At 39.1% G+C, this 269,915-nt stretch overlaps 11 protein-coding genes, 2 long non-coding RNA genes and 1 other non-coding gene across 20 annotated transcripts; 5 read left to right on the top strand and 9 right to left on the bottom strand.

Annotated features, from left to right (window-relative positions):
* Window positions 1-1,019: 1,019 nt before the first annotated feature.
* LOC134656452 (uncharacterized) lies at window positions 1,020-1,910 on the bottom strand. The gene is made up of 2 exons (XR_010097518.1): window positions 1,821-1,910; window positions 1,020-1,219 (listed from the first exon to the last, which is right to left on the bottom strand). It is a non-coding gene; the product is annotated as an uncharacterized LOC134656452 (long non-coding RNA).
* Window positions 1,911-5,524: 3,614 nt separating this feature from the next.
* On the bottom strand, window positions 5,525-23,430 carry LOC134656451 (E3 ubiquitin-protein ligase ariadne-1). 2 transcript variants are annotated; one of them, XM_063511984.1, is made up of 10 exons: window positions 23,062-23,430; window positions 20,748-20,900; window positions 20,245-20,325; window positions 15,214-15,300; window positions 14,402-14,530; window positions 13,538-13,708; window positions 10,332-10,528; window positions 8,527-8,716; window positions 7,235-7,461; window positions 5,525-5,657 (listed from the first exon to the last, which is right to left on the bottom strand). In XM_063511984.1, exons 1-10 carry the CDS (start codon window positions 23,263-23,265, stop codon window positions 5,576-5,578), a joined length of 1,521 nt encoding a protein of 506 aa, XP_063368054.1. In that variant the 5' UTR covers window positions 23,266-23,430; the 3' UTR covers window positions 5,525-5,575. The 2 variants fall into 2 exon arrangements, with proteins under 2 accessions (XP_063368054.1, XP_063368055.1); XM_063511985.1 differs by having other exon boundaries at window positions 20,245-20,313.
* A 605-nt stretch (window positions 23,431-24,035) lies between these two features.
* LOC134656647 (COMM domain-containing protein 10-like) lies at window positions 24,036-24,998 on the bottom strand. Its single transcript, XM_063512204.1, has 2 exons — window positions 24,888-24,998; window positions 24,036-24,640 (listed from the first exon to the last, which is right to left on the bottom strand). Exons 1-2 carry the CDS (start codon window positions 24,917-24,919, stop codon window positions 24,094-24,096), a joined length of 579 nt encoding a protein of 192 aa, XP_063368274.1. The 5' UTR covers window positions 24,920-24,998; the 3' UTR covers window positions 24,036-24,093.
* Window positions 24,999-25,220: 222 nt separating this feature from the next.
* Window positions 25,221-30,053, top strand: LOC134656220 (isoleucine--tRNA ligase, cytoplasmic). The gene is made up of 4 exons (XM_063511723.1): window positions 25,221-25,466; window positions 25,587-25,692; window positions 26,206-26,407; window positions 26,763-30,053. The coding sequence occupies exons 1-4, from the start codon at window positions 25,339-25,341 to the stop codon at window positions 29,963-29,965; spliced, it is 3,639 nt and encodes a 1,212-aa protein (XP_063367793.1). The 5' UTR covers window positions 25,221-25,338; the 3' UTR covers window positions 29,966-30,053.
* Window positions 30,054-33,979: 3,926 nt separating this feature from the next.
* LOC134656428 (dmX-like protein 2) lies at window positions 33,980-119,455 on the bottom strand. Its single transcript, XM_063511958.1, has 62 exons — window positions 119,191-119,455; window positions 117,137-117,337; window positions 108,576-108,729; window positions 104,996-105,075; window positions 103,086-103,215; window positions 100,745-100,865; window positions 99,997-100,182; window positions 98,158-98,285; window positions 97,268-97,428; window positions 96,286-96,358; window positions 95,379-95,447; window positions 94,391-94,577; window positions 93,301-93,485; window positions 91,804-91,914; window positions 90,737-90,921; window positions 90,089-90,203; window positions 88,845-89,037; window positions 87,891-88,041; window positions 86,680-86,881; window positions 83,851-84,063; window positions 83,425-83,579; window positions 82,514-82,659; window positions 82,140-82,246; window positions 81,312-81,616; window positions 80,342-80,623; window positions 77,486-77,749; window positions 77,040-77,189; window positions 75,929-76,080; window positions 75,740-75,803; window positions 74,685-74,762; window positions 73,580-73,702; window positions 72,622-72,763; window positions 71,845-72,024; window positions 70,489-70,710; window positions 68,990-69,165; window positions 68,233-68,370; window positions 67,258-67,373; window positions 65,625-65,865; window positions 63,561-63,801; window positions 62,517-62,655; window positions 61,961-62,172; window positions 61,406-61,642; window positions 60,785-61,017; window positions 60,019-60,188; window positions 59,675-59,781; window positions 57,509-57,753; window positions 55,841-56,032; window positions 54,994-55,115; window positions 54,053-54,195; window positions 52,945-53,107; window positions 49,366-49,468; window positions 49,068-49,247; window positions 48,453-48,634; window positions 47,242-47,350; window positions 44,267-44,327; window positions 43,709-43,944; window positions 40,033-40,102; window positions 39,868-39,942; window positions 38,825-39,042; window positions 35,892-35,997; window positions 35,231-35,340; window positions 33,980-34,334 (listed from the first exon to the last, which is right to left on the bottom strand). Exons 1-61 carry the CDS (start codon window positions 119,275-119,277, stop codon window positions 35,234-35,236), a joined length of 9,624 nt encoding a protein of 3,207 aa, XP_063368028.1. The 5' UTR covers window positions 119,278-119,455; the 3' UTR covers window positions 33,980-34,334; window positions 35,231-35,233.
* A 1,171-nt stretch (window positions 119,456-120,626) lies between these two features.
* Window positions 120,627-199,164, top strand: LOC134656423 (endophilin-A). Of its 6 annotated transcripts, XM_063511952.1 has the most exons (13): window positions 158,149-158,308; window positions 174,309-174,385; window positions 184,037-184,105; window positions 184,808-185,024; window positions 186,270-186,403; window positions 186,772-186,838; window positions 187,575-187,631; window positions 188,567-188,652; window positions 189,854-189,957; window positions 191,023-191,114; window positions 194,438-194,527; window positions 198,076-198,197; window positions 199,020-199,164. In XM_063511952.1, exons 2-13 carry the CDS (start codon window positions 174,341-174,343, stop codon window positions 199,143-199,145), a joined length of 1,209 nt encoding a protein of 402 aa, XP_063368022.1. In that variant the 5' UTR covers window positions 158,149-158,308; window positions 174,309-174,340; the 3' UTR covers window positions 199,146-199,164. The 6 variants fall into 6 exon arrangements, with proteins under 6 accessions (XP_063368019.1, XP_063368022.1, XP_063368023.1 ...); XM_063511949.1 differs by lacking the exons at window positions 158,149-158,308; window positions 194,438-194,527 and adding an exon at window positions 120,627-120,809 and having other exon boundaries at window positions 191,023-191,315; XM_063511953.1 differs by lacking the exon at window positions 194,438-194,527.
* On the bottom strand, window positions 165,551-171,519 carry LOC134656427 (alpha-(1,3)-fucosyltransferase C-like). Its single transcript, XM_063511957.1, has 3 exons — window positions 170,737-171,519; window positions 166,373-166,465; window positions 165,551-165,764 (listed from the first exon to the last, which is right to left on the bottom strand). The coding sequence occupies exons 1-3, from the start codon at window positions 171,504-171,506 to the stop codon at window positions 165,557-165,559; spliced, it is 1,071 nt and encodes a 356-aa protein (XP_063368027.1). The 5' UTR covers window positions 171,507-171,519; the 3' UTR covers window positions 165,551-165,556.
* A 7,139-nt stretch (window positions 199,165-206,303) lies between the features above and the next one.
* LOC134656425 (polyubiquitin-C) lies at window positions 206,304-208,289 on the bottom strand. The gene has a single exon (XM_063511954.1). It carries the CDS (start codon window positions 208,257-208,259, stop codon window positions 206,430-206,432), a length of 1,830 nt encoding a protein of 609 aa, XP_063368024.1. The 5' UTR covers window positions 208,260-208,289; the 3' UTR covers window positions 206,304-206,429.
* A 2,606-nt stretch (window positions 208,290-210,895) lies between these two features.
* On the top strand, window positions 210,896-233,116 carry LOC134656430 (ras GTPase-activating protein 1). The gene is made up of 19 exons (XM_063511960.1): window positions 210,896-211,365; window positions 211,938-212,051; window positions 213,682-213,754; window positions 214,548-214,701; window positions 216,107-216,231; window positions 217,445-217,787; window positions 220,404-220,562; window positions 221,239-221,373; window positions 221,992-222,159; window positions 223,674-223,849; window positions 225,285-225,357; window positions 225,839-225,957; window positions 226,351-226,481; window positions 227,711-227,880; window positions 228,738-228,869; window positions 229,545-229,674; window positions 230,266-230,420; window positions 232,137-232,269; window positions 232,936-233,116. The coding sequence occupies exons 1-19, from the start codon at window positions 211,215-211,217 to the stop codon at window positions 233,085-233,087; spliced, it is 2,793 nt and encodes a 930-aa protein (XP_063368030.1). The 5' UTR covers window positions 210,896-211,214; the 3' UTR covers window positions 233,088-233,116.
* A 6,952-nt stretch (window positions 233,117-240,068) lies between these two features.
* LOC134656560 (uncharacterized) lies at window positions 240,069-241,190 on the bottom strand. Its single transcript, XR_010097524.1, has 2 exons — window positions 240,723-241,190; window positions 240,069-240,328 (listed from the first exon to the last, which is right to left on the bottom strand). It is a non-coding gene; the product is annotated as an uncharacterized LOC134656560 (long non-coding RNA).
* A 5,937-nt stretch (window positions 241,191-247,127) lies between these two features.
* On the bottom strand, window positions 247,128-247,671 carry LOC134656380 (protein kish-A). The gene is made up of 3 exons (XM_063511895.1): window positions 247,562-247,671; window positions 247,362-247,471; window positions 247,128-247,287 (listed from the first exon to the last, which is right to left on the bottom strand). The coding sequence occupies exons 1-3, from the start codon at window positions 247,562-247,564 to the stop codon at window positions 247,182-247,184; spliced, it is 219 nt and encodes a 72-aa protein (XP_063367965.1). The 5' UTR covers window positions 247,565-247,671; the 3' UTR covers window positions 247,128-247,181.
* A 370-nt stretch (window positions 247,672-248,041) lies between these two features.
* On the top strand, window positions 248,042-262,425 carry LOC134656426 (ubiquitin-conjugating enzyme E2 Q2). The gene is made up of 8 exons (XM_063511956.1): window positions 248,042-248,320; window positions 250,119-250,235; window positions 253,303-253,403; window positions 254,195-254,330; window positions 255,463-255,634; window positions 257,056-257,247; window positions 260,357-260,584; window positions 261,933-262,425. The coding sequence occupies exons 1-8, from the start codon at window positions 248,159-248,161 to the stop codon at window positions 261,962-261,964; spliced, it is 1,140 nt and encodes a 379-aa protein (XP_063368026.1). The 5' UTR covers window positions 248,042-248,158; the 3' UTR covers window positions 261,965-262,425.
* Trnad-auc (transfer RNA aspartic acid (anticodon AUC)) lies at window positions 261,247-261,319 on the top strand. Its single transcript has one exon. It is a non-coding gene; the product is annotated as a tRNA-Asp (tRNA).
* Window positions 262,426-262,889: 464 nt separating the features above from the next.
* Window positions 262,890-268,370, bottom strand: LOC134656649 (glutathione S-transferase 1-like). Its single transcript, XM_063512206.1, has 5 exons — window positions 268,225-268,370; window positions 266,323-266,381; window positions 265,058-265,205; window positions 263,868-264,061; window positions 262,890-263,054 (listed from the first exon to the last, which is right to left on the bottom strand). Exons 1-5 carry the CDS (start codon window positions 268,363-268,365, stop codon window positions 262,910-262,912), a joined length of 687 nt encoding a protein of 228 aa, XP_063368276.1. The 5' UTR covers window positions 268,366-268,370; the 3' UTR covers window positions 262,890-262,909.
* Between the last annotated feature and the right edge of the window lie 1,545 nt (window positions 268,371-269,915).

Here is a 269,915-nt window from a genome sequence, read left to right as displayed (position 1 = left end):
TTTTACTTACATATGTAATTAGGGACAAACTGCCGTATTCGAACTTCAAGATATTCACAAGAGATAGATTCATTCTAGATACTTACGTTACAGTTTAGATTTCAACTAGTTCTCTTTTGCAGCGCAATTCCGGCAACCAATGTCACTTTTACGATAGATCGTGTTAGATATCTATTAGATGTGAATTAGATCTCTAAGTAATATCTTGTGGAAATCGTTCAAGAGTATCTCCAGAATCGAGGAAATGTCAAATTTGTCAGGTTAGATCTTAAACATATCGTTATCGTAACTTGGCGATGTCTAAAAGATATCTAATAGATGTCTATTACAAAATCCGAATCGGGCCCATGTATTGAATTTAATAACGCTTCTATTCGTTTTCTAAGTGTAAGGCCTGAGTGGACGCTCGAGTTGGGCGTGCAGCGGGGCGGGGCGTGCGGCGTGCATGTTAAACAAATGTAAACGTATAGGAGCGGCCTTAGTGCACGCCGCTCAAATCACTTGTGAGCCCGACGCCACGCTGCACGCCCCGCCGAACGCACCGCGTCGAGCGTCCACTCAGGCCTTACACTAAGGCCTCAAATACACATGTAGGTTTTACTTACATATGTAATTAGGGACAAAGCTATTTGTTAGAATGCTATAGTCATCTCTCATTCTGGTGTATAGCTGTGTCCCTACTTACGTAAGTAAAACTTACAAGTGTATCGATATTAAACTTTCGTGAGACATATTTTAAACTGTTTAGACGATACAAGTGTATGTTTAAAACGGCCTCGTAACACTTTTAAAAACAAATTTTCGAAGAGCTCATATTGTTGATTTTCCCGTAGTACTTTATTTTGATGAAAGCTCATGTATATGAGAAGAATGATATTTTTTTTTTACATAACTTAACCGATTTAAATTCCTATCATAAACCAGGGGACTTAAGATAGGGAACGTGCATGAACTGTAGAGGGCAGCACAGGAGCCCCCTGTTTATTGGCGCGAAGTGTAAATCTCATAATCAAACGTCATTGTCTATTTTTATGCAGGTTTTTTATTTATTATATTATAACCCATGTCCTACACATATAAAAAAATACAGAATTTCATGAAACGTGAGGGACGCTTAACTAATACCTCGCTATTATATGTCCTAATATTTAATTATACATATTAGTCTTTATTCACTTGTATGATTTAAAAATACTCCAAACGCCTTGACTCCTTTCGCCTGAAATATTAAATGGCAATTTTAAACGATTTTTTTTTTCGGTGTGAAGCCACTATTGGTTTAGGCTGAGAAATTGTTATAGGTAGGTATTTCAAGAGTATCTAAGGTCCTTTTATTCAAGCCGGATATCCTATCTAGTCGTTGCGATTTAGTTGCGACGACGATCCTGTAAAACACTCATTTTGAAGGTTTCTGTAGTTCTCAAGTACTATGACAAATGCTGCTAGAGGACCTTCACACCTTCAAAGGAATCGCATGAACCGAATGGCCTAGCTGGACGGAACAATCAGCTTGGATAACAGGGTCTTGAGACTCGAAAGATAGGAGGGTATTTATACGTACAACTTGTACTTGTACAACAACACTCCCAAATTTAATTACCTACCACTTGTCAAATTAAATTAAGGTGAAAAACGAACAAACACTAAAATTTTTTTTAAGGAATAAGGAATTACACTAGGCACTAGTACTTACTCATTTATCTACCTACTGCTAAATAATATCATCAGTATTTTTTTATACTTACTCGTTTCTATTTGTAAACTACCTATAGGCAGTTTGATTACTAATTTACTAGTGTTTTATGATACCTATGTCTCACCAGTGTCTCCACTAAGCTTTACTTGGTCTCGTGGGTGACGGTGCCAATGCGTCCCTGCGACAACAAATATTAACCTTTTAACCGCCATAGATTACGTCATCGAGCGTGCTGTTGTCGCCGGGGGGTACGAAGTTACACGAAGTTTTGTCTTATTTATCAGACAGCGGCGAAATGAGCCCGATTTTGTATGTCTTATATATCAGTCTATGGCGGTTAAAAGGTTAAAGCATGCACTCTTGGCGTCATCTGTACTAGGGAACATTTTATATTAGACGGGGTGAGGTAGAGAGGAAACGCCTGGTGTGATAGGCCATTTCTAGAACCACATTAGAAGTACAAGTAATAAAATTAATCCACGGGATCTTTTGGGTGAGTTATCATAAGAAAACAATAAAATTATTAGTCCTATACACTTAGAGAAATGGCCAAACCACCATCCTGACGAACGTTTAGTAAGATTTGGCTATTCTAAGGGCTCATTTAGACTCGTATACGATTTTAGTTACATAGCGGACCATTGAGGTTACATCAACACAGCCGACCGAACAAATGACGCAATGTATCTAATGAAACTCGCATGCGAGTTCTCGCACCGTCTAAATAAGCCCTTAGGAAGTAGACATAAAGGATGACAATAGGAGACTACTTGAGTAAAGTCAATACATTGATTTAGTGTCAAGGGTCAAAAATTTAGTTAAACTCCGTTCCAAATACAGCATAGTTTACAACAGCGTAGAGTTCAGTCGAGTGATCGGAAAGTAAGGAGTATGAGGTGTGGTATTGTGGATAGAGATAAATGAGAAACATAGCTAGTCGATGTTACTATTTTATTCATTCTTACTTAACCAACTGTGTCCTTAAACATAGTCACACACACGATGCTCATCAATACCATTGTCATAATGTGAGTTACAAGTTAACCATATAAATATTTATATAGCGTCTATATGTACAAGTGTGTTCCGAAACTAGGTCCTTGAGCTACTCTAGCGATACCGTGGGATTACTCCGGCTTTTCGCATAGTCTGTTTGAGCCAGGACCTTCTACTCTAAGCGCGCTCACTATGTGAACACTCATGCGCAAGCTTTACATTAATTTACTTTAGACGTTTACTGGCAGTGCAACCGACTTATGCACGAATCGTTTAATATATTTATTACAGAGATATCAGATATGTAGCGCGAGTTCTATTGTACAAAAAGCTTGAATTCACTAGACTTTCAAAAATAGATTTTATCTCTTGTATGAAATAGCGAATCCCGAGATGCAAACATTTAGTGTAAACTTAGCCGCGACTTATGTTTACTTTAACGACCCTCAGTCTGCGAGTTCCAGTACCGGTCGTGTCTGTAGCTATAGGTACCACTACTACCGCTACGTACGTTATGTGTATTGTGTAAGGTTATTGAAGGGCCACAACGCCGAACAAACTAAACTTCGATCGAACAGCTTACCTTCGTATTCATAAACATTACTCTAATAACAAAAATAGGATTTTTGGTAAAATATATTTTTTATTCGCCCTCATCGCAACTCTATATTGTGCCATTTCATGCTAGTTTCCTACTTTTTTTTAGTTCAAATTAACAAGCCAAAGCTAAAATAAAGTAACAAAACGCTATTATTCTAAATCCCGAGGGACATGAGGTCATAATACAATTATCAAATAAGTATCATCGAAGTTTTAAATGTTACACTACACTAATACGATTTACACGATAATTATTATTACACAGTCAAAGTAAACATCAAAAATAAAAGCTAGATTTTGAAGTAGTCAAATCAACGGAAATTCCCTGGACAAGTGTTTCTGGTACTAGCTACAAGCTATACTTACTAGACCAACAATATGAGATGGACGAAACGATACGCCTATGGCTCTTTCGAACATCAAGTGTAGGTACATTTTAACATGTGTCAGGAAATTCTCGAGGACTACAGACAGTTTTCATCATTACAAAACTTGCATTCCAGTCCATTCAATTATATTTTTCGTTTCTAAATAAAAATATGACTAAAATAAACTTCTAAATTCTGCACTAAAATATAATGGTTTCAAATTTTAGAACAACATATTATGAATTAACGTTACTACAACTTTTGAATGAAATGGCGTTACTGACAGTACGAGTAGTGTTGGTTTACTATTATACACTTTAGAAACTAGTTTTTAATGATACAAGTACCAAATGAGAGTATTAGTAAATACATCTTTCACCACGTGAAAATATACATTTAAAATGTAAATTACATGAGATCTTACATCAGCAAAACATGTCCCTCAACAGTAATATATGTATATGAATCATCGTATAATACGAAAAATTATTTTATACATATTTTAATATAATTTCTACTCCGCTCAAAAGTTTAGGTTTACCCCTTGTTGTAAATTGTACGTAAATTATGTCTGACTAATCAAACGCACCTCTGGAAACAATAACAGATCAGTTGGAAACGCATTTCGACATACGAACTGGAAAAAAAAATCGCACAAATGTACTCATTTGTACTGAAATCAAGGGGTGAACTTAAAACTTTTGACCGGTAGTATATACATACGTGAACCATTATTATAAAAATAAAATTCTTACATACAATAAATTCAAAACGAACACAAGGTGCTGGATCTTGCATATCTTTATTTTATGTGTTATTAGGTTTGGAGAAGTGAATGTATTTATTAAAGACAATTTGACCGTGAACGCGTCAGATAAACTTATTAAAAGCTGCCTGAACGTCTAACTTAATTTCGTCAAAACATTAAGTTTAAGAATAAAGATAAAATTTGAATATATAAATCAAGACAATCAACACGGATTCATTTTTAATTCCAATGCATTCTTCCGTAAGTCATGAGATGTATTACATGGAAAATGAAACATGATTGGCGAACGACATAATATGAGTAAATGAATTGTCATATTTGTTTAACTGAGTCCGTGACTTAAAAAATATATAATTTCACAGTCAAGTTCAATAATTAAAACAATCGGCGACCGTAAATGACGAGTGATTATCGAACGGGGACAATAATGCAGTCTGTATGGGTACAGAGGCCTGTATTAGACCAAGTATCAGGTTCAAGCGTCTGTGCTGAGAACATTACTACTCACGTGCCATGCTTTCACGTTTGAGCGGCCAGAGATAACTAGGAGATCGATATGAGGAAGACCGGCTTTTGTGTAGACCGTCACAGAGGGCACAAGCTCTATTTGCATAATCCCAGGTCCCACAGACACGGAAAGGAAGAGCTTGGCTCATTCTGCTCAACTGACCGTCTGTACAAATGACTAAAGAGACTAAAGAGTTTCTCGACGGTCTTACCTTATAAACGATCTTCCTCACCTTGACCTTAGTGTCAGTTTTGAGCACAGATGTGAGTGTGGTTAGCCACTTGACCGTCCGGCCCGCGAGACTGTTTTCCTCTCAACCGTCCGGGGTTTTTTAGCGTCGCACGCCCCGCGTTGCGCATCCACAACTTTCTACAAAACCCTAGCGTACACTGCCATCTATATTTTTTTAGAGCTAACTATTTAGTTAGGCTACGTTGTTGCATCAAGAGTATTAGTAAATAACGCCGAAATATTCCGTTAGATGGCTCTGAGATCAATTCTTTCTTCCACCCCTTTGGATAGTAAGGTTCCCGCGGACGGTTAAGAGCATATTTTTTTCGGATACTATGCTATCGTCGGACGGTCAAGTGGTTAGTTGAGTAATGTGAGGTGTGAGGCGTGAGTGAGGTGGGAGGTGATTACTCTGTGTAGTCCCAGCAGTCCTGTTCATAGCCCTCGTGGACGTGCAGCAGCAGCACGCGGCGCCGGCTCTCGCAGTATCTGCAGACACACCAAACGTCATTCATACCATAGCATAGGACCATCTTGGAAGCGTCCTAGACCAGATCCGATCAAGAACAGATTCGTATTAATTAAATACCCAAGAAATCGTGAGTAAAAGCTTTTATATCTCTAGGTAAAGTACGGCCCTGTCTTATCGATAGGGAATGCAAATCGGTTATTTTCGGTTATTTTTTGTATGGAAATAATCGGTTATTAACCGAAACCGCGGTTATTTCCATACAAAAAATAACCGATTTGCATTCCCTACTTATCGATCTGTATATAATTACTAGCGACCCGCCACGGCTTCGCACGGGTTAACAAATAATACCTTCCTCTTGAATCACTGTATCTATTAAAAATACCGCATCAAAATCCGTTGCGTAGTTTTAAAGATCAAAGCATATATAGGGACAGACAGACAGCGGGAAGCGACTTTGTTTTATACTATGTAGTGAAGCGCACTCGCACAATTGATTAGTTAGTACACAGAATAACTAATAGTACTACCGTACAGAAAATTCACTCCTTCACAAAAGTCAGATTTAGGTATGAAATTACACCTACATCGCCGCCTGCAAGCAAAATTGAAACTTATAACCGTGCACGAACCGTGAATCTCCTTTGCGCGCCGCAGTTTTATGACCGAGCTGTGAGTGTCGGCACGGGGTTATCACTTGACAAGTTTTTATACCTAAAGTCTATTTTTTTATTCGGTAGACTGAAATGACAGTTCATAGTATGAACATAAAATGTCATTTCATACTATGAACTGTCATTTCAGTCACCGAATAAAAAAATTGACTTTATACCCACTGATTTATTATTTTTAAGATAAATATGTAGGAATTACAAACGTTGATTATGTAAACATACATTTTTTATCCGGAGATAGTAAGTATGTCTGATTCTCACGGAAGTAAGTTTCGAAGCCATTGTGTATTTTCAATTTTGCGCGAGCGCCGCGTGACACGACCATCGATCGTGCACGCCGAGCGGCAGCCCACTGCCATACGCCTGTCCGATGGGCGCGCCGGCCAAATGTACCTAAACTGCGGAGTGACACCCCCCTGGTTAGTACCTATTTCACTCATTCTCCAGTTGGTTCGGTAGAAAAGGAGTAGAGTATCCACAAAAAAAACTTTTATATTACGAATTTTCTCGGTGACGGACTCCAGGTCCTACAGGTCGGTTGTCCTCGAAGATCACGAACTGGTTGTTATCGCGTGTAGCAGTAACACTAGTATTAACAGGTTCAAACTTAGTTATCTTTAGCATATTCATATTTTTAGCATATTAGACGACCGGTCTGGCCTAGTGGGTAGTGACCCTGCCTGTGAAGCCGCGGTCCTGGGTTCGAATCCCAGTATTGGGCATTTATTTGTGTGATGAGCACAGATATTTGTTCCTGAGTCATGGTTGTTTTCTATGTATTTAAGTATTTGTATATTATATATATCGTTGTCTGAGTACCCACAACACAAGCTTTCTTGAGCTTACCGTGGGGCTTAGTCAATTTGTGTAATAATGTCCTATAATATTTATTTATTTATTTATATTCAAGGTATCTTTACCTATATTTATCCTGGACCTTCTGCTTGATATCGGCCAGGTTCTCGCTGGTGATCTCCCTCTCCAGGTACTCGGAGAGCGTCTCGGTGGCGGACTCCAGGTCGCGCTGGTTGTCCTCGAAGATGACCGACTGGTTGTTCTTGCGCAGGTAGTACGCGAACACGTACGTGTACATGAGCGTCTGCCGGCACTGGCAGAGGATGTCTACGGCCTTCTTCAGGAATTGCACCTGGAATACAACATTAATTATGAAAAGCCGGACAAGTGCGAGTCGGACTCGCCCACGGAGGGTTCAGTACTTTTTTTTAAACGTAATAGTCAGGAAACGAGTAGACGAGCCGCCTGATGGGAAGCGGTCATCGTCATCGTTCCTTGGACATAAGCAACATCACAGGAGCCACTTAAGCGTTGCTGACCCTTGAGAACCCTAAATACCCGCTTCTTGAAGACTCCCATGTCGTAGCGCAAAGGAAATACCTCAGGAGGCAAGTCATTCCACATTCTGCACGTTATGGGAAGAAACGAGCACTGAACTGGGAACTTTTTAGTATTTGTTGTTATAGCGGCAACATAACATGTCATGGTTCATGGGATACAGCCTGGTGACAGACAGCCGGACAGACTGACAGTGGAGTCTTAGTAATAGGGTCCCGTTTTTACTCTTTGGGTACGCAACCCTAAAAATAGCATGTTTATCAAAACAAAACATATAAATGGTCTGTTTGACTACGATTTGTTAATGTATGGTGTTTTTATAATGATTAGATTCCCTCCTGGGATTCACTGATCCCCGTGTGCCCTGAGATAAATAGGTCAAAAAGAGAGATAATTCTGCGATGTCCATAGCGGAAATAATGCGGAATAGGATGACAACTTGGAGCTATTGAACCTTCTCGGTCTAAACAGTATACACTTGTAAGGGTGGAATCACATCTAAAGTCTGTCAAGCCAAGCGCTCTGCAATCTGAGCCACCAAGACCTCATCGATAGCCAGCAAACTCCACATTTCAATTTTTCCATTTTTCCACTTTTAAATTTATTCTAAGCTTAATAGCACCCTAAGTTTACCCTTATGGATTGATAGTAAAGTAAGGGTCTCCCCAAACTTATCGACGCGGAATCGGCAATGCCAATAGAAATGAAACTTTATGTCCACGCAATAAGAGCGAAAAAGATGCCGACGCGTCGGCCGTCGACGGCCGAACGGAGCCGAACCGAACCTTACCTGTTCATGCTGTTTACTATCGGCTTTCGCCGAATCCGCGTCGATAAGTATGGGGAGACCCTTAGTTACCTCGATCCAGCTCATGTTGTGTTGCTGCATCTCCTCCATCTTCTCCTTGACGGAGGCGTACAGCTTGGACTCGAAGCGCAGCGACTGCATGTGGTTCATGTAGCGGTTGCAGTAGAACAGGTACCGCTGCAGCGCCGCGCGCGACCGCTCCTGCGCGTCGCGGGCCGCCTTCGCCTCGTCCTCGTCGTATCTGCACCAAAATTATGTGATTACAAGTCTTTAACGGAGGTTTTGGACACAAATAATAATATATTTAATATTTCTTTATTCATAAAATTACAAACTTTATATGTCAGAATTTTATACTTATAATTAGTCAATTTCAATTCATTAATATAATATTCATGAGTTATAGTACAAATAAAACACTATTATAATAATCAACATAATTCAAATAAATAAATAAAATTTTTAACGGTTTTGAACTGACATTTTTTGCCTTCCTATTGTGCGGCGATTAGATATGCATACATTTTCTTTTACTTATGTTTAAAATTATCCCATTGTCGTGAGCCCATTTATTAATGTTCTCGAAATCCCCCTGTACATTGCATACTATGTCCGCCATATCTTTGCCGGAGAACAATAGGCACAAATCATCAAATAATAATATTTTTGCATTTTTGAAATTGGAACCTTCTTAGATTTGATTTGAAGTTCAAAATTTGATTTGATTTTGGCATTTTAAAAGGACATAGGGACTTAGTAAGAAGAGGAGAGCAGAGAAGTCAGTATATACCAAGGCTCGGAACCGGTTTTTTCTTCATACAAAAAATACCGGTATTATTTCGTTCTTTTTCGTTCTTTGGTTTATTATTTCATTTTTAATGGGACAATCTAATAATACGAAGGTGTTACCTAAATACATGATTCATGTCTACGTAAAGAGCATAAAATAATTAAAAATACTGGGCTATTTTAGGTTTTACAAAAAAACCGGTTCCGAGGCCTGCTATATACTGCAAAAACAACTTTTAAGTCGAAACAAAAATAGAGTCAAAATGTATAAAGCGTATCGCATAGCTTGCCGCAGCGTAGTTTGCGAAACGCAAGAATTTTAAAAACGCCATACATTCCGCGGTGCCAGCAAGTTCTCATGGGCCGTGCCAAAAACGCGAGGAAGATGATAAGTGCGTTCCGCAGTGAGACTTCCGGCGCTCCACGAGCAAAGCAAGTCTTTTGGAATTCAGCTAACAGCTATCCTTTTTCCGTCGCCTATCTCCGTTATGGACGGAAAGGAAGACGAACGAAGAGATACTGAGCATGGCAGGAGAGGAAAGATGCCTGTTAGACACAATAGCTAACAGAAGGGGCAAGATGGTTGGCCACCTGATCCGGCACGACAGATTATTTGTAAACATCCTGGAGGGCAAGATTAAGGGTAAAAGACGCAGAGGAAGGACCAGTATCACATATCTCAGCCAAATAAAAGATAGAGTTTCTATCGTCTCGTACGAGGGAGTTAAAAGGCCGGCCCAGCAAAGAGAAGAGTGGCGATTACTCCACCCACTGACAAGAGCATAGCTCTTAAAATTGGCTACTTTCCTACTAGTCAAATCAGCTTCTTTTTTAGAACTGTCAAAACGATTTTCTTATATGGAATTTATATGAAAACGTGTACATGTAGTGACGTCACGGTCAACTCACCTACTTTTTATGTTTCAATCCAATTTATTAAATAGAAATAGTATTTAAAAATAACTGCTATCTATATTGTTCTAATAATTATCTGGTGCTTTATTTCGTGCACGGTGTGAAATAATTTATTTTAAGTAGAGGAAAGTACCCAATTGCCACATTCATACCTGTTACAGTTGTACCAGCTGCTACCGTGGGGCTCCCAGGGCCCGAGGCAGACCCAGCAGAAGTCCGCCTTGCAGTTCTGGTTCTTGCACACCATGTGGTTGCATCCGCCGTCCTTCTCGATGGTCACGTTGCACTTCGGGCATTCCTTTGTGTTCGCCGCTATCCAGTTCGATGTTTCAGAGTCGTCGTCGCATTTCTGCAGACAAAAGATAGTGTTAATATTATGAATATACGACTGAGTTTCAAGGAAGTTATAGTTATCTTCGAAAGAGTCTGGTATTACATTATTGACCGAGTGAAAGCGAAGCTCTCTTTTACAGCTTGGGCAAAAATTCTTTCCTATGTCCAGGTGTTTTCATTTACAGGTCGCATTCTTTCACCGATTCTCGTCAAATTTGGTGATCAGGTTGGCTAATTATAAAGAATTTTTCGTCGATTCAGTTTTTGGAATTTTTCTCAAAACACCCCAGGCATTGGGGTTCGCGAGCAGCTCAGAGCCACTGAAATATTTTTTTAGGATAATACTAAATAATTTTCGCGTTTTCTGGCCAAAAACTAAAAAGGCACCGCATCGAGGATACAAACAGAAGGGGGTGCAGTGTAGACAAATGTGGACTTGTCGCGACGTGACCGTGAGCGACTCCTTGCAGTTTGTAGCAACAAGGTTGTCAACCTGATCGTCCCATACGTAGATGGCAGAGCTCTTTGGTGTACAGAACAGGAGAAAGCCGTTGTGCTGGAGTGTCGAGTTTCGTGAGGAATCGTGGAACGGAAGACGTGATGTGACCTCTGTACTAGGGTAGCATAAGATATCAAAGTACAGTAATATCTCGCCACGGGGTCGCGTAATGTGGCAAACATTACGCGACCCCGTTATGCGCGGTTTCGCTTTAACGCTAATTTCAAATTTCGCGCTAAAATGCCTCGCATTACCCGGATTGCTTATGTATAGTTTGGCAAGCCATTTCGACCAGTGGAAAACGGAGGCAAATTTAAAAAATGTAGGCGCGAAGGGTTAACCTCCCATAGAAAATTTCAATTTAGCGCCTTTTTCTACTCATTTGCCAGAGTTTACATAAAAATATGCAGTCATTTATCTGTCTTTGGTTGGGGTAATCCCCGCTTTCTCTGACCATTCTGTTTGAAAAATTGAAGAGTCGGGGATTCCCCGTCAACCCCGATATACGCGAATTTAACTTAAAGCGATTCTTTGCGGAACGTATCCCTCGCGTAAAACAGGGTATTACGGTAGTACCTTGATCCACTTGCGCAGCAGGGAGCAGCGCACGGGGTCGTGCCAGTTCTCGCCGCAGCTGAAGCAGAACGTGTGCCCGCAGCGGCACGTGACGGGCGCCGCCTCCACGTACGCCACCTTGATCGCGTTGCTGCAGACCGGCGACGACGTGATGTGACCCCTGTACTAGGGTACCATAAGACACGACAGCAGTACCTTGATCCACTTGCGCAGCAGGGAGCAGCGCACGGGGTCGTGCCAGTTCTCGCCGCAGCTGAAGCAGAACGTGTGCCCGCAGCGGCACGTGACGGGCGCCGCCTCCACGTACGCCACCTTGATCGCGTTGCTGCAGACCGGCGACGACGTGATGTGACCCCTGTACTAGGGTACCATAAGACACGACAGCAGTACCTTGATCCACTTGCGCAGCAGGGAGCACCGCACGGGGTCGTGCCAGTTCTCGCCGCAGCTGAAGCAGAACGTGTGCCCGCAGCGGCACGTGACGGGCGCCGCCTCCACGTACGCCACCTTGATCGCGTTGCTGCAGACCGGCGACGACGTGATGTGACCCCTGTACTAGGGTACCATAAGACACGACAGCAGTACCTTGATCCACTTGCGCAGCAGGGAGCACCGCACGGGGTCGTGCCAGTTCTCGCCGCAGCTGAAGCAGAACGTGTGCCCGCAGCGGCACGTGACGGGCGCCGCCTCCACGTACGCCACCTTGATCGCGTTGCTGCAGACCGGCGACGACGTGATGTGACCCCTGTACTAGGGTACCATAAGACACGACAGCAGTACCTTGATCCACTTGCGCAGCAGGGAGCACCGCACGGGGTCGTGCCAGTTCTCGCCGCAGCTGAAGCAGAACGTGTGCCCGCAGCGGCACGTGACGGGCGCCGCCTCCACGTACGCCACCTTGATCGCGTTGCTGCAGACCGGCGACGACGTGATGTGACCCCTGTACTAGGGTACCATAAGACACGACAGCAGTACCTTGATCCACTTGCGCAGCAGGGAGCACCGCACGGGGTCGTGCCAGTTCTCGCCGCAGCTGAAGCAGAACGTGTGCCCGCAGCGGCACGTGACGGGCGCCGCCTCCACGTACGCCACCTTGATCGCGTTGCTGCAGACCGGCGACGACGTGATGTGACCCCTGTACTAGGGTACCATAAGACACGACAGCAGTACCTTGATCCACTTGCGCAGCAGGGAGCACCGCACGGGGTCGTGCCAGTTCTCGCCGCAGCTGAAGCAGAACGTGTGCCCGCAGCGGCACGTGACGGGCGCCGCCTCCACGTACGCCACCTTGATCGCGTTGCTGCAGACCGGCGACGACGTGATGTGACCCCTGTACTAGGGTACCATAAGACACGACAGCAGTACCTTGATCCACTTGCGCAGCAGGGAGCACCGCACGGGGTCGTGCCAGTTCTCGCCGCAGCTGAAGCAGAACGTGTGCCCGCAGCGGCACGTGACGGGCGCCGCCTCCACGTACGCCACCTTGATCGCGTTGCTGCAGACCGGCGACGACGTGATGTGACCCCTGTACTAGGGTACCATAAGACACGACAGCAGTACCTTGATCCACTTGCGCAGCAGGGAGCACCGCACGGGGTCGTGCCAGTTCTCGCCGCAGCTGAAGCAGAACGTGTGCCCGCAGCGGCACGTGACGGGCGCCGCCTCCACGTACGCCACCTTGATCGCGTTGCTGCAGACCGGCGACGACGTGATGTGACCCCTGTACTAGGGTACCATAAGACACGACAGCAGTACCTTGATCCACTTGCGCAGCAGGGAGCACCGCACGGGGTCGTGCCAGTTCTCGCCGCAGCTGAAGCAGAACGTGTGCCCGCAGCGGCACGTGACGGGCGCCGCCTCCACGTACGCCACCTTGATCGCGTTGCTGCAGACCGGCGACGACGTGATGTGACCCCTGTACTAGGGTACCATAAGACACGACAGCAGTACCTTGATCCACTTGCGCAGCAGGGAGCACCGCACGGGGTCGTGCCAGTTCTCGCCGCAGCTGAAGCAGAACGTGTGCCCGCAGCGGCACGTGACGGGCGCCGCCTCCACGTACGCCACCTTGATCGCGTTGCTGCAGTCCGGCGACGGACACCAGCGGAGCAGTCGGTTGCACTGTACAAAACATCTTCATTAATTGCAAGATTATGGTACACTAGTGACCCACCCCGGGTTAACAAATTATACATAAACCTTCCTCTTGAATCACTCTATCTATTAAAAAAACCGCATCAAAATCCGTTGCGTAGTTTTAAAGTTCTAAGCATACATAGGGACAGACAGACAGCGGGAAGCGACTTTGTTTTATACTATGTAGTGATTTAGTGGTGAAAATGGTACAATATTCTTAGGAACATAATCTACACATCATTGCATGCAATCGTTTGATCTTATTTATTAAGCGGGTCCAAGCGAAGATTTTGCCGCATGAAGCTTAGTAGATGAAGACACGCACATACGGACAAGTTGCCCCAGGCGAGGCACATCTTACATTACTTTACGTGAAGCGAGGCAATTTGCTCACGAGTCGGCTTGATCTATGGCCTAAGGCCCAAGCTACACTTGTAAGTTTTACTTACGTAAGTAGGGACACAGCTAAACTACAGAATGAGAGATGAATATCGTTATCTCATTCTAACAAGTAGCTTTGTGCATACTTACGTAAGTAAAACTTACAAGTGTATCTCGGGCCTATGTGGACCCGCCCGATCGGAAATATTTTTGGCTTTAGTCGTCTATTGCCACCATTAAAATCTTGGGATGGTTTTGTTAACAAAACTGAACAGTCTCCTTAAAAATGTTATGTACCTCCACAAAGCTGTTGGTAATGATGTGCTGATACTTGAGCTTGACGCGCGCGTCGCGCAACAGTCGCATTACAGTCGCGTCATCGACTAATATGTCGCACGCGTGCGCCGCACACGCTATAGTTTGACCCTGTAACAACAACACATTTTAGGGATTACATAAAACTGATCTACAACTACGTTATGTACTGTGTATCTGTCTGTGGTATTGTAGCTCCCAAACGGATGAACCGATTTTCGTTTAGTTTTTTGTGTCATAGATCATTTTATCCCGAGTGTTCTTAGCCATGTTCATTTTATAGTCGGGGGGTTTTTTAAGTTTTTAATTTAGGTTAGGTTATGCTAAGTAATCTTTGATAAATGTTCATTCTTAAACATGGCAAATGTTTGGAAAGATAATCGGTGTCAACGACCGAAATTACAGGGACTAATGACGTCATCGTCTTGACGTCGTCATATCACAGAATACAAATAGCTATCTATATAGTTTACTTTTATTTACTTTCGATTTGTTATAAAAATGCATTTATATATTTACTAGCGACCCGCCCCGGCTACGCACGGGGTAACAAATTATACATAAACCTTCCTCTTGAATCACTCTATCTATTAAAAAAACCGCATCAAAATCCGTTGCGTAGTTTTAAAGATCTAAGCATACAGACAGATAGACAGACAGACAGCGGGAAGCGACTTTGTTTTATACTATGTAGTGAAGTACACTTTTTCGAAGATATGCAGGATCGTAGTAACATAGTATTAATTGACTTTTTACTGTATTTTAATACAATAAAATCGACATATTTGACTTACTAAGCCTTCCTCCATTATTTTGGTAGTCAAGTATTCGCACCAGCATTGTGTACAAAATCTATGGCCGCATTCCAGACCCGTCATCATCTGGAAATAAACAAAGAGTTGAAATGCAAATTATTATTATGAAAACATGGAAGACAAAGGTGTTAAGATCTTATCACTGTATGTATCTAAAGATTAATGAAGTGTTTGTCGTCCAATGAACCTTAATAGCCTATTCAATATATAGGAGATATTCTGATATCTTGCCATTGATACAGATATAGTAGCTATTAGTTAGCTGCACTCACACTCGATGTAGGCTCTAGACTACCTCCTCAAAATACCTCTTTAGTAGCTGCAACTATCATCTGCAAAGATGCTGTGGCCAATGATGATGAGAATTGAGAAGCACCGTACCATCTTATAATCGTCTCTAACTAGCATGAGCATCACATCAGATTGAGTTTAAACATTTCGCACTGTCATGTATATACACATGACATGATTAATGTCGGTTAAAAGGTTAGTGGTTTTCCAGCAACACGGTGTAAATAATGTTAATAGTCAAAGTCATGTTTCTCCCCCATTGTTTAAAATATTTAAAATAAATACAATATTAAAAATAAATATAAATTGATTCACCATAGCCTAGTCGAGCGCACCTAGTGGAAAATTCTGAGAATGTTGAAATACTCATATACCTACACCTACATGTTTTAATAGTCCGTTTTCTATTGGGAATGCTTGTATGGAGAAGTATACATTTTTGAATACAGCAATGCCATTTGGTACCAATGTTATACATATCCACCTATAGTGGAGTCAAAACCATCGTGCCGGCGGGGCCATAAACCTCCGGGCCGGCCACGTGCCCTTTTCTACCTGCTTGTAGGGATGCGTGCCGCAACCTTCGCACATTATCGATGGATTTATTTATAATAATAAGGTTGTATTTAAGTGTAATATGAATATAGAAGAAAATTTCGTAACAAAGGTTTATTTTTATATTTAGGTAGACAAAATAAATTATAAAATATATAAAAACATATTGAATAATTTTAATTTAAATATTATAATAAGTTATACTCAATAAAAAGCTCTAAGTTTCTATAGTTAATCTATAACTACTGTCACATTGTTAGGTCATTATAATACTCGTAATTACCCTAATAGGTACACTAATTATATTGCAACAGTAACAAAATGCCATGATATTAATGACTGCTATTTATAATGAACCATTTAGATATCACTAAAACCTAACGAGGTAAATATATTTATTTATAGATAATGGAATCGATTTTACTTATAACTACCATGCACATGCATAGTACTTTTCATAGAACAAGCGTGATTCATCGATAAGAAATATGGACTTCAGCCGCATCCTTACTGACAGCTCGTTTTATTGCCCGGCCGGCACGTTGGTTTTGACTCCACTATAAGCCCAAAACGCCCGGTAGCCAAGTTGAACTCCGTGTCTAAAGGGGGGGGGGGGGGGGAGTGCGACGGTCAGAAAAAAAAATAGGGTTCCGTAGCAAAATATGACGCAATCCTTAAAATAATAAACTTTTAGGAGTAACGAAATGCAAACAAACCCTCATATTTTCATATTTTTGTATTAAACTTGGTTTATAAAAAATACGTTCCGAAAGCGCATTTTTAATGCACATTATAATAACATTAACATTAAATATACATTTAACTATTTTCAATGCTTAATAAAATGATTATTGCACGTACCTATTTATGTCTGTGAAGTTGGCATATCAAAGTCCAGCAGATCACGTTTTTTTTGGAGTTCTATTAGCATGCACCATAGTTCTAGAGTTCCTGATACTTTTTAGCAATAGTTCTGGCGTTTTTATCGTAAAAACCAATTCTATGGAATTTCACAAAATGATATGCTAAGTTCACACACTAGCATATCATTTTGTTACTAATGGGATAACTTCACAGACATTACCTATTTGAAGTTGGCGGGCGGCGCGCGGGCGTCGCCCGGCGGGCCAAATGACCTTCGCCAAATCGGCGTGACCTTGAGTGTTGTTAATCAGCTATTCTAGCTAGGTATTTGGATTACAATTTGTCTATTTTGTATAATATATGTTATAGTTGTCAAATATATATCAATTATTTATTAAATGAAACAGAATAGCCAGTTGCACAAACCAGGGATCGGAACCGGTTTTTTGCAAAAACATAGAAACAACCATATTTTTCGAATTATTTTATACTCAAAATGTAGCACTCAGTTGTGTTTTTAGGTTACGACTTCGTATTATTAGATTGCCCAATTAGAAATGAAGTAATTAGCAAAGAACGAAAAAATACCGTTTCCGTTCCCATACAAAAAATACCGGTATCCGATCCCTGGCACAAGCTATTGGACACGCGGATTAAAGTAACTGAGTAATCTTCAGTGTTCAGCGTCAATAAAGATGAGGGGGCAATGTATGAACTACTATTTTTTCCTGTTAATTGTGTACATTCTAAACTAACCAGCTAATGTTGCGATCATCATCCTTGCTTGTACTATTGTTGACTGGCTGACAGGAATAACAACAAGAAATACATCGAAATGGCGGCTCTTCTACAGAAAATTCAAGTTCAAAGTTCTAGAGAGGTCTTAAGATCAATCAATCAATATTTCATTTGTCATAACATGGGATCTTAATCTATTTAATAGTACCAACCAACCATTCCAATACCAAAGTACGAGCAATGGTAGCAGACGGAGCAAATTTACGTACTCCGAGTTACCGACGCACTCGGTTGGTATGAGTTCTCGTAGTATCAATATTCCAATATGGTACCAAAACCTGGAGCCTCAGAACGTGTGATGTGCAAAGGTTGGCGCTTTTAAGATATGGTGTTGGCGAAGACTTGCTGCTTATAGTTAGGACAGCAAGAAGAACAAACCCCTTAATTCTGAGAGAGCTCATGCTCAATATCGCCACTTGGCACTCCACAACATCTTTCTTCAGATATATTATGAGGTTTCCAACGCATGATGTGGAGAATGATATGAATTTAGGCCGAATGAATGGCAAACGTACTCGGAGTGGAGCATTTGTGAGATGGTCGATGGCTGGCGGCAGTCTGTACCGTGCAGTCCACTTGGGTGCCACTGTGGACCGAAAGTCCTATGGCTGCTCAAGCATGGCTAGAATTGATAAGATGTCGGTGCAAGAAATCTTGCAGTGCCAGGTGTAATTGCTTCAAACGCCAGCTCAAATGTACCGAATTATGTAATTGTGGAGGGGGTTGTAAATAAATCGTTACAAACGTTCTATTATTTTCTTTATTTTTAACAATGTTACCTGACTTCGTTTATAAATTGAAAATGATTAAAAATCACACTAATATTATAAAGGCGAAAGTTTGTGAGTGTTTGTGGAAATAGCTGACACCCTGGATTAACACATAGACTACTTTTTATCCGCGAGTAACACCGCGGGACGCAGCTACTATAATATTAAGTTGATCTTCTATGGTATTTTTGCCGTCCCCTATGCTGCGCTGGCGCACATCGCAGTACTCTCAATATTTTATTTCACATTAAAAATAGTCAAATTTATATTTACTGTTAATGTTTTTATAATCTGCATTAAATGGGCTTTCGAACAGTATATTTATAAACCAAGTTTAATACCAAAAATTTGAAAATATGAGGGTTTGTTTGGATTTCGTTAATACTAAAAGTTTATTATTTTAAGGATTGCGTCATATTTTGCTAATGAACCCTAAAAAACTGGTATGGGGAATGAATTGAGCATTATCTAGTTACCCGAAAACGACTCCAAACTTGACTCAAAGGTCCAAACTAATCCGCCAGATTTTTTTTTCTGACCGCCGGGAGCTCTGTACTTTCAGCCCCCCCCCCCCCCCCCCTCCCAGACACGGAGTTCAACTTGGCTACCGGGCCTTTTGGGCTTAGGTGGACGTGTATAACATTCGTACCAAACGGCATTGCTGTACCCCAAAATGTCATACTGTTTCCCAATAGAAAACGGACTATAATAAAATACAGTGAAACCTGGTTAAGGTCCCACCTGGATAAGTGAGAAACCTCTTTTGCTGGGACTCATGGTGAGGTCCCGACACTTTAGCACTGAATTACCTCTGTTAGTGAGACAAAACGAATCTCTCTAACTGGGATTAGTTGTTGTGATTTTATAGTCACATTTACCTCTATAATTGAGACAGAGAGGGTATTTTACCTCTTTTTCTGAGACTATATTTATAAGATTACATTTTCCTAATTATTTTTTTATAATTTTATAGGAATTGACCTCTGTAACTGAAATAACGTCAATCTACGACCTCTCTAACTTGGACTTTATTGATCAATTTCCGTATTCTTACTAACTCTTAGTCTATTATCCACAAATTCCGCATTTGCTTAATTGTGTATTTGTGTCTAAACGACTTCAAGTTTCATTTAGTTACTTTATGTAGTTAAAACTATCGAAACGAAAGCTGAAACCTTGATAAGTAACACAAATAAACAAAATTTCATTGAATAAATTTCTAAGATGCAAAGTAGTCCGTATAAAATATTTTTGAAAAAATATATCCTTTGGAAAATCATTCAAAATAAATTCAAAGAAATATTTAAACAGACTTAAAAAATATTTAGGGACAAGGATTATTTTACCTTGTTTATTTTTAAAGATAATTACAAAATACCTTATTAACCACCTCTATAACTGATATATATCCTCTATTCTCACCTCTATTAATGGGACCCTCTGTAAATGAGACAGAAATTTATTTGTACCTGGCTAACTGAGAACCTGGGTAAGTGGAATACCTCTTTAAGTGAGACAAATCTGCTCGTCCCTTGAAGTCTCACTTATCCAGGTTTCACTGTATCAGTCAAATGTTATACAACAAATTCGGCAAATCATTTATTCCAAATTTCTATTTTTATTCATAACGGAATACTTTTTGGCCAACTTTTACACCCACCCACCGACTATATATGACACTGACCTCAATAGATACTTCTACTAACCATATATGGCAACATTGGTAACTTACGGCAGTTGGCAATACTGTGAAACATATTTCACACTCTTCAGTTCCCGACGTCGACGTCCGTCTCGGCAGCTGCAACACGTTCTAAATCAAATTTGCATAGTCACAATAAAGATATTACCCAAGATATTACCCAATTATTACTCAACTTCTAAAACTAGTTGTGCCAAATATTTAATTTTGAATAGTCAGCATCAGCAACTATTCTTTCTTTAATAACTTGGTCATCATTTACATAAATATGTATATTTCAGCTTAATTTAACTAGACTGGATATTTACACATAGATACCAAATAAACCAAATTGAACTTGCTTTTCTTATGTTACTTCCTACACAGGCAAGGGCAGAATAAGATAAATAACACAAAAACTTTGAAAAAACAATTTAAACTTTTCGCCGCCCCGCGTCGTGGCATGTGGGGCACGAAATGTACTGACTTTATATCAAGTCAATGGCGGCGAAAAGATCGAAAAACGGTATAACGGTATAGTATTAAATAAATACCTTTGGCCTCTGTATAACTGGTTTTCTAAATGGATTTATGACTCTAGCCTCGGAAAACAATTGATCCTGGTCGCCGTCGTAAAAACGTTCCATGAGCTTTTCTTTATCCCATTTGAAGTGATTTAGCAGTATGCGGGTGGTTGTAGCTGGTATCTGGAAAACGAATGCTACATTAGACTATATAAAGCCACAGCTCCAACCTTCTCCATTCTGGCCTTTCAAAATGCCATAGAAAGGAAAGAATGGAGAAGATTGGAGGAGGCCTTTGCCACCTGGCAAACGGACACACCAAAAATGAAAAAAAAAAGAGAAATATATGAACTTGAACATGAATAAAAGAAAAAAATAGGGCCAGAGATAAAGGCTAAGCTAAATATATAATAGGTATATTTATATTATAAACCATTAGACTACAGTTGTGTTTCAAAAAGAAGTCTTGGTACTGTAATGTTGATGATGCAATTTTTTTTTACAAGTTATTTGTTTATAGTCATGCGCGAGGTGTTTAACCATCTGAATTGACCTAGAAGCTGATCCAATTCAATTATTATAATGAATTTAAATTCAATCCAATTATTATAATAAAACTTAACCATTTTGTATCTTCTTATCATGTTGAAGTACAGGTACAAACATAAATCAGGGGCAAACTCTTTGGTACTGGAGACCAAGGAAGAAGGTTAGTCATTTATATTCTTAGTTCATCCAAGCTACAACTCAATTATTGATCTAACCTAGTTTAGTGTTGTATTTTTCCTAATACAAAACAATAGTGTCTTCTCAGGTTAGACATAATTAATATATTCATTATGTAATGAGTTTTTTTAACCACTAATTAAATATTTATTGGATATTGTTTGTGAATGAGAATGTGAGGAATTTTTATTGCATTTCACAATAAACTAACAGAGCAATCTACCAGTGTTCCTAATGAAATGTTTCTCTTTTAATGCCTGAATCTTATCAATTCTCAATTTTGTTATTTACAAGATGATTTGTTATTTTAGTATAAAAGTAAGATTGTTGTATGGGTAGTAAATTAGTCAATCAAACACATAGAACATATGAAATAATTACACCATAGCTCGAGGATCTAAGGGTTACCATTGCTGGGAATATAAATATTTTAATAATTAATATATAAGGTTTAATTTAAAACTCTTATTGTTGTAATGCAATGTTTTTGAGTAAATAATATTGTTTTTTCTTTCATAATCAATTGATTAATCTGAATGAACTAATGAACTTTGGCATGACAAAACAACTCTGTTGACTCTTTGTTAGATAATGTGGAGAATATGTTTACAAAACACTATCTTTATCTAATACCTTTAAATAAGCAATTCTTGTTTATTTATTTATTTATATGTATATTTATTTATATACATATTTCGGGGATCTCGGAAACGGCTCTAACAATTTCGATGTTTTCTATATGGGGGTTTTTGGGGGCGATAAATCGATCTAGCTTGGTCTTGACTCTGGGAAAACGCGCATTTATGAGTTTTTATATGTTTTCCGAGCAAAGCTCGGTCTCCCAGATATCTATATATATAAACGTGAAAGACCTGACTGACTGACTTATATCAACGCACAGCCCAAACCGCTGGGACTAGAAAGACCAAATTTGGCAAGTAGGTTCCTTATAAGGTCTAGGGGTCCACTAAGAAAGGATTTTTCAAAATTCATCCCCTAAAGGGGTGAAATGGGGGTCCAAAGTTTGTATGGGGAAAATATACTAATCCAGTGTACGAAGTCGCGGGCAACAGCTAGTTACAATATATGAATTGTGCTACTATCTTTATTTATATTTTTTTACTTCATCAACTCAAAACCAGAAACATGCTTGTTGTATTCATGCAGGGAAACTCCTCAAAATAAATGGAGGGAAAGACCAAGGAAAGACCCAAATAAATATCATATACAAGAAATATCAGTAGAAATGCCAAATAGAAAATAAGCATCAGTATGATTACTCAGAATAACAAATGAGTCATATGCCTACTCCAGCTAAACTCTTCACACATGCACTGAATCTCTGGCGGGGAATTCCCACAGGTAAACTTTGTATGCTTGTCCAAAAAACTAGAACAATTTATTTCTACCAATAAGAGGAAATTAGGTTTTTAGGCCATCAGTTTTCTCTGTTAGACAAAGGAAATTTAGAACCATATAAGTATAGATGATGGACTGAGAAGTATAGTCAGATTAAGTGCAACAAAGTATAAGGGCAACACAAAAGATCCTGTTGTGGCAGTCCAGTGGACGAGTAACCTCATTCTATCGCTCCATTGTTTATCACTAACATACTGACCTCGACGACTGTGTTCACTTCTTTGATGCAATCAACCATGTGTTGGACGATTTCCTCTGTAGATAGCACCTCGTACGGGTATTCATCCAGCTCCACCTGCCGTTCCCTAGTACTGTGGGTCTCGTCCATTACAAAGTCGACATCGTCTCCGCTCGATTCGTTCCCAGAATCCACATCATCCTTTGTATCGTCTTCCGAGTCCATCGTTGAGGCTTTGTCAAAATATCTACACTTGATATAAACGGTAAAGCTAAAGCACTTCTAATGATGAAATAATTACACCTAAGATTTAGGAAAGGTCAACAATGAAGAAAATAGTTCACCTACGGGTTGCCAAAACCTCTGACGTATCGTATGTGAATACTAGTCTCGTCTATGACGTCACTTTTTTTTGCATTGTATCATTTTGTCTATGGGTATTTAAAAAGTGTTTACACGATGAAGATAATTTAAGCATGTTAAAATCCATAACACACTACCGCACGTATAGATCGTGTCGTAAGGTGGTCCGCTGCACGTCCATTAAGGATGTAGCTGTAAGTGGGAGCGAAAAAGAGATATTTTGATCGCATCAAGGTGGCGGTCCGGTAACTCCGGTACACTCGTCTATAACGGCTTTAACAAACAATACTCTGTCAAGCCATTTCCGTCAGTAGAAAAGGGCGCCATATTAAAAAAATGCGCCTTTTTCTACTGACAAACTTGTTTGACCGGCTATAGCTCTCTCGCTCTAACAGCAGCTGATGTTTTCCTTTTCCACTATAGCTGGTCAACCAAATCTTGTCAGTAAAAAAAGGCGCGATATTCAAATTTTCTATGGGACGATATCCCTTCGCGCCTACATTTTTCAAATTTGCCGCCTTTTTCTACTAACATTACACTACTAGGTTAAACTAGGTTTCTAATTTAATTGTAAGGCCCAATTGGCAATTAATTGTATGCCATCTCAAAAAGAAAAACCAATTAGTTGTATAAATTTTATTAATTACCAACAAGGACAAAATTAAGATACAAACAAATATTGGTACTATACTAAACTACATTATCCAATTCATTTTGGATAGATTCAAACTGAAGAAACATTGAGTAAAGCTCTGGATGTGTAAATTCTATTTCTGTTTCATTTTCACCACCACAGCTCAAGTAAGCTTTTGGAACTTTACTCTTCTTGTGATAATCTGAACTTAATTCCGCATGAACTGTCCATGAAAAGTTTAAAGTGTCCAGATGTTTTTGATTTTCAGTGTCTAATTCATTGACCATTGTTTTAGTTTCAACAGACCATGTTTTCAATATAATTTCAGCTTTGTCACTTAAAAATCCCGATGACTCCAAATCGTTCTTCAAATTTTTAGGCATGAAGACAAACTTTAATAGTCTCTTAAATACATAAAGCAGGGTTTTAATAGCCAACAACAGTTGTTCTTCAGTTACGTTAAATATTTTTTGCAGTTTCAGTTGCTCCTCCTCGGTGAAAATCTCAGTATCTTGAATTTTCAACTTAGTAACAATTCTTCGAAGGAACTGCTCAAATTTTGAGGTGTCCAGCTGATTAACAAAAGCGATGCCCTTACTTAAGCTGCAATCATAAAAAAATAAGGCACTACATTATTTACTGTTTAAAGTATGGGTACTAGTAGAATTATAACAAAACTAGACACTATTGACATGAATATACTAAATCACAAACTTTTAACTATATTCACTATGTGTCTATAAAATTGATATTGAATGTAGACTTCTTACAGATAAACACTTTAATAAAATGGGCAGAGGAGGGGAGGATGCTAGTATTACAATATTAAATTAATTAAGCACCGCCTTACCTAGGCGATAATTTCAACCACTGACAATCCATTTTGTTTACTTTTTGAATGTAATACGACAGATTTATTTAATTGAAAAAACTTTTAAGATTTCATTGCATTTGCATTTTCTATGTATAAAGTAATCTGTAATTCTACTAATTACATGTCAATGTCAATGCATGTCTCATGTGTCATTTTGACTTATGTTATGCTTTGTTTACATGACACAAGTTGGTAAGTAGCGATAAGGGTTCCATATTTACCATCATGGTTATAGAACCCCAAAAAACTAGAAAAATACAGCTATATATTGTCACAATGACAGGTGCCATCATATGTGTATTTGCCACACTGGCACAGCGTGTCTGTCAATGTCAAATTGCACTCTTAACCGCATATGCCCGTGAGGAAAATCTCAGGAGGAAGAGGTAGAAAAGTATGATGAAATAAGCAATACCTGGATTTCATCATGTCGGAAAAAGCAATAAGAGTTCCCGAGAACATTGACTTCCCAAAGGAAGAGGAGAAAATCCTACAATTCTGGAAAGATATCAACGCTTTTGAAAGTTGTCTGAAGCAATCAAAAAATAAACCTCGGTGAGTTAGGTTATGTAGAACGGCCTCTAGCATAAACCTAGTTAACTTGATGATATTAGTAACTCAACTATAATCTATTCCAAATCTGTCCATTTAATAAAATAACTTTTTGCTTTATAGGTACTCGTTTTACGATGGGCCGCCCTTCGCCACCGGTCTACCTCACTACGGTCATATCCTTGCTGGCACCATCAAAGACGTAGTGACACGTTACGCTCATCAACAGGTAATCCTTGAATGATCTTTCAATAGAGTGTTCTCAGGAACAGTCTCCATTTACCATAGATTATTTTTAGAGTTATTTTGCTTGGCAATGCCACACTGTTTGAGTATTATTTTATAATATTATCAGATATCGCACCATGTTTGATATTGAGTTATTTATCTGATGTATTTATTATAGTTATTATATTATAAAGCCTAATTTATTAAAAGTAAATATTAGGCTTAACCGCCGAAATTATACTTAGGTATTTATTCAACAACCAACATTCAATTAAAAAATTAGCTCTTACCATCAACTAAATCATCAGACAATATAAACCCCAAAATCTCTTAAAAAACACATCAATTTTACCATTTAATCACTGCTTTGGTGAAATTGTCTACAAAATGTCTTATGTTGTGGCCAGATCTTAAAAATGGAGATGGAAACCTGAAAAGGAGACCTTTGCTAATGCTCGCTCAATAAAGTTATAGAACTTGTATATTTTATTGAGATTTATAAAACATATTTCAGGGCTACTATGTAGAGAGGCGCTTTGGTTGGGATTGTCATGGACTGCCCGTCGAGTATGAAATTGACAAAACCCTCGGTATCAAGGGGCCGAGTGATGTGGAGAAAATGGGCATTGATAAGTATAATGCTGAGTGCCGCAAAATCGTCATGCGATATTCTACTGATTGGGAGAACATCATCACGCGTATGGGGAGGTGGATAGGTAAAGTATTCTTTATGTATTAATTATGTAGTATGTATGTATGTATCTTTGATTGCACTTTTTGGCAAAAAAGCCTGAGGTGCGTTTGGCAATCTAATACCAAAATTAGCAAGCATTAGTCTTTACGAAAGCAACTGCCATCTAACTTTCTAACCCAGAGGGCAAATTAGACCTTATTATTGGGATAACCCTAGATGAGCCTTTCTTCAGGATGCTTTTCTTCACCAAAAAGCAACTAGTAAATATCAAATGATATTTTGTACATTAATTATTCAAAAACTCATAAGTACAAACCAGAGTTCGAAACTGTGACCTTTTGGTTTAAAATATTCAATGTGGTTCTTTCTTGTTGCAGATTTCAAAAATGACTACAAAACACTGTACCCATGGTACATGGAATCTATTTGGTGGGTTTTTAAGGAACTGTATAACAAAGGTTTGGTGTACCAGGGAGTCAAAGTAATGCCATTTTCCACTGCCTGCTCCACTCCACTGTCCAATTTTGAATCTGGACAGAATTACAAAGATGTTTTGGATCCTGCTGTTGTGGTCTCTTTTCCGACCAATCAAGGTTTCTCCTTGTTAGCTTGGACTACAACTCCCTGGACACTTCCGAGTAACTTGGCACTCTGTGTGAATCCCAAACTAACATATCTTAAGGTACAGGAAAAAGGCACAGGAAACTGCTATGTGCTACTGGAACAACGTTTGCCAGTGATATTCAAGAATTTTGAAGACTTCACTATTCTTGAAAAAATCCCAGGGAGCAAACTAAAAGGTTTAAAATATACACCTATATTTGACTACTTTGTTGAGAAATGTCCTAATGCCTTCCAAGTGCTAACAGATGGGTATGTTACTGAGGACTCTGGTACTGGCATTGTACACCAGGCCCCATACTTTGGCGAAGACGATTTCAGAGTCTGCGTGGCGGCAGGCGTCATAACAAAAGACCAAGAAATGGTATGCCCAGTTGATGCAAGTGGAAAATTCACGGAACCCGTCAGAGATTTCCTCGGACAGTATGTTAAAGATGCGGATAAGAATATAATTGCAAATCTTAAGGCAAGAAACCGCCTAGTGCAACTGGGGCAGGTGAAGCATAATTACCCATTCTGTTGGCGTTCTGAGACACCTCTCATATACAAAGCTGTGCCATCTTGGTTTGTAAGAGTTGAGCAAATGAGTCAAGACCTTTTAAAATCTGCCGAAGCTACATACTGGGTTCCAGATCATGTGAAAGAAAAGAGATTCGGAAATTGGCTTAAAGAAGCACGCGATTGGGCTATTAGCCGTAACAGGTTCTGGGGCACTCCTATTCCACTGTGGATATCTCCCGATAAACAAGAGATTGTCTGTGTTGGCAGCATTGCTGAGCTCAGTGCTTTAACGGGAAAAGAAATAACTGATTTACATAGAGAGAGCATTGATCACTTGGAGATTCCATCAGCTAGACCAGGCCACCCACCTCTGAAAAGGGTGTCTGAAGTTTTTGACTGCTGGTTTGAGTCAGGGTCTATGCCTTACGCGCAATGCCACTATCCCTTTGAAAACGTAAAGGACTTCGAGGAAAGATTTCCCGCCAACTTTATAGCTGAAGGTATCGATCAAACGAGAGGATGGTTTTACACTCTCATTGTCTTATCGACTGCTCTTTTCAAGAAACCACCGTTCAAAAACTTGATAGCTAATGGCCTTATCTTAGCAGCTGACGGGCAAAAGATGTCAAAAAGCAAAAGGAACTATCCCGACCCGTTGGAGGTAGTTAAAAAATATGGTGCCGATGCATTGAGACTGTATCTGGTCAACTCCCCAGTAGTCAGAGCCGAAAACCTGCGATTCAAGGAAGAGGGTGTCAGAGACGTCATTAAGGATGTCTTCCTCCCTTGGTACAATGCATTTAGATTTTTGATGCAGAATGTTGAAAGAATCATCCAAGAAGACAAAGTGGACTACAAATTTAATGAGAAAAACGTGAAAGAGAACGTTATGGATAAGTGGATCACCTCTTTCACTCAGTCTCTGATTACTTTTGTCAAGACAGAAATGGCAGCCTATAAGCTCTACACCGTTGTTCCCAGGCTTACTAAATTCATCGATCATCTCACCAACTGGTATGTGCGTATGAACAGGAAGAGGCTAAAGGGAGACTTTGGAGTTAAAGATTGCCAGGCGGCTTTGGATACGCTGTTTGGAGTACTGTTTGACATGATCAGAGTGATGGCTCCCTACACTCCCTTCCTGACTGAGCTGATGTACAAGACGCTGCGCCAACTGCTGCCAGGAGACTCTCTAGAAAGCGTGCACTTCAACATGATTCCAGAGCCGAAATCTGAATTCATAGACACTAATATCGAGAGAGCAGTTCAAAGAATGCAGACAGTAATTGAACTCGGCCGAGTTCTTAGGGATCGCAAAACTATTCCCATAAAGTATCCGCTGCCAGAAATGATTGTTATCCATCGAGACCAATCATACCTGGATGACGTAAAGTCGTTAAACACCTATGTTCTAGAAGAGATGAATGTGAAGAACTTGCAGCTGACAAGTGACAAGGAAAAGTTCGGCATCACACTGAAAGCTGAGCCTGACCACAAGCTGCTAGGCGCACGTTTGAAGGGAGACTTTAAAGCTGTCACGCAGGGCCTGAAGAACTTGAACAACGAGCAGTGCGAAAAACTGATTGCCGACGGTTTTGTCGAGATCGTTGGCCAACGCATTGACGTGTCGGAAGTCCGAATAATTTTCCAAGCAACAGGCACTGATCAGTACGAAGCGCATAGCGACAACGACGTGCTTATTCTGTTAAACGTCACGCCAGACCAAGATATGCTTGACGAAGGATTTGCAAGGGAGGTTATAAACAGGGTACAGAAATTGAGGAAGAAGGCTCATCTCGTTCCCACCGACGAAGTTAATATTTACTACGCCGTCAGTAAGACGAGTGATATCGCCCGCATCATAAACTCACACAGGGATCTCATAGAGACTACAGTGAAAGCTCCGATGATTACTCTAGACCAATTAACCCCATCGAAACCTGTAATCACTCGGGAAACGCAGGAGCTGAAGGGCTCGCAGTTGGAGTTGGTTATTACATGGCGGAAAGAAGTAGAACTACCCCTAAAACCGTGGGCTAACATTACCTTACAAGGTTTGACCCCGCGGTTCGGCGCCAGCGGTAATCAAGCTAGCATTATCCTCACAGACAAAGCTAACAAATACATAAGCTTGAAAAATCTGCATCACGAAATTGAAGTTCTTTTCGGTTTGTATGGTATGAAATTTACCCTATGGTGCGACGGCGCGGAAGTAAAGAGCACTAACAACTTAAACGCTAAAACTATTGTTGTGTCTATGGCGAAGCCAAAGGCCAATGAAACAGCTTCTAGTCCATTCTGTAAGTTTGTAAATGTTGCTAATGGTAGTAAAGCGGTCACCATATTCTTGGAAAACCCTCAAGGAAAGATCACATTAAACAAGGAAAGTGCTCTCAAGTTTGCGTCAGAATATCTTGGTATTTCGGTTTCAAATATAGATAGTAAGTTATTAAAATGATTTCATTGTTACTTCTTGCTACTTACTACAGTATTGTTTTGTGTAGTTGTAGCTTTTTACACTAAGAACTTTATTTATTGAATAAATTCAACTATGTACCGCAATTTTTGTTTGTTTTAATGAAACGCGTTTCGTTCACGTTTCGTTAGACAAAGAAAATTCTGTACGAATAATGCCTGCTGTTCCTCCTATTATTTTACATGTACTACCTACATCATGTAAGTATTATTTTTCTTCCTTTTGGGCAGGACACGTTAAACCTCGTCTTGTCTGTGTTTTTAAAATTATCAATCATATTTTTGCTTTTATCATGAACCTTTTTTTCTGCTCTATACTCAACATACACATAATTATGAAAGGTTAAGTTAATCCTATAGGTGTCTACTAAAATTAAAAACCACTGAATTAAGTTGACTTTTATTTTAAATTATCTTTTATAAATAAAACAAAATAAGCATTAGTATTACGTAGGTGCAGAATGCTTTTATTTATTTATATTCATCTAGTGGGTCATTTATTATATTTAAATTGACAAAACGATTTCTGTGTTCACGTTCTATTATCATTAGTTATTGTTTCATATGTAACTTATCAAAATAGATACAATAATATTATAAACTTTACTATAGACATGTTTTTTCACTGAAACAACGCCAATTTACTACTTACAAAATACAGATCACAGCTAAAACCCTACAAAAGTAATTTTGTACAGTCTGCACGGCAACAGTGAGGACAGTCCACAGAAATTATGTAGGTACATTCAGCATCAAAAGCAGCTAAGCGAGCGAGGAATTCAAAATGACTAACACACTTTTATTCTCTTAATAATAAAGTTGTTAACGTTTTTGAACACCTCGTTCGCTTAGCAACTTCTGCTGCTGACTGTATTAGGTATGTGACATTTTCAAGCAAAAAGCACCACAGTAATAAGTCGTCAATAAGGACGATTTCTCATCAAACCTTTATCGCTTAATTGCCAACCGATAGTAAAGTAGTTGCCTTTTACTTGAAAATGGCACAAATATTGCTTAAGTAGGTATATAGATTTCGTATTTTTTTCCAAATTGGAAAAAAATGCGAAGGTTAATTTTTTTTTTCAGAAAGTAAGAATGGTGAATTTGGGGTTAAATACAAAATGTTCGTAGTAGACTAAATTACCAGTTCAAATATGGATACCATACAGACGGAAAAATGTCGCTTCTGTACCCGAAAGTAATGCTGGAGCCTACTTTTGCGTTTGTGTTTTAAATCGGTCCCGATATAGTTTGCTATTTATAAATTGTATCAAAACTGTAGCTGTAGGCGTACTGTCAATATTACAACTTTCGGGTACAGAAAAGACAAGGTGAACTATAATATACTGTGTACGGGTTGTATGGATATATACACAGTAGCGTAGAGTGGAATAATTCTGGGCGAAGTTGCATCTGCAAAGCCCTTTTCTTTCAATGTGTATCCTTGAGTGCGAGGCCATAGGCGTGAGGCCGCTCCGCCCACGCCTAGCTACGCCACTGTATAATATACGATAACTCTTACCTTGTCCAAGGTTATTAATTATATTATTTCTACTTCGGCTCACGTTATACGTAAACGTATCAGGTTAAAAAAAAATAAAGCGTGTTCTAAAACTATGTCGGAACACTAAGCAAGTTGTGATGTGGTGATTACAAAAAAAAATACACAAACAATTTCGAAAACAAGTTTATAACAAACGAAGTGATACCCGATAACAATAAATAACTCAGAAAATACTCAAGTGATTGTTGTGCGAAATTTCTATGTACATTTACAAAATCCATAAGCTTAGTTTTCGTTTGGTTTTACACGGATAGTTTTCAAATATTTTTAAATCATTAACTTTGGTGATTATATTATAACATTAACCTATAGAAATAAATACCATATCACAAATAGACTTGATTAAATAAGAAAACAACAAAAAGTGTCTTTTTGCCACTACGAATGAGAAAGGCAGTTCACATTATATTATTATACATATAACTTTCATAAGATTAATGAACGGATATAATGATGGACTGATCAGAATTTGGTGCATTTAATGTGAAAAAGCATGCTCTTATAAACAGGTATAGGTGATACTCAGTCATGCTTTGTCCCAATTCCTGACAGATTCTAATATTGATAATATAGTGCAATGTTTAAAGTTCATAAATTATTATCCAATTAAAGTTACAGTGGCGGCGCATCAATTGTTCCCAGTAGAAAGGCAAGGGCTAATTTGACCTGTTTTGAAATTTGTACAGTCGCACTCAAATATATCGGAGCGGCCAAGGCGCTCACATATATCCGCACACGCCTCTGTTGTGAAGGCGTTAGAGTGCTCAGATATTTTGAGCACCTGGGCTGCTACGATATATCTGCTGACGGCGACTGTACGCTAAAATCCTCAATTTTCTCAAATTAGGCAAACGGCTGGGACTTGTGTTCCATAAACGCTCCGCCATTAATAGGCATAGACACTGGGGTTTTGGGTGCGGCCCGGGAATGATTTGTTGACGAAATATAAAGTGAGCCGACCTCTCGAACAAGATCGGTTCACTTTATATTTCGTCAACTTTACCAAACTATGAATTACAAACAGATAGTAAGCTTGAAATGTGCTGTTTTTATAGTTTTTACCTATCCTTTGGCTAATGTAAGACATTCCCGCACCCAAAACCGCCGGGGTATGCTGATAAGTCATCCTTGGGTATAGTTACGATTGTGATAATACTGGTAACGTAACGAGGGGCGCCGCATAAACAACGCAACATACTTCATTCAAATATATATTCCTTCCAAAAGAATTCGTAGCTAAATATTGCTTACAAATGGATGTGTTCTCGATTGCTACTAGATTACAAAGAGAAACTTACTTCTAAGAGCGTGGGGTGTATGAAAGCGTAACATGGATATGGTTGAAATTATTTGACATGAACAAAATGATCGTTATTACAGTCTGAAATGTGATAGGAAGAGAAAGAATACAGTAGCAAAATGAAAGTAATTCAGCCACACAGTAGTGCAACACACCATAGCCGCAGCAAAAATAGATAGCGCTGTAGGGCCCCAAACATTACGCGGTAACTAGTCAAGCACCAACATTTTACAAACGGTACCACTAAACATATGGCACCGCCCAACTCTATCGATCTCAGCTGTCAATTTTGCATCTATAATATTTTAACATAAGATATTAAAAAGTTAGTTAATCTCAAATAATTTCAACTATACAACAATAGTTAAAAGATTCAACAATAATGCGTTGTATCAAGCATGACCCCACAAACGAATGTGATTATATGTATTCCATAAAAGTTAAACATTACATCCACGATAGCCAACAAAGACAATCATGAGATAAATATTATAAATTATTATGCGTTAACAAGATACACATATATAAGTAATACGCACTCACGTAAGCTAGATTGATCAAGGGGCTAACTGTAATTATTAAAGGCTTCGACGATGTGGTGGCATCGTTATTCATAAGTTAGCGATCTTATTGCACATGGTTAAAACTAGACACAATCTACTTCAGACGATACAATACCACATAAGAATTACGAACTATACCTACTCGCATTTTGAAGTTACACCAACTTCAATATGAAACTTGAAATCGGCCAAATCAAAGAATAAAACTTACAAAAACGCCAAATAATAAATTACATTTTATAGGTAATTGGAGCACATTGACGTATATCTCAGGAAGTCAGGACCGGGCATGAATGGGGCCAGTACAGCGGTGTGACACAGCTACAACTCGATTGGTTGATGAGTTCGCATCACGCGCGCGATTGGTCGGAACTAGTTGCGTTAGACTGCACGATTGGCTCGAATTACTGAGTGAAACCGCTGAACTAGTATCATTTTTAGTGCCCGTAAGGCCCGTCCTGAGGTATACGTCAATGTTGGAGCATGTGTAATACCGTAACACATGTTCCAGCTATTTCCATTGTGAAACATATTCAGACTGGAAACTGAGATAATTTTGTTGGTTCCGTAAAGCCTCGCCCACAAGACAAAACAGTGCTCTGTTCGATATGGTGATGCTTTCAAAACGCGAGTTTACCAACTTCTTTATTCATTCACTTAGGCCCGCGGCCGATAAAGTGGACTTATACAAATTCAACCAACAGCACGTGCGAATAAATAAATTATATCTTTCATCTAGGACAAAGGTACATTACGATAAAAATAGCGAATATTTCACACTAGAATTAACTAAAGATTTAATAACAGTGACTAGTCTAACAGCGTATATCTCATACTCGTAATATTGAGTAGCAATAACGATAAATACATCACAAGGGTATCGCGGGTAGGCCTGCGACCGCTCCCGCTGTTGCACCTCGCCTGCCTATAACCAATTAAAAACAATTGCATAAAAAAACTGCGTTTATACAAATTAATACCGGCAATACTATTCCAAGGGGTCAAAAGACAGGGTATAACATAGACCAAACGGATACCTACGAGCGGCAATTTCTCCGCGAGGCGGATCATTCTGTGTGAATGTTAAGAGTGAGCCAAATCATCACCAAACTGATATTAGTGGATATTTATTCGACCACCTCTCTCTACCGCGATCATATTCTGTGAAACCTCACTCTTACACACACTGTGGTACACCTGGCTCTTGAACGATACGATACGTAGTTCACAATGGTAGTGCTAAAACAACACACTTAAGAGCCAACAGGAGCTAAGATTTATATATTTTAGGTAAATATACCCGTCTCGCTAACGGAAGCGGCTCCTAAAACTAGTGCGATAAGGACAAGGCGAAAAATCCTGCGTAAAAATCTCAAAAATCGAGGTTTCGTACTCGACTGTTTCCTCCTCCAAAACTTAACCAATCGTAACCAAATTTGGAAATCTAAATGATTATGACATTATCTGTGTCGGACCGTTTTTTTGACTAATTGATATCAGTTTTGAATAGCACGCCTCTTATTGCGGCATAGTCAATTAGGCCATTTTGGCCATTTTTGAAGGGCTCTAGCGCCTTAAAAAACAAAAATATCAAAAAAAGCAAAACGGTCCGACACAGATATTGACAATATTAATCTGTGTTGAAAAAATCATTGCTCTAGCTTCAAAACCCACGGAGGAAACAGTCGAGTACGTTTGTATGGAGAAATGACCACTCCTGTTGGCTCTTAATGGAAACTTTGTAAAGGTAACTAAGGGGGCTTTGTAACGAGATAAGTCTCGTTGCAACAAGGCTCACAGTCTGTCAACACAGTAACTCACCTATTAATTAGAATACTGCGCTTGGCTCGGCGGCGGCGCGTCGCGCTCTGGCAGCTTGCGCACCTTCATGGTGCCGTCCGCGCCGCACGAGAACAGCCGACCGGCGCTGTCTGTACGTCATACGAAAACACATTATGCCAAAACTTTAGAGTCTAGGTAATTAGTGAGCAATCGCGGTTGCATAACACTGGATCTGAAAATTTCTCCCGACTCCCAAAAGATTCACATAAAACGGTTGGGATTTGGGATCGGGGCCGCGTTTAGTACGGAGGGATTTTGACCTTCTATATTGTAGTTACACTAATACTTAACACGTTCCTTGTCCTGTGTATCTGACACCATAAGACTGTCAACCCGTTAGGTTACAATCTAACGTAGGTTAGGTTAGATTATAAACTCCCTACCGTCAGTTTATAATTTAACTAGCGAGATTATAAACTGACTGGTGTTTACAATTTTACGGTGACATATCCATTTGAATATCAAAACTGTGTTACCCAGGAGTCCATGTATCCATTAGGACACATCATATATACGGGAATAGAAGTAAAACAGCACACAGTATTTTTAAATGTCTGGCCCGCGTAACTAATTCTAAGACCCCCAGCTGTGACCGTATGGCCCATTATTTAATTTATTTTCACTTTAATTTTATGCATACCGATATGAATCTGCGTGACGCCTTGACCGATGTGCTTGAAGAAGGAGCTGCGTGCATGCTCGCCGGCAAACGTGTGCAGTAATTGGTGCGTCATCAGTGAGAACACCTGGGAACGAATACAGAGATGAGGAAACAGTAATATAAACATATTATAGTAAGTAAGAAATATCTAGTTAGTAATACCAGGTAATACAGAGAAGTATAGGTACAGGGCCTCATTGAGGCAGGATCGCCATGTAAAGTTAGGGTTAGGAGTTAAGTAAAAACTTGCTTAACCCTTCGTATGTATTAGCACTGATCAGTGTGAACGAATTTAAACCTTTTGTATTAAACAATGGACTTCAAATTGTGCACACTGATCAGTGCTTAGACATACGAAGGGTTAAAAGATGCTTTTATTGCTCCACATGCATAAGTTAATATTTAATAACTAGTAGTCATAGTCTGTCGCGTAATATTTTGTACAACTCGTCTATAATTATCGACTGATCATTGTTTAATATGTTGACCGTTCGACCAATAAGCGGTCGATTAGTATGGTAATATTATACTGCATAATAGCAAATTTGAACAAAATATTCAAGAACGTAGTCTTCAACTGTAAAGTGTCATTCTATGGAACTTGCTAACTATGTAAACAAAAGCATAGAGAAAAATATACATAGATTGCTCACTCCATACATCAGTCTTATGCTGAACAACATAAGATTTTCCGGTCGGTGCTACATCTATTGTCAAGTAGCAATACTGATAGTTCCGCTACTCGATGCTAGATGTAGACACTGAAATTAATAGACTTTTTGGTATCAAAACTGATGTATGGAGTGAGCAATCTTTGTATTTTTTTCTCTATGCTTTTGCTTACATAATTGACCGAAGCGTAGCGAAGGTCTACGTTTTGACTCGGGCATTTTGCTTTTGTATGTCCGGATGTTCTCCTCTACAGGTCGCAATTCTTAACCGATTTTCGTGAAATTTTGTGACCGAATTCTATGACTAGATAAAAAAAAATTGTCGATCCGGTTTTAGGAAATTTTTCAAAATGGCGTTGTTGTGATACGAGGGGCGTTCAAAATATTCTCGGTATTGATATCTTACGACCTCTTCTAAAATTTCTTTCGTTACTGGCCGCTAAGGTTTATTCATTGACATTAAAAAAAAGTATAATTCGAACCGAGATAGTCTTTTGTTTTTCTGCAATTGCTGAACGAACATGAACATCCTGTGCGAATTGACAATGTTAACTAAATTAGAACATCGATGCGTGATAAAATTCTTGACAAAACAGGGTAAAAATCAAAAAACCATAAAAGAGGAAATGGATTGTGTTTACCGTGAGTCTGCTCCTTCTTTATCTACCATTCAAAAGTGGTCAAGCGAGTTTAAACGCGGAAGGGAGAGTATTGAAGATGACCCTAGACCTGGCCGGCCTGTAGTAGCTACTTCACAAGAAAATATTGATAAAGTGGAAAAACTTATATTGGAAGATGGTCGAGTGAAGGTAAAATCTATAGCACAAGTAACCAATCTCTCTATTGGTACCGTACATGATATTATACATGACCATCTTAATATGTCAAAAGTAAGTGCAAGATGGGTTCCGCGAATGCTGACTCGGCTTCAAAAAGACATGCGTGTAGCTTGTTGTTCCGATTTTATTGACCTGTGCGGTGAAAATCCTGATGAGGTGCTGCAAAGAATAGTTACTGGAGATGAAACCTGGGTTCATCATTATGACCCAGAGAGTAAACAAGAGTCCATGCAGTGGCACATTAAGGGTTCAGCTCATCCCAAGAAGTTGAAGGTCATCCCTTCAGCTGGCAAGGTCATGGCCACGATATTTTGGGATTGTGAAGGAGTATTACTAATCGATTATAAAGAAAAAGGTGTAAATATCACAGGACAGTACTACGCTAACATTCTACGTCAATTAAAGGATGTAATTAAAGAAAAGAGGCGAGGAAAGTTAACCAAAGGTATTCTGCTTCTGCATGACAACGCCCCCGTCCATACTGCTCATATTGCCAAGGCAGCTATTGTTGAACGTGGGTTTAAAACTGTTACTCACCCACCGTATAGTCCGGACTTAGCCCCCAGCGACTTCTTTTTGCTCCCCAATCTTAAAAAGGATCTGCGTGGAAATAAATTTTCTGACGATGAAGCATTGAAGGCGGCAGTGGAGGAGCATTTTTACACGAAACATAAAAAATATTTTTATGCAGGATTAAAAAAAAAATTGATCGATCTTTTAAGTGTATGAACATAGGGGGGGAGTATATTGAAAAATAAAAATATCAAACTTTTCGTACTTGTTTGTTTTCATTCTCATACCGAGAATATTTTGAATACCCCTCGTAGCTCCCGCCTAAACAAATAGTCGTATCGGTATCATAAGAGTTTTTTCTTTTTGAGATATGTTTATAGATTAAATGGCCAAAAATTCAGAAAATTTGTATCGCTGGTTTTGGCGGTATTTAGATATTTAGTTTTAACTTGAGAATGAGTAGCTAAATTTCGTCAGCGTTAGTAAGAACTATAATGGCGTATTTTGCAAACGTTCGCTTTTTTGTTTGCACCGGCAGGTCCCTGGTTCCATCCCCGGTAATTGTATACTGCTACATAACTTTTTGTATTTTTTTTAACTTAAATTTCGTATAGTTGTTTTTTATTTTATTTTTGTTTTTGAAAAAAATTAAAAATTTTGTATTTTTTATTTATCAAGCGCGGGTTAAGCGTATTCGTTTAATTTTTGTTTGTAGCTTTATGTAGTTTTTAATTTTTTGTTTATATTACATGTAACTATACCTATATTTTAATAAATATTTTTGCCATACATTTATTCAGTTTTAAGCTCTGCTCGCGAGGTCTACAGCTCACAGAGCCACTAGTTAGAAAGTTCCATAGAAAGAGACTTTAGATTGTGTTCGAGCTACCTTGATGTCCCCGTCGGCCGCGCCGATGGCGTACTGGTCCTCGTGGTGCGAGAGCGCGACGCACTTGATGGGCGCGTGGTGCGCGTGCAGCTTGTGTCGCGAGGCGCGCGTGCGCAGGTCCCACACGAACACGTCGCCGCGCCGCCCGCACGACACCAGCGCGCCCGCAGACCCCGCCCACGCCAGGCATGCCGCGCCGCCCTCGTGGCACGTCCAGGCTGCGGGGTAAACAAGGATTAGGGCTCATTTAGACGGCGCGCGAACTCGCATGCGAATTTCATTATAGTTTGTAGCTTTCTAATAGACCCCGAAGGCTAATCCTATTGTCTATTGTTAAGAAAAACCGCTCGTGCCACGTGCCACAACCACCTGCATAAAAAATCGGTACTTCGGTTACTGAGTGCCGGCGAGTCGAACGCTACAGAACCAGTCTAAAATGTGTCATCGAGATGCGTAACAAAGGCGCGTTATCGGAGAGCGCACCTACACTGGTTTTTTGAGCGTTGGACTAGCCCGCGCTCAGGTGCCAAATAGAATAATTAGGACCCTTTTTTGCAGGTAAGTAGCACGTGCGGTTTTACTGAACAATAGACAATAGGATTAGCCTTCGGGGTCTATTAGAAAGCTACAAACTATACATTGCGTTTGATCGGTCGGCTGAATTGATGTAACCTCAATGGTCAGCAATGTAACTAAAATCGTATACGAGTTCGCGCGCCGTCTATCGGCCCTTATTGTTATGCCTTGGCCACTTAAAAAATACTCCGAATCGAAGCGAAGTAACTCATCGCTGACGCCGGCAGTTAGTATTTTTTGTAAAAACGTCGATTGAATTCGCTCGGAGCGTTTTAATCGTGACAGGTAATCTGCGATGTTAATGTTTTGATAATGTGACGCAAAGGAGTGTGCTGCGTTTACATCAATCATCAATTTACATCAGTTGACGTAAAACGCATTTGTCCAGCATTCTCACCGTTAGTGGATCTTAAATTTAATCAAGTAACATTTAAATTAATAAAGAACATAAAATATTGCATACTCACAAACAACTAACGCCTTCTTGAGCGGCATCAACGTATCCCATATGGCAACATTTTTGCTTTCCGAACTATGCCCGGCTAAAACAAAATGAACCAGTTATTAATAACTTTACAGTTTATTACAGCTAGAATTATCACAAAATCTGAATGACGTATAATCGTAATTACCTGTAGCAACTAAACTGCAGGAACCAAGAAAAACGAAGTCACTTATTCCTTTACTATGACACTGGTGAGTCTGCAAGAAAGAAAAAAGTTATAAGTTTATTAGGCCTAGAGAACTTGATTAAATATTCTAGCGTAAGTTTACTTATAAACACGTCACTTTGTATGGAAATATTCATACATAAGGTATCAGACATCATTTCATTTCATTTATTGAATGCCAGCCATGGTATTACAAGGTGTTTACATATTATAATAATAACATTATAAAGTACAGCATGGACCCTGCTAGGGCGTGACAAATCTTAAAATATAACTTAACCTAGGGAATTTTTTTAAAATTTACACTTAAAACTAATACATATTTTCTGATCCGTCGTTCATATATTCTTCGAGAGTGTAAAAAGCTTTAGATATTAAATATTTTTTAGTTTTGTAACAAAAGTTATTTCTCTTCAGCTACTATATGACTAGGTAAGTTGTTATAGACTTTATGGAATGTGGTCCGTTCGAGATCATTTTGAGTTTCGCTCAGTTATACTGTTAGAATGAAATCCAATCTATATATATAAATGCAAGTGTCCTGACTGACTGACTGACTGACTGATTCATCAACGCAGAGCCGAAACTACAAAAGCTAGAAAGTTGAAATTTGTACACTAGGTTGAATTTATAAAGTGTACAAGAGATAAGAAGCGATTTTGAAAAATTCAACCCCTAAGGGGGTTAAAAGGGGATGAAAGGTTGTATGGGGTGCAAGTTTTATTTTAAGCTAGGAATTAGAAACTTTGTAAAAATGTACTATATTAAAAAACAAGAAAACTAATTTCTGCGTTTTCGAAAATTCATCCCCCAAGGTGGTGAAAAAGGGGTTGAAAGTTTGTATGGAGATCAAATATTTTTGTGAGTGTTGGACTTGAAACTTTGTATATAGGGATATTATTATAAGACGGGAAAAGTAATTTCAGCGTTTTTGAAAATTCATCCCCTAACAGGGTTAAAAAGGGGTTGAAAGTTTGAACCCATTACAAATGCTTTGAAACTTCTTAGAAAGACATAATAGGCGATGACAAAAAAAAGGAATTGCGACGTTTTAGGTAATTCAACCCCTAAGGGGGTAAAAAAGGGGATGAAACTTTGTCCTGGGGTGCAAATTTTATTTTAAGCTAGGACCTTGAAACTTCGTAAAAATGTATTAAATTAAAAAAAATGAAAACTAATTTCAGCGTTTTCGAAAATTCATCCCCCAAGGTGGTAAAAAAGGGGTTGAAAATTTGTACGGAGATCAAATATTTTTGAGAATGCGGGACTTGAATTTTTGTATTTGGGGATATTATTAGAAGACAGGAAAAGTTATTTCAGGGTTTTGTAAAATTCATCCCCTAACAGGGTTAAAAAGGGGTTGAAAGTTTGTATGGAGTTCAAATTTTATTTTAAGCTAGGAACTTGAAACTTCGTAAAAATATATGTTATTAAAATACAAGAAAACTAATTTCAGCGTTTTTGAATATTCATCCCCTAAGGTGGTGAAAAAGGAGTTGAAAGTTTGTATGTATATCAAACATTTTTTCGAACGCGGGACTTGAATCTTTGTATTTCGGGATATTATTAAAATACAGGAAAAGTAATTTCAGCGTTTTGTAAAATTCATCCCCTAACAGGGTTAAAAAGGGGTTGAAAGTTTGAATCCATTACAAATGCTTTGAAACTTCTTAGAAAGGCATAATAGCCGATTACAAAAAAAGCGGCCAAGTGCGAGTCGGACTCGCCCATGAAGGGTTCCGTATTTAGGCGATTTATGACGTATTAAAAAAAAACTACTTACTAGATCTCGTTCAAACCAATTTTCGGTGGAAGTTTACATGGTAATGTACATCATATATTTTTTTTAGTTTTATAATTCTCTTATTTTAGAAGTTACAGGGGGGGGGGACACACATTTTACCACTTTGGAAGTGTCTCTCGCGCAAACTATTCAGTTTAGAAAAAAATGATATTAGAAACCTCAATATCATTTTTGAAGACCTATCCATAGACACCCCACACGTATGGGTTTGATGAAAAAAAATTTTTTGAGTTTCAGTTCGAAGTATGGGGAACCCCAAAAATTTATTGTTTTTTTTCTATTTTTGTGTGCAAATCTTAATGCGGTTCACAGAATACATCTACTTACCAAGTTTCAACAGTATAGTTCTTATAGTTTCGGAGAAAAGTGGCTGTGACATACGGACGGACAGACAGACGGACAGACAGACAGACAGACATGACGAATCTATAAGGGTTCCGTTTTTTGCCATTTGGCTACGGAACCCTAAAAAGTAATTGCAACGTTTTTGGAAATTCAACCCCTAAGGGGGTTAAAAAGGGGATGAAAGTTCGTCTTAGGGTGCAAATTTTATTTTAAGCTAGGAACTTGAAACTTTGCAAAAAGGTATTAAATTAAGATACAAAAAAACTAATTTCAGCGTTTTTGAAAATTCATCCCCTAAGGTGGTGAAAAAGGGGTTGAAAGTTTGTATAGATATCAAACATTTTTTTGAACGCGCGACTTGAATCTTTCTATTTGGGAATATTATTAGAAGATAGGAAAAGTTATTTCAGCGTTTTGTAAAATTCATCCCCTAACAGGGTTAAAAAGGGGTTGTAAGTTTGTATGGGGTTCAAATTTTATTTTAAGCTAGGAACTTGAAACTTCGTAAAAAGGTATTATTTTAAACGGGCAATAAATTAATTTCAGCGTTTTTAAAAATTCATCCTTTAAAAGGGTTAAAAAGGGGTTGAAAGTTTGTATAGGGTTCAAATTATATTTTAAGCTAGGAACTCGAGACTTCGTAAAAAGGTATTTTATTAAAAGCGAAGAAAACTCATTTAGTGTTTTCGAAAATTCATCCCTCAAGGTGGTGAAAAAGGGTTTATAATTTTGTATGGAGATCAAACATTTTTGTGAGTGCGAGGCTTGAATCTTTGTAAAATGGTATATTATTAAAATACGAGAAAAGTAATTTCAGCGTTTATAAAAATTCATCTCTTAATTAAAGGGTCGAAAGGGGGTTGAAAGTTTGTATAGGGTTCAAATTTTATTTAAAGCTACATACTTGAAACTTCGTAAAAATGTATTTTATCAAAAGAGAAGAAAACTAATTTCAGAGGAGGCCAAACATTTTTTTGAGTGCGGGACTAGAATCGTTGTATAAAGGCATATTATTAGAATACCTACAAGAAAAATAATTTCAGCTTTTAAAAAATTCATCCCCTAAAATGGTTAAAAAGGGTTTGAAAGTTTGTATAGGGTTCAAATTTTATTTAAAGCTAGGAACTTCAAACTTCGTAAATAGGTAGTTAGGTAGTAGGTTTTATTAAATAGAGGACATAAAAATCTTCTACGGGGGTTTAGAGGGATTACATGGAGGACAATTTTATTCAGTTAGGGGCTTGAAACTTCGTAGGTTGTGAAAGACAAGTCTCATGCGTTGTATAATATTAATAATTAAGAAATGATTAACCGTCCTACCGCAATCTCTTGCTGCATAATGTTCTAAGCTAATGTAGAATATATAACCACCAATATACAAATCCACGCGTACGAAGTCGCGGGCAACAGCTAGTATTTTCATGTAATTGCTGTACTTGATGATAGCTACCTTTTGATTGAAAGGTTTAAACTGTAAGTAGGACTTACGAAGAACGGCCTAGCGGAGGCGTGGGGTTGCGTAGAGTCGTGTTGCTGCGCCGACGGGTGGAGCTGCCACATGGCAAGGTTGCCGTCGGCATCCGCAGCCGCGAACTTGTTCCCGTAGTCGGAGAAGCGGACGCGGGTGACCTTGGCGAAGGCTCCGGGCGCGCGCACCGACCATACGCAGGATGAGTGGCCCCATTCCCAGAGTTGGACTGACCCGTCGGCACCGCCCGTCAGGTCTAATAACCGTTGGGAGAACTCAGTATTAATAGTATGGTACAATCTGTATTTTAATCCATTTACTGGCTGGTGCAGCGCGCTGTAGTTCAGCAAACCATAATGGCAGGGTCGCCATGTGATGTGAAGCGTAGAGATAAATTATTTAGCTGGAAGTATTAAGTGCCTAAAGTTGAAATTATCGTCCCGAGATAATAGTAAGCACTCGACGGCACTGACAAATAGTATAGTGGACATATCTACTGGTGCATTGCAAGTGCCATGCATAATTAGCTTGGTCGGAGTCTAATTTTAGCGATAGTATTCAAATTGTCGTATACTTACACAATGGTTGCGAAGGATGAGCTGCCATACGCTTGATGTTATCAATTTTGTGTTTCAGCACCTATACATAAATGAATATTGTATATCATTTAGAAAGGACGTAAACATATATTATACATATCACATATGGTGCATAAAAAAAGAAACCGTGTTGTATAAAAATATAATAAAATAAAAGGATGAACAAATTAGTATTTTGTGTTAAACAGACACCGGACAGATCATGCTTTTTGTAGGTTAAACATAGTCATCGGACAACACAAACATACATATGTAAGCTCCGAACGACAACACCAACGCACACATACACCTAAAACAGGAGAAAATAAATCGGTCGACGGCTACAGGATCTGCTACAATGAAAAACGAGTGAAAAAAATTATAAATCCATAAACAAAGAGCGATGTTTGATGACGAACCGAAATCTACGAAAATCCTCTTCAAATTAAAAAAAAACCTACGAAAAAGGAAACTGATAGCGATAATAAACAAAATGAACATCGAGCTGAAGTGCAAATCACTGGTTGAGAAAGTGACTGTAAAAGTGAACGAAACTGGCTAGGGTTGTCACTGACCGGTTTCATGAGAAGCTTCGAACGGTGGAGCACCAGCCGACAGTATTTCGCGTCGTGGCAACCCGGGAACTGCAAGCCCTTCACCTGCGACCAACTCTCAGTTACGACCCGCGAACACATTACAGAGTTATTCTATGTGAAACAAGTTATTGTAATCTAAACCGACAGGACATTGTGCTATGATCAGTGTTGACTAGATTTTATTGTGATCAACCCTATCTTTTGTGCGTTTACCGGTCCAGGCCCCGTAGACAACATGCCAATCGCTAACGCTCAGTAGCGAACACTGACAATCCAACCTCTAGACTGAGCTTAGGCCAATTCTTTGATGAAACCGATGCTGCCAAAAATACAGGGGTGCGGGGGGACGAGGTGAGCGAATCCCGTGCCGTGATTGGTCCGTTCAAAAACACGGACCAATCACGGCACGGCATTGACTCGAAGTTGGAGTAACGCCACCGTATGTGTGGCAGAGGGGGTAGCGCGACTATGCTATGTCTAGAGGTTGGATTGTCTGTGGTAGCGAACGAAACGCAAGTGCCACTGTCACACTAATATGGAAGAGTGATAGAGAGACACAATGCGATTCGATGGCGAAGCGATAGCGATTGTCACCTTGGCTAGGCCGGCAGCTGTCGGCAAATAGAAGTATAGGTAAGCACGAGCGAAGCCCCGCAAAGACGACACGGATACAGATAACGTCACGCACATATACAATCCACACCACGTTAGTATCGCTGTGAACGAATCAGTGTTGTTCCAATTTGAAACTTACACTGTTGTATTTAGAGTGTAATTTGGTTTGGGGACATTGATTCGTTCGTCAGCTAACCCGTTTTGTGCATTAGTTAATATCATTCACGTACTGTGACAATATACGCTTCGTGGCCAGTTGGCTTAGTACTTGCGTGGCTTGCCCGTCGATCCAGCTGTCAATCAATTCATTATTTACAACAATCAGTCGTTTTATACACGATTCGCATTCCGTTATTTGCATTAATTCAATTGTCAATTTCGAAACAATCGTTAGCTTCACTTATTTTGTGGTAAAACCCAATAACATAACTATCAATCAACAGTAGCAAACTATTAGTATCATTCCATGGAGTTAAATTCTTTCCAATAACCCATCCAACCCCTAAATCAACCTTTATTAGATTATTAGTTTGTATTAGTTATTAATAAATTATCTATTAGTATTAGGTACAGACAGACTAATGAATCTACATAGGTACTATTATTTATTAGTAGTTTCAGTAATATGATTTAATTCGATGTTATAACAATTATATCCATACTCAATAAACTATGTTATTTATAAAATAAATACGAAATAGTTATATATATTCAATTATAATTACGTATCTAAAATATTTTTATCACATACAGTGCGTTATTGTATACCAGCATTTACAGTTCTCGCACTACAGTAGTAGTTAGTAGAAAATAGAAATGGACTGACAGACGGACGGACTTATATGACGACTGAATTTGCCACATCGTAACGTGTCTGGGTTTCATAATAACTAATTGTTACTGTGACAAGGTACGAAGTGGAACAGAAATCAAATTTTTTAACTGCACTTACGAAATAATTTGTAAAATCATCTGTTCTCTCTTATCATCAAATCTGTTCTTGTGTACGAGTACACACAAATATATACACGGTTTTCCCAACAAATCCAAATATATTCCAATTAATTCAGCTTCGAATATTGATTTGAAGGTAAGTCATATTTCCCGAAAGCCCAATCTAATTTGTACCTTGAATCAGATTACTAAGGTTGAAATTCTATTGGCGCGTATGTGGTCAATAAACGACTGTGCCTGGAAAAGGGTTAAACCCATCTAGGAACATAAAAACACTTATGAATCAGTTATGTGCACGTTAGATGTCACTTTTGGATACTTAATTGATTTAATAAGTCGTGATATGAAAATTATTCATTCCAGAAAGGTGTACTTATACCGTCGCTCGTGGTAGCATATACCTCGTTGTCTTCGATTTGGGGTAGAATAAATGTATGGAGGAAGGTATTAGACGTCGCGTCTTCAATAATGAACGGGTTAAAAGCAATGATATTATATAACCATAGATAGGTTATACTCATACTTGAGGCGCACAAAAAATACTTCCATATTTTATTTCTGTGCCTATGAAGAAATCTGTTATTTTTGATTAATTTTCTCATTCCATCCATCTTTGTCACACTCGTTGTTAAACATAAGGTCGACCCTTTCTCTTTCGGTGTGCGGGAGCTCGTTAGCACGTACACATTCCTCGCTTGTCCAGCCGCGACTAAAGGAAACTTGTCCAATTTGTCACAAGTTCAGCGCTTCAATTTTGGAACGCCTATAACCTATCTTGAGTTATAAATCATTGGTTAAAAGTATACTTACGACGCTGGCGCCCCGCCCCGTCTGACTGGCCATACCGACCGGGATCTGCGGCGCGTTGGGGTTCAACGGCGAGCTGTTGCCAGTGCCGGGCACGGAACCATTGTTGGGCCTGCCAGAATTATTACAACTTACAAAATTTGAACAAATTCCATAAAAACAAGCCTAAAATTACTGTACAAACAGCTCTAGTGTTTGTTTCACTTTATTGTTAACTGGCACGTCATTTAGAGACCAAGAGTGTAATTAGACGCGTTTAATTTCGGATTGCTATAAGACTGTAACTACTTATATTCATTCCGAATGCAATCTGCCTAGTATTTATCTAAGAAGCCGAATTTTGGGATTTATTCAATGAGCTTATATCTGAAGCGCCCTAGATGTTAATTGTGAAATCAATCTGAACCGTACCTGAATAGTAAAGGCTATGGTAGTGCATGGCTATTGGTAGTGTCAGCTAGAACTAAAGTAAGAGTATACGGAAAGCTATTTAGCAAAAAAATATCATGTGTACTTGCTAAGTACGCCGAACAGGAGCAACACCTGGCTGTTTAGGACCTGAACTGAATTATCAAAGGACAGAGCTACACGAGTTGCATAACTCCGTCCCTTAAGCTTTGGATTCCTCCGAAAACGGTGCCGTCATATGACGGCCGTCATATAGCGGCCGCAAAAGACGGCCGTCTTTACGGTGGCGACATGTGGAAAGTACCACGGCGTCATAACACACCGTCATCCACCAAGGTCAAAGCGGCAAATTTGAAAAATGTAGGCGCGATGGGATAACGTTCCATAGAAAATTTGAATTTCGCGCCTTCTCCTACTGACAAGATTTGCTTGATCATCTATAATTTACTTGGAGGATGAAATATCATCAGAAGAGGAAAATAATCGTAGTACGGAATCATTTATTCAAATCTCGTGTCATTTATTCAAAATGGCGTCACCGCTATCTAATAAAACGTTCACGAAACTATCGACAAGGTCATGACGGCCGTCATCTTACGTTACGTTGACAATCAACGTAACGTAACGCCGTCTAGGAAACCGCGCCATCTTGTTTACATAGACAACGTTCTAGTGACGTCAGTCAACGCTATATAGCGGCCGTAATATGACGGCACCGTTTTCGGAGGAATCCAAAGCTTTAGCAAATCAGTTTAGGTCCTATACAGAATCGCAATAAGACGTCATGGTAAGGCCACTGTACTGACTTGTCCTGGTGCTGTATGAGCAGGAAGCCGGTGTCGGGCAGCGCGGCGGGGTCGGCCGCGAGCGCCAGCAGGTCCACCTCGCACTCGTCCTCGGCCCAGCTAGCGCCGCCGCGCAGCAGGAGCGACACGTCCATCTCTTGCACCTCGCGCGCCGTTGCTACCGCAAGCAATGCACCGCCGACCTGCAATATTAATCATTATAAGCGCCTAGAAATCCAAGTTTAAAAATCTGCTAAACTGGATATATATATCCCTCCTGCATCTTACCGAACAAATCCCGCTTAAATTAAAAATCGCTCCCGCTACATACTACAAGAACATTTCACATCCGCTTAAAAAGAAGATCAAGACTTTAGGGATTTGATGAGACTACGGACTAACGGGGTAAGTAAGCCACCTGCGAGTACCTATAAATTTCTCTTAAGATTACGCTTGAACCACCGCAGTATCGGCTCCAGCCTCCGTTAAGGATTTCCCGTTTTCCTCAAAATTCAAAAAGTCTTCGACAATCTTCATCGAGGAGTATCTCTGTAGGTTTCGGCTAATAGGTAGTACCTTCTAATACGGTCTATTTTTTAAACTTTGAATGATTTCGTGTACAGAATACCAACTCACCCGGTTGAGACAGAAAGCAGCGATGGAGTCCTGCTCCTTGTGTATAATCCTGACTGGATTGTGCAGATCGTCCCCGAGCCTCTGTTGGTTGGGAAGGCAGCCCGGGCGCGGTTCCCCGGTCGCGTCTGCTGAGAGGGACATGGTTCGACGCCGGGAGAACACCGCGCGTATAAATATTTCCTACAATAACAGGGTTTATTGTACACCAACAGATAAAATAGTATTATTTTAGGATACTGGCAATAATATGTAGTCAAAATAATTATTTAAATGCAGATAATGGTTTTATTTTAGGTACCTGAACTAACTCCTGTCGAACGAGGAAACTCCACAGTCGTCTAGCAGGCGCAGTGCTAAATAGATTCGAGTTGAATGGCGTGTTGTGTTTCTCTAACAAGCATCTGGAAACAGTAAGTTTGTTTAGTGTTTTAGTAACATCCAGATTCAACGAACGAATTATTTGTTACCTAGTTAAAAATGGTTATCGCAGATAGGCAAACGGCTGCTAACTTAATCAGTTGATGATCGTCGTTTGTCCCTATCTGTCGTTATGCCATAGAGAGGGACAAACGATGATCATCAGCATCAGCTGATTAACTTAGCAGACGTTTACGAATAACGCCGTTACTCTTTAGAGCGTTCACTGGTGGGATTGTCAGATTGCTCGCCATGTCTCACTATTTGTGAATTATTTCATATTAGATTTGACTTCCAGTCAGCCCTTCTACTTATTAACTTTTTTTCTTCTACTGTACACTTCGCCCAGACGCTTTAAATTTATTACATAAAAGGGCCAGCTGGCAACTGCTGTAAGAAGAAGGCTGTAGTCAGGCTCTCAGCTGCCGCCATGGGCATAGAGAAAAAAAATACACAGAGTGCTCACTCCATACATCAGTTTGGTATCAGCGTAATTCGTCCCATTCGTTTTTCGTTCATTTCTTATGTCCGTCTCATTCTGTGTTCGTCACTCATGCTTTGTTCGTCTCGGTCGCTATATGTCCCTATCGTCTTAAGTACAATTATGTAACCTGTCTCTTTCTTAACAAGTCTTTTTCGTTTTTCGTCACGGTCTTCCTAGGACTCATTCTTTCTTACTCCCTTTCGATTTTTGTCTCATTCACTTATTCGTCTCATTTTTTTTCATGCATTCGTTATTAGTCACATTCGTGATTAGTCTCATTCATTTTCAGTCTAATTCTAAGTTCGTTACATTCGTTTTGCGTCTCGGTCACTATTTGTAACTATATTTTTCCGTCAATCTTATTTTTTTTTAAATTATATCTTATTGACCGAGTGATCGTCATAATTTCATGTAATTTCGTAGTAGTCTGACACAAAGAGTATTAAATCACTACGTTTTAAGAGTCGGCACTCTCGAACAAGCCTTAAACCGAATTAAGAACGTACATTGTGCCAACACACCAAATACATGTCAATACTGCCAACACAAAAAAAACAACGCTAGGGCTCGACACTTCCGGTACCTACTGTTTATCGATATCGATAAATGTGCGATACGTGCTGTTGTACTATACTACTGTTAAAGTAAATTTTGAGAATCAGGTGGATTAATAAAATAATTGCAAAATATAAAAATAATTTTATTTTACATAATAAAGATAAGATACAGATAGTTTTATATTTACGTAGGCATATTACATTACGCTTATGAACGTAAATAAAGCTACAATCTACTTTTAGAGCACTTCTGCAAACACTGAGTCTTGCCTGTGAAGGCTGTGAAGTGTGAACTCCAACTTCCCACAAAGGGAAAAAGCTGTCAGGCTTATTTACATTCACTTGTAGATATTCAGAGGTTGGAGTTTCATTCAGCCTTTGTATAGGTAAATATTCCAAATCCTCATTACCTCATTGTTACCTTTACCCATAATCGACATCTGAAATAAAGGGATTATTGATAAGTTGTTCGCACACTATTCGTGTCTTAGGTTACCTAGTTTTTTACAAGAAGAATCTATTCACAGAATGTTTTCTTTTTAATCAAGGATTGTAAACGATAAAAACTACTCCAAACTAATTAAATTAGTATCTGGTAACGACTCAAAATGAAAATATCGCACAAAAACATCAGTTTACCGACCTGTTCGGATCAAGTGGAAATCTGGTGAAAAATATATCAGAAGTCAGTTTCCTTACACGCTGACCCCACAAACTTCACATTTTCTTAAAGATTTGCCCCCCATTTAAATAAAAGCTAAAGTTATTTACTTAGTCTAAACACAAAAATAAACACGTAACATAACCGCTTTCACGATAATTTAAAAACACGGTAGACGTTTTACCGATCATACCAACCTAAAGAAAAGTAGGTATAATACGTCTATGTTTGAAAGCAAGTATGGTATGTACTACCAAAATGCAACAGCAGTCATTTTAATTCGATAATATTATTTTCTATGCCTCAACGTTGGTAACAAGTACGTTCCTAAGTTATCATAGTATGGGGTGTCGATGGGCTGGTCTGACATTTAAAATAACACTTTGAATTCTGACAGTTCATTTGCTTGGAAATGCTAAGGAGGTATGACTCTATTTATACAATCTGCGTACTTAATATTACTGGCCACTTAATGATAATTTCGCTCGAATTTAAGTTGTTAGAATTGGCTTTATTTTTTCCGTTCTGTATATGTACGGGACATATAAACTTCAATTTGTTTATGAATTCCGATCCGGAGGACATATGAATAGCAACTAAGACCTACTAGTACGGGACGAATAGCGAACGTGCCCAAAAAAGAACGGAACGAGTTACCATTAAAGACAAAAAAAGAGTGAGACGAATAACAAAAGTGACTAAAGATAAAGTGCGAATGATACCAAAAAAGAGAGACACAAACAAAGAAGAAAGACCGTGACGAAAAACGAAAAAGACTTGTTAAGAAAGAGACAGGTTACATAATTGTACTTAAGACGATAGGGACATATAGCGATCGAGACGAATAAAGAATGAGTGACGAACACAGAATGAGACGGACATAAGAAATGAACGAAAAACGAATGGGACGAATTACGCTGATACCATCAGTTTTGGTACCAAAAAGACTATTATTTTCAGCTAATAATGTAAATGGATTAGCCGGAACTCTATTTTCAACTCCTTCTGCTTTAATATTAGTTGTAAATTGTTGTTCAATAAAATTTTCGTGAGTCGCCACTCACTAGACATCTAGTATTAAGTAGCGGTACTGATAATCCCGCTATTCTACTATGTACATCTAATGTCGACTACGAAAATAATAGTCTTTTTGGTACCAAAACGGATGTATGGAGTGAGCACTCTATTCTATATTTCTCTATGGCCATGGGTCGACCTGGCGGCACGGGCACGGCACAAAATAGATACAGTACAGAAGTCAATCACATGTATGTACTTCACTTTTCATACCTACGCTCGGCGGTCGCTCTAGGGTTGTCAACTATGATTTATGCACAAAAAACTATCGTAGTAACGTGATAGTGGCACTCGTATCTAGTAGTGGCCGGGGCGGGGTGCATAGGTACCTACCTACCTAACTGTTCTGTTTAACGTTAAAACGAACCATCGAAATACAAGCAGATACTTACTTACCTCTCTGAAACCACTGGTAGCTTAAAAAACGACAATTCATCGTTTTATGTTGAATTCAAACAACCGTCCACTGAACAGTTATAATAACTTGTTTTTGTTTCTCCATTACTGCACAAAAAAGTTCACAGACGCGTGTCTCAAGCGGATGGCACTCGCGCTCGCACTGGTCCCAACCGGTCCGAGATATCGTGTCCGTGAGCAGTGTCTATGTGTGCGTTGCTCGAGCGCACTTTGTATGTAGGTTGATTTCTGTACTGTATCTATTTTGTGGGCACGGTGACTGACCTGTACTTGTTGATGGGCGGGCCGGCCGGCAGCTGCTCCGGGAAGCAACCCGGGATGTAGTCAGGGGGCGGGGCCCTAGACTCTAAGTTTTCAGTCAACTGCTGCTGCCATTGGTCTACGCGGCGTAAGGCGGCGTGCACGGCTGGACTCGTTGTTGCCAGCTCTAAAAATGTGCAGAATGTGTAGTACATTATTGTCGAGGTTCTGAAGTAGCTACTTGCAGGCTGAGGATTCGTTTTAAACGGACGACCTTGGGAGTCCGTTTAATTGAATCCGAAGCCAGCAAGTAGCCTTCCAGCGGAGTCATATATAGTGCTTTTCTCAAAAATGGTGCAAGAAATAGAAATTAATTACCTGAGTAACGGTCTAATTATCACAGAAAAAAGTAAAACCATTGAAAATATTTGCTTTGCCGCCTTAAAAAAAAAGTGTATTTTTTTGCTGAAAATACGCCAACCTATTTGAGACACCTAAATAGTCGCGGTACCAACATTATAATAATAAGTGCTGATCCTCTGTTTGGCTGTTTAATTGGACCTATGCCTTCATTTGATATCCCCATTTCAACTTTTAAAAAGTTTGGAACTCGTTAAATAATGTAATTTGTATGCAACATTGCAGTCCCGAAATCGAGACTGCAATGTTTTTAACTTTTTAATTTTTTGACTGACCATAAACTACGCACTTCGCGACCAATTTTTTAACCGGCAACGTCGACTTTGCCGTCCATTTTTGAGAAAAAATATGGAAAGTTTCATTGTAAACCGCCGCGGCGCGCCGGGTGACGTTGATCAATCTGTCAAGTGCGGGTGGTGCTACTGGCACTTAGAGACAAGTTCACGAAAAACTCAGTTGAAATTGAAAAGGTTTCTTAATACATAAACCAATGCAGAAATGTAACATATAATCTACTTAACCGGTTCGGTGCGGATGGCACGACAGGTGTGTCATCAATGATTTTTACGTGTGGCGTATGACAAAGATAGGCGTGCCATCATATCCTATGACGTAAGGCACGCCTGTCGTGTCATGAAATAATTGTTCGCCGCCACAGCCAAGTTTTCGAAAATGGAACACACAACGAAACGGTTAAACCCATCTACTATACCTGACATCTCGATGCCGCAGAGCTGCAGGAAGTGCTGCAACTTCTGCTGCGAGAGCCGCAACACCGCGACGCGCATCAGCACCCACGAGTAAGAGTCCGGGTCGGAGTGCTCTGTATTCACTAGTTTAGTGCGCTTTGCCTCTCTGTACGTGAACAATATTACAGTGTTATATATAGTCTTATGTTTTCAAGCTGAGCTACTTGGAGATTCTATTGTGTATTGTACTTACTGTGTGTAATTGCATGATTTTTTTTCTTATTTACTCGTAATGCATGTTAACTATAAGATGTGTCCCGCCGAGTTTGTTGCCGGTCCCATATTGGAATACCCTCCTCCAATTGAGATTTAAATTTTCTCAAGGCAGAGGTGTAGGGTTGGAACCGTTGTAGCTTTATTTGACGTTCATAAGCGCATTGTAATATGCCTACTTGAATAAACTATATTTTATCTTATCTTATCTTATTGTATTAGAAACCACAAGCCGGACGCGCCATAAGAAAAGGGTCAGAACGCTATTTGATGTTGGTCTATTATCATCTCTGTCCCTAAGCAGTAGATACATAATGAACTGGGCACAGTAGGAACCCACTAGGGGACTGTGGGACATATAGCTTATTTGACAATTGGTCTGCCAATTAGTATGAAAATGTCGTCCGACGAAAGTTAATACTTTCACCACGTCGTCCGTTGGCGTTGGCTTCTATTTCCCCTACCACCAACTTCGCATATGACAGGCGTGGCTCACTCCGCGATTTCGTCGCTTTGCTACAGGTAGCTAAAAGTACACCCGTTCGGCCCCAATTTTGGGGAAAGCCATAAGCCGCGCGTGGCGCTGTCGCCACCTAGGCCATATCTGTGCTGATCGTAACAGACGCGTTTTGTTAGAGAGTGAGTCTTCTGTACCTAGTACTATTATTTATTCTGTGCCAATAGCACTTACCTGGCCGGGTTAGTATCAAAGATGTCGTCATCGTCCGCTTCGCTGCCGCTGTCATCGGGATCTTCGGCACCCGACTCCGCTGAATCGTAATCGCAGCAATCGGGGTCTTGCTCGGGAGTTGGCTAAAAACAAAAGACAATGTTAGATATTAATATGAAAACAATGAGTTATTCATATGAATTTTACAAGTCTGAATTAATTAAACATGCTCTCGTCATATTTATCCTCGCAGCTTATTTTTTTATGGAGTACACAGATTAGTGTAGTAGCGGACGAAGTTGAGAATCGACCACCGCATGCTGCGTGTTGATTAGTTGCTTTCCGTATACTGGGCATTCGATATAGAGTAAACTATTAGAAACAAATTACATGAATATGTTTTATGTGTCTCGTAAGTTTCTTGTACTTCTGCTCTAGGCTGATGTGACAAAATTTGACGGGGGAAACTAAATTAACACTGCTATCTTTATAGAAAATTGTTAATAAAATAAAATTATGGTGCTTTTCAGGTTACTTTATTTTATTAGAAGACCAACAGCTTTAACAAACAATATAGACCTATAACTAGGATACACTCATGAAGCCAATAACAGGTCTCCCTAAAGATCGGTTTTCCTAGGATAGCGGTGCCATCATATAGCGGCCGTCTCCATACTAAATAATACGGCTAAATATGGATGTCGTAGTATTTGTATGGAGACGGCCGCTATATGACGGCACTTCTTTCGGAGTTTGACAAACCAAAGCTTAACGGATACAAATGGAAATATGACGGATTTGCTTGGGTACTAGGTTATAGTAGGTATTACAAAATTGTCTGTGTGTGTGTGCGTGAAAGTTAACGTACCTTATTCAACAAGAATGTTAATATGCTGCAGTAGGGCGGCACAAACTGCTCCCTGTAGGTGGGCCGGCCTTCCTGTATGTTCTTGTGCGGGACCGAGGGCCCGAGCCCGAGCAGCCGCATGTTGAGCAGCGCTCGCTTCTCGCGGAGGGACGACCATACGGAGGTGCCTTCAGCGCGTTCTACTAGTTTTGGCTGCGAAACATATACTAATTAAGTGTAATTATTTTTTTCTAAACAAATCATCATGATATCATTCACTGCCAGACTAAAAACGGCGCACAACGGTATCTGAGCAAAGCGAGCGCCCACCAGGTGGGTTCCTGGCAGTGAATGTGTTAAGCAAATGAGTCGAGCGTAGCGTCGTCGATGGTGTCATAGGGGTCAACTAACATACATTCCCGCTTCGCTCGTTAGTTCGTGATATAAGTCGTTTACACTATGTGATAGTAGACAAGGGTAGTGGTCAGATAAGTAATATAAGGTTAGTTACGCTATCTGTTTCATAAAAAAATTTAACAACTCTTTATTTAACATTTCTAGCTGTTCGGCTGTGGAATGCTTTGCCGTTAGATATCAGATGTGCTAAATTCCTTCCCATTTCTGCTTTATTAAGGAAAAGTATATTAGGCATGTCGTCCATAATATACAATTCACTACCTACCTGAAAGCCTTAAAGAATTAGAGATACAAAAGTTTAAAAACAAATTAAAGACAGAGCTCATCAAAGGAACCTACTATACCATCAATCAATTTTTATCTGACAAAAACTTCGCCCGTGACCAAAATTGTCCTTTCTATTAATTTATTTTATTTGACATAATTTCAATGTAACCGAATGTTTCAATTAATTTGCTATGATGTAAATATGTAACAAGTTCTAAGCTATCTAGATAATAAGTTAGATATAAGAAGACTAAATATTTGTACACCTATATGGTAGATCACAGAGTACTGTATCAACTCACTGTCATCTGTTATCTCATTACTTACTTACATTATTTAATATTTCGAAAGTACATTATCTACATACGAAACTTTCGTCAAATCTAACAAACCGTTGATAATCGGTTTCCCTATCGGTGATATTGACATTACTGCTCGTTAGAATTAGACTAAATTGAACAGAGGCTTGTAAGAGGTTGCAAAGACTTATGAATGTCGTTTTCGGAGGAAACCAAAGCTTTACACCCAAGCTTTGGTTTCCTCCGAAAGCGGTGCCGTCATATAGCGGCCGTCTCCATACAAATACTACGACATCCATATTTAGCCGTATTATTTAGTATGGAGACGGCCGCTATCCTAGAAAAACCGATCTTTATAGGCGGATTAGACTCTCGCGCCACGAGAAGAGCCGCGAGCCGCGCCACGAGACGCGAGTGTAAGCGGTGGGCTCGCGGCTCGTCTCGTGGCTCGCAAGCTCGTCGAGCTAATATAATTTAAACACTAACGGCACGGCATAAGGTTTATAACCGAATCTTAGTTTAAGTTTAATATTTTTATATTATAGTAATTTTAATTTTATATGGACTTATTGTCTGAAATAAAGTGATTTTATTTTATTTTTATTTATTTTAATGACAAGCCGAACGCGAGTGTAAGCGGTGGACTCGCGTCTCGTGGCGCGGCTCGCGGCTCGCGCGAGAGTTTAAACCGGCTATTATAGTAGACCTGTGGCGGGGCGGGCGCGGTGGTGAGCAGGCGGCGCACGCCGCCGCCGAACAGCCGCGCATGCGCGCGCGCGTCGGCCGTGTGCGCCGCCAGCCGGTACAGCAGGTGCGCGTCGCGCGCCGCCAGCGCCCAGCCCAGCAGCGCCAGGTACACGGCGCAGAACGACTCCGCCAGCAGCACGGGGAGGCGGGGGGCCTCCTCCTCTTCCGCCGCCCGCAATGCCAGACCGCGCAACGCTGACACTCCTAGACGAACATGCGAATACAGCACCCTGTATCACCATTCAGGAGACGTGAGCAGGATCAAGCCTACGCATACAGTTAGCTATAGGGTGGATCAACTATTTCTTGTTGTTATTCTGTCCGGTCAGCCAAGAGACAATAGTAGCATAGTTTGTTAGAAAACATTGTCCACCACCTTCTTCTGACACGCTTAGTAGACGACCCTCTATGGAAAGGGTTTATAAGTTTCACAAAAAAGCGTGTTTGGAAAATTTAAATGCCTAAAAATCAGGTTTTAAAGAGTGACCCAGGGGAACCTTACAGGGTTGTGTTGTAACATAATATAATATTCATAAGACCTTTTTGTACACACAAAGCAATGATTAAATGAATACTGAATACTGAATACTGAACGTAACCATGGCAACGAGTGACAAGAAAAAGTTGATTCGCCCTATAAACAACTGTTTCGTACTAGTACTTGTGAGATTAACTTTAATTTATTTTATACTGTTTAAAAAAAGTTATAATTTATTTACGACATGTATGGTCACCCTCTTTGTTTTATCCATAACAAGTGCTAAATTGAATGTCATCGAAGACTGGTTACTTTTGAAAAATCGTATCTCACTCAAGTTTGACATTTTATTTTCTTCATACTCAAAGGGCTGTCATAACGGTTAAAAAGGTTTCATCTTTGTTAATTAAATGTTGTAGGGTATCCATGATTGTAGATTATTAAATTTGTCCTTACCAAAAAGTATAAAAACAGAAAAAAAGCGTGATTGTTTTACTTAAATATTGTTGTGAACGATTCTGTTACATTTACTGATTGTGTAGACTTAGTCCTGCTCACGTCTCATGAATCACCCTGTATATACTGGGTCAACCAAATCTTGTCAGTAAATAGAAACAAAAAAAAACTATACTCATCCTTTTCTTTTGGGTGCTAGTACTAGTGTAAGACAAAGATAGTATGATTCTCTCTGTCTACAGACCTTTGACACACTATAGTTTGACAAAAGACTGTCTCATTTCAAACATAGACAGATCTTTGTCTTACACTAGTACTAGCACCCAAAAGAAAAGGATGAGTATAGATTTTTTTGTTCTTATTTACCGACAATTTGGTTTGACCAACTATAGTTATGAATGTTATGATGCATACGAACGCTAAAGCTTTGGATTCCTCCGAAAACGGTGCCGTCATATTACGGCCGCTATATAGCGTTGACTGACGTCACTAGAACGTTGTCTATGTAAACAAGATGGCGCGGTTTCCTAGACGGCGTTACGTTACGTTGATTGTCAACGTAACGTAAGATGACGGCCGTCATGACGGCGTCGATAGTTTCGTGAACGTTTTATTAGATAGCGGTGACGCCATTTTGAATAAATGACACGAGATTTGAATAAATGATTCCGTACTACGATTATTTTCCTCTCCTGATGATATTTCATCCTCCAAGTAAATTATAGATGATCAAGCAAATCTTGTCAGTAGGAAAAGGCGCGAAATTCAAATTTTCTATGGGACGTTATCCCATCGCGCCTACATTTTTCAAATTTGCCGCTTTGACCTTGGTGGATGACGGTGTGTTATGACGCCGTGGTACTTTCCACATGTCGCCACCGTAAAGACGGCCGTCTTTTGCGGCCGCTATATGATGGCCGTCATATGACGGCACCGTTTTCGGAGGAATCCAAAGCTTAACGCGGTGAAAAGAATAGCTCCTTCTAACTTCACCCCAAACTTTGAAACGTCGGATAAGGTAAAAATAATGATGAAATTACACATTAACAAGCCTAAACTGGCATTACGCACAAATGCTATCGACTCACCATCGGTCAGGTGTTTGTTAAAGGCATCAATATTACCACTTTACGATAAAAATAAAATTAATTAATAAAGATAGTAATTAGCATTAGGATAGTTTTATTTTACCTGGCCATTTGTTAGGTGGGGTGGTGACGGTAAGCTCTTCAGTTGAGTACCGTCTTTGCCGAGCCAGCATATGGGACGTGTGGGTTCCAGGTGTTTCGGCAATGATACTGATAAAAAAAAGATTATTCACTCCAGAATATATAGAGAGCGGAATTATAAAAAAAACACTTTCCTGTTTTAAAACATGTTCGGCAACCAATTCGTTTACAAACAATTTGCAATAAGTTTTTTATTTCATAAAGACACGAAAAATACGACTGTCTACATACTATAGTGCTACCAAACTGAACAACAGTGAGCGAGCGGTTCGCGAATGTATTCGTCAGATCAATACACGTACGTACCTGTCCGTGTGGTGGTGCTTGAGATGGAAGGTGTCCGAGTCGCACAGGCTCTGGTAGATGCAGGCGGAAAGCGCCACGGCGAGCACTCGTAGCGTGTGTAAGAGGCGAGTGGCTGAGCCACCGGGAATGCCCATCTCGCCCAATGTTCCCAGCATGTCTTGCGCGACGGACTGTTGAAAAATGTTTGTTGTTACAATTCTGCTAGTGTTTTATATATTTAGAATTGAATATCTATTGTCATTTCTGTATCATCTTGGACTCAAATGGGCTCGTATAAATACTTGCAGTTCTTGTATTTGAATTTCACCTGAACTTCGGTAAATTCGTCGAAACTTGTGTTATTTAATCATCTTTATAAACTCGGATCCTGTTTCTACTTTTTCCTAATCAGAACACGATAAACGGATCTCCACTATTTTGGTTACATCCTGTATAGAAGACTCAAAATTTTAGAAAAAAATGAACGCGTTGTCATCACAATCCATTGTAGTGCTGTACTATTAACCATCAGTGGACTTTGTCGTTTCCCATCAGGTTTACGAAATCATCAGTTCACTGTGTGGACGTTGGTAGCAGAGAACTGCTAGCTGCTTATCCTGCCCTAACTCCTGCAGGACTGTTCCACGCGAGTGTATTGTCTAAGGGTGGTATTCCACCTGTCCAATTTCTTTGTCCAAAGTGCATGCCGTCTCAGTCTCTCATTCAGCTAAATGTGAGACGCAAATACACATTGGACCAAGATATTGGACAGATGGAATATCCTAACCTGCAGGTGTCTGACAGGATCCGCCACCACGGTGTTGTTGGTGGCCACCGCGGCGGCCAGCAGCGGCAGTGTAGTAGGGAACGGCAGAGGCGACAGTAACTGCTGGTGCTGTTTGTCTTGTCCCAGCTCTTGCAGTAGCAGTACTAGTTCCATGCGGACGGAGGCGAGACCGCCCCCACCTGCGCCTTGTAGCGAGCAGTAGGACAGCAATGTTCGGAGGAGGGTCTCATTCGCTGTATCATAATAAACAACAACAATAAATGCAAATCCACTTTATTGCACAACCTCAAAATAAATTGCCCTCTGCTCTTTAGCTTCAAAGTCCGCGTTGCTCTAAATTTTGGTGGCCCATGAGGGGATTCAAGCTTTTGCAAGCATCAGAGGGCCTACCGCGAACCACGTTCGATGTGTTGTCTTTCTGTCACACTTACGTACGAATTTACAAGTGCGACAGAGAGGCAACACGTTGAACGTGGTTCGCGGTAGCCCCTCAGAGCTGATGTAACGTCGGACGGCCGAGCGGTGTTGGTGGGTCCACGTCTGCGCAAATGAGCTTACCGCCGCCAAATATAATGAGTATTTCGCGCTCTCTTTCCTAATTAACTTATACAAACAACCTACCTTTAAGCCACTTCTTTCTCCGAACTGCCCTCTGCACTTTAGCTTCAAAGTCCGCTTTCTCCCTTATTAGTAACTGATGCAACGTCGGCCGGTCGGGTAATGGCGGTGGGTCCGCGTCAGCACATATGAGCTCGCCGCCGCCGGCCGCGCTGCTGGCGGACGCGTAGCCGCACAGGCGACGGAGGGCTTCGACTTCGCGCTCAAGCCATATGTAGAGCTGGTAACGGAGGTGACCACCTGTGGAAGAATGGGTATTTAGTACCGCTGTATGGAGGTGTAATGTAATCTGCTAATTTTAGAATAAAGATATAAACTTTTGATAGTGTAAATATCATGTAAAACAAATGCTGTCCGGCCTCAGGTACCAGAGGGCTTGGCTTTAGCCTTCCAAGGCCCAGCCAGACAAGAAAAAGTCAGTGTCTAACAAGTGCAACTTTCTGATTGAAAATGATTTATAACGAACATAAAAGTAGAGCTTTGTTTTATGTAATAAAACTAAGTAAACCACAGTTGACTACCCGGCAAAATTGAAGTGATTTAAAAATGTGTACATACCGTCAACTTCAAACCCGGTAGCGAGCGTGCTCAACTCCTCCATCAATATCTTGAGGCACGCCACGAACTTGAGCTGCTGCGCCATAATGTCGACAGATGGCGCCTCATCTTCCTTCTCTTTCTCGCTTTCAGCCGCCCCGTTCACTTCCGCCTCTTCTGTCTTGTCCATCTTCATTTCTAGCGGAGGCGTTGATGCGCCTGATGCTCCGGAACTAAACAAGTTACATTGATTAAGACACAGAATAGGCTAATACGAGTACATCGCCGTCTGCTGCCGATAATATGTATTTTTTTTTGTATACACAATTTTTAAGTAGTAATTTTTGACTCTGTGTTTTAATTATGTAATTTGATAAGATAATAAATTATTTGGTTTGATTTCAAAGTTGTCATTTGTTGAGCACGTCAGTTGAGCACGACTTCGTCCTCTTTAGGTTTGCTGACAGGCGTGCTCCAGTACGTGTCCATTGTTGACGAGCCCCAGACCATTTCTGCAGACTCTGGATCGATTCGCGGCTTATAAGAGACAAGTGGTCAATAGGAAGGTTATAAATACCCCTTGTCATCTTCCTCGTCCCAGCTGAGCACCAGTTCGTCGTCTTTCGGTTTGCTGACAGGCGCGCACCAGTCCATGTCCATTGTTGACGAGCCCCAGTCCATTTCTGCAGGCGCTGGATCAAAGTTCGCGGTTTGTTCTACGAAACAAATAGTATTTTTGAACTGAAAACTGTGCGGCGCTGTGCACTTTTTGAGGTGGGAAAAATGATAAACTCGAGACAGCGTAAGGCGATCACGTGACCGTAAGGGGCGTAAGGCGATCACGTGACCGTAAGCCCCGTAAGGTGGCCACTCATAATTAAAATGGCATTTAAATCAATAAAGAAAAACTTAATGTTATTTGACATTTATGTTGCCGACTCCTTTTCAAGACTTTACCTATGTTCAAATAATTTGACGTTGTCATGGCAGTATGTAAATAAACATGTCAATGAAAAAGTCTTATTTGAGAATGATATATAATAAATAAATAGAATATCTCCGCTAAACGTATGTATCGTATTACCGGGCGTCGGTAACATAGTGGGGTGAGTTTTTACTTCTATCGGCATTCCCGGAGTGCAACCGTTGTTGCTTGTTTTTAAATATAGTCGCTTCATCGACAGCCGGCGCGACCACGAGCGCCGGGCGCCTCTCGTCCCGCACTCGCGCCGGTATTTCAATTATACTTCCAAAGCTAGCAAAGGCAGCCCGCCTTGAAGTGCCCGTGCGCCGTTTGGATGTACAACCGTCACTAAAGCCGGGTGAAGCTTTTGTTGGAATACGATGTCTATATAAGTGTAATGTAAGGCCTGAGTGGACGCTCGAAGCGGAGCGTTCGGCGGGGCGTGCAGCGTGGCGTCGGGCTAACAAGTGATTTGAGCAGCGTGCACTAAGGCCGCTCCTATACATTTGCATTTGTTTAACATGCACGCCGCACGCCTCGCCCCGCTGCACGCCCAACTTGAGCGTCCACTCAGGCCTTACACTAAGGCACGAGGCTGTGTTGACGCTACGGGCATAGCGATGTCAACTAGTCTTCTCAAATACCATTAAAACTTACTTGTTTCGCTCGCATCGGTCAGCTGCCCCGTATGTATGGTCGCCTCGTCGACCGAGGGCGCGGCCACGGGCGCCGGGCGGCGCTCGTCCCGCACCCGCGCCGGTAGCTTCGACAATACTTCCAGAGCCAGCGCGGGGCAGCCCGCCTTGAAGTGCCCGTGCGCCGTTTGGAAGTACAACCGCCGCTCCAGTCGGGTGATGCCTTCGTCCGACTCTTGTTGGAGGAGGGCTAGTGTTGCTCCCTGTGAGACAATGACAGAAAGAGATTAGTACATTATGCAACGTGAGATTATGCAAAGTGAAATTTTGCATACGAGATCTTTAGATGCACGACAGCCGCATTTTTTTTCACAATCCATAACTCCCGCGGGTTCAATATAGGCCTTTGTCCTTCAGTACACCTGCATTAAATAAGATATTTTTCGAGCAAGTGTGATGAAAAGTATTTTTTATGCTCCTCAATTACCTACGAGTATAACCTATCTATAGTTATAACCTATCTATAATATCATTGCTATGAGATAAATAATAACTTGTAAACGTTATAAATGAATAATTTTACGGTTTAGACTCACTTGTTTTTAGTCATTTGCGCGACATGTTTCGGAAGTCTCCTTTCTCAAGCACCAACAGCGCGAGCAGCGTTCACGACGGGTGTATCGCGTTACAATACAATACAATACAAATACTCTTTATTGCACACCTCATTACAGAAAACAATACAGATAATACAGGAAGAAGAGGTTAAACAACAACGCGTTAGTATGTCTCACAACTTTAAATTCGAAACATTATCATTTATTATCCTGTGATGTATGGACTCATTAAACGTTCAAAATTGCGCGCAAGACTATAGGACGCTGCATAAATAAGAATAATGTAGGGCGCTCTGGGCTCGTGCGGTGTGTAAGCGGCCCGCGGGACCAGTGTTGCCAACTCGGAATTTGTAAAAGTGCCAGACTTATGTCTAGATAATGCCAGAATTATGCTAAATAATTTTAGAAAGTGCTAATAAAAATGCTAAACAATATATAGGTAACTAAAAATGAGTGTCTTCCACATAAATCAAACAATGCTGTTTCTGATTTTTTATAGAGTCAGACCAAGCTAACTTTGCACTGACTTGGTTAGCTATACTTGGTCAAGCAGATCTTGTCAGTAGAAACATGTAGGCGTGAAGGGATATCATCCCATAGAAAATTTGAATTTCGCGCCTTTTTTTACTGACAAAATTTGCTTGACCAGCTATAATGCCAATTTTCTTTGAAACGCGACGTTTATAGAGGCTCTCCACACTATGTAACTGTTCTGTTGATGCAGAGAAGGCACAGCCCGATTCTCTCGATCTAATTGTGACAAGAATGGCATATATTGTAAAATTTGAAAACAATAAGTTAAACAATTTAAAACAAGCCTTTGTGCTGTCAAACTTAATGTGATGTGGCCATGATGTGGCTCATGTAAAATAGGAAATAGGCACAACAAAATATATAGTTACACTCTGGCTGGGACACCCACTTTGTAGGTAGAAAAGGCGCGAGATACAATTTTCTTATGGGAATTGAACCTTTAGCCTCAACATCACAAACCGGCCGTGAAAAAAGTAACAGATTTCGTTTGTAAACTAAGTTTATGAAAATTATGACTATACCAAATACCATAGATAACACATAACAGATTCGAGCACCAACTCGTCATAATTCCTATAGGCCTCTACAGACGTACTGACCTTACAAGAAATGTCATGTGATTTTAAATAACTGCGGTGCGGTAGTTTGTTATAAGGTTCGTCGTATGTATAAAATTTCCTTTTTTAACGGTTGGGCCATGAATTACACTGCCAAGAAGGTTTCAAACTTGGCTTAGGGACACAATTCACTAATTATGCTAAAAATTATGCCAGATGCTAAATGGATAATTTGGATGCCAAAGAGTGTGAAAAAGTGCCAGATCTGGCATCCATTATGCCACATCCACTGCGCGGGACTACTGTATCACTACAGTGGCACTAGTGCTATCTCTGTTATTGTTGAGTATATGCGCGCGCAGAGCATAGCGTACTGACCTGACTGGGCAGATTGTGCCGCTTCAGCCTGGGATGCGTGCGCAGGTACACGTAGAAGTTGAACACGCTGGGCACAGGCTCGTTGTCGCGCGACTCGCGCGCGGTGTGTAGACGGCCCGCGGGCGCTAGTAAGGTGTCGAGAGCCTCGCCGCATCGCTTCAGCTCCCAAAGTGCCATTGAGCGCACGAATGGGTCGGGGTGCGCTCGCTCTAGGTCTATTTCGCCGTCTTCCGTTTCACCTCTAAATAAACAAATGCTGGATTAGAAGGGCAATATTAAGACTACCTATGATGGTCATATGACAGTTCAATTTTATATGGAGAAGCTGTCATGTAAAATGTTTGTAGACAGTTTTTGGAAATTTTGCACATTAATTTATTCAGAATTGTATCATTTAAGTAATAAAAATACGGTAAAACATATTTCTTAGATTATTTTGTCAATTAAGCCCAACCAAAAGAGACTTGAAGGAACCATCGTGCATCATTCGACGTGAGAGGTATTACGTCATACATCAATATAAAATGTATTGTTATTGACCGAAGCGTAGCGAAGGTCTACGTTTTGACTCGGGCATTTTGCTTTTGTATGTCCGGATGTTCACCTCTACAGGTCACAATTCTCAACCGATTCTTGTGAAATTTTGTGACCAGATTCTATGAGTAAATAAAATTTTTTTGTCGATTCCGTTTTTGGAAATTTTCAAAAATGGAGGAGTTGTGATACCTCGCGCTTAAACAAATAGTCGTATCGATATCATAAGAGTATTTTCTTTTTGAGACATATTTACATAGTAAATGGCAAAAAATGCAGAAAAATTGTATTGCTGGTTTAGGCGGTATTTAGATATTTAGTTTGTACTCGAGAATGAGTAGCCGAATTTCGTCAGCTTAGCTAAGAACTATCATGGCGCATTTTGTAAACAATCGCTTTTTTTGTTTGCACACAGAAAGTCTGGGTTCGATCCCCAGTAAGACATAACTTTTTGTATTTTTTTTTTCACTTAAACTTCGTATTTTTTTTTAATGAATTAAAAGTCTTTGTATTGTTGATTGATCAAACCGCTGTGTGGCACTGTCATCGTGCACGGTCCCAATAAGCTATGCTCGCGAGGTCTACAGCTCACAGAGCCACTAGTTAATTATTTTACACTTGTAGTGAACCACTCTTCACTGATAAAATATAAAAAGAGCTGGTGCTCTTTTCCGAAAGAAAGAGTTGTTACAAGCTTTTATTTAGTTTCACCTGTCCCGTTGTCTGTATTCAAATCTTGCAAGTTAAATTTGATCCACTTCCCGGTTTCCGATTGAGCTGAAATTTTGCATACACATGTAAGTCGGGTGACAATGCAATATTATGGTACCATCGAACTGATCTGATGATGCAGACAGGAGGTGGCCATAGGAACTCTGTGACGAAACAACGCAACCTAATTGTGTTAGGGGTTTTTAGAATTGTCTCGATGAGTATTAGTTGCCTGTCGTAAGAAAAGTACAGTCAGCAATAAAAGCTTGTACCAAAAATGAAGTTTTTGCCAAAAACTTTTTTATTACAGTTTTTAGTTATTTTATTCAAAACTTGAACTTAAATTTAATTGCAAATTTTGAAAGTAACATGAAATTTAGGATCTTACCCGAGAATTTCATCCATTAACAATCTCTTCAAACTGGGTGACGCTGGGTTGTCAGTCTCGTACAACCTCGCAACAACCATGGCCAGCTGCAAGTCGCCTAGTCGAGTTATCAGCACCTACACAAAATATTTCTATTCACTGACATTTCCAAAAAAATCATTTTTTTTGTAATAAAAGCATATAAAAGGAGGTATACTTTCAGTTATTGAGGTAAAGCGTTAAAACTCGTGCGATCGCCAAATCTTCCGTCGCAAGTTTTTTTTTGTTCTAATTTCCTGTCTTTACGCCCCCTCTTAACCTCGTAAGACCCACCATATAAAGTTTACTAACTTTTAATTTGAACCTTATTCTATATGTAGATTATAGCGGATTTCGTTTGTTTTAAAAACCGGCCAAGTGCGAGTCGGACTGGCGCACGGAGGGTTCCGCACCATCAACAAAAAATAGAGCAAAACAAGCAAAATAAAACAAGCAAAATAACTGTCACCCATCCAAGTACTGACCCCGTCCGACGTTGCTTAACTTCGGTCAAAAATCACGTTTGTTGTATGGGAGCCCCACTTAAATCTTTATTTTATTCAGTTTTTAGTATTTGTTGTTATAGCGGCAACAGAAATACATCATCTGTGAAAATTTCAACTGTCTAAAGTCTATTTTTTTATTCGGTAGACTAAAATGACATTTCATAGTATGGAATGACAGATGATGTTCATACTATGAAATGTAATAGACTTTAGCTATCACGGTTCGTGAGATACAGCCTGGTGACAGACGGACGGACGGACGGACGGACGGACAGCGGAGTCTTATTAATAGGGTCCCGTTTTTACCATTTGGGTACGGAACCCTAAAAACCAATGAAACAAAAGAAATGCAACTTTATTTGGTTCATGAAAGGTTCAAATTATAATGCACGAATATGTACATTTAGTCTCAGGAGGTAATACTGTATAAATTAAATTCACATTAGTTTACCTCCAACGCATCTTTCAGGGCTCCTCCAAGTAAGAAAAAGGCGGCAGCGTGTTCAAACCGCTGTCTTCCAAGCAACACGAACGCGTTCTTCAGCGCCGCTTTACGCCAGCGATCCTCCGAAAAGTCGTTTGAAAAGAACTGTAGAGAAAGAACATGCATTTAGTTTGTCATATATCATTACATAGTTTCCATACTAAAGGATCATATCTATAAATATATACACCAATAAATACAATACACATTATAACCTTCTCGCATATCCAAATGTTCGCACCTATCATGGTTCAAACGCACCCACGTACCGAGCAATAAAATTACTAAATAACTTCATAGCTACAGTCCAAAACGCAGACATATTCGCAGACAAGTGGCCGTCCCTACAACGTAGTAACAGGATTTTTATAAACTCTACCTATGTTACTTAATATTTGAATTTTTATCTCTATGTAACTTAGTAAGACATAATATGTATCTATCTACTAACTGCCATCAAACTGCTTCGCAGTTTGGCAGTCCTATTTCAATGTAACACCTATGTACTGTGTCTTATGAAAATAAATAATAATAATAATGTTTACTTCTAGAGATAGTTCGAAAAGTGTATAATGTGTGTGATACAAGTGTACTAATTTTATGATCCTGATTACATTATGTATTAACAGTATAAGTGTCTTGGCTGTAGCTGTAAACTTATACTTAGTGTTTGCCTGAATAAAGAATAACCGCACACACCAGTTTTATGCCTAATAATACTCACTGCTGTCATCTTCTCGTCTCTACTCGACCTGAACAGGCCCCATAGCAGCATCCTCTTCTTCATAGCTAGATAGTACAACGCGGCGTCCATGGGGTCCTGCTTGGCCATGTAGGAGGCGCGGGCGAGCCGCTCCACGCACACGCGCAGTAGGTCGCCTCTTATCCACCAGCCTACGCCTGAGAACAAAGTTTACACATTTCAAATGCCGGTAAGTGGATCTGCTTATTAGGTACTGACACAGGGCGGACACGCCATACATCAAAAATCATTTGCGTTTAATGTGTGCGCGGCACGTCTGTACACGAGTCATTGTGTATGTGTGGGTAAGTCGCTTTACTGAGAGGACGCCAGAAGTCCGCCAGATTCATGTCGCGGCCAGTCGCGGGGCAACGTAATGCGAGTCGGGGCGGGGCGGTGCGTGGCCGTTCTGTATGATAATACTATTACTTATTCTGTGGTACTGACTGAACTCTAATTAGAAATTGTGATCGAAAAGTCGATAGGTAACTGTCCGACATAATTAAATTACCGAATTCGTATTTATCTAGTCGAATTAGGACGAGCGACTGGAGCGTACATCCTGGCGGGGTCGCCATGTGACGTGAGGCTATTTCGTTACTTACATCTTATACAATGTGCAGTCAGAGAGTGTGAAAGTGGCAGTTTATTTCACGTGTTTTTCACAATAACTAATGTTTAAGTAACATATTATAATATAGGAATGTTATCCAACAATACTTGTACGGCATGGCCTTGTAAGTCATCATGACATTTTGTCATGTACGCGCAGGCGCAGTCGGCGCAGAGCGCAAAGTGGATTCTATACGCTTTTTCGCTAGGATCAATATTTAAAAAAATATTTAGGGGAGAAAGTTAATTATAATCAATTGTTAATATTTTTTGTAAATAACTCGTAAACGGGGGCCTGTAGCAAAAAATGTTCTGAAACAAGTAATCTACATCCAATTTTCTACATTAAATATTCTATAAAAAAATTCGGTAGGTTCAATATTTAAAAAAATATTTAAGGGAGAAAGTTAATGCACTGAGTTGTCCCTTTTGCCCAGGCGATGCCGCTTGACACAATTGTTCCTTGGATCATACTTAATTGATTTGAAGTCTTAACCTGGATATTAACTTTTGGCTTCCCCCCAAAAAGGGAGAGGAGAAAAGTGGTTCCGGCTGTACGTGTACACTGCGCTCTGTTTGATATAAAGCCGCAATCCGATGATCGATTGACATAATTTACTTATAGGGCCGTGTTGTACGGTTGCGTTCGTGGCCCACAGATGGTCTCGCTGGAAGACCAGCGCTGACTTTCGGGTTAGCATTATGCTGAGGCGGGACCATTTCGTTGTAAACTATAATTTTTGTAATACGTTTGTATGAAATGTAGTTTTAGTTTGCCATGAATAAGCGAATTTATTCTTATTCTTATTCATATGCACAAGCTGACCAAGGTATCCTCAACACAAAAACATAGTCGACCAATTCCTTACCTAACTCTCTCATAGTGTTCCACTTGGGCTGTCCTTTAGTGTAACCCGGTATTAAAGCCAGTAGTTGTTCGTGTGTCTCTGAATGGAAGGCCCACACCAGGTTGCAGGTGCCCACACCGTTCCGCTGTAGGTTCGCGCGTTGAGCCAGAGGCAGGCAGCGGAGGAGGTAGCCGTAGTGCTTCATGGCGAGAAGGAATCGGAGGCCGCAGTCGTCCAAAGAGTCTGAAGGAATAAACAAGTTGATTGAATACGGCCTTCACCACTGAAGGGCTTCGTCACTTTTTCTTTAATATATGACATCTATTTCAGTTTATAAGTTGATTAAGTTATAATAATAGTATTTTATGCAACCGTTGTTTAAAAGGGGTCAAAAAAGGCGAGTGATGACAATTAAAATTAGGTTGGCAACAATGTATTTCATACAATATTTTTTAAGCGGTGATTACACGAAGTATCGTAAAAGTACCAAAAAGATACTGCGTGTATGCACAAATACTTTTTTGGGGAATAGACTAAAGACTTGTCTTGACAACTATAACATAGGGGTTTAAAGGTGTGTGTACGACCTTTTAAATGATAAATAAAGGTACGGGAGTAGAAAAAATACTATATCATGATTCAACGCGAGCAGCAATCTCAGTGGAATGAGCGAATTGCAGTGACATAAAATAACCGCAAATAAAACTTTCGGGAGATCACATAAGGGAGCTTTCTCAATGCCATTTGAACACCATAAAAACTAAATGGTCTTTAAAGTTATCACTAAAAAGGTAGGTAATATTTTCTGCCCTACACAAACGACGATACCAAATTCAGATTCATATTTATTTATAGAAAAAGGGTTAGTTGCTTACAGGTCTTAAAGTTAGGTTATAGTAGTTTGTGTTACAAGGGATCAAAATGATATATTTCCGTCAAAGGCGTACATTGAATCCTGAGCGTAATGAGGGATTCAAGTGTTAACGCCCAAGACGAAATAATTTTGATACCGTGTGACACATACTGCTTTTCACATCAACTATGAGGAAAATAAAAGTGTTGACACAATCTGGTGCTTAAACAGCTTATTTAAGCTAAAAAAATATTGTGCAAAAAAATGTAAAAATAGTGTGCTAGAACAGAAAAGTGTTACTTTGATCCCTCCTAGCAGGGAGGAAAAGTGGCACTTTGATCCCTCCTAGCAAGGAAGAAAAAGCTCTTTTCTGAATAGGAGGTGTGAAAAGAATTGATCCACCATGATCCGCCAAACCATATCAACCAAGGGAGCGAATGCATTAGATCCAGCGAGCACAGACCTTCCTATCAGTGTGGGTCAGAATTCAGAATAGAAAGCGGCCTGTGAATGTTTCCCCTCACCAGGTATTATCTCCTGGCCAGTGCCCTGCGCGACATCCACGCGGGCGTTGGCGGCGAAGCGTTCGGCAAAGTCGGCGTCGCACGTCGACACGGTGTCGGCCAACGCGAGCAAATGCATCTGGTCCAGTGAACTCAGCCCGGGCAAGTGCGTGTGCGTCAGTAGCCGGGAGAGAATACGGCCTGTAATTAAATAATCAGTTGAAGCACGAGTGTGGCGAAGTAAATGATTCAGTGTAAGTAGCGGTGGCGTCCAATACAATTTACTATCTGCTCCATAAATTCCGCGTTCATGTAGTGTAACAAGCAAACTTTGTTAGTAGAAAAAGGCGCAAAATTCAAAATCTGTATAGAAAACCCTTTGCTAGCTGTTTTCGAAGTTGCCGCCCTTTTCTACTAATAAAATTGGCTTGCTAGACTATAGTACTGTTTCCGCGTGCTAGTCATATTTATAATCCCTACTAATATGTAAAGGTGAATGTAACTCTGTCGTCTGTCTATTTCCTCTTCACGCAAAACATGAAATATGGTATGAGGACAGTTTGAGGCCCGGGAAGGACATATGATAGTTTTATCAATCGTCATCGCAGACGAAGTCGCGGACAGAACCTAGTACAAGAAAAACCGTTGGGGAAATGTTGGCGTAGCCAGGCTGCCAGTGCGTGGAAGGCGATACAGTTTTATATTTTCGGTATTATTTTGTTTGAGGTATGCATTACCTTTGTAATACTTTTATGTGTAATGTCACTAATGTCTTCTAGATATGGTTATAAGTGATACCTTGACGAGGTCCAAAGTGCGATAACGGCTGCCGCTCCGGCGGCATTGACGGCCGGCGATCGACGCATTCCTCCTCATCTAATAATAATGCGTCCAAGTCTTCATCTACGTCCATGGTCCCGTCAAACAGATCTCCATAATCCTAAAATAAGATACGTCTTGAAACGTCTTGACAAAAGCAATTTTGCATGAAAGTACCAAAGGTGTTTATTTAACGAATTAGGGCCCGAGGTGAAAAAATCTTCTCAGATTTTTTTACTAAGAAAACTACCGAGTGGACACCGAACATACTCGTAGAGTCGTAGTGCGGCGTCACGGCAGACCTCGAAGGAGATGGCGGCACGATCTTCACGTCTTTCGGAAAGATTGGCCTAAAGCTTTGGTTTCCTCCGAAAGCGGTGCCGTCATATAGCGGCCGTCTCCATACAAATACTACGACATCCATATTTAGCCGTATTATTTAGTATGGAGACGGCAGCTATATGACGGCACCGCTATCCTAGGAAAACTGATCTTAATATTGCCATAGAACGAGACGCGTGGAAGAAAGAGAGGGAGGCCTTTGCCCAGCAGTGGGACACAACAGGCTCACAAATAAAAAAAACTGTCTATAAAGTAAATGGATCATTATCCATTTACTTTATAGACAGTTTTTCCGAATCGGTCTCACACTGCACTTAGTCTTACATAATTCACAAGGATATTTAGCGAAGCTTTCGCGAAAACACGGCGTGTTCACCAGCTCCGAAGTTTCTGAACACACCTTTATGAATGCATGTGGGAAGTGGGCCTACGAAAATAATTTAGACGTACAGTTAGCTGCGAAATTGTATGGAGAAATTATTATTATTTCGTTTTAGACAGGCAGCTGATGCTGGTGCGTCTAAATCATAGTTCACTTAGCACGATTTCACTGTTTTAATAGTTTGTCGAGTCTCAAACTCATTAGTATGCTGACCTTGGCCTCCTGTATTGTGGACGGATGATGGGCAGACTCCTTGTCGGCAACGAGCAACGTCCAGAGAGGGAGCGGCGGCACCGAAGTTATTTCAGCGTAATCCAGCTGCACGTCTTCTGTTATCTGTATTTAATAGTCAGTATTATTATTGTTTAAAAATAATGAATCGTCAAGTTTAGGCACCTGGTTGGTCAATAAGGTTGATTTCTAGTTTAAAAAAAGTTTATTCAATAAAAAAGTCAAACGGTGCTTTTACACGATGAAATTAGTACTATTTGCTCGGAGTAGTGGATTTTTAATGTCAATAGCGCCTTATTTACCAATTAATGTATATTTATAAAAAAAAACTAGAAATAGAATTAAATTACTCTGAGTTAATCTCGTCAATTACGTCTGATTAATCAAACCTAAGTTCAATTTGGAGAGTTAAAACTGATTTAAACGTAATAAATCATGTTGTATATGTTTTTATTTACATATAAGAGTAAGAAATTAAAAACAATATTGACGTAGGCTCTATCTGCGACCATTAGAATCGATAGATATTTCGCACAGACATATAATGTTGGCGATTCTGTACAAAATGGAAATGAACACAACATTGATGTATACAAAAGTAAGCAAAAAGGATTGAAAGGGGAGAACACAATGCAAATGCCTTTTTTTCGCTACCGTCATTCAACATCATCATCATCACCTTACCAGAATACTGCAGTTAAGTTGCCAAAAATACTCCTTCAATTGGATTTTTGAAAGAATACTCCTGAGACCTATCCTAGAACCTATCTGGTTTGGTTATAAAAACTAGAGACTTCAAAACTTTATTTACAAATAAAACAAGTAAAAGACTTCATGTTGGATGTGTGGTATTTAAACATACTACCTTTTCTATATTATGCAGATTCTAGTATGTTAAAATTTAACTGCTAATGTGCCAATTCCACAGAAGGCACTCAAACTTATAATATTTACTTCGCATGTCAAAGAATGTGTCCTGTAAAGAATACCCCAGTTACGAAACGCGTCTCCTGTTTTTATTAAAATCGCGATACATGTGGACGTCCCTTTATTTACGTATACGTCTATGGCTAATTCCAACACTTACCTGAGCAACGCCATCTAGCGGCGAAGCGGCGCCAGCAGCGAACGACACCGAAAGAGTTCTCGACCGCGACCAGCCGCGCTGTAACACACGTGCGACATGCAATTGCGACTGCGACTAAAAATCGCCAGTGGGGTGACGCACCTCAATGTTAATACGTTCCGGTTTGCATCATGCGATTGGCTATGGTTTAAGATTGTGAAGTGTCACGGGAAGTGATTCTTTAATTAAAGGACATTGTGATTTATAGGGATTTTAATGTAAGCACAATTTTCTGTTGTTTATTTTTCCAATATACCTGCAAAAAAACTGTAAGTAATCTACTCAAATCAAGTTTTGTTGTACAGTGTAACAGTAAACGATTTTGTAATTTTCGATTGCCAATCAGAATTTCCAAAGTAAAAGTTTTGAAGAGTAGACCGAAACACAATATGCAAGCTAAGCTTAATACAATACAAATATCCGATTTACCATAGAGAATAAAATACATAGATTGCTCACTCCATACATCAGTTTTGGTACCAAGAAGACTATTAATTTCAGTGTCTACATCTAGCATCGAGTAGCGGAACTATCAGTACTGCTCCTTGACAATAGATGTAGCAATATTAATAGTTCCACTACTCGATGCTAGATGTAGACACTGAAATTAATAGTCTTTTTGGTACCAAAACTGATGTATGGAGTGAGCACTCTTGTTTTACTATATTTCTCTATGGATTTACTTTCATACTCATGCCAATCGCTCAGTATAAAGCTAGAGTTTCAAAAGTCTGTACATATGTTGAGTAAATGCTTACTTTGACGACACAAATAAAAGTTGACAAAGTATCGAAATAAGCGTAAATGCTATTTATAAAGTGGCATCAGCTAATTTAGATGTGTTTAAGCTACGTCAGAAATAAGGGAAAGTGATTTTATCTGGTATATTGTTTAGTGTTCCCTTTTCTATTCTTTTTATCGACAAATCTTGATCGATAATTGGAATAGAGTAGGTGTGCTTTTCTGTCATACGCTAATATGCGTGCCACGATGAAACAGAATGTGTGTGTTCATACCTGTCTGGATAAACTGTCTTCATCGCCCTGAGACCCTCGTGCAGCGCATGTACCGCCGATACGTCTGTAAAAAATTACGTTGTGTAGTTTTTATAGTGTAATAAAAACCCCATGCATGATTATGTAAAGTAACCAACTTATACAATACTATAATTTAACGGAGACGCTGTAATATTCTCTTTTTCTTACCTCACCAAGTGAGCGAGTATAGCTTTAACCCATCGTATTTTTCCGCTGTTAAGCAATTCCATGAGCTGCTTCGGATGATACTGCGGCAATACTGGGCAGGCCATCTGAGATGCCTCGAAGAGACCATAGTCCGGCATGTAGTCGAGTAGTGGCTGCGAAACAGAGACTAGTTAAAACAATACAGTAAATAAGTGAAACGTGAAATTTTAAATGGATTATAAAGGCCGACAACAGACATCGGATGCGACATACATAAGTGCGCCCAGACCAGCTATCATGGTCGCATTTTTATCACCTGCCATGCTATGCGTCACTTTCGCACTTACATATTTGTTACAACGGGACAGCCATGGTGACAAATGATAAAGAGCCGGCCATCTTAGCCCTACAGATGTTACGCGTACCATTTCCGAATCGGTCTCACACTGCACATAGTCACAGAATAAGTATTGTCATACAGAACGGCCACGCACCGCCCCGCCCCGACTCGTATTACCTCGCCCCGCGACTGACCGCGACATGAATCTGGCGGACTTCTGGCGTGCTCTCAGTAAAGCGACTTACCCACACATACACAATGACGCGTGTACAGACGTGCCGCGCGCACACATATAAACGCATTTGATGTATGGCGTGTCCGCCCTGTGACAAAGTCTTAGTGTAAGGCCTGAGTGGACGCTCGAGTTGGGCGTGCAGCGGGGCGGGGCGTGCGGCGTGCATGTTAAACAAATGTAAACGTATAGGAGCGGCCTTAGTGCACGCTGCTCAAATTACTTGTGAGCCCGACGCCACGCTGCACAACCCGCCGAACGCTCCGCTTCGAGCGTCCACTCAGGCCTTACACTTACATAATTCACGAGGATATTTAGCGAAGCTTTCGCGAAAACACGGCGAGTTCACCAGTTCTGAAGTTTCTGAACAAACTATTACGAATGCAAGTGGGCCTACAAAAATCATTTACACATACAGTAAGCTGCGAAATTGTATGGTGAAATTATGAATGAATTCATTGACAAAGTCGCCATGCACTTTTAAGGCTGATGGTACGTACATAGTACGACCGTGCGCCGCTACGGTAAAGTAAATGTTTTATTGTAGTGCATGTGTATACCTGCGGCTGATCCGGCTGGGTCTTGTTCCGTCGTCTTGCATCCCGCTCTAACAGCTGCAGATTGATAGAGGATACTCTCTGTAAATGCGGCGCCGAGACTCGTAGATCGGAGTCACGTAACGCGCGGGATTCGTTGCCCTCTTCGATTTCCTGTCAAATTATGGTACCACATGAAAATATAATGTGGTTAGGAGCAAATATATTTGCGACAAAGAATTCAAAATAATCACTAGACAGAACCGCTCTCCTAACTCCACGCAATTAATTGATGTCCAGAATTATAAATTCAATCTCAATAATCCGTAACTAATAAAAACATAATCATAATTGTATGAAATACTTTGCATGTGCAGTGGTGGTAAACCATTAGTGGTTTTCATTTGGATACCCCCGAATTGCACCCAGCGGATCTTCTCGGGGGGTTAAAAAAGAGTTAAAAAACTAACCTGTACACCAGACATGCCAAAAGCGGCATTTTGATTCTCCGGTTTCCACTGCGAATACACGTGCATCTCCGAGTCCATCCCCACCACCAGTATCCCGTCTCGCACCCACGATATCTGCATAGGCAGGGGTGGTAAACCATCGGCGGTTTTCAGTTGGATACGCCGGAGCTGCATCCATCTGATTTCTTCGACGAATAAAGGAGCGGCTAGGGAGGATGCCTTGCGGAGTATTGGACGGTTATTGTTGATGGATTCTTTCATGGCCTGTTGGGAAGTGAATTATGTATTAACTACCAATTTAAATATGTTCAAAATTAACGTTCCATCTTGTTTATGAAGACTTAAGTTAACGTAAAAAGTGTGTCAATTTATAGTATTTTATGCAACCGTTGTTTAAGAGGGGTCAAAAAAGGCGAGTGGCGTGAGTAACAATTTGAGGCGAAGCCGAAAATTGTTAATAAAGACGCCACGAGTATTTTTTGACTCAGTTAAACAACGTTGCACAATACTTTTTGTACGACCAAGCACTTACTTTGAATTTTTTTTTTAAATTTAACAAATATTTTTCATTCAACAAAAAGAATACTTTAAACAAGTGGAATCATATAGGACATATATGTAGGTAAACAAACCAAACCCGGCCACCGCGCCCCGCGCCCCACGGCCGGTTGGTCAGCGACACCTTCTTGTAACTCATGAGGCCCTATTTATTTATTTATCGTATGGCATTAAAGTTACTGGATTTAATTTAAATATTATCCTAGAGATTGATGTTTGCACTCTTCAGATACTCGATGGCCCTTTCACTGAGGTTCGTGAGGTCTTCGATCCGTCCGTTGAATTTGGTGAAAGGGCATTCTGGAACTCATGAGGCCCTGGTACTTGCTCTTAGTTAAATTACAATTTTGGATAGTTTTTTTTCTCGATTTTGGCCACAGTAGCCTATGGAGACTAACAAGCAACGCTAAGCGGTGTTCGTAGTCTATGGATCTTGCTATATTACGGGTGTCACATGCGCGTTTCTGACTTCTGAAGCAATTTTATTGTTTCTACTATAGAACCTAATGAATATTTTGTAAATTGGCAGTAATGCACTTAGTACTCATCTGTCACAGATGACAATTAAAATTAGGTTGGCAACAATGTATTTCATACAATATTTATTAAGTGGTGATTACACGAAGTATCGTAAAAGTACCAAAAAGATACTGCGTGTATGCACAAATACTTTTTTGGGGAATAGACTAAAGACTTGTCTTGACAACTATAACATAGGGGTTTAAAGGTGTGTGTACGACCTTTTTAAATGACAAATAAAAGTACGGGAGTAGAAAAAATCACTAAATATATTATTTTGTTAATAACCTAACTAGTATTGGTATAGCCTGTATCTTGGAATCGTGAAAAACACACCAGCGATAGAACTGGTTAAAATATTTCCTAAGGCATAACTACATAAGTAGCTAACATACAAACAGCAACTTGTGCGTTTTGTAATAAGGTCCACCGATGGACAGTTAATGCCCTGTATTCCATGATACACTGCCGAAGAGAGTAGTCTCTTCGGCAGTGTATCATGGAATACACCGAGCTGATGGTATACCGAGCCTACTTATCACTAGACAGGTCGCGAACCTACCTTCAAGTTGGCTTGAGCCAAGTCGCTAGACACCGGCGTAAACAACAGCACCCTGCTCCCAACCGCCACAGTCAATATATGCGATCCATCCTCCTTAGACACCCAATCTAGCTGCACCAAGTGTTTCTGCGTCAGTGGGCAAGTGTTTCCGTTTTCCATGATACTCTTCCGAAGAGACTGCAGCGTGCTATAGCGAGCCTACTTATCACTAGATAAGTCGCGAACCTACCTTCAAGTTGGCTTGAGCCAAGTCGCTAGACACTGCCGTAAACAACAGCACTCTGCTCCCAACCGCCACAGTCAATAAGTTGGCTTGAGCCAAGTCGCTAGACACTGTCGTAAACAACAGCACTCTGCTCCCAACCGCCACAGTCAATATATGTGACCCATCCTCCTTAGACACCCAATCTAGTTGCACCAAGTGTTTCTGCGTCAGTGGGCAAGTGTTTCCGTTTTCCATGATACTCTTCCGAAGAGACTGCAGCGTGCTATAGTAAGCCTACTTATCACTAGATAAGTCGCGAACCTACCTTCAAGTTGGCTTGAGCCAAGTCGCTAGACACTGCCGTAAACAACAGCACTCTGCTCCCAACCGCCACAGTCAATATATGTGACCCATCCTCCTTAGACACCCAATCTAGTTGCACCAAGTATTTCTGCGTCAGTGGACAAGTGTTCCCGTTTTCCATGATACTCTTCCGAAGAGACTGCAGCGTGCTATAGTAAGCCTACTTATCACTAGATAAGTCGCGAACCTACCTTCAAGTTGGCTTGAGCCAAGTCGCTAGACACTGCCGTAAACAACAGCACTCTGCTCCCAACCGCCACAGTCAATATATGTGACCCATCCTCCTTAGACACCCAATCTAGTTGCACCAAGTGTTTCTGCGTCAGTGGACAAGTGTTCCCGTTTTCCATGATACTCTTCCGAAGAGACTGCAGCGTGCTATAGCGAGCCTACTTATCACTAGATAAGTCGCGAACCTACCTTCAAGTTGGCTTGAGCCAAGTCGCTAGACACTGCCGTAAACAACAGCACTCTGCTCCCAACCGCCACAGTCAATATATGTGACCCATCCTCCTTAGACACCCAATCTAGTTGCACCAAGTGTTTCTGCGTCAGTGGGCAAGTGTTCCCGTTTTCCATGATACTCTTCCGAAGAGACTGCAGCGTGCTATAGCGAGCCTACTTATCACTAGATAAGTCGCGAACCTACCTTCAAGTTGGCTTGAGCCAAGTCGCTAGACACTGCCGTAAACAACAGCACTCTGCTCCCAACCGCCACAGTCAATATATGTGACCCATCCTCCTTAGACACCCAATCTAGTTGCACCAAGTGTTTCTGCGTCAGTGGGCAAGTGTTCCCGTTTTCCATGATACTCTTCCGAAGAGACTGCAGCGTGCTGAAGGAAGGCACGGCGAGTAGACCCGCGGACTTGCCCGGTTCCGCCTCGCCGTTGCGGTTGCGGCTCTCGTCAGACGACAGGGTTTGAAGGACCTGATAATAAAAGAATACGTTAGCAGTACATTAATCGTACGCATACGCGTAGCTTTACTAAACCTAACACATAGAAATTCAAGAATTCAATCAAAAATTGATTGATTTATAAGATGAGTAAAGTCTATTATACACTCATGCTTCGACTTTGACAGCTAATTTCGATTAGTTTAAATTACCTCGCAGTCTTAATTACCCTGCACCTTAAGCGTTAGCGTACGGTGTGCGTTTCATTCTAAACATAGCTGTCACACCCTAACAATACGCATCAAGCTGGGTAGTAAACACGCACCTGCGTGACCCGCAGCTTCTTCTGCATGAACGCGCTATTGTTGAGATACGACAAGTCTATCTGCGTGTCCGCGCACACCCCGACCCTCGGCAAGCTGACGTTCTTCAGCGGTATCGTGTCCTCTAGCAGTCACTCCGCGCCGCCCGTGCTCTCGCACTCGTACACACACACGCATCAAGTTGGGTAATAAACACAAACCTGCGTGACCCGCAGCTTCTTCTGCATGAACGCGCTGTTGTTGAGATACGACAAGTCTATCTGCGTGTCCGCGCACACCCCGACCCTCGGCAAGCTGACGTTCTTCAGCGGTATCGTGTCCTCCAGCAGCCACTCCGCGCCGCCCGTGCTCTCGCACTCGTACACACACACGCATCAAGTTGGGTAATAAACACAAACCTGCGTGACCCGCAGCTTCTTCTGCATGAACGCGCTATTGTTGAGATACGACAAGTCTATCTGCGTGTCCGCGCACACCCCGACCCTCGGCAAGCTGACGTTCTTCAGCGGTATCGTGTCCTCCAGCAGCCACTCCGCGCCGCCCGTGCTCTCGCACTCGTACACGCACACGCACAGGTTCACGAAGCGCGCGTCGGGGTTGGCGTTGGCGGAGGTGCCGCCCTTGGGGCGGGTGAACGAGCGCCCGCATTTGTACGCGCACGCTATGCGGCCCGAGTACGCGGCGCTTATGTGGAGTGGTTGCCCTGAAAATTACACTTGATTGGTTTTAAATTGTATTAACAGCTGTGGGACATTTGTGACTTTAGAGAAGGGTCCTTATGCTTAATGTGCAATAAGGACCTTTTTGGAATTTCAGATAAAAAAGGACCTTATTGCACTAATGCATAAGGGCCACATTTAAGTAAAAGTGCGTCCGGATCTGGCGAATGCACCACTGTGATATCACTGCCATTTGTGATACTCTCGCGCATCGTATTATTAAACGCAAGCAGCTATATAACCTGCTAGCGCCATCTCATTACGTGGGTTGGGTTTGCGTAGTGTAGTTGTGTCACTTTCATTTGCCACATATGTAAAGGAAAGAGATGCAACACGAATGTGAAAAAAAAAACATAAACCATCTGATTATGGCTAGAACAGCCGACTGCAGATTAGACTTAAAAAAAAAAAAAAAAACACGAATGTTTAGGCAAACTTCGCTACTAAACCACTGAGTGGGGTAGTATCATAGTTACTGTTATTCAAATAATTAAAGAAGTTACGTACCCGGAATGTCAATTGCAGACTCTTGGTCCTTATTCATCATTTCCCATTCTTTCCAAGAATAGTCATATTCATCATTGTCTTTTTTCGTAACGCTGCATTTCCAGAATCTAAAAGTTAATTGCAATTACATAAATATTATTTTCGACTAAAGACGGTAGACGTTTAACCGCTCAACAACTAAAAAATGTATAAGGTGTGGGAGTTAGAGGTTTTTAAACATTTCGAAGTACTGGGACTTGTCAATGAGGGGTATACATTTTATGATTAAGCAGGACACGTCTAGTATCAAAAGTGTCAAATTTGCACTTAATGTAGGTTGTAAGACGTAAAGCATTATTCCGAAAGAGCAAGCTACTAATTCATGTTAAATTTACCTTAATGTGCTGTCCGAACACGCCGTGGCTAGAATGTATGGCGCTAGACAGGCGGGGTAAATGGAGGCCGAACTTAAATGACCAGCGGCTGGGGTAGCGTGGATCACGTCCACACCATCCGGCAACGCCAGTGGACATTCGCACACCTAAAATATATCAAAATGATTAAACAATAGAAATATTGTCTGTAGAGACCTATTTCTGGAACGGTATTATACCATAGTGAACGAGTACTTAGTAACGAAAACTTTTCTGATTTGACAGCTCGTAGACTAATAATCAGTGATCGTTAATTTTCCAGCAATTTTGGTGCAGCATAGTAAAAATAAAGTATTTGCTTAATTTTTTTCTAGGGAAAGAGAACCACCAATAACCAATCGTTATGGTTAATATTACTGTTATTAACCCTAATTATCTATTTCACCTAAAGTAGGGCATACAGATGCTTTTAACCAACAATACTGCACCAAAACTGCTGGAAAATTAACGATCACTGTTAATAATATTAGGTTAATCTAACGCCAGCAACGCCTAGTACGATTTGCTGCGAATGGCGCATATCAACTCCATATGTCAATTTGCGATTGATGTCCATACATAAAAATGGAAATATTTAAAGTTTCGAGTACCTAAGTAGTTAATTTTAACACAATCACTGAACAGGAGTTTTCAAGGCAATGTGTTCCAAGTAACGTTATTGGTTGTACGCGCTTTATAAGTGTCTATATTATCGCTGTAGCTTTTATAAAAGCCTGCAGCTTGGTTTAAATAAATAAAAAAATCGTCTGTCTATCGATATTATATTTTAACAAGCCATTTCCGTCAGTAGAAAACGTAGTCCCCCATGAAAAATTTGAATTTCGCGCCTTTTTCTACTGACAGAGTGGGTTTGCCAGAGTATATTGTATTACCTTTTTAGTAGAGATAGCAAGATGCGAGTTGGGAGACGGCGGCGGCGGCGCGCGCTCTGCCGCGTCGAATGACACCGAGTTCTTTCGGGACTCGCCCTCGTCTTCTTGGACCAGTGCGCTGTCCGGCACGTACATCATGCTGTTCGTCAGCTCGTCTGAAAGTTTCAACTTTATTGTGCATTCCATAAGGTTTAAATTCATTTAATAAAATTTTGGTAGACTGTCGACATCTCAAATTCTTTCTTCAAATTCGTTTTCTCAAATGTTCACATACAAAACCGTTTTTTTAACAGACCTATAGCATAATTAAAAACTCTTGCTTCTAGGCCGACGTGTGTATTTTGAATTACTTTTATGCAATGTTACTAACGGATCCGAAATATTCTCGTTGGAAAAAGCTTCTAAATAAAAACAACATCACAATACCTGAAGGATCAGCCTGTGAGGAAACAGTAAGCCTCCACATATGCACAGTGGACCCTCCGTCCGTGCGTTCTAAAACCACTATGTAGAATGGCTCATTAAAAACTGCTGCTTTCCGTAGATCCACTATCGCTTCTAGACCAGCTTCTGTTATAGTGTGTACGTCTCCTTCGACGCCGGAGTCGGTGCTGTCTGTGTCTGTCGTTGTGCGTTCGCCTGAGAATAAATAAAGCTTAAGTCACGTCTATGTATCCATTAGTTACAAAGCTTTAGAGCGTCGAGTTCGCACTCCTACTACTCATGTTACTGCTTTATTGTAATGGGGTTGGCAACTGTCAAAGGTTTGATAGATGGCGCCGTCATAGCTTGCCCCTTTTTCTATGAGATTTGGCTTAAAGGGCATTAAAAAAAATAAAAAATTGACACAATTCTAGGGATTGACAGGGCAAGCTATGATGGCGCCATCTGCTAAATACTTCGACCGGCCAACCCCATTGGTCTGATTTAGACACTTGATCCTCACAAAACAGGTCACCAATTTAGAGTAATTATAGCCATCTAACAAAATGAGTATTTCTTATTCTTAAGGGGCCCACTGATGCTCAGTTCGCCGGACGATATCGGCCTGTCAGTTAAACGCAAAAGGTGACAGCTCCGAACTGACAGGCTGATATAGTCCGGCGGCACAGACAAGACATCCTCTAGATTGAGCATAGTAACGCTACCCCCTCTGCCACTTATACGGTAGTTTTACTCCATCTTCGAGTCAATCCCGTGCCGTAGTTGGTCAGTGTCTTTGAACGGACCAATCACGTCGTCCCCCCGCACCCCCGTATTTTTGGCAGCATCAGTTTTATGAAATAATTGTTCTAAACTCCGTCTAGAGGATTCCTAGTCTATGTCTGGCGGACTGATCATCAGTGGCCCCCTTTATGTGCTTCGCTAATCTCATAGTTAACTCGGAATATCCAATATCCCTATGTGATCGTGAAGTGGTATGTCCCCATGTGTACACACCTGTGATGAGCTGCTCCTGGAACACGTGCAGCAGCTGCGTGTTGTGCCAGTCGTGCGTGGCGTCGGCGATGGCGTGCAGCTGTATGATGGCGCCGGGCCGCGCCGTGGACTGCTGCGAGACGATCCTGATGCGGTCGTGGAGCATGTCCGTCTGTCTGTACACACCTGTGATGAGCTGCTCCTGGAACACGTGCAGCAGCTGCGTGTTGTGCCAGTCGTGCGTGGCGTCGGCGATGGCGTGCAGCTGTATGATGGCGCCGGGCCGCGCCGTGGACTGCTGCGAGACGATCCTGATGCGGTCGTGGAGCATGTCCGTCTGTCTGTACACACCTGTGATGAGCTGCTCCTGGAACACGTGCAGCAGCTGCGTGTTGTGCCAGTCGTGCGTGGCGTCGGCGATGGCGTGCAGCTGTATGATGGCGCCGGGCCGCGCCGTGGACTGCTGCGAGACGATCCTGATGCGGTCGTGGAGCATGTCCGTCTGTCTGTACACACCTGTGATGAGCTGCTCCTGGAACACGTGCAGCAGCTGCGTGTTGTGCCAGTCGTGCGTGGCGTCGGCGATGGCGTGCAGCTGTATGATGGCGCCGGGCCGCGCCGTGGACTGCTGCGAGACGATCCTGATGCGGTCGTGGAGCATGTCCGTCTGTCTGTACACACCTGTGATGAGCTGCTCCTGGAACACGTGCAGCAGCTGCGTGTTGTGCCAGTCGTGCGTGGCGTCGGCGATGGCGTGCAGCTGTATGATGGCGCCGGGCCGCGCCGTGGACTGCTGCGAGACGATCCTGATGCGGTCGTGGAGCATGTCCGTCTGTCTGTACACACCTGTGATGAGCTGCTCCTGGAACACGTGCAGCAGCTGCGTGTTGTGCCAGTCGTGCGTGGCGTCGGCGATGGCGTGCAGCTGTATGATGGCGCCGGGCCGCGCCGTGGACTGCTGCGAGACGATCCTGATGCGGTCGTGGAGCATGTCCGTCTGTCTGTACACACCTGTGATGAGCTGCTCCTGGAACACGTGCAGCAGCTGCGTGTTGTGCCAGTCGTGCGTGGCGTCGGCGATGGCGTGCAGCTGTATGATGGCGCCGGGCCGCGCCGTGGACTGCTGCGAGACGATCCTGATGCGGTCGTGGAGCATGTCCGTCTGTCTGTACACACCTGTGATGAGCTGCTCCTGGAACACGTGCAGCAGCTGCGTGTTGTGCCAGTCGTGCGTGGCGTCGGCGATGGCGTGCAGCTGTATGATGGCGCCGGGCCGCGCCGTGGACTGCTGCGAGACGATCCTGATGCGGTCGTGGAGCATGTCCGTCTGTCTGTACACACCTGTGATGAGCTGCTCCTGGAACACGTGCAGCAGCTGCGTGTTGTGCCAGTCGTGCGTGGCGTCGGCGATGGCGTGCAGCTGTATGATGGCGCCGGGCCGCGCCGTGGACTGCTGCGAGACGATCCTGATGCGGTCGTGGAGCATGTCCGTCTGTCTGTACACACCTGTGATGAGCTGCTCCTGGAACACGTGCAGCAGCTGCGTGTTGTGCCAGTCGTGCGTGGCGTCGGCGATGGCGTGCAGCTGTATGATGGCGCCGGGCCGCGCCGTGGACTGCTGCGAGACGATCCTGATGCGGTCGTGGAGCATGTCCGTCTGTCTGTACACACCTGTGATGAGCTGCTCCTGGAACACGTGCAGCAGCTGCGTGTTGTGCCAGTCGTGCGTGGCGTCGGCGATGGCGTGCAGCTGTATGATGGCGCCGGGCCGCGCCGTGGACTGCTGCGAGACGATCCTGATGCGGTCGTGGAGCATGTCCGTCTGTCTGTACACACCTGTGATGAGCTGCTCCTGGAACACGTGCAGCAGCTGCGTGTTGTGCCAGTCGTGCGTGGCGTCGGCGATGGCGTGCAGCTGTATGATGGCGCCGGGCCGCGCCGTGGACTGCTGCGAGACGATCCTGATGCGGTCGTGGAGCGGTATACCGCCGCCTTCCTCTAGTGTGGACTCCGAAGACATGGACATTGTGTCGTGTTGCTGTACAGAATTAAGAAATAGTTGTCACAATAATTACGACTGGGACGCGATCTAAATAGACTTAATATAATTAATTTTTTTTTTCTTTTAATCAATATTTTAATACATTTCAAGAATTTATTATTACAATATATATTTTTTTTCCACGTAAACTACGTCCTTGTATCTAAGGAAGGACTAAACACACATCTCAGCTACTACCATTACGTTGTTGTTGTGGCGTCGCTCCGACGTCGCTATCTCGGCGAGTAGCGTCCGCGCGTCGATAACCGCCTGGAACACGCGGAGGCTCTCTCCGTCGCTCGCCACGAAACACGCAGACGGCGAGTTTGACAGGTTGCCGAGGGTTGTGCTGGAAACTCTTGTATCTAAGGGAGGACTAAACACACATCTCAGCTACTACCATTACGTTGTTGTTGTGGCGTCGCTCCGACGTCGCTATCTCGGCGAGCAGCGTCCGCGCGTCGATAACCGCCTGGAACACGCGCAGGCTCTCGCCGTCGCTCGCTACGAAACACGCAGACGGCGAGTTTGACAGGTTGCCGAGGGTTGTGCTGGAAACTCTTGTATCTAAGGAAGGACTAAACACACATCTCAGCTACTACCATTACGTTGTTGTTGTGGCGTCGCTCCGACGTCGCTATCTCGGCGAGTAGCGTCCGCGCGTCGATAACCGCCTGGAACACGCGGAGGCTCTCGCCGTCGCTCGCCACGAAACACGCAGACGGCGAGTTTGACAGATTGCCGAGGGTTGTGCTGGAAACTCTTGTATCTAAGGGAGGACTAAACACACATCTCAGCTACTACCATTACGTTGTTGTTGTGGCGTCGCTCCGACGTCGCTATCTCGGCGAGCAGCGTCCGCGCGTCGATAACCGCCTGGAACACGCGCAGGCTCTCGCCGTCGCTCGCTACGAAACACGCAGACGGCGAGTTTGACAGGTTGCCGAGGGTTGTGCTGGAAACTCTTGTATCTAAGGAAGGACTAAACACACATCTCAGCTACTACCATTACGTTGTTGTTGTGGCGTCGCTCCGACGTCGCTATCTCGGCGAGTAGCGTCCGCGCGTCGATAACCGCCTGGAACACGCGGAGGCTCTCGCCGTCGCTCGCCACGAAACACGCAGACGGCGAGTTTGACAGGTTGCCGAGGGTTGTGCTGGAAACGTCGAATTAGTTTAGTTGTGACTTGGTATAAGCGTCAAAATTCAGAGGGTTTAGTGTCAACATATACAAATCGAAAATCATTATCTCCCTTTCTATTTTTAGAGCGATAAAGAGGGGCAAATAACGAGCTTCTATGTCGGCAGTAGGCCCTCAGTTCCGCTCTTCAGACGGTTGGTTAATCAAACTATAGTTCTAATGACCTCAATCAAGCATGGCGCGCAGCGAGGTGCCCGTGCGGCGTTTATAGCAAACAAGATAATCAAACGAACGCGAGTGGCCTGAGTGCATGCTGTACAGATTTGCTGTTTGACGCCACGCTATCCTGCCCACATCGCAGAAAACTCAGCTCGGCGCACATTTGTTGCATAGGATTTAATGGCAAATTGACAAGACAATGACTCTCTTCCGCTTCTAGTCTCGCCAGTGTGTCTGTTACATGAAAAACCAGCCAAGTGCGAGTCGGACTCGCGCACGGAGGGTTCCACACCATCAACAAAAAATAGAGCAAAACAAGCAAAAAAAACGGTCACCCATCCAAGTACTGACCCCGCCCGACGTTGCTTAACTTCGGTCAAAAATCACGTTTGTTGTATGGGAGCCCCACTTAAATCTTTATTTTATTCTGTTTTTAGTATTTGTTGTTATAGCGGCAACAGAAATACATCATCTGTGAAAATTTCAACTGTCTAGCTATCACGGTTCGTGAGATACAGCCTGGTGACAGACGGACGGACAGTGGAGTCTTAGTAATAGGGTCCCGTTTTTACCCTTTGGGTACGGAACGCTAAAAATGACCTGGGCAGTAGCGTAGGCAGCCACGCCACGTTGCTAAAGGCGGACAGATGCGGCGAGTTGACCCTGGCCAGCTCAGACACGCCGCCCGACTTGCCGAGCGGCCCGACGCACTCTACCCGCCACATGATGAGCTCCGAGCACAGCCCGCCGGCCGCGGTGTCGTCGCTGGGCAGGTGCGTGTCTCTGTCACTATCTGCAAGTAAACACAATGTTTAATCTGTCAGCTCCCACGGCTCATATATGAGCCAGAACGCTTATGGTGACGTCATATCGTGGGATTCGACAGGTTAAGGGCGGGTTGCACCAAACCACCTGCTAACGTAAGCACAGTTCGCTAAATTTTAACGCTGACGTGGGGATCTTAACGAAATTGCTAAATAAAATGCGTTGCACCAACTATAAAATAACGGAACGCTAAAATAACTGATCGCTAATCGTGTTGCACATTTCTTTAAATCTGTGAATAAATTAATGTATTTATGAAACACAGGTCGTCTCCCAACTAAAATGACTTTTAGAGCCATTAATGTCAATTGTCACACATTTTTGAGTTTAGAAACTTCCACATTTTATTGTTATAAACAATTTTTTCATAATTTAGATAACGTATTTCCTAAAATTATTGAAAAATCAAACATAAATTCATGAAATACGGACAAGTTCAAAAAAGTGCCGCCATATTCATTAGGCGATTTGATGATAATTTGATGTTTACCAGTGGTCTACGACTGGTTAAGGGCAGCGTAACTTTTTAACAGACGTAATGCGTGGTGCAACCCAAATATGCAGATAGCGTCCGCTAGCGCCATTTTTAACGTATCAAATGGTGCAACCGGCCCTAAGACTCTGATTTCCGATTGACACCAGCAGGCCTAGAATGAGTTGCGTTCCCGCGCGCGAGTCCACACTTGAAGTCACGCTATATGTATGGAGTCGCGCGCGAGAATGCAACTCATGCTAGCAGGTCAGATGCCATGTATAGCGGCACGTTTTATAAGAAAAGTTGCTGTAATCCCTTATAATGTGGCTACTATACGTGCGACGTCTTTAGAGGGCCTTAATTTTTAAGCAACAAAGACATCAAAACGTGGTGCCTGAGATATTAAACATAACATCATTTGACATCCAAAATAATCTATCAAACTCTGTAACTCGACAAGTTTGTATTTACATGTTATTTTAATATTTCTCCTGGGATATTTCCAAGCCCTATTTTTTATACAAAGATGAATTATTGTGCTCACCTGATATGTTGTGGTGGCTCGTCGTAAGTAATAGAGGTAATACTGGATGGCATGTAATGTCGTTAACCCTAAACCTATGCCCGGACGCTCTTGACGCGTGTCCTATTGATAACACCTGTAAATATAAAGCTTAATTTAAAATTTTAAAATTCGGATCAAAATTGGTGCAGCCCCCTTATGTCAAATACAAAATAGTTCATGATATTTAAAAGTACTGAATGTTCTTACAGTAACACAACTTACGTTCTCCGAAACATGTCGCGCGAGGGATTAAATAAGATTTTGGCAAAAATTTCATTTTTGGTACAAGCTTTTATCGCTGACTGTACTTTTTTTTCCACAGACAACTAATACTCATCGAGACAATTCTAAAAACCCCAAACACAATTAGGTTCCGTTGTTTTATCACAAGAGTTCCTATGACTACCTCCTGTCTCCATCATCAAATCAGCTCCATGGTACCATAATATTGCATTGTCACCCGACTTACACACGTATGCAAATTTTCAGCTTCATCGGAAACCGGGAAGTGGGTCAAATTTAACTTGCAAGATTTGATTACAGACCGACAACGGGACAGGTGAAACTAAATAAAAGCTTGTAAAATACGAGAGTGAAACCGTAAAATTAGTTAAGAAAATTATTCACCTGTGAAAACTTAGACTTGTCGTCAAACGTGAGCTGCCAGAGATTGAGCGTGCCGTTGGTATGGTTGGTGACCATGGATATGACAGGTGCCGAGTCCAACACGTCTCCGTCTTGATTTTCACCCAAGTCTTCTGTGGCTATACTCTGTTTACGCTTCATGTCGATGTTATTTTCTTCTAATTGGCCTTAAAATAATATATTAAAATTAGCATTGTGTAAGGGTCCGGTCAGATCTAGCGAAAACGCCGCAGCGTGTATGTTTGCTTTGACAGTTGGATTTACGGGTAGGGTTTGCACGACGGATCCGTAATGTATGGGAAATTGGGAATATTCGCGGATCCGGATCCAGATCCGGATAATTTCATACATTTCGGATCCGGATTGCAAACCCTATTTACGGGTTAATACGCTTTTCGAATCTTAATTCCAATTCACTAAATTAATTACAATGTCGAAGCAAATTAAGATTGTAAAGTAATATTCACACTTTCTACGTTTACGGGCGAGTATTACTTGAGATTACCGCGTTATCTAATAAATACTTTTTGAGTTAAAGTTACTTTTTAATTTCAAGATTCTACTCCAATTCATTAAAAAAAGCCATGACATTTTACTCTTTCTAATTCAGAATATCACATAAGGTAAGGCTCACATAAGGTGGGCGTAATTTATATGTATACTAGCGACCTAGCTTCGCACGGGTTAACAAATGATACATAAACCTTCCTCTTGAATCACTCTAACTCTTAAACCGCTCCAAAATCCGTTGCGTAGTTTTAAAAATTGGCATACATAGGGACAGACAGACAGCGGGAAGCGACTTTGTTTTATACTATGTCACAGAATAAATAATAGTACTAGGTACAGAAGACTCACTCTCTAACAAAACGCGTCTGTTACGATCAGGACAGATATGGCCGCTAGGTGGCGACAGCGCCACGCGCGGCTTATGGCTAGCCACCAAAATTTGTGTGGAACGGATGTACTTTTAGCTACCTGTAGCAAAGCGACGAAATCGCGGAGTGAGCCATTAGTGATATGTATAAAAGGTGTAAAGTTATCAATACCGTTTTCCATAGGCTCCTTCTGTTCGTCGTTCTGAGGCCACTCGGTGTCCTCTTTCTCTTCTTGAACGCTCTCCAGAGGCGTCGTCACGGTCTCAGGCTGTTGTTGTTGGCCTGGAATCAGAAGCAAAAATTAAAAAAAGTTGACGACATCTGTATAATAATATAGATAGAAAGCTTTTTTTTTTTCTCTATAGAAACACTTTTCAAATCCTCAATAGCAAATTAAAAAACGAATGATTGTAAACTGTCCCGCTAATCTGTGTGTACAGTCACCTGCAATAATATATTACTCTTCAAAGGCCGCAAAAATATGTGACATGCTCTTATGGCTCTACAAATAAGATCGTGTCAGATATTTTTGCGGCCTTCGTTGTGTAACATATTATTGCAGGTGACTGTACATCGTAATATTGTATGGGAAAACAGCAAAAATTTTAAAGAACGTGATTCTTTACAGGGTGTACTGTACAATCAGCAGCAGAAGTTGTTAAGCGGGCGGGTTGTTCAAAATTACCTTGACACGCTCTTATTCTCTTAACAATAGTCACCTCAATATCATTTTGAACACCTCGCCCGCTTAGCAACTATTGCTGCTGACTGTCCGTGGTAAATTTCCGAGCCTAATAACGCACAGCAAGTGCGCAACTGCGCATCGCGCCAACAAATCGTACCTACTCCTTCATTGTAAGACCACAGAATAAATAATAGGATTAGGTACAGAAGATTCACTTTCTAGCAAAACTCGTCTGTTATGATTAGTACCGATATGACCGCTAGGTGGCGCAAGCGCATACGCGGCCTACGGCTAGCCACCAAAATTGTTGTGGGACGGATGTACTTGTAGGCACTTGTTGCGACGCGACGAAATCGCGAAGCGAGCCACGCCTGGTAGGACCATAGACTAGGAATCCTCTAGACGGAGTTTAGAGCAATTATTTCATGAAACCGATGCTGCCAAAAAACACTGGGGTGCGGGGGACGAGGTGAGCGAATCCCGTGCCGTGATTGGTCCGTTCAAAGACACGGACCAATCACGGCACGGGATTCTGACACTTGACTCGATGGAGTAAAACTACCGTATATTTGTGGCAGAGGGGGTAGCGTTACTGGGCGTTCTCTAAAATAAATATTGAAAACCCGATTCTCCCAGATCCTGGTGTTCTTGGGTTCTTTCAACTCAGAATCACTAGCATATTCAATCCTGATGATAAAAAAAATTGTCCCAAAATTTTGTATGAAAATTGTACATTCCACTACGTCACGTTACATACAAGTGAAAAATTTTCTCATACTAAAAACGTGACGTAATGGAATGGACATTTTGGGACATCTTTTTTTAATGGTAGGATGGAGAGTGCTGTCGATTCTGAGTAGAATGAGCCCAAGAATGTCCAGATTTGAAAGAATCAGGTTTTCGATATTTATTTTAGAAAAAGCCCTACTATGCTCAGTCTAGAGGATGTCTTGTCTGTGGGGATGTGTGACCACGTGACTCACCGGGTGTGACGGGCTTGGTGCGGTGCCGCACGTAGAGCGGCTGTGCCGCGGCGTGGTAGAGCGCGGCCGGCGTGCACATGGTGGTAGCGTCGCCCAGCGGGAACGCGGACGGGATCCGCGCCGAGAACGACACCTGCGCTTGCCGGATCGCGCCCGCTTGCAGCTCGTCTAGCCATTCGCACACCCTGTAAGGAGTAGGTATGAGTTTGCGTTCTTACATATTAACATAGAGAAAAAAATACATAGTGCTCACTCCATACATCAGTTTTAGTACCAAAAAGACTATTAGCATCTAGCATCGAGTAGCGGAACTATCAGTACTGCTACTTGACAATAGATGTAGCACCGACCGGAAAGTCTTATGCTGTTGAGATAAGACTTTCCGGTCGGTGCTACATCTATTGTCAAGTAGCAGTACTGATAGTTCCGCTACTCGATGCTAGATGTAGACACTGAAATTAATAGTCTGAACTGATGTATGGAGTGAGCACTCTTGTCTTTATTTCTCTATGGCACGGGTTAACAAATTATCCACAAAACCTTCCTCTTGAATCACTACTATTAAAAAAATGCATCAAAATCCGTTGCGTAGTTTTAAAGATCTAAGCATGCATAGGGACAGACAGACAGCGGGAAGCGACTTTGTTTTATACTATGTAGTGATTGTGACTAAAGTAAACATTGACAAAATACGGTAGCATCGGTCGTGAACTGCCCGCAACCAAAGAATACTGCTACTTCGTTAACAGAATGACGTAAATAACAGTACATCAGCTATGATGCTAATCCCGTATTAGTCTTTCGATCTTCGCGACTAACGAGTCTGGCAAATGCGTGCAGGTGAAATCCATCGCTATTGGATTTATACCAGTTTTCCACGGTATTACAAGAATACCATACGTATCATATAAGAAAACTGCCATCCACAGGATTTATAGAGAAGAGTAGGTAAATCAGGACTCCGTAAAAGTCCTTCGATCTTCGCGTCTAAGTCGTCTAACAGGTCTGACAAATGCGTGCATGTGACGTTCATTGCTATAGAATATATATTCGTTTTCGACAGGTTTATAAGTACATATATTATACGTACCATATAAGAAAACTGCCGTCCACAGGATGTATAGAGAAGAGTAAATCAGGACTCTGATGCCAATCCCGTAATAGTCCTTCGATCTTTGCGTCCAACGAGTCAGGTAAGTGCGTGCACGTCACGTCCGTCGCTATAGAGTTTATGGACGTCGTGTTGGACAGGGTTGGATGGCTGTGGTTACCGCTACCTGTGATACATAGACAGTTACCCTATGAGACAGTGATGTATGAGGTTTAATAATCAAAATTTTTTAAAATAGCATATTGGGACGTTAATACCAATCAGATTACTGATAAGAAAAATTTAAATTAAAATAGCAAGTGTGTTAATTTTAAGTTTATCACTTAGTTAATTATATATTTTTTTAATGTTAGCGGATTCGGGAAGAATCCAGCACTAAAAAATCTTTAATCCTTAAGATCGGTTTTCCTAGGATAGCGGTGCCGTCATATAGCGGCTGTCTCCGTACTAAATAATACGGCTAAATATGGATGTCGTAGTATTTGTATGGAGACGGTCGCTATATGACGGCACCGCTTTCGGAGGAATCCAAAGCTTTACACCGCCAAAGACGTCAGCTGACGCGCGCGGCTACAGCTCAATATCAACCTTCGTGCATTCCGACAAGATTCACGATGCCACGACGCACACGATAGACGTGGCATTCAAAGGGTTAAAGCCATTTTTAGGAACATATTTTAAATCACTTAAGATCGGTTTTCCTAGGATAGCGGTGCCGTCATATAGCGGCCGTCTCCATACTAAATAATACGACTAAATATGGATGTTGTAGTATTTGTATGGAGACGGCCGCTATATATATACATATATATATAGCTTTAAGCTTTGGTTTCCTCCGAAAGCGGTGCCGTCATATAGCGGCCGTCTCCATACAAATACTCCAACATCCATATTTAGTATGGAGACGGCCGCTATATGACGGCACCGATATCCTAGGAAAACCGATCTTAAGGTTTCGTTACGTTACCTGGTTGCTCATCACTATTACTGTTATCCTCAGACTGCACTTTAGTCAATTGACTAGGCCGCCTATGTCCTATGCAGCATGGAATAAGCAAGCAAGCGCATATTAACCAAGCTTTTCGCCTATCTATTACACAATTGAGGCGTTCGCAGACAAAAGGTACTTCTTGCGATTGTTAATAGAGATTTTTTTTATCAATGTAACTTATGCCTTACTAGCGACCCGCCCCGGCTTCGCACGGGTTAACAAATTATACATAAACCTTCCCCTTGAATCACTCTATCTATTAAAAACCGCATCAAAATCCGTTGCGTAGTTTTAAAGATCTAAGCATACATAGGGACAGACAGACAGCGGGAAGCGACTTTGTTTTATACAGTGTAGTGATTAACATGTAACAAAGTGATAAGTTTTGCCTGCGAACGTCTCAATATAGCTTTCAGTTGCCGTAGTTACTTAGCCGAGGTCGAGCCACGTACCTAATGATTCTGAGGTATAATTATGACATATGAATTACAGGTTATGGAGGCAGATTTACTCAATGACCATGACCATGTTGAGTGAGTGAATATTACACGACAAGCGATGTTATATAAATGTATCTAAACACACGGTAGTGTGTATGGCCAAGTTATAAAATACAAAAAAATAAACCAAGCTGATAATGTCAGCGCCATATTTATATTTTACATTTTTATGTCACGTCAAGATCTCTAAAACCGGAAGTTTTTTAATAATTAAGGAGTGATTTGTTCATAAACAAGTTTCAAATTTAAAAAATCTTAGGTCTTATATAGTTTGTGCGATTATTTAAACAATAAAATTTCGTAGAAACTTCTGTAAATCAGTCCTCAATGCATTATAGATGCATGAACAATACGTAAATGTATTAAGAATTAGTATGCCATACTCGTGTCATTCTCTCCGTCCGCATGCGTGGTGTGGTCTGAACCTGCTTCTTCCGCCTCTTCTTTATCTAAAACCTGTTAACAAGCAAATTTGGTACTTTATTACAATCGCTTAAAGTCCTTTTTGTACGGGCATTTTTTAAGCTTATGACCATTTTAAATACTCTTACTCGTAGGTATATGGATTTTCTAACAAACCTAACGCTTTGGTTTCCTCCGAAAGCGGTGCCGTCATATAGCGGCCGTCTCCATACAAATACTACGACATCCATATTTAGCCGTATTATTTAGTATGGAGACGGCCGCTATATGACGGCAGCGCTATCCTAGGAAAACCGATCTTAAGTCGCAATATATAGACGTACTCGTAGGATCTACGTATCGACGGTTCGAAATATAATTTGCACCGATTTCTCGAACGACGTGTATGGCGAATCGGTGCAAATTATATTTCGGAACTACTTACGGCTTCTAACTTAAATAGTTGATGATCGTCGTTTGTCCCTATTTGTCGTTATGGCATAAATAGGGACAAACGACGATCATCAGCTGATTAACTTAGCAGACGTTTATGAATAACGCCTTTAGGTAAGGAACTATGGCAAGGTGCGAATTCGGTGGAGGGAGAAGTGGCGCTGATTATCACAAACACATGTAATCTTATAGAATGTCAAACATTAATGCTAGCCGTTGGAACTAATTTACTCCATAAGATTTAACGTGGAAAAGCCGACAAAATGAGGGCAGCACCAGTCGTGAACCTATAGTGGGATTATTCGTATTTCCATTATTTGACACATGTCACTCACAACAGCAATACAACGTAAAATGTCTTGCACATCGAAATCACAAAGGAAGACAATTGCACTGCGAACATTTACGTTCTACGTCCTTTTTTTTAAATTTAGGGTTGGCCGGACACCACCGTTATGAATCGGTAGTCGACTAAGTAAATCGATATTTTTTTTAGATAAAATGGATTACCTTTTTAGTAAGATCATGCAGTATGGCTTCAGCTTGGCTGGTGAAATGCATTTCCTTATTGTGTAGCCAGTGCAGTATAAACCGCCCGCCGCCGGCCAGCGACGGCACTAGGGGAATGTCTGTCTCGGCGTTTATAGACGCTGCTAGATGGAAATGAAGACCTAAAAAAACAAAACATAGTAACTCAATAAGCTGTACATAATAAGCAGAATTTTACCGTATGTCCCGAAATATTCTTCACTGAGTTACAATATATTTTCGTACTACACCATTCAGGAATATCTTATCACATATATTTATAGTTATAAGAACTAGTTAGTAAGTACTTAGATATTAAATAATTTAATTTAAATATGATGCATGCGACACACATGAAGCCCCGTCTCCATATCGCGCGGCAAACCATCGAACATTGGCTCGCGCGGCAGCCACGCGCAATGGATACCGGGCGCATCGAGTTGGCTCGCGCGGCAGCCCGGTATCCATTGCGCGCGGCTGCCGCGCGAGCTAATGTTCGATGGTTTGCCGTGCGATATGGAGACGGGGCTTGACATCACACAATATTTGCATGTCTTTATGGCCAAACATGTAGCTCTATTGTATTAGTATTTAAGACCTATTGTAAATACCAAGTTTAAGCAAATAAAACTCTGAATCTGAATTACATTCATCATTTTAGTCGCAAATAACGATTTCGTTTTTATTCCACCCAGAACGAATTCTTCTTCAAAATAGTCAAATTTTATTGCCATGAGGCATAAAGCCCGCCATTTGTTGTGCAATTTACACCTTATTTTTTGTGCAATAAAGTTTAAAATAAATCAATTTCATCCAATTGTAACGAAAGAAAGTTGACAACAATAAAATTCAGTCTAAATATGTGTATGTACCTCCAGTATAAGATGTGGCGTGGTAAGGATTGTGGAAGTCGTGTGCACTATACGTCGAGGGTAGGGTGGGGATGGGCGCCCCGGGCTGCTTAGACGACTGCGCGTTCCGTCGTATGTGGAAGCATGTCCTGTAAAAAAATAGTACTTTAGTAACATCAAGATAAGGAGATTTTTCATTTAAAAATTTTCTCTGCAAATGCCGTACAGAATTAGCTTGGTCTGACTCAATTTTTTCACTTCTCATGCTGACACAGTTCGTCTTTAATTATTGCGTTTAATCATTTATTCGGTGCTGTCACAAGTTGTCCACGCTACACAAGTGTATATCCAAGCAAGGGCCCCCAAATCGTGAAGATACGGTAAACTTACCGTATCCTAATATTTCGGGGACCCTTGGATACCCTTCGATCCATAGGCATCTTTTGTATAATGGCCCCCTCAAGAGCTACCTTGGGCCTACCCAAGAGCTACAATATACCTCGGCCAGACTATGCTCCTCGCGCTGCCGCGATGTTGCCCGCTCCGGCCACAGACTGCCCTACTCGCGCGATTAATCGCGACGCTCCATACTTCATAGACAGATAGATAGAATACCCTTTATCGGCACATCTCAGTAGAAAGATACAAAAGAAAAGAACAACTGATTAAATGTAGAGGCAGACAACAGGCGATCTTATCGCTAAAGAGCGATCTCTTTCAGACAGCCTATGGTTTGGGTTCATATTGCCGGTCCTTTGACTCACGCCAAAAAACCGACAAAATAGGGAGCAGGGCATGACGAGGAGCATGACAAGCGGCATGACGAGTAGCGCGGCCACACTACGACCCTGCCTACTTCCCATGCCACTCGTGGAGTATGTGGGCGGGGTAATACAGCCGCCCCACTCGTCGTCCGGCAGCAGCGTCTCCGACCACACGCGGCAGATGTTGTCCACGCATGACGTCACTAGAGCACTCACTTCATGTGCTTCAGGCGCTGCATGAAGCGGTGCTTGTGGCGGTGCGTGGCGCGCTGGCGGCGCGGCGGCGAGCGGCTGTGCGCCGTCACGCAGCCGCCCCACTCGTCGTCCGGCAGCAGCGTCTCCGACCACACGCGGCAGATGTTGTCCACGCATGACGTCACTAGAGCACTCACTTCATGTGCTTCAGGCGCTGCATGAAGCGGTGCTTGTGGCGGTGCGTGGCGCGCTGGCGGCGCGGCGGCGAGCGGCTGTGCGCCGTCACGCAGCCGCCCCACTCGTCGTCCGGCAGCAGCGTCTCCGACCACACGCGGCAGATGTTGTCCACGCATGACGTCACTAGAGCACTCACTTCATGTGCTTCAGGCGCTGCATGAAGCGGTGCTTGTGGCGGTGCGTGGCGCGCTGGCGGCGCGGCGGCGAGCGGCTGTGTGCCGTCACGCAGCCGCCCCACTCGTCGTCCGGCAGCAGCGTCTCCGACCACACGCGGCAGATGTTGTCCACGTATGACGTCACTAGAGCACTCACTTCATGTGCTTCAGGCGCTGCATGAAGCGGTGCTTGTGGCGGTGCGTGGCGCGCTGGCGGCGCGGCGGCGAGCGGCTGTGCGCCGTCACGCAGCCGCCCCACTCGTCGTCCGGCAGCAGCGTCTCCGACCACACGCGGCAGATGTTGTCCACGCATGACGTCACTAGAGCACTCACTTCATGTGCTTCAGGCGCTGCATGAAGCGGTGCTTGTGGCGGTGCGTGGCGCGCTGGCGGCGCGGCGGCGAGCGGCTGTGCGCCGTCACGCAGCCGCCCCACTCGTCGTCCGGCAGCAGCGTCTCCGACCACACGCGGCAGATGTTGTCCACGCATGACGTCACTAGAGCACTCACTTCATGTGCTTCAGGCGCTGCATGAAGCGGTGCTTGTGGCGGTGCGTGGCGCGCTGGCGGCGCGGCGGCGAGCGGCTGTGCGCCGTCACGCAGCCGCCCCACTCGTCGTCCGGCAGCAGCGTCTCCGACCACACGCGGCAGATGTTGTCCACGCATGACGTCACTAGCACGTTGCCCACGCTGCCCCTGGAAATATTCATTAAGTTAATGTTGGCGCCGCATAGCTCCGTATCAAATTACGGCACCTATGCAATTAAAACTGCACGAGGCCATGCGCTTGGCGGGGAACAGAACCCTATGGAGAAACCTGGTCTTCAACAGAAGGACATGATGTTACGATCCTCAGTGTCGAGGGACCGACTGAAGAAGAGAAGCTCCGTATATTATGCGGTCATTCTGTGTCTAAAAAATGACGTTTGACAATTCAGTTAATAATCACTAAATATACGAGTATGACGCTGTACACGTACTGCTTACATACACATCATATAGAATCAATTCATTTTTGATACATGGGACTACTTATAGTCCCACGACATACGGTTAGTTGTTGCACTTATTGCATACCAACTTAACAAAACTCATATTCAACATCAACAATCATGGAAAAGTCTAAAATGTTGCAAAACTTCCTTATCAGAACTAAACGACTTGTATACAAACATTGCGCATTGTTTGTAAATTATTAGACAGATACAACACTGTAAAGCTCTAGTTTACTTCTTATCTTCGTTGAAGTAAGACTCACTTGGGCATATATTTGCTCGTTTTCCGCCATGACAGATGCGTGACCGCCCGCGGGTGCGCGACGTATATGAACGTATAGTTGAGGTCGGACGTCGCGTGCTCGCCTTGCGCGTGTATCAATACTGAAAGACAAAGTATCATATTAATAACTTTCCTATAAATTGTGCAAACAAGTAAATAGAAAAATTGAGGGTGGTAGGATCAGTGTCCAATCACGGCTTTCCTGTGTTTGCGAGTTACCCTTTACTGAACGTTATTAAAGATATTTTGGAAATTGACGAACAGATATTGCAATTGAGAAATTAATGCTCTTGCTATGATTCGAACCCTGAACCACCAGCTCAGCTTCACAAGCAGGATCACTGATTAGCTAATATTAGGCTAAAGCGACCGTTTATATGTATTTTTAGGGTTCCGTAGCCAAATGGCAAAAAACGGAACCCTTATAGATTCGTCATGTCTGTCTGTCTGTCTGTCTGTCCGTCTGTCCGTCTGTCCGTCTGTCTGTCCGTCCGTATGTCACAGCCACTTTTCTCCGAAACTATAAGAACTATACTGTTGAAACTTGGTAAGTAGATGTATTCTGTGAACCGCATTAAGATTTTCACACAAAAATAGAAAAAAAACAATAAATTTTTGGGGTTCCCCATACTTTGAACTGAAACTCAAATTTTTTTTTTTCATCAAACCCATACGTGTGGGGTATCTATGGATAGGTCTTCAAAAATGATATTGAGGTTTCTAATATCATTTTTTTCTAAACTGAATAGTTTGCGCGAGAGACACTTCCAAAGTGGTAAAATGTGTGTCCCCCCCCCCTGTAACTTCTAAAATAAGAGAATGATAAAACTAAAAAAAATATATGATGTACATTACCATGTAAACTTCCACCGAAAATTGGTTTGAACGAGATCTAGTAAGTAGTTTTTTTTTATAAGTCATAAATCGCCTAAATACGGAACCCTTCATGAGCGAGTCCGACTCGCACTTGGCCGCTTTTTTTTTGTTCAAGTGATATAACGAATCTACCCACGTGTAGATACTCGTAAGGTTCGAAATTTATGCCTAAAGTTGTGATAAAAGACGTTGAAACAATCAGGCTGTATGATTTTGTCGTAGTTTGCTGTCAAATTGTGAAATTCGTAGATCTAGTCTATGGGTTAAACTCAAAAAGTAATTAAAACGAGCGAGTCTGCCCTAGTTGTATGTTAATTGTTAAATGCAGTGATGTTAATTTAATATGATATGATAAAAAAAGGAATTAAAAAATACTTAGTGTAGGGTAGGTTACTAATATATATATATAATATAGCTTTTAAGTTAATGTAATTAACCATATATGGACTTCTGGGTCTAAAATAAATATATATTTATTTCCTTTCTTGTGTCTTCTTACGTAAGGTGGCATTTAAATAAATCAGTGTTTTGTACAACGTGACATATTCGTACAAATATAGGTTGACCACACAAAACCTAAATAATAACTATGCCAGTTGTAAAACCTTTTACAACTCCTATAAGGCAAAGAGAGATTGTAACCGCGTAGTAAGAATGTAAATACAATTGTTTAACACACAGCACGTGACTAAGGCTTACTAATAAGTGACATACTTACACATTAATCAGATAATGCAGATTAACACATGTCAATAAACTTAGGGCGTCTAATTGTATTGTGACCGCAAAATTGGAACAGCGAAAGAGACCTGTTTATTACAATTGAATTTGAGTCTTAAAACTATCCATCTTAGAGTTGAAATTTTAAGTTTCACGACGCGTAATGTAATCTTGTGCGTTTTGTTATTAAATGACCGGAGCATTACGCACGTGTTAGAAATTTAGTCTAATATATTTTTAATTTATTTACCATTACCATCCAATTATTCGGTTCTTTGTGAAGTCCGCCGACTATATTGTTAAATATCTGGGAGACCGAGATTTGCTCGGAAAACATATAAAAACTCAAAGACGCGCGTTTTCCCAGAGATACGACATAGCTAGATCGATTTTTCGCCCCCGAAACCCCCCATATAGTAAATTTCATCGAAATCGTTAGAGCCGTTTTGAGATCCCCGAAATATATAAATAAATAAATAAATAAATATACAAGAATTGCTCGTTTAAAGGTATTAGATAGATAATACCTACAGTCAAAAGCAAAAATGCAATCAAAACTAATCTAGCGCTATTCCTATTGCATTGACAATCGCTAAGATACCTTCTGTACTGCTGCTTTACTTTTACATTCATGATTTGACATATATAATATATTTAATAAATAATATGAATATGAATACAGGTTGTTTTTGTTATGTCGGACCATACTTAATTTTGTTACCTACCTTTGTTTTGATACCAGATCTTAACTAATCTATCGTTGACTCCCGACGTAGCGAAGAGAACACCATCTGGTGAAAAGGCGAGGTGATGCGCCGGCGTCGCCGTCTGACACTGCCATACGCACAGCCAACCCTGCAAATGGATGTAAGTGTTAATGCAAAATCGACTTTAACCGCTGTAAACAAGGTTCACAGTTACAGATTCTTATTTCATTGGAAATCGTCGACAAATTGTGTCAAATTGGACAGGGTAGGTATCGCAGATGTAGGGAAATTTGAAAATTCAATTGTGTACCCATTATTTAGTTACGGTTACACTCGGTTATATATTATCGTAAATTTTAAACGGTAACCTGGTGCGGTCAATTTTGATACACAATTCTGCCCTGCTAACAGTAAATGCAGTACTTGCATGAAAATCATCGTTCAAATAAAGAACTTATTCAAAGAGAACAAGATAAACAATTGCATGTCTTTTCAACTGCGATTACTGCGTATGTTGTTAGCACGGCAGAATTAGTGAGCTGTGTTACTCGATACACAAAGACAATGTATGAAAGATATGCCGCTGTGAGAGAGTCGATCTTCGTAGCAATACGAATTGTATTTAAAAAATGTATTAAGCATTAGTCTGCCACCTTTATTGACTATTTTATACAAGATCAAAAAGTTTGTTATTGGTTACCTAATCAAAACAAACACATGCGAAATGAACACATGTTAATTATATTTCAAAGTTCGTTGCTCTTTCAAAAAGAAGAACGCTTAGAATAAATTTGAAAGTGGAAAAAATCCAGATCCAGAGGCCGTGAGTTCAAGTCTCACCCAAGACAGTAATTTTTCCACTTTTAAATTTATTCTAAGCTTAATAGCATCGTTCTCAGACGTTTCTGGTTATTAAAAAATTAAAAAAAGAAGAATGCTGATATGAATATTATTAAATTAGATTCCGTCCGTATTCCATATCAACTGATATCAGGTAACAACAAACAATGATATCATACTGTCAGTGCATATTTCCATTTTGGCGCGCTTACTTAATAAACCTCTTATCTTACTCATTTGTTCATTGGAGAAGCAACCTTGTGACAACTAGTACAGAGTTGTAATTTAAATTAGAGCATGATGTTATTAGGTTAAGAAAACAAACAGTAAATTTAGAATGTTATCTTATCTGTTAGGATCTGTCCGTTAAACGGATTGTTTCTAACTTCAGATCTCCACTAAAGATCTTATTTCTAGATTAAACAGATAACTTTTTTTTTCAAGATATATCGGATGCATCTTTTTAAAGTTTTTGTAATAATATTTTCTTAGATTACCGCGATAGTTATTCATGAAATAAATCACATTTTCCTTAGTCACCCGTTGACCACGAATGCTGTAAAGGGTTCGAAACGTCAGAATGTATTTTAAATTCAATATACGCGATATAATCTGTCTAAATGATTTTGTAGTAGTTATAAATTAGGAATATTGTACGTGGAGATCTATAGACATGAAAAAAAGTCGAATCGAAAATTTGCACTATATGGATTTCTGTTAATCGAGTGAAATTCGTTGCGTTGTCTTTTGCTGTGCCTCGTAGTCTTTCTCATCGTAATTTAATATAGGTAAAAATAAATACCTTTATGTCACATGTGACAGGTGTCACAGGTTAGGTATTTATAAAGGAGGTTTTTCTCATGAGAAAAAGGAAAAACTTCACTATGTCACGAAAATGATTAAGTGTAAGGCTGAGCGGAGCGTTCGGCGGGGCGTGCAGCGTGGCGTCGGGTTCATAAGTGATTTGAGCAGCGTGCACTAAGGCTGCTACTAAGTTTGCATTTGTTTAACATGCACGCCGCACACCCCGCCCTGCTGCACGCCCAACTCGAGTGTCCACTCAGGCCTTACACTAATATTAGACTTACGGGCTCTTCTTCATCCTGGAACTTCGGCGGCTTATCGTCTTTGTCGCTGCCGCCGATTTGGAATGTTACACCGGAGCTTGCTGCAATATAAGTAATACCATAACTGTCACTATGGATACATAAGTGACGTTATCCATGAAAAGGGACCTTATTGTCGATGGCGCTTACGCCATTAATTAACGATGCTCCGATATAAATAAAATGCCGCGCAACGCTGTACGGCGTAAGCGCCATCGTCAATAAGGTCCCTTTTCATAGACAATGCCCCATATGAGGGGCGGTTTCACCAAACTGTCTGTCAACGGTCAAACGTTCACTTAATTTTCATAACTCTCTGCTGAATGACGTTAATCAATCGGATAATTTACCCCTAAGGCAATATAAAACAACGACGTCACGCCGTGGTTCAGGGTAGGATTTCGCAAACATTACCAACCAGCGAGAAGTCATCACACAGAATACGTACAGAAATGGTAGGAGCATATACAAAACACTCATACTAAAACCCGATTTAACAGGGAGCTACGTATCATGTTTCAAATAATATGAACAGGGACCTACGCATCACAGAATAGCACAGACATAATTACTTATTCAGTGCGTCTTGAGTTACATTTCTGGCTCACTCATTAGGTTGTCACGAGGATATAATGTGGTTGACATTAACGTTTTAGCCGTTATTGTTATAATTCGCTGAGACCTACAGCAAAAGCTGGTTATTGAATGTCTAAAATTTACGGGCAATAATTAAAATTTGGGTACAATACAACACGAGCCCATAATTTATTGATAATCGGTTATTTCGTTATGTTATGTAATAAAAATTGGTCAAGCAATTAATTACATAATTAATGTAATCGCTACGCTATACGATGATGAGCATAACGAACTCTACTAACAAATTGTATTTGTATTGTTGAATTCATAATATTCCTATTTTAAATAATATTACTTAAATGAGAATATGGATACTATGTGGTTTATTGTCTGTAGTTTATGCGTACATTCAGAGGCCGAGGAATGGACTTTCGAGGTTTCCTCGAGGGACGACAAAAAGGAGTTTTTTTTTAAACCGACAACGCGCATTGCCCGCATTGGACACCCCTGGAACGTGGCGGTCGCTTGTCATATGGTCCCATTTTCCATTAACCTTTTAACCGCCGTAGACTGACAAGACATACAAAACCGGGCTCATTTTGCCGCGGTCTGATAAATAAGACAACACTTCGTGTAACTTCGTATCGTACCGCCGGCGACACGAGCACGCTCGATGAAAAATTATATGGCGGTTAAAAGGTTAAACAATAGCGACTCTTAGTAAGGCAGCGGCCAAAATAAGACTATTCATATTATCCATTATCTCAGTGTGCTAACACTGAGTACATTCTGATAAAACCTGAGTCATATCGTGTTTTAGACAAAAGTGAATTACATTACCTATAGTCACGTGAGCAGCATATCTTAGCGATTGATTTAATATGCTTTTAAAGGATTTCGGACTGATACATTTATGTCACTATTTATCGGACTGTGGAAGAATAACCCTCAATGAAAAAGTTGTTCGCCCAGGGAAACATTTTATAACTTTGGTTCCCGATGACATTGTACCTACGTGTATAAGGGATCATTTAGATGACGCGAGAACTCGGTTGAGAGTTTCATTACATTGCGGGTTTTAAAGGTCGGTTGAATTGGACTTAACCAACAGCCCGCAATGTATTCAAAATCGCATGCGAGTTCACGGGCCGTCTAAATCAGCCTTAAAGGACGAATCCGTGAATAATCGCGTATTACGAGGGTGAATTGAAAAGTTTTGAGCCTGAGGTTGATAATGAAAATAAAAGGAAAAAATAATACATACTGGGAAGTAAAACTTACATATTTTTTTAACATAATGCACTATCTTTTGTTTTTCTTCTGTCACAATTGCACATTTTGTGATCGAATTACTAAAAGAGGTTCGCGATTTCCTTTAGAATGGATAAAATTGAGCCCCGTTCTGTCATTAAGTACTTACAAAAAAAGGGGTAAACGCCAAAGCAATTTTTTTGAAGACATGTGCCAGACTTTAGGAGAATCTGCTCCATCATATGCCACTGTAAAATGATGGGTAGCAGATTTTAAACGCGGCGGAGAAGCAGTTGAAGATGAACCTAGGTGAGGTAGACTGACGAAAATGTCAATATATGTAATGCTAGATATGATTATTCATGAATGACAGGCGGTTGAAAGTTGCAGAGATAGCGGAGACGATTGGCATTTCCTATGAGCAATTACAAACATAATGACCAAGGATTTTGGATTTTCTAAGGTTTCTACTAAGTGGGTACCGAGACTAATTTCAGCTGAAAATAAACGCACCCGCCATACAGTGTCACAGGATTGTTTGAATCTGTTTCAATGCGACCCACAAGATTTTCTTTGTCGTTTCATAACTATGGACGAGATTTGGGTCCACCACAATACACCGGAGTCAAAAGTGCAATCCGTTAGGATAATAGGACTGGAAAATGTCAGGGTCCCCACCTCCTAAAAAAGCTATGACCATTTTATCAGCGAAGAAGGTAATGCCTTCAGTTTTTTGGGATTGGAAGGGGGATTGGGGGGGGGGGGGTTAATTATCTTGAAAAGGGTAAAACCATAAATGCTGATTACTATTGCACCCTGTTACAACGTCTGCACGAAGAAATTAAAACAAAAAGAGCTGGTATGATAACTAAAAAAGTGTTGTTCCACCAAGACCTAGCTCCTGTCCATACTGTAGCGAAATCTTAGGCACAAAGACATAACTGTGGGTTTGAATTGTTGCCGCATCCACCCTATTCGCCTGACTTGGCCCCTTCTGATTATCATCTTTTCCCGAACCTAAAAAACACTTGGCAGGACGGAAATTTTCGACGGATATTAAGGTACAAGAAGCTGTGACTGAATATTTCGATCACCTTGAAGATTCTTTTTTTTACAAGAAATAATGAAGTTAGAAGCAAGGTGGCAAACGTGTATACATAGCTTTAGAGACTATGTAGAGAAATAAAATTGTTATAAAAACTCAAGTCTTTATTTTAAAGGTTAGGCTCAAAACTTTTCAATTCACCCTCGTATTTAGATTGTCGAGGCTCACAACTTTACTCTTATTTAACATATTTCACCCAAAAAGTTTTTCTTTTCTTTTTTTAACAGGCTCAAGGGCGCACATTGCTACAAAACACGACAAAAACGACTAAAGGCGACCAGTTTTGTATTTTGTGAGCTCGTCGTGGTACATAATATTTAATGACACTATCTTTTTATTTCTTAATGGATGAAGACTAGGCTAGACGACAATTTTCCCGGTATATTATATAGGTTACGAATGCTTCGTCTCTACGAAACAGTCAACGACAAAGTGTCGTGCGCTGAATAGGGAAACAAAAATATTATTAGATGTATCACATACACACTACAGATTTTACAAATAAATTGCGTTTGAAGTTGCCAACAGTTTTTCGTACGTATTTAAATACGCCAGGAACGACTAGACATCGATTTGAACGCAATCGGACCATCAGAGACAAAATTCAAAATGGCGAACTTGACTTACGTTGGCTGTCCTCTTGGTAAAGTGAGGCCTGGTGCCAGAGCTGCAAGATCTTTCCACCGGTGAGGAGCCGCGTGCCCTCCAAGTTCCACGAAAGGGCAGTGATTGGTCCATCCGCAGTGAGCTTCCCGGTTTGCACCCATCGGTACTCCAAACCCTTAAAAGAAATAGTATTAAAAAAAGCGGCCAAGTGCGAGTCGGACTCGCCCATGAAGGGTTCCGTATTTAGGCGATTTATGACGTATAAAAAAAAACTACTTACTAGATCTCGCTCAAACCAATTTTCGGTGGAAGTTTACATGGTAATCTACATCATATATTTTTTTTAGTTTTATCATTCTCTTATTTTAGAAGTTACAGGGGGGGGGGGGACACATTTTACCACTTTGGAAGTGTCTCTCGCGCAAACTATTCAGTTTAGAAAAAAATGATATTAGAAACCTCAATATCATTTTTGAAGACCTATCCATAGATACCCCACACGTATGGGTTTGATGAAAAAAAAATTTTTGAGTTTCAGTTCGAAGTATGGGGAACCCCAAAAATTTATTGTTTTTTTTCTATTTTTGTGTGAAAATCTTAATGCGGTTCACAGAATACATCTACTTACCAAGTTTCAACAGTATAGTTCTTATAGTTTCGGAGAAAAGTGGCTGTGACATACGGACGGACAGACGGACAGACAGACAGACATGACGAATCTATAAGGGTTCCGTTTTTTGCCATTTGGCTACGGAACCCTAAAAACCGGCCAAGTGCGAGTCGGACTCGCGTTCGAAAGGCTCCGTACATTAAGTCCGATTTCTAATAGGCTTTCCTGTCATCTATAGGTAAAGAACTATAATGTGTATTTTTTTTTTCAAAATTTTAGATCCAGTAGTTTCGGAGATAAAGGGGGTGATGGTCAGACAGACAGACGCACGAGTGATCCTATATGGGTTCCGATTTTTTTCTTTTGCGGTACGGAACCCCAAAAACCTGTCGATTTTTCAGGTAAATTGTTAATATTGTGGAATTCTTTTTATTGTGCAGTTAAACGACACATATCCGAATATACAGCTCGGGAAACCAAAGCGTGAGTGCGAAAGTAAAATTCTTCCTACGTCATTTTTATTTCGATTCAAAATTGCAAGTATTATAACCAGTATCAGAAACAGGAAAGACTAGGTAGGGCATCTACATATAGGTAGGTATGTAAAGCAGATATTCCGCAGCGGCTAACACCGCAGTGCTTAAAACTTCTACAATCGATAAACTCGAGACAAACAGTCTCCAGCACAGCAGCTTTACGTAACGTTTCAATAACTTCAGATACAAGCACTCGACGTCAACTATATATACTAAAGAGCAATTACAACGGATCACTTTGTAAGGAAAGGCAAAAAAATTGGAAACTTCGTTGCCACAGATCGTACAGTCAGCATCACACACACAGGTACTTAGATAGTGACTGCCTCAGGTGACTGCCAAGGTGTCCAAATATATCGGAACATATTCTTATTTCTATGGTAAAAAAGATGTGTTACGATTTACGATATAGGTACTTATTTGGTCACTTTTACACCTACATAGAATGGGCATATTCAATCAGTGGCCTTTCTAAAAGACATAACCAGTCAAAATTAAAGCCGATTGGCTTGCCTTAACTTAAAGACAATGAGTTCTTTGCCTACAGCTTTTGAAGAAAAAGTACGAAAATTAGCACCGGCTCGGCTATGTATGCCGACACGCCATTGATGTACAGTCGCCATCAGATATATCGGAGCAGCCAACGTGCTCACAAATATCTGAGCAAGCCCATATTGTCAAGGCTATAGAGTGCTTGTTCAGATATTCTGAACACCTTGGCCGCTCCGATATATCTGATGGCGACTGTACTAACAACAACGCTAGCCATGGGTGGACCTTATGTAAATGGGTGGGTGGACCTGTAAAAGAAGGAAGGAAAGGAGGCTACAAATTGACAGTAAACAGTGTGTACGATGGTACAAATCTACAGTGGAAGTTACATAATCTGATCATGCTTCTGCACAATATTCTATTGTATACATGTTTTCGGTCGAATGTACGTAGCACGTGCAGGCCGATTTAAATGTGCTACCACAAATGGATTGAACTAGCGAATACAACTATTGTGTAATACGGAATAGTTTCAATATAATAAAAAAATTGCATGACACAGTTTATAAAAAAATTCTAAGGGGTCAATGATAAAATCGGTATGTTTTAAGCACAATATGAGCGTTTATATCTCAACTATCATTAGTCATGAAATAAGTAGGTAGCTGTTGTAGTTAACTACTCGTGGTACTTCATACATTATTAGATACGCGTTTCATAGTGTATATTAGGTCTAATCTAACTAACTTAGCATTTCGTTTTAGAATCTACGTTTTACCTGCACACAGTACTAGACACAAGTATCTTACATAACTGTATGTAGGTATGGCGGCATAACACATACCTTACGTAGTATCATTAGTTTTATTACTCATATCACGAATGGGATTTGTTCGAGTAGTTCCTATGATTTTTGCACGTTTGTACACTACCACTACAAACTAACAATCTGTTTGTACGTACTATTAAATAAATAAATAAATATTGGAGGACATCTTACACAGATCAACCTAGCCCCAAACTAAGCAAAGCTTGTACTATGGGTACTAGGCGACGATATACATACTTACGTGTATATACATACATATATAAATACATACTTATATACATAGAAAACATCCATGACTCCGGAACAAATATTAGTGTTCATCACACAAATAAATGCCCTTACCGGGATTCGAACCCAGGACCATCGGCTTCGCAGGCATGGTCACTACCCACTTAGGCCAGACCGGTCGTCAAACGTCAAACTATTACGTTTCAGATTTTTATGTGAAGCTTATCCTATAACAACATAAAACACGCTCTAAACCATCGATAGAAATTATACAAGCACAAAAAAACATTTTATACATTTACTACAATTTATAGCGAACGAGACAATGTAATATCGGTTGTTGTGTATGCAAGTACGCTTAAATAAATGCGCACCACCACCACCCAATTGTTAAGGAAGAATACGAATATGAATCAGGAATTAGACAACATTCATTTGAAATATTTTGCAAACTTTGATGTGTGTTATTATTGTGGCGCTCTTGAATACATAAACAAGAATTACCACTTATAGCGTGAAACTGCGTTGATATTTTATGTTTTTTTTTCCGTAAGTAGGTATGGCAAAGAGTCACGTTCTTTTGACATTGGACAATAGCCATTTACAACTCTAGCCACTTTATGCAGGCTAAATAATTTATAATATAATGAAGTGCAATTGCCCGTGGCCGTTTATGGCTATACATACATTATAGTAGGTATTTATCAAGTTCGGCGACGCCGAAACTGACCACTCGGTCGGAAACTATTTTTCGTATGTATTTAGGTAAGTAATACTTACTATTCAGGCCTAAATAGATTTTTCCAAATCTAAACCTACTTAAGTATACTGAATTGTATAACTCGACTACTAAATATATAGAAACTCATAGACCGCATAGTCCGTTGAGTTAGTAATCTTTGCAGGGCGCTGGATGCGTCCGGTAGTCCGTCGGCGAATTGGAATCACGTGGCTCTGACAGTATTGATTTGCAATCCAATTTAGATAAGTGCAGTTAAACGTATAAATTAAACTGCAAATTACTGCAAAAATAATATGTGTCTGATGTGACCGTAAGACCGAAATGTCACTTTGTTTATCATTCAGCAGCTCAACTGGAGCACCCTGGGTTTCCATTCTGGGTTGGAAGTTTAGAAGACAGTTGCTTTCGCAAAACTTGTGATTAATAGTTGCCAAGCGGACCCCAAACTCCCATGAGCCGTGACAAACAGTCGAGACAACGCGAGGAAGATGATGATAATGAACATACCAAATATTTTGAATAGCACCCAGGTGCCCAAGCCTCCAAGGTGGTATAATAAAATTGTGATCATAAAATTTTGTGACTTAGGTCGTATTTCTCGACTCGATCTGTCTGTACTAATTATTGTTCACAAAGTCTTTACAAGTACGTACGTCGGTTCTGACATCGGTTCATTATGAAGTTAATGCCGTTTAAATTCAATCCCAAATTGAACGTGACTCGATAAGCATTCTGTAGTGTTCGCTTCCTCTTAGTTAGATACAACAGTCGCGATCGTGACATACTTCATTTGCGTGCGATGAATCTGTCATACCTATTTGTTTTACTGAGAAGTATAAGTAGGTACATACTGAGAGAAAATTCGACTTGTTTAAATAAATGGAAGTTAGCGACATTGTAATTAATTTTGAAAATGGACACATAGTGTACGGCCATATTTTGCTTTTAAAAATACACAGTACCCGCAATACTTGTAATTTAATAAAATGTATATGGTGACCTGACGCGATACTTACTATGTTATTGATTCTATAGTAAAAAAACTTTACATTGCATACATTAATTATAGCTGAATGGAATCCTTAGTAAAAAAACACTACAAAATCAGCAGATACAGAACTCAAAAAAATAAAAATTTTAAAAACCCCCCGACAATAAGATGAACATGGCTAAGAACATTCGGGATAAAATTATCTATGACACAAAAAAACACTAAACAAAAATCGGTTCATCTGTTTGGGAGCTACGCTACCACAGACAGACGCGTTAAACTTATAACACCCCTTTGCGTCGGGGGTTAAAAATAATCTATTATGATCAAACTTCGACTTTCCGTCTTTTCTCTCTGCCATCAACAGCTCGAATGCAAATAATGCAATAAAATAGAGGGCACCCTAGATGACTTATTGAACGATTGTTTGTAGGTAAATAAATTATGTGTTTGTTTCCTGTAAACAGTCAATATTTACATTTTATTTGAATTATCGCTGACGCATTGTGACAAAATAATCTTTATCATAAGATTACTTACATTAGTAGTTTGTAAGTATACATACTAGCATAGTATAAACCACGAGAGAAAACCTGCAATGCATACCGGAGTACGGTTCTGCGAAGAAATTCAAATGTGTCACACACATATTTTAATTTCGGAGAAGAGGAGAGGAGAGTCTTATGCCCAACTTTGAGACACATACATCTGATACATCATCATCATCTTCCTCGCGTTGTCATGGGAGCCTGGGGTCCGCTTGGCAACTAATCCCAGGAACTGGCGTGCGTGGGCACTAGTTTTTACGAAAGCGACTGCCATCTGACCTTCCAACCCTTTACCCTCTGGTAAACTAGACCTTATTGGGATTAGTCCGGTTTCCTCACGATGTTTTCCTTCACCGAATAGCGACTGGTAAATGTCAAATCATATTTCGTACATAAGTTCCGTAAAACTCATTGGTACGAGCCGGGGTTTGAACCCGCGACCTCCGGATTGCAAGTCACACGCTCTTACCGCTAGGCCACCAGCGCTTGGCAACTTTGGGACACATTCATTCATTCATTCATTTATTTTGTTGTAAAGTCATGTACATAAGTAAATCCAGATGTTATACAATAAAATACAAGTCAGACCATGACACCCTGTAAGGGCACACAACATTAACTTAAAAACTAAATAACCTAAAGTTTGGATTCATTTATAAATAACAATTATTAATATAAGTATTACAAAAAATTGATGTTATAAACTATCGTCATTAAGAAAATCCTTAACCGAATAATAACATTTATCGATTAATAAATTTACTAACTTGTTTTTAAATATTGTGTTTCGAGCTAGTTGGGAATTTTATTTGTGATTAAAATACATTTATATTGGGGACTATTTTTACACATCTCTAGGTTAGTCTTTGGTAATAGCACGTAATAGTAATTTATTTCTATACTGTGTTCTAGTGTTTTCCTTGTCTTGTTTTACAGTAAATTAATATGGATTTTCCCGAACAAAAAGAGCAGCCTGTAATATATAAATACAAGGCAAGGTTAACAACCTATATTGAATAAAGTATGGGCGGCAACTGTTTGGGATACGCACATTAGCTAGGATACGGACACACTTCTTTTGCATCACAAACAGCTGGTCGGCTTCGGTGCTGTCCCCCCACAGCACCACGGCGTAGCGGAGCCATGCGTACGCATATGCGTAGTAAGCAGATAACGCACATTTAAAAGTGGTATTAGTTTTTAATACATTAAGCGCATATAGAAATTTCGACATTTTTGTTTTAATTTTTTGGACATGTCCTTTCCAATTTATTCCTGAGTCTATTGTTATGCCCAATAGGTTAAATTCTGTAACTTCCTCTATTTTACACGAATTACTTTCCAAATTTAATTCTAAAGGTTTTATTGTACAGGTTTAAATTGTATAACTTTGGTTTTATTCAAATTAATTTCTAAATTATGGTCACTAAGCCAATTCTCTACCGTTGAAAAAATATTTTTGAGTTGAGAGTTGCTTTCTAAACTATTATTGCACTTAAATAAGAGGGAAACATCATCAGCAAACATAACACAGGTAGCGTCTGTGTCTAGGCTTTTTGGAAGGTCGTTTATGTACGCCAGAAATAGGAGACACATCACATACATACTTCTTAAATTAAGTGATGATTATGTGCGCTCTTTTTTCGTCAGTCGTGCAGTCTCGTAAAAATGTGCTCAATATTTAGGTCGTGTACGTGTATTTCTTTCTCTAACATTCATCGTTGTTAGAAAGAGACAGAGACAACGATTACTTGCTACAAGCTTATACAATTTTACACAGGAATGTCATGTTGTTTTATTCGTTACATCGCTAATCAAGTGGAATGTTACTGTTATTAGATAAATTAATCCTGGAACTATACTGCGGATGTCAGCTGATATGATATGTATGATGATATTAGTGTAAATTTCCCTATCAATACATATACATATGTCACCGTAAAATTGTAAACACTCGTCATATTATAATCTCGCTAGTTACATTATAAACTGACGGTAGGGAGATTATAATCTAACCTAACCTACGTTACATTTATAAACTAACGGGTTCACAATCTTACGGTGTCATATACAAAGCTGGTATACTCATAGACACGAAATATTATAGACGTAAAATTAAAACATACATATTACATATTCTCCAACACCTAAAGACTATAACCTACTTACACTAGCCTATACATAACAAACTAGGTCAGTATTGTTTAAATTCATTTCTGAAGTAGATACTCGTATTTATATGTAGCAATATACTCTTTATTCAAGAATAACCATGCCAAGAACAACATGAATGGCACTAACGACCTATACATAAATACAAACGATACAGTACGTTGTGCCGAAAACCGGTATGAACTGCAATAATTTAAATGACCGCCCAACTAAATTGCTTAATTAGCATTATCAATCATATGTGGCATACGTTAAGAGGCAATTGAAGACTACAACATACAACAAACATTTATCCTAACAAATAAAGTTACAGGATAATAAAATATATAGTTCGCATTTGACACTAGTAGTGGTATCTGAAACGGTGCCAAGTTTGGAACTAGTTTTTCGACATTAAGAACAATTTATAGTTACAGAATGCATTTTACGCTCGAACTTCGTGGTGCTGTGTCAAGATTAAAATGAAGAAATATCCAAATTACAACCTACCCAATGTCTGCTGACATCTGAAAGTTATTATTTACTAATATTTATTTATGTGTTGTGACTTTAATACTGATTTTAAACCCCCGACGTAAAAAGAGGGGTGTTATAAGTTTGATCGCTAAGTGTGTGTGTCTGTCAGTGGCACCGTAGCTGTACCGATACAGATAGTTGTACCTATCTACCTATAGATAGATACCATAGATTGTACCGATTTTTTTTATTTGAACGTAGGTTTTCTAGCTGTGTTCTAAGACATGTTTTATACAAAATTGGTCCGCCAGTTTCTTTGTAAGTATTGTTTTTTTTATTGCATTGGATTCCATTTTCTAACAGATGAGCTGAACTTTAGTAATTTTAAGCAGCAATTAAAATAGCGTACCTACGTAGATATATTAAATCCGCAATTATTTACGTCCTAGTGAGTTCATAACACTTGGCGAACTAGCCTTTAAAAAACTCCTGAAAGAATACGACCGTTATTGTTTAAAAACATTTGATAAGGTAACGACTCGCAGCAGATGGCTCGCGGCACGCTTTATCTTTCTGGATCGTATACGTCTAATGCAGACAAATCATTAGCCTACTAAATGAAACAGGCATTGAAACAGTACTACCAATCTTAACTGATTATTTATAGACTTTATGCCTTTGCAATAAGGCTTACGTCTTGTCAGTAAAGTGTATATATACGCGTTATTTTTACCAATCCGACCGCGGAGTTTTATTGCCTTGGGTTTCGTCTGGGAAGCGTGGAATGAAGGGTTCCCTCGATAAATAAAGCTTGTTTAACTGTTTCCAGTCAGTACAACACCTAGCTGAAACTTGCACCTTGCACCATCCCACCAACCTAGTGTCAAATTGTGAATAAATTCATTCACAAAGTGGGAATTCTGCGGCTTGGAACCTACTATGAAAAAGTTTATATTTAATTTCTTTGTACGGACTTACATGAGTAGTAGCAGCACTATGGATTAATGGTGTTGGCTCAAATATACAGACTTCAGCACCATACGCCGCAGCGATCTTTCCAGTGTCCGTACTGCAGTCCAGAGAGCCGATACGGATGTAGCCGTGGATAGCTCCGGGGATAATCTGGACCCTCTCAAAATTGGAAGCTAGTATCACTATGTTGCAGCCCGCAGCATAAGCCTGAAAACAATGTTGATGATACAGCAACTGATTTGAAAACTACTACAGTAAAACCCACTTAAAAGTCTTACTTAAGTCAGTAGAACCCACTTTAAGGGGCCCACTGATTAACAGTCTGCCGGACGATATTGGCCTATCAGTTGTTCGGAGCTGTCAACTTTTTGTGCTTACTGACAGGCCGATATCGTCCGGCGGACTGTTAATCAGTGGGCCCCTTAAGAGGAAACTAATGCAAAATAAAAATATATAGAATTTTTACATGTATTCGAGCTAATGCAAAACTGTACTTTTTATATTTTAAAAAATCACACAGAAACTTGATTATTTTTAAAAGGAGAATCCAAGAAAAATCAACAAGGAGTAATGAAAAAAAAAAAAAACACAGAAACCTGTCTAATTTTCAACAATGACAAAACATGGAATTTGCTCAAATATACTACAGTTGTTTGATAACCTCATTTTTGTGAGTGATTTGAATAGGCTATGATTCGGCATGTTTATATAGACTGCGGCATATTCAGTTAACCCATGAATTCCGGAGTTTCCCACAAATTACTACCATTTGTAGAATTGGAAGATTTATTCTCATGCCGCCAACCATAAAAAGTTGTAGCTAAGGAAATTTGAATCTAATTGTATTTTTAATTGGGTTGAATTTTGTTCGTTCGAAAGTTTTAAAAGACAATAGAAATGTTACTTTGTTTGGTTTTATGAAGGTTGAAATTCCATTGATCAGAGTGTACATCATTAATGTACCATTGGGCGGCACAAGCTTTATGTGTTATCTTGAAATATCTTAAATAAAGTTGGTCTATTGTATTTTAACCTCGTGCCGCCCAATGTACATTAGGATGTATACTCAGTTTCGATGGAATGTCAACTTTAATTAATAACAAAGAAGGTCACATTTCATGTCTCGTAAAATTTTCGAACAAATTAAATTCAACCCAATTGAAAATGCAACAAGGTTCAAACTTCCTCGGCTATAAATTTGTATGGTGGGCGGCATGAGGTTAATATCAAAAAGCTTACAGCAAAACATAAAAAGGCATGTAAATGTAAGATAGATTACATAACCATATATACATGCTTAAGAGCTACATACAAAGTATTTTGTAGTAGACACACAATTCAAGTTATTATTGAGATAGTTCTATATTAATTTCATGCGTGCTTAGGACTGGATTTTTAAATTATTTAGGTAACTAATTAAAAATAAAATATTTTAGTATTTAAACTAAAATGAACAGGTATCTTCTAACATATACATTACTACTACAACTACAATGAAATGCAAAGGTATAATACAATGAAGTATATTTGTTGTACTATGACATTGTATAAACAAACATCAGTAATAAATTAAAGTGTTATCTGTGAGTGTTTAGAGACAATATACAAGTACTTTGTTAGTACTCTAAAAGATTGTTAGAGATAAATCATAATCAACTAAGGTTCAAGAATAATGGTGTGAACTTGAAGGTAAATCAACAAAACAAGACCATAATAACAACGACGAGCAATGTAACTGATCACCTTCAAGGATAACAATGGTGTCTACAATAACATTTAAATATCTGTAGCTAACAGATGCAAATTAATGTTCAAGGAAATTATCTAACTATTTCATGAGGCCATAGTTACTGGCCGCAAGGCACTAGAATCCTTCTAAAATTGTTTAATTACTACCAGAAACCTAATACAGCACCCAATGCAAAATATAGTGCTTATCAATCTAGGCTAAATTAGATTTTCCTGTTAGGACTATTACTCTATTACCACCTTAAAAGATATCTCATCACAAGACCTAGCTTAATAAGAACTGTCATTTAATGCTCAACCATATGACTTACTGTGAAGGGGATTCCCTCGACGGAGCCCACAGCAAAACATTGATCCCCTGAATTACAGGCTCCACTTAATACTTGGTGACAGTTCATACTGAACTATTTATCTACAATTTCTTCGCTATAACTTTTCCACACCACCAAAAGTCACTAGCATATCTTCAATGTAGTAAGACATAGCTGACTAAACATACAAGGAATCTTCTGAACATTTTAATATTTCTTTAATCACGAATATTACAAACGAAATGACACCATACATCGAACGTGAGAGAATGACGTAGAGTGAAAGAAAGAGATAAAAAATAGAACACGTTCAAAAATCAAAACTCAAGAACTCTTTAATTTGATTTATTTAAAGAATAAATACGTTGTATTTATACATAGAATGTAATTAATATACTTAAACAAGTATATAAATAAATTAGTCACTTTTAAATAAATTATTGAAATAAAAAATTATGAACGTAAAATGCACCAAGTACCGTTGGAAGATATAATAATAGTTTCGGAACGGTCCTTGTGCCTCGTGTTGCTACAGTAAAATGTAAATCGAGATTGTTAAGGTTTTTGAGGTTATTTCATGACCCTCATAATAATGACTAGACTTCGTTTTTTTTAGCATTAGAAAAAAGGTAAACAATCTTGATGTGTCTTTTAATTGAAAAACATGTTTTAAAAATAAGCCACGGCAAATATGTAACAATTATGAATCTAATACGATCATTTATATATTACATATATTCTTCTGCTTTCATAAGTGTAAGTTACTGATTTTTAAAATGCGTTTTTCAATAAAAAGACATGTCATGATCGCTTACCTTCTTTCTAATGCTAAATAAAAAAACGACCTATAGATATTTCATGTGTAATACATATTTTAGGAAATACTATCCTAGATATGGCAGACGCAATAGTACATTACGATACAAGTGCGAATTACGATTCGCACGTATATTGTACAACGTTTTACAGTACATATGGCCCTTGAAATTCCGACAAATACATTTGTCAAAACACACAACATTTGTGTACAGTTTTCAAAAGATAGAATGAGACAACGTATTACAGCATATATATTTATATATGCTGTAATACGTTGTCTCATTCTATCTTTTCGCTTCATTTCATTTCACTCTGTTGTGTCAAAAAAATCACAAAATGTCTGTGGCCTGTGGAGCTCTTATTGTCGTATTTTAAGAACTTTTACCTGGCTACACCATAGAAAAATCACCGACATAGAACGTAATGTTGCTGCATATTATGCATGACAGTTTATTTCACATGCCTATGTTTTCACCAATTTCTCTATATGACAACTTTTAATAAGTTACTGCGATTGAAATCATTGAAATCAAGTTAATTTACATTTGAGTAATTTTAAATTTAATCTTTCGTTTTAGATCATCCAGAACTCAGCGGATATAAACGTGAAAGTTACGTTGTATAGTTGACTGAGAGACGAGATGATAGTCGGTTGACTGTTTTTTGTGTACGCGTATTGATTATCGCGGAATTCAAAAGAAATTAATTTACGGGGACTTTAGTTAAACAATAGTGGAATTTGTTTGTGTTATCAGCTTCAACACCCATTAGCTCTTTGCTGGAATTGGATTGTGAAAAAGGTAAGAGTTACAGTCTGTATCAGCAGATTATTAATTTCTCTCCACTCTCGTTTTTAATAGAAAGTTAGCCAGTAAATTGCGAAGTATTACTAATTGAAATAATGGCATAAATAATCGATAAATGTTAGTATTGATATGCTGGAGGCAGTTTAAGTTAGTGATAATAAAATTTGAACACTTAGGTATACATGGTACAGGTTTAAATGACTTTTGAGTAGGGTTTTCATTATTTAATATTTCACGAACAGACAGTAGTTGTGATTACACAAAGTAAAATTAAGGTAGGCTTGGTTTAGATTTGATTATTATAAACAAAATACTTTGTATACTTTCTTAGTACTCATCAGTTTGCTCTTTTGTGTAAATATGTATATGAGGCTTAAAAATAATAATGAAGTAGATCAGAATTTTGTGGAAGTATAATACGCTAGTATCAGAATAAATTGTAAATAAATATTGTTACAGCTGCCTATACCAATTCATCTTAGTTCTTGTAAGACAACCATTGCAATACCCCGTCTTTAGCTTAGATAAACCGACGATCTTTTGTTTATTATAAGGTAAACATACTAGTGCTTGACATGCTAATGCCCAATAGTTGACACCTTGCTGTCAGCTCTATTGACAATGACTCAAGTTTCAAGATGGCACGTACTGGGACTGTGTTGAGCACCATTTTTTTCTTGTCTATCAAGCGCAACCGAGGTTTGAACCCACAACTTGTGACCACCACACATATATGAAAGGTATGTATGTATCTATAACCCTAATGTTAATTAATAATATCCATGACCCTATAGCTATTTTTTTACATGTTCGGTGCGGCAATTAGCGTAATTCATATCTAACCATACTTGGTCTGTTGGCCCAGTGAGAGTATACAGTTTATTTTTAAATTTACCGAAATAAAGGTTTTAATGATTTAAAGCCAAGAAATATTGAGAGGTATGGAAGAAAAAAACATGCTGCACCAACCTCAAATTATGGGAAAAGGGCAAGCAAATGATGATTTAAAATGTCTACAATAGTTTTACATGACATGCTCCGTATAAAAATGAACTGTCATAGGGACCATCATTCAACGTGGTTTAGTCTGCTAACTAAAACTAAGCTATAAATTTATGATGATCCAATCTACAACAAATGTTATTGTAAAACATTTTTGTATTAATGTAAACAAATTATCAGTTCAATTGTTCATACATCTGTTCAACTAAAAACATTGTTTGTGATTAATATTTTATCTTTATTAGTAATTTTCTGCTTTGTTTGTTATCATTTTACGTTCATTCACGCGATAAGTCCGATTCACTGGCAACTTCCCAACAATTTTTTTGTTTAATCATGAAAGGAACACTTCTATTTCTAATTGAGTCTAATAACTCAGCAAAAGGCAACAAAGACAAGTAAATAATTAAGTCTCTACCAATATGACGTAGTATTCCTCGATCGTTTTTTGTAATGCGTTGCTTTACGCTACTTAGAAAAGTCTCAAAAACGTATTTTGTAAAGGTAACCCCCTGATGTATTTTTTTTTACGGTAGTTCCAATGCAACATACATCTCATCGAAAATAAAACACGCCCTAACGCGATCGATTGGCTCTAATGAGTTATCTGCGAGCGTTAAAACAGATGGTAGGTATTAGGTTACAGTGATAACTCATAATCCAAGGTTACAGCATTTTAAACTGTACAAAACACATGAATGTCGAAGCCTTACCATGAAATACTTGACCGCCATGATAGCCAAATATACCGTAACAACCTTTGTTACCTTGTGTTTGTGTGTGTGTAAAAAATACATTGAAAAAAGGATGTGTTGAGTGACTATCTAACCTATTTATTTCATGATCACTGTAGTACAACAACAATATTAGGCGCGAGCGCAACATAGTATAGTACGGCTCTTCTGAGGTGAACTTTTCGCTTCAAACCGTAATCTTTCAAACAAAGGCCATTGTCTCTATTATCGCAAAAGCGCTTGCTCCCGACTTGGCACGTGCCAGTAGAACATTCATATTGAAAAACAACCGGTATCGTCATAGTATTAAGGTTCAAATTTAATGTCACTGATATTCTAGATATTACGTTTTTGTAGTGTAGGACGATAAACCGCCCCGAAGCGATACGGCGCTCATATTATTTTGATACTTAGTGTGGTGTTAAAAATGAAACGCGGTTATTTATTATATTGTTTTATTTAAATTATTAGCTTGCGGTGGTAAATGTAATAATTTACAAAGGTGCAGCTGCAAGCATTGTTATTTTTTCTTATCTTTAAAATAACGATACTGTGAAATTAGCACCTCTGATGTGATGCCGACGCATAGTAACAATAAAAACACTGATAAGGCAAACATGGAGCTTTGAAGCGTACAGCTTTTCTAACAAAACGTCACGTGTCAACGGTCAGAAAAAAGGTCGGTATAACTGTTTATATACCTACACGGAAAATTTTTGATTATACCTATGTTAAACTTATTAATCTTAAATTTAGATTTTGTTATATAACAAATATACAACGCTTTATCATAAATAACCGTGTTTCATTTTTAATACCACACTAAGTATCAAAATAATATGAGTGCCGTATCGCTTCGGGGCGGTCTATCGTCCTACACTACCAAAACGTAATATATAGAATATCAGTGACATTAAATTTGAACCTTAATACTATGACGATACCGGTTGTTTTTCAATATGAATGTTGTACTGGCACGTGCCAAGTCGGGAGCAAGCGCTTTTGCGATAATAGAGACAATGGCCTTTGTTTGAAAGATTACGGTTTGAAGCGAAAAGTTCACCTCAGAAGTGCCGTACTATACGAGACCTGTCTTTGCCATTTACTGGTCTCTGGTGCAGTTGTGCCAAACTACATTTGCCTGTATTAAAACGGGCTCAATTGAACTATTCTGAACCTTACTGCTGTTATTAGTATGAATAGCGTGAATTGCTTGTAGGCAAGGCGCTGTTCATGATGTCATCCATGTTTTTTGCTCACACAAGGTTAAAAAGACTATATATGTGTGTTAAGGAATTATTAAGGTGAATGATTTTAGACACTAGTGATTACCAAAATATCTTCCTACTTTAGATTTATTTTCCGCTTACCATTATGGGTCTTGGCGGTGAAGAGGCTTAATAAAGTTAAATAATAGGTTTCCGTTTGGCAATCTTTGTAACCAACCAACTTACGTAACCCTGAACTACTATCTTAAATTCCGGGAATGCACTTGCAACTCTCTGTTGTTGCAGGTGTCTATGAGCGACGGTAATTGCTTACCATCAGGCGATTCGTCTGCCTGTTTGCGTCATATCATTTTTTTAGGGTTCCGTACCCAAAGGGTAAAAACGGGACCCTATTACTAAGACTCCGCTGTCCGTCCGTCCGTCCGTCCGTCCGTCCGTCCGACCGTCCGTCCGTCCGTCTGTCACCAGGCTGTATCTCACGAACCGTGATAGCTAAACAGTTGAAATTTTCACAGATGATGTATTTCTGTTGCCGCTATAACAAAAAATACTAAAAACAGAATAAAATAAAGATTTAAGTGGGGCTCCCATACAACAAACGTGATTTTTGACCGAAGTTAAGCAACGTCGGGCGGGGTCAGTACTTGGATGGGTGACCGTTTTTTTGCTTGTTTTGTTGATGGTGCGGAACCCTCCGTGCGCGAGTCCGACTCGCACTTGGCCGGTTTTATTTTATATTCTTGATTATTATTTTATGTATATGGAATTTCAGCCGTTCTTTCGTATCTTTGATTTTTCTGCTGTTATCGTAGGGTACCGTAAAATGGGGTGAGTAGGGTCAAAACTGAAATTCAAACCTCGATAACATTTTATTTTTACATGAAAACTGAATGGTGTATATAATAAGTGTTCCGGACGTTTGTATTTTAGTTTTTATTTTATTTTGGGTAGTTCCATTTCATAACTTTGACGATAAAGAGGAAACCCACCTCACCCCGTAGTGCCTCGTATTTGGGGTGAGAGGGGTTTTCATACAAAGGTGATTTTGGAAGATCGTTGGATCGATTTTTTTTATTATGCGTATTACTATAGCTCCATTTTAAATTGGAATACATTATTTTTGTAGCAGTAGCCTTAAACACCCTTCTCACCCCCTTCTCAAACCTTCGCTCCCCATTCATAACCCACTTCTCCCCGCGAAACCTACTCACCCCGTTTTACGGTACTACTTATTTCTTGACTATTTATATAACTCCCGTGAGCTTAGAACATATAAAGAGTTTACTAGCGACCCGCCCCGGCTTCGCAGGGGTTAACAAATTATACACAGAAAAATTCAAGCGTCATGATATAAAATGTTTCAACGTTTATTATTTAAGCTAAAAAGTTATGTATACATAAACCTTCCTCTGGAGTCACTCTATCTATTAAAAAAAACCTTATCAAAATCCGTTGCGTAGTTTTAAAGATCCAAGCATACATAGGACAGACAGCGGGAAGCGACTTTGTTTTATACTATGTAGTAATAATACTAAGATCCAGGGAGATCCGTAAGATAAAGAAAATCGTAGTTTATTCATGCTTCCCACATAATAACGCTCAATTACCACATCAGCTGCATCTGAAGTGTATATGCAGCTGGCATAGCAAGTACACACCAATTTGTCACTGATTTTTACCTTAATACCATGTCGCATAAAGTCTGTTTTTGCTTGATGTGAAACTAATACGCTTGTATTGTAAGTTTACAAAGTGCACTCGACACGCGGGGGGTCTCTATTTATAGTAATAAGCCCCCCTGGCGTATTGAGCGGGTGGTTAACAGCACTTGCTCGCTTTTAAAATAGTACCTCTAACACAGAATGAGCCCAGAACAGAGTAACTCGGTACAATCGCGCTGTAAGGGTCACTGTCATGTCACACGGAGAGCCACATGAACCTGGCTGCTTTTGCAGTGTTGGTGACTATCGTCACAGACTACATATATACAGACGCTGCTATCCCATACATTCAAATGTGACCGCCTAAAAGCGCACCATTACCAGATGGCGTCACTGAAAAAGCACTGTTGCCTATCATGGATACAAGATGGCGCTGTGTCACATCCAAATCATAGAATTCCTAACGACATCTATACGTCTTCATTGAAAGTTAGTAGACATATGTCGTTGCCAACGATTAGAAGTAATCAACAGATGTCGCTTTATAGCGTATTGAATAAATCATGAATCTAGTTTAAAACTGGATCAAGCATGAGGGGTGGAAGGAAATGACCGAACAGGATAGTCTTATGTATCTTTCAGTATGAGTAAAGAGAGTTCGGGCACTTAAGGAGTACAGGGAGGGAAGGGAGAGGCAGGGTACAGAGAAATAGCGTAGCCAAACGGTATAACCATAAAGTAATTTCGGAAAACGATACTGTGGTGATGATAATATTTATATATTATAAGAATGCTACATAAGTCTTGCCGAAACTATTTAAACCGGCTGAAAATAAATACCTGTCATAATAATTTTGCGCATGCTACCATTGGTGCATGGCAAAAGGATTAGACATTACTACTGGCGTAAGTCCGTCTATATGCCACCATGCCACTGGTACTTGAGCGTTTCTTTATATTTTTTTAATCCAATTGCTCAAAAAGTTTAGTTTTTGTAGCTGCAAATCGTGCGTAAAGTTTGATTTTTTTACACTAGTGCTAAAAAGTAATCTGATTGATACATTTTAAATAAATGAGTATTATGCGAGACCTGCTTATAAATGACCCACCTGAACAACGCGCGATTGGGCATAAAGGAGTATTATTCGAGACCCAATAGTATTACTTGAACAACGCGCGACAGAATGAAGCTGACGTTCGTACAATACACTTTATACACTTAATATAAATGTAATTAATTAGATATATATCAATATAATGAAATAACAAAAGATTCATGTTTTTTTACATATAGCTGGTCAACCAAATCTTGTCAGTAAAATAAAGGCGCGAAATTCAAATTTTCTATGGGACGATATCCTTTCGCGCCTACATTTTTCAAATTTGCCGCCTTTTTCTACTGTCAAGATCTGGTTGACCATGTATAATTATATGTTCTGAAAATTAATTTTATTAATTTTAATAATACAATTTCTCTTCAATTGGCATAATGCTGACAACAGTGACAACAGAATCCACATTGAAAAAAATGGCAATTAAAAGTAAAACTTTTTTTATTCCCTTCCCGCCTTTTTTATTCAACATTTAAAGTGATTTATGTTTGTAAGTAATTGCCAAGAAAGCATAAGTTATTAAATAAAAATGAGTGATTCAGACGATTTTGGAGTTAATTTAACGCCACCAGATATCAAAGCAAAGGCATCCGTTGTAAGTGACAGGGCTATAACCGCGAAAATCGAATTTTGCAAATTGCGGGCATTTTTCTCTGTCACTCTAATTACGCCTGCATTGGAGTAAAAGAGAAAGATCCCCGCAATTTGCGAATTTCGGTTTTGGCGGTAGCCCCTCAGTATATTTCCGGAAAAATCGAAAGCTCGGTACTCGTGCAAAATGACATACTTCTCGCACTTATATCGAAAACTACTATTTTTTGCCATTTTTTATATTGTGATCTTTTTTGCCACTTTTGTGTTATTTGTACTCAAATTCACGAGCTCTTTCGATCCTAATGAGATAAAATACCTCAATTCATGCTCAATTCACTCTTATCGTGCCTTCTAAAAATTTACGATACAAGTTGCATTGCAATAACTATAAAAAAGTAACTGATTTGACTAGTACGAAAATACCCTATTGTAACAATACGATGCGACGTTGTCGAGTTAAACTGGACTCGCTTCGCAGTAACTCATAGCAGTTTGGCAACGTCGCGTCGTGCTTTTATTTTTAAGCAACAGATTTGTACATGATTTGTACCATCTTAGTACCTATACATACAAAGATATGTTTTCATAACGTTCCTTTTCAACTTCTCCCATGGCAAAACCCGTACCTATCAAACCTGAAATTATTATACAAAAGCATTTAATGTTTGTTTTAATAAACTTTTTCTGTTATAATTAGAATAAATATATCTAATTTTGCGTATATTGACCAGGCAGGTGTTTGTATCACTAATTATGTGACCTATAAGTATAGACAGACAACAGCGTGCACAGAAACGTCAAAAACGGCATCAAGTAATGATTATTGCTATTTTAAAATTAGTCCCCTACTTCAGGGTAATGTTATACGCCTGTTCCTTAAAAAAGCTGAGGGCCTACCGCGAACCACGTTCGACGTGTTGCCTCCCTGTCACACTTACGTACGAATTTACAAGTGCGACAGAGAGGCAACACGTCGAACGTGGTTCGCGGTAGGCCCTCAGAAATGGACACTGAGGCATAATTATCATTATTTTGGAATTTAAGTACTATATAATATTATTTGTAGTCTTTTGGAATATCATATTTTATTTGAACTAATAATATTGTATAATAATAAATCATAAAAGCTCTATTTAGGGACAAGAAAGAACTTTCAACGGCAACACTAAAAATAAACTGTCAAATAGTCAAGTCGCCACAAAGCGGCACCGCGTTTGTTGGTTGCCTTTGCTTTGTTTCTGTTTATACAAACTTATTAATTTCATATTATAGCTTCATTTGAACTATAGTACAAGTACGTGAATAGAATACCTAGACGTGTCTTGCTTGGTGCAGTTGCGTAGGTATGCTAAAAGGAAAGTTGGAAGACCGATGTGGCGCTTTAAAGACTGTGCTAAGCGTGACATGTGCCCAAAATGTGGGAGGTCGTGCCGCTCACGCATCGGCCTCCACAATCACCAAACCCGTTGTCTAAACAGCAATGCATAAATCGTCTGCAATAGACGAAAAGACCTGTGATGATGACGTGAATTGCCGATGTAGTAACGGAACACTACTAATGGTAAAACCTACATATTAATCTGACAGTGTCTACTGTTTGCCAATAAATGATAAAATTGATAAAAAATTAACACTTCAGGTAAGTTTGTTTTGAATACAAAGGTTAATTAAATAATTTATCACCACACCAACTGGTAAAGGCACCCTTGATTGTTCAAATACTAATGAGAAAATTGCATTTATGATTTATCCCACATGTGGGGCAAAGTAATCAGATCTAAATTTTGAGTTTCCTTATGTTAGCTGGTAGAATTTACTTTTAAATGATGATTTTGAATTATAAATTCTTTATAATGTTCATGTGGATTTGATTTTTTTGGTATTTTATAGTTGGTATTTTCCCTGCATTGGCATGGTGATAAATTCTGTGTTTCATTAGGTGGCAATGTTTGTTTAACCCTCGTGCCTTGAATTCTCACAACGCTCAAGATTCCACTTCTCGAACCACTCGCTACGCTCATAGTTCAAATCTTCTGCTTGCCCTGGAATCAACATTAGCATGAGCGGTTAAACAACTGCTTTGCCCCCTTGCCCACTAATAACTATTGTCAAGTTTTATTTTAACCCCCCATGCTAATATTGATACCCGAGCAAGCAAAAGATTCCAAAGTATTTAGAGTTAGAGCAAGAAAGAAGAAAGGTACGTCATAATTTCAAAGATGTTTGACATTTAAAATAACACATGTACTGCGCAGGCGATCAATATCGCTGCATACTTTTCTTGGTCTAAATCTATACAATGGTTAGTGTTTGCAAACAGACTCCAATGTGAAGGCAATGTGTATTAAACTTTATTGTGATATTATTACATTTTATATATAAAAAATATGTTTCTGATTTCAGGACCCAGCCTCTAGCCACTAGAAGTTACAATGTATGCAACAAGAGAGTGAAGATGAAATAGTCAATGCATCTCTGTACAGTCGCCATCAGATATATCGGAACGGCCAAGGTGTTCACAATATCTGAACACGCACTCTAACGCCCTGACAATAGAGGCGTGTTCAGATATTTGTGAGCGCCTTGGCCGCTCCGATATATCTGATGGCGACTGTACCACAAGTAAAATATTTTGAGTGGAAGATGGTTGAGATTGATTCCTGTTTCAACGGACAGACACATGCTATGAAGATTCTCTTAAAAATAATAAAATACAATTAATAAATTCAATGTTTAACATGATAGTGACTTTATTTTGTCTACCCACTAACAACCAATTTGTTCAATGCTGGCGGGCAATGGCGGTAAACTTAAATATTTGGTGGTATGAAGCTAAATGTTTTGAACATAATGGCAAGCCACTAAAAAGTTTTAATCCTAGATTAGCCATTAAACTGTGGCTGGCAGTCTGATTTGTTAATTGTTATATAAGTACAGTCAGCGTCATATAGTAGGTAGCATCCAAAGTATTCAAATAGTTCGGTACACCATATTATTTGTATGGCGTACTGAACTATTTGAATACTTTGGATGCGACCTACTATACGACGCTGACTGTACTTAATTTAAATATATATAAATTGTATATTATTTCTACGGCCTCCTAGCTAGTCAGTAGTGACAGTGACCCTGCTCTGCTATGTGCTATGAAGTAGGAGGTCCTGGGTTCAAATCCTCATAGGACATTTATTTGTTTTTTAATTGTGTGTGTATATATTAATGGTCTATATCTATTCCCATCTGTCCACACCTCTTGTATGGCGGCGGGGACAAATGGGCCACCACCATGGGACACCATATTAATACACTTTTAGGGGGATCCGAACCTAGGACTTCCAGCTTTGATATGATCATAAAATATAAGATATGTATGTATTTACATTTACACATTGTATTATTGCTCTCATACATATAGGGATATTTTTTTAAATGTCGGATGTCTCTTCTCTTTTGAGCATGAATAGAAGCAGGGGATAACTGACAGAACGGGATAGTCTTATGTATCTTTCAGTAGGAGTAGCAGCGAAAGCGCTATTATTGTTTGTCCTTGTCACAGTCTCACATCTTGTTTTATTCCCCACCGTAAATTGACCACCGTGATTGGTCGAATTCATTTGTTGCCCACCATAACAAATAAATTCGACCAATCATAGCGGCGCAATGCGACGCTATGATTGGTCGAATTTACATGTTTTGTCCCTCACGGAGGCACGCGTACACCACTTCTATAGGATGCTACCTTCTATGCTTTTGAGCAAGTTTTTGTCACCTGCCCTGCTATTCAAACTACTCAAGAATTTACAATGTTTTGTTACCAAGTAGGTCGATTAGTGTAAGACTGTCCTAAAATATATGTATAGCTATATGAGGACAATTTTGTAATGCGTAAGGTTAAGTAAATTAATATACAAACAGCAACACTCCTAACTGTACATCGGTACAGTTAACACTTAACAGTGTGGCTGATGATACCATGTAGGTTTAATATATTTTAATTATTATCACGTTTCTAAGAACAATAGTACATTATTGTCGAGGTTCGGAAGTAGCTACTTGCAAGCTGAGGATTCGTTTTAAACGGACGACCTTGGGAGTCCGTTTAATTGAATCCGAAGCCAGCAAGTAGCCTTCCAGCCGAGTCATATATAGTGCTTTTCTCAAAAATGGTGCAAGAGATATTTTACAGAAGCAACGTTCTAATTTTCACAGAGAAAAGTAAAACCATTAAAAAGATTTGCTTGCCGCCTTTAAAAAAAATAGAAGTGTATTTTTCTGCTGAAAATACGCCAACGTATTTGAGACACCTAAATAGTCGCGGTACCAACATTATATTAATAATAAGTGCTGATCATCTGTTCGGCTGTTTAATGGACCTATGCCTTCATTTGATATGGCCATTTAAAGTTTTAAAAAGTTTGGAACTCGTTTAATAATGGAATTTGTATGCAACATTGCAGTCCCGAAATCGAGACAGCAATGTTTTTAACTTTTTAATTTTTAGAATGACCATAAACTACACACTTCGCGACCTATTTTTTAACCGGCAACGTCGACTTTGCCGTCCATTTTTGAGAAAAATTATATTATTTATTACTTAATAATGTTGATATGTTGTCTGTGATATGATCATAAAGTATGAGGATTTACTACAGTGACATCTATTGATAGTCTTTCTCAAACAATCGAGCTATTTAGTGTGTTACAACGGCAAGAAACTAACTGTCTAGTAATGCGATAGATGGCGCTTAGAATAGTTCATGCCATTATTTATTTATTTTTTTCTGCGTCGATTTACTATGTGTAAATGGATGTTTTAAAAGGTTTTTGTTGTAATATGCTAAATAAATTAGAACTATACATGTTAATTTAAAAATTGGCAAGATTTGAAATAACACAAATATATATTTAGGCCCAATGGTGCTCTGAGTGACATCTCTTGGATTTTTGTGGAACTAAGCGAGGCTTGTATGGGCCGATTACTCTATACTATACTTACTTTATGCTATCGTACATGACGTGACGCGCTGTTAGGTTCAGATGATACATTAGACAAGACAAGCGCCACCTGGTTGTACATATTTAGTATAGTATATTACGTACCTAGCAGTCAAGTTGGAAACATCGGCTTCGCCTCGGCCGACAATTCCATGTGATCTGAGACTTTCTTATTTACTGGCCGAGCTGTGTAGGAAAGCTGCAACTTCATTTAGCGCAGTTTGCCAAAGTTGACGCTGTCTTCCGCACGTATAACAGAAAAGGTATTCATAGTATGAGGCTGTTATATAGTTACTCTGGTTTTAATATTCTCTGGGAAATTGATTTAAAATAACTTGAAAATGTTTGCGCTCGTAGGCGAAGTGACGCTGGGAGTTATTTTAATTGAATTTACCCATTATCTTAAAATATCCAGACAGATAACTATCGGTTAAATCTACAGGTGCTACTGGGTAGTAGATATTATAAACTTTGATTTTGAATGAAAATTAAATCTAGTATGTATGGAGAATAAAAAAAAGCGGCCAAGTGCGAGTCGGACTCGCCCATGAAGGGTTCCGTATTTAGGCGATTTATGACGTATTAAAAAAAAACTACTTGCTAGATCTCGTTCAAACCAATTTTCGGTGGAAGTTTACATGGTAATGTACATCATATATTTTTTTTAGTTTTATCATTGTCTTATTTTAGAAGTTAGGGGGGGGGGGGACACACATTTTACCACTTTGGAAGTGTCTCTCGCGCAAACTATTCAGTTTAGAAAAAAATGATATTAGGAACCTCAATATCATTTTTGAAGACCTATCCATAGATACCCCACACGTATGGGTTTGATGAAAAAAAAAATTTTGAGTTTCAGTTCGAAGTATGGGGAACCCCAAAAATTAATTGTTTTTTTTCTATTTTTGTGTGAAAATCTTAATGCGGTTCACAGAATACATCTACTTACCAAGTTTCAACAGTATAGTTCTTATAGTTTCGGAGAAAAGTGGCTGTGACATACGGACGGACAGACAGACGGACAGACAGACAGACATGACGAATCTATAAGGGTTCCGTTTTTTGCCATTTGGCTACCGAACCCTAAAAACGTTTTTATCACTTTTGCCCGCTTCAATTTAAACCCACGCAGCCTACTACTATTATTGTTACAGTAAAAGAGTGCATGGTATTATATACATTTTATTATTTTATTGTCTTGGTTGAACATCTATTCACAGCGAGATATAAACAAGGCTCCTGCCAAAGGCAATACACATACACCTCGTTAACCGCTAGAAACGGCGTGCACAAAGAGAAATATTTTGGTTTCTTCGGCTTATAAAGGCCATAATACAAGGAAAACATAAACTTTGTTTACCTGTATTTTTTTCCTTTTCTTTGAAGGTGTTAACATGGGAACATCCATTAACGGTTTATTGCTATGTACAAGTTGTACAACACGCGCCTGGAGCTGCATTCGAACTCTAAAAATATAAACTTGTTTTGACACTACTTTACAGTGCACAGTTTTACAGTGCATCTCACTCGTACCTACACTACCTACTTATATTAGTGTTGATTGCTGAACGAGTCACATAAAAAAAAATTAAAATGTGAATGCTTTTGGGCTGGTATTCCTTCGGCTCGCAGTGCCTTACAATTATATTATGTTCTCAGGCCATTATAATCCTCCCACCGCGAAAAATGTAACAAAACCACCATCAAAACTCGACACATGTTTCGCCTCTCTTTACAAGGTATCATCAGGAAATGCTGTAGGTGTTGACGTCTGACGTCCGCCATTGGAAACCATCAAACCCACAAATTCATAATTATTAATTACGAGTTACGAGTATGCTAATTGCTAGCTATGGGATCTCGGGCCGCAAAATAAAAGATCGTAGAACCTAAGTACAGTCATAGAGAAATATAATAAGACAAGAGTGCTCACTCCATAAATCAGTTAGACTATTAATTTCAGTGTCTACATCTAGCATCGAGTAGCGGAACTATCAGTACTGCTACTTGACAATAGATGTAGCACCGCCCGGAAAGTCTTATCTCAACAGCATAAGACTTTCCGGTCGGTGCTACATCTATTGTCAAGTAGCAGTACTGATAGTTCCGCTACTCGATGCTAGATGCTAATAGTCTTTTTGGTACTAAAACTGATGTATGGAGTGAGCACTCTATGTATTTTTTTCTCTATGGTAGAACCTAAGTACAGTATTCCCAGGACTATATACAGCTCGAAGAAGAAGAGAAGCTTATGCTGGCTTCGCGAACCAGTGATCTCTCTCCTAAGACTCAGCTATGTATAGGTACATCATGTAAACACTTTTACCCTAAGGAATTCGATTCGTCGAGCGTACGCGTGTGGAAAGTTTAGGTCGGGTGGGGAACTGCTTCCAAATTAAATGATCGTAAATCCATAAAAGTTCCAGTTATGTCGCTGATTGCAACATAGTTTTACTATCTCAGCTGTTGGCATATTTTTGGAAGTATTGAGCCAATCGCAATACAAATCATCTGTTTCAGAAGTGTAGAGCCACTACAAATTTTGATTAAGTCTGTCTAAAGTAGCATAACTTAATATTAATTATCAAGACACGAGGCAGAATGTCAAGCCAAGTCCAAGAAAAAGGTACTGGTGGCGCTTTCGTGTGTTGTATTTAGAACCACTTTTGACCCTTTGATAACTCAAAAAATATTTAAATATAACACATACATTTTGGTTTATTTATTTAAAAAAATAAGTATTACACTAACTAGTGCCAGTAGTGCCTCAAACAAACTTTTCATTCCTATTCTTTCTTTCCTATATGTTGGGGAACGAATAATACGGGTTATTTATTGTTATGCCTACCTTAATTCGGTCAGTGAATCATGTGTTACTCGTATTTGATCAATATCATCGGGGCAACGTGTGGCTATTGAGTATTGGCAATGTTTGTGTCAGTTTTTTAAACAAATTATATATAAATAGAGTTAAATATCAACATCCGGTTGAGTGAATGATCAACTGATTAATCATCTTGTTAAACTTTGGCCGAAGCATTATAAATATAAATAAAAGCAAAGCTCGGTCTCACAGATAATGTATTATAGTACCTTCGCTGCGGTAATTAGTGTATGTAACTCGTTAATTATGCATAGAGGCAGTTAGCAACCTGAAGACTTTGCTCCTGAAGGTTTCGTAGAGGTTTCGCTACCTCGTTTCACGCAAAATAGGCACAATGGATCTCGATTTGCGGAAAATGCCCAACAAAACTAACTAAACACTTTTTAACTGAACATCAGTGGGTCGTTTATGTATTTACAATAAGGTTTAGCTATAAATTGTCAGATAACAATATCGACGTTGAAGCTATATTAGGTTGTGGAGTTTTTATCTAAAGAATCCTTTGAGCCTCCCCACTTTTGGTATTTCAATACGGAATACCTTTAAGGGAATGAACGAGCAACTTTCACGAGAGCTTAGCCTGAATCCCCGATTTACCAAACTTTTGGGGAGCCCGGACTTTTATTTGTTGCCCGCTAATGAGGTTAAATTACAAAATGTGCTTGACGTGAGATTTTATAAATTGTAAGCCTATGATATTGTAACACAAAATTGAATGAACAACAATCGGAACGTCCAACATACCTACATACATATAAGATCACGAACGTAGCAACTTTGTAGGGATGAGATATATTCATTTTTTTTATTTACTACCAAACATTCTTTTGAAGACAGAATAAAATCGTTCCTCGCTGCGGCAAATAGAGATCGTAACTCGTAACCAATAATAATTTGTGTTGGGTCTTTGGGCCCGATTCAACAATTAGAGACTAAGCGTCTATACGTTTATAATTATTATTAGAAATGACGAGTTGCAGTGTTTACTTGTAAATTGTATTTATGTTTTGCCCAATAAAAAACTTATTACCTCATATTAATTAGCCCTAATCACTCCTGTGACCTACCTGTCTCTGGAACAGTCCAAATGAAAGCATATAAATATTTAAATAACCAAGGCTTGACTCGCCGTCCCATTCCGTCGGACCGTAATTCGGTCGCACTCGGTCCATATTTAACTCTGGCCATTCAGTATTCATGCAGCAAATGCCCGATGGTATTCCGTGGAGATCTCGTGTCCGAAAGTGGAGGTCGTAAAATAACCCTTAGTCCTTAGTCGATCGTAAAAGGGTCAATCGCGCTTAAACCTATACGACCTTTAAAGTAAAGGCAGACGGAAAAGACAGCAGGCGGTCTGACAGCTCAGTAGCCTTACCTTACCTTAGCAGTGTTAACCTGACATACTCACTAACGTCTGAGTAACTTCTAAACATCTCGCTCGCACTAATATGCGAGTACGAGCAAGATGCATAGAAAGTAAGTTACGCTCACGCTAGCGAATATGTCAGTGTCAAACTGGTTGTGGTAGCCGTACATGTTACTTAGATAAGGCTTCGTCACTCGTCACAGGCGCGTTTTCCGCGCGCCGCTTTTACATATAAAACGCTCACGCTCCGCTCACGCGCCGCCCGGAAAACGCGCCTGTGTGACGAAGCCTATATTGACAGACATCGCACACAATCTTCACCGACTGTGTCGATCTATCGCAGTGAAAGTAGACGGCAGACAGTCGGGCGCCATCGCCATTCGACTCATCTCGTGCCAAGATCGTGCCATAATGCCCACGCCACTAAATAAGGGCGAGATGTAGGTCTAGACCTAGATATAGATTCATATGACGTCATAGTTACCGTTTTAAGACCAAATGATAGCGCTATGCACGTACAAAAGACTCGATTTCGCGGAGCGGATCTCGATTGAATTTAATCAATGGGGTTGACAACTGTCAAAGGTTTGCATAGATGGCGCCATCATAGCTTGCCCCTTATTCTATGAGATTTGGCTTAAAGGGCTGACATCCAGGGCATTAAAAAAAAACAAAAAATTGACAATTCTAGGGATTGACAGCTGCTAAATACTTCGACCGGCCAACCCCATTAATTTAAATTTGAAGCAAAAAGATCACGAACAAACTGCTTATATCATAACATTCATAACACTTCCTTTTGTCGTAATAAGATAAAAAAATAGTCAAAACAGTACGTACTAACGTACCACAGGTATTTCCCGTGTACAGTCTGGTTCAGAAGCACATCTTTTCACTTTGTGAAGAAATATAATATGAACTCGATTGTACTTAAAATTGCGATATTTGCGATACATGGAAAATGGAGACTTATTTTTTCTTGTTATAAAATTTTTTAGGTTTCTATTTTGTTACCGGAATCTGCCGGAATTAACATTAAAATGTGTGTATTATTTAGTAGAGAAGAGCAAACCCTCCTTTGACGAACTATTAATTAGGTATACGTATTCTGCAATAACGTAGTAATCATAGGTACTTATTCTTAATTGACATTTGAATTTCAGCTAAAGACTCATAATTTGCTGTGTTAACTGGAGCGTTGATAAGCCAAATTGGTTATTAATGGGGAAAATGGTGAATGAAAATAAAATGAACACCGAGTGCGGAGTAAATCGTTACCGGAGCGGGTCGAGGGATGGCTTGCGATCCATATTTCTGTACTTATTTTTATTGAAGTCACGTAGTTACTTCATACAGTATTAATTACTGTATTAGTGGGTGGTGGTCAACCATATTTAATACTAGCGACCCGCTCCGGCTTCCCAGGGGTTAACAAATTATACACCTAAACCTTCCTCAAGAATCACTCTATCGATAGGTGAAAACCGCAAAAAACCGTTCAGTAGTTTTTGAGTTAATCGCGAACACACAAACAGACAGACGCGGCAGAGGACTTTGTTTTATTAAATGTAGTGATGGTTCTCACCGACCATCCGAGTTATAGTAAGTAGGTACCTAAACCTGTAGCACAGTGAGCGCAGTGTGATGCGACACATGGTCGATGCGCCCCTGACACATTGACTCACATTCGGAGGGGTCAGTTTGCCGCTCACACGTCCATGATTTTTCCTTCTATGTACAGATTTTTAATTCTTTTACATACTACAGTATGACCAGTATGGCTAGTAGAAACTGAGCTGCAGGGGGCAAATGCAAGGTGTTAAATACCCGTACACACATGTCATGTAAATATCTACCTACACTCCATTTTGAAAAACCTTACACCATAGTAGTCGTAGTCCGAAACAGACAGATCATCATACACTCGGGGTCTCCGTAGAAACAAATTCTTACGCTGGTGAATAAGTAATACGGTTAATCCAACTTATGAAAATACAAGAAGTTTATCAAGGAGTTTCGAAGTGTCAAAACGAAGTTAAATTTAAATGAAATTTCTTAAACCTAACGTTTAGAATGAATAATATGCATTTTTAACGAAACGATAGGAAGAAACATTTTTAGTCCAATTTACTTTACATTTACACCCAAAGTATTTCCATAAGCTTCTAAAAATTACGGGGAATCTAATAACATTATAAGAGGTTGCGAAATAAAATTTGTGAAACGTTACGAAGATTTCAAACCTCGAGTGTCTATCGAGTTTTGGAGGAGTTTTAATAATGTTCCAGATTCCAACGACTTGAATAAGGTGATTTTCTTATGACCGGCAACACTCCGTAAGCAGAATATGTAGGTCATATTACGGTTATTGAACGACTGTATTAGGAGTCAGAAATCTTGAAAAAAAAATGCGTTATACCCCTTAACAATCGTAAAATGAACATATGTATACTCGTAGATCTTTCAGATGTTTGACGTCAATATGTAAGCCTAATTTAAGATCATTATTTAAGTCTGTCTTAATCAGCGCTGTTCACAACGATATCCACATCACTTTTAAACAAGGACATGAAAATATACGTGTGGTCAGCGGATCTAAATATATAGATGGACGCATCTTTTAAATGGAGAGTATGCGACAAATATAAGTCCCAATTAAACTGTTATTATTTCTCTGAAACCGGAGGCGGAGTCACCAGTGTCACCACATATGTGCGCTCCCAAATCAAATCAGAGTGCGTATGTGAGATAATGTTGCGGTTCGCGTTCCTCGTAAACGCTGAATAAAGTTAAGATCATATGTTTGTAGCTATTGTACCTCTAAAGGTCAAGTTATACTAGCAACTTGACAGCCGCGACAAATGTTTCGTGAACTGTTTTAGCAGGCAGGGGGATGCGCGCGCACCCTCTTCGATCCGAGCCACCCACATTTGAATGAACTGACGGTCATCACTGAATTGTCAGTGATGGCATATTTCATTGACCGTATAGTTCTGTAGAAAGCGACCAACTTTTTATTTTTGTCAAAGTGACATACACCCTCAGTGGCTTTGGTTGTTTTCTGCATTGATAAAAAAAAATAGTTGGTCGTTGTCTGCATAACTACGGTCCATTGATCTTTTCCGTTGGTCCTAATTTTTATCCCACTGATACGGGATTTTTTGATATGTAGGTATGTCTATTTCTTTGGGATGCATAGACGACTTAAAGGATTTTAAAGTGTAAGGTGGCGTTAGATTCGTCTGATATCAGTCAAGTTTTTAAAACTCTTTTATCTACACACATATCATAAACCCTCTATGATGCCTTCTAAATTCGTAAATAATGGCCAACATTAAGATCAATACTTACTTTACTCTTTGATTAAGATAAACTGTTTTGTTACATCAAATTTCTTATCTGTGAAAATGTTGTTATAGCTTCATTACTATATCAAAATCGATTTGGTAATGACATTCAAATTTATGCAAATTGAATCGAATGTGATCGATTACCAATCTTACTACGTCTAGTAACCAGGCACGCAGACTGACCCTTTTTAAGGTTTCCTAACGTATAATATAACCGACATTGCGATACCGACCAAACGGTAATACCTCAAAGCGTGGTCCTATATTTAATAAAGAATAATTCGCTCCATATAAAAATATGTGATTCTGATGAAATGATTTATATTTGGATCATTTGTATTTCAGCGATACCTATGTTGTTTATTTTGTAGAAGTGAAAGACAAAAGAACACGTGATTTATATTATTCAAAATATTTTTTCTAGTTAAGTTGGTTATTTTCTATCCTCTTTGAGCCTTCTTATTTCAAAACTAAATTAATATTAGATGCCCGCATCCCCAGACTCACGCTGTAAAATCGTTACCTCCCTTATTCTTAGCCCTTAATCCTCCTCACCTGCCTTAAATACCTTCTCACCGCGCCGGTTTCATGGCTTATTTATTCCTTAGCCGTCCAGTAAAGTGTCTGGAATTCCGTCCTCAATATTAAGTAAAGCTGTAATTATGTACTAACATTACCGCAGTTGCTGCATCAGTCTACAACTCTTGAAACAATTGACAACCTTTCGTGTGCTCCTGTAAAATGTAGGCTGTTATAGGCACGAGTATGCAGTGGGATATACATAAAAGTGTATGATGTCTGTATCATTTCAGTCATATTATTATTTATGAACAGAAGACCAGCAGGGTGTTTTTATATTCCATGACAGATTGATTGGATACATTGGGGCAAACGACCTGTCATTTTGTACTTGGGACATAAAAACGTAATATAAAGGTTTAGCATAATTTGATGTTTTGTGCGACTTCATATCAAACGTGACTAAGGTAGACATTCAATTTATCGTTGTATATATTATTAATAAAGCCTTTGAAATGATAAACTGTCCAATAACATCGCCTTGGCAGCGAACTATTCGTCTGGTTAGTTAGTAAGTTAGATAGGTTAGATTTAAGAACTTAGTTAAGAATTAGCTTTAGGTTTTTTTCCGGTTGGGGACTGAAAATCAGCGGTCTCGCTGAGTCTCATCCATTTTACTGCACAAATATTTGTAAATTCTACCTGTTTTTTTCAATGTACTTGCAATTCGTTGTGTTTTTTTTGTGTCGGTAAATAAATATCTTTTTATTTTTTTATTTTATTTTATATGACTATCTGGCACAATAAATACTATTTAATGATATTTAAATTGAAGTAACCCAGTTGAAACGTCGGATTTAAGGTAAAATAATGTATATGAATCGCGGTAGACACGTTAATATCAATAAATATGTGTGTTATACAATACATATTTCTATGATTTAGTAAACGTGCTGATAAGACGCTGCAGTATCACGCGCCAAATCAGCTCAAAGCAAGGCATGCCTGATAATTAGGTGGGCGTAGTGACAACTCTTATCTGTTTTGTACGATATAGATATATGACAAAAACATAATGTTTAGCAAATCTCTTCATTGATATGTCGGCGGCAGATCGTAAAATCGGGCATATCGAGATATTCCTAGGCATATCATGAAACGCCGCCATATCATGATCTGACTAGCGACTACCAGCCATATCGCTCAAACCTCAACGTTTGACGATTTGCCTGGCGACGTTTAGGCATATCAAATAAGTAGGGTGTGATATTCCTAGGCAGATCATGAAACGCCGGCATTTCGTGATCTGACTAGCGACCACTAGCCATATCGTGCAAACCTCAAGGGGTGATATTCCTAGGCAGATCATGAAACGCCGGCATATCATGATCTGCCTAGCGACCACTAGCCATATCGTACAAACTTACTTCAAGGTGTGATATTCCTAGGCAGATCATGAAACGCCGGCATTTCGTGATTGGACTAGCGACCCCCAGCCATATCGTGCAAACCTCAAGGGGTGATATTCCTAGGCAGATCATGAAACGCCGGCATTTCGTGATTGGACTAGCGACCCCCTAGCCATATCGTGCAAACATCAAGGGGTGATATTCCTAGGCAGATCATGAAACGCCGGCATTTCGTGATTGGACCAGCGACCCCCTAGCCATATCGTGCAAATCTCAAGGGGTGATATTCCTAGGCAGATCATGAAACGCCGGCATATCATGATCTGCCTAGCGACCACTAGCCATATCGTACAAACTTACTTCAATGTGTGATATTCCTAGGCAGATCATGAAACGCCGGCATTTCGTGATTGGACTAGCGACCCCCAGCCATATCGTGCAAACCTCAAGGTGTGATAATCCTAGGCAGATCATGAAACGCCGGCATATCATGATCTGCCTAGTGACTTCCAGCCATATCGTGCAAACCTCGAGGGGTGATATTCCTAGGCAGATCATGAAACGCCGGCATATCATGATCTGCCTAGCGACCACTAGCCATATCGTACAAACTTACTTCAAGGTGTGATATTCCTAGGCAGATCATGAAACGCCGGCATTTCGTGATTGGACTAGCGACCCCCAGCCATATAGTGCAAACCTCAAGGTGTGATAATCCTAGGCAGATCATGAAACGCCGGCATATCATGATCTGCCTAGTGACTTCCAGCCATATCGTGCAAACCTCGAGGTGTGATATTCCTAGGCAGATCATGAAACGCCGGCATTTCATGATCTGCCTAGCGACCTCCAGTCATATCGTGCAATCCTCAACTGAAGCATATTAAACAAGCTGGGTGTCCCAAAAGTCTATTTTTTTTATTCGGTAGACTAAAATGTTATTTTATGTTCATAACTTCATATTATGAAATGTCATTTTAGTCTATCGAATCAAAAAAATAGACTTTAAAATTTAGCAAATGAAAACCATTGATAAGAATAAGATAAAATATTTAATGAAATAAGCAAATATCTACTACTTAGGTACATATTCTTAAAATAATCAGATTTCAGAATCAGTAATCAATCAATGCAACTTGCATTTAACTAAAAATTATTTATTCTTTGGTTGAAACAAACCTTACAAAAATAAATTGAAAAACAAAACATAGACATTTAGGAACTAGGCCCACTTGCACCATCCCACTATCCCGGGGTCAAGCGGTTAAACCGTTAACCCAATGTCAAATTGTACTGGTAACCATAGTAACTCAGGGTTTAACCGGTTAACCCCTGGTTAGTGGAATGGTGCAATAAATATTTAGTCAAGTTATCACTGTAATATTTCTAATATTATTCTTTATAAGCTAATAAAATGGCACAATATGTAATCACAATACTTAATATTATAATAAAAGTATATAACAATCATCATTATCATCATGTTTAGCAATAAATAACAAACTCAATGAGAAAAGGTATCATTTCTTGACACAAGACAAACTTATGACAATATAACAAAAAAAAAGTTATAAACAAAACAGAGGAACTTACTTATTATTATGGGAACAAATATTTTGTCATGAGGGTTCAATGTAATTACTTGTAAAATTACTTTTTATAAGTAATCTAAACAGCCCATGTAACTAATCAGTCATAATATAATCATTCTAAAAGTATAATGATATAGGTACCTAATCATCATTATCATCATGTTAATTAAGCATTAGCAAACTCAATATAAAAGAAAGTACTTGTCATTTGTTGACACAAGACAAACTTTGATGGCATTTTGATGAGCAGAGAACTTTATTTTTGTAACATGCACACCTTTTGGTACGACATTGATTCTTGGCTGGTTTACAAGAGCATTTCTGAAAACCTTGACCTCCAAACATGGACTGACAAGTAACAACGTGACGCAAAGATACAAGTGATTCTGAAATCACTCCTTTGTAATCATTTGCTGAAATTTGTAACTCCTGTCTAGGGAACCAATTTTTTATGGTCCCAGATGTAGTTCCAATTTTATACACGCCGTTTCTGATATCAATGATTTTTCCTGCAATATTCTTGATATCAAGTGGTCCACGGTCAAGTTTTGGAACATTCAAGAACACGCTGTTACCAATTTCTAACAATGGAAGCTTTTTGACGGTTTGATCAATCATTTTTTCTGCAGCTTTCTTGGTACCTTTATGAGTTAGTTCTCTTTCGTTTGCAATATCTTGTTCTGTTTTGCACAATAAACACAGAAGTTGAGAGTCATAACCCTTTTCACTGTCAGAAAAACTACATTTGACATGCACTGGTTTACAGCACAATCTACAATAGTGAGCTTGTGATCCCGTTGTTCCATTTCCACAAACTATACAAACATCCACATTAGATGAAGATGCAGAAAGTGTCTTGTCCAAACAGATGGGCGCTAATGAAATTGCCATGTTAGAACCAGATGGGCCATTTTGAACACAAGTTGATTCAGAATTATCTTCAAAGGTCACCTCAAGAATTTGACCCGGGTCATCATGAGTACTTGTGTATTCTTCAATGTGCGGTAAAGTTGTAACATTATTGTGCTCTGTTGGAATGTAAATGGCACTGTTAGGGATTTCCGTAATTAACACCACCTTATTATTTGAATCCAGATCATTCAAATGTACCATCCCACCAATTTCTGTTTTTGAACTTTCGATAGCAGGAGTTGTGACCCTGTCTGTCGAAGTTGTATTAATGCATTCCTCATTAGTATTAAGATAAGAAATGATACTGTCAGGAATATTAGTACCATTCAGTATTGTTTTTGGATCCGAACCAAACATAGCACGATAGGGTGACCTACCAATTATTCTATGGAATGATGAATTTTTATAATATTGTACAAAGTAGCAGCCCACTGACCAACTAACAGAATTATTATCATTCATCCAACAGCGCAACATATTTTCAACATCCTGATTGCTCCTTTCGACGCTACCTTGTGTTTGAGGCCGTCGAGGGCCTCCATGAATAATTTGGCATTCGGGCCACAACTGAACAAGTTCTTCAACTACAAGAGCTGTGAACTCCTTCCCATTATCGGATTGCAAAATAAGTGGTGCACCAAACTCCAAAAATATTTTTAGTAACTCAAATGCCACCTCTGCAGCTCTTTTAGATTTCAATGGTCTTAGATGTAGAAACTTCGTAGCATGGTCCTGATAGTTCATCAACCATTTGTAGTCACCATCAGCAGCTGATTGAAAATCAATCAAGTCTACTTGGCCTCTTGAGTTAAAATCCCGTGATATAATAGGTTTGGTCACAATCCCCTTTCTTGGCAATGCACGTTTCAATTCACACACTGAACACAATTTGATGTAAATTTCTACTGCTTTTTTTGGAATATAGATTTTGTCTTTAATGCTGTACAGCATTTTATCCCTGCCACCATGTCCAACAGATTTATGAACTTCTGTTAAAATATCGAAATATTCGTCGAGTCCGACTATACGAACTGTTGGATCATTAACAGACTTCTTCTTAAATATTAAAAAATCTTTTTGTCCAGTTTCCATAATGTCGTATTTTGACCTCCAGTAGTAATCCACGGTTGCCCCTTGCATGTGCCTGGGCACCCTACTTTGCTTGATGTTTTCAACAACCTAAAAGTAAAAAAAGCAATTAGTTTAAATTGAAGTGACTGGCTCACAGACTACTAAGTATTATTTTAAAGTGTTTATAGGTATTCTTCAAGTGAAATAACAAGTATAACAACATATAACTAAAACAATAACGCGTTATATCAGTCCCGTGTTACGCGACTTTTAAGTGTCAATTCACTGGCCGGTGAAATAATTAGGCACGTTATAAAATAAAAATTAAGAAATCACACGTTTTATGACATAATGTAATTCACTTGAGATAAAAATCCCTACTTGTGTAGGTAAACATTGTTTTTACTAAGTTACTAACCTCCAAAATACGGGCAGAAGTCCAAGGCTTTTTTACGTTGTGCACGGAATCAGTTTGATTATTATAATACTCGTGGAGCTGACGTTCATAAGCTTCTTTAAATACACTTTCATTATTATTTTCTTCATTACTTTCCGTGAAAGATTCATTATCTTGTAACGCCGACATATTTCAAGAGCAAAGCAAACACACACAACACAGCTGACATTGCCGATACAAGTGTTGCCAGAGCACAAAGAGCTAAATGTGCAAAACGTACCTTAAATTAACCAAATTTTAAAAGGTTATTTTCCATGTCAATGGATTTTCCAAATAAAAATGAATGTTACAGGGAAATAATTTAGGTTCGGTATTTACCATGAAAAAAATATTGATGATCCGTTTAAGGGTATAAACTATAAAGGGATATGATAGGTATTTTATTAACTTTTGCTTAACATTTTTAGAGAACAAATATTTTTTGTTTACTGTTTGTGTTCTGAAAAAATGAACTAAAGCTAGTCAAGCAAATCTTGTCAGTAAAAAAAGGCGCGAAATTCAATTTTTCTATGGGATGATATCCCTTCGCGACTACATTTTTCAATATTGCCGCCTTTTTCTACTGACAAGATCTGCTTGACCAGCTATACGCTACGGTAATGTTTAAAGCCCCCTCCACACTCGCGTTCGCGGCTCACGCCACGATTCGCACACGAGTATGGAGGGGGCTTCAGAGAGCACCGTTTTAACACGATTTTGGGAAATGCATCTTACCAATACACAATTTTCATAAAATTACATACCTACTATTTGACCAAAATGTAAGAATTTATAATCTGTCAAAAAACTTTGTCAATAGATAAAGGCACGAAATTCAAATTTTCTACTACTAGATATACTGGGTCAACCAAATCTTGTCAGTAAATAGGAACAAAAAAACTATACTCATCCTTTTCATCCTTTTTTACAGGTAATTTTTGTATTTTTGTATTTCGCTTTGTGTGTTTTTATATGGGTGCTTGCCTGAAATAAAATCAATTTTTTTTATTTTTTTATTTATTATTTTTCTTTTGGGTGCTGGTACTAGTGTAAGACAAAGATAGTATAATTCTCTCTGTCTATGTTTGAAATCAAACAGACCTTTGACGCACTATACTAATCCTTCCCTTAACCAGGCGTATCTCACTCCGCGATTTCGTCGCTTTGCTACAGATAGCTAAAAGTACATTCGTTCGGCCCCAATTTTGGGGAAAGCCATAAGCCGCGCGTGGCGCTGTCGCCACCTAGCGGCCATATCTGTGCTGATCGTAACATACGCGATTTGTTAGAGAGTAAGTCTTCTCTACTTAGTACTATTATTTATTCTGTGCCTTAACGCTTACATTTTTAAAATTTTCAGCTTACGATTTTAGTATTCATGCAGCTCAAAAGGAACGTAAACTAATACAAAAAGGTTTCTGGCAACACTGGCGGACTCAGCGCCACATAGAATGCAGCGCCACCGGCGGCAAAAAATGCAATTATTTTACGATGCGCCCGGTATGAAGTTAGGAATTTCGACGAATACATTTCTCCTATCGATCTGCCGCCTCTTTTATAAGGCAGATCGTGATATGCCTGGGTTAATCTTAGTCAGATCACGAAATGGCGGCGTTTCGTGATATGCCTAGGAATATCGCGAACAATTATTTTACGATGCGCCCGGTATGTAGCTAGGAATATCAACGAATGCATCGGTCTGATCGATTTGCCGCCTCTTTTATAAGGCAGATCGTGATATGCCTGGGTTAATCTTAGTCAGATCATGAAATGGCGGCGTTTCATGATATACCTAGGAATATCTCGATATGCCCGATCTTACGATCGGCCGCCGACAGATATACTAATGCCATCATCAAACAATGAATAGGCACGTAAATGATGCAAGCACAATGAATTCGTGTTATTGATGTCATATACTGTTTTTAGGGTTCCGTACCCAAAGGGTAAAAACGGGACCCTATTACTAAGACTCCGCTGTCCGTCCGTCCGTCCGTCTGTCACCAGGCTGTATCTCACGAACCGTGATACCTAGACAGTTGAAATTTTCACATTTGATGTATTTCTGTTGCCGCTATAACAACAAATACTAAAAACAGAATAAAATAAAGATTTAAGTGGGGCTCCCATACAACAAACGTGATTTTTGACCGAAGTACTACGGCTTTAATGGAACAGCTTTAGATATGATGTCATCGTACATGAAAGAACGTAGTCAAATCGTGCAGGTTGGATCAAGCAAATCGGAATTTAAAAACAATGATGTCGGAATACCACAGGGTTCGATTCTGGGCCCTGTGTTATTCCTGATATACGTAAACGATCTACCATCAAATATTCCAGACTATGCACAAGTCACTCTATTTGCTGACGACACTCACGTGGGAGTGAGGCACGCGAAAGTCGACTTAATGGAGGAAGAGCTGATACAAATCCAACGTAGCCTACAGAACTGGTTCCAGGCAAACGGGATAGTACTGAATACCGACAAGACCATAAATGTTAAATATAGAACAAATTCTCAAATAGACAAAAATCCATCTACTCTTAAGTATCAAGATTGCAATAAGTTTTTAGGATATATAATAGATAATAAATTAACACATAAAGATCACATATAGAAACTTTGTAGCAAACTCTCTTCGGCAAATTTTGCGTTACTTAAGCTCAAACCTCTAATAAATTCAGGAACTTTAAAGATGGTCTACTATGCGTATATTCAATCCTTACTAAATTACGCAATAACTATATGGGGAAATGCATCGGATATTCAAAAAGTACTAGTACTACAGAAGCGTTCTATGAGGATCATGAGCGGTCTCAACCGACGGGACTCGGCCAAACCTCTCTTTGGAAAACTAGGCATAATGACGGTAATCTCGTTATTTATCTATAATTCCTTGCTAGAAATTCACAAACAAGCGGATTCTCTTCTAAAATTATCTGACATACACAATTATAACACGCGATCCAGGCACAAATTGCTTTTACCAAAGGTGCGGCTTAAAAAATGTCAAAAACAGGGCGTTTACTTAAAGATCAAAATGTTCAATAAACTGCCATTAGAAATAACTAACTTGCCAATAAATAGTTTTAAAAATAAAATATCTAATTATTTCAGGAAGCATGCCTTCTACTCTGTGACCGAATATTTAAACTGCAATATTGACATAAATAACTTTGCATAATGTTAAATAGGCTAGTGAAGGGAAATTTTATAATTATTTTGATTGACAACAATTACTTTTAATTCATTTCTATTATACAATGTATTGTACTTATTTAAGTATTCGATTGCCTGTAACGACATACCATGTAATGCACATATTACTTTATGGTGAACTAGCTGTTGCCCGCGACTTCGTACGCGTGGATTTGTATATTGGTGGTTATATATTCTACATTAGCTTAGAACATTATGCAGCAAGAGATTGCGGTAGGACGGTTAATCATTTCTTAATTATTAATATTATACAACGCATGAGACTTGTCTTTCACAACCTACGAAGTTTCAAGCCCCTAACTGAATAAAATTGTCCTCCATGTAATCCCTCTAAACCCCCGTAGAAGATTTTTATGTCCTCTATTTAATAAAACCTACTACCTAACTACCTATTTACGAAGTTTGAAGTTCCTAGCTTTAAATAAAATTTGAACCCTATACAAACTTTCAAACCCTTTTTAACCATTTTAGGGGATGAATTTTTTAAAAGCTGAAATTATTTTTCTTGTAGGTATTCTAATAATATGCCTTTATACAACGATTCTAGTCCCGCACTCAAAAAAATGTTTGGCCTCCTCTGAAATTAGTTTTCTTCTCTTTTGATAAAATACATTTTTACGAAGTTTCAAGTATGTAGCTTTAAATAAAATTTGAACCCTATACAAACTTTCAACCCCCTTTCGACCCTTTAATTAAGAGATGAATTTTTATAAACGCTGAAATTAGTTTTCTCGTATTTTAATAATATACCATTTTACAAAGATTCAAGCCTCGCACTCACAAAAATGTTTGATCTCCATACAAAATTATAAACCCTTTTTCACCACCTTGAGGGATGAATTTTCGAAAACACTAAATGAGTTTTCTTCGCTTTTAATAAAATACCTTTTTACGAAGTCTCGAGTTCCTAGCTTAAAATATAATTTGAACCCTATACAAACTTTCAACCCCTTTTTAACCCTTTTAAAGGATGAATTTTTAAAAACGCTGAAATTAATTTATTGCCCGTTTAAAATAATACCTTTTTACGAAGTTTCAAGTTCCTAGCTTAAAATAAAATTTGAACCCCATACAAACTTACAACCCCTTTTTAACCCTGTTAGGGGATGAATTTTACAAAACGCTGAAATAACTTTTCCTATCTTCTAATAATATTCCCAAATAGAAAGATTCAAGTCGCGCGTTCAAAAAAATGTTTGATATCTATACAAACTTTCAACCCCTTTTTCACCACCTTAGGGGATGAATTTTCAAAAACGCTGAAATTAGTTTTTTTGTATCTTAATTTAATACCTTTTTGCAAAGTTTCAAGTTCCTAGCTTAAAATAAAATTTGCACCCTAAGACGAACTTTCATCCCCTTTTTAACCCCCTTAGGGGTTGAATTTCCAAAAACGTTGCAATTACTTTTTTTTGTAATCGGCTATTATGCCTTTCTAAGAAGTTTCAAAGCATTTGTAATGGATTCAAACTTTCAACCCCTTTTTAACCCTGTTAGGGGATGAATTTTACAAAACGCTGAAATTACTTTTCCTGTATTTTAATAATATCCCGAAATACAAAGATTCAAGTCCCGCGTTCGAAAAAATGTTTGATATCCATACAAACTTTCAACTCCTTTTTCACCACCTTAGGGGATGAATATTCAAAAACGCTGAAATTAGTTTTCTTGTATTTTAATAACATATATTTTTACGAAGTTTCAAGTTCCTAGCTTAAAATAAAATTTGAACTCCATACAAACTTTCAACCCCTTTTTAACCCTGTTAGGGGATGAATTTTACAAAACCCTGAAATAACTTTTCCTGTCTTCTAATAATATCCCCAAATACAAAAATTCAAGTCCCGCATTCTCAAAAATATTTGATCTCCGTACAAATTTTCAACCCCTTTTTTACCACCTTGGGGGATGAATTTTCGAAAACGCTGAAATTAGTTTTCATTTTTTTTAATTTAATACATTTTTACGAAGTTTCAAGGTCCTAGCTTAAAATAAAATTTGCACCCCAGGACAAAGTTTCATCCCCTTTTTTACCCCCTTAGGGGTTGAATTACCTAAAACGTCGCAATTCCTTTTTTTTGTCATCGCCTATTATGTCTTTCTAAGAAGTTTCAAAGCATTTGTAATGGGTTCAAACTTTCAACCCCTTTTTAACCCTGTTAGGGGATGAATTTTCAAAAACGCTGAAATTACTTTTCCCGTCTTATAATAATATCCCTATATACAAAGTTTCAAGTCCAACACTCACAAAAATATTTGATCTCCATACAAACTTTCAACCCCTTTTTCACCACCTTGGGGGATGAATTTTCGAAAACGCAGAAATTAGTTTTCTTGTTTTTTAATATAGTACATTTTTACAAAGTTTCAAATTCCTAGCTTAAAATAAAACTTGCACCCCATACAACCTTTCATCCCCTTTTTAACCCCCTTAGGGGTTGAATTTTTCAAAATCGCTTCTTATCTCTTGTACACTTTATAAATTCAACCTAGTGTACAAATTTCAACTTTCTAGCTTTTGTAGTTTCGGCTCTGCGTTGATGAATCAGTCAGTCAGTCAGTCAGTCAGGACACTTGCATTTATATATATAGATAAATGAAAATGAAAAAAAAATGAAAATGAAGTTAAGCAACGTCGGGCGGGGTCAGTACTTGGATGGGTGACCGTTTTTTTGCTTGTTTTGCTCTATTTTTTGTTGATAGTGCGGAACCCTCCGTGCGCGAGGCCGACTCGCACTTGGCCGGTTTTTTTAATAATAAAATAAACACTACTTATTCGTTAGATTATCTATCTACTTTAGGCGTCTTATTTCTATGACAATAGTTTTCTCAGCCTTGAGTACCTAGTTAGTTAACATTAACAAAAACTATGAATGAGTACCGCATGTGAATGTTCTTTATCCTTATCACGCGAATAGGTATTGTATAATCAAAGCATGAAATATCGACACGAACAAAGTGCCAAAGATATGTAGACACGACCTTTCATGTTTCCCATACATTAAACTTTGTCCATGTCAATATTTAATGCCGTGGCTGTACCCACTGACTTATAATATGTACGAAGTCGATGTCAAAGATTTTGTCATGCCCTTATTATCACTTGAACACCTTCGCTTCGGCAATTAGTGTAATAAAACTTGTAATATACTCGTAACTAAGCAATAGGTACTTCAATGGGTTGGGGACTGGGGTCTTATGTTATGACCTCAGTCCCGCAGTGAACGTGTAAATAATTTATGATTATGACTAATATTTATTGTTTTATGTTACTTCACTGAATAAATTTATACAAATACAGTCGACTTCACGTTTAAATATCAACATGTAGATGTACGTCATTGTATTTTCAAGATCTTTAGTATTATGTAATCTGTATAAGACCTTTTCAGACCGTGTATTAAGTAAGTTCATAATGGATTCCTTTGTTGCAGGTACGGACATAAGGTGACTTATTAAGTGTGGCCATCGCCGCCATAATAAGGTTCTTGTGGTCGCCATACACCTTACAAAACAAAATCCCCCGCCGCGTCTGTCTGCTTGTGTGTATGTACTCGTATGTTAGAGATAAACTAAAAAACTACTGAACGGATCTTCATGCTGTTTTCACCTATCAACAGAGTTATTCTTGAGGAAGGTTTAGGTGAATAATCGTTAAGGTTTTGTGTAACCCGTGCGCAGCAGAGGCGGATCGCCAGTTTTATGAATAAGGGCATCAGACTGTAATATAATATACCTACAGACATAAAAATGTTATAGGTTATTCTTACCTACTAAAAAGTCTGTGAGGTAGTTTTCTTTCGTACAATGATCTTGACGTGGGTGACAACGTGGGCGAGGCGGCTGTGGTACTTAGTTGAAGCCCTTTATTTATAGTAAAACCTACGCTTTATCTCCGAGTGATAATTTAAGTACAGGAGAACGTTGAAATTACTGCCTAATTTCAAGCAACGAGAAGCCGGGCCAAAAGGTATTTACGCTTTTCAAATGAGGTTTTTCAATAAAAAATGTATCTTCGATAACATGACCATATAATTATACTCGTGTAACGTAGCGAAACCACAAATACAATAATGAACGTTTCATAAATTATTTCAAGTCTTAGAAACTTCTCATTTTAATCATTTTTAATGATGTAAAATTTTAGTGTTCTTTGAAACCAGGGCTTGGAACCGGTTTTTAATTATTTTATGCTCTTTACGTCGACATGAATCATGTATTTAGGTAACACCTTCGTATTATTAGATAGTGCCATTAAAAATGAAATAATAAACCAAAGAACGAAAAAGAACGAAATAATACCGCTATTTTTTGTATGAAGAAAAAACCGGTTCCGAGCCTTGTTTGAAACACATATCCTTAATCTAATCTAGTTACGTACCTTGTAATTTGTATACCTAGGTACATTACATTACTAGACAGAGTAATTTACCTACTTCAAGAGTTTTGTTCGCAGTAATTTACGATTTTAGACCCCTTATAATAGCTGGAGCGAAAAATTGTTTTGCCTCTAATCCAAAGCTATTGTCATCGAGTCGCCAAATTCCACGGGGCTCCTTGCCCCACATAGCGCGTTCCACGATGCCCGATAATTCGCGTTTTTTCCTGGTTTTTAGGGTTCCGTAGCCAAATGGCAAAAAACGGAACCCTTATAGATTCGTCATGTCTGTCTGTCTGTCTGTCTGTCCGTCTGTCCGTCTGTCTGTCCGTCCGTATGTCACAGCCACTTTTCTCCGAAACTATAAGAACTATACTGTTGAAACTTGATAAGTAGATGTATTCTGTGAACCGCATTAAGATTTTCACACAAAAATAGAAAAAAAAACAATACATTTTTGGGGTTCCCCATACTTCGAACTGAAACTCAAAAATTTTTTTTTCATCAATCCCATACGTGTGGGGTATCTATGGATAGGTCTTCAAAAATGATATTGAGGTTTCTAATATCATTTTTTTCTAAACTGAATAGTTTGCGCGAGAGACACTTCCAAAGTGGTAAAATGTGTGTCCCCCCCCCTGTAACTTCTAAAATAAGAGAATGATAAAACTAAAAAAAATATATGATGTACATTACCATGTAAACTTCCACCGAAAATTGGTTTGAACGAGATCTAGTAAGTAGTTTTTTTTTATACGTTATAAATCGCCTAAATACGGAACCCTTCATGGGCGAGTCCGACTCGCACTTTGCCACTTTTTTCCATCTCGCGGCCTCATTATGTGGAGTTTTTAACATAATTAAAAGGAATGACTTTGGAACATGTCATATTAAATTATTAGATAGAAGAAATCTATATATTATAAAAAAATAATGGTGCCTCTTATTATGGGAATTCAAATCATATTACGATACATAAACGTTTTTCAGTATTTGCACTGCACTTGCTCAGAAATATCATTTAAAATAGGTACATAGGTACGAACACTGCTAGTTTTTAATACGTGTGCACTTGTGCAGTAAACTGTCTTATTATTCAGCCGAATTTCGAGTCTAAGTTGTTGTTGTGATAAAACTGATAAAGAGCAGTGGCAGAGCGTCAATTAAACAGCTTCTAAAACTCAATAGCGTTTCGTCCACTTTTTTATTCATGAATACAACAATGATTTACTTACATCAAACTTACTTTAATTTAACTTAAGCTTAGGTGAATAGGTAAGGTAGTGCTCAATCAGTAAGTAGGGTAAACTCGCATTATTTGGTGACACGCCTAATTCGGTGATACAAGTTTTGAAGCATGACACCCAGTAAAGCTAGTGATTTAGGGCCTTTTAAATGTGACTTTACGGCAAAGTATTAAGGTAGAATTCCGTTTGCATTCTTGTGGGTCAAATTGAGAGAGCGAGATAGTTAATATTTGCAAATTTCTCGCGCTAGACCTCATTTCGGCGCCGCGCGGACTTGTACAAACTGGTTCTCCGTTTATAATTCGTTTTTAAATACTAAAAGTGCCTTAATTTGTACAAAAAGTGCACAGAGTAGTAAAAGGATATTATTTTTGGTATATCCAATTATTATTTTTAACACAACTTGCATAGTTTTTTCACAGTATGTTGTGAAAGCCGGTCAAAAATTTATCATTTTCAAACGTTTGACGCCGCAACGGTATCACCAAATAAAACAAGGTAAGTTAAGTGTGAAATAAATAAATGAGTGAAATGTAGTTACAATGCGGTATTTTAATTATTTAATGCATGTATTGTATTGAAAAGTCTATAATTAATAAATTGGCGATACATAAGTAACGTTAGCATATTATTTTGGGGGTCTGTATCACCAAATTACATGAGTTATTTTTTTTACTTATTATTGTAATTTTTTTATTCTCAGAACATTAGATCCAAAAAAAGGAAGGAAAAGTTCAAATAAAGGTGAATCGAATGCAGAAAAAACAAAAAAAAAAGCAGAAAATGAAGGAAAAGACTGAAAATGACTGGAGGTGTCGTTCTTGTAGTGGATTGTATTCTCAAGACGTTTTATCTAAACAAGCAATTTATTTTAATACCTTATAATTAATATTGTTTTCTAAATATATTTTAATAAAATTTCGTTATCCCTAATTATGTGATAAAAAAAATAAAAACTTGTGTAAGTTGGTTATAGTCTAATTAGAGTAGTACGTATCACCGACTTAAGGTTATTGTCACCAAATTAGCGAAGTTCAGGCTGCATAAAAAAAAGAAGATTATGCACAGTATTATTTGTTATAATTAAGATATAAATGTCTGAATATGCCAATAGTAAGACTGTCTGCAGTTCCTATTAAAAGTAAAGACATTGATTGATAATAACATGGACTTTTATTCAAATTTCAATTTTATCACCCAATTAGATGAGATCACCCTACCTAATAACAACCGACTTTATTGACACCAAATGTCCGGCCCCCAGAACGTTTATCGTGAGGCTATTTCTGTAAAAATATTTTATTTCAGCATCAGTTCAAGTTTAAGAACTCCACTTTAGAATTCGCATTATTCAGTTCATATCAAATAGGCGTCGTGCCGAAGTTCTAGCCCTGTTTCATACAAAAGTTTGAAATTAAAAAGTTCCGGGTGTCGAGAGGAAAAACGGATCAATTTAACACAGAGGAAGTTCGTGGTAGAACCGGTGCGGAGCCACTGGGATTATTAGCGCGTTATGTGCGATTTTGGGATTATGTGCGATTTGCGCATTTAATGCGATTACCATAAATCGGATCGGGCCGGAGTGCACCTTGTATTGTATTGTAGCAAGGGCGTTTATTCCGCAACTCGACGACTCGCGCCTATTTTGCGTGACGGGGGTGGGGGGTAGGGTAGTCCTGCCAGCCCAATTCATCAAGGAATCCTATCAAACCTTTGATGTTGAGTAGGACCTCAGGGAGGTCTTTCGGGGATCCGGGATGAGAGGGTCTTCAGCATGCACCCTCGGCTCGGCATAGAGAACGTAAAGATGTTTGTTAAATAGTCCATGACCTGACCTATTATGACATATACGAGGGGTGTTCAAAATATTCTCGGTATGAGAATGAAAACAAACAAGTACGAAAAGTTTGATATTTTTATTTTTCAATATACTCCCCCCCTATGTTCATACACTTAAAAGATCGATCAATTATTTTTTTTAATCCCTCGTAAAAATATTTTTTATCTTTCGTGTAAAAATGCTCCTCCACTGCCGCCTTCAATGCTTCATCGTCAGAAAATTTATTTCCACGCAGATCCTTTTTAAGATTGGGGAGCAAAAAGAAGTCGCTGGGGGCTAAGTCCGGACTATACGGTGGGTGAGTAACAGTTTTAAACCCACATTCAACAATAGCTGCCTTGGCAATATGAGCAGTATGGACGGGGGCGTTGTCATGCAGAAGCAGAATACCTTTGGTTAACTTTCCTCGCCTCTTTTCTTTAATTACATCCTTTAATTGACGTAGAATGTTAGCGTAGTACTGTCCTGTGATATTTACACCTTTTTCTTTATAATCGATTAGTAATACTCCTTCACAATCCCAAAATATCGTGGCCATGACCTTGCCAGCTGAAGGGATGACCTTGAACTTCTTGGGATGAGCTGAACCCTTAATGTGCCACTGCATGGACTCTTGTTCACTCTCTGGGTCATAATGATGAACCCAGGTTTCATCTCCAGTAACTATTCTTTGCAGCACCTCATCAGGATTTTCACCGCACAGGTCAATAAAATCGGAACAACAAGCTACACGCATGTCTTTTTGAAGCCGAGTCAGCATTCGCGGAACCCATCTTGCACTTACTTTTGACATATTAAGATGGTCATGTATAATATCATGTACGGTACCAATAGAGAGATTGGTTACTTGTGCTATAGATTTTACCTTCACTCGACCATCTTCCAATATAAGTTTTTCCACTTTATCAATATTTTCTTGTGAAGTAGCTACTACAGGCCGGCCAGGTCTAGGGTCATCTTCAATACTCTCCCTTCCGCGTTTAAACTCGCTTGACCACTTTTGAATGGTAGACAAAGAAGGAGCAGACTCACGGTAAACACAATCCATTTCCTCTTTTATGGTTTTTTGATTTTTACCCTGTTTTGTCAAGAATTTAATCACGCATCGATGTTCTAATTTAGTTAACATTGTCAATTCGCACATGATGTTCATGTTTGTTCAGCAATTGCAGAAAAACAAAAGACTATCTCGGTTCGAATTATACTTTTTTTTAATGTCAATGAACAAACCTTAGCGGCCAGTAACGAAAGAAATTTTAGAAGAGGTCGTAAGATATCAATACCGAGAATATTTTGAACGCCCCTCGTATGACACTGGTTACCATTCTCAGTCGGACCTTTCCACGTCGAAGGAGCGAATTGAGTGCACCTTACTAGTTGTCCGAGAAATATGATGACTATCTTATGATTCTTATGTCATATTACAACGGAAAATTTTTCGTTGACTTTTCATTCGTATGTGTACTAAACAAAGAATATTTGGTATTGTGTAATTTTAGCAAAATTGTTTGATGCCCTCTACATTTTCTATCAATTATCTCAATTGTCTTGGTAAGTGTATTCCGCATATAGGTACTCTGCTACTACTAAAAGTATTCTCATTTACGTTTATTCCTACTTTCACTATTTTCTTATATTTCATTCTAACAATAATCAATATGATGACTATCTAATGATTATTTATAGATGATCCCAATTCGATATTAATTGTGATTTTGACCGTGGATTAGTATTGGGTCCATGTGTGAAGGGGCGAGGCTGCGCGCGCAGGCTACGCCGTAGCCGCTACGAGCGCCTCAGTCGACCCGCGCTACGACTGCCGACCTACGGCCGCTACGCTACCCCGCTCTAACCCCGCATAAAACTGGCATTACATTACCCCCGACAGTGTTGTGACTTTATTGTTAAAAGGACGTAGAACAAGTCAAAGGATCTAAAGGTATTACGTAATTGATGTTTAAATGAAGCCTTACACGACTGGCATTTTGCTGTTGCAGCATTTTAATGTCGTTATGTGTTCGCGCGCTAGTACCCAACACGGGTATTAGCGAGCATTTCATTGAAGACGTTCTATTGTTATATCTTTTTTTATTCAGGATTATATTGCGAAAATTCCACGACATGGGAAAATAAAGTAACTTATTATACCGCCCACGGAGCTTATAACAATCAATGCCTGAAATGTGAATTCTATTTATACGCCAATGTGTGCCTGCTTTACACAGAATACTTGGAATACAAGGAACACTCTTCGACCTTACTTAGGTCCCCTAAGTCCTAGGCTTGTTCTAGACTTTTAAGTATTGAAAAGATTGCCTTGTGTGACGTAATAATGTCTAGAAATTTCCTGTGACATTCGTATTCTTATATTTGCGGTATGTCGTTCTCAAATATGAATAATTATGATTGTGACATCAATAGCACTTCCCAGATATACCACAGAACCGACTAATAGTTTTTGTTCGGATGTGAACTATTTCATAAAGAATTCAAGATTTGTTTTATAATTTCTAAGCTATTAAGTAATAAGCCCAAGTAGACTTAGAGTAACCTTGTATGGAATAGCCGCAGATAATAACATATATCCCTTTCCTTACCTGACTTTATTCAACTAATTTTACTAAATATAATGTTTTGCACATAAACATATTACATATGGCGTCACTATAAATAAATTGAGTCTTTATTTATTTACTAATAATTAACTAAGCTCTGATAGCAATCAACAAGTTGCTTCAATCATTTGGTTACTCAACCCGTGTTGACTGTAGATTATTCGGTTTAATTACAATAAGGGACTGAGCTAAGGGCCCGCCGACCACAGCTATTGTACCTCCATAGATACCCCACCCCAGCCCCATGACACCGTGGTTGGATTTCTAGTTTCCTAACATTCATAACCCCCTTTCTAATAAACTACAATCTTATTGATAATTAATGAGTTCTGAATTCTGATAGCATTCAACAGGTTGTTTCAATCATCTGGTTAGCTAACTCGTGTTAATACAAAAGTAAATTAAAAACACAACCTCATACAATCAGTCAAAGTGTACTACACTGTAGTGTAGGCCGTACTAAAGAATTAGACATACATACAGACTTATACAATATATATATACATGCATAACTCGGTAGTCTAGTATTAATTATACGTTAAATACGAATATTTAATTTATTTTTAATGTTGTTAAATTTTTGTTTCGTTTTTGGAAATGTTTCGCCTAAGATCTACTTCTCTCTATCCATAAAGTTACATATAAAAAAAATCCAAGAGTTAATTTTGGAGCACAGTTGAGTTTCTGGAGTATACGTAGAATGTTATAAGTACGGTATTTATTAAGAATATTTACCTAGAAAGATTTATTAATCATCTTGTCCGTAACTGTAAAGATTATGCTAATTAATGTTACCCAAATTAATGTTATACAAATACAAATACATCCTTTAAAAGATACTTTAATTAATTTTATGTTGATGTTTAAATATACATGCATAATTATACAGCGTTTTGCACTTAGAATTAGTAACTAAAATACTCCGGGGAATATCAAATAAATAACTCTTCACGGGAGTTCTAATTATAGCTTTTATGAAGTTAACTGGTGGTACTGTTTACTTTGCATGAAGTTCAACATCACGCTCTCTGACCTTTCCGCCTAAATGTAGGTATATAATAATGGTTTCAGGATGTTGTTGGGGCTGTTCCGTTTCTGCAGCGCATCAGGCATGTTTGCACAAGCTCGCACGGATGACTACTATGCCGTAATACGAAAGAGAGTTGCCTCGTTGCTCTGCAGAGTGCGTGCCAGCTCCAACCCCATCCTGACTACTGTAGCGGGCCGATACGACTCACCTATAATGCGGCATTTTGAGTGTGTCATAACCGCTACTAGGTGATAGGTTGTTATTGGTGTCTGTCACTGACTTAATATAAAAGAAATAGACACACAAAGCAGAACAAAAACGTCAAGAAATGTGGATCCCAATGACGTTTCGCACCATTTGCATTGATGATAAAAACGCTTACGTCAATTTTGAGTCAAGATAAATGTTTCGTACAGAAAAGAGCTTAATGTCGTAAGCATTAAGTGTCAAATTTGCAAACATAAATACCAACACTGTTAAAAAATTTAGTCCGATGGCACTAAACGTAACGTATTTACGTCAAACAACGTCAAACGAGAATAATGAACGAATGGAGTCACTTTGGTACACTTTAATATGTATTACTGTACAGGAAAACCAATTGAAGTAATAAATAAAACAAATTTAATTTAATCGGGAGCTCAAATAAAATTAATTCGTGGTTCAAATTCAAACAAATTAAATTTTTAATTCGTAAGTATACGTCTTTAAATACTAATTTCCTTGAAATAAATTCTACTTATAAATAACTGTGTATTTAAGATCTACATTTACTCATAGCACGGGTGCACGGGGACATTTAGGTACTGATTGGATTTTTTTTATAAAGTCTACCTATACTTTATAAAAAAAATCCTGTGGTTGTCACTGTGTTCAGACAGGTTTAGCATTTACAGTTAGTCGATATAAGCCCTTATTGGTGGTGTATATGTCGGAAACAGGGAAATGGGCCGAACACACAAGTGCCGTTTTGCCTTGTTTAAAACTTCATCACCCCTATCTATCTCTTGCTATAATTAAATAGCAGTCCACTTTGCACGTCGCATAGGTTTTCTTGGAAATCTTGAATTTAAACATAATATTATTCCTTATGAATTCCATATAAAAATATAAAAAAATATTGACCTCACATCGACTCATTAGATTTTTGTTCCTTGACATCCCTTCTTTGGTACTAACAAATTAATTTATTCAAAACCATAAAATTACCACCAGATTACATAAATTATGTAATGCTATCCAAAGAACTAACCGAAAGAAATACATTCCATCCTTTTTCCTTGTTTTATCATTGTTATTTTTACATATTTTAACGGCACATTTCGTAATTGTTGACAACTTCACATTTGAGCGTTTCAAACAAGACTAAACGAAAAAGTAATGCATCATCTGTTTTGACATTACTTTTGTGGGGCCATTTTTGGCGGCTGATTGGGTATCCAGTTCTTTATACTACATCAATGGTGTCTGTTTATGTTTATGTTTTAAATCGCTTTCTGTTTTTGTTCCACTAACACTTAGTTTCTAATCTTAATTGTTACTAACCATTATGGGCCATTGTTGTCTTTTAAAATAAATAAATTGAATTGAATTGAATAAACCACTACAATTCAATAGCATATATTACCAATCGAGCACTCACAGTTCAGCCAGGTGTAAAAGTAAGAATTTTCATTAGGTATAGTTTTAGTCTGTTTGCGATTTTTTCATGAGCGTATAGTATTTTATACAATCGTGATATAATGGAGAGCTTTTCAGTCGAATTTAGACAACGAAGCTTGCTGAGTTGTCTAAATTAGGTACGAGATTGAAAAGCTTGATTATATGTACGTACGTACGTAATACTATACGCTCATGAAAAAATATAAGTAGCTTCAAAAAAAAACATATGGAAATAGGTCGCAATTTTGATGGAAGCTTTCCGTCCACACATGTCATAAACATACACACGTACAGTATGTTTACACCAACATAGTACAGTCAGCAGCAATATTAGTTGCTAAGCGGGCGAGGTGTTAAAAATTATCTTGACGCGGCTTTATTGTTAAGAGAATAAGAGCGCGTCAAGAACATTTTGAACACTTCGCCCGCTTAGGAACTTCTGATCCTGACTGTACATCAGTATCCTCAAGATATAGGAGTCTGAGTGCAAAGCATAACGAGTACCTCAGCTTTTTCACTTTCCTTATCATGAATAATGCTCGATGTTCAGCACTCAACACGACAGAGAAATGCCAAATTTTAGTCTTAGCTACATTTATTATGTATACCTACCACCAGCGCTCAGGCACTTGCACTTAGCCTAAAATATAAATAGGTAATAAAACTCACGACCCAAGCGTTAAAGTCCTAAAAATTCCAATTCTGCAACAAGTTACCAGCTTTATATGACTTTCTATCGCATCATTTTCATATCTTTGGTACTTACATATTAGAAATTGTTTCAGTTTTACTGGCTAATATTTTACGCCCTAACGCTTTGTACCTATATTTTATGGCTATGTTAACATAAAACGGTTTGAGGGAAAGTGAGATTATCATATTCACATTTGCATACATAAATGTTTTCGCTTGTAAATAGCTTTTCATTTGTAGTAAACATAAGCGTTTTTTAGTGTGACAATCACCACTCTATTACAAAACCTATATCGTAGTCCGTTCGTCTGTCTGTCTCTCAGCGGGGTCTAGCAAGTTAAAGTTAAACGACGACCATCATATCGTAGACGATATGATCTTTTATAACACCATCAAAACTTGTTAATTTTCTTATGAATCGCCAAATAAATTTACTTTTTAAGCTAAACAAAAATATACTACTATTTATTCAAACATAAAGCAAATCCTAAGTGAAACATTATATTTATACTCTTTGGCTTATCTGCCTCGCTATATGTGACGTTATCTATGAAAAGGGACCTTATTATCGATGGCGCTTACGCCATTATTAACGATGCTCCGATATAATTACAATGCCGCGTGACGCTGTGCGGCGTAAGCGCCATCGACAACAAGGTCCCTTTTCAAAGATAATGCCCCATATTACTAAACCCCCGCAGCCCTATTAGTTCAAACGTGATTGAATAACAACCCCCCGGATTGTTCCTTTGTATTTGCGTCACGGAAAACAATGTTATATTAAGCTATCGTATATTTTCATCGATACATTTAATGAATCGAGGAAAACAAGGTTGACAAAATATTAATTTGGGTAGTGAAGTTAAACAGTTAACACGGTATAATCGTCTAGAATCATACCTGCCGCCTGTTTCACCACACCAACAATTGACATCTGATACTAACAATTTTGAGTTCATTTCTGGGTGGATAAGAGATTGTATTGTCAGCATCTCAACTATATTTACTCGTTGGACCATCAACGAACGGCATATTGGCGCTTTCAGGTGACATTTGTAAAACAGGGGCCAACAGGAAAAGGCTCCCATAATTTTAACAATACATTAATAATACTTTCAACTATAGCGAACATGATCGCTCCAGCCGTTTTTGAGTTTGAGTAATTGCAAAAAAGACTTCTCTTAGTAAAAATACGTACAAAGCGGTGCGAAGGTACTCCCTTATGCTTGTAATGTAGGGGAGGGCGGGGTTCAACGTTCCGATTTCATTAAAACGCAAGATATCTTCCGCATTATCTAAGTAAAAAATATCTTTTTTAAAGTATGTTATGTGAAATTTTATGTAGTTTTTGAAACAATAGGCTGTCTTTAATCATATGCGTAGTTAATTAAATTATGAGCAATGTTATACAAAAAGTCAGAGGAGCACAACTTACCCCATCAAGGGGCGGGTTACCCCTACATGACGTTTACTAATAATCGTCCCCGTTTAGCCTATTCTAACAAAATGGTAATTGTAACTACGGAACCCTACAAGCATGGCCCGACATGCTCTAGGCCGTTTTGTTTTGCTTTCAAGTTTATAGTATATTTCGATTTCGCCAGTTTAGATAATTGTATCCAAAATGAATACATATAACTTCAGCCTTCTGAGTTTTCGTTTACCGGGATTCGCTTTTGCTTGTTAAAGATTACGAGACTTTTAAATTAAGAAAAAGTTTGACCCGTTGAAAAGTAACGGCTACGGCTTTTCAGCGTAGTTAGATGGTATTTTTCCTGTTATGCAACTTTGATTTATTAGCCACCTCGGTTTTAATGTCGAAAAAGTTCTTGTAATACTATTTTATGGTAATACATGAAGATACGGTATACCGGGTCTGTCTGTGATGGTTTTGCAGTCAATTAAGCTATTAGTTTAAGAATTCAAAGGCTCGAGTCGAGTATCTAACACAGAATGTGTATTAAGTCCTTTGATATCTTAAACTCATAGCTTAATTGACTGCAAAAACCGTAACATTACCATGCAAACATAATACTGTATTAGTATTACCATGCAATCATATAGCTTACGTGGTAACTCCACGATTTACTTTGTTACATGTGCAAGGTATTGCACAAAACGCAGAAGTCGTAGTCTGTGGAAGTGTTAGATCCACAAAGTAAAATCAAGTTACCTGTCCCTGACCGGCGCAATGTCCTAATGCAGTCGCATTAGGGGTCAATTTGGGGCTATTGTTGACCAAGTATTACGTAAGCCTACTTTACGCCCTCGTATCGATCTGGGCGCGTGGAACGCTGCCAATAACAAACTACCGTGCCCCAAGAACTTGTCCGTTGGTAAAACTTTAAACAGTCGGCCGTTTGTGTCACTTTATTGCGTTTGCGTCCCAGTTATAGTTTAATAAAGATTGAGTTATGTCATTTTTCCAAGTTATATTAAGAAGAAGAATTTAGTTTTTCAATGACAATTTCACAATTTTGGAAACTGCCGCAGGACTTGTTTTATGATAAATTTAATCGTTTACTCATTTTGTTAGATATACTTTTTTCAGTTACAAAAGTTTTTCATATTTGTCTAAGTTTAAACTAATTGCTTTTTTAAATTTCCGTACGTGACAGCTTCTCCAAAAACTGGTATTTACGCTCAATAACTTGGGAATTATATAGCCATAGTAATTAAGTCTTTAAGGTACAAGTTGGAACCCTGTCGCGGCGACACGACTGGTAATGGTATTTTTATGAAATACCATTCGGAGTCATTCGCGACCGCAAATCAGTATTGCCTCTCTTACTGCAATGGCGTTCTTACCGTTCTGCAGTCGCGTTCGAAATTAACACGTCGCCGTCGCCGGGTTCCAACAGCTACATTTACTTGTAACGCTAGCGCAAGCCTACCTTTTTTTATTAGATAACTATCGACCCGCCCCGACTTCGCACGGGTTAACAAATTCTACATAAACCTTCCTCTTTAAACACTCTATCTTAAAAAAAACCGCATCAAAATCCGTTGCATAGTTTTAATGATCTAAGCATACATGGACAGACAGACAGCGGGAAGCGACTTTGTTTTATACTATGTAGTGATGATGATACCCGCTTGTTTTACAAGTAACACAGCTTCGTGAAGTAGCAAACTAAATATAAAAGGATATTCCATGAATAAGTACATCCTCATTATTTTATGCATGTTAAAAGTACGCTTTTAAAAAGCTAAATATTGTTGAGCATTCTCCTGGAACGTTCCACCATTTTCTGAAATCCGTGTACACAGTTTCCTTCTTCACGAGAGTCTTGTCGTGAAGCATCTCGCACATTCTGCACAGGTCATCAGAATCTGGCGCCTCGTCATTCGTGTGGTAAGAATAATGATTACGCCACTTGAAGAAACTGTAGTACCTGCAAAATTATAACAGTAAATAATAATTTGATTTACTGGCATACAAAGTTGGTAAAAAATAAATACACGACGAACGATCTAAGTATATATAGCTGGTCAAGCAAATCTTGTCAGTAAAAAATGCGCGAAATTCAAATTTTCTATGGGACGATATCCCATCGCGCCTACATTTTTCAAATTTGCCGCCTTTTCTACTGACAAGATCTGCTTGACCAGCTATATATTAAATATATAGGTGTCTAAAAATAACACAAATGATAAGTATTAGGAGTACCCAGAAAATACTATACTTCAAACCTTAACATTTATTCAGGAAATAGGCCACAAGGGTAGTTTTACACGTCAACATATACGTATACACATCGAAAATACAGGTAACATCATCCTCACAGTAGTCACAGTTGACAAAAATTCTACCAATGGCCTGTTATGAGTGTTGTTGTTAGTACTTCGGTAGGTATACAAAATATTGTGTAATTGCAACTTATTATTAGTTATTTACGGAATTGATACATTTCTTTTAATTCGTTGTGATTTACTAGATATTAAAAGCATACATAATGTAGCATTTAATTATTAATGTATAATGGGATATTTAAGCACCTACCTGTCTTTGTCTTTTATGATATCATTCATTTCTTTCGCCAAGTCGGGCGGCTTTAGTTTACCCCCGTGCAAGTAGATTCCATCTGGCATGAATCTGAAATGTACATTATACACGAGTTTTATCATATTATTTTGTGCACATTTTGTGCAAGAGGTACGAGTCGAAGTTACAAAATGAAACGAGTTTTGTAAACACAGTCCCGAGAATTTCACGACCTATTCGCTCCGTGCAAAGCGGGTGGTTGGGGAATCCGAAACGATCGCAGCGCTTGATGTGGCCAATAATGACAAGATTGGTAACCGTGTTTCTGTCAATTCCCATACTTCTCAGTTATTTTAGCTTTATAATCATACGATAAAAATGGGTCACGATAGCTGTTGTGTGGTAAACTGCAATAATACTGGACGAAACAGTAATAGTAAATTTTATATATTTTCAACGCCGAGCTAGATATTAGCCTTTTATACCATATAGTACTATTCCAGGCTTAACTACGTAATGGCTAAACATTTTATCTAGTCTATGTCAACACAGAGTTTTTCTTGTATGTCACTGACTTAATATAAAAGAAATAGACACACAAAGCAGAACAAAAACGTCAAGAAATGTGGATCCCAATGACGTTTCGCACCATTTGCATTGATGATAAAAACGCTTACGTAAATTTTAAGTCAAGATAAATGTTTCGTACAGAACAGAGCTTAATGTCGTAAGCATTAAGTGTCAAATTTGCAAACATAAGTACCAACACTGTTAAAAAATTTAGTCCGATGGCACTAAACGTAACGTATTTACGTCAAACAACGTCAAACGAGAATAATGAACGAATGGAGTCACTTTGGTACACTGTAATATGTATTACTGTACAGGAAAACCAATTGAAGTAATAAATAAAACAAATTTAATTTAATCGGGAGCTCAAATAAAATTAATTCGTGGTTCATATTCAAACAAATTAAATTTTTAATTCGTAAGTATACGTCTTTAAATACTAATTTCCTTGAAATAAATTCTACTTATTAAATAACTGTGTATTTAAGATCTACATTTACTCATAGCACGGGTGCACGGGGGCATTTAGGTACTGATTGGATTTTTTTTATAAAGTCTACTTATACTTTATAAAAAAAATCCTGTGGTTGTCACTGTGTTCAGACAGGTTTAGCATTTACAGTTAGTCGATATAAGCCCTTATTGGTGGTGTATACCTATGTCGGAAACAGGGAAATGGGCCGAACACACAAGTGCCGTTTTGCCTTGTTTAAAACTGCATCACCCCTATCTCTTGCTATAATTAAATAGCAGTCCACTTTGCACGTCGCATAGGTTTTCTTGGAAATCTTGAATTTAAACATAATATTATTCTTTATGAATTCCATATAAAAATATAAAAAAATATTGACCTCACATCGACTCATTAGATTTTTGTTCCTTGACATCCCTTCTTTGGTACTAACAAATTAATTTATTCAAAACCATAAAATTACCACCAGATTACATAAATTATGTAATGCTATCCAAAGAACTAACCGAAAGAAATACATTCCATCCTTTTTCCTTGTTTTATCATTGTTATTTTTACATATATTATTTTAACGGCACATTTCGTAATTGTTGACAACTTCACATTTGAGCGTTTCAAATAAGACTAAATGAAAAAGTAATGCGTGATCTGTTGTGATATTACTTTTGTGGGGCCATTTTTGGCGGCTGATTGGGTATCCAGTTCTTTATACTATATCAATGTTGTATGTAAATAAAATAGTATGTATGGCTAATACAGTGTACCAACATTAAGTGATTGTAATATTAGTTATTGAAAGCTCATCAAAAGCCATAGAATTAGAATAGACAAGAACAACTGTCAATCTTCAAAAGTGCGACCAAAAATGAAATGCAAGTGTGTGCGTAAATTGTCTATGTGAGATCAAAAATAGTGATGTCATTTTATAACATATTAATAATCTGTCGGTGTTTGATTGCTTTATCGACTACTTTTTCAAATGTGTTATTTTAAACGTTAAAATTCTACGACATTATGATGTATAAAATAACACCTGCACTGCGTGTGCTATCAAAATCGTTACAGCCTTATCTTAGTCTAACTCTTACTGTGTTGGAAAGTGAAGTTTAAATTTACTGCTAAACATCTGCACCTTCAAAAAGGTATAGCAATCATTATTTGAAGTCGGTTATAAAGGTTAATATCTTAATTGGGAGAATCAACTTTTTCTTGTCACTCGTTGCCATGTTTACGTTCCCCTGGGTCACTCTTTAAAACCTGATTTTTAGGCATTTAAATTCTCCAAACACGCTTTATTGTGAAACTTATAAACCCTTTCCATTGAGGGTCGTTGTAATAACCTGACAGTGATTGCTGTGGCAACACTGAGATATGCCTGTCATTGTTATCATGTAACGGAACACATTTCGTATAGCGCTAAATAAACCGTAATTAATTAATTTACTGTTTTATTTGGCTCCAAAATATAATAGTCGTCTACCAAGCGTGTCAGAAGGTGGTGGACAATGTCTTCTAACAAACTATGCTACTATTGTCTCTTGGGTGACCGGACAGAATAACAACAAGAAATAGTTGATCCACCCAATTATGTCTTGTGGAGAAATGATTACATAGATAGTTAGCTATTAATATACCGACAAGTTATCGATACTGTCATCTGAACATTTTGTCAAGCCCTAGCGTAAAGTAACAGTTTATGTTTTTACACAAAATATTTTAAATTATTGAGTAATATGATAAAATATTAGCACACAAAGGAAGAAAAACTTATAATCAACTGTATAAACCGGCTTCTTACACTTTTTATGCTGTTAATTTGACAAAATATCGTTAAGAAAATTTCGCTCGGAATATCATTATTCCTCTGAAATGAATATTTGCTAGGTTTATTTGGCCCCGTGACACTGAAATCCGGTACACTACAAGACACTATCTTCATTGTATTAGTTTATCAAATAGTTTTCTTCCGAATTTGTGTATATTTTTCAAATTGAAAATTACGATGATACGCTCTTGGCCGTCCGCGGCCGTCGTCAAACTCAAAAATGGTCACGTTTTCTCATTTGTAGTCTGACTCTTTCGCACTCATGCGATGTTCATATACGTGATGGCTTCCCTTTTGCACACTTCAGCTGTCTGTCAAGCGCGAGCGCGACAATGACAGGTCTGTGGTCACAAGTCACACAAGTGTCACAACAGACATTGTGCCTATTAAGCGGGAGAACATAAATTTTTAACATAAAATGTGTTGATTAAAACCTGTGAAAAAGGTCAAAGTTTTTATAATTGCAAGCATCGTACGCATCCCCAGGAAGAGGATCACTAAGTGAGTCATCAAAACATAGTGAAACATACGTTTTTTCATTGAAACAACAACGAAGGAAATTGACCGAATAATATAAAATACACAGATAATTCTTACTGTTTTCACTAAAGCAAAAACCAGGTGTATTTAACATTAAATACGAATAGATTCCGCACATTGTTAAGTACATTATAGTAAATATTTTTAAGGAATAATCTTTATTTTGTTGCGCTCGCTATTTGACAGCGCCGACCACGTTGCGAACGCTAGGCGGCGCTGCCATCGTGCACGGTGCCAATACCACTACCACTGGCACTGACATAAACGTCATCGAGGTAATTTATTTTCTATGCATCTCGCTCGTAGTACTTGCATAGGTATGAGTGCAAACGAGATGTATAGAAAGTAAATTACGTTCTCGAAAGCGTTTATGTCAGTTTTGACACTGTCAATGACTCATGGTACGGGCTCTGATTATGGAAATAAGTACCGATGCACACAATATATTTTCTAAGACTTAAATTTATTACAAGCTTTTATTTAACTTTCAATGTTATCAATCAATCATTTATTTCAGACATAAAAGCCCATATAATTTGTTAGTAATACAATAGAAATGTTATGTAACTATGTTTGTCAGGGTCAGGGTCAAATCTTGCAAGTTTAATTTGACCCACTTCCTGGTTTCCGATGAAGCTGAAAATTTGCATACGTGTGTAAGTCGGGTCACAAAACAATATTATGGTACCATGGAGCTGATCTGATGATGGAGACAGGAGGTGGCCATAGGAACTTTGTGATAAAACAACGCAACCTAATTGTGTTAGGGGTTTTTAGAATCGTCTTGATGAGTATAGTGTGGAAAGAAAAATACAGTCAGCGATAAAAGCTTGTATCAAAAATGAATTATAATAGCGTTTTTCTATAAAAAGACACATCAAGATCGTATTATACCCTTTTATAATGCAAAAAAAAAACGAAGTTTGAATGCAGTACCTAATTGATTCTCATTTAGAAAAAAAAATATTCTTTTACCGTGTGTAGTTAGCGTCTCCGAACACCACCGGCACCGCGTAATTCTGAAGCGCCGTCAGCAACTTCTCTGTCACGTAGTCTTCGCTAAACGAATTCTCAAAGGAGAGATAAAAATAGTACTTCTTTTGAACCATCTTCAAGCACTCATTCATTCTTCTCCTTGGACATTTTTTCGATGCCCAAGTACATCTGCCGAAAATGTCTATCCCCAAACCGTATCTTTTTAATTCATATTGCAGCTTAATGACGAATTCTTCTCTTTTACTTAAACTATTGCAGTTTGAAACAAACCAGGCAGCGGTCTTGTTTTTTTTCTTCAACAGAACTTTTGTCTCTTTATCGATTGGTTGCATGGCATCCAGTTTTATCCAGTGCATATTTTTATTCGGGCCAATGATATCGCCCGTAATGTTTCTAATGGTTACGTATCCGTAAAATTCGTCAGAATCCAACCTGTAAGTCCAAGTCCAATTGAAAAACCCATCGTATCTCTCGTCACAAATCGGGTAGTAATGCGATGACTCCTTGCTGACGAACACGTATTTTTGATGCGGACTCCGTACTTTTGGGCTTGGCACGTATTTTCTTTTTATTTCAGGGCCATGAAACGCAACTGCATCAAACTGTGAGATGCTCGGTAGTAGCAATCTGTTTGGGGTTACGTAGCAACTGTTGACTTTACACTTATGTTTAATAAACTCCCGTTGTCCTCGACCCCAAGATATTATTGGTTCATGATTTGGTTTTGTCCATACTAATACATATTTCATCCCCTTCTGTGCAATGAATCTCCTTCTGTGCATGACCTCAGTTGCGTGAGTATAACTTGGCATTTCCTGTATCTGTAAAGCACTTCTGGTAAAATCCCACTGATAAAATAGCAACAGCATTAAACATCCTAACATACATGTAAAAATGATTTTTCGTTTCGTCGATGAGTCCATATCGGTATTGCCGGGAAAATATATTATTCCTTTACCTACTGCCTTCAATTATTTTGTATAAATTTACCACTGTCGGAGCGTTCGCGTCTAGGATATGTAGAGCTTGCTTGTCGACACTCGACATGTCTTACTTGAAGTGGATTTTAATCATTTGTTATCGTTATCAACATTCAATTTAAAATTGCTAGTCATGTGAAATCGATATACAAAGTTCATTGTTTAAAACTTGTATTTTACATAATGAATACCATACTCGGAAGTATTGAAAATAAAACTAAGTACTTACACGAATATTTTCTTTAATAAATAGGTTTTCTAATACTTATACAAATTAATAGTTAATTAAATGTTCATTTGTGCATGTAATATTGCATCGTAAGCCCGAACTGAAATTAGATGATAAGATTATCATTAATTGGCTTCAGCTGGCTCGCTCGTACGTTTGACGCGTGAAAATAAAAATAAAACAATGTATTAAAAGATATGAATGAAACATTCCGACAGCCATATTCGAACTTTAAGATACGTCAAATACTAGATATTGAAACGATACGGATTGGATATGTCAGTGTGAAACAAGTATCAATAGTGACGTTTCTTCAAACAAAAACGTCACTTTTGACACTTAAATTGTTTGACACTGACATATCTTAGTGATGTCTAATAGATATCTAGTTCAAAATCGGAATCGGGCCCCGAAGCAAATCCATCAAAATAGAATGCTGAAGCCAAGCAGTTTAATGCCGGGCCACACTAAAAGCGGTTTCGCACTACGTCCGATCCGAATCCGTGAAAATCTCCGTCATCCGATTTCGGAAAGAAATCAGACGGATCTAGTGCGTAAATTACCATAGTAATAGTTCTACGGCTACTTCGGACCATATTTTCACGGAGTTATTTTTCAAGTGTAAGGCCTGAGTGGACGCTCGAAGCGGAGCGTTCGGCGGGGCGTGCAGCGTGGCGTCGGGCTCACAAGTGATTTGAGCGGCGTGCACTAAGGTCGCTCATATACGCTTGCATTTGTTTAACATGCATGCCGCACGCCCCGCCCCTCTGCACGCCCAACTCGAGCGTTCACTCAGGCTTTACACTAAGAGTGAAAATTGTGTCGCAGCGATATTTACGGTGCTTCTTGCTTCGCTCTATCAGAAGGCGAGGAGGCTGCTCGTACCTCGACCATCGCGGTACGGTTCTACTTGAGTTTATTAATTTAGCAAACAAATTAAATAGGTCGGCGGTCCGGATCCGGACCGTGGTCCGCCATTTGGTGACCCCTGGTTTACACCTTGGTTCGGTTAGGCGTGGGTCACTAGTTAAAAATTCTAATTAGACTAATTACAAAATGGTACGTTACACAGTCCCAATAAGTTCTGTCTATAGAAAATCAAATCTAAAATCAGCTCGGACTTACCTCGGCTTAAGTTTTGAAAATAATAGTATTTTATATAATCGTGATACAATAGAGAGCTTACAGCTGAGTACCGTGTAGATACGAGATTGAAAAGCTTGACTATGTGACTATCCAATCGAAGTAATACTACATATTTACAGTATATATGATACTCTATGGTACTATGCTGGTGGCTCTTTAGCGATAAGGCCGCCTCGCCTGTTGTTTACCTCTGGGCCGTATTCGGATTTTGAACTAGATATCTATTAGATATCATCAAGATATGTCAGTGTCAAATATGACGTTTTTGTTTGAAGAAACGTCACTTTTGACACTTGTTTGACACTGACATATCTTGGTGATGTCTAATAGATATCTAATATTCAAATATTATTATAGTATCTTAAAGTTCGAATATGGCTGTCTGTCTTCATGTATTATTTGTGTTTCCATGAACATTTATTCTGAGTTTGTGCAATAAAGAGGATTTGTATTGTATTGTACTACTTAACCGCACTAATTTCGTAAATAGCAACGTATGCCTATGATGTGATGAATAGGCCATTTGCAAGTTTTGCAACTCATTTTAATTTATCGCCACTCGTTGCGATTTTACTACTTTTTGCACTTGTATCGTAATGTACTATTACCGAACCATTTATATCTCGAAAACAGAAATTCCGACAGGGGAATTTTCTTACAATATTTTAAATAAATTATCAAGAGCTCGGAATTGCATTTGTAGTGGTTGTATTGTACCGTTCTTTTTCGATCTTTTCGAGCAAGTGTGATGAAGAAAATTAAAACAATATTTGGTAATTATGTACTGAAAAAGAAGCTCGGTGTCTTTTGTTTTATTTATCCTTTGAGGACTAAAACCTCTTGACCGCGGCGAGACGCGATTGGTCAAATTAACAGGATACCATTATTTTCATCATTAAAGCGCTTTGGTTTCATTGCACCTTAATGTGATCATTTTTTTAAATCAAAATACCACATTCCCGATATACCTAAACTTCAAATTAGTAAAAAGTCAAAGAAGAAGAGAGTAGGTACAGGTACATACGGTTTCATATTAACTTGTACTTGAAGGTCCAACTTAGTTTATGTTTAAATCAGGGCAAATTTATAATTTGTTGTTGTTTGCGCCAACCCTTCACTATTATAGCATTAAATTAAAGCGTTTCAAACTAACTTTACAAATAAATAGTTATTAACAGGAATGTATTTTGTTTCAGACCATTAGGCTCTACGAAAAGGAATCAACACAATGGCTTTCGCGGGTCTTAAGAAGCAAATTAACAAAGCAAATCAAGTAAGTAGACGTCATTCATTTGCGATTGATAGAATATATGAATTATTTGCATTAATTGCAAAGATCCTTTGATTAGTGTAAAGGTGGAGGTTCGGGCCGCGACCGAGACAAGCGACCGAGACAGAAGATCGCGACCGTCACTTGACGATAGGCAACATATAAGCGACAGTTCGCGGCGAGACAGAGACAGGAGAAAGAAAGAAGCGTTTCTGTCTCCTGTCTCTGTCTCGCCGCGAACTGTCGCTTATGGCTCCTCTACACGATGGGCCAACGCCGGCCACTCCAAGGGACGCAGCCATGCGGTAGAATGAGATAGCAATATTTTTTTTTATACCACATAGGTGGCAAACAAGCATACGGGCCGCCTGATGGTAAGCAGTCACCGTAGCCTATGGACGCCTGCAACTCCAGAGGTGTTACATGCGCGTTGTCGACCTTTTTTTAAAAACCTGTACACTCCTTTTTTGAAGAACCTCATACCGTAGACCCTCGGGAAAACCTCGGAAGGGAGCTCATTCCACAGCCGGAGCGTCCGCGGGAGGAAATTCCTCTTAAACTTAAATATCACTTGCTTGCTCCCTCTAACGCATAAATGTTATTAGTTGCCTATCGTCAAGTGACGGTCGCGGTCTTCTGTCTCGGTCGCTTGTCTCTGTCGCGGCTCGAACCTCCACCTTAAGATGTGTAAATTCTTGTCTCGAAATTGACAAGTGCTGTACCTACTTAGACGGCGCTCTGTACAGGTCATGACCTATACAAGGAATTCATGATTTCGACGTACATGATTAACAAGCTTATGCGGGGTAACTCGGGGTTTGACAATTCAGTAACCATAAAATATATGGCGCAGTACAGCGCCATCTGATTCGGCTGCCAAAATAGGAGGCTTTTTTATTAACTTTACCTCTTTGTATTGTAATAGCTTGCTAGGTAAAGATAAATCTTCAGAAACTCATTTTGGCAACTTGTGGACTAGCAAGTGTGAAGAAATAGTTATTTGTACAACAAGAGATCAAAGTTTGATATTTCTTCGAGTGCTTATTTTGAGTCCCGTGCAAGCGAAAGATTCTATAATAGATTCACGAGCGTAGCGAGTGAATCTAATTTAGAATCTTGAGCGTAGTAAGGGACTCAAAAGCGCACGAGATGTAAATAACTTTGATCTCGTGTAGTTCACAAAACTTTTCACCTCAGCAGTGAGAACATATTAGAGAACCCGAAAAATGTATTCCTTCTTCATCACTTACCTCTATTCGCTCATGTTTTCTTAAGATATACCAACAATTAAATTTTCACCTCAGCATCTCGAACAAGGGTACTTTGCTACTTAAAAACAGTGAGCAAAATCGAATTTTGCTCACCGAGTGAGCAAAATCGCATTTTGCTCATTTTGTCTCACTCAGTGAGCAAAATGCGATTTTGCTCACTGTTTTTAAGTAGCAAAGTACCCTTGTTCGAGCTGCTGAGGTGAAAAAATAATTACTTAACCAAGGTAAGTTTTGAAGTCTGAATGCCGCCCCTGATAGGTTGTAGGGGAATTGCTCGAAATATATTCCCTGTAATATTCCAAAAATCATTCCATGACAGTCTACAGGACCTGCGGTATCCTTGTATTTAATCGGTATGAAAATAAACAGTGGAATCACTATTCCACACAACACAACACTTTGTGAGATAGGCTCGCCAAGCTTTAAAGGCTCATGCCGTCTTTGTCCAAGATTAAGGCCAACCTTGTCCTTTTAAACCGTATAATCATACTAGTGTAATCTGGGGGCTTAACTATTGCGGACTCGGAACGAAATTCATTTGTTCCACAATTCCTAAGTGTTATAATTTGTTAATATTTATCAGACCGTAGAAAATGGACAAAAGACTGTTATGTACGGTGAATGTTTGGACCCGCGTTTCGTTAATCCGGTCTTGTTTCCCAGCTTAAATGATGGCGGACTTCATAAGTAATGAATACTAATACTACGTTCTCTCAACATCTACATTGGATGTTAACATTTAATTCAACCTAGTATTCTTATAAACGAACATTGGACGAGAACGTGATATTAATACCGAAATATCTGATCACTTGGGCTGATTCTGTCTTAACAATTTGATATGGTTTTTATTTCATTTTGACACGACATTGAGACATCTCCAAAGAATAATGTAAAATAAAGTAATCGACATCTTGGACATCTCACAGACATTACACGCGAACCAATAAGTTTGATCGGAATGCTTCTGAGACGACTTCTGCGGCGTTAGCATGATCGCCTCATTACTTTATCGTCTGTCACCATGTCTGTCACGTTCAGTAGGTAAGTGCCAAAGTGACGCAAGACGCGACAAGCGACAAAAACGCAACATGCTAATATAACGCCGCTGATTGCATTTAGTCAGTGTTAATCTACGTGAGCCGCTAAAGCTGATATACCTAATAGTGCTCACAATTAAGATCCAAATAGGATGAAGAAGAAAGAGATAAACATCATATCAAAATTTGTTAAAACAGAATCGGCCACCTGAACATCGATCGACCTCAAACCCGCTGATTCTGCATTTTGTTCGGATGAAATGTTTTACAATTAACCGATTGGATTCTCTCGAACTTCATTAAACTTAATGATCGTGACGTCCGCGAGCTTGTATTCAGAACCTAATACGATGTCATTTTAGGGATACGCTGTAGTATGGAAATCGTTTGAGCTTTCGGTCATCGCAATGCCACCTGAATTGAGATTCTGTCAATAAGTCAATTCGGGTGAAGTAATTATATTCGGGGTGGGGACGGTGGGGTGGAGCGTGTCCGTTCTGTATATAATAGTATTATTCTGTGACGATGTTAAGTAGATTCTTGTGCGAATTGTACAATAATCATTTGCCCCGGCTTGCGCCGTCTTTGTTTCATCTCCGCTATATCCCGTTTCCTTTTCATTTATCGGTGTAGATAATAGCAGTTTCTAGTTATAGCTATTCCGTTTAGATTACGCTTTAAAGAGTATGAAAATTCTTATTACGAGTATATGTAGGTCTACGACTTATCTCAGGCGGTTGCCTACTAAATAGTTGCGTGGTAATTTTCTACTAAAACGGTTTTCATTTAACATACTTAATACAAACTCGCTCCGCTCGCTAGCTTAACTCGCTACGCTCGTGAATCTATTATAGAATCTTGAGCGTAGTAAGGGACTCAAAAGCGCACGAGATGTAAATAACTTTGATCTCGTGTAGTTCACAAAACTTTTCACCTCAGCAGTGAGAACATATTAGAGAACCCGAAAAATGTATTCCTTCTTCATCACTTACCTCTATTCGCTCATGTTTTCTTAAGATATACCAACAATTAAATTTTCACCTCAGCATCTCGAACAAGGGTACTTTGCTACTTAAAAACAGTGAGCAAAATCGAATTTTGCTCACCGAGTGAGCAAAATCGCATTTTGCTCATTTTGTCTCACTCAGTGAGCAAAATGCGATTTTGCTCACTGTTTTTAAGTAGCAAAGTACCCTTGTTCGAGCTGCTGAGGTGAAAAAATAATTACTTAACCAAGGTAAGTTTTGAAGTCTGAATGCCGCCCCTGATAGGTTGTAGGGGAATTGCTCGAAATATATTCCCTGTAATATTCCAAAAATCATTCCATGACAGTCTACAGGACCTGCGGTATCCTTGTATTTAATCGGTATGAAAATAAACAGTGGAATCACTATTCCACACAACACAACACTTTGTGAGATAGGCTCGCCAAGCTTTAAAGGCTCATGCCGTCTTTGTCCAAGATTAAGGCCAACCTTGTCCTTTTAAACCGTATAATCATACTAGTGTAATCTGGGGGCTTAACTATTGCGGACTCGGAACGAAATTCATTTGTTCCACAATTCCTAAGTGTTATAATTTGTTAATATTTATCAGACCGTAGAAAATGGACAAAAGACTGTTATGTACGGTGAATGTTTGGACCCGCGTTTCGTTAATCCGGTCTTGTTTCCCAGCTTAAATGATGGCGGACTTCATAAGTAATGAATACTAATACTACGTTCTCTCAACATCTACATTGGATGTTAACATTTAATTCAACCTAGTATTCTTATAAACGAACATTGGACGAGAACGTGATATTAATACCGAAATATCTGATCACTTGGGCTGATTCTGTCTTAACAATTTGATATGGTTTTTATTTCATTTTGACACGACATTGAGACATCTCCAAAGAATAATGTAAAATAAAGTAATCGACATCTTGGACATCTCACAGACATTACACGCGAACCAATAAGTTTGATCGGAATGCTTCTGAGACGACTTCTGCGGCGTTAGCATGATCGCCTCATTACTTTATCGTCTGTCACCATGTCTGTCACGTTCAGTAGGTAAGTGCCAAAGTGACGCAAGACGCGACAAGCGACAAAAACGCAACATGCTAATATAACGCCGCTGATTGCATTTAGTCAGTGTTAATCTACGTGAGCCGCTAAAGCTGATATACCTAATAGTGCTCACAATTAAGATCCAAATAGGATGAAGAAGAAAGAGATAAACATCATATCAAAATTTGTTAAAACAGAATCGGCCACCTGAACATCGATCGACCTCAAACCCGCTGATTCTGCATTTTGTTCGGATGAAATGTTTTACAATTAACCGATTGGATTCTCTCGAACTTCATTAAACTTAATGATCGTGACGTCCGCGAGCTTGTATTCAGAACCTAATACGATGTCATTTTAGGGATACGCTGTAGTATGGAAATCGTTTGAGCTTTCGGTCATCGCAATGCCACCTGAATTGAGATTCTGTCAATAAGTCAATTCGGGTGAAGTAATTATATTCGGGGTGGGGACGGTGGGGTGGAGCGTGTCCGTTCTGTATATAATAGTATTATTCTGTGACGATGTTAAGTAGATTCTTGTGCGAATTGTACAATAATCATTTGCCCCGGCTTGCGCCGTCTTTGTTTCATCTCCGCTATATCCCGTTTCCTTTTCATTTATCGGTGTAGATAATAGCAGTTTCTAGTTATAGCTATTCCGTTTAGATTACGCTTTAAAGAGTATGAAAATTCTTATTACGAGTATATGTAGGTCTACGACTTATCTCAGGCGGTTGCCTACTAAATAGTTGCGTGGTAATTTTCTACTAAAACGGTTTTCATTTAACATACTTAATACAAATTAGCTTCATGCAGCCAAGCCTTCAAGGTGACCATAATAACTCTGTTAGCAATGTCTCGTATTCTTATAACATTGTATTAAAAGCGTCTCGTCCTGCGTCCTAAATCGAGCCTCTTATGATTGATGGAGCTCTAATAGCGCATACAATATTACTTACTTACTGCTGTGGCGCAACGGCCCGAAGTGGATCTTGGCCTCCGAACCAAAGACCGCCATGCTACTCTGTCCAAAGCCGTTTCTGAATTGCAATATATATAATATACAATATTGCAATTCAGAAACCGGAAATATTCGTGATAAGCGCACAAAGAATATCCTTACCGGGAATCGAACCCTGACCTCCAGTTTCGTAGACTAGGCTAAACAGTCGACAAAGTATGATGATATCTCTTGTTTGCTAAGTTCCGTTTTAAGTTACATGGTATTATAAACCTAGTAGCACTCTATGATTTTGGTAAAGTGAGAAATTTAATAATTTGTCATTGTGGTACATCCTAGGAGGGAGGGGTGCGGGGCGGTGGCCGTGACCCGCGCCTCGTCCTATATAGTCGTGACCCAATTATGGCGGCCTTCGTCTCCTGACAGGATCCTGCGACATTGGGACAATTAGAGATTTAAATTGCTCGCAGTAGCCCAATTTAGCAAACTAGTGCTCGAGTGCCGCACCTTTCAAGTACAACTGCTGGTCGTTTACGGAGAAAGCGCCAAAATGTGTGTACACGACCTTCTTGCATCGACATCAAGGTAGTGTAAATATATTTTTGGCCGTTCTAAATATACTATAGGTACCTATTTAGATTTAAGATAGATAGATAGACAGCGTTTTCACTAGAGCCAACGCTTTATAACTGGAATATGTATTTTTTATTACATTCAAGTTTATGGCAGACAGTTAACTCAATAAGTGAAGAATATCTACAGTTTTTATTACACGGACATTACAATGTTGCCTTAATATTTAACGAGCTATTATAATGCTTATATAATGTAACGTATATTATATATTATATGGCTTATATAATGTAATGTACTTATACTTCGTAATAAACATGCGAGGGGATAATTAGTCACCAATCTTTGGCTATTCACTTATTTCGTTGCGGGTTCCATTTATCCGTAATACCGTATAACATTTGGCCAGAATAATAGATGGTAAACAAGTATTGTTAAAAAAATCTTTTTCGGTACATGTTTTTATGGATGTATAGCACTTCCTAATGGAATGTGTTCGCCGGACTCGAGACAAGAGGGCGCAACTATTTGAAGCTAGGGTATATGCAGTAACTGATATAGGGGGTTTTCACTCGATATCGGCGGAAGGCGGAACCCCTGTCTAAAATGCGAAATTCGTGTACCTACAGTTTTGTTGATATCTAGTAACACTGATCGACACTCTGTAATGTAACGTAACGGAGCCGACATGTCTCATTGATAAAGGCTTCTTTTATAAATGTGTAGATTAAAAAAAAAATTATAGCCAACTATATGACATTCAGTTGCTCCACCTGGCCGTTACCTTGGGGATTATACGGAGTAGTGCGGCTACAAGTATTTTAAATCCTCGAAGCAATAAGATTTGTTTAACATAATGTATCTGGCACCGTAATAACTGTTATTTCAGACATGTATCACGGTGATTTTAACGAACCAAAATTCAATGATAGACACTGAAAAACGTGATAGGTACCCACTAAAATATTTAGACTCAAATCCTATAAATCACCTAGTTCCAATTAACTACCACGAGATTTACTACATAAATAAGCCATGTTATTGATTACCAAGTAATCCCATAAATCGACGTTTCACATTGTAACATGGAAGCTTCCGTTATATAATTCGCGACGGAACGAGAGGACGATCTCGGTCAAGGGTAGGCCTCGACCCCGGCTTTATACGGCGCTCCGATAACTCTTCACGGCTAAACGGCCATTCTTCGCTTCCCAATGTGCTGGGCTTTTCGATGTTATTACGATAACACTGTGGGGTAGATTGGGTAGAATGTTTATCTCGCACTTTTTCTGCTGCGCTACCTTGAGTGTTACGGAAGGTATCTGCGACTCCGGGGACGCTATGACCGGTCAATTTGTCCCATTCACGACAAGGAAACTATTAGATATTATTGGCCCTATATTGGTAATAGGTATTTTAGACCTTGACTGTTATGAGTGTATACAGTCAAAGATTTGAATTTCCGTACCATTTCGTATATACCTACCTTGCCACAGTGACACTCAATATGAAAGTCGCTAGGGATCTTATACTAATTGTCACTGTGACAAGGTACTAAATAGTACTGAAATTTAATTCCTTGACCGTACGTTCTGCACCTTACTCCTTTGTAATAAGTCGAAAAATGTAAACATAACTTTGATGTCGGCTGTACCTTATAAAAATTTACAGCATCCATTAATCAAGGAATGATTCTTTGGTTAAAAGTATCGTAGGATCACTAGGATCTAAACAGCTGCTTGCTAACATCAATACAACAATATCTGGGTGACCGAGCTTTGCTCGGAAAACATATAATAACTCGGAAATGCGCGTTTTCCCAGAGATAAGACCGAGCTAGATCGATTTTTCGCCCCCGAAAACCCCCATATAGCAAATTTCATCGAAATCGTTAGAGCCGTTTCCGAGATCCCCGAAATATATATATAAATAAATATATAAATAAACAAGAATTGCTCGTTTAAAGGTATTAGATAGATACATCAATAATTTAACAACGTCAACCTACAAAACCATAAAATAAATCTTAACATTTCAGCAAACTTCTTTTCTGCTTCAAAAAACTAATTGATAAATTTCCAATCGACGTAGTCTGAAATAACAATATTGTTCTTCCAACTCAGTAGATCGGCTCCTAGTCTCACGTGAGCGATCCTTTGTCGAGTCGCCTTGAGCGCGGATCAAATTTGAACACGCGAACAAATAGACGCTTTATTTCAATTGCCTGTTCCCAGGCAGGATCCCGTATCTCATCTTAAACAGAATAGTAATGAAATACTTTGTACCTACAGGCGCTCGTGAAAAGGCAGAGAAAAATAATAATGCTAAAGTATCTTATTCCCCGTCTAACAAAACCCATTTCTGACAGCTAAAATTCATGAGTCATCCCATTTGTGTTTCCTTTAGACAAACGGCCTGATTCGAACTTTAAGATACGTCAAAAATTTGCTAAAGATACGATACAGACCGGATAGTCTTAAAGTCCGAATCAGGCTTATATAATACGAATTATTTCAGCTAGTTACTAGCTAGAGTTTTATTACAAAATGCGTATATCATGCGTTTTGCTCCGGAATAATTACTTAATTCATTCTAAGCTACTCGTAGCGCTACGTTGTAACCGATAGCGTGGTTTTCCCTAGTAGCGTAAATGCTTCGTAGAGATTCTGGATTATTCTGAATTAGTTAATCAGTACCACCAGCCGAGCCCGTCTCCTAAAACCGACAGCCAGGATCCTAAAACCGAGAGTGTCCGATCGTCCAAGTAGCATCCTCTTGTATCTAAAGGCGAGTTCGTACACAATGTGTTGTTTCGCTTAAATTGCCACTTGATATAAGATGAGACCCCTCAACACGCTAGATTCACGTCTGACGAATCCAATTGTCCTGACGCTGCTATGAGGTTTCTTGGTATTTTTATTGATCGTGCTAGAACTTTCTAGACTTTACTAATTTAGTGTATAGGTTGGAAATAGAAGTCGCGTGTTTAATTATGTACGTACGTACACGAAAATGAAAATGTCGGCAAAACACGAATTTTATTTTGTTTTTCGGTAAATGGTGATGTATCGCGTACCTAGTTTATTAGGTCTTATGGAATGAGTTATTAATGTATTAGAGCAATAACCTACTGCGTATTGGATTAATTTAATATCAATAAAAAACGATTAAACTACTCATACATAGAATAGATTACAATTAACAACGTTAGATAGCCATTATATATTTTTGACCATTTTGTCAGATTGACTTACGTCCATAAATCATATTGCTCTGTCTATAAGCCCCCTTATGCATAGACTTTGACCATCCCAGCCTAATTAGTTAATTTATGTTTTATGCCTTTCTTATAAATACATAAGTCCAATTGACAGATTTAAGTGTAAGGCCTGAGTGGACGCTCGAGTTGGGCGTGCAGCGGGGCGGGGCGTGCGGCGTGCATGTTAAACAAATGTAAACGTATAGGAGCGGCCTTAGTGCACGCTGCTCAAATCACTTGATGTGAGCCCGACGCCACGCCGCACGCCCCGCCGACCGCTCCGCTTCAAGCGTCTACTTAGGCCTTACACTAAGACAAACGATTAGGTAATTGCTAATTCAGGCTTGTAGCGTGTTTATAAATAACGCTATTAATTTATAAGAAATAGTTGGATGCAACCGGCCCTGAGAACATTCCGGCCGGCCACTTAATTAACTAATGACATCTAAATTTGAAAAGCAGCGTCGTTAATTAATTGCTTTCCTTTGTTTCAGTATGTCACAGAGAAAATGGGAGGTGCCGAAGGCACGAAATTGGATTTGGACTTCGTGGAAATGGAAAGAGTGAGTTATTCAACATTCAATTTAATTTACTTAGGCTTGATAACACCGAGCTGGAATATGGAGTTAATTTGACATTAAAGCTAAAATTGTATTCATTCGGAATAAACTCTTAATGTTTGAGGGAATCAAATGCAGCGTTTCTAGTTTCTATTACATTTCATAGAGTCCGTGAATGTATGGGGCCCAATACATTCCACGACTCTTCTCTTTCCGCACAGACTCTAATATAGGAGTAGGATTTTTATGCTATACTGCCAGGGTTATACTTATTATATAATGCGATGGTAGGAATAAATATGTACCTATGTATAAACTTGGGACCCATCTTTCGCGTAGAGGTGCCGAAGCGCTGACGCTTTGTATGCTCGTCTCGCATTAAAACACGGTAATGCGGCGAATATCCTCCTCGGGGGTTTGTTTACAAAACACCTTCAAAAACTCCTTGCCGTGTAGCTGTAGAAGCCTCGAGTAGCATACCTGCTTCCGGCGTCGGCTCGTCTATTGTTCTTCCGGTTTGAGGCGGAGTGTTTTATTAAAAGCATAAATACCGCAGCGCGGTGTTTGTTTGAAAATAGATACTTTTTACTCGACTGAGGCTAACAAACAAGGAAGTTTTCGAGATGTATGTATTGAATAACATCACAGATTTTAGCGTGTGAGGTGCCGTAAGGTTCGTCTCAAATTTCGATATCAATGTTTCAGAAAACAGACGTAACATGCGAGCTCGTGGAAGAGCTACAAATCAAGACAAAAGAGTTCCTCCAGCCAAATCCGACAGCGCGGGCGAAGATGGCCGCCGTGAAGGGGATCAGCAAACTGAGCGGGCAGGCGAAGAGCAATACCTACCCTCAGCCAGAGGGCGTGCTGGGCGACTGTATGCTGCACTACGGAAAGAAACTTGGAGAGGACACCGTGTTCTGTAAGTAGCGAATTGTAACAGTAAACTTAGGCAACTAAAGAAAATATTTTTTCATTTAAATATGATTGTACCGAATTAATATGCTCGCCGTTTATTTAATCAGCTGATCGTGGGTAAAAACAAGGTTTATGCGGCTTATGTCACTTTCTTAGGACGTTACTTTCGAGTTAGGTCACGTTCTGAGGACGTCACTTTCTGAGGACGCCACATTCTGAGTTTGTCACTTTTGGAGGTCGTCACATTCTGAGTACGTCACTTTCTGAGAACGCCACTTTCTGAGGACGTCACATTCGGAGTACGTCACTTTTTTAGTACGTCACTTACCAGCAATCATATTAGCTGTACGGCATACGGCCGCTTTTATGTATGACATACAGGGTGTTTTTTTATTTGCAGTAGGTAAGTATTGCTTTTTGCAGTCTGAATCCTAACGTCAATGACAGTTTCCCGTTATCGTCTATAGATTCGTATTTCCCTTCAATGGCCCCTAAAAAAACACCCTGTATGTCATACATAAAAGCAACGTGCACGTGCATGATACAAAAGTGACGTACTCAGAAAGTGTCGTCCTCAGAAAGTGGCGTTCTCAGAAAGTGTCGTACTCAGAATGTGACGATCACAGAAAGTGACAAACTCAGAATGTGACGTCCTCAGAACGTGACCTAACTCGAAAGTGACTTCCTAAGAAAGTGACATACTCCGCCTAAACCAAAAATAATACATATCCTTAGCCAGAGGGCGTACTGACCGATTGTAACTGCACAACGCTTGCAACTTGGAGAAGGCACTGTTTTCTGTAAATTAGGGTTATCAGAGTACTCGAGCTTTCCTTACAATGCACAGCTCCGCTACGAAGTGCTAAGAAGTAACCTAAGTCCTATCTCGTGCTTAAATATATACCGGAAAAATGTGCTACGCGTGCGTGTCTTGGGGCATAAGTATAAATAAATAAATAAATAAATATTATAGGACATTCTTACACAGATTGACTAAGTCCCACAGTAAGCTCAAGAAGGCTTGTGTTGTGGGTACTCAGACAAAACGATATATATATAATATACAAATACGTAAATACATAGAAAACACCCAAGACTTAGGAACACATATCTGTGTTAATCACACAAATAAATGCCCTTACCAGGATTCGAACCCAGGATCGCGGCTTAACAGGCAGGGTCACTACCCACTAGGCCAGACCAGTCGACAGTTAAGTATAATTTGATTAATGTATGATTATTGTTTCAGCCCAATGTCTCATCGAAATGGGTGAGGCCATGAAAAATATGGCGGACGTTAAGTATTCCCTCGACGACAACATCAAACAAAGCTTCCTTGAACCACTGCATCACCTGCAAACCAAAGACCTCAAAGAAGTTATGGTGAGTTCCTTAATTATTTGCAAGATTATCTTCACTACATAGTATAAAACAAAGTCGCTTCCCGCTGTCTGTCTGCCCCTATGTATGCTTAGATCTTTAAAACTACGCAACGGATTTTGATGCAGTTTTTTTAATAGATAGAGTGATTCAAGAGGAAGGTTTATGTATAATTTGTAAACCCGTGCGAAGCCGGGGCGGGTCGCTAGTAATACATTAAAGGTCAACTTAGAGTAGACGGAGCACCGCTCCAGTTCATTGCGTATGCTCACGCCGTTTGTAATAATGTATGGAATTATGTGTTATTTGTCTCAAGCTTGCGTTACATGTCTGTACTAAAACCAAATACTAATGTGTGAAATGTTTTTCAGCACCACCGAAAGAAACTACAGGGCCGCAGATTGGACTTCGACTGCAAAAGACGTCGCCAGGCAAAAGGTGATTATGTTTTATCATCTTCTTATAGGTAGTATAATAAAACCTGGTTGGACTCACGTTTTTACTTACTAAGTGTGCGTAACAGGTCGCAACCGTGACAGTACCTAAAGTTGCCAGATTAATTAGAACGCCCAAGTTCCTTAAAAATATCTGAATATAGGGACTCTAAAGTCTCTTAACCGCAGCTTGACCAAAGATTTCAAGGATATTACGCCTCCAATAGCCATGCGGCATGAATTAACACATTCATTGCCACCCAGCCAAACAAGACATCCGCACCAGGCCACTAAAATTTCGTCATATAAAGCTGTAGTACCACGATCTCGACTATCGGGTCGTCCGACCTGGGAACGAAATCATAAAATACCCGATAGTCGGGTTTTTTATAGCTGGTCAGCTTTATACGTATGATGAAATTGTTGTGGCCTGGCGCGGATGTCTTGTTTGTCTGGGGGGACAATGAATGTGTTAAAAAACGAAAATATAAAAAAATACGTCACCTAAATAAAACAATCCTGGAAACAAAATATTCTATCAACATTGTCAAATGTGCTCCATGTAATGTCACATGACTCACATGGTATGTGAAACTCGGTATAGCTACAAATGTGAGTCAAACCAGTTTTTTTTAATTAAAATAGCATCTCAACACAGTTCCAATTACTCATCTTCTATATATTTTGGTTCAGTCAACCTTTAAGTTTCTCTTTGTTTGTTTATATGAATGATTGGCCAGGCCATGGCAAGGTCAGCCCTTATATGAGCCCCAGTCACGGCAATACTCCAAGACAGGGTATGTGAAATATACTGAAATTATCGTAATTCAAGGCTAGAACTTGTCCCTAATCATGTTCTGATTTAATTTAAGGCTAATTATGTCCGTTGCTAGAACGATGATCATTGCTCTTAAATCACTTAAAAGCTATTGTCATTCGGAATCGTTTTCATACTTCCAGATATGATTAAATGAAACAATCATTTACATACAAAATCATATACAAACTCTAGAACAAAACTGACACATTTTGTATGATGGTGTGACCTTGAAATAGTAACAAGTAATGTTGAACTGTCTCATTTATTTACTCGCCTCTTCAGGGGCCCACTGATTAACAGTCCGCCGGACGGTATCGGCCTGTCAGTTAGAACAAAAAGTTGACAGTTCCGAACAACTGACAGGCCGATACCGTCCGGCGGACTCGTAATCAGTGGGCCCCTTTAGACGTTGAAAAACTTAAAACTCTCATTCTAGCATTGGACGTTACAAAATTTTATTTTATGAGCTAAACTCGCACGACAGAGGACGCTTAGGTGATTTCAGTGGTGAATTAATCTCATTCTGATATTACTCGCAGCGGATCTCGCTTGCACCAATATTACTGCATGAGTGCTATCAAAATGTGATCGGTTTGTAAAATTCAAATATCGCTCCCGAACACGAAAGGCGACGAGTACAATCTGTGACAATTTATTACTTAAGTTATATCCAATCCGGCGTCCTCCGTATTGAGTAATTGGCAGTTAACTTGTTAACCCTTTTGTTTTGTTGTTACTTTAATATTCGCTCGTTTTTTTTTTCATGTTCCGCCCCCGCCCTGCGCATACGTCGGACCTAATCCATATAACCCGCTTGCGTTTATTTTCGCCGTTTGGTCTGTATTATTTCACGTTTTTTTTTTGCTGTTTGATTTTGATTAAGCGCTGACACGGCAGGTTCTCAAATTCCAGATGATGAGATACGGCAGGCGGAAGATAAGTTCGCCGAGTCTCTGACGCTCGCGCAGATTGGCATGTTCAACCTTCTTGACAATGATGTAAGTTAACTTTTCATAATTTATATTATACATAGTACAGTCACCTGCAATAATATCTTGCACAACGAAGTGCGCAAAAATATTACGCACTCGGCTCAACAAACAAAATTGTGTTATTGGTATATTTTAACACGCCTCGTAGAATAAGATTGTACCTACTCTGTAGCTAATCGAATAGCAATATTGTGAACTGACCATCGGTTCAAGTTATGTTTTTGCAATAAGATTCCGGTACACATTTTCAGTTAATAGTTTGGACGATTTGTACGTAACATTACTTTGGCTTCGTAAGAGTTTTAAATTTTAATCATGTTCTATCCTGTGACCACAAGCGATGGCAAAGGGCTCAAAACTAATAGATGGACGAGATTTATAACCCGTTAAATTGCCTTTTCAAGATTGTTTTCTGTAAAATGTGTTATTTTCGGTATTTACACGATTGTAAACTAAATCACTTTGAAAGTTGCTCGACATTTTCGCTCTATAAAGAGGAGGTATACTCAGCAGCAGAAGTTGCTAAGCGGGCGAGGTGATCAAAATTCCCTTGAACACTCTTATTCTCTTAACAATAAAGGCGTGTCAAGATCATTTTGAACACCTCGCCCGCTTAGCAACTATTACTGCTGATTGTATATTATATTTACGACTTAAAACTTGAGTGTCGGAAGTTTTGTAATTAAATTGACATTGATTCACATTGAATACGATCCAAAACTTACAGTACTTAATGTTAATGTAAACAACATCACAATTATTCACAATAATAAGATAAGATAAAGATAAGATAAAAGATTTTTATTCGTGACGTTCACAAAACATGTACGAACATGTACAGACAACAACAGCAAGAACAGAAGAGAACAATAAGTGTGCATCACGAAATGGACCCAACTCAGCATAATGCTAGCTATAAAGCCAGCGCTGGTCTTCCGTAGGGCCCATTCGGTGATGCCACGACAGATAACACAAAAAGATACATATTAAAACATTTGCAAAAGATACACATAAGAAGAAAATAAGAAAACAGAGAATACAAAAATTTATACATGAAAACGAATTATGAATACAAACAAAACAAAAAGAAAAGAAAAACATAAACATAGACAAAAATTTATAATAGACGAGAAATTATGAACGCGACCATACCATGCGTCAACGCTTGCCTGCAACTGCTAATAATGTTGAACAATTGTGCTTCTAGGTGGAGCAGGTCGCGCAACTCACATTCTTCGCGGAAGGGCTGCTGGAGTATCACCAGCAGTGTACGGAGATCCTGCAAGGGCTCGTATCGACGCTTATGGAGAAGTTAGTAGCTTGACTATCTTGTGAAATATTGGACTATAGTTACATACTTAGTAGCGGTTTGAAATAAAGCGAAAAAACGTCTATAACATTCTGAGAAAAAAATATTCCAAAGGTATAATATAAGATACGAGTTGTAAAAACGTCTATCAAATATAAATTGCCTTTTCTCCTTATACGTAATTCTATACCGTCTGTGTTTATTAGAAAGAAACAAAATTTATGAATAATTTAGGTACGTGATTTTCTTAGACTACCCAAAGTCTAAGAAAATCACGTGCCTCAGAATTTGACAGCTGAAGTAGATTGCACTGTAAGCCGCTATATGTTTTGTGGTAGCTGGATTGTTAAATGATTTTGACACCTAGACTTAGTGCATAATGTACATCGTCTTACATCTCCAGTTACATCAACTGTCAAATTCGAAGCAAGATTTTTTCTATGATTTTCAACTCTTTTATAGGTGCAAACAATAACTTTGTGGTTAAAACATGCCGAGCGCGTTTTATAGCAAAACTAAACATCCTTTGCTAGTTTGAGCCTTTATGCCGCTTGGAATATGTCGTTACCTTCCACGGCGTTTTCTAAATCCCGCCTGAATAAAGGATGTTTATGTAAATAGTGTCGTCAGCCTCTGGGAATATACCTAGCAGTTTTTTCCACATTTAGCTCCTAAGAAACTATTGGGAAACCGTTTATTTTCCTGTTTCATATTTTTACGGAGAGTTGGGAAATTTTCACAATGTTTTAAAAACACGTACATCGAAACATTTTCTATACTTATATAGCCACTATATTAATGTCTTCATTTGGAATTTTACGATAATTAAACTTACAATACTTTAGAATCATTCTATTTCGAATAGTAAAATTAGAAAGTTCCAAGGCAAAGGACCGAAACGGACAATCGCATATTCTCAATTCATCCGAAATATAAAATTTACCACCACCACTAAAGTATGCTAGGGGGTACCTATAGTGACAGACCCTAGAAATTATTTCTGAGAGGAAAAATCTGCATGTCCTGACAATGGGTCCAAATAAACCGATGCATGCTTTCTTCATCAGGAAAGAGGAGGCCGTGAACCGTCCCAAGATGGAGTTCGTGCCCAAGACCCTCGCCGACCTTCACATCGAGGGTATCCACGACCTGAACAATGGTAGGCGGTACGGTTCCACCCAAACCCTGTCCCGACCCCGCCATCACATCCCCCCTTCCTCCTCCGTCGGCGACCTTAGCACCGGCGATCCCTTCAAAGCCTGGGAGATGCCCACCCCACCCAAACCCAACCCTACGGCGTATCAGTTCAAACCCCACCCGGCGCCAAGGAATCAGTTTAACGGCAGAGACCCATGGAAAGGTGACTTAGGTTTTTATTTGTTTTATTTTTGTTTTGGTTGTGGATTGCTTTTGGTGAGGTATATGTTGGGTTTGAAGGTGAAGGTTCTTTACATACTTCAAAGAGATGGTGGAAGGTGAATCAACTTTGTTGTTTAATTTGAACACGCAAAATGTTGTAATATTACATACGAGTATGTGGTTCTGGTTACGGGTCTAAAACGATGAAACTATTTGCCAGACGTTAACGTAACGAAGGCGAGCTGTAGATAATCCATTTTGAGATTCCTGGGCTTCGAATTGATCCCAAATGTCAACTGCTATATATTTAGTTAATTATTTGAAAGCACTGTAGTTTATAGTATTTTATGCAACCGCTGTTTAAGAGAGGTCAAAAAAGGTGAGTGGCGTGAGTAACAATTTGAGGCGAAGCCGAAAATTGTTAATAAAGACGCCACGAGTATTTTTTGACTCGTTAAACAACGTTGCATACAATACTTTTTCTACGACCAAGCACTTACTTTGAAATAAAATTGTAAATTTAACAAATATTTTTCATACAAGAAGTAGCCAAGAATGGAGGGTACGGGCTCGGGCGGGAAAAGAATGAATGAAATAAAAAAACATGTCTATGGTTCATTCATCTGTCAGAGATGCCAATTAGAATTAGGTTGGCAACAATGTATTTCATACAATATTTTTTAAGTGGTGATCAACACGAAGTATCGTAAAAGTGCCAAAAAGATACTGTGTGTATGCACAAATACTTCTTTGGGGAATAGACTAAAGACTTGTCTTGACAACTATAAGATAGGGGTTTAAAGGTGTGTGCACGACCCTTTAAATGACAAATTAAAGTACGGGAGTAAAAAAAAATATTAAACCATAACAGTAGTAACTGACAGCATAAAAGTTGATTAACCTCGTTACACGTTGGGTGTGATACTATGCGATCCACAGTCAAACGTCACGTTTGTCTCGGGCCGGCACTAGCACGCTTACCGCGGACTGTAGCACTCAGAACTCTCAGAAACAAATAAAACTCTTCATCAGATAATAGAACACAGAAACACTGAAGGATGCAAAACATGAATAACGAATACTTGCCACATATCTATTGTTGACCAATGACAACTTTAATAGTGGTTAGTTTTTACCACGATGCATCTATGTGCTTCACCTATGAAACCGTTGGGAACTCGTTATAATAATTGTAATTTTTTTATAAGACTTACAGTTTTTTAAGGCTTGCGTTTTTGGTGGGATTCATAATCTCTTTTTGCTTCTCACTGAAGAATAATTTCATTTGAGACGTAGTTTTGTTGAATGGACTACATTATTTCGTAGTATTAAATATTTAGTACATTTTAGTGATATGTAAAATATATATTAATTGATATTAGATGTTTGTGTCCATATGTTAGCTAAATCGACCAGTCCTATATATGTGACTTATCTGAGAGAGTTAATCATGTTCTGCATCGAGTGGTCTTTCTGTAGTATTCATTTGTACCTCTGTATTAACATCTTACTATATGTATACATACACATCGAAACATAACTAACACTCGTGACTAATTATCCGGGGTATTTTAGGGAAAGGATTTCGTAAGTTTTTTAGCACTTTCTAATAAAATCATTTGTTTAATCGTTATTAATGAATTCACTGGAGTATTTTGTATACTAAGTAATTAGTACGGTTTACGGTGAATCTGTACAGTAAATCAGTTTTTTTCGCAGGTTGCCGAGAGTCCATTCCCTTTCCTACCTATACCTATCCCACAATCAACTATTTATAATGTTTACTTTATTATTAATGTCATAACATAAAGCAATATGCAACGAATTTTACCAATATTAAAAAAAGAACAATATTTTTATTAAAATAATCATTTAAAAATATTCTTGCATATAGCTTGTATCTTTCTATGAATGAATGTTATATGTCCCTTGTCACTGATACTGTCCTATGATTTTTCTCTAAATTGATACTCGTAATATTGTGATTTCCTAAAACTAATTTTCGATGGACGAGTAGCGAGTACTTGATGTATCTTATCTTCTTGTGTGTTCTATGTTCTGTCACACCGACGAACAAATTGACATGCACGATGCAGAAATCCTATGACATCGTACTAAAGGCAACACTCTTAACTGACCATTTTTAGGCCTTATATCTTTGTAATAAGGTTTACGAATCGTCAATTAAAACTGTGCGGCCGATGGTACTGCACAACATGCCAGGAACTTCAAAATTGAACACGAAATTACTTAGATTGATTGTGAAGAGTAACCCGGCGTACTATCCCGATGTAGATGTCCAGTACTGATTTTATTATAAACCCGGTAACATTTTTAGATACTTGAAGCACACCTAAAAAGGGTTTGCAATAAGTTTACCGTGATACTTACATACCTAAAGAAATGTCTAAATCAAAATTTATGTAGGCTCAAAAATACTTGGCCTAAAGCTGCAAACTCAAATAGGTGGACAGCGGCGCGGCATTTTTAATATCCCCTTTCGTACGAGAGGTATATACATATAAATACATATAATATATCTTATTCATACAAGTTCGAACTATATAAATGTCTGACGTCCGGGCTTTTATAGTTAAACTTACTTAGCACTTAGTACCTTTGCGTGAGCCCGTCTACTACTACACTACTTATAAGGCCCTTACCTGACTTGGTGGTATGAAATCGCTGTGATACCTAGCAGTATTGCTGTAGCCCATTTCATGAAAGCTAGCAACTTGTAATACAAAGGTGGCCCTGTTTCACCACGCCGCCGGCAATTATCGCATCCCAATGACAATTCACCGTAAATTGTTGGTCCAAAACGTAAATATTCACACTGTGTACAAGAAAATCATTATTAGGCAATACCAGGTGTAAGTTGGAAAAGGCGCCTAAAATCTATTTTTTACCAATTTTATTAGTAAGTCTTTGTTGTTTACAAGCTAACAAGCTTTCGTAAAACGGGGCCCCTAATTGGCAAGGATGCGAGGGTGCTTTCGCTTCGGCGCTAATCTAGAAGGTATCCTGCATCGCACCGATTCCACACTGTCCGGTCAGAAACAGCGTAAATGATGTTGAGATAAATGTTACTAAGTATGGACTTTGTCTGATTGCGTCGTGGAGAGGACGGCTCGCGCGCGGGCTCGCCGGAGCACAAGCCGCCGTCGAACCTCGAGCTGTTCCCTGGCGGCAACAACTCGCGCTCCAACAACGGTAAAACACCGCCACCACACACTACTGATCTGATGATGCGTGAATTCAAACAAGACTCTGGCATAGGAGTAGCAGTAGGCACCGGTCTAATAAACGCAAGCGGCGCAGCGGGAATTCAAGCCGTTACCGCGCCGCACGCCGCTTGTGTCCAGACCAGGGATGTTGCGGATGCCGATTTTTTGACATCCGCGGATGCGGATGCGGATGCGGATTTTTAAAGGCTCACATCCGCGGATGCGGATGCGGATGCGGATGTCAAGATTAGGTACTTAGAAAACGTCAAATATTACATTTTTAGTTTTTAATTTATTTAAAAAAAACGAAACGTTTAGTATTTGAACAAGAATATAGGTGCGTTATATAAACAGAATAGAATAGAATAGAATAAAGTGAATAGAGAGGAGTCTGTGAGGAAAGAGAAGAGTCGTGGTATGTATGGGGCCCAATACATTCCACGACTCTTCTCTTTCCGAACAGACTACTATCAGAGAGAAAAATACATAGATTTCTCACTCCATACATCAGTTTTAGTACCAAAAAGACTATTAGCATCTAGCATCGAGTAGCGGAACTCTCAGTAATGCTACTTGATAATAGATGTAGCAGTACTGATAGTTCCGCTACTCGATGCTAGATGTAGACACTGAAATTAATAGTCTAACTGATGTATGGAGTGGGCACTCTTGTCGCCGCCGCTAAGACGTTCCTGTACCGACTTGTTCGACATCCGCATCCGCATAAGCTCCGCATCGATTTTATGCGGATGCGGATGCGGATGCGGATGTTGAAAATAATGCGGAAGTTCCGCGGTTGCGGATGCGGATGCGGATGTTCGCAACATCCCTGGTCCAGACCGCAGCCTTAATATAGCTTGTCCTTTAAAAAGTCTCCTGTGACGGCTATGACAGACTTAGGGTCGGTTGCACCAAACTGTTCGTAGGTATCGTTAAAGACTTAAAGAGTTCGCTAAATTTGTATGTATGGAAAGTTTCATAGTAAGCCGCCGGGGCGCGCCGGCTGACGTTGATCAGTCTGTCAAATGTGGTTGGTGAACTGGCCCTTAAGCGTTCTGAGTGCCAAAGGTAAGCAGAGCGAAAAGCGGGTGTTCATAAATTGAACTCGATCAAATTTATGAACGCCTGTACGTTGCCCGCTGGTATTTAGAACGCGGCCGGACAAACATCGAGGTGTAAGTTTCCCGATCACTTAATTTAATGTCAGAAATTCCACCTCTAGTATAAAGTAAGTTTGTAATACTATTACCTATTTATACAATAAGACCATAAATTATTTTACGGTGTTATGTTGTGATTGTCAAACGCAATCGATTTTGTTTTGATCACTTAAGTCCTGTAAGGCCTGTATGGTTAACTAGGAGCTTAAGGGGAGGTAAAAGAAAACCGTCGACTCAGTCATTGGGCTTAATGTGCATTATACAAGTTATACCTACTTGGTACTTACCTACGCCACGATGTCAGGTTCGATTTCACGCGTCTATTAGATTAGTTGTCTGTGCATTGCGTTTGTGATCCCGGTCAATTATTTCGGTTTATTTTTTTGCTCAATGCTTCAAGTTTTAGAAGACGCTCACTTGTCACACAGATACATTAATATGTAGAGCTAATGCTTTACAAACAACATATCCACAAACAAAACATGAACACAGATACATATCACATACATACGTAGGTAATTAAACAGAAATACGACAGTATAAAATTCAGCGAGTCCGCTCTGAATTTCTAGATCCAAAAAGACTGCTAATAGATTTTTAGCATTTCAATAAAATTGTTTGTTGCCCGATTTTATAAAAAACTTGTTTATATATCGACATGGCATTTAATTACGCTTCCAGCCCTAGTAGCACGGTCGCATTTTTATCGTTTATCACCATGCCTGTCACGTTCTAACAAGTATGTAAGTGCGAAAGTGACGGGCATAGTGATAGTCGATAAAAACGACGGCCGTGCTGAGCCCGCTGGCCACTTTAATACCAAAGGCATAAAGGTTACACTGAACCAGTGTATTTCTAGCATAAGTCTTTACCTATTTTCTAGACAACATCTTAGTACAACTAAACACACACATTAAATCACGTAGTTGAACGTTTTGTTTCGTAATTTTTCTTATCGAGTGCTGGGTTTATTTTAATATAGTCTTGTTGAGTGATTCGCTTGTTTGTTTTCGTTCGGTTCTCCTTTCTACTGGCATTAGTCGCGTCATGCATGTCGCAATCATTCATTTGTTTTCGCGACATCAACTAATAGTGTTACGTTACGACAAAAATGTTCGCTATGCGTCGCATGTTTTCATCGTAGAGCTTAAAGCCATGTTAAAAACCATTCGTACGAACTAGTCCATCTAACTTTGATTCATAATTATCTCGTAGTCTCGTAGAGACTACTGTGAATGTTATTTATAAAACAATATGTTAGTCAAGTAGTATCTACGAAGGGAGATCACGCTTGACGCTGCTTCGTGAACGAAATAGCTTTTACAAAATTGTTGGAAATCTACCTTCCTACCTGTAGGCTTTACAAGTTGATTGTCGTTCAAATGCATAACTGCTAAGTGAATCAGCTGATCGTCGTTTGTCCCTCTCTATGGTATAACGACAGATAAGGACAAACGACGATCATCAACTGATTAAATTAGCAGCCGTTTATGAATAACGCCATAAGTAGATTGCAATGACCCAGGCAAGGCAGTATCTTGAGGTACCTACAAGTCGACAATAAATAACTTAGCTCTGTGCTATGGCAAAAGTACGTTGCAAATCGAATCGTAAGCATTGTCTTTCTGTTGGTCAGTTAGACATGTTCTCATTATGCCCTGAAGATCCATTTTTGTTTGTGATTGCGAGAAATTCTAAATATTATTTATATGAAGAGTTTTTTTACTGTGAAAATGAAGCTATGATCCAATTGTATACCCATATCTACTACAAATAACTTGGAACCTACTTAAATACAAAAATTCTCGCTTGTCTTTGCCTACGTCGCCAGAGGAAAACAAGTGAAGATTTTATATTTTCATGATATACCTAAATTATTTGTCTTTGTCATGGCAATTGATGTGTGATCACACCGGAAGGGATAAGATGGCCGGCTCTTTATCATTTGTTCCCATGCCTGTCACGTTCTAACAATTATGTAAGTGCGAAAGTGACACATGACGTGACAGGTGATAAAAACGCGACCATGATACCGCTGCAGACTACCATTTGAAAAACAATCAACTCGTATGTATCAATATTTAATTATTTTGGGTTGATGTTTATTAGTATGCAGTACCTACATTTTTGTTGTCTTTTATTAGGTAGATTTTAGACATATTTGTTACTCGTAATAGAATTTCCACACAAATGAGATCTTACCATAATATATTTAATAGGTATTTAAAAAAAACGTGCAGATTGTTTCACATTGCCGTGATTTCTACGTCAACAATTAAGTTAGCGCCAATAAGAATTTGATCTTTAAAACCACGTGGTAAGGTCTCATTTCACTTGCAACTGTATTCGTGTAGCTAACGCGTCGTTTGCGCAGCGTCGCCGCTGCCGTCGCCGGTGAAGTCGCCCGCGCGGACGCCCGTGGCGCCCGCCAAGGGCCCGTGCTGCACCGCGCTCTACGACTTCGAGCCTGAGAACCAGGGCGAGCTTGGATTCAAGGTAAATATCATGTAATTCTATCTGAAAGGGGTCATTAATTACGTCACACGAATTTCTAGGTTTTTTGACCCCCCCTCTTTGTCACACTTGGTCACATTTGGCAAACCCCTCCCTGGTGTGACGTGACATTCGTTCAACGAAATCGGCAAATCGAATTAAGTATTTACCTATATACCAATTAATATTTTATCAAAATATTTTTGACAAAATAAATATTAGTAGGTTTATAACCCAAAGCTGATTAGGAAAGAAAATTAAACGAATTAAAACGAATATCGCATCGTTCCAAAAACTTGTTATTTAACTGTACAGCGAATAAAATAATGTTAATATGGTAAAGTGACGTCACAAAGTTTAAGCCTCCCCCCTCCCCTTGTCAGAACATGTCACATTTTCTTGACCCCCTGCCTCCCCCTAAACGTGTGATGTAATTAACCCTTTAACCGCCAGAGTCTGATATATAAGACATTATATATCCAGCTCATTTCGCCACAGTCTGATAAATAAGACAAAGATCTGATTTGGTTTTTACAGCACATTTATAACTCCCGTAACTATGCCAACCTTACTCTGCTTGGTACAATTCCTGTCGGTGGCGACACGAGCACGCTCGATCAAAAATTGCTGGCGGTTTAAAGGTTAATGGATGACCCCTTAATACAATTTATGTGATGAATGAATTAGTAAATTTTTGTAAAAAAATACATTAATGATGACAGTGCCACACTTTGTCATTCCAAATGCCATGCAGAGTTAGCTTCGTCCGAATCTAATCTATATTTAATTTTGCCACATTTAACTCCCATCACGTCGTGTCCCCAGGAGAACGACGTGATCACACTGATCAACAAAGTAGACGACAACTGGTTCGAGGGCTCCGTCAACGGCAAGACCGGCTACTTCCCCATCAGCTACGTGCAGGTCACAGTGCCCCTGCCCAACATGTAAGCCTAGTCCTGGCCGTACCATCTTAACCCCTGGAGCGCCCCAAAATTACCGTAGTATCATAGAGAAAAAAATACATAGAGTGCTCACTCCATACATCAGTTTTAGTACCAAAAAGACTATTAGCATCTAGCATCGAGTAGCGGAACTATTAGTACTGCTACTTGACAATAGATGTAGCACCGACCGGAAAGTCTTATGCTGTTGAGATAAGACTTTCCGGTCGGTGCTACATCGATTGTCAAGTAGCAGTACTGATAGTTCCGCTACTCGATGCTAGATGTAGATACTGAAATTAATAGTCTGAACTGATGTATGGAGTGAGCACTCTATGTATTTTTTTCTCTATGGTAGTATGGAACTCCTATACTAGTTACTGGCACACGTGTCTTGTTAGGGCGCTCCACGGGTTAATGGCTTGAGCGCTCACTCGAAAGCTCAGAACAACAACTATGACTGAAATCAATAGATAAGGACCATTCTATTTAAAGTTGTCCCCTACACTTTTTTTTAAATTTGTGAATATATGTTATTTCTACTCAGAATCATGAGCTCTTTTGATCCTAATAGGAGAAAAAAAGTGTCCCAAGGTTTTTTCCCATTCCGTTACCATTTTTTCATAGACTTTGTGTGGCGGTTTCGGAATGGAAAGATCGAAAAATGTATGGAAATCATGGGACACTTTTTTTTCTCCGATTAGGATCAAAAGAGCTCATGACTCTGAGTAGAAATAACATTAAAAAACCCAATTTTGAAAAAAAAAGTTTAGGGGACAACTTTAAATAAAATGGCCCATAAACGCCTCGGACACGAAACTGTAGGCCTATTATAGCACATGATTGGCGCGACAGTATCTCGCGGCGAGATAGACTACCCGTCTTTTTTCTATGTTAATAAAAGAGGGCCTGGTAAGGTCAGCTAGGCCAATTGCAACTATGGGGCTAATGCGACTACTCTTAAAATACAAGAAGTGAGTCTTGAGCTAGAGCCACTTATACCTACCATAAATGAACTCTCTTTTTTATTTAACCAGAAAAATTTACCAGGAATACAAGTGGCTCTGGCTCTAGGCTTGTATTTTAAGAGTAGTTGCATTTGCCCCATAGTTGCAATTGCCCTGGATGACCTTAGTCTATCTCGCCGCGAGATACTGTCGCGCCAATCGTGTGCTAGCCCGGCTGATGCCGGCTCATACATTGGTCAAAACAATAGGCTACATGACTAATTTTTTTTATGGTATCAATCGATCGGGTTTGTTTTTAGGATCAAATGTCTATATGGGACCCATTGCAAGTCTATATGGGACCCATTGCAAAAGTCAGAAATTGTAGTCAAAGTCCGACACTCGCACTTCACTCGCGAAACGCCCTATACAAAACGGCCAGAGGCCGTGACGTCATCGCCCATCTTGTAGTATGGACAAAACAAGAAAATTGCGTTTTTGTCGGTGAAATATTGCGTTTATGTATATAGTTGCCATACAATATTTTTTTTGGATGAACTGTAAGGAATCGAATGGTACCCTTACTTTTATCGTTGTTGGAAGTTAAAAAAAAACTTGAATTTTGAAACTTTCAGGTCCTGTATTTTTGTAATTTTTCAATATTTTATTTTAATATCCACATTATTGTGATAAATTGCTCGTTTGCTATCTATTTTACTAGATTTTGTTATAAAATTCAACATGTGTCATCATCCCTATTGTATTGCGGTGTGTCAGCGGCGTGCGTTCCGTGGCCCCTCGGGTATTGACGCACCAAGTGGAGCTATGTTTAGTAACTGTACTAGATGGTGCCACGGAGCCATATAATATATTGGGAATTGAATAGGGACCGTTCGTTTTCTAGAGTTTGCCATCTTGTGGCTTAAATAGGTTTCTGTAAAGTGCGACGGCGATACAACTACTTCTATCGCTGCGAAATATTGCAATGTATAAAAGCTCTAAGCAGGTGACTCCTGTGCTATTGCGAGTACAGTTTACGCATTCTCCCTATTGTATTATCAAAGCTTAATCTTACGCCAATTTCACTGAACCGTACAACGCCATCTTGTTCAGTGGTAAAAATCTACTCCATTTCCTGTGTTTGTTTTTTTTGGTTACAAACATGCATAGATAGCGCTTTTATAGTGATTTTTCTGAGCTTTCGACTTGTGTGGGCTCGGTAAGAGTTGGAAGCCCTAGCAACTCCGGCGACTTCGTGTCGGGGATATTTTGTCAATCGCCTAGCCTAATGTTTGTATGTTAAATGGTGTTTTGGAGTCAATATTGTAAACAAGCAGCTAACTTGTTATTTACTCTATAACTGTCACACGCAACTGAAGAAGTGCGAATTAAACTAAACATATTTCAGCCATTATATGACAGCTTAAATTTTCGTATAATCAAACATTTGTTATACTTACATTTGTTTACGTTGTTGGCTACTTCTGTCAAACACCATTTGAGCGTTCGTGTAAGACCATGACAGGTCCTCTCGGTCCCATTGTGGCAATATGATTGTATGAATATAATATTGTATTAATAACTAAAAATTTGACGTTCAAGTTTACATGTACTGTAATCGTGTAAAAGGGGTCCATAGGTATACCGTTCATGAATAAAGTCAGATCCAATGCTAACAACCAGTGAACAAACGCAACAGGCCTCTTTGCGGCTACTATACGAATGTAAATTAATCTACTAAGATCGCTGTAACACAGGAGTAAATTTATCTTATCTTATGTTCGATAATTTGTACCATACAAATATCCCTTAATGCCGCATATGAACATGAGACGCAGATATCTGCATTCGTGGCGAGGTAGGTACCTAAGGGTGGTATTCCACCTGTCCAATTCCTATGTCTAATGTGTATTTGCGTCTCACATTTTACTTAATGAGAGAGAGACACACAATGCACATTGAACCAAAAAATTGGACAGATAGAACCAACCTAAGCAATAAATTAACACCAAATGACAGGCAAAATGTCTTCGACAGCAACGTAGTCAAAGGGTGCTGCGTTTTCAAATCGATATAAAAATTGTTATATTACTTATATTCGCCACGCAGTATTAAGTAGATGTCTTCTTGATTTCGTCTGAACTATGTCAAAAGCTCAATGTTATAGTAATGATGTGTCCTCCCAACCCAAATAATACATATTCATTATTTAATCCGTGGATCGGTTACCTTGTTTTTACGAACGTATATATTTTGGTCACGTCTTCCAAGGTTTTTTTTACCTTCCTGATTTAGCAGTGTAGCTGTTATTGGACATTCCACAATGTGTTTGCCTGTATGAAAATGATATGTATTTTTTAAGGAACTTACCATTCTGATTTTACCTACTAGGTACATGAAATTGTGAAAATAAATTGTATTTAGGTACAAACTAGGCTCCGTTTAAAACACATTTAAATTATGTTTGAGCTGAACGATTATATTATGTTTACGTTGCCATTTAATTATTTTTTTACATTTTGATGTATTGAATGTGTCAGTTGAGTATGTTTTAAGTGCGACTGCATTAATATTAATATTGTATTAAAGCATATGGCCGTGTTTTGGCAAACTACCAAGCAGTGGTAATTAAATAGCATTAGAACGTGTGTAAAGACAGATACCTTCCATCTTATAGCTAGGAAGTGTGTTACAATAATTAGAATTAAGCCTAGGATGGTCGGATGAAGATGTTTTGAAATATGCAAATCCCACCCCTGAAGCTACCTGTAGAGATTGGTTATTGAGCACGAAACACGAGACTTGAAAATCCTAGGCTTACGATAATTGTCTAGCGAGTAATGAAGCACCAATATAAAGCCACGCGGTGCGAAGAGTTAAGACACGTTCATATTAGGCTCATAAGTTTGCGACTCATTATGAGCCTTAGCGTCCATTACCTACTATTTACAGTACATGATATAGTAGGTATGAATTTAATGAGATGTTTTTTTCGGCTCCGGGCCCTTATCTGATAAACAAATTCTTTGTTTCTTTTATGGAGAGGCATCTTAGGCGAGTGCCAAAGCAACCATGTCGTTAAAAAGCAACTATCGTAATAGTATTAAGGTTCAAATTAATGTAGGATCGGTCGCCTGTGTGTGGCCTGTCAAGTAACAGCATGAGATGTTACATAAATTTGAACCATATATGTACATACATAGGTCGTTGCTTTTTAAACGAGTTTGTTCCCGTTTAGTCAGTAGGGGTAGCATTGGTAATGCTCTGGTTTCCTAGGATAGCGGTCCCGTCATATAGCGGCCGTCTCCATACAAATACTACGACATCCGTATTTAGCCGTATTATTTAGTATGGACTTAAGCTTTGGTTTCCTCCGATAGCGGTGCCGTCATATAGCGGCCGTCTCTATACAAATACTACGACATCCATATTTAGCCGTATTATTTAGTATGGAGACGGCCGCTATATGACGGCACCGCTATCCTAGGAAAACCGATCTTTATGGAGACGGCCGCTATATGCCGGCACCGCTATCCTAGGAAAACCGATCTTAACCGATGCATAAAAGAAACAGGCTTTTTTTTTAAATTAGGCCCCTGCCGAAAAAAAATATTTCATAAAATTCATACTATAGGTACCTAGTAGTGGGCCGACTATGAGCCTAATGTAACGTGCCCATAGCTACGCAAACTAGGTGGAGACGAGCATTGGCTCGATGCCTTCGGCAGCATCAATTTTGAGAAGTGATATTTTCAAGTAATGTTTGTAAATTAGTTATTGTGAATCTATTTTTGTAGATGCGCTCTCACATTTGTATAGTGTTTCCTCTCGACGTATGGTTAGCTGGACGCGTTATCACATTATTTCAAAACAGTGACAGCACAGGACATGTATTAGGATTATTGTGTAATACTAGTTAAACGAGATTAGATTTTATAGTTATATCTTTGCGGGTAATTATTTATCTAAATGGAGAATGTATACAATGTATGTAATACTTATACTTAATTATGAGAATGGAGATGTAAGAGTTGTTGCAATCTTGCCAGGAGTTTGTGGCATTTCGATGTTTGATGTTTTATGGCGAAGTATAATATAATATAAACATATTATAATGTCATTGTGATAACGTTAGATATCGTGCTGTTGGTGCAATGTCCTAAACCGTATAATTATTACTTAAATCAATTTTACGTACCTATTCGCTCATACTTTTATATATTTTTTTGCATAATATTTTTTCTTTTTTAATTGTAAACTAGATTAGCCATGATTTATACCAAAACATATTGAACTAGGAATTTTACTTCATGGCCTCTATTAAAATAGTATTGTTAAATGTACTTGTAATAATAGCACTTATTGAATAAGATCTTAAATCGTCATATTTCACTTTGTCCAAATATTGATGTTGCAGTAATATTGAACATAATTATCTCATTCGATTCATTTTGATAGTAATCATTATAAAGTGAATGGACCCCATTGAATCACATTTCTGGCATACAAAAGACAATACCTAGATCTAATGTTAGTTACACGTAAGTTCATGATAATTGTTCTATCTTCAAGTCTCCTAAATGTAAGTATGTTGAAAGAATAATACATTCATTAATGGTATGAGGATGTCGTGTTTTAATGTTCGGTGTGTGGGACAAGGCACTCACTGGGCTGTAGTTGCGCGTGTACGCTGAATCAACTGTCAGATTTGACAATTCAACCAGTATAAACGCGCCTTAACATCGCATGTTCCAATTTTAATCGATGTATGTACTCAATCTCTAACTAAACAAAGTCCTCCTAAAATGAGTTTAAAATGTTGTTATGCGTAAAGTACGTATTATTGACCAGATAAATACCTAGTTGACTTTCGCTATATTTATCGTTGACTTCAATCATATCCATGAAATGTTTGTTCAGTGTTGCTTTATATCCTCTAGTGTTCTACTTGGTACCCTGTATTATATTGTAGTGGACTGGTGTTGCCAATCTAGCGCGCAAATACTCCACCAACACCTGGGGCCTTACCATGATGTCCTTATTGCGACTCAGTTTAGGACCTAAATTGAATCGCTAAAGGACGGAGCTGTGCTACTTATATAGTTTCGTCCTTTAGCGATTCAGTTTAGGTCCTAAACAGAATCGCAATAAGGACATCATGGTAAGGCACATGGAGACTATAGTTAACACACTTGCAGCGCCAAGGTACCAACATACATATTATTATTCCTGTTCATGTTACTGTAATCTTAAATATGTACTGTAATTTGTTAGAATAAACTTGACGATTTACGACATGTAATACAAATTAAATATTGATTTGTATTAAAATTTATCCAAAAACTTATTGCTCGTTTTCGCCTCCTAATAAAATGTTAACAATTACATTGTTGTTTCTTTCCCCTACCCCACACATACGATATGTATCATTTCATAGAACAGAGCCCGTATGCCCTAGGCCTATGTATTTAGTATGTACAGTCAGCTGCAGAGAAATGGTAGGTGCATAGAAGTTTGTATGCATAAGTGCTAAGTAAATACTGCTAGTACTGCTGACTGTATCTTGAATGGTAAACCGAGTGGAAACCTGAACTCACTGACAATCTAACCTCTAGACTGAGCTTAGGCCAATTCTTTCATGAAACCGATGCTGCCAAAAATACGGTGGTGCGGGGGGACGAGGTGAGCGAATCCCGTGCCGTGATTGGTCCGTTCAAAGACACGGACCAATCACGGCACGGGATTGACTCGAAGATGGAGTAACGCTACCGTATGTGTGGCAGAGGTAGCGCGACTATGCTATGTCTAGAGGTTGGATTGTCTTTGCCTGAACTATACTATAGACACTAGGTTTTTTTTCAGAAAAACTTAGTTAAAAGCTGATAGCCTCCTAAGGCCCAGGGTGCAACCTCTAGTACTTCTTAAGTTGCAAAAGTCGCTTTGGCTTCGTTACGTTCAATTTTTGAACAATGCAAACTCTATACCCTACAATTTAGGTTCAAATTTCAGTGGCAAATTTTGGATGTTTCATTTGTATGGTTGAGCCTTAGGAGATATTAACCCCTCCTATACTATTATAAATATACAAGTGTTCGTTTCGTTACCTCATGTGTGCACCACTGAACCAATAGACGAAATGTTTCTCGTCACGAAAATCCTCCTACGCAAACGAAGTCACGGGCAGAAGCTAGTGAAGTTAGATAAATAAAATGCGTACATATTCCAAGCTAAAATTTTAATCAAATACTGCAATAAGAATAGTGATGTTACATTGTTTTTAGTCAAAGACAACTATTATTTATTGTGTCAAAATCAGAAAATTATGTTGTATTACAATGTCACGATTAATAACCACCACGAAGGCGAAGCACCAAATGTAAAGTAGATTCCTTCTGGATATTATAATCAGACAAAGTACGGCCATCCTCTAGCTGTTTACCAGCAAAGATGAGACGCTGCTGGTCCGGTGGGATGCCTTCCTTGTCCTGAATCTTGGCTTTAACATTCTCAATGGTGTCAGAGGCTTCTACTTCCAAGGTGATGGTTTTGCCAGTAAGGGTCTTTACGAAGATTTGCATACCACCACGGAGACGCAAGACAAGATGGAGAGTAGACTCTTTCTGGATATTGTAGTCAGAGAGTGTACGGCCATCTTCAAGCTGCTTACCAGCAAAGATGAGACGCTGTTGGTCCGGAGGGATACCTTCCTTGTCCTGGATCTTGGCCTTTACATTCTCAATGGTGTCCGAGGGTTCTACTTCCAACGTGATGGTTTTGCCAGTAAGGGTCTTTACGAAGATTTGCATGCCACCACGGAGACGTAAGACAAGATGGAGGGTGGACTCTTTCTGGATGTTATAGTCAGAGAGTGTACGACCATCTTCAAGTTGCTTGCCAGCAAAGATAAGACGCTGTTGGTCTGGAGGGATACCTTCCTTGTCCTGGATCTTGGCCTTCACATTCTCAATGGTGTCTGAGGCTTCTACTTCCAAGGTGATGGTTTTGCCAGTAAGGGTCTTCACGAAGATTTGCATACCACCACGGAGACGCAACACAAGATGTAAGGTAGACTCTTTTTGAATATTATAATCAGAAAGGGTGCGTCCATCTTCTAACTGCTTACCAGCAAAAATCAGACGCTGTTGGTCTGGAGGGATACCTTCCTTGTCCTGAATCTTGGCCTTTACATTTTCAATGGTGTCAGAGGCCTCAACTTCTAAGGTGATGGTTTTGCCAGTGAGGGTCTTAACAAAAATCTGCATGCCACCACGGAGACGCAATACTAAATGGAGTGTGGACTCTTTCTGAATGTTATAGTCAGACAGTGTGCGGCCATCTTCAAGTTGCTTCCCAGCAAAGATGAGACGCTGCTGGTCCGGTGGGATGCCCTCCTTGTCCTGTATTTTAGCTTTAACATTTTCAATAGTATCAGAGGGCTCCACTTCCAAAGTGATTGTCTTGCCAGTCAATGTTTTGACAAAAATTTGCATGCCTCCTCGGAGACGAAGGACTAAATGCAGTGTAGATTCCTTTTGGATATTGTAGTCTGAGAGTGTACGGCCATCTTCAAGCTGTTTTCCAGCAAAAATTAATCTCTGCTGGTCTGGGGGGATGCCTTCTTTATCCTGGATCTTAGCTTTCACATTTTCAATGGTGTCAGATGGTTCAACTTCTAATGTGATAGTCTTCCCTGTCAAGGTCTTAACAAAAATCTGCATACCACCTCTGAGACGCAGGACCAAGTGAAGAGTAGATTCTTTCTGGATGTTGTAATCAGACAAGGTGCGGCCATCCTCAAGCTGCTTGCCCGCAAAGATCAATCTTTGCTGATCTGGGGGGATACCTTCCTTATCCTGGATCTTGGCCTTTACATTTTCGATGGTGTCAGAAGGCTCGACCTCCAGAGTGATAGTCTTACCCGTGAGGGTCTTGACAAAAATCTGCATACCACCACGAAGGCGCAAAACAAGATGGAGCGTAGATTCTTTCTGAATGTTGTAATCAGAAAGTGTGCGCCCGTCCTCGAGTTGCTTACCGGCGAAGATCAAGCGCTGCTGGTCCGGAGGAATACCTTCTTTGTCCTGAATTTTAGCTTTAACATTTTCAATAGTGTCTGATGGCTCAACTTCTAAAGTAATCGTTTTACCAGTGAGAGTCTTAACGAAAATCTGCATTTTGACTGCTGTAACAATAAGAGATATAGTTTAAAAATAATAATACTGAGAATTTTGTTCGAGAAAAAGGAACAAGTTGTGAAAGAAAGAACAAAGAAAATTCACGAACACAAAATGGCGTCGGTTAGTGTAATGATGACATGACATGGCAAAATACAAAGAAAATCGATGCTGTACGCGCATTGATTTAGTGGAGTCGCTACTTATTACAAGAAAGAATAACTTACGATTACTCACTAGGGAATATCCAGGGAATAATTTAAAAGGTAACTGAGAATAATGTAATTTTATAGATGATGTCCTTAACAATAAAACAAAACACAGCTGACAATATATACGCCTGTTTGACGACTTCAAACAGAATGATAAAAAAGCTTAATATCAATTTCTTTTATACCCTTTATGCACTATGGTTCAATTTGACATGGCAACACATTAAAGCTTGCTGTTCACCTTGCAGCACTTAGATATAATATTTGTAATGGCTCCTCTACACGATGGGCCAGCGCCGGCCACTCCAATGGACGCAGCCATGCGGTAGAATGAGATAGCAATATCACTTGCTCCCTCTAACGCATAAATGCGTCCCTTGGAGTGGCCGGCGCTGGCCCATCGTGTAGAGGAGCCATAAAGATAGAATCTAAAGCTTTGGATTCCTCCGAAAACGGTGCCGTCATATTACGGCCGCTATATAGCGTTGACTGACGTCACTAGAACGTTGTCTATGTAAACAAGATGGCGCGGTTTCCTAGACGGCGTTACGTTACGTTGATTGTCAACGTAACGTAAGATGACGGCCGTCATGACGGTGTCGATAGTTTCGTGAACGTTTTATTAGATAGCGGTGACGCCATTTTGAATAAATGATACGAGATTTGAATAAATGATTCCGTACTACGATTATTTTCCTCTTCTGATGATATTTCATCCTCCAAGTAAAGTATAGATGATCAAGCAAATCTTGTCAGTAGGAAAAGGCGCGAAATTCAAATTTTCTATGGGACGTTATCCCATCGCGCCTACATTTTTCAAATTTGCCGCTTTGACCTTGGTGGATGACGGTGTGTTATGACGCCGTGGTACTTTCCACATGTCGCCACCGTAAAGACGGCCGTCTTTTGCGGCCGCTATATGACGGCCGTCATATGACGCCACCGTTTTCGGAGGAATCCAAAGCTTAAGCGAGCTGTCACTGTTGCCACTTTGTTTTTATGTACGATTAACAGTATGTAACCACCTTGCTGCGGCCATGTCGATAAACTATCGACATTTCTTGCAATTTTAATTTTACTTAAAAAGTTTACCGATACCTAAAATGAACAAAAAACGCTTTTACTCTTTATCGTGGTTATCAGATCACGATTTTATCGTCACGCCACAGCAGGGAACGAAGGGAAAGTTCAGATTTTTAATTACAATACATAAATACGTACTAAAATATGTGTTCCGCAATAATTGAATAATTTTATTGTATTATAATATATTCATAATCCATTAGCATTTCAATTTTGTTTATTTTTAACGAAGATAAAGATATTGAAGATTTGAAGCTTTAATTAATCGCTTTTCCGTTCCGCTATGTAGCGTTTATCGATATATAACATGATTAAAATCGACTTTTCACGTACCTAAAAATGCACGCAGACGTTTTTACGCACACATACACAGCTATGTAACCACCAAAACGGCAACAACTGGATTTGAAGTTCATCTTGTCAACAGTATAGTTGTCCTTTTTTGACAAGTGGCATTTTCACAAGATCGAGGAGAGAGAAGTGATACTAGTTCCTGCGGCGACAAAGAGAACAGACAAAGTTGGGGCCTTGGCCTTGTTGCAGCACCTCCATCATTTTAATATGTAGGAAAATAAAGTTATTTTTATTTATTCACGCTCATTTCACTTAACACATTCAGTACCAGCGCGAGCTACGCGCTACGAGCGTAGCCGATAACACGGGTAAAAACCGTATTTAGCGAAAAGCGGGTACGAACAGTATACTCCCCTAGCGAGTCGCAGCGCTGGCACTGGTGGCAGTTAATTTACTTCGACGACTTTTAAGTCTTTTAACATGCTTAAAAATAGATTTGTGTAATATTTTGGTACTATTTTTAGTACTCTGAGAAAGGTAAATATTTTTATAAGGTTAAGGTGCGACTTTCAGAAGCTTCGATGAGATTATTAGTAAAGCTTTGGTTTCCTCCAAAAGCGGTGCCGTCATATAGCGGCCGTCTCCATACAAATACTACGACATCCATATTTAGCCGTATTATTTAGTATGGAGACGGCCGCTATATGACGGCACCGCTATCCTAGGAAAACCGATCTTTACTTAATTTTATTATTATACTTGGTCAAGCAGATCTTGTCAGTAGAAAAAGGCGGCAAATTTGAAAAATGTAGGTGCGAAGGGATATATCGTCCCATAGAAAATTTGAGTTTCGCGCCTCTTTTTACTGACAAGATTTGCTTGACCAGCTATATTAGTCTAATTGAAATTGTTATTTTGCTACGCAATTATATTATAATACTTGTTCGTGAATGGTAAACTTCTTGTCTATGCACATGTAAAATATTTTTGTTTCTAGTAACACTTAGAAATTGAATGTCATGTCAATCAAACAAAAGTGCAGATGAGACCAACACGGGGGGCGTATCAGATTGAAATAAATCGCTAAAATAAATGCAAAATATTCGTTATACATTAATCGTCTTGTGGTTATTATGTTCAAAGAACCAGTTTAATGTTATCTTCCGACAGTAAACCTTCTGTTTGTGTTTATTACATCGGCTTTTTCGTGCGCTATAATCATTAGAGCATAAAGAATTAAACTACTGTAAACAAGAATATTTTTGTTTAAAATTGATTTGTGTCTGACAAGTTATATTATAGCTGGTACAAATGAGAGTCTGAAGTGATTGATGTTTTAACTCTCGAGTAGCGGCGCGGCGAAAAAATGGCTGATTTAATACGTGCCGTGGGGGTGCCGAACGGACCCCCTGTAATGCTAGGATCGCCGTCGACGGAGTCCGAGGACGGCGGCGGCGATCTGGCAGAGCTGGCAGCAGACCTTGAGCTGGATGAAGCAGATGGACCAAGTACTAATGGTTGGTTATTAAACATTCTATGCAAAATATGTGCTATATACAGGAGATGACTACATATATTGAAAGTAAATAAATTATAATTTAGTATACATACCTAATTGACTATAACTTATAGCTGCAATTTTATTATTATGATGTTACTTGAAAGGCATTGATGCAATTATTCAGGTGCTTAGTTCCAAATATTTAACCGCATTTAAATAAATTTAGTATTTGTATTTAGATTTGATAACAATATAAATACAAATAATTTATTGAAAAAAGTATTGTCTTATAGACTAAGAATTGTTAATAGAGATAAGTAGTTTACACATGCCTGAACTAGGATTTCCTGTGTTTCAGGCACAATAGATAAACAATGTGTAATCAATAAATACATTGAAACAACAAAACTGTTTTGCCAAGGTTTATTTAAAACACTTTCAAAGGGTGTATTTAACCATTTTTTTATGCCAAGCCAAGTGAAGCTTTTTATTATCTATTTATTAATTTGTTAACAATATTACAACTAGTGTCCTCAAATATGTGCAATATTAGACATATTATTTATATGTATGTTTACACTCAACTAGGTGAACGGCAAGCGGTGCTAGCGCCGCCTGAAACAGAATGGTACCATGGTCGCCTAGATCGGTACACCTCTGAGGAGCGGCTGTATGCTGCGGGCAAGCAAGGCAGCTATTTAGGTAAGCATTTCTAAAATTATCTGTTAGTATGTGTAATTTAACAGTGGAATCAATAATATGTAGGTAAACATAGGCTAAAATTATCTATTAGTATGTGTAATTTGACTCAGTGGCACCAATAAAATTTAAACATACAACAAGGTAATTTAAACATTTTCATAAGCTTATGAATATCTTATGTTCTCTGTATTTTCTGTGTCTTAAATGGAATAATTAAATTGTTTTTAACCACAAAAGTTTAATCTCATAAAAGAGTTTGCCTATAATTTATTGAAAAACAAAAAAAATGTATCTTTCAAATACTTTATATATTATCCGAAAAATCTGTGTTACACCATGATCCATGCACGAATGCATTTTATAAACACTTATGTGTTTATAAAATGCATGTAAGATTTCGCCATCTGTTTTATTAGTTTAAATGAAAATTAAAAATGATTTATTTAGGCATCAAAAATGCAGCTTATTACATAGTAGAAGGGTATTACATTTTTAGGAGTAAGTATTCTATTGTTAGACAGCCTAGGAATAGTGTCCTGAGCCCTAAACTAGGTAAACCTGTATTATAGGGATCAGGGAAAACTTTTTTTTATAATTATTATTTTGATACCTATTGATTTATAATTATAAAATTAAGTTCACTGATAACATAAAACATTACAATACATACTTTAACACAAAAATAACTAATGGCCTTAGTTCCTTGAATGCTTCCTTTGATGTAGGTACCATGGTAATAATCTGTGCGCTTAACAAATTATGAAGATTACTACTATTTACAATCATAATATAAGACATCATGAGATGATTGTGAGTAAGCATGTTTATCAATTTGAGTAGTTAGCTGTGTTTATTGTGCAAAGTTTTAAAACATACCTAACAGATATACCTAACTATAAAATTATGTGTAATGAAAAATCTAATTTGAATACTTATGATTAATCTGAACTTGCTGTAGGTGTGTAAGTTGTGGTCGACCTATACTCATAAAACTTTGTCAAATTACATAATACATAGTAAATAAAAAATGAAAAACTAAAACTAATATCTGTTCCTTGATGATGATTTGTGAGACCCATTTCCAGAGATTTTGCAGAGTACTTATAAAGAATATCAATCTAATATAGCAACCTCTTTACTATCTTACAATACGTCTGTTTCATAACTCAGTAGACAATGCTAACTAAATAGTAGTTCCCATGGCATGATCCCATTATTATGCAATATGAATATAAGACTGTGGGACTTCATTACATGTGGGGAAAAGATAGCGTTCAATGATAACAGGATTGGCGAAGCGTTGAACAATGTCACTTATCTTTCTTCCTTTATTTATTTTTTTAATACAAAGAATGTTATCATTATTGCAAAAGTGTACTGGGAATCAAAACATGATAATCTATCTGGGCATGCATTTAGCAACAGTCAACTCTGTTTTATAATTAGACTGATTGTCTGATTAGTGCTGTAGCTAGGCTAGGGTATATATGTATGAGCTAAGGCTAGTTTCCAATTGAACATGAAGGCATACCGCAAATCACTTTGTTCATTTGTCTATTTGCGTCTCCAATCTCCATCTCCAATAGGTATAAATTTTAGGTAAGTAACAATTTAAAAAAAATGTTTTCAGTCCGTGAAAGCGATCGCAAGCCGGGCTCGTACGTGCTGAGTTACTTGGGCCGCACTGGTATAAATCACTTCAGGTAAGAAACAATACAATTAAGTATGTGTAATGTTTGTTAAATTCTGTTCTTGTTCTTGGCGGCTGGTTCAAAAACGTTTCGATTATAATACTTCTTTTTAAGAACTGCAAATTTTCTTAAAAAGAAAGGTTTGAACAAATAAAAAGAGTATGATTCGAGTAAAATAACAGTTATTTATCACATCAGTATTTAAAATGCAATTGGTACCTACTCCATATAACAACAATTATAAATAACACAACAAAAGATCCAAAGGACAGGCAGGATAAGACCAAAGTTTATTACCTATTTAATTACCTATCATATATTTCATATCCTTGTTGTAGCTATCAACCCACATTATTACCATTTAAATCTGTCTCATTAATTATGGTATATATATCTTTGTCTACATTTAAAATGTGGTATTCGTGGTTATAGAAATAGAGACACCACTTAGAGCCAGTTGCACCAACCATCGCATTTGACGGGCTGATCAAATTCAATCACCAGTCAATTATGGAATTTCCCATACAATTAAATTTTAACCGTGACAGGCGGTTTATCGATCGGCGATCATTAGGTATATTATTATATAAGATTTCATATGACTACGATAATGATACAAATCACATTCGAAAATTTCTGTTTTGCGCTGTGGTTGACTTGTACAACCTGTTGTGTACCTGAAGGCATCAAGTCCGCCATTTGTACTTATTTTTTATCGTGCAATAAAGTTTAAAATAAATCAATACAAATAAGTCCAACTGTCTATGTAACAAAAATAATGATTATAGCTTACGTTTCCCACCAGAATAACAGCAGTATGCGGCGACTATTACATCGGGGGTCGCCAGTTCGATTCCCTGACGGAGCTGGTGGGGTTCTACAGCCACTGCTCGGACCTGCTGAAGCGAGAGCGCCTGGTGGAGCCCGTGGCGCCCCCGGAGCCCGTCAACGATAAAAAGGTAGGTACAACTTTTTCTCAAAAATGGACGGCATTGTCGACGTTGCCGGTTAAAAAATAGGTCGCGAAGTGCGTAGTTTATGGTCAGTCAAAAAAATAAAAAGTTAAAAACATTGCAGTCTCGATTTCGGGACTGCAATGTTGCATACAAACTTTTTAAAACTTTAAATGGCCATATCAAATGAAGGCATAGGTCCATTAAACAGCCAAACAGATGATCAGCGCTATTATAATGTTGGTACCGCGACTATTTAGGTGTCTCAAATAGGTTGGCGTATTTTCAGCAGAAAAATACACTTCTTTTTTTTTTTTTAAAGGCGGCAAAGCAAATCTTTTTAATGGTTTTACTTTTTTCTGTGAAAATTAGAACGTTGCTTCTGTAAAATATTTCTATTTCTTGCACCATTTTTGAGAAAAGCACTATATATGACTCGGCTGGAAGGCTACTTCCGAACCTCGACAATAATGTACTATTATTCTGGGGGTGGACTCCGACACTGTCTACAGAATTTAGCTCAGACCTTCTGGAACGTTTTTGTGTCCGTGGACGGTAGAGTACGAGTACGATTCCCACCAGCCGGGTCGTCGGAGCGCGTCTTGATCGTAATAAAGGCTCGAGTCAGAGCAGGACCACCTGTCATCGAAAAAAAAAAGTGATAACTTTATTAAGTTCTAAAATCCTTTGACTCTGATCTCTCTAGTTAAGTGCCAGTTGCACCATCCGCACTTGACAGACTGATCATCGTCACCCGGCTACGCTACATTTTATTATATGGAAATAAGAAAACTTCCATACAATAAAATTTTGCGAACTCTTTAACGATGGCAAACAGTTTGGTGCAACCGACCCTAACACTAAATAAGTATACAAAAAGTATAGTTTGTAGCTTTCTAGTAGAGCCCGAAGGCTTATCCTATTGTCTATTGTTCAGTAAAACCGCTCGTGCCACGTGCCACAACCACCTGCATAAAAAATCGCTCATTCACTTTACCCAGGTAATTGAATTACAACTCCTATGGAAATTGTAATAAGATTCAAAATTAACTAATGGATAAATATTCTGTTACGATGTGTGTAGTCAGTACTTCCGTTACTGAGTGCCGGCGAGTCGAACGCTACAGAACCAGTCTAAAATGTGTCATCGAGATGCGTAACAAAGGCGCGTTATCGGAGAGCGCACCTACACTGGTTTTTTGAGCGTTGGACTAGCCCGCGCTCAGGTGCCAAATAGAATAATGAAGATCCTTTTTTGCAGGTAAGTAGCACGTGCGGTTTTACTGAACAATGGACAATAGGATAAGCCTTCGGGCTCTACTAGAAAGCTACAAACTATATAAATAAGACATAAGAATGAAGTTTTAAACTATGTATATACTTTAACACAAGTTCGGTTTTCCCTCAACAGAGAGTGGTGGCCATTTTGCCCTACACGAAGATGCCAGACACCGACGAGCTTACCTTCCAGAAGGGTGACATATTCTTTGTGCACAACGACATGGGTGACGGGTGGCTCTGGGTCACGGCTCACAGGTAACATTGAAATTGAAAATGATTCATTTAGGTTAATGTTTTGTTTTAACAATACAGTTAACCTTTCGGACGGCAATGACCGATATATCCGCACCGTAGGTTCAACGCCAAAGACCGATTAATTGGTCACAGACCACAGAGCAACATAGACCTACGTGCATACGCATTAAGTTCAATTTCAGTTGACACTTTGGTGACGTGGCGTCAGCGTGACAGCTTTTCTGTTTGACACGGCGTCGAAAAGGTTAATGGAGTTTCCTAGTAAGTATAGTATACCTGTGGCAGGAGACCCCGCTCTTCCCAGCCAACAATTTCGTTCTAACAATTTAATTAGATAAAAATTTAACATGCTCATATTATTTTAAAAACGTGAACTTCAAATGTAATTTTAGCTTATCGATATTTCAAGATTTCATAAGCTAGCTGTTTGATTTTATCTGCATCAAACAATATTAACTTCATGTTACTAGTTTCTGTTATTTACCGAAGCTACTGAAGGCTAATTTTATTATCGCTTCCTGTGATCTTAGACGATTCGCTCAAAGCGTAAGGGAAAGCAGAACACATCCGACGTATGCAGTATGTATGTATGTACAGTCAGCTGCAATAATATGTTACACAACGAAGGCCGCAAAAATATCTGACTAGATTTTATTTGTAGAGCCTTAAGAGCATGTTACATATTTTTGCGACCTTCGAAGAGTAACATATTATTGCACTATACCTACTGATAATTAGCATCAGTCCATACAAAATACGAGCAAGATCGGACGAATTATTGTACAACAAAATACGTTTAATTTTAATCTATTTATTACGTGTTATTTTATTTCATCATCATCTTCCTCGCATTGTCCCGGCATTTTGCCACGACTCATGGGAGCCTGGGGTCCGCTTTGCAACTAATCCCAAGAATTGGCGTGGCCACTAGTTTTTACGTAAGCGACTACCATCTGACCTTCCAACCCAGATGGGAAGCTAGGCCTTATTGGGATTAATCCGGTTTCCTCACGATGTTTTCCTTCACCGAAAAGCGATTGGTAAATATTAAATGATATTTCGTACATAAGTTTCGAAAAACTCATTGTTTCGAGCCGGGGTTTGAACCCGCGGCTTCCGGATTGCAAGTCGCACGCTCTTACCGCTAGGCCACCAGCGCTTCCGTGATTACGTGATTTTATTTGATGTTTGAGAATTGCTATTGCCTTACCAGGACTGGGGAGCAAGGAATGATCTTCAGAGAGCTAGTCGAAGACCTGGATCCGTCTATAGATCCCAACACTGTGTTCTCCTGGTTCCACCCCAACTGCACTAAGAGTGAAGCGGTGGACATGCTCGTGAAAGCCGGCCCGGGGAGCTTCCTCGTCAGGCCTTCCGACAACTCCCCCGGAGACTATTCCCTGTTCTTCCACATTAACAATCAGATACAGAGGTTCAGGATTGAGAAGAAGGGGGTGCGGTATCTGATGGGAGGGAGGACGTTTGAGTGTTTGGACGCGGTCATCAATAGGTACAGGAGAGAGCAGATTGTGGAAGGACATACTTTGGGGCAACCGGTAAGTTTTTGACTGCATGCATGGCCTGCCTAGCAAGCAATTACCTTAGCCTATTTAAACACTTTAACACTCAAGGAGTATCACTGGATCTCGCGTTGTTAAAGGATCATACAATTCATATTCAATAACAGCCAGTATTTTGAATTCTAATAAACATAAACATAATTTATTTAAAAAAACACGTGTATCATGGTTACATTCATATAAATATTTTGATTTAAGGTAATCGTGACATACTTTGATAGCCTAAAATGATTAGATACCAATATTGTCACTTTCTTCTCTCATATCAATAGATATAATCAGTTACCTTTTGTTTGCCGCCGAATATCCTAGTCTGTATTTGTTTCAAAAGAAGAATGAAGGATGTATAAGCTGTTTGTTAAGGTATGGTATAGTAAGTAATCAAATTCCTATGGTTCAAGTTATGCACATATTTTGGGTAATTGTTTGTAATAATTTTGCATTGTTACCCCTAGCCTAGCGCCGTTAAAAACTATAGTCGTAATTACGCCGTTTCGTAATTTGGACTTATGCGTATCAATAACATCCTTCAGTAATAGGTATCCTTCTGAGACGTGCTTACAAGAAAAATAACTTGCAAAATACAGTCATACATTTTACTACTATATATTTTTTTAAATAGTTTTATACATTTTCATTTTAGTCATAGATGGCAGTAAAGGGTCTAGCAGGCTAAGCGAACAAGAAGTGCCCCCAACGACGGATTTTGTCGATATTTCTGGTAGTGTACTGTTAGGTCCTAAGGACCCTCCATGCTTAACATCAGACCTCGATTCTCTTTTGTTTGCGAGTTATTCAGGATAACGTAAAATAATTAGGGTATCATTGAAAGTGTCATATTTTATAAACGATTCAAGTTACATGAACCAAACAAAATTATATTTGATAACAATAAAAAAAACTACAAAATGCATATTTTTTACCAGCATCCTGTCCTTAAACTTCATTGCAAAAAATAAAAATATTTTTTTCCTTCCAATTTTTTTTTACTTTTCGCGGAGGTACACCTCCAAAAAAAATATGCATGAGTAGCCACTAATTCCCACTACATACACATATAAAAATATTTGCACAAATGTTCGTGCTTCATGTCAAAAAAAACTCCAAAAACGATTCTCCAATAAGTAGTCACTGGCATTATATGTACAGATAGAAGTACCAGTGCAGTTTGAAGATTAGTGTGTAGGTATACAAATTTTTATTACAATGTATCCGTTTGCAAGTTATTATTAATTAAGGCTAAAGTAAGTTCTTTTACATTTCAGCTAAATAATTACAAACTGGCACTGTTGACTTTAAAGCTACCTAGACACATACAAGCGGACCTTTTCTTCGAAACCTTGGAAGAGGTTGAAGTGTATTTACCAGATGAATGCATGTTCTTACATTGTGTATGCAAAACCTGTAAAAGATCCTTTGCCTCTGTAAATAGTCAATTCCAGCTTTTAGCTGATTTATACTGCCGTTTATGCACAGGTCCACTGTTTGATATAATAAATAATTAGAAAAGAGCACTGTTACCTTATTTTTTAAAGAGTCCCATTTATGGCAAAAGTGACCCTATTATGATCGTTGATGCACTCCAAATAGCTTTATTAGAAGAGTTTGTATACCTACACACTAATCTTCAAACTGCACTGGTACTTCTATCTGTACATATAATGCCAGTGACTACTTATTGGAGAATCGTTTTTGGAGTTTTTTTTGACATGAAGCACGAACATTTGTGCAAATATTTTTATATGTGTATGTAGTGGGAATTAGTGGCTACTCATGCATATTTTTTTTGGAGGTGTACCTCCGCGAAAAGTAAAAAAAAATTGGAAGGAAAAAAATATTTTTATTTTTTGCAATGAAGTTTAAGGACAGGATGCTGGTAAAAAGTATGCATTTTGTAGTTTTTTTTTATTGTTATCAAATATAATTTTGTTTAGTTCATGTAACTTGAATCGTTTATAAAATATGAGAATTCAATGATACCCTATAGTAGTTTATGCAACAGTGATATAATAAGGGTTCTTAAAATTCAAGGGTCGAAGTTACAAAACGAGACGTAGTCGAGTTTTGTAAAAAAAGACCCGAGAATTTTAAGAACCAATTATGAGCTGTTGCATACATTACTTTTTCTATGACAGCTGCAGCAAAAAAAAAAGTTATTATTAAAAAAAAAGAGTTATTATTAAAAAAAAGAGTTATTATTTAAAAAAAATTGAGTTATTATTTAAAAAAAAAAGAGTTATTATTGTAAATGAAAACATACCTCTTTCAATCAAGATGATCGGAACTTGTATCTTTAAAAAAAATAAAGCAGTTGTATTATACTCATAAGATGACTGCTAGCAGTCATCTTATGAGCCTATAGACAAATCATTCAAATGACATTGCTTTAGATATCACTGTCAGTCATTTAATTGACACATTTAAGTGCTGGAGTAGAAAAATTATTTTACGTTATCCTGAATAACTCGCAAACAAAAGAGAATCGAGTTCTGATGTTTGCCTATACTAGAGTAGTACTTTGTTTATCTAAACTTGATTAGTAGATGCAACTACACCTATATAAATAAATAAATAAATATTATTATCCAACAGCTAATCGCCGAAGGCCACGTGATCGAGCCTCAGCAGACTACCACCGGCGCGGCGGCCGAGAAGATATACGCCACGCTGCGCGAGTGCCGAGACCAGATAGGGCTCAAGAAAATGAAAGGCATCAAGCACCAGGGATACCTCAACAAGAAGTCAGATAAGGTCATTGTGGCTGAAATTTACTGTATACCAGCGGTCGGCAACCTTTTAGCAGCCAAGGGCCACATAGTAGTGAACGAAGTTGACGCGGGCAATACTTTGTTAATTGACTTTATCAGACATTGTCGTTTGTCAATATTACATACAAAATAGCCAGGGAGGCTCGCGGGCCGCATGCCGCAGGTTGCCGACCGCTGCTGTATACGAAAGAGTTGTATTTATAGTTAGACGGAACAGTTTAACGATGTCGACAGTTGAACCAAAGATAATTTGAAATAGAGGCGGATTGTCAAATTGTGCAATCTTTTTGAGCGATGGCGCCATAACCTTTGGCCTACTGTCAAGTAGATGACGTTAATTTCAATTTTTACAAATTAACACATATCAGTGAAGGAATAAGGATCAAAGTCAAATGGCGTTTTAACAGTTTTAATCTTCTGTTGAAAGATGGCAGTAAATGTACTGTGGCTACATATTTTACCATGTCAGTAACTCTCTATACACTCTATTCTCTTTGGTTCAGCACGGTCGCATTATTATCGCTTGTCACCATGCCTGTTCTAACAAGTATGTATATGTAAGTGCTAAAGTGATGGGCATAGTGACTGGCGATAAAAATGGAACCATGCTGCGCCCGATGGTCACATGTTCTTCCAAATAACCATTTCTTTTTCGACAGGGCGCTAAAAAGTGGAAGGCCCTGTACTTCGTGCTGCTGCAGGAGGGCACCGACACGCATCTGTATTTCTACGACTCGCCGAAGCGGACCAAGCCGAAGGGGCTGATCGATCTGTCGTGCGCGTATCTGTACCAGGTATTTACTTCTTTGGGACAAAATATCTACTTGTTTTTGTTGTTTTGACAAGCTTTTTTATTAACTTGCAATGTACCTATGTATGTATGTAACTATGTTTGTACGGATCAAATCTTGCAAGTTAAATTTGACCCATTTTCCGACTTGAATGAAGCTGAATATTTGCATACATATGTAAGTCGGGTGATAATGCAATATTATGGTACCATCGAGCTGATCTGATGATGGAGACAGGAGGTGGCCATAGGGACTCTGTGATAAAACAACTCAAACTGATTGTGTTTGGGGTTTTTAGAATTGTCTCGATGAGTATTAGTTGTCTGTGGAAAAAAAGTACAGGCAGCAATAAAAAGCTTGTACCAAAACTTATTTTTTTTCCAAACACTTATTTAGTATTTTGGTGATACAGGTAATTTGATTTTATGTCAAAGTCTTAGACATTTTAATTTTTTCTGATGATCAGTATACAAAGTTTTCTGCGTTGTTAGTAGATCCATGCCAGTTATGAAAATTAATATTAAATAGACATGTATTGTCTGGTATTAACTCCAAAAAGGCCGTAGTTGGGTTAAAGTTTTTTACTGGTTACGGTGGTTACAGAAAGGAATTTTTTAACAGGTGCACGAGTCTCTGTGGGACCGGGCGTTCTGCTTCCAGCTGGTGGAGCGCGCGCTGCCGTGCCTGTCCACGCACACGTTCCTGGCCGCCAACAGCGCGCCCGACGAGCGCGCCTGGCTCGACGCGCTGCGCCCGCTGTGCGTGCAGCAGGCGCGCCACCAGTGCAAGGTCACTATACCAGTATACAGTCAGGTGCACGAGTCTCTGGGACCGGGCGTTCTGCTTCCAGCTGGTGGAGCGCGCGCTGCCGTGCCTGTCCACGCACACGTTCCTGGCCGCCAACAGCGCGCCCGACGAGCGCGCCTGGCTCGACGCGCTGCGCCCGCTGTGCGTGCAGCAGGCGCGCCACCAGTGCAAGGTCACTATACCAGTATACAGTCAGGTGCACGAGTCTCTGGGACCGGGCGTTCTGCTTCCAGCTGGTGGAGCGCGCGCTGCCGTGCCTGTCCACGCACACGTTCCTGGCCGCCAACAGCGCGCCCGACGAGCGCGCCTGGCTCGACGCGCTGCGCCCGCTGTGCGTGCAGCAGGCGCGCCACCAGTGCAAGGTCACTATACCAGTATACAGTCAGGTGCACGAGTCTCTGGGACCGGGCGTTCTGCTTCCAGCTGGTGGAGCGCGCGCTGCCGTGCCTGTCCACGCACACGTTCCTGGCCGCCAACAGCGCGCCCGACGAGCGCGCCTGGCTCGACGCGCTGCGCCCGCTGTGCGTGCAGCAGGCGCGCCACCAGTGCAAGGTCACTATACCAGTATACAGTCAGGTGCACGAGTCTCTGGGACCGGGCGTTCTGCTTCCAGCTGGTGGAGCGCGCGCTGCCGTGCCTGTCCACGCACACGTTCCTGGCCGCCAACAGCGCGCCCGACGAGCGCGCCTGGCTCGACGCGCTGCGCCCGCTGTGCGTGCAGCAGGCGCGCCACCAGTGCAAGGTCACTATACCGGTGTACACCGATTTATACCGTGTAATCCAACTTCGAACAAAAAAAAAATAACGGGTTGCACTCCGGGAGTGCCGGCAGAAGTGAAAACTCAATGACATCTTACGTCCTACGTCTTACGCTCTCGCGAGTTTAACATTTTTTCCCCATCACAAAAAGTGCACAGCGCCGCTAAACAAGTTTTCACTTCGAAAAAAAAAGAGCACATCTCGGGTAAAAACAAGTGACGACGCGACAGATTTAAGCAGGTTTTCTAGAAAGGCGCCCGGACGGACCGTCGTGCGCAAGCAAATGTGTTTTAGATCTTGAATTTCGAACGAAAATTGTAAATTATTCGAAGTTGGACTACTGGGTCCAAAAGACACCTTTCTTATAGGTACTGTAACTATACTCCGTATAAAGACCGGAGCCGTATTCGATATATATGATCGGACGAAATCGGCCCGTCGGCTGGGTCTGCAATTAAAATCACAATATTTATACTTATTATTAGAACACAAATAATTCACATTTTTACTATTTCAATACTTTTCTTATTATTCTATTTTAAGACCCAGGAACAGGGACAGTGTTATTGGATTTAAATAAATAAATAAATATTATAGGACATTCTTACACAGATTGACTAAGTCACACAGTAAGCTCAAGAAAGCTTGTGTTGTGGGTACTCAGACACTCCGATACAAATAGACCGTGGTTTTGGCATTGGCAGGCAGTTAACGTTAGTATACTCCCCCCCGGCCAGGTGGCGCGCGTGGTGTGGCTGCGGCTGCTGCGCGTGCGCTGCCTGACGGCGCACCGGCTGCCCGCGCGCCTGGCGCCGCGCCCGCACCTGCGCCTGGCGCTCGGCGCCGCGCCCGTCGCGCGCACCCGCCCCCGCCCCTCGCCCGACCCGCACTGGGACGACGAGTTCGTCTTCGAGTGAGTGCCCTTAACCTTTTGGACGCCGATGACCGGTATATACCAGGGATGTTGCGGATGCCGATTTTTCGACATCCGCGGATGCGGATGCGGATGCGGATTTTTAAAGACTCACATCCGCGGATGCGGATGCGGATGTCAAGATAGTACCATAAAAAACGTCAAATATTACATTTTAGTAATTTTTATTTCGAAAAATCGGCCAAGTGCGAGTCGGAGTCGCGTTCCAAGGGTTCCGTAAATTAAGTCTCACTCACGCTTGACTGCTCATTTCTAATAGGTTTTTTGGTTAATGACTAAATTACCTAGCAGTCTAGCACTTACGCCGATGCTAAGACGATCTTGTACCGACCTGTTCCACATCCGCATCCGCATTAAATCCGCATCGATTTTATGCGGATGCGGATGCGGATGTTGAAAATAATGCAGAAGTTCCGCGGTTGCGGATGCGGATGCGGATGCGGATATTCGCAACATCCCTGGTATATACGCACCGCAGGTTCAACGCCGAAGACCGATTAAGGGGCATTACACGAGAATGTCGCTTACGTAACGCTTTCGCCTTGTATGGCAGCTACCTTAATCGAATCCCTAAAGTTCTAGATTATACTGCCAATTTTTTAGCCGAGTCGTGAAATATTAACAGACCCAATATAGCTTACTCAGCATTTTCAGAAGTATTAGAATAATGTCGTTACGTAAGCGACATTCTCGTGGAATGCCCCTTAATCGGTCACAGAACACAGAGCGACATCGATCTACGTGCATATACATAAAATTCGACTTCAGTTTTGACACTTCAATGATGTGGCGTCTGAGTGACAGCTTTTGTGTTTGACACGGCGTGGAAAAGATTAAGCCTTGGAGTCTAGTCCAAATGCTAACCAAAAATCGTCTTTATGCTTTTAAATTCAGAATTACATTATGATCCTTTCGGATATTGCTTCTGTGGAACTGTATCCGCGACCGACTACGCACTGCACGCTACGTTGCGACAGGCGGCTGACATCCTATACGCTGCTTGATCTTGTCATAGTGGCAGGTTGACCGCTATAGTCCGTTTTTTTAGCATTAGAAAGAACTTGAAAGAAGGTAAGCGATTTTCACATGTCTTTTAATTAAAACACTTTTTAAAAATCAATAACTATTACTTATGAAAGCAGAAGACTATAAAAGATCGTATTAGATTCATAATTGTTACATATTTACCGTACCTTATTTTTAAAATGTGTTTTTCAATTAAAAGACACATCAAGATTGTTTACCTTATTTCTAATGCTAAAAAAACGAACTATAGGGTGTACACACTCTTAGATGTATTTATTCGTATATCAAGTTCATTTTCAAGTCCGCAACTATTATTTTTACAAAGTTACCTGTAGTTGTTACAAAGTTAGTTGTAGGTTTACCGTACGTAATGTTTTTTTATTTACAGTGACGTGCCTCCAGATGTGACGTCATTCACGATCACTGTTCACAACACGGGAAAAAGGGGAAAAGAATCCGAGGTAAAACATAATTATGAAACTCACGAGCAATATACAAAACAAAATGAAATAATTTTTTTTTTCTTGCTTCACGTATAATAGGGCTGCACTCAATCTTATACCTTGTTTCACTCCTAATTTCACTGCAACCTAATCCTAGTAGACCTGATTTTATTTAGAACCTTGTGACCTTCAATCAAACAATTATATGTTGAAATCTTTAGTATCAAATGTATTTGTCGGCGGCCGATCGTAAGATCAGGCAGATCGTAATGTTCCTGTGTAATGTTTTGACGATAGTGACATTAAACCAATATATAGGTAAGATAGGTTCGTTAGGTTGCTTTAGATGCCCGAAGGGAAAACTGCCCAGAAATAGGGCCTGCCTCAGTCGACTCAGGGAACGGGTCAAAGATTTTCACGTTTCACGATATGCCTAGGAATTTCACGATATGCCTGATCTTACGATCGGCCGCCGACATATCAATAACCACCCTTTTAGGTAGCGGAGCTAACCATAGAACTGGCAAACCTGGCCAACGGAGAAGAGATCGAAGAGTGGTATCCACTGGCAGGAATGACTCCTATTGGTGAATGGGGCTCCCTGAGGCTACGTATTAGGTAAGATCTTTAAAATTACAACTATATTTTTAGAGGCACAAGTCGTATTATAGATACACTTTAATTCGATATAAGTACTCATTACTGGGCATACGTTTCTCCAATCTTCACAAACTCATTCTTATCTCTATTCAGCCCGACTAATATCGTTCACATTATGATAGTTCTTTGTAATTTTGATTTTGTACACTCGTCTGTTTGAGCCTTTGAACGCCACGCCTATCGATTACCTCGGAATGCACGAAGGTTGATATTGGGCTGTAACAGCGCGCGTTAGTTGACGTCTTCGGCAGTCACGAACATGTGTAGGTTGGTGGTAAGAAATACTGAAGGCATTTCGTAGTTTATTTTTATGACGTACAGCGCGTAAATAATGTTTTTTTTTTTGTATAGGTACATGCAAGAACTGGTAATGCCTCGTGAGGAATACAATCCGTTGCGTCAACTGCTATTAGAACCCGGCTTGCCTGCAGTTAAGGCCCTAGCTGATCTATGCCGCACGGACCGACAGCCGCTCGCCACATGTAAGTTTATATAACTTTACTTACTATAATCATAGTCTGCCCCTTTCTTTTATCTTAGTGTAAAGCCTGAATGGACGCTCGAGTTGGGCGTGCAGCGGGGCGGGGCGTGCGGGAGACTTAACGTTTATACAGGTGTAGCCTCAGCTATTTTTTTTTCCTTACTTCGCGCGGGCGCGCTTATTATTGACATGTAGCTTTTATTAAAAAAATAAATCTGGTCTGTTTTACCATTGTCACAATTGACACTTGACAATGGTATTGATGCTAAGTAAGTACCGTCGTTATTTGTCGTCTCGGATAGGCCAGGAAGTTGTCAGTGTTAGCTGACGATTGTCAGTTAACTGAAATAGGCGTTAGGCGCTTGGTGGCTGTCAGCGCCAAAGAATAAGCAAGAATTCGGGAGCGATATACCAGTCGGTTTTGGCTTACCATACTAAACTTCAAGTCAGATTTGAAGGACTTTGAACCTCATTATAATAGGGTAGATGACAAATTTTCATTAATGGTATCAATCAATCAGGTTTGTTTTTAGGATCAAATGTCTATATGGGACCCATTGCATTAAAGCAATACAAAAGTCAGAAATGATAGTCAAAGTACGACAGTCGTACTTCACTCGCGAAACGCCCCTAACAAATCGCTATGTGAACGTGACGTCAAGGTCACTGAGATAGCATCTTGAAATATGAACAAAAGAAGAAAATTGCATTTTAGTCGGTGAAATATTGCGTTTATGTGTATAGTTGCTATACAATCTTTTTTTGGATAAAATGCGAGGAATCGAATGGTATCCTTACTTATTTCGTTTTTGAAAGTTAAAAAAAAACTTAAACTTTGAAACTTTCAGTTCAGGTGCTGTATTTTTGTATTATTTCCATATATTTTTTTAATATCCACAATATTGTGATAAATTGCTTATTTGCTATCTATTTTACTATGCATGGAAGAAGAGGAAACAACAAAACACATACTCCTAGACTGCAAACAGGTAGAAACATACAGGAACAAATACCTAGGAACTCCGAGCACACTAAAAGAGGCAGTCAGCAACCTGAAAACACTGCTAGGTTTCATGGAGGAGCTGGGGTGGTTAGAGTAGCGCCACCTCGTTTCACGCAAAATAGGCACAATGGTTGTCGATTTGCGGAAAATGCCCAGAAACACTAACTCTATTTTACTAGATTTGGTTATAAAATTCAACATGTGTCATCATCCGTTTTTGTCGGCAGCGCTGCTGCACTCGTTCACGGAGTGCGGGCGCGGCGCGGAGCTGGCGCGCGAGCTGGCGGGCGCGGAGGTGGCGCGCGAGTGCGACCACCGCACCATGTTCCGCGGCGCCTCGCTCGCCACCGCCGTCGCCGACGAGTTCATGCGCGCGCAGTGCAAGCCCTTCCTGCAGGTCACTATACGACCTACTACATCATTCTATCTATTAACTATCTGTCCCTATATTATTTACTGACAAACTGGTTTGACCAACTATATCGTCATTTTCTCTAAAATAGACATGGAGCGTACATTGCGTGATGAATAGCAATGGAAAATAATTTAAATGTGCAATTGACCGATATTGCCAAAGGTCAACGTTAAATATGGGGCCGGCAACTATCTTAAAGAAATCTGTAAAACATTTCATACGATCCACACATGAGATTAACTATTGCTTTAGATCCCTTTCTGTGGTCACTTAATACTGTTAGAACGATTACCATAATATATTTCTTTTTACTAGACGCTTGATTGAAAGTTAAACTGTATTGACACGTATCCTGGTCACGGCACCAAATTGTAAAAATGAAATCTAATAAACTTTAGTATGTTAAGCTTAAGGGCCGGTTTACACATTAACTAGTGTTAAGTGCGCGTTCATACATTTGGTACTTGCGTTTAGTAGCAGTTGTATGTCCTCGCACTTAACACTAATCAATGTAAAAGTTTTGGTTTATTTTATATTTTTTATGTGTATTTTAATTGGTTGCCCTGAAAACCAGCGCCATGTCTAAGGACATTAGTCATCGGCATATGCTGAGTGGCATCCATTTTGGTGTCTTGTACCAGAATAAGATGTATTATAGGTTAAGCATGTATTTCAACACCAAATAAACCATTTCTATTCTATTCTATTCTATTCTAAAAACAGGCCATAAGCTAGGTTGTTATCGGTTGTTGAAATTGAATTGTCTCCTGAACAAATATTATGAGATACGATTCAGTCCCTTGTTATGTTAATCTTATTTATATCTCTTTATATTTCAGGCAGCTATATCAGAAACAGTTCAGAAGTTAACCAATGAAACCAAGCAGTCCGCAGAACTGAACCCCACTAAAATGGACTCGCCAGAAGACGCGTGTGCCAACGCGGAATACCTCCTTCAGGTTCTGGATCAGGTAATTGAATTCAAATGATAATTATTTTATTAAACACATTGAATATACAGTTAAATAAAATGTGACTTATTTTAATCAATAATTGCTTAGTTTGTTAAAGGGAGTATAAACTAGCAACGTGTTTCATAAATATGCATCTGATGCGTCTTCCACTTTTTATGTGCAGTGTCTAATACAGTGGTTCTAACCTTTCTCTGGTTAACTATTTGGAACTAAATAGAGTCTCTGCGGAAAGAGAAATTCGTGGAATGTATGGGGCCCAATACATTCCACGACTCTTCCCTTTCCGAACAGACTCTACCTGACAAATAAGTCTACAAAGGATTGTTATGTTTATAACTTTACAGATCATTTCAAGTTCTTCCATGAACCACTAGTGGCCTACAGACACAGACAAGACATCCTCTAGACTGAGCATAGTAACGCTACCCCCTCTGCCACTCATACGGTAGATTTACTCCATCTTCGAGTCAATCCCGTGCCGTGATTGGTCCGTGTCTTTGAACGGACCAATCACGGCACGGGATTCGCTCACCTCGTCCCCCCGCACCCCCGTATTTTTGGCAGCATCGGTTTTATGAAGTAATTGCTCTAAACTCAGTCTAGAGGATTCCTAGTCTATGCCTACAGACTACTGGTTAAGAACCACTCGTCTAACGGATGTTCGTGTTTCAGATAACACACTCGATATTCATGTCGCACGAGACATGTCCACGGCCCGTGCGCTACCTGTGTGGGTGTCTGCAGCGTGCTGCGATGGCCAAGTGGCCCAACGAGAGATTCGTGCGCACACGGGTTGTATCAGGTATTCTATGATATTACTGAATTTTTAACAAATATTTGGTCCGATGGTTGACTGGTAGAGAATTCATTGTTTTTGTGTTTTGTGCAATAAATTATGTTCTAAAAAAGCGCCCCGACTTTTCTAAGTCTCCGATCTCTATACGGCAGCTTAACACATTCATTGCCGCCCAGCCAAACAAGACATCCGCGCCAGGCCACAAAAATTTCGTCATATAAAGCTGTAGTACCACGATCCCGACTATCGTTTCGTCCGGCCTGGGAACGAAATCATAAAATAATAAAATACCCGATAGTCAGGTTTTCGGCACTGAATGTGTTAACGTTAACGCTGTTGCTGACAGCGTCAACTGCCGATAATTCATGTTTTTAGGGCCGTTAATATAAGGAATATCTTGCGAAAGGGACACAACATTTTTACGTGTGGGCCACATGTGCTCAATAAACGTCCAAGTACAGATTTAAATGATTCACGGTTAGTTTCACTAGACTTATATTGACCGAGATATTACCTTTTATATTGGTTCATATCCCGGTCAATATAAGTCTAGTGAAACGTCCAAGCGACAATATAACTTATCGTGCGTGTGTCCAGGGTTCATATTCCTGCGGCTGATCTGCCGCGCGCTGGTGGAGCCGCGCGCGTGGGGGCTGGTGGCGGCGGCGCCGTCGCCGCACGCGCAGCGCTCGCTCGTCATGGTCGCCAAGTGCCTGCAGAACCTGGCCAACCTCGTCGAGTTCGGCGCTAAGGTAAACAAACCACATAGATATATACTGGATCAACCAAATCTTGTCAGTAGTAAAAGGCGGCAAATTTGAAAAATCGCGGGTTAGCAACACTGTGTTCGAATAATTCCAAAATCGCGTGTCATCTGTGTGTTATCTGTGGAATGTGGATCGTGAATGACAGCCATCATCTTATTGTTTACATTCTGAATCGTTTCTATTTCAAGAGAAATTTCTGCTGTCACCATTAAATACCAAGATTATGCATGACCTCAAGCAAAGCTAAGGTGCCTACAATGTACAATCATGCTCGTTGACGGTAAACATTACTAAAATTTGAGGTTATGATAATTCACTCGAACTGACGTATGAAGGGAGGAAAAATAAATACATTTTGGTTCGATGTACATTGCTGCTTTTCTTAGCGCAATTCTGCTCTTTAAGTGTTACATGGTGTTACCCTACTTTAATTTGCAGTACATTGCTACTGACAAGATTTGCTTGACGCACTATAATTAGACCACATAGAAACGTCTGCGAACGATGCTATTAAGCTTAGAATAAAGGACCATGGGCAACTTTGTATGGAGCCTGGACCCAACGCCAACAGAAATGAGAGTAAGGTAATAGATAGGTAGTTCTATGTACTTCATTTTTTTCTATGGGCACCAATCGGAATTCCATTGCAGAACCGAGATATTGGTATTTTAGCCAAAATGACGTCACCCTTATTACCTAGGCAATAAAGTCCAGGTAAATAAATTAATTGCTGCAGGGTAGATGTTCGCGCACCGCCGGGCGAGCACACCGAATGATTTGCCGCGCTCGCCCGGCGGTGGACTCTATTGCCTAGGTAATAAGGGTGACGACATTTTGACTAAAATACCAAATTCTCAGTTCTGCAATGGAATTCCGCTTGGTGCCCATAGAACGAAATGAAGTACAGAAAAATACCTATCTAATGACCTAACTCTCAACTCTGTTGGTTTTGGGGCAATTTTGACGCATAGTCCTTTATAAGTGGAAAAATTACTGTCTTGGGTGTGACTTGAACTCACGGCCTCTGGATCGATACACCAGCGCTCTGCCGTTTGAGCCACCAAGACCTCATCCGTCATCCATAGCCAGCAAATCATTCCACCATATACATGGGTCAAGGGCACCCTAGCGACATGGATCTATGACAGTGCGCATTGGAGGGTTAACCTTGTGATACGAATCGAAAATATTGTCATAATCATAACGTTGACATTTCACGCGGATAAGCTGCCCGTCGCAGTTTGCGCTCAGTCTGTTGCACGTTGGGAAGTCTGGAATTTGTGAACTGGAAATTTGCGAAATACGGTTTTCGCGGTTGCCCCTCTGAATTGGAAAATTAAAGTTGACATTCACATCTCGCGCCAATATACGTGAGGCATATATAAGTACTGCCCCCCTACGGTTCACGAGCGCACTCTATAGAAGGATCGTCTTTAAATCCGCATCCTGTTAAACAGCTTACCTAACCTAACCTTTACCAATGGAAGCTAAAAGTGTATTCAATAACTTAATTTATGCTTCATACCTACTTTTTTGTATACTCTGCCTAAAATTAGATAGCCAGAGTAATCAGCAATACTATTAGCTTAGCAACTTTACATACAACTTCTATGCAGGGGGGTACGAGGTACGAAGGACCCTGGATATATCTAGTTTTGCTAAAGCGTTTTTAATAACATATTCTTGATATACGTGTTCTAGGAACCATACATGGAAGTAGTGAACCCCTTCATACTGAAGAATAAGGAGCGGATGGTAGTGTTCCTCGACCAGCTGAGCAACATGCAGGAGCCTGGAAACGCGCCGCCCAGCTCCAACAACAACCTTGATATCGGTAAGTAATACTGATTACGGTCAGACTAGTGAAAACGCCAGCTGGTGGCCTAGCGGTAAGTGCGTGCCAATGAGTTTTTCAGAACTTATGTACGAAATATCATTTGATATTTACCAGTCGCATTTCGGTGAAGGAAAACATCGTGAGGAAACCGGACTAATCCCCCTCTGTGTTGGAAAGTCTGGCAGTCGGTTTCGTAAAAACTAGAGCCCCACTAGTGCGGACCCCAGGCCGAGCCGTGGCAAAATGCCGGGATGACGCGAGAAAGATGATGATCAGTGAAAACGCCAGCAGAAATGTTTGAAATGATTAAATCTAGAAATTCTCTAAGTCAAAACTTGTATGTATGACAAAATGCTAATGTAAAATAACTTAGCTCGGTTGTTTGCTATGTAAATACACAGCAATATGGAAAGTCCAGGTGATAATGACAGAAGTTAAGTGTACATTATGTTTCTTCGAAAGATTTCTCATTCTCCTAGTCATGAAATAAGCTAACCCTTTAATGTCAGTAATTTTTCAAGTCATCGTTCGTTAGCTCAGTTATATTCCCCTCTTTCGTAAGATTTCCCCTTAAGATTCCTCTAAACGCATAGTTCAATACTGTTTGAGGAATGTGCCTTTGGACCCTAATATTACTAATAATAACCAACATTCTTCCACCAGCTAAAGAGCTAGCGACGCTGCACCACATCTGCGTGTCGCACCTGGCGGAGCTGCAGACGCTGGCCAAGACGCAGCCCGCCATCAGGAAGCTGGTCACCGTCACGGAGATGCTCACCAAACACAAGCACAAGTACTTGGAGATGATCAGATAGGACGCGTCACGTGACACAGGTAAATGTCCACCAGCTAAAGAGCTGGCCACGCTGCACCACATCTGCGTGTCGCACCTGGCGGAGCTACAGACGCTGGCCAAGACGCAGCCCGCCATCAGGAAGCTGGTCACCGTCACGGAGATGCTCACCAAACACAAGCACAAGTACTTGGAGATGATCAGATAGGACGCGTCACGTGACACAGGTAAATGTCCACCAGCTAAAGAGCTGGCCACGCTGCACCACATCTGCGTGTCGCACCTGGCGGAGCTACAGACGCTGGCCAAGACGCAGCCCGCCATCAGGAAGCTGGTCACCGTCACGGAGATGCTCACCAAACACAAGCACAAGTACTTGGAGATGATCAGATAGGACGCGTCACGTGACACAGGTAAATGTCCACCAGCTAAAGAGCTGGCCACGCTGCACCACATCTGCGTGTCGCACCTGGCGGAGCTGCAGACGCTGGCCAAGACGCAGCCCGCCATCAGGAAGCTGGTCACCGTCACGGAGATGCTCACCAAACACAAGCACAAGTACTTTGAGATGATCAGATAGGACGCGTCACGTGACACAGGTAAATGTCCACCAGCTAAAGATGCTCACCAAACACAAGCACAAGTACTTGGAGATGATCAGATAGGACGTGTCACGTGACACAGGTGGGTCCTCACCGTGAGGCTGATTCTGAGTAGTATCATTTAATTCGCTCAGAATTTAGCATTATAGGGATGGGAAAGGTCTTAAGGACGTAAAGAAAAAGTCACCAATCTCCCCAGTGACCGAAGCCAGAATTAAACCTGCGTCTTCAGCTTATGAGGCTAATGCCATTACCTCTAGGCCTCTAGGGTTTGATTTCGCCCTCAGCCACTGGAGGGGTTGGTACAGGTCTCTAGTATATGACTTCTATTTCACTTTATGATCATTCCATTTATTTCCAAGTGGAAAACTAGTGGAACCATAACCAGAGGAGACTGTGGACATATTTACCAAACTGAAATAAATGTCATATGCGAAAGAAAAGGTGACGTAGGCGTCCTCTGCAATCGCAGCAGATGCCTGAACCGCTTGGCAAACCAAATATAACGAAAATATCAAATGTTTACGTAACCTTAAAATTTAGTAAATGTTTTGAAGTGAAAACTTCTTTAGCGGCGCTGTGCACTTTTTGTGATGGGGAAAAAATGTTAAACTCGCGACAGGTCACGTGACCGTAAGATTCGTAAGACGTAAGACGGACACGTGACCTGATCGAAAAACTGTTACAATGTCATTGAATTTTCACTTCTGCCGGCACTCCCGGAGTGCAACCCGTTGGTTTTTTGTATAATCTACTTTTAATTTCAGGGTAAACACTACTAGGCCGAAGAATCACACGGCATCTCCGGAAAGACTAAACCGACTAAAGAGTTAGTCGCACAAGCGTAGTCAGGTTTTACGTTTACGTTTAGTCATTAGCGTTTAGTTTGCGAGTCTGCATTCAAAGTTACGTTCGTGCGTTCTCGTGCCAAACTTTTGTAATCATATTTATAATCAATTCTGGTGCCTTTTTCATAAACCACAAGCCTTGTGAGCGTTTTAAATTGTTATTTATATGGCATGACGCACTGAATGTTATTTTATGAAGTGGGCACCGGGATGCGCGTAATTTCTTAGCTGATATGATTAGTTTAAGTTGGCCAGGCGGCACAGTTTAACATGTAGGCACTATAGCCTGAATACAGGGCTGAGAAGTTAGCATACTTGAAATTGGTTAAGAATAATGAGCGGCTTGTAGATACTCGAAGTTATGATATTTAGAGATAGGTATGTTTTTTACGTTCGTTCGTGCTGCTTGCCAAAGTATTTGTTTTTTTAACCCCCGACCACAGAATAAATAATAGTACTAGGTACAGAAGACTCACTCTCTAACAAAACGTGTCTGTTACGATCAGCACAGATATGGCCGCTAGGTGGCGACAGTGCCACGCGCGGCTTATGGCTAGCCACCAAAATTGGTGTGGAACGGATCTACTTTTAGCTACCTGTAGCAAAGCGACGAAATCGCGGTGTGAGCCACGCCTGCCCCGACGTAAAAAAGACGGATGTTATAAGTTTGACGCCAATGTCTGTCTCTGGCATCGTAACTCTCCAACGGATGGACCGATTTCGATACGGTTTTTTTACGTGAAAGCGAGTTTCCTTGCGGTGGTTATTAATAGAAGTTTCAGCTCTTTACCGAAATGATGTAAGGCATTTATGTGCGTGGGGGTTTTTTGATTTCGAATTAATTAGTTATTCTCATGAACACTATGAACACATGATTCTAAAATTATTTCGTAATATTTATTTGTTTTCTTTACGAAAAAACCTTTCGATAACAATAGCAATGGTAGCAAATTCCATGTTTTAGTCTACCTACGTAACTAGGCTTTAAATAGGGTGCTTTTAATTGGTGTCTAAAGCAAGCCAAATATCATGACTTTGAGTATTTAAAAAGGTACAGTCAGTAGCAGAAGTTGCTAAGAGGGTCAGGTGTTCAAAATGATCTTGACGTGACTTTATTGTTAAGAGAATAAGAGCGTGTCAAGGTAATTTTGAACACCTCGCCCGCTTAGCAACTTCTGCTGCTGACTGTATATGTTCATAGCGCGATAAATAGTTTCGTCTTATTTAGGCAAACGAATGCTCTCTAGTATTTAACGCGTATTTATTGGTAGCCGCGTAATGTATTATTGTATTGTAGTTAAGTTCAATAATCTTCCTAATGGACAGCGGCGGTATTTAACAAGGTAAATGTATTATTGTACTTGTTTTATTGAATTAAGATTTTCGGAGAATTATGTTTGTGATGAAAGCCAAATAAATTGGCAGAAATAAAAAAGACTGTTGATGTGTGAACTACCTGGTGTTCTCTTAAAATAGTTATACTCTTGAACATGTTTGTAAATGGAGTCACAGAGACATTAAATATATTAAAAACGATTCACACACGTATTTTAAGTCGAAAACGCTCGCGATGTTTCACTCCGTACCGGATTCTTTGGCGGGAACTTGAAAAAAGTTGTCGGAAAATTTTCGCTCCAACTTTTAGAATTGCGATTTATTAGTTTAAAGTAGTTGAAACTAACTTAACTTGTATATATTTAATGTAAAATTTTGTAAATAATTATAGTTAGTGTATAAACAATGGCAGGTGGCGAGGGGGGCGGGGAAAACCCGCCCACCCTCAAGCGCTCCAAAACCGACGGCCAAGGCGGCACGGACGATGGCGGCGGGGGTGAGCAATCTAATAGTGCTTATTTACCGTACTTTAAACCGGACTACAAAAGACTATACCCTGAGAACTCGGGAAAACTAGAATTTAAAGTTTTTGTCGAACATGTGGACGCAAAGGACAGATTGGGAAATAAAAGTCCAATATTTCTCAACCACATATTCACAAATGGCATAAAAGGTGTAACGGCTATACAGCGCGTAAACGCTAACAAAATTGCAGTCGTTTTCAAGCAATATAATAATGCAAACAATTTTCTAAACAACACTGCATTTTTGACCCAAAATAACATGAAGGCGTACATACCGGCGACCCAAATCGAAAAAACTGGGATAATCAGATTTGTGCCAGTCAATATCTCTAACAAGGATTTATACACAAAGTTGAGCTCTATTTATGAGATCATAGCGGTTCGCCGCTTCACGAAAAAAGTCGGACAGGATCGTGTTCCCTTACAGACAGTGAGCATTACGTTCTTGTCTCATGTACTACCGGACAATGTACAGTACGATTTATTCTCGTACAGAATCTTTGAATATGTGCCTCCACTACTGCAATGTTTCAAATGCTTTAAATTTAATCATGCAGCTAAAGTATGTAACGGAAAACAGCGTTGCTCCATTTGCTCTGGCGACCACTTTTATAAGGAGTGTGACAAACCTAATGAGTTATGTTGTGCCAATTGTAGCGGCCCCCACTTGGCAATTTCAAAAGCTTGTCCTGTAAAACTTAAAAAAATAATGGAAAAGAAGACAAACATCACATATGCTTCTAAGGCTGAAACGAGAAAAGTTGAGTTTCCGGCTTTACCTGACAAAAACAAAACTGTAAGACCTGAAAAAACCCCAAAAACACAAACGCAAAAAACCGTTCCTTCTACACCAGCAGAAACCCCTAAATTTGACATTAAAAAAGAATTGTTACAGAATACAGATTTAATGAATGCACTGGTTAGCACTCTTATAGAATTAGCCAACAAGACCGATTCTAGCCCAATCACTAATAGTTGTATTAAAGATATGCTTATTAAAAACATTAAATAATGGATCCTACACACATTCGTATTGCTCAATTCAATGTTCAATCTATTTCAAATAAAAAACCGTTGCTAATTAACTTTTTAAAAGTAAATAATATTGATGTTTGTCTTCTTAATGAAACCTGGTTAAAGCCAACTACTGCTTTTAGAATACCTAATTATAATATTTACTGCAAGTATGGTAACAATGGACGTGGCGGAGTTGCTATACTTGTTAAAAATATATACAAACATACTTTTATACAGACTAACTTTTATGAAAGTATTCAAAATGTAGCGATCTCTATTGTGACTGACTTAGGGCCTTTATCAGTTTTATGTGTGTACTGTCCACCAAACCGTCCACACATAAGGCTAAATAGACTTAAAAATATAATTGAGAAATTACCAACACCTATAATAATAGCAGGAGATATCAATGCACATCATACAGCGTTTGGTTGCGCTACTAACCAATCGCGGGGTAACACCCTGTTCGATATTATAAGTGACTTAGACTTATGTATCTTAAATGACGGAAACCCAACTACAGTTACTTACCCCAGTCGAAATCCTTCAGCGATCGATGTTAGCTTCTGCAGTGCGAGTATAGCACCTATGTGCGAGTGGCAAGTCCATGATGACCCTATGGGCAGCGATCACTACCCTACTATAGTCAGTATATTAACATCTCTTGAAAAATATCAAATAAATGATCCAATAGATAAATTTATATACACTAAAGCTGACTGGAACAAATATAAAGAGCTATCAGAAGAGGTATTCTCTAATTTTCCTTTAAATGAGAATAATGATCCTATACAATTATATGACAAATTTAGTTCTGAACTCCAATTCTTAAAGATACAATGTATTCCAAAACTTACTAAAAATACAAACTTTATTAGCAGACCGCCGGTTCCTTGGTGGAATAAAAAATGTGAGGATAGTGTCATTAAAGCCTATGAGGCATTAAAATATTACAGGGCGAATCCATCTTTAGAAAACTATATTTCGTACAAGAAACTTAATGCTCTTAAAAAACGCACAATAGCAGAGGAAAGAACTAGTAGTTGGCGTAGTTTTTGTGCTTCTTTAAATCGATGTACACCTATTGGGTTAATATGGAACAATATTAAACGTTTTAAGGGATTAAAATCTAAGCAGATAATTAAAAATGATGAATTTATAGAACCATTTATAACTAAGTTAACCCAAGGTTGTAGTAACGATCCTAGCTCTATAGAAAGTTTATTTGAAAGTAACAATGAGAATAATGAGTCTAAGTATCTTATTGAACCTTTTACTTGGGAGGAATTTGTTGTAAGTCTGCAATCTAGGAAGAATACTACCCCAGGCTTAGATGATATACCATACCTGCTTTTAAAGAAGCTGCATGTTAATGGTCAACAAGTTTTGCTAAAAATAATGAATTTACTTTGGTTACAAGGGAAAATACCTCAATCTTGGAAAACACAATGTGTAATACCTATTTTAAAACCAGACAAACCTCCTAGTGAGGCCAATTCTTATAGACCTATTTCTCTATCATCATGTATTGGTAAAGTTTTTGAGAATATGATAAAGACTAGACTTGATTGGTATGTTGAGGCAAACAATATACTGCCTCCATTTCAAAACGGCTTTCGACGAGGTAGAAGCTGTTCTGACAGCTTCATATCTCTTATATCGGATTTAAAATTAGCTAACTATAACAAGTCACATGCTGTTTGTATATTTTTAGATGTACAAGGAGCATTTGACAATGTTGATCCTACAATACTTGTTAAAGTTCTATCTAATATTAAAATCCCTGGGAAATTATGCAAGTGGATATTCAATTTCTTAGACGATAGAGAGCTATATGTAAAATTTAATAACATACTCCATGGACCACGACAAGTTTTCAAAGGCACAATGCAAGGAGCAACGCTGTCTCCTCTTCTGTATAATTTGTATACTAGTGATATTGACTCATTTGTAAATAGTTCTAATGTTAATATACTGCAATTTGCAGATGATCTTGTAATATATTCTATTAATTCAAATTTAGATGTAGCTAAAGCACATATTAATAACGCACTAAATGAACTTTATGTTTATTATAATAATTACTTACACTTAAAGATAAACCCTGACAAAAGCAAGTTACTAATATTGAGCAAGGACACAACAAATGTAAATATTGTATATAATAATGAGATTATTAGAGAAGTCCCTTCTCATAAGTTTCTAGGTGTAGTCATAGATAATCATTTAAAATTTGACCTACATGCTAAGCACATAATCTCTAATTCTGTTAGAGGTTTAAATGTTTTGAGATGTCTTGCCGGTATATCTTGGGGCGCAGACCCTCAAGTACTATCCTTACTGTATAAAACCCTTGTCAGAAGTCACTTTGACTATAGTTTTCTTGTACATATGAATACTGAACACACACATAAATTAGAAATAATTCAAAATAAGGCAATGCGAATAATATCAGGGGCAATGTGTTCAACCCCTATAAAAGCAATGGAAGTAGAGACTAAAACAATGCCTTTACCTGTTCGATGGGTGTTGTTAGCTTATAGATATTTAATTAAGATATATGCTAAAGATAATCAAAGTGTAATAAGAAGTATAAAGGGTCATCCCAGGATCCCTAAGTTAACAGCATTACTCTTACAGGTGGAAGCTAAGTTTTGTAATATATATAAAAATGAAATTTGGCCATGTTATGAAGATAGCTTTAATAGTAAACTTTTAAACATTACAGTATGCACAAAATCTATCAATAATAATACTGACTTTCTACATTTCTTGTCACAAATTCCCAATTACTATAAGTTATACACAGATGGTAGTAAAGCAGAGTCTCATGTCCGAAGTGCCGTGTATGATCCTCAAACTAAATTTGTACAGAGCTTTAGGTTGCACGATTTATGTTCCATATTTACGGCTGAAGCGTATGCTGTATTTGAAGCCCTGAAAGTTATAATAAGAGTGTCAGAATATAAGCATTTCTTTATTTTCACTGATTCACTTAGCTTAATCTATGGATTACAGAATAATCAATTGCATTATAAAGATAATTTTATCTTGTATAATATTAAAAAGATGTTATTACAATTGAAAAACATTAATGTAAATATAAACTTTATGTGGATTCCATCCCATACTGGTATAACAGGCAATGAAGCTGCAGATAAAGCTGCTTATTTAGGTATTAACGAATTAGATGTAAGATGTAGTACTAGAATTCCACTAACTGATTGTCAAGCTTCTGTTAAGACTGATGTTGTGAAGATGTGGATAGATATATGGACTAAAGATAGAGAGACAAAAGGAAGATGGTACGCTAGTATTCAAACCGACTTACCTGGAAAGCCTTGGTATGAGAAGATAAAGATAGGAAGTCGTAGCTTTATTACCACAATCAATAGATTGAGGTTTGGTCACAACTGTGCACCAGCGCACTTAGCCAGATTTTCGATTATAGCCGATGGTACATGTCCTCACTGCCAGAATGGTAGCATTGCAGATGTTGAACACCTTATATTTAAATGCCAAGTGTTTGCGTTTGAAAGACTCATCCTTGCAAGTGAATTAAGTGAAGTGTTTGATAATAATGTCCCCCGCCGCCTCAACGACATTCTTAAAAACGTTGACAGTTACGTTCCGTTATACAAGTATATCAAAAATACAGCGTTGAAGATTTAAAGTGAAGTGTTTTAACAAAATTACTAGTGCATTCTCTGCCATTTAACTCTTTAAATGAAGTGTTTTAAAAATAGCAAAACAAAGACTTGGCTTAAAGGACTCGCATCCAGGCCATAACTGTTTAAAAAAAAAAAAAAAAACACTCCGTACCGAGGAGTGTCATCAGGAGCTTGCGTTAACGAGTCACAGAGAGTTGTTTGACTCTTTTAAATTATAAAGCCAACTAGTTCTTTTACAAACGTGTTCAAGAGTATTTCAGGAGAACGCCACTTCACTGGAAAAGTTTCAAATACAGGTTACAAAAACATTAGCTTACAATATAGTGTGAGGAATGCAATATAGTATGGAAACTAACTTTTATGTAGGTAAATTACATGTATTTGCTACTCTTATTTCAGTAACACAAGTATAATATTGTTAGTAAATCCGCCATGAACAATCGAATTATATTAGTTTAATATTTTAACAAATTATATTGGAATTGCTTTAAAATAATTAACATAATAAAAATATTAATTTTATTTTGTCAATACTCCTTAAATAGTATTTTATATTGTATTAATATTATTACTTTTAGACGTTTATACACGAGTATTATCCTAATATTCAATGTAGCTGTTAAGAGTACAATTATATTGTGTCGCGGCGGTGGCGTTGGCAATGGAAACTTATTTTTTTTTTTGCTCAAATCTCAACATTATCAAAATACAAAAATAGATAATGTTCCTCAACGTGCACATTGATTGAACAACTGGAAACTGTATTAACTAAGTGTCTTAGCTTAGGTACATACTACCAAAATGGAGTCAATAGGGGATATTACGCGAAAGACTGCGTAGGGAGCGCCACTCCCACAATAAGTCACAATCTAAGGGTCTACCGCAAACGAGAGTCGAAATTTTGTTATCTAACCTCTCACTCTTGCATATTCGACCGATAAAGAGGCAGATAGCCGAGTTTCAATTTCGCGTGTCCCGGGTAGGCCCTTTGTAAACAAACCGCCATGATTTGATGTATCACTGTCATATTTATCTGTGAAAACTTGTCAAAAAACAGTTTAAAGGTATAGTGTGTATAAGTTACTCTATGGTATACTTACGTCGCTAGTGCTGCATTCTGGCGGCAAAACATTGCAGTAATACTCCCTATTATCTTTGGTACTACTGAGCACTGGCTCTGTAACCCAGTAAGGTTCTTTGTGTCTGACCTCCAGATGGGTAATGGAAGAGTAATAAGAATTTCCAGATTTTTTAAAGTTGCATTTGAACGATTGATCATTTCCGAAAATTACATATGAGGAGTGTCTTTTCAAAAGGGTTTATTTTTTTCTTAGCGGTACTTCTAGAGAGAACCTTGCTCAAGAAAACTTAAGGTCCAATTTAGAAATAGATTCCCAGAAAAAATGAACCCTTTTGAAAAGACACTCCTCATATATTCTTAATGTAGCTGAAACGCGGCCGCCGCAATCGCCGGGCATTTAGATGTATGTAGAATATTAATTTTAATGTTACGAGTATACCATACAACTTGCTACACCAACTACTGAAAGACATTCGAGTGATTCTTATAATGTTTAATTCCTAAGTTTTAAGTACTAGGTACTTAACGCGTCTATTTTGTTATTATTGTGACTCACAACGTGTCTTTTTGCAAAGTGTGGCTATGTCATGCATGTCTAATTTATATGAAAATATGACGTTTATATAATGACAGTTCCTCACTTGGGGCATAGAGAAAAAAATACATAGATTGCTCACTCCATACATCAGTTTTAGTACCAAAAAGACTATTAGCATCTAGCATCGAGTAGCGGAACTATCAGTACCGCTACTTGACAATAGATGTAGCAGTACTGATAGTTCCGCTACTCGATGCTAGATGTAGACACTGAAATTAATAGTCTAATTGATGTATGGAGTGAGCACTCTTGTCTTACTATATTTGTCTATGCTTGGGGGCGTCCAAATATTACGTAACGCAATTTTCAAAGATTTTTGACCTCCCTCCCCCGTGTAACGCGCCGTAGCGTTTTCGTGTACCCAAGTGTACGTGTGCTAAGTTAGCTTAGACGTACTCTAAAATACAAATATGTTTAAAAAATGATAATCGACTTAATTAAGTTCATAAAAGTTTTTTAATAGTTGGTGTTTCAATGTTGTACAGTCAGCGTCAAATATTTTGTAGCAGTCAAAGTGGCCAAATAGTTCGGTACACCATACTAAATATATGGTGTACCGAACTATTTGGCTACTTTGGTTGCTACAAAGTATTTGACGCTGACTGTACATTTAACCATCACGCGTAAACACCAAAAATGTTTAAAAGGGATAATTATGGTTTGTGATAGTTTGAGAAGTATGGTGTTACATTATATTGAGTATTGTATTGTATGTATTCAAATTGATGTGAAGGCGTGAACTGCACTGGCACAGCACCTAGTCTAACGACGAATTGTTTACAAATGGAATGTAACGATTTTCTGTCTCTGTGATAATATTCATCACTTATTCATCTCAATTTGCACTTCTGTGATTACTTTGTATTTGATCAGCTTTATTCAATTTTCTTGTACTGCCGTGTTTCGTAGTTTTTTTGGCTGGCTAAAGGTTTTGAAATTGTGATGTTTTGAATCACAAGTTCCACTTATTGTCTTCCCTTGGCTAGCAGGGATTCATTCCGAATGGCTCAAATAATACCTATACAGACTTAAAAATGCATTTCTAGTGCCATAATATTGTGTACTTATTTGTTATATCTAATGGCTGATGCGACTACACAATTAACATTCTACAATTAAGCCTTTATAAGTAGGCATCGGAGTTTTTGTCGCATGGTAAGACTAATAGCAAGCTATGGAGTCGACATTTGCCATAAATGTAAACTCTTATTCATACTCATACTCATTTATTTAATTTATCTTAAAATGCCTTTAGAGCGGTCAGTCGTGTATATTATCTTAGTCAAATTATATAAAAAAATATTTTTCTATTAGATTATGAATTCATAACTTTAACTTTTTAACATACAACTATACAAACTACATCGCTGCGAAAGACCTAATGTTATGTAGGTACTGACCGCTGATAAAATTGATTCGACCAAATCGCACATCTGATTAATCTTTCCAATTTCTCGTTTAAATAAGTATGAAAGTATACACGGACACATGTTGAAACGTAAAATATCTTTCAAGTAAACAACTAATCAATGACAGTAGTGATAGAATTAATTCATAACTCTTTTAATTGTGGAAGGTTATTTTCTTAGGTGACAGTTCCATTCACTTTCGGCTCTATTGCAACAAATGAGGTTTAATAAATTAAACTCATATACGTAGTAACTATTCAGTAATCTGTTCTCATATTAAATAAAATTAATCATGAGTATGAGTATGAATAAGAGTTTACATTTATGGCAAATGTCGACTCCATAGCTTGCTATTAGTCTTACCATGCGACAAAAACTCCGATACCTATTTATAAGGCAGAGGGAATATATTTCCCACATGATTTTGAACTTTGTTTCAAAGGGACAAGGTAAAATTTTGCATATTTGTCCTCATAAGAGCACCATTTTATATTAACGACTAAGCTTTAAAATAAAATTGTGACGTTCTAGCGCTAAAGGTAGCGCTTAAACGTAAAAACAATTTCTAATGCAATTTATTGACAACTAACAAGTGGTACTTACTTGTTGCCAGAGAATGACTTAATAAGGAGAGAACTAGTATCTAGAGAAAGTACCTACTTACTAAATTATAGTTACACATTGAAGTAAAGGTCGCTGATTACCACAAATCTGTCTGGGCAAACCTTTACCTCACCTTAATTTTATTGTTTCTCTTGCTATATTGTAAAATAGTTCTTAATTGCAAGGCAGTGACGTCTGCTTCGGAATTCCAGTTTTAGAACATTGAAGTGTCCTTTGTGAATAGACTCCTTTAGAGCTGAATAGTGTCAGTATGTAAACAAAGAAAACAGTCGCAACAAGTTACCTATTAGGCAGTAGAGTTGGCGCGTTAGTCTGGCCAGCGAAACTTTTCGGTATAAAATTCATCCATCAGATTACCTTGGTTTCAAGTTTGTGAAAATATTTGGCCACTTGTATAAAGATAGAGAAACTCAAATAACCTCCTTATTCATAAAACTTCTAGTAAACATTTATTAATAAATAAATAAATAAATATTATAGGACATTATTACACAAATTAACTAAGCCCCACGGTAAGCTCAATATTTTCCCCTTTCTAACAAATGCTAAATCAAAATGCAAGAAAAGGACAAACGGTTATCACGGTAAGTTTGGCCGGTCAGACTACTAGCTTGAGGTTACAAACAGCTGAGTGTCGAGGCAATTTCAAAAATTGTAGGTTTACGTGTTCATCGGATTTGGAGAAAGTTTAGGCTATTCCTGTATATACGCCTACACAAATTCTCGGTTCGAGTTTCACAGTTGAAACTAGATGGCACTGTACGGCGCCATAAGTTTTGTGATAACTTTTTAATTCCTAGTAAAATTCATAAACACACGCGTAACTTACGTCTGACTTACTTATCTAAAATTTCTCGGAATCTGAAGAACTCTGTCTACGGCGATTTCTCAAATCTGACATTGAGTAAGTAGTATGTATCAATGCATCGAAGTTGTGACGGTCCCGTTGTTGTGTAGCGATAGGTTGTAGCTCTAGTGGTGTGTCGTCGCTGTATTTAAGTGTTATCTAGCTTACGATAGACAATGTCTAGACTGAATTACGCTCCAATTAATTAGATGTGTTAGTGCACTTAGATTTTCCACGAAAAGTGATAAAAATGCAATATTCGGCCCATTTGATAGTTTTTTATACTAAAATTCAGAGGTTATTTATCCTTGACTGTTAACATTTGGAAACATTTTTAAATAAGCACTTGTGGTTAATTTTCATTTATTATTCAATTTATTAAAATTTATAAAATAGTCAATACAGCAAAAATTCTTACATATAAAAGTTATATATACTACTATTACAATAAAATAAAAACCGAAATGATGATGTGGTTAAGTTAATATTAGAACTTTATGGTTAATTTGACAGGGGTACATTTACAAGGAATTGTGGGTTTTCATAGATGGGGGTTCGGTTTGCGAGCTAGGTTCATGAGACATTTTACACATTTTAATATGAGCATTAATTAGTCAGTCATACTTGTAAGTTTAATGAAAGTAGTGAATAGACTAGTACACAACACATAACATTCAAATGAATATGATTTTTCTCTTTATACTTTTAATTAAAAAATGATAATTTTTCTAATGTTATTTTTTTCAACATCAGGCCATAAGTACTGTGTGAATTGAATATTAAAGTCAGAGACCAACCCGAAAATTGCGAAAACAGTAAATTTTTTGCACTTGATAATTCTGTAGGTCGGTCAAATGTTGAAAAAATATAAATAAATAAATCCTCAATATAAATAAAACTACATGCTTTATGTAAATGCACCTATAAATTGAAAAATAATTGAATAATTATCACTGTAACATAAACATATTATTTTAAAGTAGCCATTAAATTTACTTCACTTGTTATAATATCTGCATTAAAACGCAACTGTTCACAAGTATTAATTCATACTTATATTATGACTCAATAATGTTAAGAATGCAAGTCTGTTCTTACTGTAATGATTAGTACTGATTTTGGATTTTGTGACTATTTTCTATCCCTTAGTGTATTGTATACTTACTGTTTTCCATAAAATTTTTATGTGCTAGAAATCAAGTCTCATTAAAATTTTAACTATGAAAATATAAATTGTTTTATTTCTTCATAGCAAATGGTGTTTAGTTTCTTTTTTTGGTACCTATTCAAAATGTGTTTTGGTTTAGAGCATTTGGATGGGCAGTGTCACTATCAAGTGGCTAGGAGTACTAGGAGACTGTTACCTTTATCTTTTCATGCCTTCTACTGGCATAATTTCAAAAAGAAAATCCCTGTGGTAAATTGCTAGATGGGGTAATAAGAATAATGGGGTTGCTATAAAATGAATCTACTGTAATTAAATAAGAGTGCTAATAAAAATAAACCTTAGTATAAAAATATTTGTTTATTTATATAAAACAATAAGTTTATTAGATTTACTTAGGTTAGAAAGAGTATTGAAAATGCCATAACTAAGCAACAAACTGCTATGTAAGGTGATTTGCGTTCCCCAATTCTAGCACACTTCCAAAATGTTCCAAGTAACCTGCAAATAAAATCATATTGAGAAAATGAAACGAATATTTCATCCATGGCAAATTTTGTCAAGTAGGCACTCACCCAGTTTTATTGCGGTCCATAATACTAGGGAAGAACGATCTCAAGTATGCACATGTGCATATTAGAAGTAATATAACAGATAATAAACTTTGAAAATTAAATATCGCACTCTGAAACAGTAATTAAATTTAATTAGTTCAATATGCTGAGTAGCATTCGGCATTTCAAGATGTAAAATATATTGACCATCGCTTTCTTACCATTGTGATGGTTTCTTCTTCACACAAGTAATTAACTTAAAAATTAGACTACAATTACTGAATAACTGAGAAACCTACTCTTCTTTATTTAGAAAAACATATTCCTCTTTGTCCTTTCCATACAATAATAAATTTCATATCATTTTGACATTACTTTGACATCTGACACCTTTCTGACACTGACAATACAATGCAACGCGACAGCAGCATGCGCGACTCCATCACATTCAAGGTATAGGTATAACCGACTATTGCCTCGAAATCGAAGGTGTTATTTGTATCTTGAACAGCGTCCAGTAAATTTTCGGGTTTTACTATTAATAAAATTCAATTAATATAAATCAGAATCTTTATTTTAAATAGTATTGATATAATATATAAGCTCTTTCACAAAACAAATTGAAAAAGATAGTACATTTAAAATTTCCAAACTATTGATACGCGTGGTCTCTTTCACTCTTACTTGTTTTTTTTTTTAATTCCGCCTTCACGTTCCGCCATTTTGCTCGGTTGCATAGGGAGTGAACTTAGAATTTTTCCATGTATTGTAACGTGGGTATTTATTATTTAGTTAAAAATTAGTGTTAGAAGACACTAATGGCTTGCTTGAACACACTTAAGTTAGAAATCAAAACATTAGAACAAGTGTTTCCAAAGAACCATGAGCGGTTTCAGATAATGTCAGCTAGTGTCGACGAACTGACCTGCAGATTCGTTGGCAGAAATGGAAAGAAATATGAGATACACGCTAACATTACAGTGAGTACAGTTTTAACATTATAATAAACATGCACGAGCACTCATTGCAAATTGTACCAGCGTTTATTGATTATCGTTAGTTGGGACAAAGGGTCGTTGTTTATGAGGGCAGGGCTGTCAACAAGAGATTTACGGAAGTGAACCCGTTTTTCACCCGTATCCAAGCCTCCGTAAGCAGATCCCAGCGGTTGGTTTGTTTATGTGCGGCGCATAGGGATTGATCGCGTGAAGTGCGCAGGGTTTGTACGTAAATAATGGGTTAGAATTGAGCAATAACAGTCCGTGACGAATTATCGTATCGATCAATCGCTCTTTGAAACTCTTGGCTATTCGTCGCATGTTTTGTGTGGATAACGGTAAAAGGCGCAATTTTGGGACAATGGTTCTTAGTCATCTACTTGCTTTTTGTCATGTATACATTATATTGGTCTTTTTGTTTGCTCAAGTGAAGTGTCAGCTTGAGTTTGGCTTAGACACTACAATATAGATGAAAACATCTTAGGTTGCATTAGTGTCTCAGCTTTGTTGTATTATTTACTTAGTTAGCATCTATTGTTCTAATGTTTATAATAATATGTATAATTAGTAATTGATATACTTTTGTTGATTGTTAGCGTGTGGCCAAGTGTAAATATGTGATACATATTCAAGCATCAATGTTATACAAGCCCAATGAATAGATATTATACATAACACAATACAAAATATGAACTTGTTCGAAGCAGAAATATTCTGTATTATTTCTATAGTTGTGTTTTAATAGAGACCTCTATTAGATTTAAGACTGATTCATTAAATTTATTGATCACAATCAAAAAACGGAAACAAAATTGAAAATGTAATTAACTAAATTTATAATATTTCATAGACAACATTGTATATATAGGTACTTTTCTGCTCATAGTATAAAATAAATAAAATTAAAATAGCCTTTATTATTGAAGTTAACAAATAATTAGGTTACAGTGATTTGGTTTAAACGACTGCAACTCATGCTTTGACATAGGCCTCCAAAAACTTTTGTTTACTTCTATCCTTTGCTGTTTGCATCCAGTTACCTCTTCCAATTCTTTTTAGGTCTCCTGACCATCTAAATTTTTGCGTCTTTCTTTATACCTAGGGCACCACTTTACAAGGTCCTTTGCACACTAAACTTGTCTAGGTTCTTCCTCATCAAGTGGCCTGTCCAGCACCACTTCTGTTGTTGAATTGCTTAAATGACGACCGGTCTGGCCTAGTGGGTAGTGACCCTGCCTGTGAAGCCGCAGTCCTGGGTTCGAATCCCAGTAAGGGCATTTATTTGTGTGATGAGCACAGATGTTTGTTCCTGAGTCATGGTTGTTTTCTATGTATTTAAGTATTTGTATATTATATCTATCGTTGTCTGAGTACCCACGACACAAGCCTTCTTGAGCTTACCGTGGGGCTTTTTGTGTAGAAATGTCCTATAATATTTATTTATTTATTTATTTTATTTATTTAAATTGTTTTAGGTATTGATTTTGCTTTAATTATGTTAAATTTAACTGTCTTTAAATAATTTCTCTGCTCATAGTATCACTATGAGAATTACATGTTCATTATGATTTTTTTTGTACTAAGAACTTTATATCTTCTATTATAATTTGAAATTCTCACTTGCATATATGTTTTCCTTAATTAGTATAGCTTTTGATTAATTATTTACAAAATCGAATAAACTAGCTTAGAAAAATGACTCATGAAATATACTATAAAATTGAATAATAGCTGAAAATATTTGTCAAATAAATTAATTTGCATAAAATGTGTCTTGTAGGAGACATACCCCAGTACACCACCAGTGTGGTTCGCAGACAGTGAAGATCTCATTGTGACAAATGCAGTGCAGATCCTCAGCAACACACAAGGAAGAGACAATCATGTCATAAGTCAGGTACAGTATTTCCACTTATATTCACTAGTCACATTGTTTTTATTTGACATCCTTAGTATTAGAAAATTTGCACCATCCCACTAACTGGGGTTAACCGGTTAAACCTGGAGTTACTATGGTTACCAGAACAATTTGACACTGGGTTAACAGTTTAACCTGTCCTCTCCCAAGGCTTATATCTGGGTCAAAAAAGGATAGGGCCATACATACATTATTAAAACAACTTTCATTTTAAGTCAATGCTAGTGGGACAGGACAGGTAGGTTAAAGGGTTAATCCCGGATTAGTGGGATGGTGCAAGTGGCGCTAAGTGTGTATATTTTATGACCACAAATAAATTTTTGATAAGATGTAGAGAAATGAAGTACAGTTGCTATGTTTCCTCCTTCAGTAGCTGTAAAAATATTTAATTCTTTGATTTCTTTGCCACTGTGTTAACCCTACATTACATTGATATGGAAGAGTTGGGCCAGTGGTGCCCGGGCTCTTGAGTCATAAGTTGTGTTTCGTCTAAAAGTCACATTTTTCTCATTACACTATTAACTCAAAAGGTCTCAAATAAAAGTCCGCGGCCAAATCATAACTCATAAGCAAGGCTCGGAAAAACGCCCGTCAGTTTGAAAACAAATCATAATTTAGGATCAATTTACGAGTCGAAAATGTTCGTTTATGCCGTAATGCCACAATGACATCCGTAGACCCAGGGCCCGATTAAGCATGTCGGGGCCCCTAGGCAGTGCAATGCTCGGGGCCCCCTTACAGTTAATTCTGCATACATAAGTTCAGTTGTTCAGTACAGGGAAGTAAGTTTGCGGTTTTAATTTCAACCTTCAGGTGTCGGTTGAGCCGATCGGAACATGCCGAACGATGTCTTTTTCGCTCTTGCGTGGACATAAAGGTTTTTTATATTAGTTTTTGCCGATTCCTCCTTGCGTCCAGTGTGGGGAGAGCTCTTTTTTTTTTCTCAATAAGTAGTTCAATATTTTGCGAGGCTGAACAGCGATTGTCCGACCATATGAGCCACATGATTAAGATTAAGCTAATAATAAAAAAATTACATGTGTTTAAATGATTATTCATTAACCAGTCAAATTAGCATGTAAGTACAGGGTAAATCGGGAAAGCAATAAAAATCGCGAGCGTAGCGAGCGCGAAATTTTTTGTGAAAAAATTGTGAAAGCGTGTTAATAAGGCCTAAAAATCCGAAGTTACCCAGTAGGTGAGCTTTCATGCGAGGTCAAGAGGTCAAAGCCGTGCTTCAGGATAAGCTCAGCTAGATCACAGACGACAACCAATGTCCATTGTATTAAAAAGCGAGACCGCAGGCCGAGCTTGGCGCAGCGAGGCCAAATAAGTTGAAGAAGAGATTTGGTAGGCGAACCAAAAATTGAGGTAAAAAGTGAGGCTGAAGGTCGAGCTCAGCAATCTCCACATACTTAACAAGCCCGAAGCGTACTTATAACCTGCGAGGTGAGCTTTCATGCGAGGCAAAAGGAATCTGAAATCAATGAATCAAAGCAGCGCTCTGATACGAGCCAATCGTCAAATGTTACTCAACAATAATATATGTATCATACAAGAGTTACTCGGAGGGCCGAAGTTTCATTAATGAGGTTTTAGGCCCTCGTGCCCACGGGAGCCTGAAATTCGGGCTCGATTTACAGACTTTAAAAGCTATAAAATAACATAATTTACATAATCATTTGATGATTGTGTGTCTGAGAAACTGATATTGGACATTAGGTATAAGTAGGTAACATATTTAAGAATTTTGGCCATATGAAAAACTTTTTTTTGGCGCGACGGGGCCGCCGGGGCCCCCTAGCCGAGGCGGGGCCCATAGGCAGTTGCCTACTCTGCCTTAGGGTTAATCCGGCCCTGCGTAGACCGTAAACTTTACGGTCTACGGATGTCATTGGAGCATATTTAATCGTTGACATTAGTATAAAGAAGTCTGTGTAGTATGGAACAGGGTAATGTTTCAAAATGACGGGCGTTTTTCCGAGTCTTGCTCATAAGTTACAGACGGGGGCCTAAGTCACGAAAAATGTGGCTTTTGTGACCGTCTGACAACACTGCTATTTTCAGATAATTTTATGTCTCCAATTATATTTGTAACTGCTTGTTATTTACGTGGCGAACGGCCATGAACCTGGGTTCATTCACCTGCAGCTGTAATACTGTTACTCTTTTATGACTATTGTAAAGTTTCTTGTAGTATTAAAGTATTATGTATTGCGCAATTTTAATCATCTTCTTTTCATTCTCAGCTTCTTTTTAGGGTTCCGTACCTCAAAAGGAAAAAACGGAACCCTAATAGGATCACTCGTCTGTCTGTCTGTCCGTCTGTCACAGCCTATTTTTTTATGTAGGCCCATTTGCCAAAAATGGCTGGACTAATTTACAATATAACTTCATACTCTGTTACAATATGAGCATTTGATGATGGGATCCTCTAGAAATTGAGGAAACTCTTCAAGTATAATAAGCCCGATAATGTTTTTTAGGGTTCCGTACTCAAAGGGTAAAAACGGGACCCTATTACTAAGACTCTGCTGTCCGTCCGTCCGTCCGTCAGTCCGTCTGTCACCAGGCTGTATCTCACGAACCGTGATAGCTAGACAGTTGAAATTTTCACAGATGATGTATGCCGCTATAACAACAAATACTAAAAACAGAATAAATAAAAGATATAAGTGGGGCTCCCATACGTGCGGAACCCTCCGTGCGCGAGTCCGTTTCGCACTTGGCCGGTTTTTTAAATGATGCTTGGTGAAGTGAAAAACTAAAAAAACTAAGGCATTTTAAATATTTTTTTTTTCAAACAGTTGGAACATTAGCTTAGTTTTTCCAGGTCACATACAATTTGACATACATTGAGCAGTCTATTGTTATGATAACATTCTTAAACACTAAAAATTTGGGGCAGTCATTATCATATCACTTGTTTGCTTCTTTGTCATTTATCTAGAGAAACTAAAGTAATATATGATTTATGCAAATATCCTATTACATTGACAAACACCAATTTTGGAATACTGAGTGAGTGTATATTGATGTGTTGCAGGTTGGTATATTGTTAAGAGAGCTATGCAAGTTACACGGCGTACCGGAGCCTCCAGATCTGGACTCCCTCACTTTACCTATGCACCCTTTCCCCCAGCAGAGGTAAGATTATCAACAATTACACTTATTTATACAATACATGACTTTTTGACATAATGCTGAAGACTTACAATATAAAAAAATATATATAAAAATTTGACTTACAATATTTTGCTAAAGTGTCAGTTATTAATTGTGGAAAAGAGTTAGTGTAAGAAATAATCGTGCCCCGGGTGTGAGAGCTGAACTAGATGGTACTATAAATATAGCAAGCTTTCCAAACGGGATTTTTACATCTACTTTTGCTGTAAGGCATGAATTTTTCTTAGCCTTTATAGGTACAGTCGCCATCATAAATATCGGAGCGGTCAAGGCGCTCACAAATATCTGAACACGCCTGTATTGTCAGGGCGTTAGAGTGCGTGTTCAGATATTGATGAGCACCTCGGCCGCTCCGATATATCTGATGGCGACTGTACATCCCATCTATTAGTAAAATCTCTTTGCATACAGGTTGTATCCAAAATAGTGGGGAGACATTTACGGGCATATTCGGTATTGTGTTCTGATTATGAAAAAGTAGAAAAAAAACTTTTTTGACGCAAAAAATGTTTAGCTTTTGTATGGAAGGTTGGCCGACTTGGATGACCTCCGTAAAGCTTTTTTTTGTTCTCGCGTCAAAATTTTTTTTTACTTTTTTGGCTCCACTTGTAAATATTAGAAATTGTTTATAGAGAGAGAGTACAGTCAATATATAATTATATTGACAAGTCTAGTCAAGGTCGCATAATGTTTGACTTGGATTAAAACGGTTAACTATCCTATCTAATTGATTTCAATGTATTTTTTTCTAGGTTGCCGAGTGTGACGTCCAATGGGGCCGAATCAGGCACAGAGGAAGACGAGGAGATGGCAGCAGAAGAGGACGATTCAGAAGGTGAAGATGACTTGCCTCTAGAGATGGTAGAGGATGCGGGACGAAGCAACAAAGTGAGTCCAACTGCTTCTCTTATACATGCTATAATTGGTTATAGAAAATAATTAACTTAACTGCAATGTAATGTAAACTTTTTTCTGAGCTAACATTATAAAATATATAAAGTAACTATAGTTCGTTTTGTTTGCATTAGAAAGAAGGTATAGTATGAATTATCTCAGATGATTTTTTCGGGCTCGAGAACTAATCTGTTGAACAAAAGCCTTTGTTTCTTTTAAGAGCGGTCTTCAGCACGTGCCAAAGTAACCATGTCGTTTAAAAAGCAACTATCGTGATAGTATTAAGGTTCAAATTTATGTGACAGCTCATTCTGAGAACAATCAGGGTGGTCTTTTCTTTGGAGATAACAAAACGTGTTATCTCCAAATGGGTTGTTTCATGAATTTGAACCATATAAATATAATGATAAATTTGCTTTTTAAACGGGTTTGTTCCCGTTACTTAAGTAGGGTCTATTAGCAGTAAGCAGGTGTAAGCACTGCATAAAGGAAACAATACCTTTTGTTTAATAGACTAGGGCCCGAGCCCGAAGAAATCATCTCAGATAATTCATACTATAAGCGATCTTGACATGTCTTTTTGTTAAAAATCACCATTGAAAACTAAGTTACAGCAAATATGTTAGAATTATAAATCATATATGTACGATCTTTTACATTCTTTGGCTTTTCAATATTTTTTAATAAAAAGGCACGTCAAGATTTACCTTATTTCTAATGCTAAAAAAACGAACTATAGTCAAACTAGTGAAAATGCGTTTTATAGTCAAAACTAGTTTTCAACTTTTCACTGAAATTAATTTTTAATAATTAGTTACAACTAGTTTTCACCAGTGCACTTTTTGAAAACAAGTTTCGACTGACAAGTCGTACTTAAAACGCGTTGTCACCATGGCGCTATTCGAAAACTAGTTTAACTAGTCAAAATGTGTTTTGACCAAGGCGATACGGAAAACTAGTTTTTAATAGGAAAAACGGGGTTTCCCTAAAACGGTCACATATATATTCATCGAGATACACAACTGGGTGTACAAAAACTGCTGAAGCTGAAAACTAGTGTCTTCAGGACTGTTATTATTTACGTGTGTGTGACATATTTTTTATCTAGTAATATTTTTTTTTCTAGGATGATATGGAAACAGAACACTTAGCGACACTAGAGAGACTCCGACAGAACCAACGGCAAGACTATTTGTCCGGCAGTGTCTCGGGCAGCCTACAAGCCACAGACCGCCTCATGAAGGAGCTGCGGGACATATATCGCTCACATTCCTTCAAGAGCAATATGTATTCCATTGGTGAGTTATACTTATGGAATATGTTCCCCACTGACAATCCAACCTCTAGACTGAGCTTAGGCCAATTCTTTCATGAAACCGATGCTGCCAAAAATACGGGGGTGCGGGGGGACGAGGTGAGCGAATCCCGTGCCGTGATTGGTCCGTTCAAAGACACGGACCAATCACGGCACGGGATTGACTCGAAGATGGAGTAACGCTACCGTATGTGTGGCAGAGGGGGTAGCGCGACTATGCTATGTCTAGAGGTTGGATTGTCTGTGATGTTCCCCTTTGAAAGCCATACGTGCTATGTATACAAAATGTTCATTCATACGAACGCCATACATTTAAAAATATTCACTCACACTACACTCACTCACGGGCGCAAGTGAGCCAATATAAACCTTACTAGAAAGCTGGAAAGTTACATTGACAACACACCATAACCCATAAATAAGCGTTCTTGGTGCTGTGGGTATGTATGTAAACACTTTATTGTACATAAGACAGATTACAAACACAATAACAACAAAATATATACAATGTACAAAGGCGAACTATCCCTATAAGGGATATCTTCCAGTCAACCTTTAAACAATCTCTAGTAACAAAGACTTAACTACGAAAGAATGAACTACATGGTTATTCTGAGTTTAGTATGCGAAACTTTTTGTATAAACATTATATTAAATATTAAAGTGTCATTTGCATAAAAATGTAAAAAGTATAGTGCGTCGCTTCGCACTAGGAGGCCGTTTGCAATTAGACAGATACTTTAAAAATTCGTAATATTTTTCTCGCCATTGCTGTTGCTTGGATGACCATCGATTAGACCAGCGGTCGGCAACCCGCGGCCCGCGGGCCGCATGCGGCCCGTGAACCTGTCACTTGCGGCCCGCGAGCCTCCCTGGCTATTTTGTATGTAATATTGACAAACGACAATGTCTGACAAAGTCATACAAAATAACAAAGTGCGGCCCGCGTCACCTACATTAGCTACTATGTGGCCCTTGGCTGCTAAAAGGTTGCCGACCGCTGGATTAGACAAAGAAATTAAGGAACCTAAAATCTCTGTCTATTGTAGCATTCGTAGGACTCCAACGGATGGACCGATTTCGATGCGGTTATTTTATGTGGAAGCTAGTTTCTATGCGAGTTTCTTAGCTATATTTGATAAATATCGATCCAGCAGTTTGAATAGTATTAGCTGTTTTCCCAAATGATTTCTAAAAATTTAATAGTTACTAGCGACCCGCCCCGGCTTCGCACGGGTTAGCAAATTATACATAAACCTTCCCCTTGAATCACTATCTATTAAAAAAACAGCATCAAAATCCGTTGCGTAGTTTTAAACATCTAAGCATATATAGGGACGACAGACAGCGGGAAGAGACTTTGTTTTATACTATGTAGTGATAACTGAATAATCTCATATGCAGAGCTCGTGAACGACTCCCTGTACGAGTGGAACATCCGGCTGCGCTCCGTGGACCCGGACAGCCCGCTGCACAACGACCTGCTGCTGCTGAAGGAGAAGGAAGGCAAGGACTCCATCCTGCTCAACATCATGTTCAAGGAGACGTACCCCTTCGAGCCGCCGTTCGTGCGGGTCGTCTATCCCATTATATCAGGTGGGTATGGTCCAGGGATGTTGCGAATATCCGCATCCGCATCCGCAAGCGCGGAACTTCCGCATTATTTTCAACATCCGCATCCGCATCCGCATAAAATCGATGCGGATTTAATGCGGATGCGGATGTGGAACAGTTCGGTACAGGAACGTCTTAGCATCGGCGTAAGTGCTAGACTGCTAGGTAATTTAGTCATTAGCCAAAAAAACCTATTAGAAATTAGCAGTCAAGCGTGAGTGGGACTTAATGTACGGAACCCTTGGAACGCGAGTCCGACTCGCACTTGGCCGGTTTTTTTAAATAAAAATTACTAAAATGTAATATTTGACGTTTTTTATGTACCTATCTTGACATCCGCATCCGCATCCGCGGATGTGAACCTTTAAAAATCCGCATCCGCGGATGTCAAAAAATCGGCATCCGCAACATCCCTGGTATGGTCATAGAGAAATATAGTAAGACAAGAGTGCTCACTCCATACATCAGTTAGACTATTAATTTCAGTGTCTACATCTAGCATCGAGTAGCGGAACTATCAGTACTGCTACTTGACAATAGATGTAGCACCGACCGGAAAGTCTTATCTCAACAGCATAAGACTTTCCGGTCGGTGGCTAGATCTATTGTCAAGTAGCAGTACTGATAGTTCCGCTACTCGATGCTAGATGCTAATAGTCTTTTTGGTACTAAAACTGATGTATGGAGTGAGCAATCTATGTATTTTTTTCTCTATGGTATGGTCAACCGAGGTAAATTCGTCACTTGAGGTAAATGCGTCTTTTAAAGATTTCTTCTAAACGGAACATTTTAGAACTATTGCATCCCTCTGTTTGAAGTGTGGTCACTGAATTTTTAATACAGACGGCTATAATAGTTATAATTAAACGAGCAATTCTTATATATATATATATATATATATTTCGGGGATCTCGGAAACGGCTCTAACGATTTCGATGAAAATTGCTATATGGGGGTTTTTGGGGGCGAAAAATCGATCTAGCTAGGTTTTATCTCTGGGAAAACGCGCATTTTCGAGTTTTTTTGTTTTCCGAGCGAAGCTCGGTCACCCAGATATTAGTTATAATATGTTGCGTTTCGAAGATATCTTCAAATGACGCATTTACCACAAGAGACGCACCTTATACTCCTTACCTTACCTTATACTCTTGTTCTTGGACCAATGTGGCATTCCCACCTGGAAAAATTGTTTATGTACAAATCCAATCGTCGGCGTCGGAGCGCATTTTACAGTTATACGGCCACAAGCCAGTCGGCACCTCGCGGATGCGGACGGCTCCGGACAGAAGGCCTACCGCGAACCACGCTCGACGTGTTGCCTCTCTGTCGCACTTGTAAATTCATACGTAAGTGTGACAGGGAGGCATCACGACGAACGTGGTTCGCGGTAGGCCACCAGACTCCATTGCGTCTGTCATACATATTGTTTAGAACAACGGTCGGCAACCTTTTAGAAGCCAAGGGTCACATAGATGTTAATGAAGTTGACGCGGGCCGTACTTTGTTAATATTTGTGACTTTATCAGACACTGTCGTTTGTCAATATTACATACAAATTAGCCAGGGAGGCTCGCGGGCCGCAGGTTTCCGACCGCTGGTTTAGGACATTGTGAAGTGCGCTCCGGCGCGGCCCGACTCCATTCGGTCGATGGGAATGGGAATCGTACATTAACGTCTTATACATGTAAACGTGTTGTCTGTTTTAGGAGTATTTAAAATAAAGTATTGGACAGTTTAACACATTCAGTGCCGAAAACCCGACTATCGGGTATTTTATGATTTCGTTCCCAGGCCGGACGACCCGATAGTCGGGATCGTGGTACTACAGCTTTATATGAAGGAATTTTTGTGGCCTGGCGCGGATGTCTTGTTTGGCTGGGTGGCAATGAATGTGTTAAAAGTTGTATTGTGTTCAAATGGTTAATGTTTTTAGGATGTATAAGATACCTATTTTTAACTTTGTTTTCCTGTACTTTCTTTGAAGTCTAACCGAGGTTTTACATGCTTTACATTTTATTGCATTTGAAAATGGTTTACTTGTGTATTGATTAAGGAAGCTAAAATACATCGCACCGCTCGCACAGTGTCATTGAACGGGACAGTAGTGTCAATGTACGAATTCTTCGTGCTTTAAAAACATCGATTGGTCAAACTAGGGAAGCCAACTGTCATTTTAGTATCTGGGATATAAAAAAAAAACAGGTCAAGTGCGAGTCGGACTCGCGCACATAGGGTTCCGTACCATTACGCAAAAAACGGGAAAAAAATCACGTTTGTTGTATGGGAGCCTCGCTTACATATTTATTTTAGTTTTGTTTTTAGTATTTGTTGTTATAGCGGCAACAGAAATACTTCATCTGTGAAAATTTCAACTGTCAATCACGGTTCATGAGTTACAGCCTGGTGTCAGACAGACGGACGGAAGGACAGACGAACAGTCGTCTTAGTAATAGCACAGAATTAGTAATATCATACAGAACGGCCACGCACCGTCCCGCCCCGACTCGCATTACCTCGCCCCGTGCTCACCCCGCGACATTGGCGTGTCCGCCCTGTGGTAATAAGGTCCCGTTTTTAGGGTTCCGTACCCAAAGGGTAAAAACGGGACCCTATTACTAAAACTCCGCTGTCCGTCCGTCCGTCCGTCCGTCCGTCCGTCTGTCACCAGGCTAAAGTCTATTTTTTTATTCGGTAGACTGAAATGACAGTTAATAGTATGAAATGACATTTCATGTTCATACTATTAACTGTCATTTCAGTCTACGGAATAAAAAAAAAGACTTTATATCTCACGAACCGTGATAGCTAGACAGTTGAAATTTTCACAGATGATGTATTTCTGTTGCCGCTATAACAACAAATACTAAAAACAGAATAAAATAAAGATTTAAGTGGGGCTCCCATACAACAAACGTGATTTTTGACCGAAGTTAAGCAACGTCGGGCGGGGTCAGTACTTGGATGGGTGACCGTTTTTTTGCTTGTTCTGCTCTATTTTTTGTTGATGGTGCGGAACCCTCCGTGCGCGAGTCCGACTCGCACTTGGCCGGTTTTTACGCTTTGGTACCCTAAAAAGGTTGACCATTCGCAGGAGGCTACGTGCTGGTGGGTGGCGCGATATGCATGGAGCTGCTCACGAAGCAGGGCTGGTCGTCCGCGTACACGGTCGAGGCGGTCATCATGCAGATCGCCGCCACGCTGGTGAAAGGCAAGGCGCGCATACAGTTCGGCGCCACCAAGGTCGTCTCGCAGACGCAGTACTCGCTGGCGCGCGCGCAGCAGAGCTTCAAGTGCCTAGTGCAGATACACGAGAAGAACGGTGAGTGGGGGCACCATGGGTAGGACTGCCATCTCTAAATTCGTCCAACACGGACATAGACTTAAAAAACTCGGTAATTTGGCGTAAATCGCATTTTCCCCGTGTCCGAAGATAATATTATTAAAAAACAATCGCTTTTTCTTTCATTCTAAAAAGTGTCTGGGAAAAAAAACGTCGTCGGGTAGAAACCCGGACACTTTTTGAAAACCTCCCCAGGTGGCCCCCGGACGGCATCCAAACTAGGACAAATCCGGGGAAACCCGGACGGATGGCAGCCCTAAGCATGGGCATAGAGAAAAAAATACATAGAGTGCTCACTCCATACATCAGTTCAGACTATTAATTTCAGTGTCTTCAGAACTGATGTAGCACCGACCGGAAAGTCTTATCTCAACAGCATAAGACTTTCCGGTCGGTGGCGACATGTATTGTCAAGCAGCAGTACTGATAGTTCCGCTACTCGATGCTAGATGCTAATAGTCTTTTTGGTACTAACACGGATGTATGGAGTGAGCACTCTATGTATTTTTTTCTCTATGGCATGGGTGACTACTTTCATTACATTTCTAAACATCTAAGAGCCAATTTAATATTTAACAACCAATGTCTCCAAATGATGCTATCAAATTAAGCGATGGAAAGATCTGCTAGCTATGGATGAGGTCTTGGTGGCTCAGGTGGCAGAGCGCTGGAGTATCGATCCAGAGGCCGTGAGTTCAAGTCTCACCCAAGACAGTAATTTTTCAACTTTTAAATTTATCTAAGAGCCAGTTGTACTAAACCATTTGTCGATGTTAGTACGTCAAAATTAGCTTGTTAACTTTGACAGTTCCCTATGGAATAAAAGCTACCGTCACTTTATAATTTAACCGTTGATTGTGAGTCACAGACAAGACATCCTCTAGACTGAGCATAGTAACGCTACCCACTCTGCCACTTATACGGTAGTTTTACTCCATCTTCGAGTCAATCCCGTGCCGTGATTGGTCCGTGTCTTTGAACGGACCAATCACGGCACGGGACTCGCTCACCTCGTCCCCCGCACCCCAGTATTTTAGGCAGCATCGGTTTCATGAAATAATTGCTCTAAACTCCGTCTAGAGGATTCCTAGTCTATGTTGTGAGTAGTGCAACCCTCCTTGCCTTCTAGTCAGTATAGTATATCCTCTAGACCTATAAAAAGGTCTCATGTTCCATTCTAATTTGAACTTTGTGTTGACGAAATAAAATTTAATTTTGCTTGGCAAGGTTTGACTAGAGGCGGCTAGAGGATAATCAACTCTACGTACTTTTGCCGATCTTTGGCCCGATTGTGTAACCTAAGCGTGTAATACGTGGTATGTTTCAGGCTGGTTCACACCACCCAAGGAGGATGGCTAATGCTGGGTCTCGCGCCATCCTTAGACTATCGTGCAACAGACACTAACGCCCTCACCAACAATGGACGCCCACAAATTTGAAGTGAATCGACGAGATAGCGTGATGATAGTTTAAATTTAATTCGAATGTTTCCAATGAGTATGTTACTCGACGGTCCCGTGTATTGTTTCGTATGACTGAGCTGAACTGACGTTTCGAGAGATTATCTCAAGTATTGTACATGTCCTTAATATTATATATGTTAAGTGCTATGAATGAATGTTCCGAGTGCGGCGGGCGTTAACGAGAGACAATTATAAGACTTATAGGAAATGTTTAATGTGTAACGTTTTTTGTAATCATTCGTTTCTCATCAAAAAGTTATCCATATGGTTAGCCCTAGACGTTACAGGAGTGTAAAGTTAAGGAATTCTTTGCATTTCTTTTTAGTTACTGAAATAAAAACCTGTGATTCTTATAAATTGTGTTTTATATACATTTCCACACCACTTTAACATAAATATAGTAATCAGTACTTAGTTACCACTCCCTTTTATATTAGATTATTTACTTGTACACGCTAAACACGAGGAAGAAATTGTTGATCGATACGCGTTGACAAAACTGCGACAAAAGTTTGCCGTGATTGAAACGTTCACGAATGTTTGTGAATATTTTATGACACTCGTGATTTTCCACGTTTTTTTTGTGTCGGGTTTGACGCACAAAGGATGCGAGGCTTAACCTTTTGGACGCTAATGACCGATATATCCGCACCGTAGGTTCAACGCCAAAGACCGATTAATCGGTCACAGACCACAGAGCAACATAGACCTACGTGCATATGCATAAAGTTCAATTTCAGTTTCGACACTTCGGTGTCGTGGCGTCAGCGTGCCAGCTTTTGTGTTTGACACGGCGTCGAAAAGGTTAAACATATCAAAGGTCGTACTGCAACAACAAATATTAAAGTTTAGCTCGCTGATTATGCTTGTTGTTCCCCATCATAGTAACAAGCACGGCCACCAGCTCCTCCCTTCCCGGCTCGTTGTATTTCTGACAGAAATCCTTCTGGGACATCGACTGCAACCACTGCTTTAACTTTGGGTATCTGAATGGAATGTAAAACAATTAGGTTATAAGAAATTAAATAATCTTAGAAGCGCCACAGTCGTTTAGTATTTTTTAAACAGCTTGGGGACAGTGATAGCCGTTATCTCAAGACATTTTTGTTATAAGTTTACAAATTGTATGGAGGCTATGTGAAAAATGTTATAACAAATTCACTGCCAGCAACCCGCTAGGCGGGTTCTTGTTCGTAGGCGCTTACGGAAAAAAATCGCTACTGGCTACAAACGTAGCAAGGCGCTGGCAGTTAATAGAAAGCCCTGCTAAAAGCACAGCGCCGTCATTATGAAGAAAGAAGCGTCAGGAGTAGTAGGAGCAGGGTAATTATAATATGTGACATTATCTATGAAAAGGGACCTTATTGTCGATGGCGCTTACGCCGTTATTAACGACGATTCGATATAAATACAATGCCGCGCGACGCTGTGTGGCATAAGCGCCATCGACAATAAGGTCCCTTGTCATAGATAATGCCCCATATTCTTTCTCTACTTAGCAACGGAGGCACATCATTCGTGTTATTGGCGTTCAATAACCGCCAAAGACAGCATACGGTTACATTTTAAAATCAATCTTCATACATTTCAATAAGGTTTACAATGGTGTGTTAAAATACTTTTGTAGTACAAAAGGTTTATTGGCTCCTCTACACGATGGGCCAGCGCCGGCCACTCCAAGGGACGCATTTATGCGTTAGAGGGAGCAAGTGATATTGCTATCTTATTTTACCGCAAGGCTGCGTCCCTTGGAGTAGCCGGCGCTGGCCCATCGTGTAGAGGAGCCCTATAACGAATACCTTTTGACATCGACAGGGTGGATGCCGTCCATCGTCGACACCGTGGTAACGATGCTTATATCTGCCAAAGTGAGTACGTCATCGGCCACGTACAGGGTGCGAGACAAGTAGGCTTCTAGCGTGCGGTACGCGTCCTCTATGTTAGACTTCATGGGCTTCGAAAGCTCTGTCAGCTTGCCCCAGAATGTTGGGGCCTGAAAGTTAGCACAAGCACAGAATAAATAATAGTACTGGGTACAGAAGATTCACTCTCTAACAAAGCGCGTCTGTTACGACAGATATGACCGCTAGGTGGCGCAAGCGCGAGCAGGCGTCCATTCCGTAGCAGTGCGCGGCAACTACTAAGGCTAGACACCAAAATTGGTGTGGGCCGCATCATAGAGAAATAAAGACAAGAGTGCTCACTCCATACATCAGTTCAGACTATTAATTTCAGTGTCTACATCTAGCATCGAGTAGCGGAACTATCAGTACTGCTACTTGACAATAGATGTAGCACCGACCGGAAAGTCTTATCTCAACAGCATAAGACTTTCCGGTCGCCGCCGCCATCTATTGTCAAGTAGCAGTACTGATAGTTCCGCTACTCGATGCTAGATGCTAATAGTCTTTTTGTTACTAAAACTGATGTATGGAGTGAGCACTCTATGTATTTTTTTCTCTATGGCCGCATGTACTTGTTGGTACCTACTTGTAGCCACGCGACGAAATCGCGGAGTGAGCTACGCCTGGCCCAGCCTGGCCCAAGCAAGATATCTACATAAATATATATCACTACATAGTATAAAACAAACTGCCGTATTCGAACTTCAAGATATTCACAAGAGACGACACGTACTAGATCCATTCTAGATACGTTATAGTTTAGATTTCAACTAGTTCTCTTTTGCAGCGCAATTCGGGCAACCAATGTCACTTTTACGATAGATCGTGTTAGATATCTATTAGATTTGTGCATTAGATCTCTAAGTAATATCTTGTGGAAATCGTTCAAGAGCATTTCAAGAGTATCTCCAGAATCGCGGAAATGTCAAATTTGACAGGTTAGATCTTAAACATATCGTTATCGTATCTTGGCGATGTCTAAAAGATATCTAATAGATGTCTATTACAAAATTCGAATCGGGCCAAAAGTCGCTTCCCACTGCCTGTCTGTCTGTATGCTTAGATCTTTAAAACTACCTACTCACCATTACAGATCGAAGTCTGGGAAACAATATACCACATTCGAAGTACATTCGCTGGTTGATTGTGGCGCGTTTTCGAATGTCAGAGGGGTACAGATGCTGGTGCTCAGGTTTTGCGTATTTTTCAAAAAGATACACAATTATAGCGTGACTGGAACAAATTTGTAATTTGTATTTATTTTATCTTTAACTTCATTGCTCATATATAAGAAATACAACATGCGGACTTAATGGCTCTAGCTAGGCATTCTCTACCAGACAACCATAGGGCGAAAAAGAAATGCGTCATGGTGGGTGCGTGGGTAATATCTTTATTACCCGACTACGTTTTTACTCGTAGGAAATTTTATAAATTCTTTTTTTTATTAGGTATATCTTACTTATCTCAGAGTTAGATATCTGATTAGGTACCTACCTGTAGGTACTCAAAAATTTAATGCATTTGATTTGTACAGAAAACAGAAAAATTCACTTCTGTGGGCGCCACTCGAAATCATGACTAGGCGGTACGGGATACCAGCCGGCCGCTCTACCCGAATTAATGTTTACCCGTCAGCAGCAAATATTCCCAACACAGCCTTCGGATGCGCCTGAGTAGCTTTTTCTACTCGTCGACTGCAATGCTTGAATTAATACTTCGTATACCAAAGTGAAATCGCATACTTTTTGCACTATGGGACCCCAACTCAACTATAATATTTATTTCGATACAGTTTAGTCAACTATAATATTCATTTCGATACCGTTTAGTCAACTATAATATTCATTTCGATACAGTTTAGTCAACTATAATGAAATTGACCAATCGAAAGCGCGGAGCAAGTACCAGGGCCTCATGAGTTACGAGAAGGTGTCGTTGACCAACCGGCCGGGGGCGCGGGGCGCGGGGACCGGGTCGCGTACGAGTATGAAGGTATCGCGGCTGCTCACGCATCTTAGCTGTATACTTTTGGTTTTTTTACCTACATATATGATTCTTCTACTAGTTTTAAGTATTTTTTTGTTGACTCGTAGAAAAAGTGTTGTATACAATAGTGATATTAATCAAGCTTTTCAATCCCGTACCTTTACTTAGGCAACTCAGCAAGCTTCGTTGCCTAAACACGGTACTCGACTGAAAAGCTCTCCATTATATCACGATTGTATAAAATACTATTGTGGTATTCTTAGCAGACCTTTTCAAAATCGGTATGGTTTGTTAAACTTAAATCAATTTGACTCAATCACACAAGGTAGGAAATAATAATAATTTTATAGTAGGTAGGTACCTGTCGGCTATCCAATAGTCTCCTTCGTCGAGCAGCGGTATGGATCTCATAGGATTCTTCTGTAAGACAATGATTTTTTAAAGCAAATAATACATTACAGAAATACGTAAATTTATGGCTTGCAATATTAGATTACCACAATGAGGTATTCATAGAATCATAGTTGAGTATTTCGTTTTACACGTATTTAGCATCCTTGCTTAAAGTAGCGGCGGAATGACTGACGGCCGGTTGGAACTTTAATATAAGTAGGTACGTCAAAAATTATCTAGGATCACGGAAGAAAGAATGAGCGCGTTTGTTTTGTGTCTAGGATATAGAGTTAGTGCGGAAAGAAAAGAGTCGTGGAATGTATGGGGCCAAATACATTTCACGACTTCTCTTTCCGCATAGACTATAACCGCGAATAAGGCGTAATTAGAGTGACAGAGAAATATGCCCTCAATTTGCGAACTTCGGTGTTCGCGGTAGGCCCCCTAGAGCTAAGTTTTGACGTAGGTATATTAACCTTTTGGACGCCAATGACCGATATATCCGAACCGTAGGTTCAACGCCAAAAACCGATTAATCGGTCACAGACCACAGAGCAACATCGACCTACGTGCATTATACATAAAGTTCAATTTCAGTTTTGACACTTCAATGATGTGGCGTCTGACTCGTCTGAGTGACAGCTTTTGTGTTTGACACGGCGCGGCGTGGAAAAGGTTAAAGTTCGCATTCATTAGGCCGTAAAGTGTCATTCAATAGAACTTGCTAACTATGTAAACAAACCGCCATACTAAAATTGACACTGAATGTCAAATTACTAGTAACTTTTGTTTACATAGTTAGCAAGTTCTATTAAATGACACTTTAAAGGCCATGGCAGGATAAGCTAAGTGAAGCGAGTTCTGGCTTGTAGTTTTTTTCGATGATGTGGCTTTGTATTGGTAACAAGTATGCAAAATTTGAGCCCCCAACAGTTTAAATATTAAAAAAAAAAGAAATATGATCTTTTTGCAATATTTTTTTTTCTAGCCAGCCGATTTTGACGTGCGTCACGTATAATGTGAAATATCTGGGTAACCGAGCTTCGCTCGGAAAACATACTCGAAAATGCGCGTTTTCCCAGAGATAAGACCTAGCTAGATCGATTTTTCGCCCCCGAAAACCCCCATATAGCAAATTTCATCGAAATCGTTAGAGCCGTTTCCGAGATCCCCGAAATATATCTAATACCTTTAAACGAGCAATTCTTGTTTATTTATTTATTTATTTATTTATATATATATATATATACCTAGACCTAGCTAGATCGATTTTTCGCCCCCGAAAACCCCCGTATAGCAAATTTCATCTAAATCGTTAGAGCCGTTTCCGAGATCCCCGAAATATATATATATATATATATATATATTTCTCTCCCCGAAATATATATATATATATATATATCTCTCGGAAACGGCTCTAACGATTTAGATGAAATTTGCTATACGGGGGTTTTCGGGAGCGAAAAATCGATCTAGCTAGGTCTTATCTCTGGGAAAACGCGCATTTTCGAGTTTTTATACGTTTTCCGAGCGAAGCTCGGTCACCCAGATATTATATATATAAATAAACAAGAATTGCTCGTTTAAAGGTATTAGATCGAAGCTTGGTTACCCAGATATTGTACATTATACGTGACGCACGACAAAATCGGCTGGCTAGAAAAAAAAATACTGCAAAAAGATCATATTTCTTTTTTTTTAACTATAGACTTTTGGGGGCTCAAATTTTGCATAGGTACATGTTACCAATACAATACAAAGCCACATCATCGAAAAAAATTACAAGCCAAAACTCGCTGGGGGCAGATTCACTTAGTTTATCCTGCCATGGCCTTTAGTTTACATTGTTTTTTTTTTTCGTTTCGCTCACCTCTATTAACTCTGGCGTGTCCTGGTCCCTCGCCACCGGGTTGAGATATCTTTCCTCCAATTCTACATTCAAGATGCCGGCAACCATCTTGACGGCCCGTGACGGTGGGCTGCTCTTCGAATGGTACAAGACTGTCCGCATATTTATTGCTGTAAATAAAATTATTTAAAATAATCTTGGAAACGAGATTTGAACCAGTTCTCGATGTCTAAAATTTGGGCTGAAGGACATACGTAAGACTAGAGACAATATAATATTATGATCCCATTGAACTTATCTAATGATAGATTATTTATTTGGCCATATCAGGCCGCGTAGCCAACATGCCAATCGCTTACGCTCCGTAGTGATCGAAACGCAACTGTCACCGTCGCACTAATATGGCAGTGATAAAGAGACAAAGCGTTTCGTTGTCGTAGTGATAGTGATTGTCACCTTGGCTAGGCCGCCAGGACATCTGGGAGAAAACAACATTGAGTTTGGGCTCGTTAGACCTGTCTCCATTAGTAAATTAAACATTAAAATTAAATTATCTTTAAAAAAAAAAGAATATGACTTCCAAAAGGATAAAATAAAATATTTAATATCCCTTTTGTATGCGTTAGCAACTATTGTTAGAAATCGGTGCCTATAGCCAAATAGTTACAATCCTGGTCAATAATACTCCCAAGCAACTAATGGAGTTTTAGCATTCGGTAAGACAGTGTGTTGACGCTTTTAAGATTTGGCTTGGCACCGACTTCAAGCATATCCATTGCTAACGCATATAAGAGGGATAATATTTACTGGGGGCCGATTTTTGAATTTCGACCTCTCGATTTCGTGTATTTCGTTCCGTAATATCTCCACTACTAGGCATATAAATTCTACTAATATAATTGAAAACGAGTGGTCAATACCACTCGATTCCAAATTTCTATCACACGAATTTCAAAAATTAGCATTTCGCCGTTTTCCACCGATTTTCAAGTGACGAAATCGAGCGATCGAAATTTATAAATCGGGCCCTTGTATTACTTATATCTTATATTCTTTTTGAAGTCGGTTTTTTCTAAAGGTTAAGGCTCCGTTAACGATTTTACAGCCAAAATGTAAAATTGATAGATTTAGTCGTTGAAATTGTACTCCTTTTGTTACTTAATATCTAAATAACAAGTATTGGTTTCTATTGACACGTCTTCTCATCTTGCCTTTTAATAATAAGGTCCCGAGCGTGCGTCACCGGCAATATATGACGAGCAGGGGCAGTTTTTAAAAATTCATCAAAAAATTATAGTTATAAATTATAAAAAATTATGTATAAGAACAGTTTCAGGACATGTTGTAGATTGTTTAAGTATCAAAATTACGTTGAAATTAAGTCGATTTTCACGAAAAATGTTCACTTGTTATGAAGTAATTTCTGGTGAAAATTGATTTCGTCTAACTTTCATTTACTCTTGTTCAGTATCATATAACAAAAATGTAGTCTATGCAAGTTGGAGTATAGGATATGTGTAATACATAATTACCATTTTTAGCAGTCCAAACTTTACGGAATTTACAAATAAGATCGACTAAATCAGTGCTTTACGCGCGTTTACCTAAACGTCCATCAGAAAAAAAATCATTACTAATTTAGTGAGACAGTTTTCAAAAAAATGATCTGTACAAATGCAAGATAAGAAGACGTGCTAATAGATACCAGTACT

Source organism: Cydia amplana, chromosome 18, assembly GCF_948474715.1.
Source record: "Cydia amplana chromosome 18, ilCydAmpl1.1, whole genome shotgun sequence".
Lineage (NCBI taxonomy): Eukaryota > Metazoa > Arthropoda > Insecta > Lepidoptera > Tortricidae > Cydia > Cydia amplana.
The sequence above is the reverse complement of the archived record's forward strand: the minus strand, read 5'-3'. Positions and strand labels throughout refer to the sequence as shown.

What these genes read in the sequence shown, in the direction of transcription:
- LOC134656430 (XM_063511960.1), top strand. Translation starts at nt 211,215, where the DNA reads ATGGCTGATTTAATACGTGCCGTGGGGGTGCCGAACGGACCCCCTGTA. An exon ending in AGCCCGTCAACGATAAAAAG is followed by an intron (nt 214,702 to 216,106) that starts GTAGGTACAACT and finishes TTCCCTCAACAG; the next exon opens with AGAGTGGTGGCCATTTTGCC. An exon ending in AGTGCAAGCCCTTCCTGCAG is followed by an intron (nt 227,881 to 228,737) that starts GTCACTATACGA and finishes TTTATATTTCAG; the next exon opens with GCAGCTATATCAGAAACAGT.
- LOC134656220 (XM_063511723.1), top strand. Translation starts at nt 25,339, where the DNA reads ATGTCGGAAAAAGCAATAAGAGTTCCCGAGAACATTGACTTCCCAAAG. An exon ending in CACGTTACGCTCATCAACAG is followed by an intron (nt 25,693 to 26,205) that starts GTAATCCTTGAA and finishes AACATATTTCAG; the next exon opens with GGCTACTATGTAGAGAGGCG. An exon ending in GCGTATGGGGAGGTGGATAG is followed by an intron (nt 26,408 to 26,762) that starts GTAAAGTATTCT and finishes TTCTTGTTGCAG; the next exon opens with ATTTCAAAAATGACTACAAA.
- LOC134656426 (XM_063511956.1), top strand. Translation starts at nt 248,159, where the DNA reads ATGGCTTGCTTGAACACACTTAAGTTAGAAATCAAAACATTAGAACAA. An exon ending in ACAATCATGTCATAAGTCAG is followed by an intron (nt 250,236 to 253,302) that starts GTACAGTATTTC and finishes GATGTGTTGCAG; the next exon opens with GTTGGTATATTGTTAAGAGA. An exon ending in CACCCTTTCCCCCAGCAGAG is followed by an intron (nt 253,404 to 254,194) that starts GTAAGATTATCA and finishes ATTTTTTTCTAG; the next exon opens with GTTGCCGAGTGTGACGTCCA.
- LOC134656427 (XM_063511957.1), bottom strand. Translation starts at nt 171,506, where the DNA reads ATGAAATATGTATTAGTATGGACAAAACCAAATCATGAACCAATAATA. An exon ending in GGAGACGCTAACTACACACG is followed by an intron (nt 166,466 to 170,736) that starts GTAAAAGAATAT and finishes TGTACATTTCAG; the next exon opens with ATTCATGCCAGATGGAATCT. An exon ending in ATCATAAAAGACAAAGACAG is followed by an intron (nt 165,765 to 166,372) that starts GTAGGTGCTTAA and finishes ATAATTTTGCAG; the next exon opens with GTACTACAGTTTCTTCAAGT.
- LOC134656423 (XM_063511949.1), top strand. Translation starts at nt 174,341, where the DNA reads ATGGCTTTCGCGGGTCTTAAGAAGCAAATTAACAAAGCAAATCAA. An exon ending in CGGCAATACTCCAAGACAGG is followed by an intron (nt 187,632 to 188,566) that starts GTATGTGAAATA and finishes CTCAAATTCCAG; the next exon opens with ATGATGAGATACGGCAGGCG. An exon ending in TCAACCTTCTTGACAATGAT is followed by an intron (nt 188,653 to 189,853) that starts GTAAGTTAACTT and finishes TTGTGCTTCTAG; the next exon opens with GTGGAGCAGGTCGCGCAACT.
- LOC134656647 (XM_063512204.1), bottom strand. Translation starts at nt 24,919, where the DNA reads ATGGATTGTCAGTGGTTGAAATTATCGCCTAG. An exon ending in TGGTTGAAATTATCGCCTAG is followed by an intron (nt 24,641 to 24,887) that starts GTAAGGCGGTGC and finishes TTATGATTGCAG; the next exon opens with CTTAAGTAAGGGCATCGCTT.
- LOC134656451 (XM_063511984.1), bottom strand. Translation starts at nt 23,265, where the DNA reads ATGGACTCGGAAGACGATACAAAGGATGATGTGGATTCTGGGAACGAA. An exon ending in AAGTGAACACAGTCGTCGAG is followed by an intron (nt 20,901 to 23,061) that starts GTCAGTATGTTA and finishes TTCGTTTTCCAG; the next exon opens with ATACCAGCTACAACCACCCG. An exon ending in AAGGTCCAGGATAAATATAG is followed by an intron (nt 5,658 to 7,234) that starts GTAAAGATACCT and finishes GTGTGTCTGCAG; the next exon opens with ATACTGCGAGAGCCGGCGCC.
- LOC134656649 (XM_063512206.1), bottom strand. Translation starts at nt 268,365, where the DNA reads ATGCGGACAGTCTTGTACCATTCGAAGAGCAGCCCACCGTCACGGGCC. An exon ending in ACACGCCAGAGTTAATAGAG is followed by an intron (nt 266,382 to 268,224) that starts GTGAGCGAAACG and finishes ATTGTCTTACAG; the next exon opens with AAGAATCCTATGAGATCCAT. An exon ending in CACCCTGTCGATGTCAAAAG is followed by an intron (nt 263,055 to 263,867) that starts GTATTCGTTATA and finishes CATTCCATTCAG; the next exon opens with ATACCCAAAGTTAAAGCAGT.
- LOC134656428 (XM_063511958.1), bottom strand. Translation starts at nt 119,277, where the DNA reads ATGAACTGTCACCAAGTATTAAGTGGAGCCTGTAATTCAGGGGATCAA. An exon ending in TTGGCATGTCTGGTGTACAG is followed by an intron (nt 77,190 to 77,485) that starts GTTAGTTTTTTA and finishes ATAATTTGACAG; the next exon opens with GAAATCGAAGAGGGCAACGA. An exon ending in TTCGACAGGAGTTAGTTCAG is followed by an intron (nt 49,248 to 49,365) that starts GTACCTAAAATA and finishes CTGTTATTGTAG; the next exon opens with GAAATATTTATACGCGCGGT.
- LOC134656380 (XM_063511895.1), bottom strand. An exon ending in ATGGACCGCAATAAAACTGG is followed by an intron (nt 247,288 to 247,361) that starts GTGAGTGCCTAC and finishes TTTTATTTGCAG; the next exon opens with GTTACTTGGAACATTTTGGA.
- LOC134656425 (XM_063511954.1), bottom strand. Translation starts at nt 208,259, where the DNA reads ATGCAGATTTTCGTTAAGACTCTCACTGGTAAAACGATTACTTTAGAA.